The sequence below is a fragment of the Apus apus genome, chromosome 8 (genome assembly GCF_020740795.1).
Source record: "Apus apus isolate bApuApu2 chromosome 8, bApuApu2.pri.cur, whole genome shotgun sequence".
Lineage (NCBI taxonomy): Eukaryota > Metazoa > Chordata > Aves > Apodiformes > Apodidae > Apus > Apus apus.
In genome coordinates, this window is record NC_067289.1 from 10,197,322 (window position 1) to 10,485,679 (window position 288,358).

At 38.7% G+C, this 288,358-nt stretch overlaps 6 protein-coding genes and 1 long non-coding RNA gene across 24 annotated transcripts; 3 read left to right on the forward strand and 4 right to left on the reverse strand.

Annotated features, from left to right (window-relative positions):
- The first annotated feature begins 14,304 nt into the window (after positions 1-14,304).
- AGFG1 (ArfGAP with FG repeats 1) lies at positions 14,305-50,338 on the forward strand. 10 transcript variants are annotated; one of them, XM_051626131.1, is made up of 15 exons: positions 14,305-14,622; positions 23,871-23,964; positions 34,184-34,299; positions 34,820-34,982; positions 36,008-36,164; positions 41,731-41,847; positions 42,443-42,514; positions 43,402-43,611; positions 44,182-44,365; positions 45,047-45,126; positions 45,409-45,501; positions 47,002-47,049; positions 48,386-48,544; positions 49,160-49,251; positions 49,623-50,338. In XM_051626131.1, exons 1-15 carry the CDS (start codon positions 14,456-14,458, stop codon positions 49,680-49,682), a joined length of 1,812 nt encoding a protein of 603 aa, XP_051482091.1. In that variant the 5' UTR covers positions 14,305-14,455; the 3' UTR covers positions 49,683-50,338. The 10 variants fall into 10 exon arrangements, with proteins under 10 accessions (XP_051482091.1, XP_051482092.1, XP_051482093.1 ...); XM_051626132.1 differs by having other exon boundaries at positions 48,389-48,544; XM_051626133.1 differs by lacking the exon at positions 47,002-47,049.
- A 2,622-nt stretch (positions 50,339-52,960) lies between these two features.
- On the reverse strand, positions 52,961-61,952 carry SLC19A3 (solute carrier family 19 member 3). Its single transcript, XM_051626143.1, has 7 exons — positions 61,604-61,952; positions 60,846-61,099; positions 59,927-60,083; positions 57,112-57,928; positions 54,904-55,096; positions 54,294-54,435; positions 52,961-53,487 (listed from the first exon to the last, which is right to left on the reverse strand). Exons 2-7 carry the CDS (start codon positions 60,878-60,880, stop codon positions 53,365-53,367), a joined length of 1,467 nt encoding a protein of 488 aa, XP_051482103.1. The 5' UTR covers positions 60,881-61,099; positions 61,604-61,952; the 3' UTR covers positions 52,961-53,364.
- Positions 61,953-64,790: 2,838 nt separating this feature from the next.
- Positions 64,791-73,881, reverse strand: LOC127387593 (thiamine transporter 2-like). Its single transcript, XM_051626142.1, has 6 exons — positions 73,769-73,881; positions 70,942-71,107; positions 69,803-70,619; positions 68,119-68,311; positions 66,518-66,659; positions 64,791-65,334 (listed from the first exon to the last, which is right to left on the reverse strand). The coding sequence occupies exons 2-6, from the start codon at positions 71,089-71,091 to the stop codon at positions 65,155-65,157; spliced, it is 1,482 nt and encodes a 493-aa protein (XP_051482102.1). The 5' UTR covers positions 71,092-71,107; positions 73,769-73,881; the 3' UTR covers positions 64,791-65,154.
- Positions 73,882-82,866: 8,985 nt separating this feature from the next.
- CCL20 (C-C motif chemokine ligand 20) lies at positions 82,867-89,273 on the forward strand. The gene is made up of 4 exons (XM_051626915.1): positions 82,867-87,339; positions 87,560-87,674; positions 88,418-88,495; positions 88,791-89,273. Exons 1-4 carry the CDS (start codon positions 87,105-87,107, stop codon positions 88,816-88,818), a joined length of 456 nt encoding a protein of 151 aa, XP_051482875.1. The 5' UTR covers positions 82,867-87,104; the 3' UTR covers positions 88,819-89,273.
- Positions 89,274-94,528: 5,255 nt separating this feature from the next.
- On the reverse strand, positions 94,529-99,115 carry LOC127387998 (uncharacterized). Its single transcript, XR_007890262.1, has 2 exons — positions 98,595-99,115; positions 94,529-95,318 (listed from the first exon to the last, which is right to left on the reverse strand). It is a non-coding gene; the product is annotated as an uncharacterized LOC127387998 (long non-coding RNA).
- Positions 99,116-99,272: 157 nt separating this feature from the next.
- Positions 99,273-118,235, forward strand: DAW1 (dynein assembly factor with WD repeats 1). 5 transcript variants are annotated; one of them, XM_051626597.1, is made up of 14 exons: positions 99,273-99,336; positions 100,349-100,421; positions 101,735-101,879; positions 104,686-104,744; positions 105,399-105,521; positions 107,135-107,234; positions 110,153-110,260; positions 111,293-111,399; positions 113,290-113,392; positions 113,783-113,897; positions 114,963-115,039; positions 116,992-117,154; positions 117,824-117,899; positions 118,030-118,235. In XM_051626597.1, the coding sequence occupies exons 1-13, from the start codon at positions 99,297-99,299 to the stop codon at positions 117,856-117,858; spliced, it is 1,248 nt and encodes a 415-aa protein (XP_051482557.1). In that variant the 5' UTR covers positions 99,273-99,296; the 3' UTR covers positions 117,859-117,899; positions 118,030-118,235. The 5 variants fall into 5 exon arrangements, with proteins under 5 accessions (XP_051482557.1, XP_051482556.1, XP_051482558.1 ...); XM_051626601.1 differs by adding an exon at positions 99,991-100,259 and having other exon boundaries at positions 99,281-99,336; positions 100,529-101,879; positions 117,824-118,235; XM_051626596.1 differs by having other exon boundaries at positions 117,824-118,235.
- A 3,720-nt stretch (positions 118,236-121,955) lies between these two features.
- Positions 121,956-188,954, reverse strand: SPHKAP (SPHK1 interactor, AKAP domain containing). Of its 5 annotated transcripts, none has more exons than XM_051626693.1 (12): positions 188,735-188,954; positions 170,604-170,706; positions 164,421-164,531; positions 143,679-143,738; positions 140,571-140,705; positions 137,398-137,653; positions 133,382-137,126; positions 130,130-130,309; positions 128,179-128,265; positions 126,224-126,276; positions 125,952-126,136; positions 121,956-123,481 (listed from the first exon to the last, which is right to left on the reverse strand). In XM_051626693.1, the coding sequence occupies exons 1-12, from the start codon at positions 188,773-188,775 to the stop codon at positions 123,338-123,340; spliced, it is 5,100 nt and encodes a 1,699-aa protein (XP_051482653.1). In that variant the 5' UTR covers positions 188,776-188,954; the 3' UTR covers positions 121,956-123,337. The 5 variants fall into 5 exon arrangements, with proteins under 5 accessions (XP_051482653.1, XP_051482656.1, XP_051482655.1 ...); XM_051626696.1 differs by lacking the exon at positions 188,735-188,954 and adding an exon at positions 188,434-188,451; XM_051626695.1 differs by lacking the exon at positions 188,735-188,954 and adding an exon at positions 188,266-188,310.
- Positions 188,955-288,358: the final 99,404 nt, after the last annotated feature.

A 288,358-nucleotide genomic window follows, 5' to 3' on the forward strand; every position in this document is an offset into this window, starting at 1 on the left:
AAACTTACCCGTAGAAAAGGATCTGGTGTTTAGCATTTATGGAATTTTGGAATAGGTTGACATCATCTCAGGATTCAGCTTTGATTGTGTTTTTCTGTTAACCTTATCTGATGCAGTTATTTGTGTTACTGTATTTGCATTTATCCTCCCTTTAACTCGTTCAAACCTTATCTCATAATCAAGATATTTCTGTTAATTGAGAATTGGTGAACCACAAAGCAAATACCAGTATTTCTGCACTAACTTAAAATATTATGTTATACTAACAGCTGAGTTGACAAAAGCACAGTGCCATATGCTAACCCTTTTATTTTAGATTTCTTTTCCTTCTTGATCTTTGTATTAATTCCTGTAGAAATGCCAATATACTTAGATCTAGATAGAAGTTGAATTATGGAGTAAATGAACCACTAGTCATTAATCTTTTAAAAGCAATAGCAGTTTTGCTCTTGATTTTGGTCTAGGCTTAAGTTTACTGCAAATGTTAAATAAACTTAAGGAGTGAACAATCTTGGGTTATTCTGTTTCTGTCACCTAGTTCCTTTGTCTTTTTCTTGAAAGTGCTTTAAAAGTGATTTTATTTTGAGAAAGGTAAGATAGGTTCTACTGGTCCCAGTTAAGTAATTGGAGAATAACTTCGGAATGTGCTTTCATGCACTTTTATGAAGTTACTTCTGTTTTCAGTATATGCTTTTGCTCCTGTCTCAAGCTGTTCAATAATGTGACTGAGCCCTCTCTATTATCTCCTTGCTTTCAGCTGCAGCTTCTGCTGGTTACACTAATCAGATATTTTGCTGTAATTTTCTCTTTTAAAACCCCTAACAACTCCAGGAATAGTTATTGTGTTAATTGTTGCTGTGATTTAAAGGTGGGAGATTAAAATAAAATCACTTTAAAGTTAACTCCAGGTTAATTCAAAGTTTGAAATTGTTGGTGAAAAGTTGAAGCCTTTCTTGAAATCTTTTATACCAAGGTCTTTTGTTTTTATGATACATCAAACATTTAAATAAGCTGCTCTGGCATTATGTTGCTATAAAAAGCCATGAAGAATTCAAGCATCAAAAGATGTGTTGTCATTCTGTTTTGCAGGGCAAGAGGAGAGGGATGATGCAGTACAGAAACTTTAGAAGAGCCCTACCTTTTTTTTTGTCCTTTACTGGGTGCTGTGGTAAACGTTAAACAGGCTCTAAACTGTTTAGTTTTTCTTGCATCTGAGCTTTGAAGTTTAATTTAAGAGGTGCATCTAGTATAGAGAAGCAAACATCTAAGGACAGATTGCTTGTATTTTTTCAAATTGATCACACTGATGTAAGGGCACTAGTTTTATGTGATTGCCATTTCAACTTGTCTGAGAAATTGTTCATAAATTTAGGAAAATGTTCAGCAGTTGGGCAGTGAATAGCCACTGTCCTCGTGCAAAGTTAGTGGAAACACAGCTGATCTGTGTGGCAGAATCAGAGCACTGAGGGGTGTCAGTGACTTTTTAAATCACAAGGCATGGTGCAATGCAGCTTTTTGTGATGCACCTAAAAACTGGGGCTGGTTGGTAGCTCTAGGGAGACAGTAAACATTGCCATCCCTTCCTGGTTTTGTGGGGTAAGCAGTGTCCTCCTGCCAGTCTGGCAGTTGCTTGTGACTGTTGCACTGATTTTGGCTGGGATAGAGTTTCTTTCACAGAAGCTGTTATGGGGCTATGTTTTTGGTTTGTGCTGGAAGCAGTGTTGATAATGCGGAGATGTTTTCATTACTGCTGAGCAGTGTTTGCCCACACAGGCAAGGACTTTCCTGCTTCTCACCCCAGCAGTGAGTAGGCTGGGGGTGCACATGAAGTTGGGAGGAGACAGAGCCGGTACAGGTGACCCTGACTGACCAAAGGGAACTCCCATACCATACTCAGCATGTAAACCTGGGGGAAGAAGGAGGAAGAGTGGGACATTCCGAGGCATTTTGTGTTCCCAATTAACTGTTACATGTGAGGGAGCCCTGCATTCCCGGAGATGGCTGAGCACCTGCCTGCCGGTGGGAAGCAGCGAATGAATTACTTGTTTTGCTTTGCTGGTGCACGTGGCTTTTGCTTTACCTATGAAACTGTTTTTGTCTCAACCCACGTGTTTTCTCACTTTCACTCCTCTGATCTGTGCCTCCATCCTGCCGGGGGGAATGAGTGGCTGTGTGGGGCTTAGTTGCTGACTGGGGCTAAACCGTGGCTGTGTGTGTGAATGTCCTGTTTGGTGTTCAGATATGTGATCAGAATTCCCACAGTGCAGATATTGTACAGCTATCAGGGACCTTCTGGACCATCAAGACAATCCCTCTCTGTCACAGCTATGTCGTGCAAGTCTTTTCCTAAACAGGTTGAGCTCCATTTTTGAAGCATTACATCTTTTGCTCCTATTGCTCCAGCTGAGGACAATTAGAGAACCTTTCTGTTCTGATATGGAAATGAAAAATTATGCCTTACCTCTGCAAATATTAATTGCCAGCTGTGCCTACTTGTTGCTATGCTAGTGTTCTTTATCAGAAGAAGTCTTGATTTTATTGACATTGGAAGAGTTTTGCATTTAATTCCAAGGAAATTAAAATTTCATCAAGTTTTCAACATGCTTGAGAGTTCCCCCCTTACATTGCATGTCAATAGCTCTGCAGTCTTGTGCTTTCCCCTAATTAGACTGAGATGCTTATATAAATCAGAGCAACATTTATTTTTATGAATTGAGTAAAATAATTTAGATTAATCATTACTTGACATTTGTAGTTGAGTCCTGAGGATGATTTTGACTTAAAGTACTTAATTTTGGTACCTTATATAGGCAATCAAAATGAATCACATTAATAGGCAGGTGTCTCTATTAGAAAACTGCATTCTTTTTAGTCATTCAATTGGCCAGTTTTTACATAGCATTTCTAACTCTTAAAAACATGCCTACTTGCAAAAAAAAAAAAAAAAAAAAAAAAAAGTTCCAAAATAATGTTTTGATATCCAGCTTCAAATAAACTTTTAAACACTATTTAATAATACAAGTTGTTTCAGTAGGGAGACAATGGTTAGTTCTAGTCCTTCACTTCTAGCAACAGATTCTGTGATTTTGTGATCCACACACAATCAGATAAATATTGAATCAAATCTTTGGTTTGTCAGTGCCACTGTAGCCTGTGACTAGTACTTAGGTGGGGGGAAAAAAGTGCCAGTGACAATTTTTCCACCTTGTAGAAGTGAGAAAAGAAACAATTTTTACTGATGTGGAAGGTCAGTTTCTGAAGTTTCTGGGTTTGGAAGTCTTAAAATGTTCTGCTCTTTCTTATTTGACCATTTCTAGAGAATGATGCCACCATTTAAGTAGTACATAGTAAGTGATAACAGACCCTGTGTCACATTGAGCTGGCAGTTTTGTAGGGACATACCTAAATTTGTGATTAATATCTCTGGGGTAATGCAGGGGATATTGCTGGATGGCAAAAATTAAGCTGAGCTAAATGAAAAATCATGACTCGTGCCTCAAGGCTAATGGAAGCACAGTGGTGGGGCACCACTGTCCTGCATAAGATCTAAACCTATGAGAGAAAATTCAGAAACATTGGAGTTCAAATATACCATACTACAATCTGTTCTTATGGAGTATCTTCTTCATGGGGGCAGCCCTATGTAATTAAGAAACTACTAATGAAACTAAGGCAGCATTATAGAATTAGTCCCATAAGAGCAGAGGATTAGGCAGGTGGAAGCATTCCCACCACCAGAAGAGGGCAGTCAGTTGTCTAAAGGTTCCTGCCTTGTCTAATAAAGAAATTTTGTTACTTTTATGACAGCTTCAATAAAAAGAACTAGGAGGCAAAGCTTTAATCCTCTAAGTTACTGGCAAAAATATTAGTGCTTAGGTTGATAACCAGACAAAAATATTCATAGAAATAATTCCAACAACAGAGAATGTTTAAGGAGGAAAAGAGTCTGGAGAGAAAATGGCTTAATTTGCTGAGTGCTAGTTGAATGCTAATGAAAATTACTCTCTTTAATTTCAAATTTTAGGAACCGAAAACATTTACAAAATAACTTTCTTTTGTAGTCCATCAGAAAATAATTGTTGCCTGAACCCAAAGAGTGTACCTAATGGTTGCTTATTCCATTACACAGACCTCCTGCATCAAGTAGCCACTGGCAATGAACTTAGTGGAGCTACGTTTATAATTGGATTGGGCTTTCATCATGAAGGGGCTGATGGTTTTAGAATGGTTTAGAGTGGTTGATGTATCATTTTCTCCTTATAATATCAAAGTACAGTTGAGTTCTGCTTTTAGGTTTCTTTTGCAGTAGAAATATATGTCAAATATTTCATTTCTGTCTCAAATATCCTGCAATGCCATCTCAGCATGTTGTCAATCAGACAGACATGTTCAACCACCTGTATCTGTGAGGCAATGAGACAGCACTGGTGGGGGGAATAATAACATTACGTTAATATTGGCATTTAGCAGATCCCCACATGCCAATTCGTTATTGCTTCCAGTGTTGCTTTTATTGCTCTCAGATGAACTTTCCCTAGATGAACATGCCCACATGGTTCCACTTTAGGGCCCATGGAACAGCATATTTTTTTCCCCACTGCTGGGAACCTGCACTGACCCTCAGTGTCCTGTGACTTCAGGCACGATGTGAAAGTGTGATGTGTGGTCACTTCCTGGATTCTGTCAGTGCACTGCAGGAACAGCAGGCAGGCTGTTGAATTTCTTGGAAATCTAGGCCAGTAGCAAAGCTGTTGATTGTTCCCAGATTTTGGAGGTAGGCAATTCATTTCATGGTTTATTTCTTTGAAAGATTCTTGTTGAATTTTTCAGTTCTGAATCGGTTGTTTCAACTGCCCACTGTGAGCTTGGCTGTAAGATCCAGTGTTCAAGAGATATCATGGACCAAATTGAATTTGGTTGATCTCATTACCTCATGAGAGATAAAACCAGGCACTTTTAAAATAACAACTTTGAACATTTTTTCTTGGCTGGAGTACTCTAGTCATCATTTCCTAGTAACCAAAGCCATCAGGGACTAAATAATAATAACAACACTTTTTATGATAAAATTTGGAATAAACTTCAATATTTTCCTCTAGAGGAAATCCCTCCCTGATTGCAGAAGGGATTTGCTGTTAGGGACAGAATTGCTGCTGGAATGTTTGATTCTTATGAGATTATTTTTGAAACCTGCAATGAATGCTTTTCATACCTCAACATAATTTCCATTTTTGAAGGATAACAATACATCCTCTCTACATGAGCATGTCGTTTGAAAGAGTTTGTGTTGACAAACAGTTACTTGGATTTTGTTATAGAAGGGGATGAAACTAGCTGTTGAGAGGACTGAGGGCAACTGAGGCCATTGCCTGGCAGTGCTAAGAGACTCTAGCAAATAAAGAAACCACAGGATACTTGAGAGCAAAGCTGAGATTGTGGGCAATACTCTGAAAATTCATTGACTGTGAGGTGGTCAGTTTATAATAAGAATGAAATAGAAAGAATGAAATGCTTTGACAGGTGGGTTTGTACAGTGATCTCTATCGGTGGAAAGAGTAGGAGTATAAAACAAGAGATTACTCTGGCAAATGTCTGGGTCAGTAGCAATGGAAAGTTTTCATTAATTACTCTGAAACCTTTCTCTGTTATTCATTACATTTCTTAAATTGTTTTAATTTGAATGATTACACTCATAATCCTAAATATGAATTACCAGAGTCATGGTCTGGGCTCTGCACTCGGAGCCAGCGGTGGCTGGCAGCTCATCGGCATCGCCGGGCAACCACCTGCTCTATCTCTTGCCTGCATGTGTCCACATTTCAGTTGGGCTGTTATCTGTGTGCACAAAGGGACACACAGGGAGGGGAAAAATAAACTGGAGGGTAGTTCTGGCACCAGAGCCCTATGTGTAAACTGGTGATGAATACAGTGAAGCTGAAAAATTGGAAAGCTGGCCCTAAGTAGTAAAGTACTGAGGTCTGAAATGGTCCCATACCAAGAGGAGCAGGATGCAAAACCCCTTTGTTTTCATAAAGTGGATCTTGATGATTTAGGAAAGTCAGGATAGTCTTAAAGAGCTCTCAGGAAATTATACTAACAGTGTCACAAATTGTCACAATTACAGGAGAGTTGATTATAAGCCCTAAGTTGTAAGAAGTACTGTGCTTACCCAATAGCTTCTGTAATACTTCTGTTTCCATATTTGTGATGATTTATTAAGTGTTAGGTTTCATATCCCTGGCAATTTGCCTCATCCATGGTACCCTGGAGAAACTCGTTTTAGTTTTTTTCATTTGTTTAAAAATCTTTTGCCTTGGGGACTGTATTTCTCAAATTCCTGTGAGCAGGCATTATCCCAAATTTTGCCTTCACTCTAGTGTTTCAGAGTATTTATTTTTTCCCTTCCGCTAACTCCAGTGTCCACAAACCAAACTGAAGAACCAAGCCCCCAAAAAAGGTTTTGTTCTAGTCGGGTGGCAATAATGTTCTGAACACTTACTCTTCTCTAGTTCCCAAAACAGAGTATGTAGAATATTACTAATACTGTGCTCACCATGCTTTAATTGTTAATTTGTTTCTGGGCTTTGGGTTTTGGGGGGGTTATTAGATTTATTTAAACATGTAAGCAGGAAATATTAAATCCTCCTGTCATGTAATGAAAAAAGCTTCTTTGTCATCTCAAGTAATTTTTGTTAAGTCATTGGCTGATGAGCCTTTCTCTCCTTCCTTTTGGTTAAGAAAGACTTTTTCTAATTGGTAAATACTTTCAAAATCTGCAGTTTCAATTAAAATTAACACGTCTCAAAAGAAACATGCTGGTCATTGCCACTTAACCAGAGAATGTATTCTTGTAAGAAATCCTAATTTTTAAAGTTGTTTTTATCTGTAACTATAACTTGCAATATGTAAAAGAGTCATAGAATCATAGAATGGTTTGAGTTGGAAGGGATCTTAAAGATCTTCTAGTTCCAACCCCCCTGCATGGACAGGCACGCCTCCCAGTAGATCAGGTTGCTCAAAGCCCAATCCAACCTGCCCTTCAACACTTCCAGTTCAAGGCAAGAAACTTAAGTGTTCTTCCTGTTCAGTAGAATGTACAAGAGGCCTCAATGTCAGGGCATTTACTTCTTATGTTAAATTAACTATTCTAAACAAAAAAATGAGGGTTTGTCCTTTTAATTCCAAACCAAATGTCATGCGAGAAAGTGCTAAAATGTGACTAGTTTTAGCAGTATTTTTCCCAGGTATGGACTGAGATTAGGCTTCTCCAGCAGAAACCTCCCTTAAGAGGATCTGTGCAGCTACCAGGGATTATCTGTATCCACTCACCACAGCTGCACCAGCCTGTGCTACATTCTCTGGGAGTTTTTTTGTTTGCTGTGCATCTTGTTACTGCTCTTGCTTTTAACTTGTTAATACTGCCAGTCTTAAAGCCCTCTTCGCTTTTCTTTCTTGAATACTGGAACTGCAGTTTGGACAAGACAAATTCTCAGGTATTAATGGAAAAAAATGTTGGTGACATTATATCAGATTTTTATATTACACAAATGAAAAACACTGCACCAAATTTAAAGGATCAGGTTTCCTGCTGTACTCCACTTCTAAAATATTTTCTTTCAGAAACAGGATGACTTAAGGATTTTGTTTCTCCATATTCACATTACATAGCTTATTTTTTTCATTCTTCTGTCTGAATGGCTGACATCTGAAAGCTTTATAACCCAAATTTCTATCTTTTGTCCATCCTCATTGCTTTACACTAAGATACCATTCTTTTTTATCCTACTTCAAATACAAATTGATGTTTCCCTGATATGTAGTTAATCTGATGCTTGTTATGTTCATTGGTTTGTTCACTGCAGTGTACAAAACTCTTTGCTTATCAGGTAAGATTCAAACACTACACTGGACTCGCAGAGTTCCCACCTCTGCCTTCCAGATAGTTGGGGGTGTGATGGGTACTTCATGGCTTGTCTTGGCATCTTAGACTCAGCTCACTTTTCCCTCCTTTTGAACCTTTTTCATTCTTTATATATTCAGGTTGACTTAGAGAATTACTATGTTTTGGGCCTCTTTTTTTGTGTGTGTAGAGTCCAGTTGTAAACACTGCTTCAGGATTACCACAAGCACTAAAGGATGCCTTCTCAGCATAGTTAATTCTGCTCTAGTGTTCCCCAAATCAGTCTTCAAGTGATGTTTATTAAAGAATTAAAATTTTAGAGAAGTCTCATGGAGAATACATGAGTTTTGTAAAGCTTGAGCAAACAAAAGAGCACTGGTTGAGAATATTAATTCTCCTGTCTATTTTAATATTGTTTCCCTCACTGAAAGTGCTCATCAAATTACCATCACCTCTTTTTGCCAAATCTAAGGCTGTTCTGAGACATCACCAACTGATAGTGTTTTCCACAAATTAGACTGGCTAATCAATAATTTAGATTCATTAGTGGAGAGGAACAAAGGTCTCTCTTTATTCCCATGGGAGTTTTACAGAAAACAGGCAGGGAATGCTTATCAGCAAGTGGAAAAGAAAGGACCGAACTTGAAAATACACTGGGCTTTAAATACAAATCTCATTCATAAGAAATGTTGTTATATGAACTTTTATGTGAAAATTAAGTTGTTCCTGTTCTGAGAGCTGGAAGAGAATTTCCTGGTTTAGTACTTTATGTAGCCAAACACTACAGAAATTGTTGGTGGTGTAGATATCTATATAGATTCTGTCTCTCCCTCTTAGAATTTATAACAAAAAAATAGAGTTAAACTGTCTTTCCACCACTGAGGTCTGTCTTTCAGGTCTATGGCTCCTAAGGTCGTTTATTTACTTTCTTCTCACATTATTCATACCGGTTCCACAACCTCTTTCTTCCACCAACAGGCTCTAGGCTGCCCTGACATTCCCAAGGGCATTTCCAGGAAATGTAAAATATGATGTGGTTTACCATTATTTTTCTATTGCTGTTTATAGGATTGAATTACAGACATACTCCCTTTTCAGTTGAAAGGGTTCCACTCTCCTCTGGCGTGTTGCTCTGAAAGGATGCATGGAACAATCATGTTACAAAAAAGTCCTGTGTTTTGTGGCACAGTTTATGTAACATCATTAAACTACAGGATCTTATAGAATAATTATAAACCAATACTAATCAAAATGAGTAACAGAAACATTGTCACATAGCCTAAAAATAAAGGTACTGTAAAGATGAATTTAAAACATATTCACTTTGTGTATACAATATTCCCACAACAGGTGTTTTGCCTTCACTGCAACTGTATGTAGGCATGTTCTTTCCACTCCCTAGTCTGTGCTTACAAACTGGAAAATGATCTTGTACACGATGGAAATTCAGTAACCGTGTCAAATAAAGGGACAAGGTTGAAATATCAATAACCTTTCAACATCACTGACCAAGCTAGAAAACAGGAAGAGAAGAATGCCTCCTCAGCTATCAAAATTTATCACTAACATTAAAAAATGAATATTTCCTGTAACTTTGGAAAAAATCAATCTGATGAAATGTCCTCCCTGGGTATGAAAACCTCTTGTGGAACTAGACTGGATTACACTATGAGCTGGGACAATCCTGCACTCAGAAATTGCCCACTGAAAAAAAAAATAAAATAATCTGTTCTTCTCTGAGCATGGTGCTTGAAGGAACTCGTAAATCCTAAGGCAGTAAAACAACTATTTTCAGCATGACAGGCTCACGAGGCCCCCAAGTAGTTCCAGTCCAGACAGGAGAGCACAGTTAACCAGCTGTAAATACAACTTAAGTAACACAGAAGCTGCTCACTCTGCTGAACAACTTTCTAAACAGCTGAAATTCAATAACATTTTTGTTTTAATCAGTGGATATACTTTTATTTAGTCTTAAGAGTAGAAAACAAAATTAGAAGATGAAGAAAGCCTAAAGAAAGTATTTCCATGAGAGAGATGTTAATCTTCTAGTTAAACTTGAAAAATTTAGAGGTAGGTGTACAGGATAACCAGTGCTATGTGGGAATCCATCCAGAAATCTCAGTCCTTCCCATTTAAAAAGCTCAAGTAGATTCAACTGTCATGCAAGGTAATAGATTTAATTCAGACAAAAGGAACAATATTTTTAACAACACCAACTTTAGGATGTCACTGATTTGATTAATTTAAATTCCAATTTTCCACTCAAATAATTTAGAAAAATTGACTGCAAGAGGCTCATCTAAATTATCATTTACAAGGGAACCTTCATTCTTAGCAATTGTCACCAAGAGCAGAACATCAAGCTAAGAGGAAAAATTCTAAAGGCTTTTAACCATCTCTGATGTTGATCTCTTGTGTTAACTTGGGAAAGGCATTCTGCACCTTTGTGGCCCTCTTCTTAAAACCTGTCTGGTTTGCTTAGATTAATAGGAAAATCTTAGCTTGCTATGCAGCAAGGAGAGTACATGTCTTGTTATTAATGCCTGATACCTGGCTCTACACAGCTTCGATTTGTCTCACTTGAGAACTGTGAAAGCTGTCCTATCAGATTTACTAGATAGGTCATAAACTGTTGAGGGAGGAGTCTAAAGAATTGCTTTTTCTGCCTGTTTTTTGGTCATTTTGATTATTTCTACTCTTCTGCTAGCTCTTGGTTTTGTGTGCCCCATCCCATACCTTCAGCCTCCTCTATGTCATGCTCAGAGCCAGCACTTCTCCTTTGAATCTCGAACTTTCAATGCTATGTTGGCTGAAAATCACTTCCTACCTTACATGGTTCGGGAGGAATCAGGTGGATGTCATGTTACATTTTAAAAAAAATAATAATTCAAAATTAAAGACTGCTAACTTGTGCATTCAAAAAACCAAAAAACAACATCCAAGCTGATGTGACTGTGCCTTTCACTTTATTCTGAAGTCTTTTTCCTACAGATAGCCACTGTGGGTAGAGGCTGGGCTATCAATCATTTACCTTTTCTACAGTGTTACTGTCATAGCAGTGGGCAAGAAATGTCAAAGGGAAATGATATTTCAGATAAACACAGTTTTGTAATTCAATCATATTTTTCTGACTGTTTCCTGCAGTTAAATTTTCTAGATTTAAATAGCTGTCAGCAATCCATAATGGTTTAGATAAACATTCCTATGACTTAATCTTGTTTTGAACTCTTTTTAAAATGTATCTATTCATCAACAAAAAACTACTGCTTAAATAAGGCCAGGCACAGACACACTCATTTATGCTCACTTGACTGAATTTTGGTGAAGCATCTCAGTGAACATTCCTGCCAAACACACCTGCCGTGTTCATTCTTAGCATTTTCAGAAGGCCCTCCATTTACCAGCAGTGCAGTAGGACTTTACCACAGATTCAATATACCTAATCCCAGGATTAATTTTGGATGCCCATCAGTAGTGAAGCGAGATGGATTTAATAGCCCATTAGTCCTTCAGCATGTTAATTTTCACGTCACTTAGCCTGCTGGGTTCATTGCTTTAAAATGGATATTATTGACCTCAATCCTAGTGACAAATGGAGAATGTCTCATTCCTCCCCGAAACATACATTCTTAGAGTCTTGTTTCTTTTGGTCCTGAAAATAGATTCCCTAGATTATGTGCCTGTATGTTAAAATTTATACCCTATTAGCCCATATTTAAGGTCTTACTGAAGCAAGATCTTTCAGATATTATTACAAATGACTGAGCTAACTTTTAAGTTCTATTATTTATGTAAAGAGAAATGTTGCAAGCAAAATAAATAATTGTTTTACCTCTTGTTAAGAAATTAATTTTAATTCTGAAAGCTGCATGTAGCAGGTGCAGCAGGGATTAAGCACCTTTGGAATAGACAGCTGGCCAGTATATTTCCAACCACAAAAGCCTGGTCATTAGGAGGAGAGAATGAAGAACATATTTGGACAAAGAAACTGTAGGAGAGGAAATTCAGGTCCTAGGATACAGAAGAACATATCAGGAGAAAGAAAACCAAAGAGTAAAGCTGGAGAGCAGAGATTTTATTCATATGCATTATTTGTGGATTTTTTTTTCCCTAAGCAAATTAGAGAAAACACAAGCCATCTGCTTTGAGGACATTAATGCTAGCTGTGAGCAGCAAAAAATAGAAAAGGAGGGAGTGGTAGAGCAGCACAAGCTACATTATTGCTGGAGGGGAGGCGAAATGGGACTAGAAGTTAAAGTAGCCAGTTTTCAGAGCTATAGATATCAAAGAGTAACACGTATCTTTACACATAGGTAGTTGTATTTCTCAAACACTGATTCAAATGGACAAGATGCTTGATTGTAGGAACCCAAGATTTGGAGCAGATGTGCTCACGGTCTCTAGAAGAATCCAAATCCCACAGAGTTTATGGATATTTGTGAAAGGAAGTATCCTCAATACCCTCTGAAGTCTCATGCAGTTTCCTGAGGTAAATCAGCTTTATAAGATACAGAATGGAAAGGTTTGGTATTTTTAAAAAGTAATTTCTAAACCAAATTAACGTTAGTAAAGGTCATTTATCTACCAGGCTAAGCCTATCTTGGTGCTGACCATGAATAACATCAGAACTGTTTCTTCATTAAACAAATGAGAACCTGCTCTAGTGTGATCTGAAATCCACAAGACTCCTGCTGAACTGCATGACTGACTTCAACAGCACTAGGATTTTCCCTGAGGGCTGAGTTCCACATTTTCATGACATTGATAGCTTCAATGACAACGGTATCATTTTTATTCAGGTAAGTACATTCATGACACCAGTGACTGAAGTTGGATATTCTCACTTCAGTTGCAAAGCACTTCTGAGTTTGAACAAAACCCAACTGTATGTAGCAACTCTCTGTTACAGCAGGTGTTGTGGCCAACTGTTGCTCTCTGAAGTATTTTCCAGGAAAAAAAAACAACAACAACTTGTTTTTTGACCTTTAAACCTTTTCCCCCCAAAATTTAGGTAATCTACATTAGGCTCATTAGGTCACTGGCAAATTTCCAATGTCAGCATGTTTTGTACAAAGCAAAAAAAAAATATATATACATTGAAATGTTATGGAAAACAAGGATGTCAGCATTTCAGAGAGAAGTGAAACATTTGAGGAAGCAGTGAGAATTTGGTCCTTACAAGACTGGAAATATTTCGTATTTACTTCTAAGAAAGCTGTTTAAGCACTTTTGATTATTTAATGATTTCCTGATGTTTATTTTTCAGTATAAACAGCTCCTACCACCCGTTATTAGAAAAACTGAGATCAGGGCACCATGCTTGGGGTTTAAAACTCCGTACTGGTTGATAAGCTCACATAAATCAGCACATCCCGAGGAGTCAGAGGAGGAATGCCAAATTACTGATGCTGAACACCTAGTTCTAGGGGTTTTTTAACTAAAACTATGAGGAAAACACAGTGGATCATATCGTGCTCCTACTAACGATATGTACCGACGTCAGAGATGCAAAACTTGACACAGCATTGGGAATCATTAAACCTTACAAGATTTTAATAATACGTTGTTGCCAGGCTGTTTTACAAGTGAAATCACCAGATTATTAAGTAATTTTATAATATTTTTTTTTTCTTTAGAAGTATTTTACGCTCTGCTGAAAAAAATATTCCTTTAGGCGCCTTTGTGAGGAACAAACGCATTTCGCAGACCAGCGGGAGATGTGAGCTCACGGCAGAAGCACCAGGGGTCGAGGCGACCGGCAGGTGTACGCGACCGCCGGCGCTGTGTTCCGTCCTGCGCCCGGCGGGCCCCGGCAGCCGCGCTCCCCGCAGGGGCCCGCGCTGCCCCCCGGGCGCGGGGCTCTGCCCAGGGCCGGAGGGGCCTGCGGAGACGCGCGCGCCCAACGGCCGCCGCCAACGGCCGCCCCGCGCGCTCCCGGGGGGGCAGCGGGGACAGCCCGGAGCGCACGGCAGGGAAGGGGGCGGCTCCTCCTCCCCGAGAGAAGGCGAACCGGACATTTCCCTGAGGCTTCTCCGTAGGATTCTCCACAGGACTGACCCCCCCCTCGCCCCGAGGCATTCCCCGCCAGTCCACGCCAGGTGACACGGCCCCCGCGGCGCCGCCTCCCCCGGCCGGGGGCGCTGCGGGAGCGGAGTGCGTCCTCCCGAGCGGGAGGGGGCGCTGCCGGGGGCGGGCGCCTTCGGCTCTGCCGCCGCCATCTCCTGGTCTGATCTCATAAAGGTGTCGCGCAGGTTCCGCCGGGGCTCGTCATTCAGCCGCCCCGGGCCTGGCGCCGCTGCCGCCGGCCTCCTCCGCAGCGCGGCCCTCGGCCCGCCCTCTCCCGCGGCGCCGCCGGCCGGCGTGAAAGGCGACCGCGTTCCCGCCCCGGCTCCTCGGCCGGCGCCGGCTGCCCTCCCCGCCCCTTCCTCCTCTTCCTTCCCCCCCCTTCCCCCGCCCCGGCACCCTCTCCCGCCGGCCGGGCCCCGGAGCGCCGCTGCCGTTGGGGTGTGAGCGGGGCCCGGCGCCGTGCCGGGCCGTCCCCTCGCCGGCGGGGCCATGGCCGCGAGCGCCAAGCGGAAGCAGGAGGAGAAGCACCTGAAGCTGCTGCGGGAGATGAGCAGCCTCCCGCCCAACCGCAAGTGCTTCGACTGCGACCAGCGCGGCCCCACCTACACCGACATGACGGTGGGCAGCTTCGTGTGCACCTCCTGCTCCGGCATCCTGTGAGTGCGGGCGGGGGGGCCTTCGGCTCCGGCCGGCCCGGGAGGGGGAGGGCGGCCCCGGTGTCGGCGGGGTGACCTCCGCCCCTGGCCAGCCTCTGGGTTCGCTTCGCCGCCGGGGGACGCGTCTGCTGGGGCGGCAGCGGAGAAGCGATCCGCTACGCGGGGCTCAGCGCCGCGCCTTCGGCATCGCTGCGCCGGCCGCTTCCCCCGGGGTCTGCCCTTCCTCCCTGTCGCAGGGCAGCGCCGCGCTGCTGGGTCAGCCACGTCGGAGGGGAGCTGGCTGGGGCTTCCCGGCAGGGGGAAGCGGTCGGGAGGCTTCCCGGGGGTATTGGCTGAAAACCGCCGTCGGAGGCTCGGTGCGGGAGATGGCGGTTGCTGGCCGGGGGTGTGCGCTGGGCTGAGGAGCAGGCAGCCTGCGTGGCCGGTGGGCAGCAACGGTCCAGAGTTCGTCCCGGAGCTGCTCCGGGGGCGGTTTGTTCTCCTGCACGTAGGGAGTGTACGCGTTTGGCTGCGGCACGCACGTGAAGGGGGGAGCACGGCCTCCCCCTGCCCCCCGGGAGGCATCGAAAGTGTGGGCAGTTAAACAAGTGTTTGAAGAATACTTTTGGGAAGGGAAGGGGGCACATGGCCGAGTGGTTCACTTTCGTGGCAGTCTTGAAGGCGTGGGGAATACTGAGTTAAATGTTTAAAAAAATCTTGATGTTGAGTTAAATCACTAGCCTAGCCTTTTGGGTATCAAATTATTCTTTTCAGTAGTTTTAAGAGAGCTCTCTAAACTCTAGCTTAGAGGATAAGTTCAAGCCTTAATAATTTAATATGCTTGATCAGAAAACTAGTAGAAGGGTTTTTTGTTACATCTGTTACTTCCTACAAACTATGTATATAAACTTTAGGAAGGGATTGGCTCTGATAAAGTGGATTGCATTTTTCCTGTTCCTCATTCCTGCTTGGCCTTCCCCCCCTACTCCTCCTCCGTTTTCCACTCTTCCTCCTCAGCGACAGAGTATATGAAACTACGAGTTGAGATAAGTCAGTTCTGAATTTCAGTTATGTGTACATAACTTGGGGAAAAAAACCCTGCTGTCTTCAGTGTTACTGCTTCTGTAGCTAAGTCTGTTTGCTTGTTTATGTCTCTGTGGCATTGTGCTTATGAAATGGAGCAGAATCAAAGAGTGACCAAAGTAAGTAATAAATAGTATGTCAAAGGATTTGTGTTTGTAAGGGTTTGAGTTCATAAAAGGCATTCAGGAGTCTGAAAAAGTTTCTGTCCCCTTACTAAGGAGGACTAAATACCCCACACAGGCCTTCTGAGTAAGGTCTGAGGTTTTAAGACAAAGTTGGTAATCATATTGAGATTCAAACCAAAGCAAACGTGTTGGTTCTGTGCTGAATTTACATGGAACAAGCTGCCTTTTATACTACTAGACAGCTAATTAGTCTTGGGTTGATTTTTTTTTTTCTTCTTCCACTTTGTGTAGACTTTTAAACAGGCTTAATGCAAATACAGAAAACACACTCAGGTTGTGGAACTGAAAAGAAACTCTAGTTTTTGACATACGCATGCCACTTAGTCAGCCAGCTCTGGCTACTGTTTGCTCTGTTAGCAAACTGTTATTTGTGCTGGCATGTGAAACTATTTTAAGCTACTGCACTGAATTTATTTAACAGTGACACATGTTCTTATGGGTTAAACTGAGAGCATGATAAAACTGCTCCATGAAGATATTTTCCTTTATTTTTTTAGGCTTCTTAACCTTAATAGACAAATATATCATGAGTGCTGCTGAGATGTTTAGTACGGGTTCAGCAGGATTTGTTCCTTTTACTTGTTGGCTGGGAGGTATGGACAGCTAAAGTCCATAGTTCAGTTTACAGTAACCAATAGGATGTAAATGCAGTGAAACAGCTAGTAAGCAAGGGACAGCTGTCACTTTCTGTTAAGTTGGCCATCATTTGGATGTCAAGAGCTTAAAGGAGGAAGACCTTCTGAAGAACAGTTGTTAATGTGTTTGTATTCTAATAAAATGGAAATAGTGTTCATTCTAAACATGCAGTGTTTTTGTGCTTCTATAATAAAGAAACTACAAACATTTTTAGTTGTTACAGCTAGTAACACCTATGCTTAGAGCTGGAGTAAAGGACTGTTAAGAGGACTTAAAGCTTTCTTCTGAAATAAATTTGGGCTCATTCTTTCATGTTGACTTGGAAATGCTTTCATAAATTGTGTGCGCAAGGTAGTATGTATTGGTTAACACCTTAGAACCTAGCCAGTGAGATATTTTTGTTAGTGTAGTGATAGGTCATGTCTGTTTCATAACTAGAAACTGTTATTTTTAACACTTGTCAGAATCTTCCATCGTACAACTTCTTTATTTCCAAGCGCTTTTCACTGTAGGATTCCACAGTGGAGGGAAATAACTTGGGAAGAAACCACATAATGGCAAATAAATGTAAAAGTACTGCTGCTTCTGTAGTGCTTCATGTTTGCTTGCATTGTAGCTCATAATACTTGCTTTACTGTAAGGTGTTAATAATCTTATTCCTTCATCTTGTTTGTCTGCTATGTGAATGACTTGTGTTGTTTCTTTTTTTAATTATTTTTTTACAATCTGGTACATGAACTATTCTTGGAGTTGAGTAGACCAGTTTTTTCAAGTATGAAGTGCCCTATGCAAGATTAAAACACTAGTACATTAACAAGTCTCCTTCAGAAGGGTTGCTTGGTTGATTGAAGGTGGTTGCTAACATCGGTATCATTCTAGATAGGCATGTTCTAGATACAGTTAACTCTAAACTTTTTAAACCCAAGGTCTAAGTTGTTTGGTTGGGGTTTTTTTTGCAAGTTTTCTGAAGTGTTTATTCATTGTCCTGGCAAGGACAGTACGCTCAAACCTAAAACCTTCATTCTGGATTGATCATTAATTTCTACTGACGATTCTGTGTGTAGAAAGAGTTTGATACTATTACTAGATTTAGCTTTTAAATCCAAGAATTTTCTTAACTCTTTCCAAAAGAGTATGTCTGTCTTGTTCAAGGACTGCTAAAAATTATGACAGAACTAGTGACTTTGCTAGAAACATCTGTTTTTCACTTTGTTGAGGGTGAGGAGGAGGTCCTTTTCTGTAATACCTTGGTTCGAAGTTTTCTTGTCAGATCGGGTTTACCAGAGCAAAAGTTTCGCTATGCAAAATGGTGCATGCAGGAGAGTGTGCCTGGATAGTGGTGTGAATGGTGGCTTCCTTGTAAATTGCCTCTGCTTGTCCCCTCTATTCAGATTATCCTCATGGAAAAAAAGCACACTAGCATCACACAAGCTGTGCCTAATTCAAGTTTTTAGTGTTGGACAAGAATATAGGGTATGTAGAAATATACTCTCAATCTTCACTTCCCTGAGAGTGGGAGGAGATGCTGTAGAGGAGTGATCTTCCCAGGTCAAGTAATATATAATAATACAAAACCAGAAAATTTCTCTTTATTATAGCAAAACTGCATCTTGGGCAATGTTGGCAGAGAGATTCTTTTGGTGTGACAGAAGTCCTTTGGTTCAAAGGATTATGTTGGCAGCTATGTCTGTAGTGTTTCTGGATGCTACCATGTACCCTGCTGGCAGTGACATCCTTCCTTTTGTCTTATCAAATGTCTCTTTGCCTTGCTTCTCAGCTGTCTGTGCATAGCTTGGCTTTCAAGCACTTCGGTACTCCTGTTCAGCCTACTCCTAACTTGCATAAAATTAATGTGTTTTTAAATTTCCAAATGGAAATTTATTCCCGTTTCACTAAGAGTCTGCTTCTGCAAGTTTGGTAACTACAGAAATTCTAGACTTTTTTATAATATCTGCTGATGTGATAATTTGGATGCTCCTTCTGCTCTTTCCTGCACTGCCACCCTTGTTACTTGTTCCTTTCCAGCTTACTGAGGAAGTCACTGGTTCAGATGTTTGCACTTCTGGCTTGTCAGGAAGGAGAAACAAAGAATGTTTAGAACATACCGTTACTGTGGGAAATACTAAAGACCTTTTATGTTATTTGTTACAATTGTTGGATCATGTGACTTTCTTTTTTGCTGCTTATGTTATTCCTAGTTGAAAATTTAAGTTAAAGATTTTCCTAGGAAAGGGACTTCTGTATCAGCCAGGTTGGAGATGGCAGATACTAATAACAAACTCAAAAATAAATCTTTGTGCAATGGTCATAAATTAATGTCGGTTTCCCCAAAAGGAAGTTTTGCAGAAATTAAAATGGTCTAAATAAAAAGTGTTAGAGTGAAGATGGTTCTGTCTGTGTTGGCATGAATTTCCAGTCCTTTTTTCCTTTGGAGGATCTTTGGAAAATGGTTCTCTGCCTTCTATGTATGTATCTTTTCAAAGTGTATTTCCTTTATTATTATTATTATTATTTGTATTCAGTCTCATGGCTGGAGAGCAAAGGAAATGTCTATACCACAGTCAATACTACACAGTACAGAAATGTTTGTTATCAAGAAAAGTTAAATCAACCGTGATTGTACTTCTAAATGTGTGTGTGAGCCTTCTGCTTTTAAAAATAAATGAGCTTGTAAGATGGTGGAGTGTCTCTAGGGAGGTCTGCAAGTATCAGGAGTGGCCAGTACTTCTTATATCATTCTCTCCTGCTAGTAACAATAGCATAGAAATAATAACGAATGCTATGGTGTTGGGTTTTCTAAAGCTTGTTTTCCAGACATCTGGGGATGTAGGGTGCTCTATGACAGTTTGGCATTTGACTTGTCTCATTAACTTCCTGCCTCTCAGAGGATCAGATTTTGCTGGCTTAGACTTGAGATTGTGTTAGAATCTGATACAGGGGGACACTAGTGGTGTTGACTAGATATCTGCCCACTGTTCCTCCCATACATATGACCTTCTGTCCCAGCAGAGACCACTCTTTAAGTTTTGGGTTTTTTTGTTTGGTGTCTTTCTGGTTTTGTTTTGTTGGGGGTTTTTTCCCCTCCCAGCCCTGGCCTTTGGAGACATCTTTGATGTTTGTTTTAGATGACTGGAGGAGTGGCTGCTCTGCCAACAATCACAAATTCAACTGTAATTTGCTACCAAATTATGTTAGTAACAAATGCTCAGTGCTCGTTTTCTGTGTTCAGAATATTTAGTGTTTCAATTCCAGACTTCAGAATCTTATGCTAGTTGTCTTAAAGCTTCCTTTGTGAGATCTCTGAGGAACAGAGATCTCATGTTCCCTGTAGCTGCTCCTGTGACAGGCTGTGTCACTAGAAGCTTGGACTGCTTTGATGGAAGTTCAGTGGAGGATAGTCTCATAGCTGGAAATTCTGGTTACTCTGCTGTTCCACAGAAATCACCATTGCATGAAGAAGTTGACAGTGCTGAGTGGGATCTATGTGTGGGATGTTCTAGCTGTAGTGTGCCAGATAAGTGCAGGTAGCAGAACAGTCTTACTTGGTCATCTTTCCCAAGGGCCTCTTAGGAGATGGCTGAGATCTGGATTAATTGCTGAGGTTGCCTATGGTTGCCATTTTCTTCATCAACTGTGCAGTAGAGAAAGGAGTAGATGATACAGCTCCATGGGTGCAAGTTGCAGATATTTATTCAGGGTCAATTTTAATTTAGGCATGATTCATTTGGGTTAAGGGACTATAATCTGTTTTTTCTCCTGTTAAATGGGGAATACTGTAAAGCATTAGAACTGTGCAAAACTGTTGTCAAATACATGGAGAGAAACAAAGCAAGTGGTAGATACATTTTTCCTATCAAAAAGAAGGTTTGTTAATTCCTCATAAGGGATAGTTGTGCTTGGCTGTCTACCAGTAAGCTTCCCCCATATGTAGATGACTTGTTTGTGAATCATTTGGGTCATCCAGTAGTCTCTGTAGGTATGCAGGGGTAAAATATTTTAGGATTTGAAGGAGTAGTTTTAATATTTAGGCTTGAATCTTGAGTTCTGCTTCAGAAATCCCACAACTACTGTTTTAGGGAGATTCTACTCAGATCATGGTATAATTTTACTGAAAGTGGCTCAGGCCAGTTAGAAAGCACAAAAAATGAGGTTTTTAGCTGTTCTGAATAGCTGATAGAATCAAAACAATTTATCTAAGGAACATAAGGCACATATTTTGGGTTGTGTTTGTATGCTTTATAATGCAGCCTCTTGTCTTAAGTTCCTTGTTCCAGTCTGCCTTCTTATACTTAGCAAAAGAGGAAGATTTCTATAGGATTCCCTCCGCCCCTTGCCATGTTAAACGAACATAATAATTACTTGCATGTATGGTCCTCAGCTTGAAAGTCAATTTTACGCTTACGGCTATTAAAGTTATGTTCAGGATTTTCAGTCTTCTTGGACCACCAATGTGTTGATACGTGCTTTCCACGTGCAAGACATCTGACACTTCTGTGTTGTGAGCTGACCTTTACAAGTGGGGCATGTCTTCCTCCTTAAGCATGACAGTTTAGAAGAAATGAGAATTCATCTTATCCCACATCATAGTTATAATGTCCAACTAGGGGAACTTTATAACAACTGTAGAGCAAACCTCACTGGAGAGAGAGGCATGTAGGAGTCTCTAGTTAGACTAAACAAAATCTAGTCTCTGCTTTAAGTACATTTAATATTGCTGCTTAACATAACTGAACATACATGTTTGCTGATGTAAACATTTTGAAGATCCCTAGGAGACCCATGTAGGGTAGGTACTGCTTAAATAGCTTGTGCAGTGTCTTTAAATGGCAAATACAGGTATCTTATAGCACTTAAACTGTATTTATTGTAAAAACTAATTGCCAGCAGAAGATAATGTGAAAGTTTAGATATACTACTTGTGCTAAATAATGTGACTTTGTAGCGAATAACCCTAGCTTTAAAAAAGTCATTAAATAGCTTATAAGTATCTAACTGCAACTTAATTAGGAGGAGAGTAAATTAAACAGTCTAGGGTAGACAGAGCCACTTATATTTTTACTCTACAAGCCAGAGACAACGACTGTCATGTTTAACGGAGCATATTTATGTGAAACGCCAGGTGGATGCTGACTTTGTTTCTGTGCTGTCACTTAATACTTGATTCTACAGTGTCACTTAGTTGCATGGCTAAGACTGTGTTTAAAGAAAACCCTGAAACAAACGAAACTCAAACAATGAAATCTAATACTAGCACCAGCTCTGACACAATGAATTTTCACTGCATAAAACTCTTACAGACTTTAAAGTTGCATTATCTTAAAATTAATATTTACTTTAAAAAAATCTTAGATAATACAGTATTTTAGTAACTGGTTATTTGTGATGTGGATGTTGTTTTTATTTACAGCTAGATGAAAGATGTGAAACTGTTAATTTCCATTTACCATGGAATGTAAAGATTTTGAGACAAGAAATTAATTTGCTGATGGTTGAGTTGAATAAACTGTCTCAAAACAACTTCTGCCTTCTTTTTGAGGTGCTGAACCAGGGAGTTTAATTTTAGATGCTAAGATTTGAAACATTTGCTTAAGCAAATAGCATTCTGTAAAACTAATTGTCATATGCCAATAGGTTTGTGCATTGCTTCTGTTTTTAGAATACTGTTAAGTTCATTACATTTCTTGGCAAAATACAATTGTTTATTTTTATCAAAGTCTTTCAAACATTAAGTGTCTTAAATATTTTTTTTAATAATACTTATACTAAAATGTTACCGCGTAGTGTTCTAATACGTATGCAACTTTTAACTAAAAATATGGCAATTTTTTGAACAGGATCAGTTTTTTTTCTCGCAGGTACAGTGTGAATTTAGGTGCCAAGGTGAAACTGTAGTCTCAATGCACAACATTTTTTTTTCCATTATACTTACTCAAACTTAAAGGGCTAAAAATTTTCTTTAAGAGTTGAGTAAAAAATGTTAGTATTTGGAACATCAGCTTTTTGTTGCACACTGTTTTGTAGTTAGTGTTCTTGGACTAAACATGGAGTTTAACGAAAACTAATCATCTGAAATTGGATGTCAATGACTTTTTCTTTATTCCTGAAAGCAAGTGGAAGCAAATTTTATAATTAAAGCAAAGTAACAAATATAAGCAATAAAACTAACTCTTATCAGTTGTTTTGTTAGCAATTTTTTAGCCCTATATTACATCCCTGGAAAATTTCCCCCAGCTTCCTTTGTGGAAACTTCCTTCTCATATACATAACCCAGAGTTTTCTGTTCTTTGCTATCTCATAGTTAATGTATATTCATTTTTGTTAAAGATGGCATAGCAGGAATCCAGGCCTGATGAACTTGAATGTTAAACTAACCCCATAGTATTGCCTGAGTCAGTGTATCCAGTGCTTGGTGTATGTGGGATGTAATGTTCTTGTTTCCATTGAGCAAAGCAGGGCTTGTTTCTAATTGTAAGTATTTGTGGGCAAAAGCAGTAGTTAGCATGTATTTAGAGAAAGAGCTTGAAAAGAAAGAAGGGTTTTTCTTGCACTGGCACTGTTGCTCAGCATGATTTTTCTCTATGCTTGCAGGTTTTGACTGAACTGGGTTTGACAATGTCAGGCTTTGGCAGCACAAGTGACTTGAGTTTCTGTTAACTCTGCTGCAGCAGTCTGTGGTGTGGATGTGAGAATGGTGCCGGTCTTTGTTTAATGCAGAACTGCTGAAGATTCAAGCTATTGCATTAGTAATGGCATCTCTCAGCTGAGAGCACAACAAAAACATTGTCTTTGTTGCTGTTACTTGTGTAGTGTGCAGGAGGAGGAAGAAGACTGCTCTGTGGATGGAGGGGCAAAAAGTAAACTGGGAAGAGATGCTGGGAGGAAGCAGGAAATACCGGTTAAAACAAGAGAAAATAATTCTGAGCTTGAAGAAATCTAGTTATTGGTCAGAAGTTGTAGTAAGAATAGATTGAAGTGAGGGAGGAGTTGGAGGGAAAGAAAATTACAGCAGAGGGGCCCAAGACTGACAGATGGAAAGGCACAGGCAAGGGTGGACGTGTTTGGGGAAACAGATCAGGATTTTTTAAAAGTCTGTTTTCATAAGTTTGCACAGAGTGGGTCAGAGTGAGTTGGCATATGCAGTTATAAACATTGGTCTCCCCTAAAGCTCAATTATTTGACTTTGCATGCATGTTACTTCGAGATGAGCTTACACAGCCTTAAGTTTTATGGCAGTACCAAAATGAGTGTGTTTTACAGAAATGGCTCTTGAGTTTAAAACTGACTTTTGGTTGTAATGTTAAAAGTGATTGTATGATGACATATTTCCTGAATACTGTCTAAAACACTTCTTGCTTCTTCTTTTAGACGGGGCTTGAATCCACCCCACAGAGTGAAGTCAATTTCGATGACTACTTTCACACAACAGGAAATAGAATTTCTGCAAAAGCATGGAAATGAAGTAAGTATTCTTTGGAGAATATAAAGTGGTTTCAGCACTTCAATATTAAACTTTAAAACACTACTTAAGAAAAAGGGCCTTTTTTATAGCTAAAAGTAGAAGTCTTTCAAAGCAACGTAATTTGAAATGATACTTATAAAGAGCTTGTTTCACTTAGGTAGATGATCATCATAGTGTTAGGTGTGATTCACATGATCGCTGTTTCTGAATTGCATTTTCTTTTGGTTTTGCACAAGGCAAAATGCATTTCTTTTTTCCTTCTGCAATCTCAGGCCTTGAGGCTGAGTGCAGCAGTGTTTCCTGAAAGAGTGTCCCTTGACAAAAATAGATTTGTTGCTTGTAGCTGTATTTCTTCAGAGTAGGTGTCAGAAAATCTTCTAGTAGTTTCTATGTATTTAATGGAAGCATTTAAATGTTGAAGGTTCTTGAAAGAGATTCCCCCTCCAAGGATTGTTAGCTAATAAGCATCTATACATTTAGAGTGGCTTGAGGCAGTTTTGAAGACAAAAAGTTCTAGTGTGCTGTCTTTCTATTCTTTTTAATAGATGAAAGCTAAATCTGAGGTAAATGTTGGATTGGCTCTGTGGAGATGTGGGGCATGTAGACCCTGAATGTGGCTATTGATGTTTTCAACTTGAGCATTAAATTTGTATTTTAATACCATACTATAGAATTGAGGATTTTAGTGGCAGCTTTTGGTTCTATTCTGAATTAGAAAAATTGTATTTCATTTTGAATGGGTCTGTATTCTGTTTTAGTAGAACTATTGATTATAGGCTACATAGTGTCTTATCAATGTGTTCTTGTGAAGCTTTGTGGGGATAAATCCCATCATTAGCTAAAATGCTGATACTTTCTTAGGCTTGGCCCATTCATAGCTGTCAGGTTAAAGAATGAAAATAGAAATAGCAGTTTCTTTTTCTGTCCTGATAAATGTGTTATTTGTTGAAATGACTGTTAGTGGATGATTCCTCTAGACAGAGCTGGAACAAGGTCTAAACTCTTCCATACATTATACATGCTTTTAATGGCTTTGACTAGTCGTTTTTTTTTAATTGTTTTTACATGTTAAAGCTGTGTAACATTGCATATATATGTATATACATGTATATATAATATGTATTGCTGACTTTTTGCATAAGGAGACCAATAAAGAATATTTTATGGGTTCAGATAGAGCATGTTGGAGCGTCTTTCCGTAAGATTAGATTGTAAACTGCAGTTTTGCTTTAAGCTTCACAAGTGTAAGGGAAAATGTATACCCCCCCCTCCCTGCACCTGTTTAAATTGTTTTTCATTGGATCTGCAATGGCTAGAGAATGCTACCAGTTTCATTTTTTACTGGTCTGAAGCCTTAAATGATCCCTACTCAGTTGGTGTAGTTGTCTTCCTCATTATAGACCTGACCAGTCTGCCAATCATAATGATTTAGTTGACACATAATCAATTATTGACATAAAAAATGCAAGGGTCTTTGTGTTTGTAGTACTTCTTTCTCTAGTTAAAGTATTGCAGTGATTTAAATTATCTACCTCATAATTGAAGATGTTCCCGAGTGTAGTTTTTGGTTGCTGGATAGCTGTGCGTTGCCTTAATTCTAAAGTAACATTGAATAGATACTTGTAATTGTAGGTGCTGACCTACTGAACGGGGAAGTGATCTTGTTTTAAATGCTTAGAAGTTTACAACTGAATTACACGTGTTTTTACTTTGTCATGCTGTATGCTGCAGTAGTTAAATAAACATTTTGCTTTCTCTTGTTTGTATTAAACTTTGGAATATGCACCTGCAGACAAGATAAAGTATTGAGCAGATGAAGTTCATCTGGCCTCACAAAAAACCTTCTTTGCTTAGCTTGCTCTTCATTATAGGTGGCTCTTATTTACCCTAGAAAATTTAACTTCTGAATATATACGTGTTGAGACACAAAACTGTCCGATATTTTAGAATGTGGACATGTGAAGCAAAGTTCAGTCACTGAATGGTTTACATGTTGTAACATTCAGTTGTTTTAGTTCTGCAACTATACATATATAAAAAACCAAACCTCAACTTTTTGCAGTTTAGTACCTTTAACTTAAATTTTTCTGTAGAGTGTAAAAAATGTTCATTCTCACTTTGTCCTGCTAGTTTTTCTCCAATGTGGCCGAGGCCTCTGTGGTAAGCTTTCTTTCTTCCAGATGAGTAGATCGTGGTGTACAATAGGAAGCTTGTTCTGAATAGAAAGGAAAATAGCAAGGAAAGCTTCCATGAAATAAGGCAGTTATTGAGGTGGTGAGTTGTTCTTGGAGGAAGTAGTTTTCCACTCTCCTTCAAGGAGTATTTATAAGGACAATATATTGTGAGGTTGAAGTTCTCTTTTAAAAAATAAAAATTTCCTAATCTCTGAAATAGTAACTTTTCCCCAGCTGTCACAAATTGCCATCTTTGTGGTACATGTGGCTCAACATTTAGTTAAAAAAAGGCTTCTACCAAGTGACTGCTTTGGGAAAAGATTATTCAGAACAGCTTCTCTTCAAGTGTGAGACACTATTTCCTTCTCTGTGTATACACCTCCAAAGAATGTTTTTCTGGCACATAATTTTTTCAGCTAAGTTTTTACTTCAAATACAGATGTAAATCTTTTTGCTGTATTGGAACACATCCATATTTTAGTGTTACTTAGTTGTGGGTATAAACAGATGTTGAGACTGGCTTTGCTAATGTTGGGATTAGCTCACTCTTGCAGCAGGAATGGAGACATCCAGAAGCTGATACTTCTCAGTTGCCTTCTGAAATCCTTTTGAAGGATAAAGGCAGTTCTGACTCACTGGGTAGGATTTTCCCTCTCCTTGTTCTCTATGAAGCGCAGTGACATTTTCACACTGTATTTTCATGTTAGGCATAATGAGAAGAGAGTGGTATGGAGATAGTTCTGTTTTGAGTAGTTATAATCAAATGATGCTAATGTTGGTGAGGCCTCTGATTCAGCAGTGCAACGATAGTAGAAAGTGAACTCACTGCAGAAAGCGGAGGTGGTACTCATGTTGCCATTATAGCTGTGAACATTTATTCAGAAGCTTTCCCCTGAAGCTGAAAAACAGTATTATGAGGCATAGTTAATTTTTATACTAAATTTTTGAAAAGCACCATACATTTCAGAACCTTTCCAAATAGCGTATTCTAATATGTGTACGGTAGAAGAAAATTATGTGGATTGTCTTATGTTAGGAAAAGCTGTGTCCGTCTGGGACAAAGATTATGTTTACCTGAGCTAATGAGTAGAAGAATACTGTGTGGGTATGCTCGAGTGCTTGGGATTAGTTTAGCAGTTCTTAAGTTTGGTTTTGTGCTAGTCTTTCTGACTCTTGATGGTACCTGTGCAAGTGTTTCTTGCCAGTTTCCCATACTAGATTCAATTTCTAGATTTCAGGAGAACCTGCAACTGCTGAACTAGTAGCAGTGTGAGGCTGGTTCAGAGCTGGTGTTTGCTTGACCAAAATGGTTTCCTAGAATCTCCTTTAGTGTGGAATGTGGCCTAGAAGCTCTGGAGTAGAAAGAGCAGTGCTAAACTGGAGCTGATGAGTCCTGACAGCAGGAGCTGTGTTGTCAGGTGTCCTTGTAGTACATCTGTGGTTCTGCTAATACGATATGGAGATACATGAGCTGATTGTGTGTAGAGCAATGCCTTGGTTAGCAGGATTTAGTGGCTTGGACTCTGTGCTTGTGAAAGCAGCTATAGCTTCTAGGCCCAAACTGGTTTTGAAGTCAGTATACTGGCAGTATAAAATTCTTCTAACCTACAGAGATGAATGAATAATATTGACATCAGAACTGCTGAATTACTAAACAAAGCTATAACTTGCTTACATAAGGGAACTGTTTCCAAATCTTTCTTCCTGTGGTGAGTGTTATGTTTTGGAACATAGTTTTGTTGTGTGGTAATCTGTAGTTCTTTGCACTGTCAGCATTATGTTTGGTGCATAACTAAGGTTATTTTGTTTGGGGGGCAGGGGGTCAAAGGCAGGGAAGAAATCTAATTTGGCATTTACCAGACTCCTGAAAGGTTATATCTCATTAGAGCTTTTTAAACTAGACTGAAGTGTAATCTTCCTATGAAATGGTATGTCTGGGTCTAAACAAGAAGTACCCCATTGCTGTAGCTGTAGTGTGGTGCTTTTTCTAGTTGAAGTACAGCTTCTTCCAGAAGAATTATTTTCCTATTGTAGCTATTCCTTGCCTTGCTGCCTTTACTGCATACAAGAGAAGGTGGCTTCAGGAGCAAAAAATTTTGCTGGCCTAACTGAATTTTTATTATTCTTAACTAGTACAGCTATGCTAACAGGAGTGTCTGAAGTGTGGTGGCTCAATGTGTTGTGTAAGCAGGAGGCCTCTGTCTCTCCCATTTCCGCCTTCCCACACACAGTGGAAAGCTGTATCAGTGAAATAGTTATGTCATGCTAAAGTCTTGTTTGGTAGTTGAAGTATGTAGCACTGGAATAGAAATCACTGAAATCTCAGATTGTCTTTCTGCAGAATTTCATGGATTCTGCTGAGGTTTTTTTCTTTATTAGCAGTTTCTTAGTGTGCATGTCCTTCCCCACCTTCCCAACTCTGTAAAAACACACAAGAAACCCCCAAACATGACAACAAACCTAGAAGAAAAATCAAAGGCTAAACATTTGTGGAAAACAGGTACATTTATGTTCTGCTTAGCCTTTGAGCCCTGCCTGGAATGCCTGAAAGCATGAAATGTTACTGTGAGGCTGGGTTTTTTAACCAGAAGCCTTTCTAGTCAACTTTGTTTTGTGGAGTACCACATACACAATGAATGGGATGAGTTCTTTGTTCCTTTGTGTTAAAGCTGAAAACAAGCGTAGTTACTCAAACTGTAGAACTACAAGCGTAGATAGTGTATGGAAAACAAGATAAGTAAATACAGTTATTCCAGCCAAAACCCATTTTCTTCCTCAAATAGAAAAGCTGTTGAGTGCAGATTCAGGGAAACCAGTGGTAGGAAGAGAAATACAGGTAAAGACTTTCTTATAACATACTATATTCACTTGGCCCAGTTTCTCCTTTCAAAGATATATTTAAGTTATGGCAGCTCACAGTTTCTGCCTTGCTACCCCCTGGGCTTTTATTTAGGTCAGGGTGAGAAGGATGAAGCTGGTTGTGATTCTCTTTCCTTCTTTTCTTCATGCTGTACTTACTAATCTAATTCTGAACTTCCCAGTATCTAGTTGCCAAAGGTCTAATGACATCCCTTACAGGATTGGAATCCCTTACAGGATTGGAGCATGTTGGCAGAGCACAGGTACTGTTTTTCCCAAACCAGTAGTAAAAGCATTCTCATGAACTTTTAAATTTCATGAAGTGCTGAATCTTGTCTTCTACTTATTGTTACCTGACAAGATAAAACTGTGCATTGTCTTGTTGCTTTGCAGCTCCCACAATGTAGGAGAGACAGGCAGAACTTCAAAGTCTTGCTTCTGTCAACCCTTCAACAAAACTAGACTTTCAAATGCATACGCTTAATCATTCTGACTTCAATGCTGTCTTTTTTCTTCTTGCTGCATTGGTGATCCAGTGGGACATGGACTAATTATACTTTTCAGGGACAGTGGACAATGATTATGGATTGTTGGATATGTTCCACTGTTTCTAGGGGCTTCCACGTAACTTGAATGTTTACTCTTGGCTCCAACTTGCCAGACTCTTCTCTAAGCAGAGCATTTTGTTTAATAGAGCTTTGGTTATCAAAAGGAGTGTAGCAAGGCTTTTGGTGAATGAACAGAGCTTTTGGGCAGAGGTTTATTTGTGCTGCTGTTGCAAAAATAATATTAATATGAAATGGCTGAACCAGAGTATCCCCAAAAATATACATATTAATATGAAGCAGCTAAACCAGAGTATCCCCAAGAAGATGTTGCAATGTAGAAGGATTTCAGAAAGCCATCAAATTTTTAGGCCTGATACTTTAATCATAATGTTGTGTAACTTCGTGGTGAGTTTGGATGCTTCTTCATGTGTTATCTGTAAAAGCAAAGGGATGAGTTAAAATTGAGCTTAAAATATATTATGAAACTTGGGCAGTAGCATTTTCTGAATAATCTCTACAAGTCTGATTTATGTATGGTGTAGTTAGAGAGGTGTTTTAAAATAGCTGCTCTTTGGGATATCAAATTCAAATTTCTTAAATCATATATTGGTCTGAATTTTTCCTTCTGTTTTTTCTTTGATTTTTATATTTTTTTCTCAGATAGTAAGAAGAAAACCTGTTGTTTAGTAGAGCAACTGGTTGCTTAAAACTTGGTTTTGTGCAGATTTATATGCCCTTTTTTGCCTTTTTGCACTTTTTTCTATGTCCTGCAAGTAGTGGCTGAGCAAGAGTCATCACATGCTGTGAAAAACTGTGTGCTGATTTGTTCAGGTGTCCTGCCTGGGCAGCTGTCATGCCAGACAGCTCATATTGAAGTATTGGCAGTCAAGTTGCCAATCTGTTTTTTCTACGTTTCCTCTAACCATGTTTTTGTTAAGATTAATGTTTTAGTATCTCAAGTGCTGTCAAATTCAGATAGTGGATTTAAAAGCTGTGATTAGTGGGACATAATCACAATACCAAAGATATAAATGCTGAGTGATCACCAGCATGTTGTATGGCATAGATTTCCTGAATCTTTATCTGAAGAGTAACTTTAAAGTAGCTTTGAAATTAAAAAATGTGATGGCTTGTTCAGTAAAAATATTCATAGTTATCACAGCAAACTTCTGTGTGTGTAAAATTCAATACTCTTGGTGACTTATTTTAGCACTATGGAAAGACAACTATTTCAAAAAACAATTGTCTCGCAATATAATTTCTGCCTCTGACAATATTTCCAAATTTTAATTTGCAATTTCGATTTCATCCTATGGTATTGCACAGCACATGACTGTTACCTTTTTTTTGTAAATAGCAGAAAATAATGTATTGTGGCTTGCTTGAAGCATAATCAATGCAGTATTGTGGGTCCCCATCAAGTCAGATGATAGTAACAGAAGTATAGCTAGAAAGAGCATACAGGTCACCAGCCAACAAGGAAAGACAATGGAGCCTTTATTGTGTTCTGAATGCTTGCTTGAAACAGCCACTGATGTTCAAAGCATTGTGTGGTACTTCATACAATCCTAGAGAAAACTGTGCCTTTTAATAGTTTCTTGTGTGATATTAAAGCTTTAACATTTGGCTTTCTAAAAGAATTGTCTGTATTTAAGACTTAGAACAGATTGTACTTTTTCTGAGAACTCTTTAGGTAAAAAAAATTATGTGAAATTTAATTTGCATCACTGATGTGGTGAAGTAAATGTTTTTCACCTATGTTTGTGTAGCTACTGCTGTCAAACTCTTGTTAAAATGAGAGCTTCTTGCTCAAGCACGTGGACTAAGCCTAGGTTCTTTTCCTTGGTGTTTTTGTGTTGCCCATGAGTAACACTGTCTGCTACCAGTATCAGAACCAATAAAGCATGCCTGGCAGGTTTAATTAAGTAATAGTGGCTTGGGGCATATTTCAGTTTTTACTGCTTTTGGAAGCCTGCTTTCTGACAGTTTGCAAAATTGCAGTGCAATGCAAGATTTGACACTGTTCAGAAGCGTGCATTATTTAAAACTGTGTTTGGACAGCACAGTCCTCCTTCAAGCCAGTTTGCATATTCACATAACTGTTATCTACTGTAGCTGCAGTGCTGATGAATGATCTAAAGTAACACAGGACCTTGTTTTGTCATCTTCCCTAGAAATCACCTGTCAGGAAGGTTTGAGTCCTATTTGAGAAGGAGTTGGTTTGTTTGGGGGGGGCTTGTGGTTTTGCTTTTTGGGTTTTTTGTTGTGTTGTGTTTTTTTTTCCCACTCCCTCTGAAAGCTTAGGCATTCCAGGGTGAAAATGAAGCAGAAAACTGGGAAGGAGAGGGGTGAAAAACTGGATTGTGGTTTGACTGTGCTATGAGGTTGATATCAGTACAGGTTTCAGTGGTCCTAGTGACAGGGTAAGTGTCATGGGCTGCTTTGATATGACTTGTTTGGGGTGGCAGGAGAAGGAGGAGTAATTTAATGGCCTGATATGTGTGGGTAAGAGGACCTCTCTTGCATTCACTAGCGTGTCTTAGGCTGGATGCAAACTGATCATCACAGTGCAGCCCTGAGTGTTATTCTGCTAGGTGCAGAATCGAGTAGTGGCTGTTTCTAACACTTGTCTTTCTGCTTGTCTTAAATTAGGCACCACTTTATTTTCTTCAGTGTTTGCTAATCTTCCTCCCAAAACTGAAGTTGAGCAGGTTGGGGGCAGGGTGGAATGGGACCATGTAGGTTTGGACACCACCAACTCCAGCTGCCAGGTACTCTGTGACTAGCTATAAAGGGGACTTCTCTTCCTCCTAGCGTTAATTGGTGTGGTTATACACACAAATCTAAGTTGAGAAATACTACTGCTGGCCAACACCAGACTATCCACTTCAGATGTTTAAAGCTTTCCCCTAACTATTCTGACTTTATAAATTTTGTCAGCAAAACATAGTGCTTGTGTGAAAGACTGCTACTGTTAAAACAGTGCTTCATGCTATTAGCTAATATTTTAGAATAGACTTCTGACTTTTTTATGAAGTTTATATCTTGTAAATTTTTATGAAGAAGTATTAAAGTATTTTCAGTTTCATTTCATCTACTATCCTACTGCAAATAATGAATTTAAATTTGCAGACTCAAATCGACTTATTGAACTTAACCTTTTTGCAGAGTACAGTTGCTAAATGAATGTTGAATAGCTGAGTTTATTTCAAATAGGAACTACTGATCTTATTTTTAGATGAGTATTTAGATCACTAATTTAGAGCTGTATTTTGATCATTAGGTCTGTTTTCTGTTGATGATGTTTGTCTGTATCCAGTAGGTGACAGTAAGGACTGTGGGAGTGTTGGGCATGCAAGCAGGCTATATAAAATCGAGACATCAAGGATGAAATACATACTTATGCTGTCTAATCTCTCTTGTCCTGAGCTGTCTTTGAAATTGCCTGTAAGATTCATCACATTTGATACTTAGCCCTCCCAAAGGTGCTAAGTAGCTACAGTTTTAAAGTTAGCTGTTCAGGCAAAGAATTAAGTAGAACCCCAATAAGTTAGTGCCTCTCTGGGGAAGATGAAGTAGTGGAAGTATCACAGCTTCTACCTTCATTTACCAACTTCCAGAGCAATAATTTTGTGCAGTTCTTGCTTGTTAGAGCATGTGCTTCCTCTGAAGGTCATGGGGGACAGTGTTGAAAACCTGACAGTATTGCAAGAATAGAGGGCAACATTTGTAGGAGGGTGTGCGTCATAAAAACAGCTTTTTTGACTTTGGTGGAAGAAACCTGTTTTAAAGCAGTAGAGGCTGTTTTAGAGGGTAGTTAATGTTTGGTATACTGTTAGTGTGCATACTCGGATTACTTGCAGTGTAGTCTTAAGTGCTTAAAGAAAACATAAACGGGACAACTCCTGTGTCTTGTTTAGTTTTGAGAACTCATTTTTTCTCTTGTTTTGGTCAGGAATTGAAGCTGAATGTACTGAGAATTTTGCAGTTGGTTCAACTTCCGCACACTCACAACTACAATTAGAAAATTAAAGCAGAGCAATAACGGTTTCCCCCTTCTCTCATACCCTCACTCTAATTAAATGTATATGATATCATAGAAACTGCATCATCATAAGAATGGCTTTTTAAAATAAAAAAACAAGTTCCTATACCCAAATAGTAATTGTAAGTATAAATACTAAGCCTTAAATCCTTTAAAAGCTACCATCTGGGGCTTGTGGCATATGGAATCTGTTGAAACAGTTTAAACCCTGAAGTACGGGTAAGGGAATGTGTAGAATTAGATGAAGGAGAAGACTGTTCAAGGTCAGGAGAAGACTCTTTTAAGATTAGAAGCAGAAATTGGGTCCTTTGCCCCTTCATGAGTACATACGACAAATATTTTGTAAAAGCAGTACTTTATAGTGATATCGGATGCAAGGATTTGCTTGCCCTGCTGTGACAGATGGTCTTTCAATTTGAAGTATTTAAACCAGTACATGGTGCACCAATCAGTTGTTAAAGCAGCTCAGTCTGAAAGAAAGTGTACAGCCACACACTTTTTAATGGTTGGATGTATTAACAATTGTAAACTTAAAAGCGGTTTTGAATTAACATTTTTCTCTGATTAATCTGTTGTCTTTTTTTTTTAATAAGGTGTGCAAACAGATTTGGCTAGGCCTGTTTGATGATAGATCATCAGCAATTCCAGACTTCAGGGATCCGCAGAAAGTAAAGGAATTTCTACAGGAAAAATATGAAAAGAAAAGATGGTAAGACAGCTTTACAATTGTAAAGATTGTCTCTTTGACAAGTGAAGATGGACTGTTATCCTCATGTTCTTTAGTGCGCTTTCCTTCTTGTGTGCTCTTTGGACTAGACTGCAAAGCTCTGAAGTGAAACAATTTCTGAACTTTTTTCAGACCAGGAAGCAGAGAAGATAGACAATTTAAAGAAGTTTCTCAATGTGTAGTTCATATTGATGGAACAGAAATGGCTTAAGGTGATGTCAACAATAGTGTAAATAAGGGTTTGACATGCTTTTATTAGGATGTGGAAGACGTGTGGTTTGTATTAATAAGTGCTATAAACTATTGATGACCTGGAATTGTAGTCTTAAAAAAAAGGTATATTTAAATAATGGGTATTTTGCAAACTACTGATAGAATTCGCTGCAGAGTCAGTGATTAGAATAGCAAATCTGAGACCTACCACCTCAGTTGAACCTGATGAAAGTTGAACAGAACTTTTCATGCTGAACTTGTAAAAAAACATTTCTCTTTTTGGATATAGGTATGTTCCCCCAGAGCAAGCAAAGGTGGTGGCATCAGTCCATGCATCCATATCGGGGTCTTCTGCTAGTAGTACAAGCAGCACACCTGAGGTGAAACCACTCAAATCTCTCTTGGGAGAAGCTGCACCCACACTGCACTTAAATAAGGGCACACCTAGCCAAGTGAGTAATGGCAGAACTGAAGGGCACAGAGCTGTTCAGCAGTACTTTTTGAGTGGCACAAGAATTCTTGCAATAGCAGCTGTTGCCTAATAATATGATTGCTGAAGACAACGTAATGTATTTTGCTGAAGTATTCAGATTTTTACAGATCAGGTTCTAAATTAAGCTTGTTTCTATTGACGATATTGATTTTTCTTTTAAATGGTTATTTTTAGTTAGCAGAAATTTCCAGTGTGATTAAGAAGTTTAAATATTATTGTCTTTTGCATAAATATCTCTAAAGTTTGAACCTAATGGGATGTATTTTTGAGTTTGTTTTTTTAATTTGAAAACAATAAACTGGCTGATACTATTAACCATGAGGTTAGTAATGTATATGTGGATGAAAAGCACACATGTTCATTATTGCTGCCTATTAGTAACTGTCTTTACCAAGTGGCTCTCAGGGAGGGTCTGTGTGCTGTTAGGTTAAGCCAAACAATGCCATGTTCTTACAGTCTGGAGGGAAGACAGTTATATTTAAAAACAAAACAAAACTGTTTTACCTTTAGGGTACAGACAACTCTTGAATGGACCTCTTAAGACAGAACCAGCAGAAATTTGCAGCTGGCAGCCTGGCTAGTAATTCTTTGAGTTTTCTTTCCCTATACTGAATTTCAAATACTTTCTCAAAATGGAGTGATTACAATTTTACAAGTTGGAAAATAGTTGAGTTTTATTACTTGTATTTATGCAGTATTTGAAACTTGAAATATATATTTTTCAACTTATATACTGCTGCTTTATTCTTCTAGGCCTTCTTATACTATGGGAATCTGCTGCAGAGTTCCTTTAAAAGCCACCATAGTAACACAGATAGGCTTCCTCATACTGTAGGAAGAGGGTCTGTGCTGTATACAACATATTAAACTTAAGGACTAAATGGCTTGTTAAAGAAGTATGCTTAGTGTATGTTTCTAGTATTTTGCAAAAGTCAGTTTGGTAAAATGGGGGATTTTTTTAGCTAATTGAAGCGTTGTGTGTAGTCTCCTGTTGTAGTTCGATCTCAAGGACAGCAGCAACAAGAAAAGAAACAATTTGACCTCCTCAGTGACCTTGGCTCAGATATCTTTGCTGCTGCTCCTCCTCAGTCAACTGCTACGGCAAATTTTGCTAATTTTGCACACTTCAACAGTCATACAGGTAAGTATTCTGAGCAGTGTATCTCTTTTGAATGTATGGAATATAGTTCTAATTTTTTATTACTCTAAACTTCTTCATGAAGTATATGTAATTTCTGTGCCTTGAATGTTATATTGCTCAAGATTTCCTTTAGATCTTCATAAAGAAAGGTTGAAGACAAAGGCTGATAATCCTGCTTCTTGAAGTGGGAGTTGCTAAAGCACTTTTCTATGATATGTATGATTAGACTGTTGCTGCCTACTACTAAACTTTGAGTTCTTTGAGGGAGAGTGAAGAGGATGAGTAACAGAATGTTGCTATTAGACCTTCAATTTTTGTTCTGAAAATTACTGGGAAGAGCATTCATGGAAAGAAAGCAGATATAGAGACTTTAGGGGAGTTCACATGCATTGAAAATAACTGCCAATTTGTTAAGAGAAAAACAAAGGCTTCTTCAGTTTAAAGAATGACCACCTCTTTTGTGTGTGTGTATTTGAAAACTGAATACTACCCATGTGGGTAGTGTTCTGCAGTTTCTGAAAGAATCAGTAAGCTTTGAGCATATGTCTTGACTGAAGATGGGGTTAGGCCTTGAATTCTTAAAGAATTACTTCAGTAAAATATATTGAGCCCTCAGGGTTTATTTTCAGCCAAAGATCTTGAGCCATAGAAGTCTGTCCTAAAGAAAAAGTTGATTCTGTGGTCACTGAAGTATGCTGTTGCTAACTTGCATTGTAATTGTGGGAAAGTACCTTTGCCTGCCTTGTCTGAATGGGCTTTTCATCTGGTTTTTCTGAGAGAAACAGTGATGCTGCTTAGCCAGCAAGAGTAAGAGATAATCTTCCAAATTGGTCCTGAAATTGCTAATAACAGAGAGGAAGCATGATGAAGGAGACTTAAAGCACACCCAAGGAACTAAGCAAAATATCAAGGATTTATCAAAGTTTCAAAAAATGGGGAAGTAATTGGCTGAATTCAGTAACACAGAATAAGAGTTGTTGTTGCAGTGTATTTTGTAAAATCCTTAACATAAGATTTCATGTGCATCATCTCACTGGAGGTATGTTTAACTGGGAGAACTTGTGCTGACTGGCTGATGTCGTACAGTGTTACTGAAGAGGCTGCAGATATTTCTTTCTCATAACTTATTCTTTCTAAACTTGTTGCTGAATTATTTTATATTTATATACATTTAATCACTCTTTGTGGGTTTTAGGAGATAAAACTGCATGAAAGCAGTATTTCCATACTGTGCTCCAAATCTTGGTAAAATTCCACTGCATCTCTGCAGGGTAATTTTTAAAAGGATGAAAAGCAGTATGAACACTCCAGAATAAATATGATCTTATGAAAGAACCTGTTAATTTGTTTGGAACATATAATTGCTGAAATTCAAAATTGAGAGGAATACTCACCTGCACTGGCTAGTTTTCTGATCCTGTAATTAACCACTGTGGTCATTCCCATAACTCCTTTCCGTAAGTTTTAGAACCCAAAACAGTTTCAGGTCTGGTAAATCAGTTTCTAAAAGACAAATCTAATCTTTTTTTCTTAGTTTTCTAATGTACAAGCCTGGCTCAGGACATAATTGTGTGGTGAAGGGGAAACATGCTGACCTTATGTTTACTGGCTGTATTTAATTTACAAAGTTTCATAACATGCAAAATGAGATTTTAAAGATGATGCTAGATAACTGTTCCCCGTCGGTAGTTTACAGCTTGGTAATAATGACAAAAAAAGAAATTTTTTTAGCGTGTAGTCTTCCTATAGGAATAGAAGACCTGCACAAAAAATCCTAGAAATATGTAGTGACACAGTGCAACTCAATCATGGGTAACAAGGAAGAAGAGGCTTTACTCAGAAGAAATACCATAGTGCAACATAGTTATTGTCTTATAGAGATTTATTTTCCATTTTGTAATTGAATATATGTGGACTGTATTTTAGCTGGTGGTTTTTGTTTTTCTGCAGTGTTTCATACCTTAATTCCACACTAGGCAGTGCAATCCTCACAGAAGAAACTATGCAAAGATTGTAGGGCCAGCTTGCATTGCTGTGATTGTTACTGTCAAACTTGGGGGAAGTTTTAGCAAGCTAGATTTTGTACTGCCTCACTGATCTGCAGTCACAACAGCAGCTGTAAATCTGTGCCAATCTGCAATCCACTGCAGTTCCTTTATTTAGGATTGTTCTTGGGTTTCTGCTTGGAGAACTGAATTTTGGAATTGCCAGTCTGTCCTTAAAAACATGATCCAAGTATCGTTCAGGTACAGGAAAGTACAAGTCTTACCTGGTCTTCACCTTTGTGCCACTTTTATATGGATTTAAACTTAACCACATAAAATGAAGCAAGATTAATATCTGAATACTCTAAGAAGAATCTTTACTGTTTCAGCATGGGCCCAGTTGCAAATTGTGTTTTCTGTGTCAGCTGATACAATAAAGTTTTTAAAGTGGCCTGTAAAATAATACATTCCAGTTTTTTAATCTAGACCTGAAAGAGATGTAATTTAAGATTCTTCACATAGCATTCTGTTTGAGAAGTTACAATGAAAAATTTTGTCACAGTAATACTGGTGACATTTATGTACCTAATCCTATTTGGTCAGCTAAGCATCAGTCTCTTTAAGTAGGGTCCTATCCAATTGATGCACTAGGATGAAAGAAAGCATCGCTTGCATTTTAAAGCAAGGTGCAATTGAGTTCTTAATCCATACCTCTTAAAAAGCTCCTAGTTTAAAACAAAAACAAAAACCCAAACTATCTGTGAAACTTGGAGCTGAAGTTTGTATAATGCTGTTTGAACTCTACAACTGCCTGAAAGGAGGTGGTAGTGAGGTGGGTGTTGGAATCTTCTTCCAAATAACCAATGATAGAACAAGAAGAAATGGCCTCAAGTTGTGCCAGGGGAGGTTTAGATTGGATATTATGAAAAAAAAGTATTTGCTGAAAGAGTGGTCAAGCATTGGAACAGGCTGCCCAGGGAAGTGGTGGAGTTGGAATCCCTGGAGGTGTTAAAAAAGCATGTAGATGTGGCACTTTGTGACACGGTTTAGTTGGTATGGTGGTGTTAGGTTGATGGTTGGACTTGATGATCTTAGAGGTCTTTTCCAACCTTGATGATTCTGGGATTCTGTTCTATGAACCAATATGGATGGTATAATAGTATAAACTATATTTCCTTTGCTTGCATCAGGTTTTCCTCCTTGCACACTTTAAAGGTGAAAATTTTAGGACAGAACTTTTGCAAGACCTTGCTTTCTAATTTATTTACTTATTAATTTTTTTCTTCTTGACTCTCATACTATGGTGGGTTGATCTTGGGTGCCACAGGGTGCCCACCAAGCTACCCTCTCACTCCCCCTCATCATCAGGATGGAGAAAAATGTGATTAAAAAGCTTGTGAGCCAAGATAAAGACAGGGATGTAACTTACTAGTTACAGTTGTGGGCAAACCAGACTTGACTTGGGGGAGGTTAATCTAATTTATTGTCCATTTATAATAGAGTAAGATAGTGAAAAATTAAAGTAAAACTACCTACACCCCTTCTTTCCAGGCTCAGTTTTGCTTCTTTCTCTTCTATCACCTCTCCCTGAGAGGAATGGGGAATGAGGTTTTCAGTTTGTAACACTTCAGCTCTGCCGTTTCTTCCTCCTCATGCTGTTCCCCTGCTCCATTTTGGGGTCCCTTCCCTGCAGATACAGGGGATATGGTTCTTTGAACTTCAACATGGGTCCTTCCCATGGACTGCAGTTCTTCAAGAACTGCTCCAGCATGGGGGACTGCTCCAGTGTGGGTCCCCGACAATGTCACAGCTCCTGCCAGAAAACCTTCTCCTGTGTGGGCTCCTCTCCATTAACCACAGCTCCTGCTAGGAGCCTGCTCCAGCATAGGCTTTCCACAGGCTCCAGCTTCCTCCAGGGCATCTCTGCCTGCTCTGGTGTGAGGTCCTCCACAGGCTGCGGTGTGGTTGTCTTTTCTATCATGGTTCTACATGGATTCCGGGGGGACAGTGTTCTTCATCACGGTCCTTTCTGTGGGCTGTGGGGGAGACTCTGCTGGAGTGCCTTGATCACTTCCTCTCCTTCCCTCCCTCTTCACTGCCCTCGGTGTCTGCAGGGTTGTTTCTCTCACATTTTTCTCACTCCTCTCTCTCTCAGCTGGTTTTCACAGGAGTGCCACCAGCATTGCTGATGGGCTCAGCTTTGGGCAGTGGCAGGTCTGTTTTGGAGCCAGCTGAAACTGGCTGTCAGTAATGGGGGCAGCTTCTGATCTCTTCTCATAGAGATCCCTGGAGCCTCTGCTACCAAAACTATGTAAACCCAATATGCATGCACTCTTCTAATAAAAATTGGTATTGAGTCAAGCCTCACCCTCTCTCCCAGTATCCCCTGTGGAGGGAAATACTTACACCTTTGTATTAGCATTGTGTAATAGTTGTTTGTATAAAAAATTCCTTTTTGTTTATAAATCCATAGTACAGATGCTCTTTTAATAGAAATTAAGTGAAAAAATGCAACTTCTTATTAGCATTATCTGGCTATTAAGTAACAGTACTTTTAAAAATCAGCATAATTTTTATACCTAATTGCAAAATTCCTCCCGAATAAAGAAATCCTAACCCAAAAAATATAATGTATTGCCATCTGTTATTCTAGAAGGTGTTTCATGGGCTTTCTTTAGATAGTAGCTCAAGTTACCTATATATAGGGGTTTGATTTGTATTTGATTAAAGCCAGTTTTTTCCCTTACTCCATAAGTGTTTAAGATTTTCTGTGGAGTTTATCAGTTAGGTGCACAATTCCTGTTGAATCTATAGATGCTTGAATGTCCACCTGTTTGAAATTAGATGGGTGTTAACTTTTATTTTCTCCTGTAGTATGGCACGAAAGGAAGGCGAAAACTGAAATTCTATTTGAAATTTCCTTGGATTTTATTTTGTGGATACTCTCTAGGAATGCTATCTTCTTGACATTGGTATTGATTTTCCATATTTCTCTACTCTGATTTAGTTTTTTAGAACTGAATTTTCCCATGAAATTCATATAAAAGCCTAGCCAAAACTACTCAAGTGGTGCCAAATTAAATTCACCCAAGGAAGAAGCACTTTGTATACAAGGGTGTTAGAATAATACCTTCTAATTTATATTCCCAAAGAAATGTACAGTTATTCTACAAATTCTGATTTTGGAAACTAGCAGCTAGAATGATACCTGGTTTGGGTTCTACAGGTATGCATCTGGTATTCTGTACTTCTTGGCTGATTTTCCCTGACCCGCCACCACTGCAGACACTCTAGGATTAAGCCGAACTGGGCTTCATCAGGTCATGCAGTAGTGAGTAGGAGCATGTGTGAAAAGGAGAGAAGTAGTCTTAACTGGTAGGGCTCTGTGAAGGTGATTTGTGAAAGCTTGTTCCAAGGTAATTTCAGTTGTAGCATATAATGTATAATTTTTTTCATATAAAAAGAATTAAGGTAGGACATAACCCTTGGAGGCTGTCATGACCATGAATTCAGTTAATACATCTGTTTTTGTGTTTATTTCCCATACCCATTAACATGTTTTGTTCCTTTGCAATTTACAGCGCAGAACTCTGCAAATGCAGGTTTTGCAAACTTTGATGCATTTGGACAGTCTAGTGGCTCGAGTAATTTTGGAGGTTTCCCCACAGCGAGACAGTCATTTCAGCCCCAAAATACAGGTAGAACTCCCAGCACTTTTGATTAATACTTAATTGAAATAATCCTTGCCTTTATGTTGGAAGGAACTTGAGTTTATTTCTTGCATCTGCCTGCTTTAATGCAACCAAGCCATCTGAAGCTCTGGGGAAACTCAAAATGAATTCCTTGTTTGGTGTTTATTTTCTTTTTTTTTTTTTTTTTTCCCTAATGCTACTCAGAAGTCTGATTTATGGCACTATTTGTTTGTTAGCTCTACACCTGAAATAACCATGAAAAAGAGTAAATCATTCTGCTTTTGATAAATCTTGATTATTGTAAAAGATGTTGCAGTAAGCACAAAAGCACATCACAGTACCAAAAAAGTGTCTGTGCATATGAATTGACTTCATGTGTAGAGTCTATTGCTAAGATTTATTTTGCTTTCTTTTAATTTGATCATGCTTTAGAACTTCTGCTTGAGCTTACACTTACTGTTTGTCTAGATCTTTGGCTGACTGACTTTCTTTTCCTTTTTTTTTTTTCTTTTGAGTGTGGTGTCGTTTTAAACTTTTTTTCAAATTTTCTTTCTCCCTTCTTATGTTAACTTTAACCCACACACAATTTCTGGCTGTCCAGCGTTCAGAACGCTTTCATCTAGCTGCAGTTTTGGTGAATTTACTTCAGCTTTTCCTCTCCAGGCTGTACACAGTAAGTTCCACACAGTGGAGAACTCAGCTTGCTTCATTTTATGCCATTGTAGTATAGCACTTTCATTCCTACTGTTCCATATGTTTTAACTAATTGATTGTGCCAGTAGAAAGTTGTGTGTTCTGTAGTGTAAGTGGAATCCTCAACCAACTGTAATAAAATGTGACATATTTAATGAAACAGCTCATTTTAGTTTAAGTACATGACCTGCCTAGATTAAATTGTCTGGACACTGAAGAGATGAAAGCTCATGGTTTCATATTTGAACTGAAATTCAGTTGTGTGGACCTAAGTCAGATTTTCAAAATTGATTTATGTATCTCTATCAGTGGAGACTTGGTATGAGAAGAACTGTGTTGTGTCTTCCCTCTCACCACTTTCCTGATTGGATGTAGTCTAGAAATACAAAACAGAGAACCAAACTGTGGCATGAAATCATACTTACTTTGCAACTTTGGACTGTGTTTTGCTTAGAACAGTGACTGACATCTGAAAGGGTTAAACATCATCCCATTAAGTCAATGCACATAGCTGTTCTTCATTAGAAAATGAAGCTTCTGTGTTTTGAATATTAAAGATTCAGACAAATACTTATTTTCCTAGCAAAATATTATTGTTGAAATTACTTTAACAGCTAGTCAATGGCATATAGTTTTTCAAGATTAAATTAGGACTGATTTAAGCTGTTGAAGTTTGGGGTTTCTTTGGTCCATGATCTGCAAACTGAAAAATACAAAAAAATTCCACATCTTAAACATGTGGGACGGGGCAGGGGAACATATTGCCTCACATAAGCAAAGAGGTGGGATTATTGTGCCGTCAGTTGCAGCTGGAGAGACTTTCTCTAGCTTTGGAGGGTTGATCATGTTTAACTTAATTTGTTGCAGGTGGAAGTGCTGGATCAGTGAATGCTAACTTTGCTCACTTTGATAACTTCCCTAAATCCTCCAGTGCTGATTTTGGAGCCTTCAATGCTTCTCAGAGCAACCCAACAGCACCCGCAGCCAGTAAAGCTGCAGTGAATAAACCGAATCTCCAGTCTGCTGACAAATATGCAGCTCTTGCTAATTTAGATAATATCTTCAGTGCAGGGCAAGGTATTAAACTTTATTCTTTGATGTGCTTATTCTACACATGTATACTTCCACAGGGATGTCTGTGCTTGTCAAAATAGTAACTATTTCAAAATGTCCTTTAAGTTACCAGTAGAATTTAGTGTCAGTGTACCCTTAATGTGCAAAATGTTAAGTTTTAAGTCTAACATCACTCCAAAAGGATGTTGTCAGAAAACTGCTTTTTGGAAGCTACTTTCTGTTGAGATGAATCAGCAATCTAATTTGCTTTGTAATGTGGAGATTTGTTCTGAAATGGATTATTTGAGGGTATGTGTTTCATTAAATTTCCTAGTTGAAGGTACCATATTACTGAGTCGCTGTTTTCTGGGAAACCAGTGGCTCTTTGGAGCTGCAGAATATCTGTAGAAGCAGGACACTTTACTAATACCTAATGATTACCAAACTTTTTTTTTTACTGTGTGCCCTGGTGCATGTGTAATTTTTAAGTCTGAAACTTGATCTGCCCATGAACTTTTCTTCTAGTTATCAATGTTGTCAGGGCAGAAAGTGAAACCATCTTCATCCCTTTTAATCTGGTTTCTTTCTTTCTAGGTGGTAGTGAGCAAGGAAGTGGCTTCAGTACGGTAGTGTCAGCATCAGCAGGTCCTGTGCTGTCAGCCCCAAATCAGTCAAGTGCATCTTCAGACAAATACGCCGCTCTTGCAGAACTAGACAGTGTGTTCAGCTCCACAGCAACCTCCAGCAACGCATACACTTCCACCAGTAACGTCAGCAGGTACTTTGCTAGAAGTAGCTGTCTTTCTACTTTCACTTCAGCAGTATGCAGAGAAGTTCAGGGTTGTTTCTCCAATGTGGTTTGATTTCTTAACTAAATGAGGAAATGTTAAATGAGTTTAGAGGGACTACTGAAGCCACATCCTTTAAGTAATAGCAGTATTGATAGGATATTACAAGATAAAATTATCTCTGCACCTTTGTAGTCATTACATGCTAAACCTTTTAGATGGTAATGCTTTCCTGTACAGAATATTTGCATGCATACTGAAAATCACAGCATCATCCCTGGCAAAAAAAAAATAATTCAGATATTTATAATGTAAATGTTGCCAGCCACTTATTTTTTTTAGACCATTAAGGTAAATATCAGATGCCTTTTATTGCTCTGCTTGGTACTGCAAGTGCCCCCAAAGCTTCTGCTTTGCAGCCTTTATGCTGAGGGCCTCGTTCAGGATTCTTTCTCGTGCTGTTGGTGAAGCTGACTTTTCATTGCTCAGCCCTAGTTATAGCCTCTGCCCCTGGCATCAGGGACTCGGTTCCTGGCATCAGTGAATTATACTGCAGTTTGCAAACTACATGTAAACATTCTTTTTCTGTTCTTTTACATGCCAACAATAATTGTAATTGTATTGAATTGTTAAGCAGTTCTGACTGCACTGAATATATGAATTATTTTCAGCAATGCTTTTGGAACAGTACCCGTGGCTGCTACTGCACAGACACAGCCTGCATCGTCGAGTGTGCCTGCTCCATTTGGAGGTATATATGTGTTACTAACACCTTTTGTGGACTGTAAGCAAGCATCATGCTAATTTCTAGTTGATAGTGCTATACTTTGATTCTAGTGATAGTGAAGTTACTAAAGGATGCCAAAAAAGTACTCTTGCGAAGCATTGCAAATTAAGCTTTTTATTATAAATTCCTAATTTTCATGTAATTTTAAAAATTCATACATCTCTATAAAAGCTGTCTAAACTTAATGGGAGTCAGTTTGGCTATTTTTAAAACACTTTATTAAGTAAAATGTTTTTAATCTTTCAGCAACACCTTCCACAAATCCATTTGTAGCTGCTCCTGTTGCCCCAGTGGCACCTTCAACAAATCCATTCCAGACCAATAGCCGAGGAGCAACAGGTTAGGAAAAAACCACTGTGTTTGTGAAACTTTCTTTCAAGACTTGCATTAATTGTTTTTTTCATAGCTGTGTAATTTGTTCCTTAAAGACTTTTCCGTATTATTTCTCTCTAGTCTATTTGATGTGTTATGTCTATGTTCAATGTAGGGTACAATACTGACGAACAGGCTGCAGATATCAACTTCAACTATTTGGTTATTATTGGGGTGAGAATGTTGTTTTTTTGTTGCTGTCCCAATCCTAGGATTTCAAATGGTGGTCATGCAAAATGTCAAAATTATCTGTTTAAGGTATTCTAATATTGTCTGAGCTATTTCTAATTTGTGTATTACCAATTGGGTACCTTCCAAGACCTTGGCTTTGAAGCATGCTTCATAGCAGGTTGCCCTGAAATTCAGGTATCTTGAAAGCCCTGCTGCTAAGCTGGTAGGGACTTACTTCTATTAGTTTCTTTATTTCAAATAAAGTCCTGAAAGCCCTCGCATCCAAAGATTTGGGGCTAGAAGCAGGAAAGACAAGGCTTTTGGTCTGCTAGCTCCTCACCAGTCCACTTAGTCATTACATTGGTGGTGTGCATTATTTTTCTCTTTTCTAACAAAGCATATGTTAAAATATAACTTATACTCCTTAATTACAGTAATTTTCTGGGGCAGGATTCTATAGAATCATTATTCCATGGACAAAAACCTAATCGCTTTTTTAAAAAGTAAGCTTGTACTTAAATGCTGATCTTGGATTTTAATTGCTGATAGATTATGCTAATTTTCTTCTCCAAAGTCAGTGCTAAACTTTGTCACTTTCATCTGTTAACTGGACTTCTACAGATCTAAATCTGCTGTTGTATGCACTTTATCATTGAGTTGTGCTTTGCTCAAAGTTTTAGGTAGGCTGAATTAAAATCATCAGGCTGAGTCAAAAATGAATTGATAAATTTATGTGCTCTGCTAAAATGATTTGTTTTCAGTCCCTTTTGAGGTATTATGCAGTTAAACTTGTTTTATTTAATGCCCCGAATACTTTTTTCCTTCTTATAATCTCATTCCTAAGTGTGCTGTTCTGGATCATCATTAAGAACTTGTAGCCTCTTTAGATAAATTTGACTATGGCAGCTTTGTCCTTCCACCTTCTAAACAGCTCTCTGTGGCTTGCAAAGGTTCAACCCTTTGGCAGCTATCCTTACATACTAGGTGACAGAGATCATGAGTATAAATGAAGATAATATTCTACCCCTTTCAGTGTAAGGTGTAAACTTGTAGCTTGTCCTTTTCTGCTGACCTCTCTTTCTGCATGAACTTTGTTGTTTGTTACATGGGAGAACTGTTTTATAGCATTTATTTCTAATGGTTTTCTTAGCTTAATCTATTGCTGGTCATGCTAAGGATTAATTCTTTGGTGCATATACATGTTTATATTTATATATATATCTAAAAATAAGAAATTACTGTTCAAGAATGTGTAAATGACTTGACATTGTCTGGTCTCTTTGTGGCTTCCATAAGGCCTCTCGGGAGCAATGCACTCTCACATATTTCCTCAGGCTCATTTTGGTAGGTGGCCACATTTGATATCAAGTTTCTTGTGGCTAATTGTTCTTGCTTGTAAGAGCTTATTGATAGCTATCTGGTTCTCTGCACGTAGAATTTCAAAAGACTTCCGTTTTTAAAAATGGAGTGGGTGTGGATATTTGGCAACTGGGCGAAGGGAAAGAAGAGCATACATAGCCAACCTATTGAGCAACTGAAACAAAACCATTATTGATATCCTAACCATGCTAACAAGTTGAGTCACTCTTGAAGTTTCTACCAACAGTAGCTTGATGCCTTTTGGGATATCCCAAGTCACTGATCATTTTGTTTGCTGTTTCAGTAAGTTGTCCTGTTGAATAGCTTCTCTAACTGTTAACATAAGAATAGCATTGTTGCATTAGTTTTCCCATACTTTGTCAACAGTTTGTGTGTATAATGTCTTACCCTTGAATACTTCAGGGTAAATTTTTCAACTGATAATTAAGCTATATTTATTAAGTATGTATTAAAAAAAATACATAGCTTGCATAAAATCTAACTTGTAACTTTGCAAAAGAAAGGTCCTGTCTTAGTGTTTAACTAGAATAAAATGCCTAGTGTCTGTACAAAAAATTCTATATGTTTCTTTCAGTAATAACTCCCAAAAGACTGAATAATGGTTTTGTTACTCTGTTTTTGCACTTAATGTGCTCCTGTTTATTTGCTGAAGGCATATGGAATTGCATATGAGCTGTGTGTTCTTTACTTGAAATGTTCAGCAGAGAATCAGATGAAAAGTTTTGGGGTTTTTTGTTGTAAGTCAAACCTCAAGGGCAAGAGCGTTTGCAATATGAACTTTGTGTGCAAATAATGTGCATGGTGAGAATTTCCTTTAAAGTGACATTAAGGATGGGATGAAGCAAAAGGGGATGCATGTATCCCTTATGATTTTTTGTTTTACTTGTAACTTCCTGTAATGCAGCTTGAACTAGGAAGATCCTTTCCTGCTTTTCTCAGAATGAGAAAAACAGAGGAGCTTTTGCTGCCTGAAGGTGCTTGCTTCTGATATGCACAGGAGAACTCTGAAGGAAATATATGATAACATAAGAAAATCATTTCCTTTTCAGAAAGTATATCCGAATGTGCTGGAACTAGTAAATTTTAAATTATCCCATTAAGTTTTAAAGGGCAAAAAGTTTTGCGCTTAGCTGGTGGTGATCCAAGCTAACAGATCAGTTCGTGGCTGTAAAAATTGAACCTAACTTCTGTATGGTCACTGAGGCAATAGGAGATTTTTCTTAACATGACTTTGTCGTAGTTTGTCTCATGAAAAAAATGATTTCTTAGAAATAATTGAACTGGTTTTTTTGCCTACCAGCAGCAACATTTGGTACTGCATCAATGAGCATGCCTGCAGGATTTGGAACGCCTGCCTCCTACAGTCTTCCTACTAGTTATAGCGGCAACTTCCAGCAGCCTACGTTCCCAACCCAGGCAGCTTTCCCTCAACAGACTGCTTTTGCTCAGCAGCCAAATGGTAGGTCTATACGTCTTAGGTGTTCTTGTTTAAATCAGACGTGTAGAGAAAATGATCTGCCTGTAAGTTAGCAATAATGGACTTGTATTCATTTCTATATGGAATTGATAATATTGATGAGGGGTTCCCACACTCTGTTTTGTCTCTGTAGTTGAACTTTTGTCATTTGGCTGTGTGCAGTGACACAGCTGAAATTTGACCATAATCTGATACTAAAAGGCTTTATAGGCTCAAAAGGTTTATATGCAAGAAGGATTGTTTTGTCGTCATTTTTGGAGTGTCTGCAACAGATTATAACACTTTTTCTAACTTCATAGAACCACAGGCAAAATAAAATTGGAAAGTACTTTCTCCCTAATTTAAATTATAAAATAGCATTGAAAAAAGTGCATATGTAGAAATTGGAAATTGATTTGTTCCAAACAGTTGGAAAAAAACCTCAAAAATGCCCAGCCATGTTGTTGGTTTTTTTACGTTTAAATATGATCAGGAATTTAAGATCAGCCCTCCTGATTGTGCAGTGCAGGCTTCCAATTATTTGTGTGTGGGAGCTGCTGCAAAGAGCTCTCTGAAGATTGGTTACTGCTATTAATATTTTTCACTTATCTTTCCAAGGAGCAGGGTTTGCTGCATTTGGACAGGCAAAGCCTGTAGTAACTCCTTTTGGACAAGTTGCAGCTGTTGGAGTATCTAGTAACCCTTTTATGGTAAGTGAGTTGTTGCATGATATTAATACCTTCCGTTCATCCGAAGAGGCATAATCTGTGACACTTTATTTAGAGACACACAAAGATACTTGTTTTGCTTCAGAAGGGGAGGCAGCATGTGAATCTTTTAAATGCAATTCAGTATTATGATGTCATGGCATTTGTAAGGCTGTTCAAATCAAAACAGAGGTATTTGTGTACCATGCTCTTACAGTAGTGTAACTTCAGAGAATCACCAAAAAAAGACTAACATAAACCAGAAACATTTCCTAATAGGTTATTTTCTTGTTTTGTGTATTCTGCATTTATGATTTGCAATATAGAGAAAAAAATCTTAAAGATTGTCTTATTTTTCTTTCATTTTCCCCCAGGCTGGTGCACCAACAGGACAATTTCCAACAGGAAGCTCATCAACCAATCCTTTCTTATAGCCTTATAGACACTTTACCCAAAAGAACTCTTATGTGGTCACATAACATCTCTGCGCCTCTTGCACTGTTGTCTTGTTTCACTGATATTAGCTTTAAACACAAAAGAAGTCTTTAAGGAGTAAAAATAAAAGCCTGCATTGTGTACCTTTCAAAATTAAAAAAAAACCAACAAACAACAACAAACCAAAACACAAACCCCAAGAAAATCAACCCCCCATGAGGTAATAACGTGCAAAACAGAGGGCTGTGGTAACATCCTTGAACCTGTGAACTGGCAGGTAAAAAGTAGCGGTATCATGTATATTAAAATTGGCTAATAAGTTATTGCAGATACCACATTCATTATGCTGCAGTACTGTACATATTTTTCTTAGAAAATAGCTATTTGTGCATATCAGTATTTGTAACTTTAACACATCGTTATGTGAAAAATGTTACTGGGAAATAGATCAGCCACTTTAAGGTGCTGTTGTATCTCTTGGAATGAATGAGCTACATCATTTTAACCATTGGTATTGGAAGTCATGAAGTTAAATTGAAGGTTTGTTCATTTCTCAAACTGTTTTCCTTTCCTAAGAGCTCTTCTATTTATACATGCCTAAATCTCTAATGTTAGAGGGATACCTGTCTGCATAATAAAGCTGATCATGTTTTGCTACAGTTTGCAGGTGAAAAAAAAAATAAATATTAGAAAAAAAAAATGTGTAGCATTATTTCTGTGCAGTAACATTTTATTGGGTTAAAATATTGTGAATCTTTATACATGAATGAGTTATCAAAAGCAATATGCTTAAAGGTGAGTTAAACTTAGAATTTTCACATGCCTCACTTGGAGATGTATGTTTCTCTGTGTCCTTGTGATTAAGCTTGCTGTTCTAGCTCAAGTGAAGTGACCTCTCAAACAGGAAAATGTTAAGTGAATGTGGATTGTTTTGACAGAATAGCTGTCTTGAAGGACACTGGAAGCACTGAGGAGAGTAGTTACTCCAGAAATGGTTAGCTGCAAAAGACATGCAATTATGGGTAGCTAATGACAGTCTCTGAACAAGACTTAGTTGTGATCAGAAGAGAGTATGTGTAACAGCAACCCAAAGTACCACAGATATAATAGTATTCTTATATATACATATATATATATATTAGTAAAACCTCTTGTGCAATATCAAGCAATTATTTGTTTTAATTTACTGGAATGTTTCCAGTCATACTAGAATGCAATTTGTAGAGGGGAAAGGGTGTCCAGCTTGTCTAATAAGAAGGTTCAAGAAAACTGCATCAAAGCAGTTGATGATGGTGTTTTAAACACAGGCATAACATGGCTTAAGTTCAAGTGTTAATACTGGAGCTAAGCAAATAATGCAAATATATTATAATGCATAAACTGTAAACTTAACCTGTTTCTGACCAACTGGAGAATAAAATTTTTTACAGCTTTCAAGATAACTGGAACAAATAAGTAGGATTCTGTTGAATGATTTTTGGAAAAAAAAGAAAAAAAATGTGCTGAGCCCATTTGAGACAAATGTGAAAATTCTTGAAGGTAAGACATTTCGATCTTAATTCATTTCTAGATGAGCTGAAAAACTTGACCACTGCTTGTAAAAACATTCTTACATCAGTGCTTTTGACTTCCTTTGCCTGCCTATGGGCAGATCCCAAAGCAGGGGACAGGCAGCTTATCCAACAAACTGCTTATAGTGTTGTACATTTCTCACTTAAATGTCTAGATTTGTCCTGTTGCTGTATTTAAATTTAAAACAGACTTTTGAAGCCCATTGTTTCCTTCTGATGAGGACTGCTGGCTAGAGTATGGTGTGTGGCTTAATGCCCAAGACCCTCTAGGAAATTACTGAACAAAAGCCCAGCAATTGAGGGGTTCCTGGATGTTAGTGATGCCCTTGCTTGCAACAGCTTTTTAGCATAGTATAAATAGCTGTAGTTCTTCCCTGATGGTGACCTTACCTGTCTTAGGACAGTAACACATAAATGCAGTAGAGTCTGGGGAACTGCAAGGGTTCATAAGGATTTGTGGAATGCTTAGAGATGCTTATTGCAGGGAACTGGACCACATAACCATCAAGAAGATGAGAAACAGCGTTGTGGAAGAGAAACAATCCTGTGCTCCCTTCACCTAAACTGATGTAAATTAAGCTTTGGCAAGGGCTAATGAGATTGGCATCTATTGGAATTGTGCAGTAATAAGATTCATTTGGATCAGCAAAGAGATGCTGAAATTGATTTAAGTATACAAGGCATGTAGTTTTAGACCATTAAACCACATGTTTAGCATATGTTCACTAATTTTAAGTTTGTCAAGCTTCTCACAAGTGGCTGAAGATGTATTGTTTTGAGTCTCCTTTATATCAAGCAGAATCTTCATCCATTATTATGAATGTATTACTTTGGAAGCCTCTGCAGTTGTTCACACAGTTGCTCATTCAGCTGGCATAGTTGCCAAAAAGCTCTAGTTCACTAGCTTTTCAATATCCTCTTCTGCTTTGGCATTAAAGCACTTCACTTGATAACTGTAGCCCTCGTATACAGAAATTTGGAGACCTGCTGGACTGATAATTTTTATTCCTAATATGTCAGCTCTTATGTGTGTAAGAAGATGCTGAAAGAGGTACATTCTGTGTTCTATAAGGCAGATGTGATGCCCAGTTTCTGCAGTTCAGTTATTTAATGGCTTCAAACCCTCAAGCACAGTGTTGAAACAAATGCTGAGGCAAGAAATTTTGAAAAACGACCAAATTTAGTTGGAATTCCGCAACTATAAATGTTATACAAGTATTCTGCTCTACTGAAGGGAAAGCTTACTGGCGCATAAAGACAAGCTGAAGGAGCTTTTAAAAGCATATTTTAAGAAGAATTTATGGCCTTTACTTTCTTGTGAGCTGAACTGGGGGAAACACTATTTACTTCTGACACTCAGCAGATCTGTTAATTCTGGTAAAGAAACATAATGGAATTTGCTGCTGTCTTTTATAGCGGACTCCAAAGTGGACAGTAGTGAACACAGTTGAAAGAATATGCCCTGACTAGCTTTACTTATATCTAAACTTTAAGTGGTGTGATTTAAGTAAGACTAATGTATAGAAATAGTGTCTCCCCATTGATTAAAAATAATCTAGTTTAGGAGGTTTTTTTACTTTCAGACATAAGTTTGTCTGAAACTGCTGTTTCAGACATAATGCATATGCTTATCAATTCAGACACAGAAGGAATGTTAGTGTGTTTTATTTGTATCTCTTCAACCAATTCAGGTTGGTATCAAGAGATACCAATAGGTCTTGTGCCTATAGCTAAATTGCCTTTAATTGAAATACTCAGTAGAAGTAACAGTTCAAAGGGTGTATCATATAAGCTCTTCTGTTGTAAGGTTCAGGCATCTGTTGGCACTTGCTTGTTGTGTTTATTGAGCAGTAATAGAAGTTTTGGGGTGAGATTAAATTTGAGTTGAAATAGAAGATTGTTTAAAGGTTGTTCAGTATTGGAATTTCTGGTGAAGAGAACTGGTAAAATGCATCATCCTATTGACAAAGCTCTTTATGCTGTTGGCTTATAAACAGCCTGTTTTACCACTGACCAGTCTTGCTTGACTGAGTGTTGTTTCTCCTGCACTGTTCAGGTGGTGCAGCAGCCTTTGCACTGTTGCTTGCAGCTGTTCTTTTTGTTTCCCTTGTTAGTGACTAGAGCTTTCAGCAGCCACACTGGTATTTCTGTGGTTGATGGAGATGATGGTGTATATGCTTCGGATCAAGAAGATTCCAGCTATGAATGTAAAGTAGCTGCCATAAATGAGAAACTGAGAAAGGGAGGTGGGGAAGAAGGAGGAGAGGAGAGTCACTTAACAGCAAAAGTAGTTTTTAAAAAGTGTCCCTCTACTGCTGCTTTCCCTTTCCTGTCACCCATACCCCAGGATGATCCCATATTGAAAGGATTCAAGAAGTCTGGCTGCTTGACTTCGTAGTGTTGGAAATCTCTGGTTGTGAAAGGAGGGGGAGAGAATGTTCTGCTACAAAGTGCTTCCTCTCTCCACCTCAGTCAGGGAGGAGGACAGGTGTTTTGCACTTTCTGACTTGTCTGAAAAGATGAAAGCTAGAGACTTGGAGTTCATTCAGTATGTAAATTGAAACTTAAATTTAGAACTTTTATGGGGAATAATTAATTAGTTTATTTTCAAAATTACAGTAACTTAAAGATGCATCAAATTATACAACTTAGAACTGCCAAAGTATATACTCATAGGTTGTCTTTCAGCTTGCTTCCTGGTTCTGTTTAGGGTATTTTGACAAACTTGAGAATAGTAAGCCTTTAAATAAGAAAAAAAAGCTTTTTTTATTGTATGGGTGAGTAATAGGTGGTGGTCTTTCCCTTCAGCTCTATGAAAATATTAAAATTATTACAGAAATGCAAAATTGAAAGGACTAGAGGACAAGTAGGTTGTAGTAGCTACTTGCCAATTCCACTTTAAATGAGCCTGTTTTTCAAGTGAGTAACTGTCCCGAGTTAGCCCATTACCTAGCATCTTCCCAAAGGCTAATCTTAGAGTAGAACCCTCTTTTGGGGGCTAGTAGTGGAACTAAGAGCAGTGTGAGTAATGCAGCTTACCTGGGTGCTGATATCCAGTCCTAGACCTCTTGAATCTACTACAACAACAGTTAAAATTGTCTGAATCACCAATGCAACGAAGTTGTTGAAGCCAAACATCAAAGCATAACGCTCCATGCTTAGATTGACAGCAATCTGAAACCTGGAAACAAATGTACAGGTTAACTAAACTATAGAGAACATGGACACTTGCATAGGATAAAGTCTCTCCAGTCTTGGCTATTAAACTACAACAGCTTCATTTTGGCAGAAATCCCATGTTTTCCTGACTTTGGCACGTTAATACATCCTACTTCTCTCTTACTTGAGTAGTTATTTTTGCTGAACAAAGGCTTGTGTGTGTTCATTTGACCATTTAGATAATACTTGTATATAGATCATTGAACAGCTAAATGCAGAATAAGGTAGCTTCTGGCTTGGAGTAATGTAGTGGTTAGGTCATGTAATTTTAAGCATAGTTTTATATAAGCTAGAAATAATTTGCTGCTGTTATGACCTATTAACACATTTTATTTCTAGGAAAACTTTACTGAAAGTTTTGATAATTTTTCAAATGTGACACTTAGTGATTTAAATCCATTTAGTTAGAAGAGTTGTGTGTTATACTTACGTTGCTATTGTTATAAGGAGCATATAGCATGCTTTAAATGCAAGGTAACCAGCATAGCATGCCCAGATGTTGTCTGTAAAGTGTATGAGAAACAGAGAACCAGCATCCATTGCAGAGAAAACTCCCAAAGCCAGTTCTCCAGAAAGATCCCAGTTCACTTTGACATATCCAACTACCATAGATGTTGCTGAACCTAAAATTTTTAAAATAATAATTAAAATTATGAAGCACTTAGCATTCTTATCTGGAGCCATTGCAGAACTGTGTAAATGGATCACACAAGGAGCTCATGAGACTGTCATGGCCACAATGGGCTTTGATAATGGTGTGGATTATATTTTGTTAGTGGTGTGGGAGTCTTCTGTTGGGGATTTTTTTTTTTTCCTTAGAGTCTTTACAGACTGAAGTATTCTGAGAAAGTGCCTCATGCCTAAGGCTGGAGGAGGCAACAATGTACAGTTATCCAACTATGTGTGTTGGGTTTTTTAATGTTTCTTTAAGCACCAAGGCTCCTGTAGGTTTGTAAAAGCTCTTTGAAACTCAATATGCTGAGGTTAGTTGCTCAAAGGCAAAGAGAATCATAGAATCATAGAATCATAGAATCCTAGGGGTTGGAAGGGACCTCGAAAGATCATCTAGTCCAACCCCCCCGCCAGAGCAGGGTCACCTAGAGTACATCACACAGGAAGGCGTCCAGGCGGGTTTTGAATGTCTCCAGCGAAGGAGACTCCACAACCTCTCTGGGCAGCCTGTTCCAGTGCTCTGTCACTCTTACAGTAAAAAAATTTTTCCTGATATTCATCTTAAACCTCCTATGCTCCAATGTCTGGTCCAAGCAGGTTATACAGCAGAGAGCTGTTGGAGTCCAGAGAGTACCAGTGGCCCAGCTGTTTCCAGGCAGGCTCACACACTGCTGCAAAATTGGGACTTCATATGCTGGTTGCATGTGCTCTTCATCAAAATTCAAAAAGTCATAACAGGCCTATCGTTTTGGTCTATCACTGCTCTAACCAGAGGTTCCTAGTACTGCCAGTGCTTTCTGCACCCAGAATAGTGTCAAGTGCCAGAGGGTGTAAAAGCAAGAAAATACCGTTTTGGATTAACTTCAGCAAAATGTGTTTTCATGCTGATGGCAGGGAGGAAGAGTAAACAGAGTTCCCTGTAGAAATGTGAGATAAAGCTCCTGGTGTGAAGGAGGTGACGTAGCTGTGTAAATGTCAGCTTAAAAATGAGGCTCCATTGGTACTGCACAGCTATTCAAATGAAGAAGTTGCACTTTATCCAGATGTCTTCTGTTCTGTGGCCAAAGAGGAATGTCATTTGGATGGACCAAGTAACTAATGAGAATCAGAACAGCTGAGGTCGGAATAGCTCTCTGGAGGTCACCTAGCCCTTCTAAAAGCAGGGTCAGCTAGAGCGAGCTGCTCAGGATGGTGTCTAGATTTTGAAAATCCCCAGGAATGGAGAGTCCACACCTCTGGCCAGCTTGTTCCAGTGTTAAGTCATCCTTAGAGTACAAATATTCTTGTATGTTTAAGTGGAACTTTGTTCACGATTGTGCTCCTTGCCTCCTGTCCTGTCACTGGGCATCGCTGGGAAGGGTCTGGCTTTGCCATCTTTACTCCTCCCCTTCAAGTATTAAGAAGATCCCTTGTTCTCTCAAGGCTAAACAATTACAACTCTTTCAACCTCTCCTTGTATGTTACATCCAGAGGCAAACTTGTTGATCAGGATACAGATGCAGGCAGAGAGTCTTTGTTCAGGAATACTCATCCTGAATTTATCTTTAATCTGCTGTCTCAACACACTATCTAGAGCAATGTATCTGTTAATATGTGCTTTTAATTTTTAAGCCACCTAACTTCAGGTGTACTTCAGGAAGGAACAGGCAAGGTGTCATTGCACAGGGTTTTTGAACTGCTTTCTTACAGTTAAATTCATGTGAATTAAACTCTTAAAACGCTTTGGTGGAATGAGGCTCTCTGAACAAGAGCTTATCAATACATATTTTCTTAAGATTATTTTTGAAGACCCCACTGATGAAGTTGTATGATGAAAGCACTCTTTGTGCCCTATATGTTTTGGAGGCTGTTGCTGTTGACCTTGGTCCCCATAGGAAATAAGCAGAAAGGCACCAAAGAATTCGTGAAATTGCTGAAGAATTTTATCACTACAGGGTGGCCTAGAAGTAGTTGGTAGTGATCTTACCTAAAAAAGTTGCTATTGCTTCAACAGCTCCATTGTACACTGCAGAGCTGTGAGAGGGGGCTCTGAAGTCCCACAGCACTTGGATGTAGTTCAGAACCTGGTTAAAGCCTGCTGTAGCCAGAGCCCACCAGAGGGACCAGTAGAGAAGTTTCCTAGAGCTGTAGCAGTCCCTCAGGTCCTGGCTCAGCTGCACCAGCACTCTGAGCACACCATTCTGGGGCTGGGCACGACCTGCCTGCTGTTCAGGTGTGGGTTCCCTGCCAGCAGATCCAGAGCCCTTGTCCTCTGGGCAGCTTGAGGGCCGGTGGGAGCTGACTGTAGCCACGACTTGATCTGGTCCTGGCAGAGCTACTGGGACGTCTTTCCTGTGGAAGAACATGCTCTTCTGGGGCATTGGGAGGAAAAAGGAAGCCACAAATGCCAGGGACACGGAAGCCAAAGTGATGGCGTTGAGGTGAAAGTAGGATACATCTGCTAAGGAAACCAGCAGCTGCCCCAGCACGGCGGCAAGGGTGGCTGCAGCCAGGGTGATGCTTCTGCAGTAGCTCGTCACTCTCTGATAGCGATCGGTGCTGACGACGCTGTAGATGTAGGCGTAATAGGCGACCTCGGCGGCTGTCGCCATCCCGTAGAAGAATTCCACCATCTGCATGGCCAGCACCCCTTGTGCAAAGAGCAGCAGGAGCCAGGTGGCGATGAAGCTGATGCCCTGGAGGAGGAGGATGGGCTTGTAGCGCAGGTAGTCCGTGATCAGGAAGACTGGGAAAAGGAGTGCGAGGTAGGAGTATGTCCACACTGGGAAAATCTGGTTGGTAACCTAGAAGAGAATAAAAGAGGAAATAATTTCCTAAAAATACATTTTAAATGTTGAGTTTGAAGCTTTTTTGATTATGGTATTGAAGGAACGTAGTTGCGGTGACAGGAAACATTGAGTTATGTGACTTGTGCAGACTTTTAACTGTCTTAAATTGTGCAACTGTAAATGTAGACCTTGAGAGGCAACAATAGTGATGCAGGGCTGCAGTACCTAAACAGGTGGTTTGGCTTAACCAATAATTCTAGTAAAGGCCTATGAATAAGGTGGATTTTGATGTGCAGCTTTTCAAAGCAGTTATAACAGCGTTTGTGTCAGAGGAAGTTGTCTAGCATCAAATCCTGTTCCCCACAGTAGCTGAAAATGAATGCCTATTTTAGTTTTACATCAGTCATTGTTTACTCTGGTCAACTCCTTTTTTAGAAAAAAATGCATAAGCCTTTTATGGGGGAACTGAAACTGCACATACTGTGTAGCTGTTTACGCTATTTCCACCTTCTCGGTGTTCTTCAAATTTGATGTGCAAGAACTAAGGAAGTCTTTGATGGAGCAGTATTTCTTTAAGTTTCAGTTGGCCTTCAAAGCAGAGATGCTGTGAAAATAAATCCTTCTCTTTTTCCAAAACTGATCTGCATTCAGATTGCGAGGTGCTGTTTGCTATGGCTCAGTGCTTGACCAGGAAGATTGACAATAGCTGCAGTGGGGTTATTGCCTCCTTGTAGATACACTGATAGGAAAAGTTCACTTTGTGATGTGCAGGTTGCCTGTTTTGGGGAGGTCTTATCCAGTAATTGCTGGAGCTGCTCGGGTATCCATTCATGAATATCCACTCATCCATCCATTCTCTGCTTAAGCAGTTGGGCTACAGAGGAATTTTTTCAAATACTGAAGGAACAATAGTAGCTGGTTATCTTTTTACTTCTGAACTGGTACTGGAGTGAGTTGTATGGTAAGAAGCAGGTTCACTACATCTTTTTTGGGTGACTACTTTTGTTTCTCTGAACTTTAATTTGAATTTTTAAGTGTTTGACTGAAAGTAATGGAATTAGCTTACCAGAGGGGAGTTTGGCTGAAAGAGCCAGTATCTGTACTACACTTATTTTTGAGTTCAGAATTCTTGCTGAGCTCAGAATTAAGGCATCCTGTCATGCCATTTGTGCATTTAATGTAAGAAAGAAAATTACCCCTTGTGGTTAAAAAATAAAGGGAGAAAAGAACCCCAACAACCCAAGCCATGAACACCAGTTTTCAGAAGAAATCTTGGATTCACACTCAACTAGCAGATTCTGCCTGAACATTTGCTACTGCACGTCAGGAATGACTTCTCCCTATTAGCTGTATACGGGTGTACCAAGCTTGTCTTCTAATTATACCATTGGCTCTGTGACTCAGCCACTTGTTAGCGATGGCCCCTTTTCTTGGGAAGTGTAGTCCTGAAGCGGCCAGTGCTGAACAGGGGAGCAGAGCAAGGACCTTACAGTGCAGGCTTTTGTAAAAAAAATAAACGAAACCAAAACATTTTTGCTTGTGAATGTCACCTCCAGAGGGTAGTGAATGCATAAAACAATCTTGTAGTGTAGGTAATATTCTAACAGCTAATATTCTAACAGCTCATAAGGGGAAGTCTGCTTGGTTTTCTTATGACTGGCAATCACTGTGTCACTGTCAGTGTAGTCAATTCCACAATAAGTATAAATAAATCTGAGTGTTTCTCCTCCTCTGGGCTTCCAGGTGGGGAGAGGAGCTGGCTGACCTGATTTTGCTGAAAGTATTAATTTCTGAAACAACCATCAAAGTAGTTTCCAAGTCCTAAGGATGTAGGGACTTTAAACGTTTGACCTTCTGCAAAAGAGGTGAGTCCTTACTCTTTTTGAGAAGCATCTTAAATGTGAGTTTCTAGATACAATACACCGGTGTATTGAACACTTTATCCCTCAGTTATTGCTGTAAGACTTAGCGCTTTAAGCATTCTAATTATTACTTAAGAGAATAGTTACATACCTCTTCAGTTGTTAGGTTTTTGTCTGGTCCAATCAGATAAGGAGTAAGAAAAGATTCTGATGGCCTCATTGTGGAGAAAAATCCATTTGCACAGATGATCAGTGTGGGATAAATCCAGCTGTGGCCTGTGGCTCCCTTCCAGCAATCCATAGCCTGCCTAAAAAAAAAAAAAGGTACTGAAGAAATGAGCACACCAGGAATTTATAAAGATGCTCTTCACAGTTGGCAAAAATTCATTTGTAAGTTTACTTTTTAACTAGCTTTACTCCAGCAAACGTTCCTTTCATTAAAGCTGCCAGTGATCACAGAAGCAGCTTGTAAATGAACAACTTGGATCAAGGAGTGTAATGGTGGTAAACTCCAGCCTCTGTCTGTCAAAGGTTGTTCTTAGTGACGTACTTAGACTGAGTGAGTGTTTCATAGTGGAAGGATAAAGTTCCATTACAGTCTTATTTCTGAATAAATGAGGGAGCAAACTGAGATTAAAGCTCATTCTCAGCATGCACAAGGAGGCTTTTTTTCTGTTGTTTTGCAGCTTGAGAGCCAGGTGGAAGATAGAGGCACTGTCTTTGTTGCAGACAATACAAGCTACCAGCCAGCTGTTGCATTAAGGGGCAAAGTAACTTGGCAGAAAATAACCCCCCTTGTGTTCTGGCTTGTCCTCAGATACCAGAGGAGTGGGGGGTGGCTGGGCTGAGATTCAGAGCGATGCCCAGTTTGGCATGAATGGTCCAGTCACAACCAATGCCTCTGCTGGGCTCTCACCATTCGAGGTGCGTTAATGTCGCACTGTCCATCCAGCAGTGTCCTGGGAACACTCTTGGGAATTTGGTCATGTTCAAGAGCTCTCATGGCCAAACTAATGAACAGTGTAATTTATTAAAGGTATCAGATGTGCCTCTGATTTTTTCCACAGTACCTTTGAATTGGGTTGTTGCCACGGAGCATGGCCATGGTGTCTCCACTCTGCTCCACCCTCACATGCAATTGCTCCTAGAGTTAGCACTGTTCCCCTGATGTTGCTATCATCTGGTGCTGCCTAGGAAATTGCCATGGTACAGACTTGTTGTACATTAGCTGCATTGCAACCTGCCTCCATGTTGTCTTTTCCTTAAAATGTGAATATAAGTTTAATTTCTAAGTCACCTCCAGCAATTATTCCACATACTGTTCCTGGAAAACAAGTGAAACAAGAGTGTTCTGAAACTATAAAAGAATGAAAACAAAGCACTGACTAATGTTTAATTGAGCTATTACAAGATACTTGCTTTAAATTGTTGAATTCAGTTTTCCTGTAGGCACTTTATCAAGTGTTTCTGCTTGTACTGTGACATTATACTTATTAGAATTTGGCATAAACAGTATGTTATTAAGTATTTCTATAACCTCAGAGGAAAATTATCAAAACCAACCCTAACCTTGAAACTTGACTTCAAATGATTGCCTCTATCATCTTACTCTTGTAAGTCGTTGTATCTATATATAAAAAACAGCCTGTACAATCCTTAACTCTTTATATCTGCTTTAAAATCATTTACTATCTGTTATCTTTTCAAAATACAAAGATTAAACTCTGGACTGATAATGACATCAGCATAAATACTGCATCCCTTCCTGATGCACCGAGCAAGTGAGTGGCCAGCACACTTCCAAATAACTCCGAAGGTAATAAATTACCTGTGTCCATGGTGCATTTCCTCTGGGTTATGAGCAGTTTCCTCCTGGGAAGACTTTTCTTATAGAAGTCAGAAACCAGTCTTCAGAGTTGGAGGTAGAAAGAAGTAACTTTGCCTTTCTGTTTCCTAAAAGTTATTTCTAAACTTGATAAAATGTTAACAGAATATAAATAAGTAACAGTGATAATTCATCAGAGCTCTTATTGCTTGCAGGACCTGTCCATGGGGATTGCCAGGGAAGCTTTCTCCTTTACAGGTTTTGTCAGCAAGCTGAGTTCTAATTTTAAGATAAAGCTTAAAGACTTGCAGGAGCTAATGATTAATAGAAACTGACATGGCAAGAAAGCAATCTCGTGATTGCATTTTTGTGTTAATAAATACCTTTACAAGCTCTGGTCTCCAATTCACAGATAAGGCACAGCACGGCTTCAGAGGAATGCTGCTGCTTTGCTTTACTTTGCCCTATTTTATTTTTTTTTTTTTAGACTGGATTTCCTATGTCTTCCAAGGCTCCTCAGAGGAGGGAGTTGACCCTGCAGTTGGTGGGATGCATGGGCACAGTGGGAGTAAACTCTGTGGCACTGGCAGGAGGTGCACACATGCTATCTGGAGCAGCTCTGAGAGCTGGGCAGAGCCTGGTCTTTTTCCACAGGTATGGAAACTTCTCGCACTGTTCTGTTGTGTGGTGCAGGCAAGTGTTCAGAGAAGCCAGGCTTGCTACTGCCTCCATGTTTTATTCTCTTTTCTTCACCAATGGCTTCTGAGAAGGGAAAAGAACCAGGGGGAAGATGCTGCTGGGTAGGTCTGCTGGCCTGCTGGAAGGTGCCTGCTGACTGGCATGTCTGGTAAACCAGACAGTGCTTGATTTAATACCTTCCTGCTGTATAAACAAACATACAATTTGTTTGCTGCCTTGTTGGCCAGAGCTGGCCTTATCAGCTCACTCTACTGTATCTTCATGGAAGACTTGTTCCACAAACCACAAATGTTTCAAAAGCAGCTAGTGGTGTAGTTAGATGCAGTTGTAGCTATGAGGAGCAACGTGCTTAGCTCTGGGTTTTCCTACTTAGGTGGAATCCTTTGGCATGCTGGGAGGAAGATAAATACTTAATACTAAAAGCTGCAAAGAGGTGGGTTTGTTCAGTTTCCTTTTTCTGCAGACCCAGAGAGCCTGTGGTTCCAGCCTTGCCCATAACCTGCCAAGCCTTAACTATCTCCTCTCCAAAGAGTGTGTGCCTGTGTCTATGAACAAACAGGTGGATGTGTGCATCTTACTGTTTTGGATGAAGTCTCTAACTGGTTGCTGGGCTAATACCAACTTGCAGCTGAAGGCCCAGGGTAATGGAAAGTCTTGTCCTTCTTCTGCCGTTGTTTCTGCCTCCAATGTCTTATGTCCTTACTAACACTGCTAAGAGCTGCCCTCCTCTCTTCCTATTCCTTGCTCTAGGCCCCCTAGCCCTTCCCCAAATGCTTCCCCAGCTGCCAAGCTAAGAATTGTTCTTTTGGAAACTTGAGAGAGTAAGATTTTATTTATGTTTTAATTTTCCAAGATCACATTCTCTACAGTTGCAAACCAAATACATTGTCTGGTTGGTCCCTTTGCTCCTTGGTGGCATTCTATATGCACAGAAGGCAGTGAGCTCTGACCAGAACAGAAGAATTTTATTATTTCTACCAGTTTTTCTAGCTCATTTCCTGCAGTGTACCACTGCCATTATTTTTTTAATAGCATAAAGTGTCATGTTGGTGATTCCTTTCCTTTTGCCAGATGCAAAAAAATACTTGTTAAATTTCTGTACCAAGCACAGAGACCATGGAGCTGGAAATAGCAAGTTCCTCGTTTTCAATTAGACATAAATTTTGAGCTAGCTTCCAGGCCATAACTTGCATCTAATTCTTCCAATAAATTCTTCAAAAGAATATTCCTTCTCATGAGGAAAAGTACCACAAAATAGTACTCGCTCTCTTGGACTTTGTTCCAGTTTCTTCAGGCAGGAATATTGTGCCTTCTGTTCTACAGCAATAAAATAGACCGCTTAGTGGAGATGAAGTACATCTGCTTTTACAACTGCATTGGTTATGCTGCTCTGCTTAGAGCCAGTTTACAACAGGGAATGTCCACACAATGTACAACAGTAAACAAAAAGCCTAGAAAATTATCTGGGTTCATTTGGTAAATTCCCACTGATTCATCTTGTGACTTGAAACTAATTTGCTTCTCTCCTGCCAGCTCTGCTCTGCCTCTGGGCAGTTTGTCCAGTTGCAGTATGTGACAATGGTATGAAAAGCACATATGTCTGCACAAATGAGAGCTTGTGTCTAAAGGAAAAATATTATTCTGTAAATGTTTTATATTTTTATTAGTTAGAAGTAGATATTGGAAGCAAGAAGCAAACAGCAGTACAGAAATAGCTTTAAAATATGGATATGATTTATATTAAATTAAGCATTCACTATGCAAACTCATTTATAGTATTTTTTCTTCTGTACTAACTGTCCTTTGCACTGAACTCAATGAGCCACAGAACTTGAAGCTTCTTGATAAATTCTGAGGTGCTGACCCTGCTAAATCTTTGGCCAAGATCAGTGGACCTCCTCATTTGGCACTCAAAAGCACACATGATGCTAAGTTTTTGTTTCAGTTCTTCTTCTGTGTATTTGTGCTAATCTGGAATTTGCCTGTGCAGAATTAGTCAGATTTCTCCAAAATTCTCTGCTCTTGGTCCATACTACTCACTCCCTTTGATATCTATTTCTTTTTGTCTTGAAACAGGAAGACACTCAGTCCTGAATTTAATTTTACTGGATGCACAGGGAAAGGAGTGGAGTTTTTCCTTTTTATTTTGACTTTGAAGTTTTTCCTTTCTGGGCTGAGCTTGTGTGGACTCTGGGTACAGTGTTTAGGTTTCACATTTCAAATGTGGGCTTAGCAACAGTTGTGGCTTGGTAGTGTTTCAATGAATCTTCTCAGATGAGTTGTGCAAACCCTGCTTTTCTGCATCGTGGTGTGCAGAAGGCCCACATCAGATGTGGGCTTTTAAATTAGAAGGGAGGGGTCTGCCACTGAATCACCTGTAGTTAGTATGAAAGAATATCATGATGCAAATGCAATCCTTCTTCCCTGGTACGTAAGGAGGTATGTGCAAAGGGGGTAGTAGACCCTTCACCCATGTGCATGAACAGATGTGCATGGAGCAGCTGGACAGCACCACATACAGGAGCTAGAACCAGCACGGCAGGCGAACTCGGATCTTTGCCTTTGAGCACAGTGGGATGCTGAGGTGCTTGCTCTGTTCTTGCACACAGACAACTGTTGTTAAGCTATTTATAGGTGAGTAAGTAAGAATCTGAAGCAACTTATCTTTTCTTCTTGGCACAGTGCCATTGTGGTGATCTCTTGTGGCATATGTTGTAACAAAGTGCTGGGATGATTCAGCATATTTTTTTCAGGGCTGTGTAGAACTTCTCATCTTGCTCTGCTGTTCCCTGTGTGCTGCAATAGGCGCTCTTCTCCCACAAGGGCCTGGGCACGTGAGCCTGTCTCCCTGACTCCTACAGCCGTGTCATATAGCCAGCTGCAATCTGCCCTTTGGATTTGTCTTCAGCATGGTTCAGATGCTCTTTGCAAGATCTTGCTTTTTTTCTTTTGCATTTGCTTGACACAAGCATGCAAATGCTTCTGGTCAAGAAGATCCCAGCTATGACTGCAAAGTAGCTGCTGTAAATTAAGAACTGGGAGAAGGAGAGAAAAAGGCAGAGGAATCAGTGAAAAACACTTTAGGGAAATGTTGCTTCTTCTGGAGATGACAGGCATTCTATGGTTTTGTTTATCAGTGTTCTGGCACAGCTTCTCTATATTCAAGTTCTTGCTTTTTAATTAAGCAAAATCTTAGCTTTTCCAGCAAACAGCAGATCTTTGAAGAATGAAGAACCACCCCTCACTTCCAATCCTTAGGCCTCTTAATAAATATGAGAGGGGCAGGGATAGAACAGGATTTATTTAATTTTTTTCCTACCAGTGCAAAATGTAGAAGTAGCTTCCTTACCCACGTAGTCATGAATAATGTAAGTGAGGAGTCTGAGTGGGGCATTTTTTGCTCTTACTTGCACATTTCATTACTGTCATCAAACTGGCTCACAAATAAACCATGACTTTGTTTCAATGTTCCAGCAACAGTGGCAAGCCTATTTATGAAGTCCTACATGTCCTGTCCTTAATTTTAAAGTTTTAATTTTTAGTGTTTAATTCCATCACTAATATTTTAAAGTAACTTTCATCTTCTCTGTGCAGAATACCTAAAAGCTTTGGTCATCTTCAAATCCATGGGAGTAGGAAGCTGACCCAGCTGAGATCCCATCTGAGAAAATGCAGAAGTCAGCACATTTCAGTTGACTCCAACATTAGTAGAACTGGGTTGACCAAAGTCAGGAGCACTGTGACATAGGATACCATGCCCTAAATTAAGTGCCCAAAATATGGGCAGAAAACTGTTAAGAGACCATGTTTGCTGTAATTAGAAGGTGAGTCACTTGAGCTGATAAAACTCCAATAATCCAAGCTGTCTCTCATGGTCTTTAACTCCGCTAATGTTGATCCTGCGCCTGAATTTTTAGTCAGAGAGGGTCTTATTTACTGTCCTATTAATTAACAAAAGCTGTCCAGATAGCAGGGCCCAACTATTTATTTTCTGGTGTATCTGCCTTTAAAAGGTCAAAGATCAGCATCTGTAATCCTAAATGCTGCACTAAAAGACAAAAGGGAGGAATGATGGCTGACACAAGGGAAGAGCAAGGTGTCCAGATTTCTGTAGAGGAAAGAGGGAATTAGATTGTCCTTTGGCATTGCAATTTCTTTATTGGCAAACTCTGAAGATGAGTTGGCTAAACAGTAAATGGGAAGTAAGTTAGCACTTACCTGAGTCACTATGTCTAGTCCTAGGCCTTTTGAATCCACAACCACTGCTGTAAGAATGGTCTGAATCCCCAGTGCAACAAAGTTGTTGAATCCGAACATCAAGGCGTAGCGCTCCATGCTCAGACTGACCGCAATCTGGAACCTAGGGTGAGATGGCAGGGCACTTACTTCATGCTGGGTGGAAAGTTGTTCTTCTCACTTTAGGCAATGAAGAGAAACAGTTCATGCAGATTATATATTTCTGAACAAGATCTTGACTACCATAGTGTATTTTGATGGTTTTATACTTGCCTGAGTTGCTTTTCCAAACCACGTTCTCAGGTGATCTGCTTTGTCCAGTTGGGAATCAGATCTCTTTAATCCTTTTGCTTCTTCTCTGCCTTCAGACTGTGCCAGACAGGTTGTGAAGTCTCCACAGAGGCTTTGAAAGACATGGCCAGACAGAACCATGACCTGATCTGGCACTGAAGGGAGTTCTGTCTTGGCTGGGACATCAGAATAGAAGATCACCCTGAGTATCTTCTAACCAGCTTTTCTATGATGATGTGAATCACCTGCTTTGCAGCCTGACAATGGAAGCAGCATACCACTCACTTCTGTCAAGAGCCTGTAGATTTGCCTTGCCAATATAATTTTTGGCAATAATCAGAACTTCTTCTCCTTGCAACATTTGCCTCCAAAGTTTCTATCTGAACAAATGTACATTAGTCCTGCAACACCTTTTTAGTTGATTTTTATCAGGGCTTTTTGTGCAAGGTTCTACTTTTTTTTTTTTTAATATGTTGAAGTAGTCCCACTGTGATCCACCATAAAGCAGTAACAATTCACCAAAATTATAACAGGATTTTCTTGGCTTCATTCAAGGTAGGTATCATTTTGTACTGCATTATCGTTTTAGCAGTTTTTTGAAATAGTATCTAAATAATTTTGGGGTTTGACAGAAATTTGTTAGTGTAGTGTGGTATGTCTAAAGACAACCCAATCAGTAAATTAAATGAAGTATAATAACATGTTTTACATATATAACACAGATTATATATTTACTATTTATATTTTTATTTTTCTATTTCTGACAACAGAATAGCTTGGTCTCCTAAGAGATCTTGTCTGAGTTTATATGTTTTCTTTTATTCCTTGTTTATTTCATAGTATCATTAAGGATTATATGTATAAAGTTATGCAAGGGAATAGTCTATGCCAGATCTTGTCTTGCACTCATGCAATTCATACCTTGCTAACAAGTGTATCAGCAAGGTGGTCTACATAAAAGGGGATCTTAAAGGATGGTTGTCTGTGCATGCTTGTTCCTCTTGTTCATTTGGCATCTTCTGTGCCAAGAAGAAGGGAAATAGCTTACATGTTTTGCTGTTACTGTTGTCTTTAGTTTAACTTCTGCCTAGGTATATGTTAGTGTCTTTTTGATAATTTTCCTTTTGTGGTTGTAAGAATTAAAACATTTGTTGTTTACATTTAAGTCTTTACCTAAACAGTTATGTCTTGCATTAGATCAGCTACCCCTGAGTAAAAGGAGGAATGCCCAAACTTAAAAGTATTGTTGGTATTTTGTGCATAAAAGTAGCACTATAAGGGTTTATACTTACGTTGCTATTGTTATGAGGAGCATATAACATGCTTTGAAAGTGAGATAACTGGCGTAACATGCCCAGACATTGGCAGTAAAGTACATGAGAAATAGAAAACCAGCATCTATTGCAGAGAAGATCCCTAAAGCCAGTTCTCCAAAAAGGTCCCAGTTAATTTTCATGTATTGCACTACAAAAGCTGTTACCGAGCCTACAAAAGAGAAAAAAACATGTCAATACCACACCTGTTTTATAGCCTGTATCACCAAATCTTGCCACTCTTACATGCTGAAAGGTGATGCTGTAAAATCAAGCAGAGTAGTACTGAAGTGTTTTGAAAGCATTTCTAATCATTTCTGAAGCTGTGCAGATGACTGGTCATTTTTAGACAACTGCATAAATCGAGTCTGGCATTCCTTTCTGAACGTTTTATTCCAGTTCACAGGATATACTGCAGAAGGATTCATTATTTAGCTGTCTATACCCAGCATGTGTCTCTAGGGAGAGAATTAGGGGCATGGTTTGGACCTCAAGAACAGTTCTTCCTGCTACTACTAGCTGACTTTATAGCTAAGCTAGTAAGCAGTTACCTTCTAGCTTAACAGTTTTGTTCTATGCTGTTCATAAAGGGGCTAACCTGTCAAAAATGAGTTTTCTAAGGTAACAAGTGAATATATGCAGATAAACGAGAAAGAATAGGCACTGCTTTCTCTTCATGGGTCTCCTACAAAGATACATCTCTTGTGAAGGCAAGCTGTCCATCTTAGGGATCTCATACCATTTTAAAACTTCTATAGAGACTTCTATATTGAGAAAGAGGCAATTCCATGGAAAAGAGGAATTTGTCAAGGAGTAGACACTGCCAGACTCGAGTGCTTCTAATTTGTGATTCAGTTGGTCTATTTAGTTGCCTACCTCAAGATTAATTTTTAATCTTAGAAGTATCTGTTTCTCCTTAATGACTGTGAGCGTAACCTGAATGGCAAAGTATGATGTAGTAATGTTTATTTTCCCTGGTGGATCACACCCCAGTGTCTTGTGCAAGTTCTCTACTGCAGTAGAGTATGAATATGTGAAACACTGCCAGGTCAGGGTGGTAACCTTTGATGTCACCTTTTGATAGGAATGTTTTGCTTATGCAGTGTGGGCATCTGTTTCCGGTGAAAAGGAGTAATGCTTAAGGTCAATAGAGTATTTAATTCAATAAGGTCTTTTTCTGCATATTTCCATATCTTGGAATGACTAAAATTCTCTTTCTCTCCTGCTGCACAACAGTATTTCACTAGAGCAAGATCTTAATGAGAGGATTATATTCTTTTCCTGTAAAGCATGGAAAACTGTGTAAGCTGATACCATTGTTATGAGAACGATGCAATTACTTTTTTTGGAAAAAACCCCAACAACTTCATCAGAAGGTTACCCCAACATCAAAAGCACAGGTGCCTCTGAATGGCTTTAACACTTGGATGGAAAGTCTGTGTGACTTGTACGCTCTTGGCATACTGGTAGGAGACAGTTGGGTGTCCTAGTCATAAAGACACATAGTAGAGCTCCCATTTCAATGGTTCTGTACACCCAGGGCTAGATTTGGAATGCACAGTGTATACTCTGCCTTCCTGGAGTGTCTGTGAAGGAATGGCACTTTAAAATGTTCAAAACTTTAGAAGCTGCCTTTGTGATCAATGCTTAGACTCTGACTTACTCAGAAAAGTTGCTATTGCTTCAACAGCTCCATTGTACACTGCAGAGCTGTGAGAGGGGGCTCTGAAGTCCCACAGCACTTGGATGTAGTTCAGAACCTGGTTAAAGCCTGCTGTAGCCAGAGCCCACCAGAGGGACCAGTAGAGAAGTTTCCTAGAGCTGTAGCAGTCCCTCAGGTCCTGGCTCAGCTGCACCAGCACTCTGAGCACACCATTCTGGGGCTGGGCACGACCTGCCTGCTGTTCAGGTGTGGGTTCCCTGCCAGCAGATCCAGAGCCCTTGTCCTCTGGGCAGCTTGAGGGCCGGTGGGAGCTGACTGTAGCCACGACTTGATCTGGTCCTGGCAGAGCTACTGGGACGTCTTTCCTGTGGAAGAACATGCTCTTCTGGGGCATTGGGAGGAAAAAGGAAGCCACAAATGCCAGGGACACGGAAGCCAAAGTGATGGCGTTGAGGTGAAAGTAGGATACATCTGCTAAGGAAACCAGCAGCTGCCCCAGCACGGCGGCAAGGGTGGCTGCAGCCAGGGTGATGCTTCTGCAGTAGCTCGTCACTCTCTGATAGCGATCGGTGCTGACGACGCTGTAGATGTAGGCGTAATAGGCGACCTCGGCGGCTGTCGCCATCCCGTAGAAGAATTCCACCATCTGCATGGCCAGCACCCCTTGTGCAAAGAGCAGCAGGAGCCAGGTGGCGATGAAGCTGATGCCCTGGAGGAGGAGGATGGGCTTGTAGCGCAGGTAGTCCGTGATCAGGAAGACTGGGAAAAGGAGTGCGAGGTAGGAGTATGTCCACACTGGGAAAATCTGGTTGGTAACCTAGAAGAGAAGAGGAAACCTCTGTAGTCTTAATCTTGGGGAAAAGAATTTAATTTAAATGGCTTTGTAGAGGAAAGCTTTTGCTCTGGAGGAATTAATAAAATATATACCCACACTGAAGCAGAATATGACTGTTGAGCAGTCAAATGAATCTTAAACCCATTAAAAGGATCTTTTATTTATGCCACCTGCTGCAAATTCTAACCTGGTTACAGCATGGCTTTGGTTTTTATCTTTGCCTAAAAACTTTAAAGAAAGTTTTACTTATTTTTTTTCATTGCTGCATATTAAAAAAAAAAAAAAAAGGCAGAGCAGAACATACCTCATCTATGGTCAGGTTTTTATCTGGCCCTGTTAGATAAGGCGTTAGGAAAGGTTCTGATGGTTTCATCATGTAGAAGAATCCATAGAGGCAGAGGATCAGGGTGGGAAACGTCCAGGTGTTGCTTTTCTCTTGCTTCCAGCAGCCCATGGCATCTGCAGCAAAGCTGAGGAGGAAGTTAGCAGGATGATGCTGCCTCTGCCAGCACAAAGATCTCTTGTAATTGATTTTTATTTTGTGGTTTCTGATGCTAAGGAGTGCTCCTTAGAGGCTGGCAAATGGAAAACATTTTTCTTAATAACTTTAAACTGAACAGCTTTTCTTTACATTTGTCTGCATTTTCTCTGTCTTTGTGGATAGAGTATGAAGAATCACTTGGAAGACCTTTAACTGGGAGATAAATTGCACTGTCATTCAGCCTGCACTGACCAAGCTAACCACAGGAAAAGCCTTTCTAGATAAGTCACTGAAGACAGCTGAGCACTGAGATTTCACTTGACACCATGACTGATGACAGCCAAACACCTTGTTGAGTGACAAGTAATTAGTTCACAATCACTGTTTTTGCTCCTTGACCTCTGAGACCTGTGTGGCTTTCCTATTTCAGAGAGCTGGGAACTCTAGGGCAGACTGGAGTCACTAATGAACAAATACAGAAAGGCTGTAAAGCCTCAGCAGGAATTAACTGCCTCAGAAGTCCTGTTTGGATATAGACGTTCTATTTGCAATTTATAAAAAACAGTTGTGGTCATTGAAGGTGGTATTTAATAATGAAACAAAGTAGATAGTTTTGCTTATATTTTGCATATGTTTTGTCTCAGCTGAGACCTATATAATAAATTAAACTTTGCAACTGCTGGGTGGAGCCCAAAGAGAAGCCACAATGGGTTTAAAGGGAGGGCATGCAAACAAAACACACAGTAAAGTATACTCCATGCTGGTATAGGCAGTGTCAAGAATCTACACCTGTACAATTTCTATCTTTTTGGAGACCTCAGGAGGGGGGTTGCTACCAGTTTGGGGTTTTTTTTGTCACTCTGCTTTTGACTTTAGCCTGTTTACCGCCTGAGAACTTTTCATGCAAAAGTATTAATCCTAAAAATGAAGTATTTTGTAGGTAGTGTTTTTCCTTACAGTATTTTGTAAAAGCTGAAGAAAGATCTTTTCCAAAACAGCCAAAAATGTGAATATACTTGTTGGCTACATCACTCCAGACTGGATGGGCAGGGAATCTTTTATAGGGTATGATATAAAATGTATGAGGCAGCAGGCATTATGCATCAACTTTTCTAACTCCACACTTTGATTCCACATTATACTAATGGCCTGATGCACTAAGAAATGGGTATAGATTAAAGGGAATTCAAATTATCTTATGCATGATGGATAAACCACTGACATAACATTTCACAGCAGAAATTAATTTAGCTGTGTGTCAGCTCGGTAGTGAGAGCCACTAGAGGGCAAGATGACCCCAGCAAAGGAAAAGTGTGTACGGGAACAATGTAAAACCTTCAGACTGCTCAAGGAAAAAAGCGTTTCTGTCCCTCCTTCCTCCCCAGTTGTTGTAATAGCTGCTGCTGCAAACATGACTTTGGCAGGACCAGTTTTGGTCCTGCCCAGGATCACACACGCTTAGTCACCAAAACATCCTCTCCTTTCATTTGATAATCATTAAGTGTTACAGCACCCCTAATGCCATGTGGAGGCCTCACGTGGTACTGAGGGGTTTTGAGAAAAGGCACCGAGCAGAGGAGGGGTGAAGACCATCTCTAGCACTGTAATGAGTAACATCCGTACAAGTTAGCTCTGTGGCTTAGCCAGGTTACATTTTTCCCTTGCCAGCCAAAATTCTCTGCCCCAGTCTGTTTCAGGGCTTGCCACGTTTGTTGTCCCCCAGCAGGTTGTGTGACGCAAAGGCAGCAGGTCTCATGGATCCTTTCAAAATGCCCTGCATCCTGGGAGGAGACTGGGGCAAACCGCTGCATTCTCAGGACTCGCAGGGCGCTGTGTGCTGCACCTCTGACGCTGCCCGGCTCAGGCAGGGCTCTGCCATCGTGTGCAGTAACTCCTGTTTTGAGCTATATACTGAAAACTTTAGATGTGCCCTGGTGACTGCATCCCTCCATCCCCAGCACATGTGCTCTTGGGGGTTTTCTGCTAGACGTGCCTGTTTTCTGTAGGTTTACTCTTTGAGGCACCTGTATTAGGCTGGTAGATAGGTCAGACCCGAAGTTTCCTACCTGATATAAGCAGCTGTGCAGTAAAAGGCTGCCACCAGTGCTGAGGAGGGAAATGCAGTGGGCTGCGGGCTTGCAGGGGCGGATGGCTCTGCCCCTGGAGAGTGGGAGGTGGGCGCTGCTCTGCCCGCAGGGGGCTGTGCTCCCGCCCCAGCTCTTTGCCCTCGGTGAGAGGCCCTGCTGCAGCCCCAGCTCAGCCTAGCCGGCTGCTGGTGTACCTGCTGCGCTCTGCATTTGTAAACCAAAAACCTCTGACGGTGAGATCTGTGCCCTGCTGCTGAAGGGGGAGGGATCCAACTTGTTCCCATTCAGCCACCCCTTCTGATCAAGTTGTCTTTTATAACTCTAGGGTTCTTCTTATTTATGGAGAGATGGTAGGATGCCTCATTCTCAAGGTGGGTGTCATTCTCAAAGCAAAGCCTCCTCCATTCCCTGTTTCCCCCATCAGTTCTTGGTTAGTGCCAGAGCTGTCAGCTCTTCTCTCACACAGCCTGACCCAGCCCCGCAGTTCCCCACTGGCCTGCTCTCTTCTTTCCTCCCTTGTCGCTGCAGGTTTTATGCTTTGCAAAGTTCATATATGATCTTACCTTGTCTGCTGGAGTGTTTCCTTTTTTAATTCCAAGGAAAAGGTTCCCCTTTAGTATCTTCAGTCTGTCTTCTGGCTGTCCTGTGTGTACTGCAGCTACTGGACTCTGCTGGATTGTTGTTTTGTTTTTTTTTCTTTTCTTGTTCTTCTGGTATTTCAGCTTGTTCTGATGACACCTCCTTTGAAAACATTGCCAGCTGGCTTTCTTTCAGTATCCACTTTCAGCACCCTTAAAGGAACAGCTTGGGCCTATCCTTGCCCAAAGGCATTAGTAGATTGAGACAGAAACTACAGGTTTGGTGCTTGACTGGCACAGAAGGAAGTGAGCTAATTCTGATCTCAAGGAATCTGGGGTACATGGCTTGGGACCTGCCTGTGCCCAGAACTGGTCTATATTACAGATGGAGCAGTAGCTGTGCATGGGTAATGAGAGAGACAGAATCATAGGATAAGGGAGAACAAATATCAGTGTTACGAGGGTTGAATACATGGGGTTTCATACTATTCTAGCACATACAAAAAGTAAAGCACTCTGCTCTGCTTCCCCTTGACTCTTAGCAAATTTGTCAGGTCTTTTGCTTTGGAAGATTCTCATAGTCCTGCTAAAGATGGAGATGGCCCTATGGTGATCTTCAGAAATCCTACCGTGCTCACAACAGTGGAGGATGCTATCTAAAATGTACAGATTTGCATAACAAGTATGTATTTAAGAATCCAGATCCATCCCAGTCCCACAACATTATAGTTTTGGAATGAAGGACATAGCAATTACTTAGGAATGTGACCAATATGGTAGGAAAACGATAAGTTTGTAAATAACAGTGAATTATCCAATAACTTCAGAGGCAGGCTGCTTCTTAGTTCATATACAGTAAAATGGTACAGTAACTTCAGAATAGGGAGATAGGCGTGAGTAAGAAAAATGTATGAAATTCCCTGCTGGGTCAGATGCGTTGCCCAGCTAGGCCTGAAATTTGCCCTTGTCTTTGGCCACACTTTGGAGCCTTTTTGCCTCCTTCTCCTCAGTGCTCAAAGTTACGGGACTGGTGATAATGGAGTGGCCATCCCTGCCTATTGCCTTTAGCATTTGTTTGTCAACCAGTAGGTATTCTTGAATCCACCTAATCCTGCCTGGGGCACTGCTGTATGAGCTTTTGTGATGTGTATGAAAGGGATGTAATAGTTCCTTTTGGTGCTTTCCCAGATGTCAGTCACTCTGACAACGATTCCAGGGCTATTTTGGTTCTACTTCACTGCATATTTAATTGAACCTCTAGCTATAGGAGGTGACAGCCCCCCGGAGAGAAGACTGTGCATACCTGCATTTGATTCTGTTCTCAAGGGCTCTTGCTAAAAAACAGAGAACTTCTGTTGAAGTGAATCACATTACTCTGGGTTTATATTGACTTAATTGAGGTAAGAATCCACCTCAAATTTCTCAACAAAAAAAAACCCAGCCCAAAACGATGTTGTTTCCCTTATGTAATAATGGAAAGAATTATTTAAGTAACTTCCAGTTATTGTTGTGTTTTCTGCTTTCAGGTCCTCTTTTATCCTCTATTAGCTGTTCCTTCCACATTCTTTTGTACCAAAAATCCCATCCTTTTCACCAATTCACATCAGAATGCCAAATAGAAGACAGTAAAGCTATGATGTGCTTATACAATTTTTTGGTCAACTTGAGCTCTGTGCAGCAGAGCTACCCAGGGTTTGAAGGAGACTGTGTGTTTTATGCTGAGTTAGAGTGCAGTCTTGTTGGAAAAAGAAGTGTTTCTCTTGTTGGAAGGTGTGCTAGGAGAACTGTTCAGGTGAGAAAATGGAGACTCCATAAGAAGACGTGTAGAAAAGTGAGTTTTATAGTAGCAGCGTATGCTAAAGAGTGAATGCGATATGGTCTCTAAAGTATCAAGGAGAAAATTCTGAAGGAGGAGAAGGAAATACAGTAAGAGAACAAGACTGCAAATCTCTGTCACTCCAGTACCTTCTTCTGCCTCTGCTGCCCCTTGGCCCCTGTGCTGGTATTATTTCTGGTGCTTCACAGGATGGCCCCAAGGCTGAGAGCCTTACTTGGCTGCGTGGGTTCTTCTCTCTCAAACTGTCTGGTTGGGTGCTGACTTTCAGCTCCCAAATCATGTCTGTTTCTTGACACCTACCTAACTCAGGAGAAGAGACTTTGCAGATCATACTGAAGGCTTATACTTTTTGAAGAATGTGTACTGTACACCCTTAAAGAAAGAGTGATAGCAAAGGAAATCTACTGTGGCTAATACCAGAGATTTTTCTCAATTGGTGCTCAAATACAGCCCACTGCAACTGAAAGGTTGCAGTGGCAGTTATGAAGATTGAACTGCCTCATTGTTGGATTCCTCAGATGCAGGAGTATTCACAGGGCAAGTTCACATTTTCATTTATGGATGAGCAGATATTAGTCTTTTCTGGTGCACTGCATGCATTCACATTTTGGGAACGAGCTGCCATTTTTAGTCTGAGCCTTAACCCCATAGTGTGTGGGGGTGAGGGTTCCTACAGCCCACCTCTCAGCTGAGTCTCACACGGGTCCCAAGGCAGGAAGATGTTCACATGCTGGGCTTGAATGCTTTTCATCTGAGACACTTAAATGCTTGTGCAAAGCATAGTTTAGAATATTTACTTATACATTCAACCAAACTAGAGTTTCGGGTACTCCATTTAAATGTAGACTTACAAGTACTTCCTTACTAAAAAGTAGTGGCATAACCTTATTTTTCACTATGCTGCTACTCACATAAGGCTGATGCCCTTTCTTTTATCCTGTCACTGTCCCTATTCATGTCACTGGTGTATGTGGTGCCACTTGCACTGTGCAGGGTAGTGGCTTCTGGTAGCAGAGCAGGATCTGGGACTAACAGCTGTGACATTAGTCACCACTCTGGGACTTTTGGGGAGAGTTAACTCTTTTTTCTTACAGGCAATATTTTAGCGGTGGCACACTTGAATATTTGCGTAAGTAAGGCATGGAGCTCTTTCTATAATGAGCTACCAATGGAGCATGTAGAGTTTTTGTGATGAGTTTGTAAAGGCTGGTTGAACCTACTTTGCTTGCAGAACCCTTTTGTGTCCTGCTAACTTTGGCTGGTGCTGGGTTGAAAGGAGTGCTTTCCCCTCTTAATCTCCTGGTATTGGCCAGGGAAAGTTAATTTCATTATTGTCAGCCTTCTGCAATCTAAGTCACACATTGGATTTTCTCCTTTTTTGGTTACAGTTTCATGGTTGAAATATATGTAGGTTAAGGGTCACCACCTCTATAGCTGGGAGAGGCTGGGGAAGTAGCATCCCATTTACATGGAGTGTCCTCTTGGGAGCATTTCCAAGACTTCACAGGGACATATTGTATGGCATCTTTATTTGCATGGCAGTGATTTACATTCCAGCTTTCTGATTTGCTCCATGTGATAACCTGACAGACTTTGATAATGTTTCCTGATAAAGGTGTTTCATGTTGTTTGAGGACTGGGTTTTTGAGTTGAGCAAGATCTCCCTTTCACTTTTGTGCTCTAATTGGCACAAAGTACATTCTGTTCTGCCAAGTGAGAGGTGCAAAGCACCAGAGGAGCCACAGTCCAGTATGTGAAGTTATCTGCTGATACAGTTCTGCTACAAAATTCATTGTTCAAACTGAAGCTGTTTGTGAGCATTGTGGTGTTTTTATCTTTGATTTGTAGGTCTAAGAATGCTGTAAAATTAAATTTTAACATTTTTAACCTCAGTTTTCATAGTTCAAACCCACTTTTGAACAACAACAAAATCCACCAAGTAAGTTGAATAGATGATAAAGCTTCCAGCATTGAACAGACAAATGATATCTTATGTATGGTCTTTCTCCTGGTATTGGGGTACAATTTAGACCTAACAGCCAAATTTATTTCTGTTCCAGTGGTACCAATAGCAAAATACCGTCTTGAACAATAGAATATACCTTAAGTGGTTCCTTTTGTTTTTCTTACATTTACCTTCCAGATCATCACTGGAGGACAGGAGCTACTACTTTGTTCATAGGATTCTTTGGGGATTTTCCTTTAATTTAAAATTTTGTTGTGGTTGCTGTAGGTTCACTGCTGACTTCTGTGCAAGTGCTGCCTATGGATGAGTGTGCTGGGCTCTGGTTTCCCTCTGCCCCACACACAGTATGTCTGTCAGCTCTGCTAATGACATAGATGCCATCAGTGTTTAAAGGAAGAGCAGCAGTTTGATGGTATTTCTGGATGAAGTGGAGGATAAATGACCCTGGTGAGAAAGACGTGGTTGAGTTTTTGTTGTGACTGCAAAGCTATCTTTCACAATCACTTAGTTTATCAGTGTGGTTCACAAGTTGGCTTTGAGCTTTTCACTTCTGCAAACAGTGTGATTGAGAGAAGGAGGTCTATTTTCTGTGGTTAAAAAAGAACATTTTGGTTAATGCTTCCTTGATACATGTTGCATGTAAGAATGAAACCATCACTTTCATAAAATACCAAATGATGTAAAAGTTGTGGCCTGTTTTCTCATCAGTGCCAACCACAGATCACTCCCATGACAGCTATGAGCTCTACATGACCAATGAGCCAGCCAAGGTCCATGAGGCAGGTAGTGTCTAGACATGCATCTTGTGCCAACTATCACTGGATTTATTAGTAGAAATTAAAGTAATATTTTTATTTTAATGCAATCATTGTTCGACTTTATAAGAAAATTAAAGTAAAAATTATGCATTTAGGACATGAGGAAGAGAGTAAAAGAATTTATTAAGCATCACCTTTAGAATTTGGAGGGCACTCCACTCATGGATGGATGTGTGTAGTATGCATATCCCTGCACCCAAACCCCCTCATATCTGCAAGTCTGTTACTTGATGATTGGACCTGATGACTTTGCCATCCTATTTGTAGTTTTTGTAATGATGCTATACAATCTAATTCAATGTGCTCTCTTAGCTTGTGTCTTTGATTGCATACTTTCTTCATTAAAAGCTAAGGAACCAAAAGGAAATGATATCTAGGTCAAAGAAATCTCTAAATTGGCTAATACTTTTAGTGTCTATCGGTGACTAACTGTGGATAGCCAAAGAGAGATGAGAGGAAAACCCTGAAAGGTTTTTTTAAGTAACTTTCCGCATTGAAAGATCACTTTCTGAGGTGTGTTCCCTTGTGCACTTACCCTCCAAACCTCCCACTAGTGGCAGATTTGCCCTGTCGTCATGGATGGACATCTTGTTTCAAAGATGCAAATTTGCATTTGCACAGGGGGTGTGTGTGTGTAGGAAGTTTCAGCTTAGCACCTCCACTCTGCCTTTGATTTTTTTTCTCCCCTTCAGGTGCATCTCACATTACAAAACCTGTGGGAGACTGAATCATTGCAGCAGCCCAGGTAAAGTCTGGCTGGAAGAACATTTGTCACGTTTTGACAAGTGCATGTAACTAGGCTGGATGCTTCATTTAATGCTAAATTTTAACGACATTGGAGAGAGACTTCAAATAAATGCATCATGCTGCTAGTGTTTGTTTGAAAGTCAGAATGCTTGGACTTGGAATGTCCTGGATTCTTCCAATATTTTGGTTTCTTGCCAGCTCAGAAGAGTGTGGATAACAGAGTGAACAAACAATTGCAGTGTACTAGGGAGATTCTGGAGTTGGTTGTTGTTGGGCTTTGGTTGGAGTTTTTTGTTTGTTTGTTTCCCCAACAGTGTGTTGGATTTTGTGCCTTTCATGAAGCACCTTTTTTTGTTTGTTTTTTTTAGGTGGTCCAAGAGTATGTGTGTCATATCCGGAAGCTCTGCTCCTGGTTCCCAGGTCCCTTGGTGTGTTAGGTGGTGTACAAACATGAAATAAAAAAGGATCATTCTCTGATCTGAGGAAGCCTAAGACTAATAATTTGAGGTGAAAATGTTCTTGTGAAACAGTTCATACTGGAATAGCAGTTGTCTGTCAAGCCTGGATTTCTTGGCTTAAAATGTTTTGTGTTTGAGCAGCTTTTCTGGCTCTGGTTCTTGCAGAACAAGCAATTTCCAACAAGTTATTTCCAGGAGCTCTTGAGGCTTGTGAGCTGTCCTGCATGGTTGGGAAAAGACCTGGCTAAGGACCTAACCAACAGAGCACTGCTGTGGCTGACTGGATTTGTACAGTGGGCTGACTACAGTTGTTCAAGCCAGCAATAAGGTGAGAAAGACTTTGAAAACGAGAACAAGCAAGATATGCTGAAAGGAGTCAAAGGGAACCTTGTAGAAAGAAAGGAAAATTACCCTGGCAGATGTCGGCTTAATGGGATCTAAGGCAAGACTTCCTTTGTTGGGGCCTACAAATGCCTCTTGCACAAATCAAGAGGTGAGGACTAAGGTCAGAAAAGGAGTATTAAGGGTATAGGAGAATAAGCTAGACAATATCTTATTTGTGTTATGCAAAAGAACCTGTAAGAGTTTGGATGGAAGGACCCACGGCTGTGGTTTCTCTGGAGAAAGGGCAGGACTCTTGGACAGAGGAAGTCTGAGCCAGCTGGTTTGGGCAACTATGGCTTAAATCTCCCCACAGGAAAGTCCCTATAATGTAAATGTGTAGTGCTGGAAAGCTACAGTGATTGCAGCACTTGCCTTCTGTGTCCATGGCTACTCTGCCACTGGCTGTGACACAGCCACTCAGTACTGTTAAATAATATATGTTAAAAACAAACCTGTTTGTTTTTTTGTTTGGCAATCCAAAATAAGCAGGTGTCACTGGGTATTTTTAAACTACTCTTCCAGTAATACATGACAAAATGCCTGCTGTGTTAAGTATGTACTAAGTAGTCCAGAGTGATCAAGGGCTCTATATGTCAAGTGGGACACAGTAAAACTTTCAGTCAATGAGTTCTTTTGGTCAATTTAAAACTTTATCACTTTATGTCACTTAGGTCTTATTTCTTTTGTTTGTAGGGCTTGTTTCATTTGTTTTTGGTCAACCTGAGAAGAAAAAAATAGAACATGAGAAAAAAAGCTTCACATTTTCTAAACTATTCTCTTCTAATTTTTACACAAAACTATTCACTGTGTCTCAATTGAATTACGTAATAGCTTCAGCCCACCTAAAACTGCATTTCTAATGAAATTAAGTGCCACGGTTTTTTGTTCCCTTCTATTCTTGTCTAGTAATGGTCTAAATCTGGAAAATGGCACATATCCCTCTTTCATAATTGCCAAGGAACGGTATCTTTTTCTCCTCTGTCTGGATTAAAGATATTAAAAGTGAAAACACTCATTTGTTAGCACTGGAAAGGCGCCTTGATGTTCAGGCTGTGGATTTTGGCCCCAGCCACTGTTCCCTTTCAGATCTTTGTTATCTGAACATCTTTGGGAAACAGCCACACCACAGTAGTGGAGAAGCACTGACGTATAGCAGGACGCTCCATCTCTCAATATCCCTTCCTCAGTTTTCCTTTATGATTCAGCAGCTTTTTGTCTCTCAGTTCTGCAGGCCCAGGCCTGGAGTGGAAAGATTCCCAGGAGAAGGGAAAGGCTCAGCAAACTCTGGGCTGGTAACAACCTGGAGAGGTACAAACAAAGGCCAAGTTGATCTTAATAACACCAGCTGCTCTCCAGTGTTGAAGAACATGGAGCCCAGCCCAGCCACAACTAGGCCTGAAACAGAGATCAAGAACAAACACACAGATAAACAAAAGAGTTTGCTTGGTGAGAACAAGGCCTTCATGGTTTCTTCTACTGTTCTCCTTTTATTCTCCAATGAGAGATGTTGGAGGTATGGCTAATGGTTAAATGACAGCAGTTAATTCACTTTATTCAATAAATGCCTGGTCCCATCTTGGGACCCATTGGATGGATGCGGGGATGTTCACAGCAGATGCACATGTCTCATCATAACCCTCACTTCCAACAAATCAGAGGTTCATTTCTCCCAACAGGCACATAATTTGTCCATAATTGCATCAAACCAATGTCGTGCAATGCTATTTCTAGATCTGATCCTTACAAAGTGCAATATATAATTAGTGAAAATTGGTTTCTTCCTTCAGATAACGATTTTTTCTGTCATGGAAACACTGAACTCCCTGAAATCACTGTATTGCATCATAGCCTATAAAGCTCCAGTTATTGAGCAAGTACCTGCGGAACTTTGGTGCTTGGAATTTATTATTTATTTCATCATCAGGGATTATGCAATGATTAAATCCCTGCATTTGGCCCTCTGAACACATGCTTTCCTGCCTTTTGCTCTGTCAAAGGTGTCCTAAACCATTGGAAATTACAGAAGGGGATTTCCCCTGTTTGGTTCTGTCCTTCCTGGCTTATCAGCTGTATTTACTTTCAGCTGCTGATTTACTTTCAGCAGTTCAAACAAGGGAAGTAATATGTAATAAAACAACATCTCTTGGTGAGGAGGAATAAAATGGGAATTTTGGTACACTGCTGCCAGTCAATTAAAAACTGTCAATATGTTTCTCAACTTATTGTAGGAGACAAGTGAAGTTATTACAGACATGTCCACCTACCCTAACATCAGGGTGTGTAAGAGATGTTTGGTTATTTAAATATTTCATGTTTAATATTAGACTGAAGCCCATGAAGAAGTGACTATAAGATGTAGTCTATCAATAAAATAGTTAATGTCTCTGTCTGTCTCTTCAGAAGTTGATGGAGTGTCTTAAGCCTTGCATCTGTTTTGGGTTCTTATAGCAGAGCTGTCTAGTCAAATAGATTACCATTGGGGGGTTATAGTTTCAAAGCATTTCAAAATGCTTTCCCAACCATGTACAGTTCTCAATTTCCCATGTGCATACAGCATCTCATATGCAAGGTTTCGAATGAAAACAGACATAGCTTTATTAACACAACTCTTTGTGTACCTGGAAACCAGGCAGTCTGGTTTTGTGCTGCTCTGCAGTGGGAGAGGGATGGGGCAAGCTCATTCCCCAGAAATAATGCCCGTAATTCCACTGGTGCAGGTTGAATATATGACTCTATCTATCTGTCTGTCTGTCTAGCTAGCTAGCTACCTAATACAGGTTGAATGTATAAAGGTTCAACTAGTAAGACCCTTCAGCAATTTTTCAGCAGGTATTTTGATGAGTAAAGGCCCTTTGGGATAAAAGAGAGGAAGTGTATTACCAGGAAACAGCAGCTTGGTGGCCATGGAAAGTGGGTACAAGGGAGGCTGTAGCTTTGCAGCTGGTGTCTGAGAGCAGTCTGACTCCTCAGCTCTCTTCTTTAACATCCCCAAACTGCTCAGAACCCAATATTACCTTGGAAAAGGCTGTTTTCCCTGATGCATTTCCTCTCACAGCTCTAACCGAATGCCTCTACAGCACTGGCACCTCTTTGCCTCATCTTTTCTAATGCGCACAGGAGGGGTTTGGCCTGTTCCCTCTGGCCCCTCTGAAACAATAAGAGGGGAGGTTTAGGAGAGGCTGAAGCCTTTGTTGATCTGTACTTGGGTGCTTGTCTTTCTGAGAGTGAAGCAACAAAGAGGGAGAGCAGGGTTTGTGAGGGGATCTGAAGAAGAACTGGAGGCAGGGAAGCTGAGAAACTTATAGCAAAGAAAAGCTGGGCAGAGACAAATAAGTTAGGAAACTAAAATAAGGAAAGTTAGACATGAAAAAAAGAGAAAAAATAATGAAATAATGTGGACTTGAGTGTGACTTGGAAAGGAACCTAAGTGTAAGATTGAGCTCAGGGTAGAGTCATGTCCAACTGAGGTTTGAGTATCTCCAAGGATATTCAGACTGAGCTTTCACATCCCTTCCTGGGCTGCCTGTCCCAGTGCTTCACCCCTCCTGCTATGAAGAGGCTTTATCACTATGTCTGATGAGAATTTCCCTTCTCACAACTTGCAGCTGCTGCCTCTTGTGCTTTGGCTGTGCCACTGAGGAGACCCTGGGCACCCGCCTCCCCTCATGCCTTGCACGCCTAGCACAGGGAAGCAATGGCCTCCCTCCCCCTGGCAGCCCTCACCCGCTGTGTGCAGCCTCCTAACTGCACCCCTGCTGGGGCTCTAAGGGCAATGTACTGGCCCAGCCACGGCCACCCAGCACTCTGAGGTGCTGGTCCCCATGCTGAAGCCTGATGGCCCAGCTGGTCACCAGTGTTGCAGTCCTTGGCCAGTCCATAAGGCCCCAGTCAGTCACACGGGTGCTCAGGGAAACCAGGACAAGAAAACAGGGAAACAACTGCTCTTCCCTCATCTGCAGGGAATAATCACTTCCCTTGAACCCATAGGTGTCTCACTGGGTTTTTGTTTGTTTGTGGGGTTTTTGCCTTCTGTTTGCATTATGCACTTGTAAATGTAAAGACTACTAAGGTATGGTTATGAGTCATGTCAGGATGTAGCAGGCAACTTTCTCCAGCCATTTGCATGAAACTTTTTTTTTTTTTACTACTTTGTGCAAATAAACCAAGGGTACTTTGTGCAAGTAAAAGGACAATGCTTCTGAAGTTGAGGCCCTCCTGATGGCTTTTGTTCTAAATGTTGGCCTAATTTCCTAAATCAAACAAACCAGAAGATAAAATGAGTTCCATGAGCTGTGACATGAGGCACAACACCAGTCATGGCCTCTGGTGGGAACCAGAGGTGTGATGAAAATAGCCTGAGGGCAGAAGTATGGGGCTAGCAGTAGTTGGGTGTTGTCAGTGCTCTGGCATCTAAACTGGTTGTGCTTAATTAGGAGCAGGTAGGGATGTCAAAGGCCAGGTGAGAAGATTCTGTTCATCTAGGTAACAGTATTATTAATCACATGTGGAGCTGTAATTGTACAGGAAATGGCATAAGAAACACCAGAGTGTGGTGCCAGAGTAATAGATTTGGTATCAATGAAGAAAAGGAATTAGGAACGAGTTGTTTATTTTGGGGAATCTAGGGCAGAAGAAAGGAGATGCAACAACAGTGAAAGGGTGGGTTCAAGGGAAGTTAGAAATGGAAAAAAGGGTATAAAATGAAGAAGGACAGCAAGAAATGGGAGGGTCTTGTGACAGGAGGAGTGCAGCTGAGTCCAGGCAGTGGTGAAGCTGCTCTATGGGCCCAACTACACTCTCCACAAGTTTTATGTCTGAAAGTCAGTGTAGGAGGGGGGAGTCAGAGGGGATAAAGTTCTAAGTAAGGATAGACTCTCACCTTAATACATGCAGGAGGCAAGGCAGCAGAATTGCATTTTAATAGCACCTACTAGTGAGTTTTAAGTTTTCTTTTTAACAATTTAGCCACTTTATAATAATGTAACCACTGTATCAATATAGTAAGCAGTAGAATTGTAACTCAATATTACTTGTAGTGATGAGATTGTGAAGTAATATTGCTACTAATAGTGGTATTTTTATTATCCAGTTAAGGTATTAGCTCTTTTTAAAAAGATATGTTGCCTAATCAATAAACATTAAAATCACCCTAATCATTTACATCTCTAGTCTCAAAACTAATGGGGGAGAGGTTATCTTAGGGAGCAAGAAGTACAGTAGCAACACAGAAGACAAACTGATCTTGTTTAGAAGACTTTGTTAATTTTTTTAATTGTTCATCTACTGCTTTTGGTGCTCTTGATGCTAATCCATGTATAGGAAGATACAGTTACTATCTTGGCAATCTTACAAAGGTCTCTTTCTAAAGTAGGAGTCTGTGGAGACTTTCCTAGTATTGACAGTAGAGTGAAATGGGAGGGTGGAAGGAGAGAAATGAGGACTGGTCACCCATTGCCTAATTTTTGTATCTTCTTAAAGGCAGTTGCTTGACAGAGACTAGATAGTGTGAACTCCTGCATAAAAAAAAAAACCCATACAAAGAAAAAAATCTCAGGTTGTTATTGGGCAGCCGGATTAAAAAATAATAATAATTAAAAAAAGGTGCTGATGGGGAAGATAGAGAATTGCTTATTGCTAACCTGATGATTCTCGATACCTGATAGAAGTGATTCATGTTTAACTACCCTTATCAAGCCAAACTTGGGTCGCTTCAGGTGTTATCACTCTAGTTAGCTACTTTTTAGCTTTGCCTAATGTGGCACATAGTCCTTAAGGCAGTTCAGAAATAGCTGCATGCTGAGAGCATTGATCTTCATGCCTTTTTATGGCATTTCACTATGATCCATAAAGCAGTTACAAAAGGAGCATACATCGGGGCATGGGATCTTTATTGCCTCTTCCCCTGTCCCTTGGCCAATGGCAGTGGCTCTGAGGTGACACGTCTTAACATATCTGTATCACAGCCATGTGAGCTTCCCTCAATACTGGCTATTATAAAGAGAAATTAATTTGTCTGAGTAACAATCTGCTCTAGAGTTTATTTCTAGGAAGAAATATTAGGAACGCACTGTTTGTGAGTGTTACTGGCAGTCTGTGAAGAACAGAAGGTATGTCATTGTCAACTGACTAGGACCTTGTCCCTGAGCTCTACCTTAAGAGGAGCTACTTAAAGCTCAGGTTATTCTATAACCACCTGGAGCTGGAAGCAGCTCCTGTGTACACTAGCAGAGCAGGACATGTCCCACAGCCATTGCATTCATTTCACACAGGTCACTAAACAGCACTGGAAAGTAACAGCCTTCAGCAGCAGCTCAAACAGAACTTGCAGCGATGACAGCGTCTCTGCAGGGGCTTCTGCCAGGTCATGTGAGGCCATTTTAAGACTGTGTGTTTTAGCTGAATGTTCAGGAGTCACAATACATGGGTACAGTTTGGCATGGGAAATAACACGATACAGCTATTGCTTAATAGGCAGCATTAATGCATTCTGGACAGTACTGATTCAGTAGAAAATATAGTCCTTTTAAGTTGCTTTTAAGCTAACTCTGTCTCAGATGAAATAGTTCAGATGTGTGACAGACTGGGAGAAAGTGGCAGCAGTGAATATATGGTAAAATAAACCCATTTCCATGAATACTCAATGCTGCCCACATGGCCCCACCAATACTACAGCCTGGGGCTCAGAAAGCAGTAACCTGGAAAGCCTGATGTCACTGTGCTGCCCAGCCAGAAACCATTAATGTGGTGCTTTGGTATCTCTGCAGATAGTTACCCAGCTCCTGAGATCCTGCCACACTGAAATGAATGTCGAGGTGAGGCCCACCTGCCTCTCCTTCTATTTGGGCTTATTGAAGGAGAGCAGAGGATACGCAGTTTCTGTAGGTAACTGGGAGTTACCTCCATTTGACGTGCTTCATTTCACAACCCACACTCCTACTCTTAAAAATACGTTTCACCCACAGAACCATTACCTCACAGCCTTTTATTTCCTTTTCTTTTTGGCTGAATCTTCTAACCTACTTAACCGAACAAAAAAAAAAAAAATTTCCCCCACAGGCTCTTATCTCTGGTTATAGCACCAGGAAGGAGTGCTGGGGCTGCATTGGGCACGATGGAATTTGCCATGGGGAAACCCGCTGATGACAGTGGAATCCGCCCGCCTGTGAAATCCCACGGCTCCCACCACCCCTTTATAAGCAGGTGGAGGTGTGGCAGGGCGAGCAGGCAGCAGCTGAGCACTCGCTGGGGCACAGCTGCAGAGGAGATGGCTGGCTTGAGGAAGAAGAGCTTGGTCCTGGCTTCCCTGCTGGGGCTCCTGGCGCTGCTCCTGTGCGGCAGCTCAGAGGGTGAGTGTGCCCGGCCCCAGGGAGCAGATCTCGGTGCCGCTCCGCGTGGTGCCAGCCACGCCGGGTGTGAGAGGGAGGGGTGGAAGGGAATCATTTCAACAAAGTACTCTGCCTTAGTCCTTCTCTGCTGTCGATGGGGAGCTGGGCAGTCAGGGGCTGAACAGCGTGGCAGAGTGCTCCAAATGGGTTTTATTTACTTTGTGGTTTTGCTTCATTCCAGCTCAAAGCAACCAGGATTGCTGCCTGTCTTACACCAAAGTACGTCTGCCTCGCTGGGCCCTGAAGGGCTACACTGAACAGCTCTCCAGTGAAGTCTGCGACATCCATGCCATCATGTAAGTTACTTTTTGGAAGTGCCTCTGTTTTTTCTGACATGTATTAACAGTAGGATGTCTGTGTGAGCAGAACCAATGATCTGAACATTATAAGCATGGTTGTTTTTTTTTTCTTTTTCAAAACATTAAATTAACTGAGTAAATTATAATAACATCTGTAAACAAAAAGACAACCTAAGATTGATAGGGACTGCTAACTCACAGGACAGCCACACAATGTAAATAATAAATCCGACTGTTTAGGAATCAGCTGTGCAAACAAAAACATGCTTCAGTTCTAGCCAACACAGGGTGTTCCACTGCTGAAACCCATTAACAGACACGTAAGCAACAAGATTTTCTTAATTCACAGAGATCGGAATTTTTTTTCCACAAGGCTTTAGCCCTCCTAAATGTTGATCTGTCACCTTAGGTTGACAGCAGCTATTGTCCTTAGTCCCACACATTATATCCAGCATGTAGTGAAGTTCTTTGTCTTAGTTCCAGTAATTGAACACAACTTTATGGTGCAAAACAGGATCCCTGAGACTGAAGCAGCTATTATAGGTCTGTCTTTTTGTTCATATAGTCTTGGAGGAGTTGTGGAGCATCCTATATCTACCTGGCATTTACAAAAGCAGTTGCTATTGTTTATTATATAGAGTATCTATGTTGCATGTTTTTGACCAAATGCATCTTCATAGTAATTACTAGCAGGAATTTCTAATGATTTACCAATCTCTTTATCATTATCTCTTTTCCAGTTTCCACACCCACAGTGGACTGAAAGCCTGTGTAAATCCTAAGGAAGGCTGGGTGAAGAAGCATCTTCTTTTCCTGAGGTAGGAACATATAAATGTAAATCTTTATGGGCTGATGCAAAGACAGCATGTATGGAAGCCTGTTTCTTACATCTCCTGAATGCCACTTCTGATGGCAATGCTCAACACATTTGTCTTTCTGTCTTCTTTTAGACATGGCTGTTCCTTTTTGGAGTCTTATCAGGGACAGTCATGTCACACATCCCTTTTTCTACCTGACCTGTTTTCTCAGGAGATGCTATATCTTGGAAAGAAACCTATCATTGACCTATGACTGAAGTAATTATTTAAGTGTGTTCTCTCATTCTTTTAACAGCCATAAGCTCAGGAAGATGTCGGCGTGATATGGTTTCCAGCAGGGAACTAAACACAGACGTGGCTGAAGAACCACTAGGTTCAACCTCTTGGTTGAGGTTGTTGCCTTGTACACTGTTGTGTGCTTACTCACTGCTGTCTCTGGCTTCTTTGGAACCGTTGAACTTCTTGAGTTGATTCATATTGCATCGCTGTTTTGCTTGTATTAAGCATTTTGTTAAAGTTTCTATTTTTACTAATATGCTTATGTTACTAACATGAGTACTATACAGAGTATGAATTTTATTAAGTTTATTGCATGTTATTTTTGTTCAGCCTGTATAAAGTGAGTTATTTATTCTGTTTATTACTTCTTTGGTACTGTCTTGTGCCTAAAGGTTTCCTTTTAACTGTAGTTAGCATTATGACACTTCTTAAACTATTGTTAAAGTCTGTGGAAAAAATGAAAGTTGGACTTTTAAAAAAATAAATGTTAAAATCTGCACTCTGTAATATGTTTATTTTTAACTGAAAAAGGTGACTTCCCATTGAAATTAGTTCCTTTGCTTATGAGCCTCCAGCTGAAATAATTACACAAGTGTATTGGCACCTGTTAAAGCCACTGTTCACTGTGCTCACTTTGTTTGCCCTACGTGGGTAACTACAACCTCCATAGGATAGAATTCCTTCCTCTCCCTCAGACACCAGCTATATATGAAGATTTTTCTTAACATGAAGACCTGTTCATAGCTCAATTTCATCTTAACCAGACTTGAGGGAATTTCTCTGGCCAGTCTCCCCTTTTGTTCAAGAGCAACCTTAACACACACTGTTAGAGGACAAGCTTCTAGCTCACCCCCTAAGAAGGACCATGATTATAGTAACACAGTCTGCTCCCAACTTGAAGGGCTACCTCTAGAGGGGACATGTGCCAGTGCTTTCTTCCCCTTTATGCATTTCCTATAGAGTCCTGTGACTTCTGGCATAATGAGATTTTCCTGATGCAGGATCTCTCAAGGGAGGCCTGATAAAAGAAATGGGACTTCATGGAGCAGGTAGGACATGGGTGCAGGATGAATAGGGAAGGCTGCTTAGCTTTTTAAGTACCCGTACATGGCCCACAGGGACTTCAGGGATGTGACCAAGCAGGCTTTGTAGGTGTAGTCCTCTTACTGTCAGCACCAGAGTCTTGCAGATAAATCTACACTTTGGCTTTTGGTACTTTTTTGACCATAGAGATAGAAGTATTAATTTTAATATAACTTAAAATTTAACTGTAAAGCATTTTTCTGTCCTTGAGAGAGGAGCTAAGAGGCACTGGGTTTTCTAAATGGTGTACGTGAGTGTAAGCTGTTATTTTCTGGTTTTGGAACTTCAGCAATCTACTTGTGGCTCCGCAAATCTGGGAATTGCCAGTTCTCTGTGGGTAAGTCTCTGAAGGATCAAGATTAATTTGCTTTAATTTCCAACAGGTGGATTCCAAATTCCTGATATTAAGGATGTAAGCTAAGGAGCTATCAGCCTCCCCAGGGAGGAGAAATTACCCAGCATGTTCCCTGGGGATTCCCAAAACTTCTGGGCCAAACTGCAGAGCTCTGCCTCATACCTGCCAGCACTGGTGTGGGCTCCTCCAAGGGCTCAAAAGAGCTTGCAGGCTAAATTGGGCACCAGCAAAATGGTGTGGACACAATTAATGGATTCATGTTAAAAGTGTCAGGAGATGAGTCTCTCCAGGCCTACCCTGGGAATAAGTAAGCATTGGTGGAGCTCTTTGGAACCAGAGCTATGTATGACCTTGATGCAGAAAAGCCTGAAATTCTAGCAAACTCAAAGCCGGGAAGCACAATAAGAAAGTGAAGGTCTATGTGTGAAATTCTGTGGGTGCTCTTTGTATTCCCAGGTTGTGCCTGTTGAAAGTTTTGTATTGCTTCTGCAACTTGTGCTTCCTCTTGTCAGCCATGACTCCATTGCCACAAACACCCAGATGCCTCATCCACAGAACTATGACTTGTGGGTTTTGTTTTTTTTTTTTAGTTCCTCTTGTTCTGGTTGAATATTTTTTCATAACCAGCCTCAGTGGAGGGAAAAAATAATACATTGAAAGTCGGTTTCTATGGTCAATAGCATAGATTGATAAGGTGGTTATATTACTGGTAGGAAATTCCATTTAAAAATAGCATGTGGCTCCACGCATTCCTAAGGATACAAGAAGGTATTGTGAGTGCTGTGTCTCCAAAATAACCAGATTTGAGGCTTATTTTTGTGAGTAAATAAGCTTAAGTAGCCAGTTAAAAGTTCTTTCAGCTCTGAAAATCATGACCATTTCTGAGAAACACTTAATTCTGATTACTTCTGGGCTATTCTGTGTTTATGTAGGTAAGTTGCTTTTTCCTCAATTTTGTTGAGTAATTTAATGTGCAGAAGTAGATGGTCATCTATGGGACTTTCTTCCCTTCGTACATACTAAAAAAATAATTATTTTTTGTTGTAAAATACCAACTACACTTTTTTATTGAAGCTTGGATATAATTTGGATAACAAGTGAGAGAGCTTTTCCTTCAAAGTCTCAACACCACTTCATACTTCAGCTCCCAAGTCTCCTGCTCTTGCTGTATTGAGACCAGTCCCCCATGATTTCTGTGGCTACTGAGGTTTTATTACTGAATCCTATTTTTGCATATTTTTTCTCTGTTTTTCTTCTTTTTTAACCTTTTTCTTCCCTTTTTTTTTTTTTTTTTTTCCCCTTCCCCCTGAAGCAATCTCACACCATTCCCAGTCAGGGCATTGCAGCATTTCCTTAGCTTGTTATCTCTGTCACAAACTTTCTATTACTACAAGGAATCATAATGAAATTTACTAATTTCTTAATATTTTTTGTCTCTCTCCAGCACAAAGCAATATGATTGCTGCCCTTCTGACGCAAAGAAAAGTGCCTCCCAGGGCTCTCACTGATGACATGGAGCAGCTGGCAGTAGAAGTCTGTAGAATGCTATTGTGTAAGTTACCAATTTAAAGCAATCCAGTAGTATGACCCATATTGGTTAGTATTGACCAGTGCATGGATTTGGATCTGTTCTTGTCTAATAGGAAATTGTGTACTTTTTTCTATATAGATCATTCCACAGGACTATACACAGATATCAAGAAGTATAGCATTTAAGGACAAAGAGGAATGGCTCTTGGTATGCATTTTTATCCATCACTGCACAATATGTGTTAAAAAACCAGTATAAGTTAACAAAAAGCAGGAGATAGTTGATGATAAAAATCACAGCATTGCACAGGCAGTGATTTTTGTAAGGAATAGCAAACCTTCTGCTGATTTAATTTTGCTGTTAAAATATAAAACCTGCCACACCTCATCTGCTGGTTAAGTTATTTGCTGAGTTACTGTTCAGCTGATGATAGCTCCTAACAAGCAGTTGAAGACTTTTTTGTTGCTCATCTCTTGGTTTTTCTACCTTCCAGATAAAGGGGAGTTGTAAAGCCTGTGCAAATCCAAGAGGGAAATGGGTGAATGCCCTTCTTGGCCTGTGCTATTCATGCTTTCAAGTTTGTTATCTCACTGAACCCCAGGCATTACTGGGTGTGCTTAGTGACAAGGACACTTTTTAGTTCTTCATAGTAGTGTTGCTAATTGGTCAGCTATTTTCAATTCCCAATACCAAGGAGCCAACGTGTAACTAAGCCACTCCTGATGAACTGGAACACACTCCAGCTGAGAAGTGAATCGGGGAGTTCGTGAACCAAGAATGGCTTTAGGCTTGTGACACAGTCACTTGGTTTTACAGGCATACACCCATCTGGATAAACATCTAAACAGTACAGATGATCAATTGTATGCTGAGCTCAGCTGTGTTACACCCTCTCTATCTTATTCCAAATACCAGGCTACAGACAATACACCTTGCCAAAATATTAATCCTAAAAGAAGTTTTGAGTATTCAGACTAAACCCAGTGCATTGTGTATGCTATGTTTACTAAGTGATTATGGTTGTATGACTGTACATAAATGGAAAACTGTGATCTCTGTTCCTATGATCCTGTGATTCCTCTATTCCAGGAGGTGTCAGCCTTAGCTGCTTGGCAGTGCAGTCCTAACTCTGCTACAGCTTTTTAAATTGCTGTGTTGGTTTCTTCTGCATTATCAATTGCAGAGAACTTCCAGTCAAAGCTCATTAAGGGTTGCTGGCATTAGAACATTTAAATACAATATACAGTAGATACAGTGCTGTGGTTGCTATTATATATTAAGCATAGTGTATTGCTCATGTAGCTACTACTGTAAATAAAACCAGGCAATTGTTTAATAGCCTTTTAGCTTCCTTGGATGAATACCATTATTCAAAGACTATGCAATCCAAAATACATATTTAATGTAAATGCATCAGATGAAACTTAGAATACTCTATGCTTAAAAAGCAAATATGCCACAGGAAAAGTAGAGACTAAAATACTATGGTTGCTATTCTTAAATTTAAAATGGCATTTCTATAGTTTTGCTTATATGAATTCAGTTTTACCCCAAAAATAAAGTAAAATTTTTATTTGTAACCATCTGCATTTACATTTCCATGTTCCTGAAATTTTTCTACTCTTTCCTAACTTTAAACGGTTTAAATTTTTTTTTTAATTATTTTGTTTACATTCTTCATATCAATGAGACAATCATTAGTCTGGGTTGAGATTCCTTGAAAAACCAGATATATGGACACTACAGACAGCATTGGGAATTGTGCAGGATACAATTACAACACCAGTCCTGTACTAAAGGGATTTCATTTGCCATCACAGCTGCATAACATAACATACAAAAGTGAGGCAGAGAGAGAGACTAACAGTGCCGGCTGAGGGATATGAAAATCCCAGGAGAAAGAGATGCACGTGTCTTGGAAGTGGCTGATATAAGTCGGAGTTGGCTTCGTAAGGGGTATCTGTTCTGTGGATAAAAAGTATCTTTCTCAGGTTCTGTTAAATTTGGTTCCTTACCAATTGTTAATATTCTTATTATTTGAGAGGTGTCAAAGGAACATGAGATGCAGTCACTAAGGTTCATTAAATATATCATTAATTCCTACAGGTATTAATTCACAAGCCTAACCTCTTGGTTAAATCTGTTTGATTGAACTTTGGATTTAATGCATTTCAGTGTAGTAGGTTTCTCAGTACTCCATCTCCTGCAGTATCTCAATTTACCTAAAAATCTCAAGCTTCACATTGATTCTTTTTTCTAGCCCTCAAAATTACAGAGGAAGCCTTGGAAAACAAATGGTGAAGAAGAACAACTCAACAGCTCTTCACCCATAAGCTAGTTGTATGATGTTTTGATATCTGACTCATGTTTCTGTAGGAGTGAAATTTAAAGGGAAGGTTATTGCCAAGTGCCTTGCAGTGAGCACTGCTTTCAGTTATCAGAAATTATGACATTGAGCCACTTTTTCAGTGAAAAAAATCACAGTCCTGGCTGAAGTTGAAGATGCATGTTCTTTGTCTTTTCAGTTTGTAGGGTTTTTTTCTCCTTCTTTACTGCTGAAGATAGATTTAACAGGCCACAGGCTTCAGAGAAGATGTAGCTTGCTCGAGGGCTGACATTAACTGTTTCTGTGCTGCAGTGAATGAGAAGACATGCACAACTAGCTGTAGCAGGGTATCAGATACACTTTTTTGTTAGCTGGAGGTCTCCCAGCCTGTGAAGAATAACTCAGTTGCTAAGACATGCCTGTGGTAAGAATGGGGGGAGAAAGACACAGCAGCCTGAATGACAGGATCCATTTAATAGACAGCTATAGGATAAAGCAACTTAGGAAACAAACATGGTGTGGTTGGGGTCCATGATTAGGGAAGGCATGTGCCAAAGTGTACCAAACAGCACAACATATTTCTAAGTCAAACTTTTAAGTACTTGGATAAATCAATAAAGGTTAACCATTAAAATGCTAGCACCTTCCTTAGTATCAAGTTTTATACTAGGCTTAGAATGTTAATTATCAATCTTAAACTTAATGATGAAGATTACTTAATATGAAGTTTACTAATAAAGACCATGAAAGAGTCAATATCTCTCACTCTTGCCCGGCCACAGCTTGGTGTTCTTGGGTGAATAGTAATTCTCAAGAATCAGTCTCTCTGGCAGGTGTCCATGTGGGAGAGGAGAACGTCCAGCAACCTCCTGGGAAAGTGTATGGAAATCCACCCCCAATCAAAAATGGGACCAGGCTTTTATAGAATAAAGTGAATTAACTGCTGTCATTTAACCATTAGCCACACCTCCAACATCTCTCATTGGAGAATAAAAGGAGAACAGTAGAAGAAACCATGAAGGCCTTGTTCTCACCAAGCAAACTCTTTTGTTTATCTGTGTGTTCGTTCTTGATCTCTGTTTCAGGCCTAGTTGTGGCTGGGCTGGGCTCCACGTTCTTCAACACTGAAGAGCAGCTGGTGTTATGAAGATCAACTTGGCCTTTGTTTGTACCTCTCCAGGTTGTTACCAGCCCGGAGTTTGCTGAGCCTTTCCCTTCTCCTGGGAATCTTTCCACTCCAGGCCTGGGCCTGCAGAACTGAGAGACAAAAAGCTGTTCAATCATAGAACCACCTGACACCTCAGCTTTGGTTGACATAGAGCTCTCATTAACCAAAAGGTCTTCAGTCCACAACAGTCTGGACTTTGGAAGGAAAAATTAAATAAATTTCTGAGTTTTTCTCAGAGAGGGTAAGATAAAGATACTTTACTGTTTTTTGTTTGTTTGTTTGTTTTGGTTTTTTGTTTGTTTGGTTGGTTGGTTTTTGTTTTGATTTTTTGTTTCTTTTTTGCTTTGAGATTTTTTTTGTTGCCAGGTCTACTCATCAGCTTGGCAAGGTTAACAGGAAAAGCTCTCCCTTCAAAAGTAGACAGCAAGGAAAAACTTTTTTCACCCAAGTGAAAATTTGACTGAAGCAAGTAAGAGTGTCTGGAATCTGCCTGACTGCATGGCATGTGTGAGGAACGTGTCAGAAAAGGATTAGCAAAGAGAACTACTGCTCCTTTCTGGTACTTGTTATTATCTCACTGTAGGTAAACAACGTGCATCTATTCATGTGAACAAAAACTGGTAAGGGACACACTTTATTGGCAAATAGCAACTATTAATTTATTATTATTATTAGTAGTAGTAGTATTGATAACTTTAAATTGATGAAAACAGCAATGCAAAGATGAAAAACAGTATCAGTGAAAGAGTTCATTTTTTCTGTTCTATAACGCACTGTTGGCTGTTTCTCCCAGAATAGCTCTGACCTAGCAAACAGCTCCCAGAAGATCATGTTCTTTATACAAGTAATACAGTTTTAACATTTTTCGTGGCTGTGGTGTCATGATTAGCATTGGAAATCACAGAGCAGAAGTCAGAAGGAGCTCTAACAATGTACAGAGAAGTGTCTGTAAATAGCTGTGTCTGCTTGGGCAAGAGGAAGCAGGTTATCTACACCAGAATAAAACAACCTTGGAAAAAATTACCTAAATTAATTTAATTAACCAACCAGAAACAAGGAAATATCAGAGCACAATCCTCCTGCATCTGACTGACCTGACAATTGAGAGGGAGGACAGCATGCGAGAAAGGACAACATGCAAAAACTCCCCTTAGTAACAATTCATTGCACCCATTACTAACATAGCAGAAATAGGAAGTGGCTTTCTACATCTTTCCCTTAGCCCAGACTACTGTTGGGCTGGCCTTTCTGATTTAGTTCAGCATACCGCAGACTGACCTACTTCATAACAAGTGGGTCATGACACAATTTTAAATCAGGAAGCCTAAAACCCACTCTCCTCTGCAAGCAAGAATGTGATTGAATCAGAAACACTCTCTTCTCGTTATTTTTCTTAGGATGGTACTTTGCCTCAAGAAAAGAGAGATTTTCAGACCTGTGTTGGCAGGAAGAATCCAGAGCTCTCAAAAGGCAGCTCTTCTTTTTATTAATTTTGCTTCATACTGTCCAATACAGTTGGCTCCAGCACTCTAGATAAGTGTATATCTTAGCCCTTCAAAGACTTTTGAATATTGACTGACAGTGAGGTTTATACTATCCTAACTTTCTGCCACTTGCAGAAACTGCTGATGTAAGGAAAAATGCACAGGGAGCACCTGATCTATAAGTTATCTTTCCAGGCCAATAACATCAATACTTTTGATCTCGGTACATAAAAGCTGTTAATTTCATCCAGAGATAAAAAATGCTGGAGATCCTGGCTGTATGTCTCAGCATTGTTTTTTTCTTTCCAGTGTAGATATTTTTCAACTCTCTGCAGTGTGCAGGCAGACCCTCTGAAGCTGCCCTTTCCTGGCTTAGAGGCTGTGTGCACACTTTGGATGCTGAAAAAGATCAGGGCAACGATTTTTTTCCAGTGGTCTAGAAATTCTCCTTGTAAAAGTGCACACTAGTTGCCCATTTCCCTGAAGTTGAAAAAGAGACACATTTCTGCTTAACAATCCAGCTTTAGTGGTATGGACTTCAGCTCAGTCTGATTTATCATCAGAGTCCCTCCTTGAGTGCCTCAAATAATGAGCTGTGATAAAGTGCTTCTCTCCACTCCCTCACTATAGTTTTTACCTTTGCTGCCTCATGTCCTCAGGTAATCCTCCCCATGCTACAACTCTGCTTCTGTTTTGTCAGACAGACTGTATGATGGATTTATTTTGAGAGTGGTGGTGGTGAGAGTTGAGGCCCAATTTGATTTTTCATACTCCAGTGCCATTATCGCCTCTTAATCCCAGGTGATGATGAGCTGTGAGACATGCATGTCCAGGCAGAGCAAGAAAGTGAGGAGGGAATATGGCTACTGACGTCAGGGAGCTCTACAGCCTTTCCACTTCCCTCTCCTCTGGGTAGACTGGGCTGCATGTGCCCTTTCTCTGTCTCATGAAAAGCAAACATCAAATAAAAGCTTCTCAGCATACGATATGCAAAACGTTGAAAAAATGACTGTTCAAGAATAACACAGTAATTGATTCAACGATGCAAATTCAACCCTGAAGTACAGAATTGAAGAGATGCTTATTATGTAAGTTATAGTGGAAATTGCAGATACGAATTTATTCTGTAGAGAAGTACCCAGACTTTACATTTGACTAAAAAATTTAAATGTAACACTTCTAGTTGGTGTTAATTACTATTGAATGCAGCAGAAAGGCTGTATAAATGTGTTTTTATGAAGAATAAAGAGGTCTTAATGTAGGAGCAGTGCCTATACCATGTTAATTGATAACATCACTAAAAAGAGAAAAATACATTCAGAAATAATACTCTGATACCTGTATTATGTTAAACAAATACAAAAAGCTGTTGAGAAACTGGAGACCACTAAGACTAGAGGTTGCTCAAGGAACTGTTTTTGAATAGGTGTTCCAAGTAAGTCAATTCAGTTGGAAGCTTTCTGGATTATTTGTTTTAAATAAAAATATTTCTTATCTGCCTCAAGAATTTCCACATACAAATAGGACAAAAGATTAGAACAAACAAATAGGAATAAAAAGCCAAGAGACCACTTTGTCCCCCAGTCACGTCCCAGAGTAAATCTCGAATTGGCCATTGTATGTTACTTCCTGGCTTTCAGAAACCAAAGGGCTGTCTTCAAAGTGAAGCTGCAGGGAGCCGTATGGGCGTTTTTGGAAAAGTCACGTATCGTTAAGAGCTGACCAGGACTGTCTGCTGCCGAGCCCTTCAACAGCGCGGGGCAACGGGTGATTTCCTGCCTGAAAATGTGCTCCCTGCTTCCCCCCGTTGATGCTCTGCAGTCACTGCATAACGCTTGGCTCAGTTTTTTAGTTCGACTACTACATTAATTACCTTTTTAGGATTCCATGTTGGCTAGCTCTTTTCAAATATATTTCCTTCTTCTTTGATGAAACAGTATTTTCATGCTAATGTATCTCTCCCGCGCTGCTTTTTAAAACAATGATTTATTGATTTATTGATTTATGTTAATCTCTGCCCGCTTTCCTCAGCCACTGAGTGACCACGCGCTTTTCTCAGAGCTTCCACGTGTTCGCTCCCTTGCTCCGTCTGGCTCCCTGGCGCTCCGAGTCGTGCCGCTGGCTTTGCTGCCCTCCAGCCCGTGGAGATCCGGAGTTGTCCTTCCTGCGGCACAAATCACACGCCTGTTACAAATCGTGTGCAGCGTGTGAGCAGCTCGACCTGCCCGCACTCGGGGTAGCCAAAATGATGACTCGCCTGCCAAAGGGGCAGGAAAAGTGTCGCAGCCCTATGGGCAGGGACAACGAAAGCTCGGGAAAATCCAGCGGGAATCACGGTAAATCCATGCACCCGAGAGAAAGCAACGCTAAGGCTGTGCCGGTGCCCGCGGGCTCCCGCCGGGCGGGTGCGGCCCCGCGCCCCGCGCCGGCCCCGCCCCCTCCCGCACGCGCCCCGCGCCGGCCCCGCCACCTCCCGCACGCGCCCCGCGCAGCCTGCGCGCGCAGCCGGCGCCCGCCCCGCCCCTCCCGCGCGGGCTGCGCAGGCGCGCAGGGCTGTGGGGCCGTTGCCGGGAGGATGAGGCTGCGGCGGCTGCTGCTGCGCTACTTCCCGCCCGGTGCGGAGCGGGGCCGAGGGCTGGGGCTGCCGGCCCGGGGGGTGCGGGGCTTCCAGCTGTGCGGGCGGCTGAGGGGCCGGCAGCGGGGAGCGGCCCGCGGCCGGGCGGGGCGGGGCGGCAGGCAGGGGTGTGAAGAGTCAAAAGTGAGAGTAGTCGGCACAGAAATGAAGTGAGAGGCAGATGCGCTGTTCAAAGTCCCATGTAACAGGAAGAATGGCCACATGCTTATCGTATGTGTCGCTGTTCCGTGCATGTCCTGAGCAGGGCGCGCTGCGGGGCCTTCGTCCTTCGCGCGGGCGGGGTCGGGGCCCGGTGGCCTGGGCAGCGGACACGGTGCCGCCGGGCGGCTCGGGCGGGCGTGACACGGCTCTTTCAACCTGAACGCTTTCCTTACGGACCCGGTAAAACGCAAAATGACATAAAAGTTATCTAAATGGCCCTTTGCTCCAGAGAACTAAGGAGCAGCAGAACTTCCTAACCCTCTCGAAGCAGAGCAAAGCAGTTCAACACGGTCAGACTTCGGCTCGGGCAGGTGCGGAGGTGCCGCTGCGTGCCTGGAGTGGAAGCGCTGTTGGGGTTTCTGTAAGTTTCTGTACACAGGCCGTGGTGTGCGCTGAAATAACTGTAACAGCCTTTGTGAAACATGTTTTCCAGGGGCTTGGAATGCCAAACTACAGCAAGTATCTTCAGGACAGTTTCTTTGAAGATAGAGCTGTTTAAATAAAGCAAAAAGTTGTTGGGGAAAAAAGAGCTTGTTCATTTCCAGAATAGAAAATGGCTCATAAATAATGATGTTTAATATCTTCATCATATAAACGCATCAGAGCTTTTCATCATCCTGCAAAGTCTCAGCAAGAACAGCCAACTTCCTTCTAGTTCCAAGACCTGGAAGTAGGTCTGCTGAAGTCAGTGGAGCAATAAAGGTGGAAACATTGCTGTCTACAGTGCATGCAAAATTATTGACATCTAATTAAGACCTTTTAAATATTTTTATTTATTTTTTTATTTAAAGGAATTTGTCTGGAATATGTACAAGATGGTGAGCCAAAGTCCAGATCTATAGATCTGCTTGATCTTACACCTGAGTAAGTGTGATAATATTTCTGATAACAGCACTCTCTGGTGTTCTGTAGCATGCTCATACACAACTGTAATTGATTTCTGGTTTCTTTTGTTGTGAACCCAATGGCAGTTGGCTCCTTGGGAAGAACAAGAGGCTGACATCAAACACCGTGCAGAGATTCTCAGGTTTTATTCAGCATTCAAACTGTTTCTTCTGCTTTCCTTTAGCTAACATCTTCCTCTAGCCATCCAAAATTAAAAAAAAAATTAAAAAATTAAAAAACCAGAAACAAATCTGAGAACCTTAACATGGTTTTGGTTATAGTAGTCAGCCTAAATGCTCTACTGAGACACCTCTGGTACAAGGAGCTTCAGAAAGGTAAAAAAATGTCACCATTAAATAAAATTGCCAAAATCCATGAAGTTTATTAAGTAGAGGACATGAAGTAATACGATTTTCTTAGTACCAACATTGATATGGAAGAGTTCTTGCCTGGGGGCCAAAATTAGTAGACAATGTAGGCTGCACAAGATGAAAAACCCAAATTTAAAAATTATTTATTTTTCTTTAACCAGAATTGTTCAGCTGGACAGAACCTAGTGAGTTGCTTCATTAAAGAAATAAATTGTCTCATATTACTTGATAGGAGCATAAACGTTGAAAGATACCAATTTGTGGGGGTGTTAGTGTCTCTCATTCAGAGGTCTGATACAGGAAATCCCCTTTAGACTGCGAAAATGTACATGGTAACAGAAATATCAGGCTTTCTTGCTAGGACTATTTTTAATTGTATGTTGGTGCTGTGACTGCCTGGTACTGACAACCGTCAGTTTCTCGTGGATGGCCCGGAATCAGCAGTTTATCTGATGATGTTAAAAGATAATCCAATTCCACAGACTAGCTGTGAACCAGTCCCTGGGGGTTCCATGGACACCTGTAGACTGCAGACCACGTTTTGGAAGTTCTTGTCATAACTAAGAGTTGCAGGAACAGGCACAGACCTGTGAAGCTACAGAGATAATTTTAACATTTTATATATATAATTTATCTTGTTGCTATTCCATGGGTAAATTTCTTTCCAAACTAGAGTTTTTAAAAGCTAAATCTTACTGAACAACTTCAGCAAGAGAAGGAAGGAAGTACAGAAACCAAGAAAGATTTATCCATAATTCTTTCAGCCATTACGCAATGAGATAAACACATAATTTAATTGCTTCAGGTTTTTTTGCAAGTAAATTCTTGGTTTTAAATTAATACTTATTGCCAAAGTATGAAATCTGGTAGGTTTGGGTTTTGGGAGTTGTTTGTTTCTTTGTTTGTTTTCCTCATAATTAGCACAGATGCCACAGCCTTAGTAGAAGAAATTCAGAAAGGAGAACCTCTCATCACAGCTTCGTGCAAGGAATATGTCATTCATATAGTACGAAGATTGCAAGAGAAGATAGGGGAAAAAGAAGATCATACGTTCAAACTTTTTAAGGTCAGAGGCATGTTTAAAATAATTTGGGGCATTTTGGAGGGTTCTGGTTAGAATATTGTGTTTTCACTGCTGCATATTGTGCCTGAGAACAAAATTTGGAGTTTATGACCAAAATCTTGCTTTTTTCTATGATCTGAACACTGTTTAGAGCAACTGGGCCTGGCCTGGTTATGTCTGCCAGGAATTCCCCAAAAGGCTGGGAGGGATAACTGATCTTAAGCCTGTGCAAACAGTGTCTATGTACAAGGGTGTGTTTTGGATGGAGAAAAATAATTCTCTCACTTGTCAAATAAGACCCTGTGGACAACACCCATACTTATGTTTAAATAAAAACTGTAAATAGACAAAAGTAAATTAGCTGCTGGGAAAGGCCCAAAATATTTTTATACCCTTGTTTAATTATTCTTATTTTTGCAAAAATTAGGGTTTTTTTTATGTATTCTGCTATATACAGTAATACTGGTTATCATTACTTTCTGTCATTAGTATTATGTTTGAATACTGATAGTTTGGTCTTCAGCTTAAACAAGTAAGTGTTTTAAGAACAAGGATTAGAGAGACCATTCAGGGCTCCAGGATTCAGTTGGTCAGAGAATAATAGGTTTGACTGTATTTAATTGTGGAAATAGAAATAAAATTGCATCCAGAAATTGCGTGTTGCACTGAAATAATTGAGTGTTGTCTCTTTATTGTGTCAGCAGATGGCAATGTGTAGCTGTTAAAAAATGCTGGTCAGTGCTCTGCTATTAAATTTAGAGAGAGAAGGGAATAATTTTGTGTTGGCAGGAAAATCCAATCAGTGCTGGCTTATTAGAAGTGTGTGGAAAGAACTTCATTTATGTTTCAGTTCCATTTGAGGGTTGTAAATGAAACATGAGTATCAGATGCTTCTGAGCTACTAACAAAATACAAGAGGTGGGAGTGAGAATTTTTGTGGTTTTTTTTGTGGGTTCTTTTTTCCACAAAATGTTCCATGTAATTGTATTGTTTGGAAAGGAATATTTTTTTCCTGTTGCACTGGAGCATAACTTTAATTGAGTGCATAAGCCCATCGTTTTGTCATTTCCAGTAATTTTGATGACTGTTGTCTTAGGCACCCTGCAGAGAAACAAGTTTCTGTAGCAGTTTCCGAGGTTTTAAACAATTACATAACAATGCTACACCGTCGTGATTTGCAGGTGTTTTTTTTTTAAGGACTGCTGTAGCAGATTCTGCAAAACTGAGATATATTTTAAAAAATATTGCCTTAGGGTTTGATTATGGTGTCATTTGCACAAGCAGTTCTTGCTGGTTTAGAGTTCTGTGGATGAAGCAACTGCAGCACTGGGCGCTGGAAAACCAGAATTAGTCCCATGATCTAAAATTGAGCATAAACTCCTCCTTTCTCATAATTGTTGAATATGTTTGTTGTTCAGAGCTTCCTGCATGGACTCTGAAGAATATAATGGATCAAAGTTCCATAAATTTCCATAATTATCAATTCTCATATGCAGATATTTGTATATTGTATATACTGTGGCTGTTTTTTTAAAGAAGAAAAATATTTTTGTAATTTCTGCATCTTGATTGCCCATTCCCACTGCTGTAGCTGGAAGTACAACCTCTCTTCCTCTAGAGAACAGAAATTACTCTTTCTCTAACATAGAATATGTTTTCTGTTTGTCTCAGTCCTTCACTTGACCATCATTATTTCCATCTTGACTAGCTCCTACTCTTCTGAGCAGATCTCTGAGCTCCTCTCATTTTCCTTTTGGGGACAGGCAGCTGACAAAGCTAGGAATAAGAACAAAAAGGTGAAGCTTTGGCAATATGTCAGTGATTAAATGGCATTGCTTATAAATAATGTCTTCTTCATTCTTAAACTACAGAGAAGACATAGTGGACCACTGCTTTATTTTTAACATCCCTTTACTTCACTGTCAGCATTTTCTGTGATTTCCCAGGTTATGGTTTTATTGTGCTTTAGACTTCAGCAGAAGCCTGTTTGTAATAGGTAAAAGTTGTTGGGTTTTCTTGTAATTTTCAAAGTATTGTGGCACGCTGACTTTTATGGGCAGTATCTGAAACCATTTTCACCCATGTTTAGTGAACCTTAATATGCAATATTAAGGCTGTGAGGTAATTTGCATGAAATATATGCTGTCTGATTAAAGGACCTTAGAAGAAATGTCAGAAGAACAGTGACCACTATAACCTACACAAGGCAGGCAGACATAAAATTTCTTTGAATTTTGTCTTGATAAGTATATTTTTTACCGTTCTGTATGCCTTTTTTTTGTCATGACCTCATAGGACATAGACGTAGCTTATTTCTGTTCTTCCTGTTTGTGAAAAAAAAAAATAAATTCCCCTACAAGCTGAGAGCATCCCATAACTTAAAAAACTCAAAATACTCAATTTAGCTGGATCTCTTGGTTTGCTAAGTAAGGCTTCACATGAGTTGGGATTTCTTTCAGCAGTGGTCTCACCAGGTGAGGTCTTCTTGCTCATTTATTTTTGCTCTTTCAGCGCTGGTCTAGGGTTAGTCTGCTTGTCCCAGAGAAGGTGGAGGAAAAGCAAACATGAGAGAAAAGAAAGTTAATTCAAGCAAAATATAAATTTGAAATCAATACTATATAATATTTTCACTGATAACCTGCTGTGGCACAGGAGATTTTTTAGTTAGGGATTAATGCATTACAGCTGTAGCTGCTGATCTGCCAGGAGGAGGAGAAAATATTAATCTATTTTTAGCAGTTGTTTTGGGTTTTTTAATTTATTTATATCAAATGTTGTTTTCTTCTCCTTTGTCACACTTCTGTTTCAGATACTGAGAGCACATATTTTACCACTGACTAATGTGGCATTTAACAAATCTGGTTCTCGGTAAGTTGCCTTTGAAATCAAAATACATAACCACTGATTGAAGTTTGGTATTTGTAAATTAAATTGTAAGGGAATTTCAGTGCTCTTCTTGCAAAAAGAATTCAGCTGTGCTGGTTATAAGCCACTTCAAGTGTGACTTCAAAATTTCAGAACTCTGTGGGAGAGCCAATGGGAGATGAATAAAAGTAGTGTAGGAGATTCAATTTATGTAATTTTTTTCTTCCAAGGTGATAGTTTGTTGACAATTAATATATTTCAGAAAGAAGCACCTTTATGATTATAAAGTGAATGTTACTAAAAGCTAAATGTGTCTTTGATATAAATTCATTTGGGGCTTTTGCTGTGATGGAATATCATGTTAATTGATTTCACTGTGGTTGTATGTCTCATCATTTTTTCCTTCATGTCTTGGAAGCAGCAGCTTACTTTTTAGTTGAAATATGTTAAATATTAGGAGAAGTTTTTTAATGAGTTATTTTATTTTATTTTTTAAAAAGGAACCTCAATGGTCATTCATCTATATTTTTGAAAGAATAAGGAGATTTAGGGTCTGAGACAGTACTAACTGAAATCTGAGGAAATAACTCATTTGACTATGCACCAGAAGCAGTAAGGTATTTACTGTATTCAGAAATTAATTTCTCTTTGGTTTAGCTTTATCACTGGAAGCTATGACAGAACCTGCAAAGTATGGGATACTGCATCAGGAAAAAATCTACATACACTGGAGGGACATGGAAATGTTGTCTTCGCAATAGCATTCAATAATCCCTATGGGTAAATACATTTTCCATTATAGTTGCTAATCATGTTATTTTGCAAATAAAGAACAGCTACTTGAAATTTGACATAAAATTGAGTACCTCAAATTGTAAGGGTTCAAATTCTGAATTTATGAAGTTGAACTATAGCTAATCACTGCACAATGACACTTTGTATTACTTGTATAAGATATGCATTCAAGTGTGTTTTCTGCTATAATTAAAAAAAATAAATTTAGAAATTAGAAAAGCATAAATTTAATTAAGTATTCAGCATCTGGAAAAGTATATAAATGAGCCAGCTTAATATATCAAAACACAGGTTTATTTTGATAATATCTATATGATAAGACTGTGTTCTGATTGTTAATAATTCTTTACTGCCTTCATATAATTGTGTATATGAGATATAAGTAATTATGAAAGCTTGTGTTGCTTTATTTAAGAAGAAAAAACATTTCTGTCACAATAAAAGTGGATTTCTCCATTTGGTATTACACATTTATTATTATTTAGCACATGATTTAGAAGTGTCAGAGCTGTTGAGTAATTTTTATAAAATCCACAGGGTGCCACTGTATGAATGTCAAATATAAATCTATGCATCTTGTTTTCTGCAATAACTGTTTGCCCTGGTTAGAACTGGCACCTGTTAAGGTGAAGGGAATTAATGTTAACTGCTGAAGTTCCATTGTCATTAGCTTCTTGAGGAAGCTGTTGTATGTAAGTAAACTGTTTTACTTCTCTGTAAAACAAGGCAAATCGGTGCTTATTTTTATATTGAATCACATCAGTTCTTTCAATGTCAGCTGTCCTATTTATCAGTTAAGCAATACACAGTTAACATCAGGAAAAAAAATGTTTAAGACTTGTTCTTACTCTCTCTGGAGCAACATAATTTCCTTCTAAATGGAAAGACTTTATCCAACCTAAAACCTACTATGTCAGTGTCTTATAATCTGATATTAATCTTTATTTAAAAAAAAAAAATATTATTTTTTTTAATATACCATACCAGGCTGTAATATAAAAGTGGAGAAGCAATACATAGTGAGAGAAAACCTGATGAGAACCTTGAGTTACTTTTAAATTAAAATTTCAGTAAAAGTTGAACTTCTTTTCATACTTTAATCTTGAGGTTTCAATACAGGCAGTCTCCCTTGCTACATTTTCTGGGCACTTTAATTCAATCTTGCTCTAACTGCAGTTGGTCACAGCACTTCCACTGACCTCAATGGGAGTGGAGTTTAACCCCTGAAATTTGGGTAAACTGCTTATAAAAAGAGTTTGCAATAAACAGATGCCATCTGATGAAATGACATAACTTAAAAATTGATCTTGAAGTCCAGCAGATAATGTCATTCCTCATATATGTTGGTCAACAGCTATGAACACTTCTGTCCTAATAGGCACAGTGGCTTTTCTAGAAAGTAATCATGTCTCATAATTTTTTCCTTTAATGTAACTTCCATTTGTGAAATCCTGCCCCAGGATCTTGTGGTGTGGCAGAATGCACCAAAATGCATGCAAGCTTCCATGACTGGGTGTTGTTTCTGTTGGGTTCTCCTATCTTTGAAGTAAGAGGAGTTTTGATGAATAAAAATGACAGGAGTTTTTTTTTCCATTTAGTACCATGATTGCCACTGGATCTTTTGATAAAACCTGCAAACTGTGGAGTACGGAAACAGGAGTATGTTCCCATACTTTCAGAGGGCATAGGGCAGAAATAGTGAGTACTGATGGATGTTTCTAATTTCTTTATGTTTCCTCACACCATCACTGGTGGCTGTGGGTTCCAAGTCCCTGTGAGCTGACACTGGAAGGGGCAGCTAATCTGCTGCATTTATTGACATGTTCAGACGTTGTGAACATTTCTGCACGGTGAGAAAAGAGAGACATACAATCATTTTGGTTGAAAAAGACCTTAAAGATCATTGAGTCAAACTGTTACCGCAGCACTGGCAAGTCAACCACTAAACCGTGTCCCTAAACACTACATCTATGTGTCTTTTAAGTACCTCCATGGATGGTGACTCCACCGCTTCCCTGGGCAACCTATTCCACTACCTGACAACTCTTTCAATAAAGATACTTTTCCTAATACCCAATCTAAACCTCCCCTGGCACAACTTGAGGCCATTTCCTCTTGTTTTATCACTTTTTACTTGGGAAAAGAGACTGACCCCCACCTCACTACAACCTCCTTGCAGGTAGGTGTAGAGAGCAAGGAGGTTTCCCCTCAGCCTCCTTTTCTCCAGGCTAAACAACCCCAGTTCCCTCAGCTGCTCCTTCTAAGTCTGACAGTTCTTCAGACATGGAGTATACAATTTGAAAAGGTATTGTTATTTTTGGTTTGTTCTGATTTCCCTTGTTTGCTAAACATTAAAACTTTTTTGAAAAGTACCATAACAACTAGGATTTTCAATTTATTGCACATATTTATTCCTCAGTTTATATATCCCTTTTTTTCTAGATAGCTTGCATTACCTCTCACATGCAGCACTCAGTGCACAAGAACACCACTGTCTGTATTGCTGTCTTTCACACTAAGATCTGTAGTTCACATACAGGACCAATTGGAGCTGTAGAAGAATGAATTTCTGAAATCTGAAGTGTCTTAACTGAGAATAAGTGAAGTGTCAAAGACATATGAAAATAAAACAGTTTAAGCTTAAAGTGCTTAGTTTCCTTTCCAATGCATTAAGAGCTCTGTTAGCAGTAGCAAATATCTTGATGCACAGCATTCTGATTGAAAAGATCAGGCCAAATTCACTAAAACTCTTAATTTCAATGTAGAATAAATTTTTCTTAAAAATAAATATATAGTAATTATTCAATAAAGCATTTCTGGAAAAGGTTTCTGGAAACAATTAGTATTTAATTTCTAGATTGCAAGGCCTGTAACTAGTATGAGAAAATGGTGTCTTACCTTGGTGTAAGGTGAGGCTGATTCAGAGAGTTTTGAATCCCTGGATACTTTGAAACACCCTTACTATGGAGAACATGTTTACTTACAGAGACAGGCTGCAGTGATTTTGCTCTCACAAATCAGTTAGCTAAATATTTAAAGGCCTCTTAATTTCTTCTCAATTTTGTAGGAGTTAGACCCAAAGTGTTATGAGTTGTGCTGGAAAGTAGTTAGTAGGAGATAACAGCCAGCAGAAAAATATCTGTTTCTCTGGAGCCCTGTTACTGAAAGGCTCTTATTGTATATGATACCTTGCTGGCAAGGGCATGTCCCTAGTTTTTCAGCATTAAAAGAAAAAAAAAAAGAAAAGAGAAAAAGAAATGGACATAGTGAAAATGCCCCAGTGACCTCAGCTACTGTTTTCCTTTTTACATAGCATCCCCTGTTCTTTATTAGCAGAGCAATGATACTGAATAATTACAGAGAATGGGAAGACTGCATGATTTTTCAATGTGAAAAATGAACTAAGGAAGTTGTTGAGCTTTTCTTCTTGTTTTTACAGAAATAAATATGATGTTGTGGAAATGCCCTTGGAAAGTGGCTTTGATAATGGCACCTGTTAGAATAAGAGTGTGTTTGTATGGACACAAAACTGTCTGCAGGGTCTTTGCCCCAGACTGATCAAGAGGAAGCCTACCAAATGACAGTGTTAGGGAGGACTGTCAGTCAGGTTGAACCATAACTGGACAATCTCAAAGACAATTTTGAAATAAAGAAAAAGAAAGAAGTAGAGAAAATAATAAAAAAAATAGAAATCAATCAATATAATTTGTAACAGGGTGGGAGAGACATTAGTTTGGAAGAAGCAGTTGCCAATGTCTGCTCTGCTGCTTCCACAAGTCACCTGGGCAGCAGTCTGTGCCTAGCCTTGCTTTTGGAGACTCCATGAGGAGGCTGCATCTGCCTAGTGGATTGTCCTTCTAGGCTTCAAAAAAAAAGCCCCATTGTCCCCCCTGTAAGATTTGCATGTGTGAATTTAGATGCCTTCTCTCTGCCCTGTGGATCTGCAGATTGTAGGCAGAGGTATAGGTTCAACTAGAGCCAGAGCACTTATGCCTCCTAGGGAAGGTGTGTGTAAGTAGGGGAACACATACTCCTGAGAAAGGGGGTGCTCCAGTAACCCACTCATCCTGTGAGAAAGGATGAGCATGCATGCAAGAGTGTGAGACTGTGTGTCATTAAAACTCCTTGGAATTAGACAAGGAGGTTTAGAAATTTGCAGCTGTTTAATAAGATTGCCTAAGTTTATCTACTGTATTACAGATAATATTACTGTTACATTGTGTTCTGTCAGTTTACTATGCACTGTTAAGAAATTAAAAAACTCTTCAGTCCTGATTTCCATTAAAACTTTGTGAAATAAGCTTTTCCCTGTGACACAAGATGAAGCACCTGAATACTGGAAACAATACAGGAAATCTTCCAGTAAGTCTTTTTAATGCATTGCCATTGCAAAGCAGCCAATTAGTCCATTTGCTTTGAATAATCACCCAGAGCTATGTCATAAGGATTGTTGCTCTTCCAGTGAGCTGTTGGAAGACCTCTGCAATTCTGCTGTATGCCATAAAATTTTAAGTCAGACTTTTTTTTTGTTTAAAAATACTAATCTTGAGCCCTTGTTTTGAGAAAATGTATATAAATACTCTCCCACTTTTTCCATCCAATGTTTCTTGTTACAGGTATGTTTGTCATTTAATCTTCAGAGCACATTGGTGGCAACTGGAAGCATGGATACCACTGCCAAATTATGGGATATAGAGAAAGGAGAAGAAAGAGCCACTTTAAGTGTATGTTTGCCTTCTGTATGTTTTTTGAAGGTGCTCCTTGCTTTCTTAGTTTTCTAACTGAGATAAATAACAATATAGCCATTACAACAGTTTCAAGCCTTGCAGAGTTTCTTTTAGGAGGCAGTCCCACAGTGACTGCAGTTACAAAAATATTAAGAAAACTTGAAGTGAATTATAAAGCCATGGTATTTTATAAGAAGTCCTATTTAAAAAAAGACAGGTTTTCTCATTTCAATGCTGTTACTACTATAAATCAGCATGCCTTCCATTTCTCATTAAAACATGATGTTGTGCTGTAAATTGACACCCTCTGCTTCAACATAAAGTAACTGAGAACATCTGTGTAGGACACTGCATCTGCATGAATCTTCTTCCTGTAAACATCAGCAGAGGACAACCATCCAATTACCTCTAGATTGTAGTGTCTTTTTGCTCTGTGTGACCTGCTGGGATTCCACAGGCTCGGATTGGCCTGTGCTATTTCAATGCACTTTTTTCACATGCTTCCTAAATAACAGGTAGTGCATAGTCTTCCTTTGGTGTATGTGGCCTGTGGAGTGAGGAAGGCATTTCCTCCTCATTGACTTTCTCTTCCTCAGAGCCCTGAGCAGAGCAAAGACCAGTGGAATGTGAGAACCTTTAGCGTAGAAGTATGCTCACATTCATTAATTTTTCAAGTGTCTCCACCAACATCTTTGACATGCTCTACTGTAAATGAATAATCTGAGTTCAATATGCATTGGTGAAAAAATGTGATTCTGTTCAAATCAAATATGGAAAACATGCACTAATGGCATCACTGTACAATTGCTCACTGCTTAAGAGATGGTCTGATTTTTTGCTGTTGATGGGATATTGGTTATTCCACAGCACAGTAGGTCTTTCTCTCAAAATTGTGAAATACTGGGCAAGACAGTAAATAATATATTGAAGGGTTATAGAAGGACTTGCTGAAAAAAAGCTACATATGAAACTACACTGATGGAAAAGCCATAATCTGCATTCTCATACTGTTTTAAAAAATTCTCTCAGGGACACTCTGGAGAAATTATTGCAGTGTCTTTCAACACCACTGGAGAGAGGATTATCACTGGCTCCTTTGACCATACAGTAAAAGTGTGGGATGTTGGCACTGGCAGGTACTAAAGTACTCAGAAGTATCATTTTACATTGAATGTTTTAATGTTGACCTACAAATTACAAAACTTGTATTTTTGCTTCATTTAGAGTCTGTGTTCCTTCATTTTGTAATTTGTTACTCCTTCTCCCCTGGTTCTTCTGAAAGTAATGAAGTTCATTAAATGCATTTCTATATGCTTTTTGTTCCAAATTTCCATCTTATGAGCACTGAGGAAGCAGACAGAATGGACAGATCCTGTGTTTGTGGCTGATGAATTCTCCATACAGGAAAATATTTTATGACCGTGGAGACTCATGACTGACAAAGTAGTTTATGAAGATAACAATCCTATTGTGTTTTCAGAGGTCATGTCTTTTTTTCTTTTTGTGAGAGCAAGGAGAGTATCTCTGAAATTTATATATAAAAGGAAAGTGTGTATACAGGAATATCTTGGGGAATAAATGATGTGTATCCCTTCAAAATTTAAAAAGCAATGTACACGTTGTACATCATTTAAGGTTTGATCCTGTAAGTTTTTACTTAATCAACACCAGTAGTTTAATGTTTGCCATGTAAATACTTAGAAGACCCTCAGTCAGCAAATCAGATCTTTGGATGCAACTTCATTCAGCTTGGTGTTCTTGCAAATATTTTTGTTTGACAACAGGTTCTTTTTCCAGCTTCTTTTCTGACCCTGCAGTGAAGTCCAAATTTTGGGATTTTCATGTTGCATTCTTATTTTTTTTCTAAGAAATAAATGTGAACTTCACGTCAGGGTCAATATTTCCATATATTTTAAATATTTTCAATTATTCATTTTTAGGTATTTTGGGTATTAGGTACAACAATAATATTAGTCTTGACGGCCAAAGAATATGTTCACAACGTTTTCACTTTTTTTTCTCTTGATGACTTTTTTTTAACTGTGAAAACATCTACACATTTACAGCAGTTCTGGCCTCATATTGTTAGAAGGTAAAATGAGTTATACAAAATGACATGAGTATAATCAAGTTTTTGTTATCATAAAGAAATAGAAAATTCAATTGCTGAGGAGTTTTGCTTTGCTGTTCATTTAACATCTATATTATTTTCGCTACCCTTATATATCTTATACAATGAATAAAAAAACATTTCAGTCACTTGAACTCATTTAGTTGTTTTTCCAGTCATTAGTTTATTTGTTAGTTAAAGCAGTTTTCTATTAGTGATACAGTGATATTAGCATTATGATAATAACCTAATTGACTAATCCTTTAATATATATCTCTCAATCTGTTTTAGACTTCATTGCCTTATAGGCCATTAATTCATAGGAAGCAATCACGGCTAATTGTATCCTCTGTATTCAGCTAAAGCTGAAGAAGTTAATGGAACTAATATTGCCTGCCTTGTGCAGCAAGAGGTTTAGGATTAATGAGGATTAGAAATCATATTTCAGTTTGGATGTCGTTTGCCTGTTACTTGGGAACATGCTCACATGAAGTACATGATTTTATCTTCAGAGGATTTTATAAAAGGTTCAGATTATATGGAGTTTGAGAGATGGACTGTTTACAGTTTGTTCAAGTAGGATAATGTGGAAAGCTTGCTGTATGTGCTTTATATGTACATGGATACAAGAAATCTGTCTCTGGAACTGGAAAGTCATTGCATTTCACTGGAAATACATCCACTGAAATATTTTTGAAAGAGAAGGGAGGACTTTTCAATTTCACTCCTTACTGTCTCTCTGTCTCAAAGATAAAAACCAGAACTGATGTAGTACTAGAACCCTGCATGGGCTGTTTAGTTGCTTTCATGGATAAGGTGGTGAAGACTTGACACCTTAACTATACCATTTTATAAGCTTACTTGTAATTTATGTATCAAAATGCACACTAAAAATGTAAATTGTATATTTTTATAGGTTGTTACATACTTTAATAGGTCACAGAGGAGAGATTTCCAGTATACAGTTCAGCTGGGACTGTTCTCTCATTGTCACTGGATCATTGGACAAAACATGCATGGTAGGAAAGTTGAGTATGTACTAAATACAGCTACATCAGATGTAAAAATATATCTCTTGTAAATGGAAGAGCATTATTTTAAACTAGTACATGTAATTCATTATTTACAACTAAATGCAAAACCAATAAGTTATTAATTTCAGTGAAGGCCAGTTAAATAACAATATGTATTTTAAGGATGATTTAATTAATACACTGAAATTAAAAAAATACACGACTTCATTAAACTGACTAATCAGTGACTCTTTATTGACTTAGAACCAGTTTTCATTTTAATACAGTAGCATATATCAGAAAGAGCCTATATTTAGTTATTTATGGACCAGCTAGATATCTATCAAGTAAATTGGTGAAAATAAGCAAAAAAATTACCCTTCTTTATCTATGCAGCTGTGGGATGCCATGGCTGGGACACACATAGCAACTTTAACAGGTCACAGTGATGAAATAGTGGATGTCTGCTTTGATTATGTCGGCCAGCGTGTTGCAACTGCCTCCTCTGATGGTAGGTGAAGTGACTGGGACTGCTGTAAGAGTCACAGCAGTAGCATGAAGCACCTTTGTCCTTTTCCTTGGGCTTTGCTTTGGAAGAAGCTTGGTGAAGGAGGAGTAGCCTGGCTTGAAACTATAGATCATGCAATGCTTGTTGTGCTATAGAAGTTTTGGTATGAAATTGAAGAAGCTTTTGCCACTGAAAATGTTCTTGTTCACACTTTCATAAATGAATGTGGCTTTCCCCTTTAACTTCAAACATTCAGGGAAATATGTTACTTGTGGTTGGAAATGCATTTCAAATGTTTATGTAGGTAGCTCTTGTGTGGAGTTTGATTTGAAGAGCTCAAATTTAGGCTTAAATTAGAAAGAAAGTCTGAGTTTTACTGGTGGATTTGCTGCTAGGCTTTTGAAGAAAATACTCAGTAAAGAGGTAGTGGAAAAAGTGATTTTGTTTTGTTATTGGTATGCAGCAGTTTTGCATGCTTATGATTTTTAATAAATAGCAATAAATAACTTTTTATATTCATCTGCACAGTGTTATATTGCATAATGACAAAACCAATTTTTTTTTTTACATTTTTACATGCTTAAATGTTTTAGTTTGCACTTTCAGGAACAGGATAGTAGACTAGATGGGGGTTACTATTGGGATCTGATTTGCTGTAGTTATTAAATTAAAACAGAAAACAACGTAAGAAGTTTCCTGAAATGTAGTCAGTAATTTATTAAATATAACTAAGCTCATTAAATAAAATTAATATCTGAAATGCAATGAAAGCTATATTATACATGCATTTTGAAAGTATGTACTTCAGTGTTCCATGTTCTACATGGACATTTGTATTCAGATTTTAGAAGTTTTCCAGCAGAAGCCAAGAAGCAGTCAGCCTTTTCCAACTAGATTACAGATCCTTTTTGACAGACTTTATCCTTGGGGCAACTGTCTTAAGATTGTCTTCTATTCCTTTGAAATCCAACCTGAGGATGAGGTTCTTCTGGCCTCATTAAGATGCTTTTTGTTGAAATGCATCCTCAAGCATAGCAATCACAAATGACTTCTAATCTACTACAACAGGATCAGCAAGAATCTATAATGTGGAAACAAAAAAGTGCATTGCAAAGCTAGAAGGTCATGGAAGTGAAATTTCAAAGGTAAGTTTTTTGTGCTTTGCAGCTTTTCGTACTTGATTACAGATGACATCCAATCCTATTCCATGACACAGGAATATTGTCACAGAATGTGGTGGCAAAATAATTGATGTGAGTGCTACTCCTCCCCCAGGAGCCATCTCTCCATATTGTCATGTTGTTTGCTTATTGATTGCTTAGAACTGTGGCAGTTAGCAGACTACTCAAGAAGTCCACCCCTCCCAGGGATGGATATCTGGCTTTGTTAACATCAAAATTATTGTTGCTCCTTACATCTTCCCTTTTTTTGAAATGGTGTATAGGTTGGGTCTCCACAGTCACTTGGCAGGTTCTCTGGGGGGCAGAGAGGGAGATGCTGTCTGAATGTTCTCTCATTGTGTTCATAGTTAACAGAGCTGCTGTCTGACCTGACCTAAATTGTACTTTTGTTATTACATCCTGGGAGCCCCCAGATTCTCTGGCAGAATAAGCACAACTCTTAGACTCTTGATGACATCTTAAGGCTATTGCCTTTGAGACTTTTACCATCACCTTTATTTCTTGCTTCTACCAGATGTGCTCCTCTTTACACTTTTTCAATTCTCTGCATACTCAGCGTATGGAACAGAATAGAAAAAATGTAATTCTGAGGAAAATTATGTAGAGTCTTATTTTGAAAAGTGCATAAAGGAAGTTGGAAGTGTAAAGACTGTTTCAAAAATCACTTGGTTATGAGGAATGTACTCATGTCCTTTGCTGGAAGTCTTTTCTGGCTCAAGTTTGACTGCTAGTCCAGTTCCAACTAGATTTACTTTCTTCCAAAATTGTACATATTTTTCAAGCTTTTTTAATTTAATGCTTACAGTTTTCATTATTCTTTTAAATTGATTGTTCTCATTAGCTTTCAGGCTATCATGCCAACACTGTGCTGCTTCTGTTTGATGTGTTTTGTAATTGAAATATTCATATTTTGAACCTAGGATGGTTCTTAGTGAACTCATGTGCTTCCATTGTATGGATTATCACAGAATTGTCACAGTTGGAAAAGACCTCTAATATCATGAGTCCAACCATCAACTCAGAAAAAAACACCATGCCCTCTAGAGAGTGCCCTGATGCATGTTATTTGAATATCTGCAGGGATGGTGACTCAACCACCTCCCTGGGCAGCCCATTCTGATCATTCTGTTGGGAGAATACCAAGTTCAGAAGGGCTCTTCTTTCCTCCATGTACTCCCTGCAGTATTTCACACTCAGTGTAGCTGCACTGAGGAATGCAGGCATGTGGGTGGGTTAGGGACAACTTCCACCAGGGTCCTGGGTGGTGCCATGAGTTCTTAGCTGGACATGACAATCTGCTCACCCAGGAGCATGTTGAAAAGTCAGTCTGCTTCTGCAGCTGTTCTGTGTAGCTGTGATCTTGGGAAGGTTAATACTTGGAAATCAAATTTATTTGGAACAGTAATTAAGCAATTTTGCATTATATAGTAAACCTGGTATCATGAGGTTAGTGCTATAAAAATAAATCTTATTATCTGGAAATGCATGCAATTTGGGCAATGCATGTCTGACAAATATGAAAACATACTGCAAAATGGGTTGCCTTCAGTGAAAGTTTTGTTACTACAGAGACATGTTATTTAATGTAGAACTCTATATAGTATGTATACATTGGAATAATGATAACATTTAAATACAATTGTTATAGTTGTAGAGGAATTTTGATTCTGAGTCATAACATTCTGAAGTCTTCATCCTATAGTAAGGTCTTTGTATATAGACCTTTATTCATAAGAGAGTTTTCAGCCACAGGAGTTTGCCAGGGTGACTCTAGTCAAATACTATCCTAAATTTTACCTGAAAAGCTGAATGCAAGAGTTGCTGGTTTCTGTTTGCATCTTTAATCATTAGGTATGCTTTCTTTTTTAGGCCTATTGGCTTGCTAAGTAATGTAACTCTTTTCTGTATTTTTAAAGGTATGTTTCAACCCTAAAGGTGATCGCCTACTGACAGCCAGCTCTGATAAAACAGCTCGACTCTGGGATGCTGCTACTGGACACTGCCTGCAGATATTAGAGGGCCACAAGGATGACATATTCTCCTGTGCATTCAATTACGAAGGCGATAAAATCATTACAGGTAACCAAGGTTTTTTTTGTTTTTGTTTGTTTGTTTGTTTGTTGTTTTTTTTTGTTTGTTTGTTTTTGGTTTTGTTTTTTTTTTTGAGAGTGAGATGTTTATAATCTTGTTATGGGAAAATCTGAAAAGTTTCCTGGGCCAAGTACAGGGATCAGCAGTGACGTAAAATATAGCCAAGAAAAGTTAGAAACTCACTTCTGAACTGGATTTGTATAAAGGCAATTTCCCACAGTATGCCCTGCCATCTCTCCTCTGGGTGTATGCTAGCACCAGAGCAGTGGCTAAGCCATTTTCTCACCATCATTGCAGTGAGGGAGGTCTGGATGAGCAAAAGACAAAGCTTTTTAAATGGGAGCACATCCTTTGTGTATTTGGCACCGAGAGCTGTTCAGGTTTCCTTCATTTCAGACAAAATGTCATGGGAGTGGGCAGAGATATGGACAGAGTATTTGTGATTCTTCCATCTTTGGACTGAACTGTCAAAACATGGGATGCAGGGTGGTCTCAGCTACAAGTATTGCTGTAGGTCCTGCTGTCTCTCACTACTCGTGGACAGAAAAAAATTTCTCCTCAGCTTTCTGGGAAGATTGTCAATGTAGGTGTTAGCAAAAATGGATAAATTGTGTGATACAGCTACATGACTCCTTCACAATGTCTGTTTATTACTAGGGAGCAAGGATAACACCTGTAGAATATGGCACTGACTGAAGAGAAGGAAAGATCCAGTTTGCTATATGCCTGCTTTGTGAGTTTCGTAGTCAATAAACTCAGTCTTTCAGATCTATTTGCTTTTCCCCTCTTTGTTCACCTTCAGCTTTGCTAAGTAGGAAAGTTGCCTAGATTTTTATCAGTTTGCCTTTGCTGTTGCTGGGTAGATATGGAATCACAGAACAGCAGAAATTGGAAGGGACCTCTGGAGATCATCTAGTACAACACTCCTGCTCAAAGCACTGTCACCCAAGCAGGCTTCCCAGGAATGACATGGTTTGAAATATCTGCAAGGATGGAGAATCCACAGTTTCTCTGGGCAACCTGCTTAGTGCTTGATCACTCTCACAGTAAAAAAAAGGTTGTTGATATTTTTATTTGTCCTTATGTCTAAATGGTATGTTTTGTTATATTTCCATTTGTGCATGGTGCCTTTTCACTGGACACCACAAAAAAGAATCTGGCTCTGTTAGCTCAGTCACCTGAGAGAAATCATGATTCCTGTGAATGAATCTAGTAGGATGGGTCCATTTATTTGTGTGTAATTTTTAACTTGTAACCCTTTTAATAATTTTTTAAAAATACAGCTTTATAATAATCTCAGGTGTGAAAAGAGTGTTGTTATGCGCTTTCTCTGACTATTCTTGTATTAATCTTTTTGTTGTGTAATTAAGTATTGAGTTAAAATGCCAGTTTTGCTACTTGTAATTGTGTCCCACTTGGTGTTTCTGGAGAAAACCAGCAACCATTTGTGAACTGAACTGCTGTCTGGTATTGTGTGTGTGCTGCAGTTAAACTCCCACTCACCCCCCCCCCCTTTCATACTTGCCCACATCTTTCCATTCGTTCAATTAGTTTCTGCTCAGCCCTTATTCTCCCATTTTCATCTGAGGTAAAAAAAATAACATGGCTCGTGACTTCAAATCTGAATCCTGGCCCAAAGGTTATGGCAGCATAAAGAAGCCCGACACACTAAAGATTTGGAGCCAAGGATCATGACATAAACTGGGAAATGGATGAGGCACTCCTGTCAATTATTTACCACCATACAAGGAGCTCTGGGCCAGGCTTACCTCACTAGCAATTGCCAACAGGTTTCACCTGTGCAGAGCTCTCCCCGCTTCCCAGCAGAGCACCCAAAACCACAGTTGCTCTTCACAGGGGAGCACTGAAGGAGTGGGGTCAACTGGTTTCTTCCAGCAGCTTTGGAAGAAGAAAGAAGAGACAAAGCAGGTAGGATTGAACAGAGTGTGTGTGGCCTGAGAGAAAACAGAAGCAAAGGAAATGTGCAGCGGAGAATGAACTTGAAGGCATTTTGTTTATATTGTGTGTTTCTGGGTGGTTGTAGAATTGACTACCGAGTGTTATGTGTAATAGGAAGTTACTAATGCTGATATGTTCTGACTTTTTCTGGGTTGACTATTGCCAGCCACCTTGCCTGTAAGTGAAGAAGCAAAAGTGCCTGTCATCACTTGGCGAATATCCTGGTTGTTTAAAGTAGTGTCATGTTGTGAGAGAACTAAGTGGTGTGCTGCAGGTCATTTAAAATGGCACCTTTACCAGTAGGCAGAGTGACTGATATTAATGTTACAGTGATGCTTGTGGTGTTTCCTGTTGTCTTGTGCAAAGACATATGATGTCAAAGGAGTACCTCACAAATCCAGAATTGGAAGGACAAGAAGGGCAGTGCAACTCTGGGTTACTTTAGAATTGCCCTGTGTCCTTAGGTCAGTTTGCACCTAGATTTACAGGCATGACATGGGGGATTTCTGCCTCTGCCTAAGAAAAATCGGAAGAAAATGTATGTAATGAAATGTATAGAAATACTGCTACGTAGTTAAAAACTGAAATATGACTTGTGAAACCATAAAAAATAAAAAATTCTTTGGTCTGTGAGTAAGAAGTAGATTTTTTTGCTTAATCTTTCAGGTTGGGTTATTTTCTGTTGCCTTTTCCTTTATGATTTTTCTCTTGCACTGTGCTAATGGTTCAGTGAATCAAACAGCTGTAGTGGCTTTTGGCTTCATGTTGTTGTCCCAGTTTTTTACACACAATTGCGAGTTGAGGTTTCACAGGCAGAGCATTGGACTGGGAGGCCATCTGGGATCTATTTCTGACTCTTACCTGGATTCCCTGAGTGAATAAACTTGATTTTCAGGCTAAGTTATCCAGATTTTCTGCTCAAATGTGAAATACTTTCACATCTGGTGTGATTTGCAGCACCTCCAAAAGTGTGCTGGCTCGGTGCTTCATACAAACTTCATTAGTACTCTAGGTACCATCGTACAAATGCTTTGATGTTAGGCTCTCTGCGCCTTGGTTTATCCATATGTAGGTTTAATAAAGTATAGAGATATACATTAGGACTGTGTTGTACAGATGTATTATTACAAGACCATTCTGTGTCACAGGTAGCAGCTTGATCGCTTTCTCTAATTCCACTTCACTCTCTGCAACCAAAATAGCTTATGTGTGTGCTTTAACTCTATTGTCTGGTGCCTTTTTATTCTTATAAAAACATTTGGCTTCTACATACCTTGCACTGTCCAAGCTGCCACTCTAATTACTTGGTGGTTGGAGTTGGAGTTGGCTTTCAATATAATCCTGAAACACTGGCAAACTTGATTCACTGTGATCTTATTGAACAGGATTACCTCAGGGGACTCCTGAAGTGTACTTTAGTGAGGACTGTCACAGAATGGAAATAATTTTTGCTGGGTTGTTTCTGCCCTTTAGACCTCTGAATCCTTTCAGTATATACCTCTGTGAATACACAAGTTTGTTTTTCTGGGAAAGAATTCCTTAGCTTGTATCATGTAACTTCCTCAGGAGAGAGCACAAGTTTTAGGAGACCGGGATTTCCATGTAAGCGTCTGATCTGTACTTGGACTCTTGACATGTGCTTTTTGTATTTCTTGAGCTTCAGATTCTTTTCTGAATATGTTCCTGCTGTGTGATCACTTGCATTTCCTGGGTAGTTAATGACGGTTATAGAATATATCCTGCTTGGTTGTATTTCCTAGTTTGCCATGCTTTACTGCCTAATTTTCAGCTGAATGTGGGAGGAGAGTATGTTATCTATCAGCCAGGCCTGTCTTCACTGCATATTGTTTTAATTAGTTTGATAGTCCAGCTGTCTAATGTAACTGTCTGCTAAATTTTGTACAGCGGCAAGTTGCTTTCTGAGGGCCTGTTCCTTGTGGTGAATGGAATGGGTTTGAAAAACTGAAGTAGTGGTGTTAAGAAATAGCTCATACTTGGTGAAGCCTTGGGAATGGCTTTGCCTTGAATTCAGGTTCTTAAGTTAGGTAGTATGGATGTGCTTTCCTCCTCAGCAGGAATTTGTTTTATTTATTACATAGCTCAGATGGGCTCTTTATTTCAATGCAGATTTTTCATTCAGAAGCAGAGATTTGAGAAACTACAGGGATGGCAGGCAAATATTAATTAATAGGTCAAACAAGGCAAAGAGCACACACATTGTAACATAAATTTATTTCTGAGTAAGTTGCAACATGAAGAACTACTGTACAGAGAAACTGCATTACACTGTTACAACTCTCATGACATTTGTGCTTTGTAGGATAAGTAAACATTTATTCTATCACAGCAAACATTGTATACTGACAACTACCTGTATTTGGTTTAAAAATAAATACACTTTCCTACTTGTTAACTCAAACAAAGCACTTCATCATGGTGCTTTTTACTAACTTTCAGCCTCAGAAATGCTGAGCATTCAGTTGATTATCACATTAGTAGGAGTTGGGAATGCTCATCAATCCTTAGGAGCAGGCCCAGGGATTTTGCAGTTACGCTCAGTGTGTCATAAATTGACCTTTATCTCAACAGTAAAGTGACCTTCACTGTCCTGGGTGTGCTGAGGAGATGTAGAATTACTGATGTTCCACGTTAGATTTTAATTCACTAGCAATTTGTATTTCCTAACAAATGAATTATGCAATCATGCAGTTTTAGGGATGGTTTTAAAGAGAAAATTGAGATATGGCTCTTTTTCATAAACTATTTAAAACTACTTCAAAACTTTCAAAAATATTTAGTGCAAAAAGATAGGTTTGGTTTTGTGTTTTTTTTTGTTTATTTCAAGAAATATTACAGAAGCATATACTAATATTTGGAAAATAAAACATCTCTTAAATATTTTATTGGGAAAAGCAGGCAGGTTTTCCATTCCACTGTTTGGAGAGGGAGAGATGATAGATAAATATTTTCAAAGAAACAAATCACAGAAGAACTGTGATGTGCCAAGATATATTTACCTTTAATCCAAAACCAATCTCTTTGGCAGACTCAAGAGAAGGTATCATTAAGTGCATGATACTAACAGATCATCTCAACAGGATGATACAGTAGTGTATCTTATCAAAGAGTTATATATAAATGTTACAGTAACGTGAGCTATCACGTCTAGTCCAAACACATCCAAAATGAACAAGTATGTTTGCTGGAATTTTAACGATCATTTTGCTTTTTTTTAAGTTACAAAAAGTAACGATGAGCTGGTACTCTTCAGGTAGGCTTTTATTAACCTTATTAACAACTTGTTTGCTTGAATTAAAATAGTATTTTTTTCACTGCTTTTAACTGATATTTAACATGTTACATAGTGCTTTAAGCAGGAGCACTTTAGGTAACAGATGTACTATCCTGACTCCCTCTCACCAGGCAGGGACAGTGAGGCACAGAGGTGAAAGGACTCGCCCAAGGGCTTGTGGCAGATCTGTGGTGGGACAGGGCTTAGAAACTTGTAGAGCTGTGGTCAGGTGTGGCCACTATGAACTGCACTGCCTCCAATTGCACAGGAATGTGTTTTTAAGGGTGATAACTGAGAGTCTAGATTTTGTTTCCTTGAGAAGAAGACAGGAAGGGAAAACAGCTATGGAAGAGAAACAGTCGCATGGAAAGAAACTAAAATGTATTTTCAGCAGCTTTTTATTGCATTGTTTAACTGCAATGTTCTTAGGTGTTCAGAAGTTTTTAGCCATTAGCTGACTATGGGGATTTAAAAATAATAATTACCTATGGACATTGGTCTCTAGGTGTTCTGGAGCACGCTCTGTTTCTAATAGTTAAACTGTACAAATATTGGTGTTTTAAAACTGAGTATGAGTGTATTTAGCTGATGGATTTAATCAAATTGATGAAAATTGATCACATTAGGTACTTAAGCATTTGCTGTGTAGTCCATTAATTCAGAATGCTAAAAATCCATCCCCTCCTTGTACAATACATCCTATAGCACAATATGTTAAGCATCTGTCATGGCACAGAAAGATACAACGTCCCTTGGTTTCACTTTGCTCCTTCTTCAGTTGTGGAACGGATGTGTGCTGCTCTGTAGAGTTTGTATATCTTTGCTCATTTTATTCAGTGATGTTCGGAAATTTGAACGTTACACAAACCACTGCTTATTTAAACTGGAATAAAACAAAAGTGCTGAACAGGTAAACTTTTTTAACCCAATTCAAGAAGCCAGTCAAACAGGCTCGATGTCATCTCGGTGCCTTCCTCACTGAGCTTGCAGTACTGCACCACGGCATGAAAGATATCCCCCACTTTCCAGGACTTCCGTTGGACTAATTGCACAACATCTAAGAACTAAATGAAAAACCAAAAGAAGACATGCTTAGGATCTGGCTAACGTTGTGCTGAGTTTTTGTCAGATGAATGCACACAAACTGTTGAATGACCTTCGTTGGTAAACGCACCAGTGTGTGAGGGGGTAGACACAGTTCACTGGACAGCAACATAAAGTTTCTTTCTATTTATGAAACTTAATATCTGAAGTTCCTTAGCTCCCCAAAGATGGGTCAGATCTCATGACATTTTCTAATTTGGTTGTTCTCATTAATTATTTCTTATTTATTGCAATGAAAGTAAGAACAGCGAAAGTGAGTTTGGCAAAGGATCACAATTTTCCTTATTGGTTACTTGCTGTCAACATAATAGAACTGTGGCTGTCCTTTTAAAATTAAAAAAAAATCCCTCTTAATTTCCATTAGATAGTTTTTAGTTTTTATTTTCTGTATTTCCACATATACCTCCCACAGTGGTGCAAATATTCACATAGTACTGGTCAGAGGGAATTCTGGGTAAACTTCTGTCACAGGAAGACACTTGCCACAATTGTAGTGGAATCACAGAGAGGATCTATATTTGATTTTAAAATTTTATTTTCCAGAACAAACAGAAGTTAAATATATGTTCTTAAGCAGCTGTAAAATACCGTGAATTTTGTCCACTTTATACTTAATAATGGGCTTAACAGTGTCATACATCTGTTCTCATTTTTTTTTCCTGAAGCACATAAATGAAAATCAAAGCTTTTCATTTCTTTGAATTTCACAATCAATATGTAATTAGCTTGCTCCTTCTACATTTCCAGTTTAAACTACATAAGAAAATATTGTGTGTCTCTAGTTAGTGTAGCTGTTTGCTATTTACATACTGGAGCCTAAACTTTTAATATGTATTTTAATGATATTTAATAGGCATACGATTTCCAAGAGCACTGTTGTAGGCAGGATGTGCTTCATTATTCTCTAGTGTATTTTTGCAATTGAATTAACTGTTTGCCAAAGCACATGGGTAAAGCTGACAGCTGTTTCTTTAATTAGATGCAATTTGGACTGTTGCTGCTGAATGCATTTTAAATTATGTTTATGATTCCCAAATGCATGTACTCAAGAAAATCAAACAATATCTCTGCTACTCAAAATGATCTTCCCATAGACATTATTTTAAAAGACCAAAATACTGATTTGTAACACTTTTGTCATTAATTGAGCTGAATGTGGTGCCACTTTTTGTAGGCCCTAAGGTTTGAGCTGTCCTTGTTGACCTTGGAAAAGGGGCTGCTTTGGTTATTCCTGAAATATCGTAGGTGGTGTTTGGTGATGTTGACAATGGAGTGCTATCGTTCAGGAATAGAAACAGCCTGCACTTCTTGTGGCAATTTTGGACTTCAGTGCTGCTCTTGGTGCTCTGGCTTGGTCTAATACCTCAGGAGGTTTCTCAGCTCTGGTGAGATGGGTGTCTGTCTGCTTCTCTCTGGACGTAGACTTCTGCTTTCTAAATAGTGGTTGGCAGAGGCTAAGCTACATCTGAGCAGGTGTAAAAGGGCACTGGCATACAGAGCACTTTTTAATTTGTAAACTTCATAATTTCCATGCAATGAAACGTAGGTATGTCAGACTAATTTTCCAAGTCACAGATGTGTGATTTCAAATATGGCTCCACTGGAAACACTTGCTGGTCACTGCTTGGGCTGAAACTGTCTTTCAGGGTAGTAATTATATAGGGACATGTCTGCACAGGTAGCTCATCCTCTACCTGTTCTCCAAACTTTCAATCAACTCTGGTGCAGAAACCTCATTATGTGAGACACAACCTGAGTCGACACATGTTATATTTATTTTGCAGTTGGTCTCTCCTGTAGACTTGGGCAGTGCACCATGTTAGATCCTGCATAAACATAGGAGGAACTGGCAGGGCCCTGCAGCACTCTGCTCTCTGCCCGGCTCTATCCCCAGCTGTAGCAATTTCTGAGCAGCCTGAGGCTGCCCTAATCAGCATTGCAGGCAAGACAGAATGTGCACAAGGACTAAGGAATTTTAAAGCTGGAAATGCTAAGTCCAACTTATGTCTTGCTTCACAGTCCACTCTGACTGTCACCAGGTAGCAGAACTTGGTATGTCTGATGTCCCCACGCAAGTAGTTTTTATTGTTTTTTAAGCTACGTTCTTAACCTCCATGTAAGCCACCTGCAGCCCTTTAAAGCAGCCACGTAAAGGGTTCTTTCTGTTAATACCACTGAACAGATTCATCAAAGCAGAGGCTTTGGAGAAGGCCTCATGGTGATACTGTTTCTTGTGCCATGGACACACTGCTAAATATTTCACATATCTTGAGTTCAGACATGTTTCATCCTCTTCCCTCTCTGTAATAAGCAGTGGCACTGCCATCTTGCTGTAATGAAGATGTTTTTGCATCTGTTTTTAGGCTTAGTAACTTCAACAAGTCCTAACTCTTAACTTGAATCAATGGTATGCCCAACTAAAAATACTACCTTTTCAATTCTATTTTCCTGAGATTTCTTAAAATAGATGGTTGGAATTCCAAGTTCAGAAGCAGCTATCCACTGCAGGGTGGCTCTCAGCTCTGCATCGGGGCAATCTGGCTCCAGATCAAAGTTGATCACCAGGAGGTCCTTTTGACAATTGGCTGTTCCCACTGAAAGCACAGAAGTACTTTCTGGAAAGATAATAATCCCAACAGTTATTGTGCAATTACTTGTGTTAACTTCAAATTTTATGTTTTAATTGGTATGGTTCGACTTACCCTCTGTATTTTCTGTCTGTTCTTTAGGGAAAACCTTTTCTTCTACTAGTTCACTTAGAAACAAACCACAACAAAGCTTATTAGTGATATTTAGGAACAGTCTACAACATCACTTCATGATGAATAAACTTCTCCCTCAATGTAAGATCTAGAAAACTGCAAGAAAAATGTTACATAGGATCAAATAATACTTTGTGTAATATACTTCATTTATTTGATCTGTAATTTGGGTGAAACTATAGAAATTGCAGCATTGTTCCTGTAAAAGGATGAAATACTTGTGCTGGTTGCACTGTGTATTGCATTTCGTCAGGACCTGTGTATCTTTACACAATGACAAGCAAATGATGTTATGGTCAGACACAACAAGCTTCATAACCTGAGGGGAAATTCTGAACCTCCAATGTCTGCAGTTTGCAGTGCTGTGCTCCCTGCCTCCCTCTTTTCTAGTCTTGCTTTCTAGTTTTATCTTTCATAGTTAAATACAATAATAACTTTTAATGATTTCAACTACTGCCAGCTTTAAATAAATTAGCTGTTTGGATAAACAAATCCTGTTTACACCTTGCAAAAAATTCCAAATATCTTCATTTCTTTTGTTGACCTCTGCCTTATTAAACTACAGGAAACAAACTCCTGGCATGTGGTTGCTGCTTTGGCTTCCATTTTGGAACACAATATCCATACTCATGTATGTGTGAATTCACTGTTGATTTCACAGCTATTGCATTAATCTCATCACCCCTGGAGGGACAGCACAGTACACATGGATGCTACTCTTGGCATCCTCATTCACAGGATTTTAGGATCTCCCCCAAGGCTTCAAAAAATCAAGATTATAAACACTCATGTAGTGGTTACTGCAAGATGTGAAAGAATAAAATGGCAGCATGCAATATATGGTTTGCAGTGACTTAGAGTCATAGATGCTTAATAACTCCCTTCCCACCAGATGTTTTTCAGTCTTCTCTTTGAACAGCAGATGTATTTTGTGCCTTAACTGATTTGTGGAAGCACAAACTTCACTCCTATTAGCTAACATCTGAAAAGAAGCCCTGAAAGCTTACCTGGGGAATCAGAAAAATGTCCCTTTGCTCCTTGGAAATATAAAGAAGAGGGGTCATCTAGAGGAACATGTGTAGGAGGTATCACTGCCTCCTGTGGAGATGGGAATGTTTTAACAAGGTGGATCTCTGAATTGGCAGCTGAGAGAAAATGCCTATAACTCTACAGAAGTATGAATGCCCCGGTTTCTTACCAAAAAAACAACCTCTTGGAAGCAGGAAATCTGCGGTTTAGTCTGATAGTGAGCTGTGAAGATTTTCTGCTGTCATTGACTTCACGAAGTTCCCATGTTCCATGTGTGATGTACAGCCTGTGTGCTTGTGCAGTGGCTGTGCCATGACTGCATCGTGACATTCACCCGCTGGCTGGTTCTACCGGGTTTCAGGGCACTAGAATCTTTAGGCAGGTGCTTGTGAATCTCTTGATCATCTTATGGCATGCTCAGTAGAAACATGCCCAGAAACAACAGGTAAGACATACTTTGGGCCAAATTATTATTATTATTATTGGAAAGAAGTCTATAATATTTTTTTTCTTTTGACTTTAATTGATCCTTATTTGCTTGACCTTATTTGCTATTACAGTAAAGTTTTTGAAGTTATTTGGAGAAGTTCACAGAATGGGAAACCAATTCCGCAGAAGACTGCCTTTTGGGCAGAGCAGCTGGTGGATCCATAATCTCTTGAGAGATCCACCTGGGTGAGCTTTCGTGTCATCTTTCTCTGTCTAGGGCTGTCGCTCTGCACAGACACCTGAATGTACTTTTTATCTGAAACTAGCAGCAGGCTCAGCAGCAGGCGCAAAGCAGGGCTTGGCACATTTTAGATGGTGTAAATGATTTGCAGTTAAAATTAGACTAAACATCAAGTCTCACTTCAGTGACTACTTACTTAATCACAGGAGAAGATGGCATGTTCTCCTGATAAATTTCCAGGTCCATAATGCCAAGACTGCTAGTTGTACTGCTGTTGCCATTGCTGACAAAGCAAAAGTTTAAATATTAGTGCCAAGCTGCACTGAACATGTCTCCATACACCTCTTTTTCATTTATTTATGTACAAAACAAAGTAAGGAGGTTGCCCCCTGTTATGCAAAGTTCCACAAAACCAGTTGTGCTCAGCAAGTGGTTCCCAGAATGAAGCACGCTCATCTGCTCAAAATAATTAGGCTTTGATTAAAGTAGTTCTATATGGAGCATGTATCAAGCGGTGATGTAAACTGCAGGGGGGGAAAAAGTGGACTACTGTCTTGTGAATGCTTTATGCAGTGAAAATTTAGCCTCAAACAAAAACCAGTCTGCTTGAGTCCTTGAAAGGGATTATCAGGTACAGAGTTGTCCTGGGAAAACCTGCAGAGATTCAGATACTTTTGAACATTGTAAGCAAGGCATTTGGTTGTTACCTACTGGGTGACTCTGTGCCTGTAAATGGGAACAGTTTCCATGTATTACACCATACCCCAAATCCTGCTGGGGAGCTGATGGAACCAACAGGTACAGTGACAGCCCCTTATGTTTCTGACTATTCTGAAAAACTGAGATTCTAATTAAAGCCAGTGCTCTTTAGTACCAATGATATGTAGAAGTATTCTCTTTGGCTTCTTCACAAGAATGATTATATCTGAGAATATTTGGAAAAATGGTACCAGTTCACTTTATAAAGTTATTGTAAATTTGACAGTGAATGTGCAGATGCTGCAATAGTCTGATGAACAGGTGGTGGATTCACTGGCTGCAGCTCAATTAGTACAGACAAGTTTTGTGTGGTGAGTCGATTTGAACCACTTAATTTTTACTGGAAAAACAACTGTATTTTTCCTTATGTTAGAAAGATTGAGTAGAGAGTTCCTTTTCCTATCAGGTTTTTGAGTCATTGTCAGCACGCCATGTATTCAGACTTATTGTGGCAATTTCTGTTTCAGTGCTGAGCCAAAAGGCATGATAGCTTTCTCAACCTTTAACTAAGTCCCTGGTCTGATACTATAATAGTGGGATGAATGTTCACCCAAGCTGACAGACAAGGCTTTTTTCAGTATGTTTTCAGCTAGCCAACACTGCTCTCTGAGAGCCTCTTCTATTCCCTGTTTCATTACCATAGTGTCTTCTGTCCTTGTTGTCTTAATACCCAAGTAAAAGATGTAATTACTTGACAATATTTTAAAACCTAATCTAAAAGCATATGAAGAAAAAAAACCTTGCTCAGTTTGAATTTGTGAAGGGGTTGAAATCAAACTAACATCACTTTCTATAAACTCTAAGGACTAGACAACATCTTTAAAGACATGTACTGACTTGAACAAGACCAAAAAGCAGCATGTTGCAATGGGAGCTCTGAAATTTATGTCTGCTTAGGGGGAACTCAGCCATCCTCTGTTGATCTGCTCCCCTGCACCAGTCTAAGCTGATCAGGGCTCTCTCTCTCTGCTCTCAGTGTACAGGTACGTGGTGGGAATAGCAGTCTCATCAACCTCAGATAATGATATGCCAAAATAAACATTATGCAAATAGTACAAATAAATCAAAGAAAAGGCTGTAGCAATTAGCCTGTCTGATGGCCCATTCACTGTACGACTGAGGCACTGGAATGGTGCCAGGACACTTTTTAATTTTAATCTAGTTTCTCACCAATAATAAGACTTGGCTGAGAATTAGCATGTGTCTATATATATTTTTTTTTCTATTTTTAAAGTAAAGATACAAACTCTGTCATTAGGTTTTCTTTACAGTATCCTGATTAGATGTCAAGCTGTTGACCATAATTCCTGATGCATGATAGTCAACTCATTAACTTGGTTGATTAGACCAAATTGTCTACTAAGAACAGACAAGGAGGGTACCTCTACCTCAGGGATCGCTCGCTGAGTTGCAAGTAGCTGCTGGTGTCATCAGGATTGTCCTCATCGTTAGCTAGCTGGGACCAGCTGCCTGTGCTTTCTTCACTGCTGCTGAGATGGGTTGGAAATTCTTCAGCTGTTTTTGTCTCTCCTGTGGTTTCAGCATCTGCTCTGCTCTGAGGACTGTTGCTGTTAGGGTGATAAGGAAGGCATGTTTATACTGTAATATAGGCTAACAAACTGGTGCCACTAATCTTCAGGCCGTGTTGCTTGTTAAAGTCAATCAAGCTGCAAAATTATAGATGCAAGAAACAGAACAAGCTTGTAATTTATACATGAAGTCCAGTTGAAAATATGGTCTGAGATGCTCTTAGAAAAGGATGATCTTACAACTACTATAAACAAACACAAAGCAAAGTAAGCCTTATACTGAAATATCATAGCAAAGGTTTGACTTGTCCAAAAATATTTTTACATGGGCAAAAGGAACTGCACTGCACAAGCCTATTGCTTAATGTGCTCCAGTAAATCAGTGGTTGAAATGTGGTATCTGTTAGTGCAGAACAAAGGCATTTCTTGGAAGTACATATTGACACTAAATCCCTGAGGTACTAATGAGTAGGTTTCTTGCAATGGTTTTCTACTCTGTTAGCACTGTAGATCCAAAAGAGGTCTAGAAGTAAAAACAGGAAAGTATTGTGAGTTGGGAATCACTGATGCTTCTTGGCATCCTGTATTAGGATCTTTGCTGCTTAGGTTGGGTGAACAAAGTATTCTTTTTGTAGGTAGTTGTGAACAGGTGGTCAGAAACCAGACTGAATCTGGAGCCCAGACAGAGTTTAGAAAATCCAGGGTTAAAGGAAAGGTGCTTTATAATTCTGCACACTTGATATGTGAGACACAAACACAAATATTTGTATGACACACATACAAACTCCCACAAATACACACATAAACAAGAAATAAATATTATATTTACAGTAACTTTTCAGAGCCAAACTGGATTTTGTGACTTACTATGGGACTTCTATGCAGGCAGAAAAGTATGTAATAATCCCAAATCACCTCTTTAGTTTTGTTTTATTTACTGGATGTTCTGCATTTGCAACTTTGGGATTAAACCAATGTAATGTGTACTGGCAGCCCTCTGGGGTCCCTCTAGAGAAGTTCTTGCCTTCAGATTGTTGTCTATAGTTATGGCTGGAATGTCCTGCAGTTGGAGCAAGAGATGAGCAAAATCCTATTGTTCCCAAGTAATCAACTTGATTAAGGATATATTGAGACAATATCATTGTGGATAGTTCTTTTGCCATGTTCTCACTCTCAGAACAACTCAGAAGTTGCTGCACTAAATGCTGGATATTAGGGAGAGGCAGCCTCCTGCACAGGGAGAGAGGGGCTTATTTTCCTCAGGGTCTCTGCTCTCCCAGGCAGTCAACATTTGTCAAATAACTATGCCTGTCACCCCTGAGCCCTCAGGTACAACCCTGTAGTAACATGAAGGCACTGAGCAGCCAGGTCACCAGGTAGTGGTGCTATTCAGGTTTTTACAAGGTAGGCAGTAACTAATACAAAACATGAGAGATTTTTGTAGGCATTGTTAGTTGGCATTTTCAGGTTTGTTTGATTCATTATGCATTTACGTCTCAGACTAGTGATGTTTTGAACTGAGAGTTCCCAACTTCTGAAGTCATTTGGAACAGTATGTTTGTGTGTGACAGGACTGGGTCTGTTGCACTGCCTACATACAAGAAATAGCTCTCTCTCTGTGAGGAAGACCTCTTTCCCAGGCCTGCACAGCTTTTTTTTTTTTTTCCACCCTAATTTACTGTATGTCTGTTCAATATTTTGGCTGGAGTCCTATGTGCCTGTATCTACACTAGCAAGTAATTTCATGCAGTAGGAGTGGATCAAGGCAATTGTTGCTGATGGTTTCATATCTAGATATATATATATTTTAGGTTTTTTACTTCAACCTAGGCTTGGTCCAGACAGCCATACCACAAGTGGTTCAAATCCATGTGAAGAACCACTGGAAGCTTTGCACTAGTAGGGGTGTGAGCACATCTGGTACACACTTGTGCAGCTTCTGCTTGAGATTCCTTTAAAATAAATCTGCACTGCTTGCTGTAAACAGAGCTGATGCATGGAAATGGAGACAAGTCAGTTCAGAATCCCACTGCATCACTGAACCAGAATGTTTGTGGAGGTGTAGCCTCTGGTTACTAATTCTGCCCTACCAGTCCTATTACTTTAAATTTCCCATTGCCGCATCAGGAGCTCTGCGTCGGCAACAGATGAAAAGTTATTAAAGGGCTCATAAACTGTGTGAAAATAAATACATTTAGAAATTCACCTATTTGGAATCTTGACTGTTTGAAAATGAAGTTAATTAAAAGGAGATTGTGCTTGAAGGAAGAGCAAGGTTAGTGGCAGAGAGTCAGTCTGAAAGAACAGTGACACTGGTAATTATCCACCTAATTGCTACCATCCACAGCAAAGTACAGGCTTTCTCACTTCACACAGAGCTTTGTCAAAACCTAAAACCCAGCACTGCCTACAATAAAATGAGCTACAAAAGTATTTCTAACAGTAGCATCTGCACTCTTTCTGCCTCAGGGTGCTGCAGTGCTCCAAGTGATTGGCAGTTTAGGTACCATGGAAGTTACAGATATGATGAGGATGTATAGTTAAAGTTAGGCAATGCCTTGAGAGAGAGCCTTGCTTTTCTACTCATGGCATCCACAGAAATCCTCTGCATTTGCACGGCACTGTCATTCTAGGTTTACACTTTGCCTTAACCAAAGCAAGTTGCAGATCTCTTAACAAAAGAAGTACAGCTGTAAGGAGAACTACAGGTCAAACTCTGCTATATTATGTTTTACACTAGCTTGGATATTTTATTATTTTTTAATTGAGGTATATGCCAGTCCTAAATGAAGGTTTAAACTCTGTCCATCTTTCCTATCTTGACTATGGAAGACTTAAACACCTGTAGAGGGAAAATGTACTTGTCTGTACAGTATTGCATTTAAATCTCAGAACCACAGTATTGTGATAGTGTAAGTTTGCTCCAGAAATAGTCACTGTCATAAATGATTGGGTGTTCTTATCCCATCAGAAACCTGTAGTCAGAAGTTAACCTGTTTCTGTCTTTAAAAGCACTTACCTTCTAATCTTCTTCCTTTATCCAAATAATATTTACTGGGAAATCAAAACAAACAGCAAAGCCATGTGCTGATTTGCTGTTTTGTCACTTACCTATTTATTAGGGAACTGGAAACTGTGTGTTTCACATCAAAAGCTTCTGGAGGCTTTTCTTTGCTTTGATGCTCCTTTCCAGAAGGGCCATGTGAAGTTGAGGACTCTGAGTCTTTATCTGGCTCACCTCGTTGATCAGTTTCTATCTGAATTAAAGGCACTTCCCTGTGCTGACCTGCAGGGAGGCATCCAGGGCTCTTCATGTGCTCTTCTTTCTCATGCAAATTTATTCCATAATTTTTGGGTTTTGATTGACTTGGAGCTGCACTGTGGGGATGTTTGTTTTCCAGCACATCTTCTTGGACTGTATAATCAAAGGAATCCTGCTGAACAACAATTAAATTTTTACCACTTTCAACAATGTTTGCAGCCAGCCTGTTTGCATATTGTTCTACATGTGGTGGGGAATCACTGTGAAACTGGTTTGCCTCTGGAGCCTCTGCCTCATCTGTTATGATTTTGTTCTTGCGCATTAGAGATTCAATAGAACTTGCCCATGTCTCGTGAATCAGTGTATCTGTTATCTGGTCAGTCTTGCCTCTTTGGTACAGGCATGAGTCAGACTTACAAAGACCTGAAGAAGCCACGGTACTGACTGGCTGTACACTTAAGGAATCTTGGTGATGGTGGGCAAATCCATCTAATGAGTTTGCTTTAACTGGGACACTAACTGTTAGTCTAGAGCCTGATGATCTGCTGTCAGGCATTGATGACTGCCTAAAGCAAAAAGGTGATCGTAGAGAGGGTGGTAGCAAACTGCCACACCAGTCCTTTGAATTTTGAGGGCAAGACATGTTCTCTTTATTTTCCTTTTCTATTTCTCTTAACATATACCTATAGAATTCTTCTGTTATGCTTTCTGTGCTGGACTGTTTAGATGGGCAACTTGGTCTTACATTGAGATGACCATTTTTCTTAGCTACCTGTTGCAAAGCAGAAGTTAAGATGTTGTTTGCATTTTTTCCTGCATAGTAATCCAGTAATAGATCAAAACCTCTTCCTTCATTTTCCATTTGGTTCACCATAAATCTTGAAAATTCATCTGTAATGCTTTCACAACTAGACTGCTTTGAGACAGAGCTTGTCTGGCTCATAGACTGACCAAAGGTGTTCAGTAGGCCTAGGGTATTGAAAGCAGCTTTGGAATCAAAGTCCTCCTCTGGTATGCTCTCACAGCTTGAGGCCTTGCCTCGGCTCCATCTGTCGCAGTGCAGCCTGTTCCTGGGGTGGTTTGGACCTTGCCAGATGCTATCAGCCATGGAGACTTCAGTGAGGTTCATGATCTTGGCAGCCACTTCATTTGCAAAGATATTGACTGAATCTGGTGTGTCCTCAAGGTTTATAGATTCATCTACTACCCGGTTCATCAATTTTTCCTTTAGCTCAGGATGCTCATCTGTTTTTCTTTTGATCTCACTAAGCCTGGGAGCCCTGTGCTTCCGAACAACTGAACCATTAGCATGGGTTTCCTTTTTCCTTTTCATGCTTCTGCGTGATAAACTCTGGGTCACCAGATATTCATTGCCCCTCTTCCATGCACAGAACCAAGGTTGCTTTCCATTTGAATTTTCAAGACAAATGGCAGCTATTTCTGTTGCCATAGAGACAACTGTTTCTGCCAATTCTTCTGCAAAATCTGTTATACAATATTTGTCCCTCGAATGTTTCACCTGTAGCACAGGCTGAGAAGGAAGCAAGACATGATTTCCTAATAAAGACAAGCTAACCTGAACATCATTATTTAGCACAGCATCACACTTGTGCTTGGCCTCATTTTCTGCATTCATGGTGACACTGGAAGACAGTTGTTCTTGAACACCATGCCTGCATTCGTTGTTTGCAAGGGTATTTTCTCTGTCTGAAAAGGATCTATAGTCTTTCTTCTGATGATGATTGTTACTCAGATTTGGAGATTTGTAACTGTCTCGTGCAGTTCTTTTCAGGTATCTTTTCTTGGGAGACGTTTTTGCAACAAGTGCAGTATGCCCTGTAGCTGTGCTTGTTGGTTCTGAATCCAATGTGGCAGTTTTCTTGCCATTTATATCTTTCATATTACTGTTCCTCGTGTTTATGACAGGTCCAAGATCTTCACTAGCCCTAGTGCTGTAGGATGTACCAAATGGCTTAACAGCAGAGTGATCGATCGGGCTGTGTGAAGAATGGTGTGCTGCTGCCTGTGCTGACCATCCTTCTCCTCTTGGTACTTTCTCTGCCTTTGTGTCCTCGGAAAAGAGAGGAGAACACTCTTCAACTTGTCTTATGTCATTCATCTTCTTGCAAGTGAAGTATATTATGTTAAAAAGCAACTCATTTGCAGTTTCTGTGAAAATGTCTTGTGTAGTTGAGCTGTTTTCTGAATGGGGGTGTAGCAGTCTTCTCTTCCTAACCTCTTCAATAGAATGTCGTAGAATAATATTGGATAAGTTTTGTGCAAGTTCATCCCTGGTTACTTCATCAGTGTGTGGAATCTGTGGCCTTGCTGCTGTTTCAATAATTTTTCCATTTATGGATTCTATAAAGTGCCCCACATTTTTGTATGTGTTGGGCTTTGTCAAAATTATTGATGCCTCTCTGAGAAGTGCCTCTGCAATGCTATCATTTAGCTTCTCCATGCTGCTTCCTATAGCTATGCTACAATGAAGAGTAATGGCTGTAGAAGTCTGAGCAGCAGAGAGAAGTCCCCTCGAAGCTGCAGGGTACTTCTCTTCCTTCATTTCCCCCAGACCAGAGATGGCTACAGCACTTGCTACTTGAGTCATGCCACATAGTGCAGATGGAAATGAATATTCTGTGCCTACACAGTCATCAGGCAGCTGTGAAGATGCTGGGTGTAGCTCTTCACTATCTACTGCTCCACTTTTAGAGTCTGTGGCTTCTTGATCCCTTCTGAATTTTTCTGCAGCCTGGGGACTGGAAATGGTTCCAATAACAGTGGCTGCACAAGCTAAAGCCACTTCCAGTGCGCTCTGGCTGTGTGCATTTGAATGTTCTTCCTCAAAGTAATCTGAAACCTCAGCAGAACTTTCTGATTCGGACCAGTGGCACAGGCTGGGCAAGGCAGATCCTGGCCAGTCAGATACATTCTCAGAACTGTCTGGACTTTGCACTATGACGATCTTTGGAAGATCATTCCACGATCGGGAAGCAGGTACGTCGTCTGACTTACAGGAGGTTCCTACGGAGATGCTGAGTGCAGCCTCCTCACTAAAAGTGAGTTGAGACTGTGACAATCTAATGAATGCATCTTGCAGAACAGATTCTGCTAAATTTGTGGCGTACTGACCTGTAGTAGCCTGCTCATTTTGCAAGGGAGGATCAGTTTCTCTGATACCCATACGATCTTCTCCCTCTGTCTTACCGTTGTGTTTAGCTGTTGGGTCACAGAGAGGCACAAGCTCCTCTTCAGCCATTTTGGTTAAAGATACATCTTCTAACATGTGCACTGAACAGGAATTTTCAACCTCACTAGTTAAATCAGTAGTAATAAAAGATGAAGTATCTCTTTCAGCTAAATTCTTCTGTAACAGTATTTCCTGGTCTGACTTATCTGCAGGTTGTAAGATGCCATCTTCAGCCCCAACATTCACAGCTTCAGAGACTCTGGTATTTGCATTATCTTTATTAGTGCAGTTCCCTTCAAGAATGATTGGCAACCTGGCTTTTCTGTAGTGAAGATTTTCAAATCCCTTTCCTTTATTTCTTTTTACATCTGAAGATGCTTCTGAAACACTTAATTTTTCATGACCTATTAAAAGGAAATAAATAAATCAGTTCTCGCAGAGTACCCCAGAACTTTAAAAAGATAATGGCAGCACGTTACTGCTCTGTAAAAGTACTGCACAACCATGTATCCTCATCTTTGAACAACAATTAAAAAATATGAATGGATGTCCATTTTCTAAATTATAGCTAAATATATGCATGAATTATCACCATGTGAAATTTCTGTGAGCATTACCATGGCTGTTTTGCAGTATGAACAATAGCAGAATTATGCTCAGTCCCATTGCTTTTACCAGTTTTATATTCATCAGCCTCGTTGTCATCCTCGAGGTGCTCAGATGCTGTTAGGAAATCTTCTTCTATTGAGGACACTGAGCAGTTTGTGTCATCCTCAGGCTTTAAGACACGAGAGTCTGTCTGCAGCTGTCTTTCCTGAACGAGCTCAAGTCCAATCAGAAACTTGTTTATTTCAAAAATGATGCAGCTTGCTCTGTTTTTCCTGTCCCCCCTCGCACACTGAACCAAGCAGACATCTGCCAGCCAAGGACACTGGAGAGGAAAAGAATCTCAAATAGTTATTTAATTAAAAAAAACACAACTTATTTTAAGCTTCCCTCTCTGTTAATATCTCAGGAATGTTCTGTTGCAAAGATGCAATATAATTTGTCATTTTGATGTTTGTAACACAGTGTGCACTTACATATATGCCAAAATAAGACTGCCTGGACTGACAGCTTTTGTGATTCAAGTGTTTTAGTAGAGAACCCAGCTGTATCACAGGGGGATCCTTATTTTGTCGAAATTGCCAGGTTGTTTTCAATCGAATTTTTGTTTCAATGACAGAGATTTATTTGCTTTTATCCATATCAGAGTTAGCCATCTGACATGCTGTTATTAATGGCCTCACACCACCTGATATTACCTGTCTCTCAAGGGAATTGTTTGTGGGCATCAGTTTCTTTTCTGGATAATTTCTGTTGCAATGCTTGTTTGAAGGCAGCCCTGTAAACACTGGCTGGTGAGATTAAGAGCAGGTCACCTTTCGGTGTTCCTACAGACTGTCTTAAAATAGTGTTTTGTTTTGTTTCTTTGTTCTTTTTCCTCTCGCTCTTTATTTTCCCAAAGCACTGTTATTTCAGATCAGTATAACCTCCCACTGGAAATGGGGCTCCACTGTACACCATACTAAGCCTTTATATAAAACTGTCTTACCCAGAGAAGCTGCACAATTAACAGAAACTGAGAGAAAGGAAGTCTCGTTATCCTCATCTTATTGATATTAAAACTGTTGGATATTTATACAGCCACAGGGCTAAGCTGATCTCTCTGCATGGGACTGCATTTGTGGAATGGATGTAGTCTGAAGTAAAGCCAAGCTTTGGCAGCTCCAAGTCCTCAGGAAGGAATCAGCTTGAGTGAATCAACTCTGGATCAAGGCGGTAGATTTTAGGCTGTGTGAAAGATGCTCCTAGAGCTTTTGTCTTTGGGTGTGCATGCAAAGCAAATACTTGGTGATAAAGGGAGTGGGATGAGTATTTTGTTGGAAGAGTGTCTTGTATTAACCTCTTCTTCCTTTCTGTATGAAAATGGTTCTGAGCAGAAAACCAGATAGATTAGTGTGTTAAAAGTAAAACTGCAAACATTTTTTTTTTCTAGCTGCTAAGAAATTGTTGCTAAATCAGACTTGAGTGTACACTATATTGTGAAAAATGTTATTAATAACAGACAGAGTTTTAGATCAAGCATTCTCCTGCTGTTTCTCCCGTCTATAATTTGCAGGGTGGTACTTGTGGAAAGGGCTGAGGAGGAGCAGAATAAAAATCCTGGTATGAAAACCATGCCAGTTTCTTTACAAAGGAAATTCTCTGGAAAGCCAACAAATGTAAGGATGAACCTAGCATGTATATCTGGCCAGTAAATCTCACCCAGGCTCAGTGCAAAGCTTTACTCATTTTACAAGACAGAAATTGAGGTTAATTCTCATTTGTCTTGCCTGCAATCTTTGAGAGAAGGCTGACAGTCCCAATGGCTGCAGTCTTCAGAAATGGGAATGACTTGGGTACTTGAGTCATCTTGTTCAGGCTTTGAAGCATCCTTGTGTGTGTTGCAGCAGCTTCCCCCCACGGAAGTGGGGTTTGGAGATCCATTGCTCCCACCCCAGACTTATGGTCTTATTTTTTCAAATCTTTCTAAAAGAGTCAGCCATTAGTCACAAGTGTCAAGAAAGCTCAATGACCAGGCAATTTCACTCTTTAAAGATTAACTTATTGATATAATGTAAAAATCCATTATCTTTTCAATACAGCCATTGCAGGGCCTGTTTCATGAAGAATTTTAGTACATAAGTTAATGCCAGTGAAAATAGTTTCCTGCTTTCTTTTTTTTTTTTTTTCTGCACCAGAAAAAACAGCTATACCTGTCCATGTTTTAAGTTTGCTAAGACAGTTCTGTACTCCAGGATAACTCTGGAGTTTTAATGTCATTGTTCCCAATTCATGCTTGGCCAAGTGAAATCAGAATCGGGCCCAAAAAAACAGAAGTATTTTTAATTTTCTTTCTTTACACAGACAGGAACAGGCATAAAGTATGATAAAAATGGAAAGGAATAAAAAGCTTTTTACTACAATAAGCCGTTAAGCTTCTGGAACTTGTGTATTAAAATGCCTTTAAGCAAACGTTATCATTTGCTTCTTTTCACTGTGTGGTGCCAGTAAAAGGAATTGTTGGCCTCCAGATCACAGATAGGGAACATTTCATTGGCAGTAATAGGAATGAAGGAATTGGCATGAGAACTTTGCCTTTAGCTCCTTTAAATGTTAAGTTTTAATTAATGCATTAATTACTTTTAAAGTTGACAGAAACTAAATGAAGTATTGGCTCTGATATCATTAATGTAGCTTGGTATTTTCCACTGTCACATTAAGGCTTATGGTAGCCCCTAGGATCTTCAAGTCCTATCATTAGCTCTTTTGAGGTGCATGCGTAGGAGAAGATGAATTGGGAACAAAAGTGGGAAGCAGCAAGACTTCACTTGAAAGTGAGCCTGTGGGAGCTGTGCCCCAATCTAGCTATGCACAGAAAAAATGCTACATTGTTCCTTTCCAATCTCTGTGCTGCCCTTCTGACTCTTGCTACTCTTGAAATATGGATTTATGAGTCATCTCTGCCACCACGCCTGCCTTCCCTGAAGGATCAACTGCTAATACGGCTTAAAGCATTTTCAGCTGCAACCCAGAAATCCACAGCATCCAGAGGGAATAGCAGGATCTCCCTCCTATCTTTTTGTCACCCCTTTGCCACACTCACCTAAAAGACTTTTGTTAGGCAGATTTATTTTTATGTTTGCAAACTCCCACTCATCTCTTAAACTGGTGCAAGGTCTTTGTTTTCAGCTTTCCTTTTTCCATTTTTCAAATTCCATCCTTTATGGATGTTCTGTGATTTTAAAGATGAATTTGATTCCTACCTGGGGAACTTCATAATCAGCCTGAAGATTTCCTGATGCTAATCCGCTCAGCAGGACTATTTCATTTTCCTTTGGTGGCTGCACATTCATCGAACTGATGAGTTTGGGGAGATTCGGAGAGACACTGACCAACCTCTGTAGCATTAAAGACAGATTTTGCTTTCAGGTAATGAAGTCTGAGTTGCACAGTTATATTAATAAATATCAAAGTTAAATACTGCTTATAGGCATCTCTTTGGAAACCTCACTTGAATTTACTACTTTGAGGCAATTAAAAACAGAACTGGCATCATTAAAATGCACATTATTTCTTTTGAGCCACTAGGCAAGACAATGGTGACAGTATGAACTTCTGCACAACTGTGCAGCAGGACAACCTGTCATCCTGGACATTATGTGCTTAACAGCTTGATTGCATTTGTGCATCTAAATGCTTGGTCTTCCTGCTAGGAGTGAGTTCCAAGGAGACTGAGAGCACTGTGCCTGTTACTGCCCAAAACAGGAAAGATTCAGTAAGTATGGCAATGAGGACAGGGCAAATCTTCTGGTTTTCCTCCAGGCATATGACAGGCAAGAAAACAAAGGGAAAGTTAGCTGGAAATTGGTAATCAAACTAATGCAATACTAAACCTGGAACAGCAAACAATGTAATGCATGGAAGTAATGTGCATTTAATTCCTGTTCCACTGGACAATTTAATGACCTTTCATTTGTAATGGTACAATAATTTTCTACCTGTTATGTATTTGCCAGAGCCAGAAGTGGCAATGGTCACAACATAAATGATGCTATGTTGTACTGTGGTAGTGGCAGGAGTCCCCAGTGATGTGCAGGTGACATCTCTACAAAGGCCAATACCTGCTCTAAGGGTGCTTTTAACACTTTCCTGCCAAGGCTGTCAGGGTGCTTGCTTTATGAACTGGGATTTGAGGATGAACCCTTCCAGAGGGAGTAAAGGTCACCTCCATTTTAGGCACTAACACAGCCCATCAAAAGGCAAAGCCATTAAGGGAATGCAGATCCCTGGCACCCAGCTGTATGCTCTAGTTACTATGCAATTCAATGATACTTCACTTTTTCCTTTTCATCTTCAAAATGATAAGCTTCCAGTACTGTTATTTTTCTTCAGAGTGATTTAGATAAAATAAAACTTTCTTCCTTAGTAAATCTAAATCAATTTTGGGGAACAATTCACTTTTCAGTAGACTGATCTTCCCATCAGGCTAAGTATTCATATTTGACACAACTAAAATCAGCACTTCAATTCAATTTGACATTTCAGTCTAGTACAAAAAATTTCTCATCCCATTCTTTTCTCAAATTATAACCTTTCTGTTATCACACACATTTATCTACGTATCTATATTTTTTTACAGCCTAAATTGCCACATTTTATTAGATTTCTTAGGTAGGAAATCATTGCATTTTGTATATCTTTTACTAAAGTTCCTTACCTTTTTGTTCAGAATAAAAAAGGAAAACTGTGGAAAGCTGATTATTTTACACAAAAAACCCCAATTTAACCCATTCCAAGGTTCAAAGGGTGCTGTAAAATCTTAAGTGTTAGTAAATAATTATGTATTTTATATGAACAATATATGCTAACACCTTTAAATTCTTCTATTAAATGCTTTTACCACATCAGTGTGTTGTATAAAAGCCCATCCCAGTCAAAGCTAATTTACACAAACTGCATATTATACATGAAAATTGTGATGAGACAGGTGCTGTGTATTTTTCCCTAAGAGGAAACTGTGCTAGAAGTGAATTTTTATTATGCTAAAAATGCGAAGTATCATCTCCCAGCCATGACCTAATAACGTGCTGACTCAGCACCAGAAATGACCTCTCTGAAGTGTGGCCATGAGTCTGGGTCTCTCCATTCCCAGTCCCCTGTGCCAGGGGGGCAGTGCCAGCTGTAGACATCTTGGGGTGCAGCACCTGGGGGAGGCACCTGCGAAGGAAGACCCCAGGGCTTTGCAAAGCATATGGGTGGTGAACACACCACTGCTGTAGGGCTGGTAGGTAAACACCACGCAGCTGCTTTCAAAGGTGATTTGGGCTTCTGAGGGAGTAATCTAATCTCCAGGCATTGTAAAGAACAGGTGCATGAAGCTGGTTTAAGATGGCTTTTTTAGATGCCTAGTGATAAGATTGTGGGAGAAACTTTTTGGTATTTCCTTATTACTTGCTATAGATTTTGTTCCATTAATAAAAACTGAAAACACCAATAGAAGTGTTGCTTATTAGAAAACAACCAGTACTTCTGTGGATTCAGTAAAGTCAAACCTCTCAGGCTGTTCTGCACAGTTAACCTGCTGATTCAACAGAAAAAACATTTTGCTGCAAGAAGCCGTATTTGTCTTGAGGTCTGAATTTTCACAGATCCAGAATGCAGAAAACAGCAGAGAAAAGCAGTTCCTGCTAATGAATGACTTGCAGGAGGTAACAAGGTCCCAGCATTTGTTGCCATCCCATGAGACAGAAGTTTGTTTTTTAGCTCACTAGCTGTAACTACTCTTAATGCTTTACTGAGGAACTTCCCAGATATTGTCAGAAGAGCCTACTTTTGTTCACTTACCCCATGTTGCTGGGGTTTGATCCTGTTTTTCTACCTTCCAAACTTTTAAGTTCACCAGGTGAAACACACCTTTAGCTCTGTGTTATCTAAAGCCCTCCTTAAGACCACATAATCAAACTGTCTGGAGTTTGCCTGCATGAGGCTGGTAAGCTGTACAAGATCTAAATGGGTTGGAGATTCTCAAAGGCTTTTTAGCAGTAGGAATGTAGTATTATGTCAAATTAAAAAATCGGATGTATGACATATCCACATTCACTTCTATGATAAAACCATCCACTCACATGATAACTGCTGTGAATTCAGAGGCTGCAACAATCCATTAGATTTTTCTGGGATGGGAGGAAGACAAGCTATAAAATATGACCTGGTGTTGAGAAAATGTCAGAAGCCTGATGCATTGCTCTCTGTAAGGCTCAAAAATCTAGAGCTGGCTTTGATTCGACCACATATTTCAATCTGGGTTTGTATTGGAGAGTCCTGGTGTACCTGACTAGACCCACTGTGCATATTAGGACCTAAAATGTTACCTGTTTCACTTGCTCATCGCTGCAATCATCTCTGTTTGCATCTAAATTCACAAAACAAACCTGTAATAAGAGAGAAACAGTAGCTTATAAAGTCATATTAGAATGGCAGCAATGCTTTTAGAGTCAATATACGTTCCTTTTCCAGCCTCATAGCTGAATATATGAAGCCTTTTACTGGCTTAGCAGGGTGGCTATTAAGAAAGGAGAAAAAAGGAACAAAAGTAAGAGTCATGACTTAATCTGCTCTGACCATTAGCTTGTCTGATGAATGGGCAAATGTTTCCAATAAACTGTAACACAAAGGATATTAGAAAAGACAGAGAAAATATTAAAAATGCATTTGATTGTATTTCATTTAAACTCTGGGTCTTTCTTTTCCAATGATTTCTTCTTTTCTGGCACTTGTTGCTAAATGTTTCATAAGTATTGATATATGTACCAATTCTGAGTTGCTTTTAGAGTTTTCTCCACCTCATATAAGTAATACATTACGAGTTTCAGCAACCATAGTTGTGAGGCTGACTTAAACAGAAACTTCAGATCTAAAGGCCATTTGATTTCTGAGGACATTTATTTTTCTACATGACTGGAAGGTCATTTTCTAATTTTCAGAAAGAAGAAAATCCTTCATCCAACTGTATTTTTGTGTTAAAATTGAGGACTCCAAACCTAGGTTGACTTTCCTACTTCTGAGTGCCATGGGTATCTCTTTGGAAGTTTGTGAGAGTTTGGTGTTGCCTTGATTTTAAACCAAAATGTGGCACAGATTCAGCACTGGACTGAAGCCCACACCTGATTCCAAATAAATTGCAGATCCAGAATTTACCAATATAAGTCAATGCTTCTTTCTCTAGTTCTATGCAAATTTCCCCTAGAAAAATAAAATGCTCTAAATTATCCCCTTCACCAACATTTTTGTGTTAGGCATCTGGGCTCCTGTTGTGTGCCTGCATTTACCCCAGGACAACACTGATTTCAGTTGATATATGCATGTACCATATGTACAGATTATAACCATCTGCAGTAACAGCCAGCACAGCAGATGGAAAGATCCAGCCAGACCTCCCATTGTAAATCAAAAAAAGCCCACTGAAAAATAAAGCTTTTTGCCCTTTTAAATAGTTTAATGGCATCTTTATATGAACTTTAAAACGTATTTTCCAGCTTTTTTACAGTTTTAGGAAAGCATTTCTCTGCCTTTCAAAAGATGTGACACTGTCATCTGTGTTTTTATGGTTGGCTAATTTTTAAGAAATAATTTTTTAAATTTCTAAGCTGTAAAGTACTAAAAATATCCTCTGGCAATATAATGTGGTAGTTACATAACATCCTAAACATGTTACTGTTAATTATACAGACAAAATTGCTTTCCTCTGAGATTTTACATGTAGGCATTTTACATATCAGGAAGTTATTACAAAGTATTAGAAAATTAGGCTCCTGGTTCACACATTGCTTGGTGCCTGCAGTGATAAGTGGTTATGAGTCTGCAGGTGCACGGAGGTGTGTCTGCTTAGGTGACCATTGATTTGGCACCAGAGTAGGAGCTCTAGAAGGTATGGGTCCTCTTCCTAGTCCTCTCGAGAGTATTCACTACAACACTGAAGGGAGGGCTGAATCCAGTTTCCAAATACACTTGTCAAACATAGATTCATTACGCTGCCAGTGCAGTCTCCTGGCGCTTTCCTGTTCTATGGGTTTTGTAGTTTTAATTATAGGCAATTTTCACATAAAATAGATTTGCACTGGTGAAAGACATTGAAGTACTAGTTTTCCTTTTTCCATTTTGCTGTTTCCTTTGAGATTAGCCCTGTTTTGAGCAGGAGGTGAAACTAGATGGCTCCTGTAATCATGAATTGTATTGTCTACAGTTCCATCCTGGCAGGCTCGGCACTACCGCTGCCTTCTAGGAAGTTCACTGTGAGGTTATTTTTCTTGGATGTACTTCACCAGAAGTGCTCTAAGAGAAAAATATTAATCTTAAAAATCTATTACTGTTTTATACTTACGTAATACAGAGTTTAAACTTTCACTAACTTGCACTGCTTGATGAACTTCTAGTAATTATCAGAGCACCTCCATCAAAACAAGGCAAAACACTACAGAATAATTCATTATTTGTAGGAGGGAAACATTGCATAGATTATGAAGCAAGAACTAAGGTCAGGGCAAATTTTGTTATCCACTATTCAATTGGGATATTTTTTTTTCCTTTGGATCAGATACAGGTTAATGTATTTAGTTTACTTCAACTAGAACCTAACCTTGTCCTAATCATAATATCTTTAAACATCAGTCCTTTTCCATACATTTCTCCTTTACACCTCACATCATGTGTTACCACAAACATCTTTTCACTTCCTAAATGTGCCTGCTCCCCATTCACACTAAGCTACTGTCTGGAAATCATGCAGAAATGTCAAGATATTGCCTTTTTTCTGGCTTAGGAGATGTTTATTTTGGGAGAAGAAAAAAAAAAATGTCAGTGGTGTTACGTAACACAAAAAGGAAAAAAAAACACAACCAAAACCAAACCAACAGCACCCTAATTCTGACTTTACATAGTGAGAGAGTCATCCACAACTTCCCTGTTGGATGCTAATACCTAATCTTGGCTTGGTAGTGCTTCCAGTGCAGAAAATCTGTTTGCTTAAGTGAGAACAATAGTTTTGGTGAAAATGTACCACTGCACTCATATCTAGAGTCTCAATACTGGCAGAAAGCAGCATGCTACATATCTAGAAAACATTTAATATTCCATCACATTGTAAATAGCAACCCTTTTACTGTGCAGATTCTTGTACATTAATAACATGGATTGGGCTCTGACCTCCAAACCTCCTTTTCATAAAATCTCTGCTAGGACAGTACCAGGCAGATTATCATCACTAAATGGCTGAACTTTGATCTTGAAGAAGCCTTTACCTTCCAGGATCATATAAAAAGCAAATGAGATTATTTTTTTCCACCCTATTTTGCATGACAATTTCTGTGACAGTAAGAGCTGTATAGTTTGAATTCTCTAGATCAATAATTTCAAGTCCTGAAATCTACTCTAGAGTCAATGTAGAAACTATGCAGACACCTCAGCATCTACTGTCTGCAAATTAAGACTATTAGTTCTTAAAATAACTACATGTAAAGAAATAATTTGTTTACAAAGCACTTAAGGATATAATGTACTACCCACACAATGTATTTTACTCATTGACAGATGGCCTTGGGGAATTGCTAAAAGCATAACACTGCTCTCTCACTTCAGAAGAGTAAAGCAATTTCAATTTTCTTCAGAGTGCTAATGCTGGCAAACAGCTGAATGACAAGCAAAGATATATATTATTGTCTTTATTTTCCTTTTGCTTTTCATTTCAGCTTGAATTAACCAAGGTTGGTAATACTTGTATTTTAATATTCCCTAGATAAAAACACACATTGATGGTAGGAAAGAAATGTTGTCTCGGAGGTATAATACTAACAACAGTAATTTGAAAAACACTTGTACTTTCCTTCAGTGTCTGTTCTGTGGTGAAGACTATTTCAGTTCTGTATTATTTTCCGCAGGTAAGTGATTGTCAAACTACTTTTTGTTTGTTTTTTTTAGGAAGTGTTAATGCCTCTCTTTGTTGTCTGTATCAATGCCTGACAGCAAGGAGAGGCTTTCTCTTTGTCCTGTGTAATACAGCTTTTGATGAGATTAAAACAAGCCGTAGCCTGTGGGTTTTTTTAAAACGGGTAATTTATTTATTTTTTTTAATTAAGGAGAAAATCTGTTTGTTTTCCAGTCTTCTATGTCAGAATAGTAACTCAGCAGAGATGGTTGAAGGCTGGGCTCATCCTGCCACAACAGCAGTATCTACTTGCACAGTGCTAGGAGCTGCCAGCAGCTTTTGAGAAGAGAAACAGTTTTGAGATGCTTTGTCTCTTTTCTCCCATGAAACATGAGTTCTTCCAGCTTCTTCTTAGTGAAGAGGTTGAACTGAAAATCCATTATATTCCTCCCCATCACTGGGATGATAGCTCTCCCTTGCACCTGACTGATATAGTTACTCTTGTGAGTGAAGTGAGAGCTTTAGTTTGGTGTTCTGTGCTGCAAAGGACTGTGATCAATACCTAAAGTGTTGCAGGATCCTCATAAGATCCAAATACATATAAGTCATATACCATCTTTCCAAATAAATTTCAAAATCTGTTTTTAAAGAATGGAATTTAAAATGAAGAGACAAGACTTGAAAATTAGAAAAAAAAAAAAATATATGGAGAGCTTGTGTAACCTTAATTTTACCTCCTGTGCCCACATGTATGCAATGTGGGATCTCTCTCTGATTCAATGAACAGAAGACTGCAAAAAGGTGCAGAATTATGAAAAAGCAAAGAAACGTGCACCTGCCATTTTCTAACATTAGAATTTATGATTTTGGAACACAAAGGACACACACATGGTTTCTTTGCTTCTAATCAATGTCATTTGGTGGATTATGGCCACACAGTTAAAGACAGAATCAAAATGCCAAAATGGTGGCAAGACAACATTCAGGTGGCACAAACCACTCCATCACTGTCACTCCACCACTGTATCCATGCAGCTGATCCTCATTGTCACCTCTGGCCTGGGTGCACTAACAGACTGTGATTGCTGCCACATACCTCAGCATAAGCTAAACTTTTGTGTATGTATTTGGATTTGCAGGGGAATTATGAAAAACTTACTGTGTTCTGTGCCATCCTGGTTGGTATGTCAGTATGTAAATGCTGTCTGGAAACTGAGCTTATAAGGTCTTTACACCCCAGGTCTGTGTTTCTCTGCTTTCTCCATCCTCTCTCCTGTATTCTGTCACAACACCAAATCTACTTATATATACAAGATGCCAATTCAGACAGCCCAGGAAATAAGTGGTTTGGGAGTGCATTGCATTCTGCCCATAAAACTCATGTTTAATTTCTTAAAAACAGAAGTGAAAAAGATAATTAACTCCAGGAGAGTTTGCAGGAGAAAAAAAATCTGAGCAGACAGTTCCTGGGTGCAAAGGAAAAACATAGTTAAATGCCTAAGCCTGAGGATGGGTGGGATACAGCCGTGCAGCTTGGGAAGGCTGTGACTGCTGAGCCCAAGACTGATGGTAGTTTTTTATACAAAGCCAGCTGAAGCACTGATGAGAATGCAGTCCTCAAGGGCAAAGAACTAGAGCAGCAGCTGTATCTCCACTGCAGGAAAGGCAAATTCAAACTGTGCTCTTCTGTGCACTCTAAGCTTTCCCTGATGACACTTGGTATTATTTTGTTCATTTTAAATGTTAGCATCTGTACAGGAGTCCAGAGATGGGAGCAGGAAGGTTGCTGTATGTCAGGGACACCCCTGTCTCTTCTCTGTTATGGTTTGGGTGATGCAAGTGTGAAACTCTCATAATGTGCCATAAATTAGCAGATATCTGACTGTGTTTGTTTGTATCTTTCCTTGCTCCTTGTGCCCAGTGTGAGTAAAATGCATCTTGCATTAATGCAGTGATGTTCTGATTATTTAGCCTTATCCTTTGAGAAATGGTTGGTGTTTATTTCCACGTTGTTTCTCCTCTATATTTTGGGCAGGTATTGTTTGTTCTCGGGATGTGTATTGTTTCTTATACAGCTGAACATTTTATCCCTTTTCAAAATATAGAACCGTGAAGATACAGTTAATGAAGAGGGTTCTGAAATTTTACAGCAAAAAAAGATTGCTATGACAGTGGTTTTTTAAGGATTTAATGGAGTGTCTGACCTCATTCCTTTCTGCTCTCAGCATTAACTCTGTGATGGGATGGCAGTTCTGGAATTCTGAGCCCTATTCTCATCCTAACTTCACCTATGCAAAAGTAAAAAAATACACAGTTGCTCTAAACTTCTATGAGACCAAAGTCAGTGTCTCCTGGCTTTAGAAAGATACTTTAGATCACTGTAACTTCCCTACAGCACAATAACTAAATACAGCTACTCCAAGGCGTCACTCACTGGAATGCTAAGTGTCTATTCCATAGAACGTACAGCTGCATGTCATGTTCCCTTAGGAGCTGAAGTCGGTGAAAGCCCTAGAAAAAAGTAGTTTGCTCCATGCATCTGAGACAAAGAAAACTGTAACCCAGAGAAAATATCAAAGGAGTGGCAAGGTGCTCTATTTTGTCCAGAAATTTTTTCTGAGCTTTGTATCTTTGAAAACTACCAACAACATTCACATATTTTGACTTGTATTAGAATGGCATAAAATGCTTTTCCAGCAGATTCTAGCAATGCAGCCATCTGGTTTTTCTGCCTGTGTGACAAGACCATTTGTTTTGATGGTTATCAAAATGCTGATCTGCAAAGCTCCCAAAAAGAACCTTGCATTTATTTTCACTTTAATTATTTATACTAATGTGAAGGTTAAATAAAAACTCTTGGACTTCTTGTGGTATATACATACATATGTATATAAATGTTTATATATAGCCTGTCTGTAAGGACCCCTAATTATTAACCTCTCTTGCAACTTCTTGAGTCTTATAATCCAAATAGTTTCAAGTATCATTTATTTATCTTTTTTAGCAAGACGAAATAGCTGTAAAATTATGATTTCTAAATAACTGTTCTAAGATGTCACATGAGATTACCCCTTAGCTAATAATTAACACAAACTATCTCATAACTTTGGAGATCCCAGGAATTTTTTCAGCTTCTAGGCTTGGTAAGACTTGCATGAAAGGAGGCTGCTTGTGTGAACTCTCAGGGAAGCTTGTGGCTTTGATCTTTTCACCACAATTATTTATTATAAGTTTCAAAATGACACCTGAGGCCAATAGGTCTGCACCTGTCAGTATAATTTGTACTCTTGAATTCTGATTCTGGTGCTGAAAAGCTGTTATCAGGTTTTCATTATGAAAACTTGGAGAACAGAAATCTTCCTACATTGTAGCTTCAGAAATTAGAGGTCTTGGGCAGATTCATTGCATTTGATGAGAAACTTGTTAACAACTCAGTTCACTACCCCAGTGAATATGCACATGCCATGTGTAAAACTTTCTTCAGAGAAATGACTCTGCATCCATCAAGGCCAAAAACAACATCCAGCCTAATGTTTCTACCGTTTGCTTGTCTCTCTTTACCATTTAAAATTTTGTTTTTCCATCGTTATTTTAATTTACAGACTGAGGTCAAAAGTAGTTCTTGCTGCAAAATGAAGAGAAAGAATTACTACTTGTGCAAGACTACAAAGTTAAGATACATTTCTGTAAAACCTTATGTGCCTACATTAGTCTTCTTAAATTACTTTTTTTTGCTAGGCCTTGTGCTTATTTTCTTTCTGTGTCCATTTAAATGTCAAGTAGAATCTCAGAGGACTAGATAATATAACTGTGACAGTTAACAAAGCTGCAAAATCTGATTTTTCAGCCAGTCCAAATAAAACAATGATAAATATAAACCAATAAACCATAATTGATACCATCATTTAACTTTGTTTAAGTCAATCATGTCTTTTTCCATTTCCCGTATTTGAAAACTGTTGGGGAAATTACGGTTCTGTCAGACCATTGCAGGGGATGTTATTTTCAAGGAGGGTTTTCTCCTGAGCAAAAGAATAAGTATGAACCTGAGGCCAGTTTGTGGGTTTCATGGAAACCAGTCCTGCTCCTTCCCCTTTTCCTGCATCCTTTCATCTCCTGCTCAGCAGGGCAGGCTGATGCCTGCTTCCCAAATATCAGCACAGTCTGTAACAACATGTCAGTAACCAGGCTCCTCCAGAAAGACAAAGATACAACTTCGTACTTCCAAAATTTAGACTCTTCTAGGGAAAAGATTTCATTGAAATTGTTGAAACTTTCAGTTGTCAAAATGCCATGAAGTTTTAACTGTTGTGACTATAGGCCAGACTCTGCTAAATAACTGCACCGAAGAACATAAAATATTTAATGGTTTGGAAAAATGGGCTATTTAACTATGAAACTGAGGGGAAAGATTGATTCCCTGCAGCCCTGTATTCCTATTGTCCTAGCAGTCTCTGCTCCAGTCAGGTTCAGTAAGACAAGAAATGTAACTGCCTGTAGTCTACAAAGCCAAAGAAATTCTTTAACCTCACAAGCAACTGAAGCAGGGAATTATTATTTACAATGTTGGATGTATGGAGAACATTGATAGTGCATTACTAAATGTATGTTGAGATTTGTGGGACAGTTTAGTATTTGCCTACTAATTTTTAACACACCTATATAGTTCATTTGGGACAGTGCTGCTCTAAAATACTATACAAATCAATTATTTTTTCCCAGAGACATTTGTATGTCATGTAGAAGCAAAAAGAGTAGATTAACAAGTTGTAAGTACTTAAATCCATTCTGGTTATCTGTGCATGTTAAACAGTTCTATGCTGCTCTACTGGCATTTTTAGTGCTTGAGAAAGATGAGGAAATAAGTGCTGCTAAGCCTATTTTAAAAATGCAAATGATTTTGCTAAACAAAGATGTCAAGTGAAAATATTCCATAGCAGTTACTATGAGAGAATGATTGGACTCCGGTTTCACATGCTCCAGGTCTCTGGGGTGTATGAATGAGCAGGTACTACCAAAGCATATCTATCAGCTGGAGAGAAGTAAATTGTGCATCATAAAACTAGATACAAGCTGTTAGATCAGAAGCTAAAGCAGCTATAAATGGAAACGTGTATTAGTTTATTGTTGTTTGGTTTGTTTGGTTTTTTTTAACTGAGCAAGATAGTTCTTTCTTACTTGCCTCTACTACTCAATAGTGGTTATCTCTTCATTATGATAACAAATGTGGGTTTTTTCCCCTCTTCTGTAGTATAGTGTTAGTCTGCATAATAGTTTAGACTGTTTCTCATTTTCATACCAATTTGTTCTTTTGATATTTTTCCACATAAAACAAACCCTTAGCAACTAGCTGCTGGTTTCCACTGCAACTCAGAAGATAACATACTCTGTGCTAAACACTCAGTTCTCAACACATGGTATAACTTTTAAATTCAGCAATTCTTAATCTTTAAATACAACCTTTAATCTAGTAACGTACATTAGTTCGGTTACATAAAGCCCAATGAAGATAAGACAAACTGCTAGGAAAGGAGTAACACGAAAGCAGAAAACCAGAAATGTCAGTGCCAAGCTCATCAGAGCAGAGGATTAACCCAGAACAGCAGTGATGCCCTCTGCTTTGTGTACCCCCTCTTAGCAGTATGTTTCAAAGAAAAGGCTGATTGCCCAGCTCCACCAGCTCACTGGGGGCTTTGTTCCTGCTGTGGCTCACCAATCTTTCCTTTAATCATTTCTGAATAAAGTTCTATAATAACGATAACATATGGTTGCCAGCAGCTTCAGACATTTTAAGCTAAATCTGTAGAAACTGACCTCTGTTTCTGCTGAAGGAGACTTGCATAGCATCTGTCTGGTCATACATGCTTTACAAATTCCAGGGCAGCTCTGCCCCAGCTGTTGGGTTATAAATAGGTAGAACTCTGAAGCAGAAAGATTACCTGAGAAAGAAGAAATATTACATGTTCTTGTACTTATGAAGTGGTCTGGAAAACAGCTGATGTTCTGATTGGCTTGAGTGTGTGCCGGGATCAGAAAAGGCCACTTACATGCGTATTAACATTTCAAGGTTAACTTTTCAACATCTTGAGGTGTAAGCTCTGCCGGCCCCTTCCATTAGGTAGAGGTTTATGAAGATGTGGCTTTGTCTTGTTTCTCTGTTATATAAGCAATGTTTGAGTTCACACTCAGCTGGGGCACTTAGAATCTCCCAGTTTCATCTATGATAATCATAAAACCTGTAGGAACTTTTACCTCGAGACCTCTGGCCTATCGTCAAATTAGATAAATATCACCCAGCAAGTTTGACAGTGACTACAGATTGTCACAGGGAGACCTTGACCACTTGTACTCATAAACTATGTCTTGACTGGAAAGGAAGATCTAATCTCTAGCACTCAGGGTGGTAGTTTTTTGTGGTGTGGCATGTCAAGCACTTCAGGTCCCAGATCCTGCTGGTGAGGCAAAATACCAGTTCTTCTCCCACTGTCAGCACTGGTGGTAACACAGTCTGTCTCCTTATCAAAGATACCCACCCTTCAGCCTTCTTTTTTCTTCTCGCCTGCCTCCCACAGACCATCAGGGCTTAAAATTTTGGCTTGAAAAAAAACTGAAGCCCAGTGCTCAGCTTCGGCTGATGAGAGTCTGTTGCTGTGGGAGGTCATTTGACATGGCTCCTTCAAGACACCGGACTCCACTATCTTTTCATTTAAGCCCCTCAGTGCACTGGGGGAAGTTCTGTTGCCAAATGTGTCCCTGAAAGGAGTGAGCCTGTAGGTCCATCTGCTGGAGCATAAGTAGGGGTTTACTTTGGTGCTGCCCTCTTTTTCTCTCTGCCTATTTTTAGAGGACTGCTTTGTGTTAGCATCCATAAAAATAAGTGTCTTCTATGATACCACCATCTCAGATCCCACAATTTTTTTGAAAATGAAATAATGAATCACCATGCCTCCCATATTCGCAGGATGTGTCATTCACTCACATTAAAAAGATTCTTCAAGTCAGTTAATTTGACATCTTAAATACATGCTCTCAAAACCCTAAATGGCACTGTGTAACTAGAAAGAAAGCCTTAACTGAACTTTGAAACTTCCTTTTTCCCCCACTTCTCCTTCATTTATTCTTCCCTCAAGTTGAATTTGCTCTTTCATTGCTCTCAGTTGAAGTTATTTCTGTTGGTGAACAGGCAACCAGAAACCATAATTATGCTTATTTACTGAGGCTGTAATCCTAGATATTTTTTTGATTAAAAAAAAAATAAATCAATTAAAACTAATTCAACTACTGTATCAATCTATTTAAATGCACATACGTCCACAGCTGCTTTGGACCATTTTGCCTAATTTCATGTATTTTTTGATGGATTTAGGTCTTGCCCCAGTTGAAGTCTGATCTGTTGATTTCCAGAATCCAATATAAAATTGTAAAGATAAATAATTTTCTCTCACAGTGTTCTTTAAGCACTTTTCAGAGGGGGGAAAAAAAAAACAAACAAAAAAGCCAAGGATTTGGGTGGGAGGTATGGCTCTGGAAGGACTTCTGCCCGGCTATGCTGTTTAAGATGTAAGCTGGGGAATTCTTTGAACTGTTCATCTGAGTGAAACATCTTCTGCAGGACTCTGGAGGAGGTGGCCACATCATCAGAATTATCAAAACCATCCCTAATTCCTGTGTGTCAGGCAGAAGTACCTGTACTTCTGCACAGTCCCCCATTCTCACATGCTCTGTATTCCTGGAGCCAGGCTAGGCAGCTGCTGGAATAATGCATCTTTTTCTACTAAGTTAAATAGCAGCAGACAGAAATAAAGATATTTCAGTCTATGAGTCAGTTGGATTATTAGCTGCAGCATTACCATTTTTAAATTCTGCAGCTTAAAAAAAAAAAGTTATTCATTCCACATAATTATTTGTCCATGTGGCTGGAGAAAAAAAAAAAAAATCTGAATATTACTTTTGCGAGTTTAGAACAACCCCACTAAATAAAGCATGAATATCCTAGCTTTCAGTTTCTCATATTTGAAATTACAAAACTGGAAATGAAAACATGGTCTGAACTTTCTTTCCCTATACAAGCTTCTACCAGGACAACATCTACTTTCTTCATGGCCCTCTTAAACCTTTAGGTCCAAAGCGGTGGTGTAAATGGGATTGTGAGGCTCCCTGACATGCTTTCTGTGGCATCATTCCTAAATTGGGCACATATTACAGAAAGGGGTCTGGAAGTTCCTGCAGTGATTATTACAGTCAGAGTTTTCATAGGTCTCATTTTCTTTGCAGAATAGCAAAGACGTGAGATCCTAGCATCCAGTTGAGGACTGGGTTAATCGTTTTGGAAAAGGAGCTAGAAACCTCAGTATCAACCAGTTTCCTTCAATACTATCAGAAGTGGTATTTTAGGTAATTTCAGTAACACTGTGGTGTGATTCCTGATTGTTCTCTAACTTATGCTGATACTTTGAGAAGGTAAGTATATCTACAAAACAGAAATCCCTATCCCTGCTTTTCCTTATGCCTGGTTTTCTTAGCGTAGCTAGGTGAAACACTGGACCGGAATTCAGTGGAAGCTAGATTTCATGCTCTGAATGCTAAGAGCACATAGCTACACAAAAGAACTTCCAACACTAGAACGTTCTTCAGGCTCACACACTGTCATTGTGTGTGTGTTTATCTGTGTAATAAACAACTGCTCAGTTTACTCAACAGAAGCTCTGGTGCTGCAGCCAGCAGCAGACTGAACTGGAGCAGAGGCAATTAGACACGCTGCCTTGGGGAGACTGTCTTTGCACTCAGGCCCACTCACAAATTTCTCAGCTATTTAAAGATAAAACGGTGCAGTCACACACACCCTAATGAAGAGGAAATGAGGATTATCTGAAGTAGGAATGTGTGCGCATGGCTTTTTTGTGCATACAGTTTCATAATGTTTAATGTGTGATCTTCATTCAGCTTCTTTCTGGTCTTATACTATGCTGCTTAAAATGCTTAAATGCAGAGCAGTGAGGCTTGTGACACCTACATTATAAAGCGTGTAAAGGAAAAGACACTTTCCTATGGTTTCTGGGAGACAGAGAGATCCTGACTGTTCATAAAGAGCTTAAATTTGTTGAGTTTCAGGAAATATTCTATAGAATGTTCTCCCACTCTTTGAATATTTGCGTGTCTGTGTGTTGTCACAATAATTTAGCCTCCTGTTGCTCCACCTCTGAGTAGCTTTGGGAAGCAGGAAGGATTTTGTTTTCTGCTTTACTACTGAATTCATGTGCTGTCATGGGATGGAGAACACAACTGGATAGTTCCCAAGTGTTTCCCTTCCCTGAGCACAGAGATAAATGCCTGTTTAAGACGAATGTGTTATAAGCATTGACATCTCCTTTTTGTAGAGATCTGAGATATTTAATAAGAAATCAGGAAACTGAAAGTTACCAGCAGTTAATGTTATATTGCAGTTACTTGCTTTTAGATTACAATTTCCTTTCCCCCACTGAAAACACTCTGGTGACTTATTTTCCCTGTAATTGGCTCCCATCACTTCTTTTTGGAGTCATTAACAGTTATAACTAACAGGCATAGCTTAGCTCAACTTTTTGATAGAAGACTGGTGTAAGAGCTGTAGCACCTTCCCTCACACGTGGTAGAATTTGATCCTCTATATTGAAATGGTTAAAGAGGATCTTGAGTTGGAATTTGTCTTATGGGGAGTCTGGAATAGCCTGATAGTGAGTCAGATTAAAAAGCGCCTTTTGGAAGACAGCTAATTATCTATTAACATTTGGATGCAATGTTTGTCTCACATTAATTTCCATGCTTGCCAAAATGATTCTGGCAGAGGAACCAGCTGTGTAATGTAGAAATAAATATATTAGTTTGGAAGTTCTAGGAATGCCACATAGCTGCTTGCAGAAGGATGTACACAGATGGGAGTGCAGGCAGCAGCATTACACATGTAGGAGAATTGACAAGTGATAACTCCAGAGTATGGAGAAGCTCAGGCACATTGTGTGCACTGTTATCTAAATAAATCAAAAGGCTTCATGGCAGATATCCCAAAGTTACATACTGGTATCTTCCTAATCTCACCAATATGAGATCAGGTTACTGCAAAACATCAGAAAATCTGTCCTTGTCAAAGTGGGACCATGGCACTCTATTGATAATTTCTCTGCCTAGAACTTCAACAGGATGCAAGGCAGATTGGGAAAACAACTTGAAGCCAGGGCTGGGCCTTCTCTCTATTGTACAGTCCTTTGCAAGATCAGAGAGTGACAATTACCCTCTCTAGCTGTGAGTGGAGAAAGTTTATTTTCCCCTTCTTGCCCTATATTTTCATTAAAACAACCACAAAAATCACATTACTCCTCTCAGATTCTATTCAAAAATCACTCCCATGAGCTGCACAACTGCAATCTAATGTGCAGATGTGGTTTCCAGCTGCTCTCCTTGCAAGCCCTAACAGTGTTTCCAAAAGCAGACAACTCAGCATATCCTATATTCTGTGAGTCACTCCAGTTCACCTAAATAAGGTCCTGATGTGACTTTTCCTGTGTCTCCCCAGCCCAGCCACAATTCTTTTTTTAGGTACTCAATGTATGTTGTCAGAAGGATGTGTTATACTGCTCTCCCTTCCCAGCATTTTTATCAGTAATGTACCTGAAATTTAGTCCCCATTACTCTTCAGAAAGTGCATAAGAACTGGTGGATTTATGGGTCTTGATATTTTAGAGATGGTCCCTATTTTAATGTCTGGACTGCATTAATGAGTGATCCCAAGTTATCTCTTCATAAGACATTGCTTCAAAATCAGCTGCAAATATTTTCTTCCCATTAAGGCTTATTCCTTTGGGTTTGATGTAATTAATTGTCACTTATGACTTAAAGAAAATATGCCAATAAGCATTTGTGCCACAGGCACCATCTGCTTTCTCTGAAGCCTTGTGTACTTAAGGTTTAACAAATTTCTATAAGCCTCACACTGTGATTCATGGTAGAGGGAGCCCATGGTTATAACAGCCATAACCAGTTACAGATGTCCACTCTGGAGAGAAAGCAGACCAGGGAGGCACTGAGAATATGACAGTGTGAAATGCTGAAGTGGATACAGCTGCAATACCACGCTTCATCCTCCTGCTGTTTGTTTGTAGCTTTGTCAGAGTAAGGGTTTGTGAGTGTACCTTTGTGAATAAGGCTGAGTATCTAGTTCTCTTAAATACAGATAGGAAAACATGGCTGTATGAGAGTATCACAGAGGGACAGGAAAAAAGACGGCACATCTATGCGGAAGATTAAGGAGTGTCCAAATCTGAAGATACAAGGAAAGAGAAGAAAATCTGTTGCTCGTCTTCCCTGATCCAAAATTCATGAGGCAATTTTTTGCTGCTGTATGAAATACATGTGTGGTACAGAAAATATGGCAACATAACGCTTTAAGGGCATATTTAATTTCTGCCTCAACATTAGCTCATATGTGAAGATATATTTTTCAGCTTTTTTTCTTGTACATACTTGGGTATGTACAAGACCAAAAAGAGAAACATATTTTACAGATTATGCCAGTAATACTTCCAGTGGTCTTTCAAACTAGTGCTCAATCTGCCTGCACTGGGCTCTGTAAGACAGATTGGTTGGTGAAGAGGAGGGTTTCTTGTTTCTCTGCACAAGCGAGAGAAGGGCTCTCTGGAAGGTACAATTTTTTACCACAGCAGCAGGAACACCCACTCATTCCTGAGAAAGGACTAAGACTCAATGGCACAATTAAGCCTGCAGCTGTTGATTCCTGCTCTTTGTCAGGATATAATTAAGGTATCATCAAGCTGAATAGGAAGGATGGGACTGAAAACTAAAAATACCTCTAGTAATTATGGCTTAGATCTGGAAAGTAATGGATGGATTTTGATTTCTGAAAGAGACAATGCTGTTCTTGAAGATGGCTGAGTAATTACTGAGTGAAAGGTAAAATAAATGCTCTTGTAATCCCCTGTCTACATGGCATACTCCTGAGGGTGTGCATGCAACCTCATGAGGGAGGGCAAACATCTCAGTATGTAGGTCTATTTTATGCAGACAAATAGGGCTTTGCTATGTTTACTAGGAAATGTAAATCTGCATTCAAACACAATAAACCAGAACAGTTATTTCAGCTATGTATGGTCACTATTCAGGAATTCACATATGATTTTGATTTTTAAAAACTCAATGAACAAAAGTCCTCCTTTGAAATTCCAGATAGCACTTCCATACTTGGGTGTATAAAAAGCCTTGTTGACAACTGCCAATCTTGGGAAGAAACATCTGAACTCTTGTAAAAGTAGATCTCCACCCTTCAGTAAGTGCATACTTTGATTCTTTGGAGACTCTGAAGAACGTACTGGAGATAAGGGCCCCAGTAAAGAGATACATAATGTCCTGGTGCTTAGATTTTAATACCCTGATCCAGTGTCTGTACTGTGGTTAGCAAGTTAACGTGGAAGTAGTTCTAGCATTGAAGACTGATGTGAATTATGTTTGATATTTGTACCCAAACATCTAAAGATATGTAGTATTAAATTTTTAAAAAGACTTGGGTAAAAAAAAATGAATGAAAACCACTCATAATCTACTTTAATTCAACTGAAAGCTGCTCTTTTTCTTCCCCCTCAAAATATACCTTGCCAAGGATTTTCCCTTTCTGCATATGTTTGAATTAATTTGTAGAAGCCATTTCCTGGATTTTTTTTGTTCCATCACTTGAGTGAGCACTGGCATTTATCCTGCAATATGATGAGACAATTCAAGGAAGAGCTGGCCATAAAAACTAATGTCTTAATTTCATAGTTACTTTTCTCTCTGAACCAATTTAGTGCACGTTTGTACAAAAGCCAGGCAGTAAAAAAGATGAAACAGCTGCTGGAGAAGGAGGTGAGGCCACAGTAGCCCTGATTTTACCAGCTCAAATTAGCACATAATGGCATCCTTGATTTCCTCCTGAGTCTGTTTAAAAGCTTGATGTCTAAACTGCAATGAAACTGACAATGCCTAGGTACCTGTTTAGGACAGAGAAGCTATGCAGTAGCAAGGTAAGCAGCTAGTTCTGAAAATCCAGCTGCTATGATGGCAAAATGACATTTGTCATTGTATCAGTAAACAGAAAGATCACAGACAATGTGATCCATGATTACATCACCTGTTTTCTTTCTTAACAATCTGCTTTATTTCTCACCAAGGCAGCAGTCTTCCCACCCTTCAGTAATATAAGCATTGTTTCATTTCCTTGAGATGCTAATATTTGTCTCCTTGACCGGGTGTGTTCTCCTGTATTCAACTAACCAATGACCCCAAGCTGCAATTCTTCCTCATCCTGTGCTGCAGATGGATAAGGGTTCTTCCATGTGGCCTAAGCTGCCCCAGTTGCTGGTTACTGTCTTCACCATCTCCACGTCCCTAGTCAATTTGTCCTTCACTCTCCTGGGTGCTACCACCACCACTCATCGGACCACTTGGAGAAAAAGTGCAAATAGCAGAGGGACAGAAAAAAGCAGCCAGCTACTAAAGGAGGGGATACTTTAACAAGGCTGAATATGACCAAAGTTTGGGCTGCTGTCCTTCCCCTTTCCCTGTACTCTGGCCATATGTTCCTGCTGCTCCTCTGTGGTGGATCTAACCAGTATACAACTGCATATGTTTGTGCCTATAGCCTAGATTACAGGCATATTTGTATGGACTGCTCTGCTGTGACCATTTATGCTGTTACAAAGTAGGAGTACTAGCAAGCTGAAAAGCTGCTGGACTATTTAAAGAATATTTCAAATCTTTAAACCTTTATAGAGAACTCACCAAGACACTGCTAAGCTAGCAGAAAAATGGAGAACAAACACCTCATCTCATTATTATTTCTGCCTAAGGTTTCTATTGTTCATCCTTGCAAATAACCAGAAGCATTGGATTAAATAGGGACACAGCAGCATTTCTATTATGGTGAGGTGACAGAATTTGAAATAGTTTTCAGAGCTCAGGAAAAGATTTCCAACTTAAGGAAATAGGAAATATTGTTTCTTTAACATTTATTCTTTTCATATCACAATTGCTACATTTTCATTAGCCAGTTGGAAAATGAATGGACTATTAAATGTACCAAAACTCCTGTTCTGATTTTAAAAATTCTCTCTTTGAAAAAGAGGTTAGCAATTACTGAGTTCAGTGTTTAGTGTTTTATTAAATCAATGTTGATATACTTGGTGAGCATATGTAGGACAGCCACAAGTTTATTTTTTCTTGTACAAACTGTGCTAATCTGTAATGAGACATGATGAATGTGACATTTATGAAAGCAATGTTCATATGGGCTTTTGTTGCATTTACAGTTACAGTAAGATTAGGCCCCTTATAATTAAACATGAACTCTTCCAAATGAAAGCTGAATGCTATAACTAAATGTATTACCAGCTATCTTTGGGAAAAGCAACCATTAATGATATAGGACATCTGGGAATTCTTTTCCCTTCTGCAAACCTAACGACAACTTTAAAACATCTCTGGCACCGCTGGGCACACAAATTTATAAAATCTCCCACATGAAAGAGAAATCAGAACATATTTTCTAATGGCAGTTTGGTTTTCTAGCAAACTGAGAAGCTGGTGAAACTATTCCATGTTCATATCCTTCTTCCTCCCTCATTCCTGCAACTTCTGCTCATTTAGTGTCAGTCATTGAAAAGCACTCAGGGTGAAATGCTTTGCGTGTTCTGAGTATGATACTGAAATAATACTTAATCCTCGCACAGCGGTTAAATATTCCCTGGTTTGCTCATGTACTGTGACCAGCCAAATGAAATACTTACCTAAGGTGGCGAGACTAATTATGAAAAAAACATATATGTGCTTACATTCTGATGCTCATATCAAGTTTGATGATTAATGTAAAAGTTTTCTGGTCTACTACTTGTATTTACATTAGTTGCATAATTTATTAGGCACAAAACTGAAACTTTGTACTGCACTAACACTCAGAATAAATTAGCCAGGAACATGAGAAAACCTTGCAGAAAAAGATCAAGAACTAAGCTTCCAGGCCACCAACTACCCTTCTATTTGATGTGAAGAGCAATGTTCCAAAATTATATTTAAGTTCTTGGCTTCTAAATTAATGCTCTCCTTATATATTTTAATTTATCTTAATATATCATTGTACATCCCACTTCAATGTTGTTAATACAAAATTCTTTCAATACAATCTCTCTTCTTCCATAGTGATAACTGTAAACTGCAGAATCAACTAGGTGCTAAAATTCTTCTTTGAAAATTGCAAAACTTTTTGTATGTGTAGAGCTGGCAGAAAGCCATACAGGGGAAACTGACTTTTAAAGGCACACTCTGCATGGAGGCAGTGGGAGAAGAAGACTCAGCAGACCTTGTTCCAAAGCATGTCCTACTATTCTCTCCATGTAAGAAAGAGGTCAGTCAGGATCTTGTAGTTTAGGTGGCATGAGGAACAGTGGGGCAGGTCTGTGGAAGTGTCACAGAGCACCTTTGCCCACCCTCTGCCTACAAGCAGAACTACATCATCACAATGTAGTAGCACAACCTGTTTTCTTAGGAAAGAGCTTTGTCTTGCTTGTCTTTCCTTTGCCAAAGAGGGGATTAAATGGAAATTATAATCTTTCATAACTTTGCCAGGGAAAACTGGGGGCATTCAGCACATGTGGGATTTGTGTCTGTGACTTATTGAAACCACTTATCTCAGAATCTCCTTTCAGGATTGTAATGAAAAGTAATTTCAGTACTTCTGCCTCTTCTCTCATATCTGCAGCACAGTACAAGTAATGTTTATTTTACCTACAAGGTGACTGTCCAGGACTAGATAAAACTTGATCTGCGCTTTCAAATATGTATCAAGCAGCTATACTGGGTATTTTTAAGTCAAATCTGAGTATAGTCTTGCTTTCACAAGCTACCTTTTCTCAGTAGCTCCATACTATCAGAGACAGATATAATTTCCTATCAGATTCAAAGAAACATGAAGCATAAAGTCGAAGCTCAACATACCAAAAAGCAAGTAATTTTTCACTTCAATACTTCTAATAATTATTTTTATTTTTGAGTAATCATTTCCTCTGAGAAAAGGAGCCTTTTTTTAGGATATAAAATACTAAAAAGTAAAATCAAGTGAATGGGCTTTGTGGTTTTTTTTTCATTAAAATCAATCCTCTCCTATTTCAAAGAAGGATACCACTGATTACCTGTCCGATGAACCTGTTCTGGTTAGAATGTATTCAGAACACTGTTCAAGTGACAGCATTTCAGCTGCAATTGAAATTCCTAATACCATGACCCTTTTGCTTGGGAGAATACATGCAGGATGCTCGAATAACAAGGAACTGCTTTCTGTCTAGTTTTGGGAGTCTAGGAAATTAGTAACACTAAATATTAATCCTTAGTATCCCCTTCCTTTTTTTCACCCATCATTATCCAAAACAGACACATTAGTTCTTTAGTTTCTCACCTTACATCTGGCTCACTGGGGCCAGGAAGGAGTAATCAAATGGGACTCTGAGTAAGGATCTGCTCTCCTGAGTCTTTCATCAAATACAAAACTATTACAGTTGTATCAATGTACTTCCATCCAGTTTCATAAAGCAGCAAAACCCCTCTTATTTCTTCATGGGCACTCCTAACCATAGGCTGTTCTTAATTGCATTAAAACACAAAATAGAAATATTTAAACTTAATTTCAAGTGTAAAATAATTTGGTTTGAGATCTTCAGCAGATTCTCCTCATTTAATATGGAAAGAGTTTTCTCTTTAATTCTATCTCCATGTCTTCAAGAACATTGAGCAGCCTTTTAAACATCTGCTTTTTCCAACCTGCCACTTAGCAAATTACAGCTTGGAATAATTTTCTCTTTGGTTTATTTTCTCTTGTCAGTTGCAGATCCTGAACATTAAAAAATATGAAGGGCCAAAAAGTCTGAAGGCCAAATGTAGGGAAACCTCTGCAGTTACCTTTATTATTGTTCTTTGCATAGAAATCTGTATGCATTTTTGCTTTGTATGTTTGATTTTAACAGAAAGCTGGAAATTGCAGAAACTACAGATAGATTGCTATAATTTCAGTGCCAGTTAGTCATTGCCTTTTTTTTAATTTCACATGTACTGTGGTCAGACACACAGCCTACCCAAATAACTCTCAAAGGATGCTTCCCCAGAGGAGATTACAGCGAGTACTTACTGAGGCACAGTTGCTTTCTGACTTGTCTTCCAGAAAACCAATTCGGCATGGTGTCCTCTGATTCTGCAGCCAGTAGTCTGTTGATTCTAGCAGACTGTTACTGCAGAGAATCTGTTAAAATAGTTAAAAGAAGTTAAAATAATGTAAACAATTACTCACTCCTAATTTGCTCTGGGGGGCTGAACTCTGTTGTTTTAACTCAGGAGAAAACTTGCCTACAAAATTTGGGGTGGGCAAGACTGGGATCCCTGTTCCTTTTGGACCTGTCCAGTTAATGCATATTAAATCAAATTATTTATATATCCCTTAAAGTATTAGCCTGTTTCCTTTCAGAACTGAAAGTCCTTGGAAATACTTGAAGGAGATGCTTAAACCCAATATTTTTTATTGGAAAATATTGCTGTGAGTTTTGCTCTGCGTTAAAAGTGATAAACATGGATGTTGAGAAAACTAATTATTTAATCATACCAGAGTGCACAAGCTTACAGCCTTTACCATTTACTGTATCTCTCTCCACAGTAGGTCAGAATAGCATTCTGTGACTCACTTCTGTGACTGCCAAGGCTACAAACTCTTTCTTCTTAAACACATTTTCTTGCTTTCTGAGAAACTAAATTACTTAAGATTTTGCTTAAACAAAAACAAAAGACTATTTAGAGGCAAAGTCAGTTTTGCAAGTCCACTGCTTAGATTGCACTGCATGCTTTACTTGCTGTCTTTGTACTAATATTCCTCTATTAAAAAGGTGGACATTTAGTGTTTTTAAACAACTAGGTTAGCAGCAGAAAAATAATAGTTGCAATAATTATGCTACATATAGAACTTTCTAGATGGCTTATTGTATTCCCCAGGCAGCGACATTATCTATGTTTGTGAAATAGATTTGTATTTTATTTATATTACAGTTACTGCATTACATGGAATTAGGCTGTACTCTAGCTCTTCATCCTCTTTTTAAAATAATGATATTTTAAAATACAACTTGGATCTACCAAGAAAAAGAAACCTCTCCACAGTACTTTACTGCATGTTTTGCATTAACACACCTTGCCTAGATCCCTTCCTTAGGAACAGTCATTTCATGAAATGACTCTGGGAAGCTGATCTGACCAGTTGACACAATTTTCTAATACTCAGGGGCAATCCAGAAGTAAGCTTATTACCACCCGTAGACTAACACCCACTCTAATTTTTATCTTTCTGGCAGAAAGCCAGTTACATCGTTAACACTGCAATCCCTGTATTATTCTATATGGATTTCTGAATAAAAGTCAGCAGAAGATGGATGAGGAGGTAATCGGGAACACCACAGTCCATAAGTCTGGCCTTCTTCTGTGGCCTTTTTAAGTGCCCTCCACAAAGGTTTTGCACCTTTGTGGTGGTTGTTTCTTGGTACTGCAGCCCTGCTACAGGATTTTTTCCAAAGAGCTTCTGAGTACAAATTTAGAGTTCAAAATACTCAGAAAAAGACACTATGCCAAAAAAACTTTGTTCTGATAAAGACAAAGGCTCATGAACGCTTCACATCAACACCAGTCTCTTCTTACGGGCTGCTAGCTAATCTTGTTTACCAGCTGAATGACTCTGCACTCAATACATTTTATAACCTCCTGTCTCAGTACAGGAAGATTTCTGCCACCATAACTAACTCTGAGACTCGATGGGGAAGATAATATATTTAATCTCCCAAAGAAACAATTTCCTGTTAGTGTTATAAACTGTTTTTTTTTAAAAAATAAATGTTTTCAAATGTGGAAATACTGAACCATTATAAACTGGGTGGTAAAATACATAGTCAAGCATTTTTTTTTCTCCTCTTTTCCAAACATTACTTTCCTTTGAGGCTTTTATGAAGGCATAAAGAATTGATCATATACATACATGCACAGACACACACACACACACACATATATGATTTCAGAATTAATCTTATTCTAGATCTTCTCATCCGCAAGGTTAAAGTTCCAATTACCTGTTAAGAAGTAATTTTGCATACATAGGAAACCACTCCCTTTAGCTTAACTAGCTTTTGCCCTAACAAGCAGTCTCGTTTCACTTCCTTACAAATCACAATGAATTTGTCTTCAGCCTTAATAATTTTAGATCTTTCTTTCCCAAATCTCAGACAGTTTCTGATAAACCAGAATAGTCAGAAATTATCACACAGAAACAAGTTTCAGAAATCCTTGGTACTGCTCTTTTTTGTCTCATAAGGACTTGGTGTGCACACCCAGCATTTCAGAACAGCCAGGTCATATCAGATATATATTGCAGATGATAAACTCATGAAATGAGCTGGGCAGTCCAAACTTGACCTGGTTTTCTTCCTATGAGAAGAAATTAAATGACCCTTGGTAGCACTATCTTTCAGATTGTGGGTTTGTTGGTTTTTTTCATGAACCAAACACTGGTAAAGGAATAACAGGAGAAATAACTTTCCTGAGCAAATGTTCCAGGCAGGTCAGCTCATAGATGCTGAGCTTGGGTCACTCCAATGTGGTTTATAAGTTAGAAGAGTTTATGTAAAGCCTGTGGGCAGTTTTTCATAACAGACTTTGAAGTCAAGGGTAGAAACAATACAGTAAGTATGGCAGTTTTGGAAAGCATGTGGTTTTTAAGTAACCTCAAGGAGATGAATGATATTAGTAGGATAATGTTTTCTCTGGGCCAGATTCTCCTCTCATGTGTGCATAAGTAGTTCTGCACTTGAGAATGCAGCCAGAAATGTGAAGGAGGGTGCAACAGGCGTAATATTTTTACTTCTGGAAGCTGGAGGAAATAATTGCAGCAATTTGGATTAGAGGAAGATTGGTGAGACAAAGAAACCCAGATATACTTAAGTCCGTACAGCAGAAGCTGGTGGAGGTCAGCAATCTAAGTAACACAGGTTGGCCCAGAGTCATCAGAAAGGCCTCTGGAAATTACTCAGGAAATAGAGCGCTGTGGAAAAGGGTGGCATGCAGGAACCTGTGGCAGAGGCCTCCTTGCTATGGTCTGGTTTAATACGTGTCTCAGTGGTGTTCAGGAGATGGAAGGTGACATTTGAGTAAGCAGTGGCAGGAATGAGGGGTAACTTTTGTATGAGTTTAAACTCTACCTTATGAAATGCAAGTTTCTGCATTGGGACCGTTATAGACATGTTATTGCTTAGAACTTTCCCATTAGTACTTCTTTGAAGGAAAGATCATTTGAGTCACCCTGAAATGCTGATCACAGTAGAGTTACATACACCTGCTAGGCAACAAAGGTGTATATAGAAGCTGTGTGAACTTTTGGGCATATTTCGTTGTAACAGAGCAATATTATCATGGTGAAAGACAAGTACACAGTAAGAGTGGATGTAAGACTTCTTACAGCATCTCACTATGGTAAGGTGATTCTCCCTGGTAACTAAATACATGTGTTTATATGAAGTGGATGTTTGCATATGTATTAAAACTTGCTGGGATATTCATGCTTTTAAAGGTATATACTAAAGTGCTTATAGTAAAACAATGTACGACTGTGGCAATCAAAAGTGTATACGCTTGAAGGGGCTGGTCTAAATTAACAGGGCTAATTAATTAATCACATGCAGTGTGATGGCTGGTATCCCTTGGAGACATAACTCTACCAGTACATTCTGATTGCCATTTTTGCATTTGAGCATATTTTCAAAGAATACTGAGCTGGTCTGAAGCAAAGGATAAGAAACTTAAACTTGTACTAATTCAGCTGTCAGTCAGCATCCTTCTTTTATGTAGCCTGCACTTTCAGGGCAAATAGTATCATTTGCCAAAATTTCCTTCTCCTACCATGTATTTCTCTTCATTCTTACCTAATTGAGATGAGTTTGTGGCCAACCCCACTGGCACATGTTGTTAGAATTTTACTGGATTCAGTGAGGTTACTTCTGCTTTGCAGTTGTACAATTGAAAGCAGAACTTGATTCATTGACCATACTTATGATAACAGCTGCACACATACTGCTGTGTATCTGGTTCAGAGCAGGATGATTGGAGTCAGAAAATAATTCAGAATTAATTTGCATCATGCACTAAATATGAAATCAGCAGTAATTCATGCTTCTAAAAAAAAGTTTTCCATTCTCCTCTAGAGACTCAGCAGTCAGCATTACTCAGTGTGTTGTGAATCAATGAACTAATTCAGCCTCTAGCAGAGTGTGGTTTAGAAAAGTCACTCTTTCCCAGAGGAAAATATTGCATACGAGTTTAGTGTAACGGCTTCCTGTTCCCTGATTTAGATCATAAGACATTAAAATGCAGCAAATATCTACAACTGAGACAACACTAAAAAGGCTCTGCTCCACAAATGAAACATCTGCATCTTCATGGCTGATAATCTTCATTGCTTTGGTTAATTACTACTCATGAAAAAATATATGAAAGTGGGACATACAGAATAAGAGGAGGCATTTGGGGGCACATCTGCATTTGTTCAGATTGGTCTGTGTAGTAACAGGCTACAAATGGTTCCAGGCAGGAGCCGTTCATGCTGAATACAATTCAAATCTGCAAGTCAGATGCTTAAACTGTTCCTTTGCAGCAGAAACTCATAGTGTTCACTCCACCACCAATTACACATCTAACTTAAGAATCACTGTAACTATCAGAGGCTAAAATAAAAGGTGATGGCCTATTTTTGGTAAATCTTTATCCTTTTCCACACACAAAAATAGAACGGTAACACATTATGTGACAATGCTGTAAAGAGGCCCAAAATACCCTGCTGTTTGTTAGAAATGAATCACCTCTTTTAGTGTGCTGACTATCATAAAATTGACTTGTGCTACAATAAAAAGTTCAAATGTAAGAGATCAGGCAGATGAAGCAGTGATAAATCAAGTGGTAAAGACTAACCTTTTAAAGACAGTAGTGCTTCTGAAGATGACCAAGCTGGAAGCAGTGGTGGCACTTCTCAGCCCTGTGCCACTGTACTTACTGTCTTACATAAAATGTGTAACTCTGAGATTCAGTTAATTTTTAAGATGTTCTCCTACACAATGGACTTTCTGCCTACTTCTGTGAGTGTAAAGATTTCAATTACAGTCATCAGCATGTTAAAAATATCAGCTAGTCTTATGAAAATTAACTCTCTGATCAAATGAAATATAGACACTGCATTTTAGCCATGTTGGGGTGAGCTGGAGAAGCCCAGTCCCAGTGCATACTCATCAGTCTATGAGTTCTTTTTCATATAAATGTTTTTACATTTAACATAATTTCTGTAGATAGACAATACTTATACCTACAGTGTGGTGTTCAGGATGAGAAAAAATAATATCTCCTACTATTTTATCTTTCTCTCTCTGCTTACATATAGAAATGTATTGTTGTTGTTTTGTAAAAAGAAAAGCAAACAAAAGGAAAACATTTTTATTACTAGTGGAAGGAAAAGGAAAAACAACTAAGAATTATGGGAAAATTGAAGGAACTGTAAAGTTTTTTAACATTTCTGTGTTAGAACAAATGCTTTACCAGCTCTAGAATTATGCCTGTAGGAAACAGTAAAGCTCTGAGGGTTGTAAAATGAGAGATGAAAGATAGTCTGCCCTCCTCGACAGGTTTTTGGTAGTGCTCCTTCCTTCATATGAGACTGCCATAATCTGGCTGCAGGGAGGAGGAATAAAAGGAAGCATCTATGGTCTTCACCTGTTTATTCTTGGTTTCACTGAAATTACTTACATGCAAAAATAATGTCAGTCATATCTGACTCCTCCTAATCACATTCATACACACACAGGCACCACTTCCCCCCCTCCCCATCCTCTAAATTAAATAACCGCATATAAACTCACTTTGAATCAACCAAGCCAGCAATGATCAAAGCTATATTACCTCTTGCAGAAAAGCTGTTTTGTGAAGGACCCTCCATTGTGTTGACCTGAGTAAAGCAAAGCTCTGGACCCTCAGGCTGGGTCCCAGAAGCATGCTATATATTGAAGAGTAGTCCTGAAGGTACTCATACTATGTACTGCTTTTATTTAATATGTCAGAGAATAAGGAAAAATAGAAATGTTCAGGGGGTTTTATCTCACATATCTGTGTAATTTATTTTAGGACCAAACAAGTATAGACTAGGCAGATAAAATTGAGAGATACCATAACAACACCCAGGATTTATGTTTCTATACCAGTACTTTTCTTTTTTAGGTATAAATTTAAACATAAACTTAGAAGTTACCTTCTTACATGCTGTGACAGAGCTTCCCAAACTGCTGGCCGAACCGTCTGTGCTGCTGCCTTGGAGCTCTGGGACTTCATGCATCAGTGGAGATTCAAAGTTACTGAAGAAGAAAAAAGAAACAAACCCCCAAAAACCTTTCCAGTGACTCAGCTACACAGATAACTCAAGTGATACCAAAACGCAGTTCAGTAAAGAGATGTTACTTAATTTAGATTACAAAAAGCAGTCTGTACTCTAGTTTCTGATATTCCTAGTCTATTTATTACCTTAATTTTCCCTTTTTGGAAGACTCCCCAGAGTCTTCCATACTCTGGATATAAAATAGCTAACCAATGTCTTTGAAAGAGTATAGGATAGCATAGAGCTGCCTATAATAATATCTGCCTGGTTTGAATGACACTGTAAAAACTGGTACTGGCTTGTTTTCATAGGGATGCAGCTTGGAGCAGCAAATGAAATACTTGCTGTATTATTTAATCTTGGTAGACAAAAGAAATCTTTGCTGCATTTTTACCTGCCTAATAAAGGGATAGTTATTAAAATGACAAAAAAAACCAGCAGGAGTGGTTGAACTCTATAATCTAGATGGAGTATGTTGATACATTCTTGGTTTAGAGCAAAGGTAAGTCATGCACATATTATGTTTTCTGAATCAGTTGTACACATCAGAACTATATTTACTTCAGGACTGTGCAGATGTGAAATAGAAAACCACAAAAACAAGCTTCCTCCATCAAGTTATTTGCACGCACAACTCACACTACCCCTCACACTTTTCTTTTGGAATAGTTGAGGCAAGTCTTGTAAGATCGCCCTCCATATAATAATCAAATTGTCACAAGTTTAGTTAAGCTTTTCTCTCTGGACATGATGTGATTGTAATCAAATCCACACACACAGTGTTAAAGGGTTATTTCTCCAGAAATATGCTAGGGAAAGAGTATCCTACACAATCAAGTCCTGCTTCCCAAATTGGGTCTCTAAAGTGCTTTTAATTTATTGCAAGTAATCTATGAGAAGATGTGAAACATATTGTGATGGACCATAACAAGGGACCAGGTTACCATGGCTTAAATAACAACTTTTAATAAAATCCCATGGAATAACAGGCCATGGGCAACTTCCAGGTATACTCAATTAAAAACTGAATCGCATGTTCCTAAGTCACCTTTAATGGAGCTTAAGCCAATATGTTAAAAGGAGGCTGCTTCCAGTTTTTGCCCAAATCCACAGTCAAACATCAATAACGCACCTTTCCATCATGATTTATGTATGTATATTTCACTTGATACTGCTTAGGACCAGCTATGAATATATCCACTCTCATTGATAAGTAACCTAGTCAATAAGAATTTTGCTGGTACGTGTGATGTTTTTCCATTATTATTAAAAAGAAAATAAAGTAATCTATGTGGGCTGGAATTAGAACAGTGAGTGAAAAATATAAAAGTAATTAAAAGTATTTTGAAAAGTTAGCACCTAATTGCTAACTGGAGGGAAGCTTCATGAATTGCACGAAAGGATTGAACACAGATGAGCTAGTGAGACCAGTAGGTTAACTGACTTCACTTGAAAAGTGTGATGCCACTTACTACTCTCTCTAAGATAACAGGGTCATTTGTGCCTAGAAGGGAGTCTTTTGCTTATTTTACAAAATTCTGCTCCATTGCTTAGATTAAATAGATACAGTAACAATTCTTCGCAGTAATTTTTCTGGCATTGGACAAAGCAAAATTGCGAGTATTTTTAGGCCTTATACTGAGTTATTTGAAAGAACGAGGGACATTAAACATGAGAAGCCATTCTGGTTTTTAATCTTCATTAAAAATAAATAAGTACCCTCCTCGATTAGTTCACATTTAGATGCAGCCTCAGCACTAGGTACAACCTAGTACTTCTAGCGGAATTTGTGCACTGCCTCATTTTATAAGATGCATCACTTCTGCAATCTAACAGTAAATTGCAAATTAACTCTGACCTGCAGGTTGAAGTGCAAGGCCCATTGGTTTTACCTGCTCTTCACTGAGAGGAAGGCTGAGTGGTTTTGCCACTGCTTTGCCTTACAGACAGTTGATAACGCTGATAATGACTCTTTGCTCTCGGTCACAGTGTGCAGGGAACTGAATTCTAGTGAATAAGGTGTTGCTGAGTCTAAAAGCAACACAGTTGATAGTGTGGCCACTAACTGAAGGCTTTTTTGGCCCTTAATTAAACAATACAAATGGAACAGTATATTGAAGCATAGCTTTTCCAGTAAGAGGTAGCACAGGATGTGTTCAGTACAGAAATAAAGCTGTCTTCCTATTCATGTGGAAAGTAAAAAGATCTCTAAAAATTTTCTTAATCCTTTAAAAGCTGTGTTTTTTTCCAAAATATACGCATTTTCCATTTGTAAGTATAGGAAAACTTGTTAAAAGTACATGGTGAGTGAAAAAAATGTAGAATGTAATCAAATGTTTTAAATGAAAAAAGGCTCAATCTCAGACTGAAGTTCAGACAGGCAATAAAATCTGTCTTCGGTGTTACTGAAATCAGATTACATTCTCTTGTCAGCTATCTCAGTCCTCAGAGCTGTATTTTCTGTTCAGCTGATTATTCAGAGCACAGCTATAATCATCAACTGTGTTTCACAGGACAAGCACACACGTCTATGAGTACGTGTTAACACTTTCAGAGCTTCTTTTTTATCTTCAGATTCATGTTTTCTGTGCTGGAACTGCAGAGCAGAACCCTTACTCTCTTGCTGTATTGCAGTTCAACTCTAGCATTGTGCTGGTGAGATGAATTCCAGGCTCCTACTGTTTGCAAACAGGTTCATGCAGTCTGGATTCACAGTCAAGGAAATGAAGAATAACTCTAACAAATGCTAAATTATCAGACCTACATTCAGAAATGGCTTTAGACTTCACAGCCTTTTTCTCAGTGAGTTTATCGGTATGTTATTTCTAAAAGAAGTACACAGAAACACTTATGCCCACACCTTGGCCACCCTTCACTGATGGCCAGCTACCTGAACACCTCTAGGTATCTCACAAAGTAGATGCATAACAGTATAGTAACTGATGGAAAAATGAGCACCTTTCTGACGTGCTTCAGATTGGGCATCCAGAGCTACAAACCTGAGTCTTCTGTAACTTGAGGAGGTGCAGTGTATGAGGTTCTGTCTAGACACCTTCGGGTTCATGTGTCTTTCAACGTGGAACACAGGTTTGGTTTTGCATTGTATCTTTTTCAATGATCTCATCTCTCAGATCAAAGTTTTCTCTTCTCTTTCATTATCCTGTGGGCACTCTTTCTAAGCTTTAATTTTCAATAGCTATCTCATTTCATAAGAGACTCTCCTGAGGCCACACAACCACCTTTGCTCTTTAGAGAAACCACTAAGATAAACCTACTTTTCATTAACTCCCTAGGGAAAAACTATTCTGTCTCTGAGAAGCTGATCACCCTCATTAGTTCCTCAGCAGCAGGAAGCTGAAAGAAACTGCTGCAGAGATGTAACCATCTCATCATCTAATGATAGCTCTACATTCACATACTACTTCTTATTTCACATTTAGAGTTTACACAAAGCACTAGACGTTCAAGGCATCTGAAACAGATGAGAGCCTTTTTCCTACAAGATAAAGCAAGCTGTTGAAGGTTTCAGGCCTTAGTTCTCACCTTTGCTTCACTCTCCGTGTTTATTATGTGAAGGAGAATGCTCATCTGACTTAGACGTGCTCATCTGATCTAGAGCTATGATGGAAGGCCACAGGCACTACAAAGAATCTGTTAAAGGATGGGTCATTTGGGGTTTTTTCCTCTGGTGTGAGAGATCCTAATTTACAGTTCAGCTTTTGAAACTGAAGCTGGGAACCTGGACCTATTACCCAGTGTTAAGAAGCACTTTAGTATTTCCATTAACAGAAGAGCCTCCACAGTCATTTGCCGTCAGGTGCTGTCTTAACTGATTCATGAATTATGCTGTTTTTCTTCCTAAAAAGCTACGTGCTCTCATGAAGAATGTAAAAAGATTTCTTGGAAATCAAAGGACTGTAGTATATACCTATGAGCTTTATGCCACTAACTGTAATAATACATCCTTTATTATTGAGCAAAATGGAAAAAAGAATTGCTTCTATTTTCCCACACTGTATAACCAAAAAATAGTGACCTTGATGATGCAAGACTCCATTAAAAAAACACAGCTGCTCCTAGAAATAATTATCTTCTTTGCAGATGTGACAGATGGTGCTATATCAGCCAAGAGGCAATCTAAAGAATTCCCCAGGTTATCACTAAAGAAAATCCATCTTGTGAAGCAGTATCAGAAACTTCCATTTCCTACCATCTTGAACAAGCACAACCAGCTTCCAAAAATGTGCTCTTCAATAATTGTTCCTAAGGAATCACTTAAATAAGTAGTAAGTGACCATTATATATATATTTCTCGAAGCAATCCTATTATAGCCTAGTGCTTTTCATCTTTTTGTTATGAAGCCTAATCACGGCATTTTGAATATATGAAACACACTGATCCATGAAAAAAGATAATCTTGGTGAAGGAAGCCAAATGAATGAACACAAGTGATGTTTCTTTGCAATTATCTCCAAGCTATAGTCAGCTACATTTCAAATGTTTTGTTAATATTTGTACTGAACACCATGAACAACAAAAAAATTAATGAGTCTCTTTCTGAAATAGACAAGTGAAAACATGGCAAAATATTAAACCATATTCTTACCTTTACACTCACAAATAAAACTGAAAGATACTCAGGAAGACAGCTAGCTTCATCCGGACCCTAAGCAAGCAGCCTTTTTGAAAGGCATGCAGCATTCACACATCCCTTATCTTCAAAGCTTTTTTGAAGTAGGCAGACTCTTTCCTCATGCTGCCTTTCAGATTTTAACAGTTTAAAAATTTACCTTTACAGATAAGCAGGTCAACAAAGTCACTAGCAGTAAAATCTTTAGAGGTAACAGTGTCAAAGGTACTACTTCAATCCATAGAATTGTGTTTTATTCAATCTGGACCATGTGTGTACTTCAGTCAGGGCACAGATGGTTAGTCAAACAGACATTCTATAAATATCTCAAGCAAATGTCTTTCTGATTTTGTTATGGATTTGGAACTCATGTGCAGAATATAACCACTGACAGTATCAGGGTTTGATCTTGTAAGGTATTCAAAGACTTATTTCAGTCTCTCTTGGCTGCTAATGACTTCACTGGGAACTGAAAATGCTGAATATTTCCCAACATTCTGAGACCTGAGTGCCTATGCAGTCCAACAGGTGCAGGATTGCGTTGCTAGTTTTATAGTTCAGTGCACTAAAAAGAGTAGAAGTTAATGTGCTTTGTATTCAGATTGTTCATTTTATAATGTCTATGGGGTACTCCTGATTTACATTTCATTTTTACCAGTGATGCAGCTGCAAACAGGCCAGGTCTTTCATGCCAATAAAAAAGAGAAGCAGAGAAAAGACAAGCCATTCCATGGTATACCACCCAATACAAAAATCCTTTTCCTCCCATGCCCACAGGGCCCTGAGTGGACTTTATTTTGCTCCAAATTAAAATAAGCAAACACACATAGAAGCCTCTGCTGGCTTTAGCAATGATCAGCCTTATTTCACATCATGTTTAAAAAATATTCTAAAAGATCAGACAAATTTTACTGGAGAATAAATGTAAACAAAGCTAACTAAACTTCATATGATCTACTTAGAAATATTCCTGCCTTCCTCTATTTACTGATTGAATTCTTAAAGGAAATATAACAAGGTTTTATGTACTAGTCTGATAAACTTCTCCACATTCAATAGTTATGGCAGGGTATGCTCAGATGAAAGAGTTGTCAATCAAATCAGGGAGCTGGCAATCAGGAGCTGAATGACTAATTATTGGGTTGGAGGTTTTTTTTTGATGTTTAACTGTATTTCAGTAGTTTACTGACAGAGAACCAACCCAATATAAACTGTGCTTTTGCTCACAGCTGTTAGGAATCCTGCCTTTTCCCCACCTATCCCTGACTTTAGGACAATTCCAGGTGGACCTTTGTTATGCTGATAGAATGGCTACTTACTAAGGAAACCTTCTAGACAGGACAGGCTTAGACCTTGGTCAGAATAGGCTACAAAAAAAGCACATGAAGAATCATAGGATCTCTTCCTGGTAGAGTGCATAAGGTAATGAAAGAAATACCTACAATGACGTGTAGGATGCAGTATTGGTAACTACCATTTTTTAAAATTCCCAATTTGCAAGAGTTTTAAAAGGTATAAAAAGAAGTCCTGGATCAAAAACTAGGCACCAGGTAAGGTCTGATAAGGATGAATGATGGCGCCTTAGAAAGATTAAGGAATTGATGCTTAAATTCAGGAAGGACTTCAGGACTGTAGCTTATGGAGATGGACTGAAAGATAGCCAGGACTGCTTTTCTGTCCTAAAAGCAAGGAGGTTAAACTCAGCTCTGAAGTGCCAGCTAGGTGTGAAACTAAGGCACTATTGAGGTTTTGACTATGGGAAAGATCAGAAATTGCGTGAAAGGAAGGATTCTTCAGACTAATTAGCCTGTATGTTCCTAATTTAGATGGGCAATGTGGATCAGGAAGATGGTTCTAGAGAGATACAAACTGAATTCACTACATCCAGGCACAGATATTAACAGAAAAAACAGTGAAAGGCAGTTCCATTTCCTCTGCAGTGAAGCAATAGGCTTGCTACTATTTAAGCCTAAAAACTCACCAAGAAGCACTATAAAATCAGAAATATTCTTTAAAAGATGTCCCACTAAAAATTCCTTATTCATATTCCTTAGTGTATGTAGGTGTACTGTGTAGTAGCACTTGTCCTTGTGCTATAGAAAGGAGGGCAAAGACAAAATGAAGAAGTTAAAAGCTTGTTTTTCCTCTCAAACAAAGACGTTCATGGTTGTGTATTTTTTAAGAAACTGCACTTTTGATAGCAATGCCTATTCTTAATATAGATTGTGTTATTAGTGCAGCACAGTGTGATATTCCAAGTATGTGATGTTATCTGATCTTACTTCTTTTAAAGTTAATGGAACAAACATTGTGACACAGCTGGAATCTGGTGAAATTTGGTCCAAATTAAATACATTAAAAATGTGCAAACATCTCCCACAGACTTCAACTAGAACTGGAAATTCTCAGCATTTTCCAAGATGAAGTCAAAGAGGTTGCAAATTAGGCTTTCGTGTCATAAACCACTTGGTAATTTTAAAAAGTATGTTTAAAATGTGATTTAGATCTAACATATAACTTGTGTTCTCTGACTACTCCTCTCTTCCTTTTGCTATGTACACTCTCACGTGGGCATTTCAGGAGCACCAGTGGAATGACACAGGAAGTAACTGGTGATTTCATGTGGAGGATTTTAATCTTGCCTTAAATAGTTTTTTTAAGTATTTATATAGATAAATGTCACAGGCAAGCTTCTCAACCAGCTCGTGCCACCAACAGTGCAGTGTGTTTCTAAGCATTACAGCAACAAGAGTCAAATACTGGCAAAAAAAAAGGTCTCAAAACACAGCACCTGACACCAAGTGTTTAACTATCTGACAACTTTTCTTAAAATTTATTCTTTGAAGATCTCAAATCAACTCACTAAAAGCTTTTCATTAATTAAATTCAAGACAGATACTAAGTACTTCTGAAAGGAAGAGAAATGTGAAAAAGATGTTCATAACTTAAAAGTAAATTATTATGTGAAGGTCTTATTTGAACAGGAAATACATATAGCTAATAAAAACTTGTGGGCTGTTCCAGTGTTTTCCTTTTTAGATTGATTACAAATCAAACAGACTGTAAAAGTGCAATCACAACATGGTAGGTACTCAGCATTATGTGCGTGCTAGGAAGGTGAACATTGCTTTCCTGTTTTGAATGGTGTGTTCCTTATGTTTGGCAGACATTCTGAAATTCTTTGTAGCAACTCTTCTCAGAAATAATTAATCTGGATTTGGAAATTTGAAATTAACAAAGGGCTTACTTGTCCCCAGATATTTAAGGAAGAAATTTGGAAATTTCCTGTTGTCACAACATCATTTTCAGCTAGTTCAAAACCAAAAGTTATAGGGCAAATCTGTTAGTGAAAAGGGACTGGTGATACTGGATAACCAAATTTTTAAACACAGAATCTGAATTATGGAACAGTTTGATGTCTTGGGGAAAAAAAAAAAAAAAAAAAAAAAAGTATTGGTAAGACCAGCCAAAAGGCCATAATACCATACTGTACCATGTTCTCTATTACAAATCATGAGATTCTAGATTTCTTCCTCAATTCTTGGAGGTATTGTTACCCAATTGTAAAACAATTTCTGCTGCTGTAAAAACGAAGGAAATTCATAGTCTACTGTCATTCATTTCCTTGGACAGGCAGCTTCACCAATACATCTGTATGTTCAAAAAACAATTGGTCAAAACTATTCTATGTGGTTGTGATGTTGGTCCCTACTAAACACAATTTGTTTATGGTAAATACCTTAATAGTATCTAAAGTACTTTCAAAAGTACCTGTCTAGTAAATGTATTATTTTTTCAAGTCCATTCTCATTTCCAGTCATTTCAACTTGAAAGAAAGCCAAATTAGTTTAGATTCCTGTTAAACATTTAAAAACATTTCTTAGGATTATAATAGTACTCAAAAACCAGGGTTTTTTTACCTTATGACACCATAAAAGCAAAACAATAGCCTAAAATTAGTGTCTTCCTCTAAACTATTCACAGAAAGTTCCTGTTCTTTTTAATTTGGTATTGTTTCTATGACCACCTGCAGTTATATTCATAAACTATCTAGTTAAAATGTCAGGGTACATTCTAAAGTTATTTTAATGGCAAAGAATACATTCTGCCTATGCTTATTCATAACAAATCTTATTTTAACATAATTTACATGCCTGAAATATTCCTGAAAAATTCTGGTTTACTACTAACATCCCAAAGGAGCACATCAGTTTTGATGCCAAGTTAATATGTCAATAAATACCAATCTGTGATAATTTATAGAAAACAAAACCTTATAACTCACTTTTTTTAAAATATAGGGGTTTTTTGAAAAGCATAGAAACATTTACACAGATGTGAACAAAATCAAGCTGCCTCTAACTATCTTGGCATCTAATATGATAAAATATGTTTTTGTGTGTCTCCAAGATACTACAGACATTGTTTTTGGTTTAGCTTGCTTGAATTTGTGAAACCTTTTTTTCCACAGAGTGTAACGTGATTAACAGGATTGGGCGGTAGGTATAACAGCAACATACTCAATTTTTTTTTCTAGCTTATACTAACATAAGAAAAACATGAAAATTCAGTCCAATAAATTATAATTGAGGGCTTTTTTTGACAAGATGAATCCTTCTTCTTTCTACCACCTAAAATCTACTGTCTTTCTAACTATAGGTAAGAAACACAGGATGTTATCTCTGAGAGTCTAAAGGTGAATCATATCAAGGAGTTATTCATCAACTGTTTTCCATGGCAGTATGATGTAGATAAAATGCAGGGCTTCTCCAGCCACTACTTTGCAAGGAACTTCAGAATAACTATGAAACTCTTGTGACAATTGGGCTTGAAATGCTTGACTTCTTCTGGCTGGGATGCACAAGGTCCAGCAGGACTATCTGCACCACCAACTGAGCTCAGGTTAAGCTATCAGATAACCTTATCATTACCTGCAGCATGATTCCATGAGTACCTGCTAAATTAGTATTCTTGCATTTACAACTAATGCAAAAATATAGAACAGACTAAGTAGACACAGATTTTCAGTTATCCACTTAGAAATCAAGAGGAGATTTGGTTGCAGAACTGATACAGTTCATATACGCTACTTACTTTTGAGAATGTGAATAATGTGACCGTTGGATTTCACTGAATTTATGGCATATATTTTTCTTCGAATTGAACTTATTGGCAGGTACAATGTCACCATTTACCTAAAGCTCCTTAATAGCTGTGCTACTACTTCTATATTTTATGTACTTGAGAAACAATTATTTTTGCTAGTTGAAGGGATGTTCTTAATCCAGAATTTGTGTGAGGATGATGGGAATTTCATTGCAATATCACAACATTAAAATATTTTCCTTTTAAAAATAAATGAGCTGTTCACTTTTATTGGATGTCTACAACAGTAATACACATTTTTCACTGAGAATGAAGAGATTGCCTTGACAGCATAGAGAAGGAATAATCTATAAGCACGTTGTTGAAAGTTGTTACCCTGCTGATTTGTTCTCTTCTCTTTTCAAATTGAAATAGCATAGACAGTTATAAATGAATCTTGGGAGAAAACGATTCAGACCTAATTTAAACACAGTTCTGAAAACTAAGAGATACTTTGTACTTATTCCTTTAATATTCTGAAGGCCAGCTCCACCGCTGGTTTAGATGTGCTGTGCCTGTTCCATGGAATTCTGATAACTATGCATTCTCACAGGGACAACATAAGGACTACCTAAATTGTTCATTGCTGAAAGAAAATTCAAATCCAGTCCTATGGGACACTCTAAGTAAACTGAGGATTTGCTGAAGGGAAACTTAAGTACCCTGTGCTGCCACTCTAAAAGCAAAACTAACATCAATGCAAGCTAAAGTGCTACTAAACTAACTAGTTACATCGTTGCAACTAACAATTCTAAGCAATACTCCACCACCTGGGTGTCTGGTGTATCTTTGGGAAAGCAAGTAATTTAAGTTAAACTGTATCTAAATCTAGGCATCCTAAATGGTATGCATCTTTGTGTTTAAGAAGTTTTAACTGTAACACAGAGACCTCTTAGTTGAATTCACTCCAGTTTCTCCGCACTTCATACAGTAAGTCAACACTTTTCCAGAAAACAAAAGAACTCCTGTAATACTTGGGAGCTGGTTATTGCAAGTGCATGGAGCAGTCTCAAAATAGAGTGCAGAGAGTAGGCTTCAGTGTTAGAAGTGATAGCTTAGAGTTAGGTTATACAGGGCGTGTTGACAAGTTTTGCATTTTACTGTCTTGGAAATGTGTACTGCAGCATCAGGTTCTGTGTTATAATGTTTTTTAAAGTTTGTTGTGTTTTTTTTTTTTTTATTTAAGTTAAATTTAATCAAGATTTAGAAAGGAAACTTTCTTGCAGAGCAGTCAAGGATAATTATACATAAGATGAATTGTGGTGCCACAGCCAAAAGAAAACCTAGCTTTGATAAAAAACCCAACACTGACTACCTATTATGTGTCATGGGTATTGGTAGCAGCCAGATGTTTAATAATAAGGCAAGTCTTGAAGCAAACAAAATTAATGAGGGAAAGTAAAGAGATTAAAGAAAATACTCCAAGGTTGACACAACTAAAAAAGAAAGTTTAAAATTCATACTGTGCACCAGATAAATCCTACCCATTGTACTACTAATCTGAAGATACTAAATTTATACTTGTTATTAAAAGAAAAACAGAAATATCCTGTATATTTTTTTCCCTCTGTTTTTAGTGAAGCAGGGGGAAGGGAAGATGTATTGTACATGCAATATCAGGCATTGTTTAATCCACTGATAAACAAAAAGGTGAATTAAAAATTGGGAAAGAACCCTCTCAAGTTTCTGGTATATCTACTGAACTCCTGGTATATGTTAAGTGTTTCAAAGTGCACAGTCCCCATGGGTGCTAGCAGGCTTTTCCTTCCTGCTTCTCCAGAGAGCACAGCCAGCACCTGTCAGTAGCCTGCACAACATGCAGGGAAATAGGGAGCTGCTGCATTTTGTCCTCTGAGTTGGTAATCAAAGCTATTGTTTTGATGTAGAGGTTTAATTCATTTTTCTTCTGAAAGAAAACTAAAACTGCCTTTTCCACTTCTGGGTGAATGCTCCAAACTATTGGGCTATTAGTGCTTGCATTACAGGTCCTTCACATTGAAGCTGTTTCCCCATTGTTAAACAACTAAATACTGTTGGAGAGGCAGCTGGAGCGTTCCAGCCAAACCTGAAGCAATGTAATATCAAGCAGTGACCCTGGAAGGACCACTGCTGGGATCCCTGTGATCCCGAGTTGGTATCCTCATCAGAGGGAGCTCTCAGCCTCTTCTATCAGCCTGTTACTGTTTCTCAGCACCTCTCGTACACAGGACACTCTGTTGTCTCATTACAGAACTTACTGTTCTGCCTTCTGGCTGTTCAGTTGCCAATCATAGCTCAAAATATTAGTTTTTAGAGTATGTTCTAATTTACAGTGTTCATAGTCCTAAATCTCCAGGGAATGACAGCTGCATGAGAGAAGGACCTGAAGCAGGCTTTAGTGCTAGGATTGGTTATCTACCCTGCAGATGAAGGCTCCCACCAGCCAAACTGTACCTCCCTCCCTCCTACTTTGGGTGTAGCCTTACAAACTATCTGTAACAAGAAAGAGTAAAGTAATTAGCACAGGGCTGAGGAAGGAAATGGCAAAACCCTGCTTAAACTAATTAGTGTACTTACAGTGATAACTGGAAGGAGGTCATAGTTTAAATCATATACGAAATTAACAGCATAGCAACAAATTATGGGCATATCAAACTGTCACTGATGCTTGTTAGGATTTCCCAAGTCAATCCTGGGAGAAGGACGTCTGAAGGAGAGGAGAACTGAATGATGAAGTAGTGTTGGTACATACAGGCTGTGACTGACACTATTACAGGCACTGCAGTCAGAAAGGGGAGCGGTGATGTACAGGAGTAGAGCAGGAATCAAAAAAAGAAATTAGTGGATGTTTTCAGGAAAAGAAGAGTGAAGTTGGTGTGGGAGGCTGTGGTAGCCTGGATTAAAGTGTTCAAAACATAATATTGGTAAAATAAAGGAAGATGGGGTGGTAAATGTCTGGAAATAAGCAATAGGTTTTTGTCACTATAGTGCATATTACGTTAGTAAAACAAAGCACAGAAATTATGTAGTTAATTTCTTTTCTACTTCTGCAAGTCTCCCTCCTCCTGTCACCTACAGCCACACTCTTCAAGGGATCAGATTCCTCATCCACATACTTATGACCTTTGACAATTTAAGTTATTTCTGGGTTTAGCTGAACTTTTTGACCCCTGCCCTCTCTGAAGGAAAATATCTCTGAGAATTGTTGCTTGAGTTTGACAACATAGGTTAGCTAGGATAAAGAACTGTTTAAAATAAATTCCCATGAAAACACAGTACAGTATGTCATCTCAACAATTCCCACCACTGACAATCAAACTGACATTGTAAGAACCTGGTGAATATCCAAAATGATCACATCACATTAGGTAAATTTTCTGTCCACCCCATTCAAAACATCTGGTAAATTCACCTGGAAATTTGTAAATGAAAAGCATAACCAAGAAGTATTAAATGGATTCCTCAGTTGGTCTGCAGTACTGCTTCTGCAGAAGTGCAGAAAAACACATTTCTTCCTCATATGTGACACCAGCTACTGTTCTAATGCTCGCAGTTGTATTGATAATGAATGTTCTGACATTACTTTCTTGTTCAGGCGATTTGTTTATTTGCCCTCTTTTATTTAAATAAGATTTGTAATACATTTGTTTCTCTTTTACTCACAGAGGTGAAAAAAATATGGAGAACAGATCTGTAAGCCGTGTTTAGTCTTGCCAAATACCACTGATCACCCCCCTGAGTAGCTGTCTTTGATTATTTCATTCCACTTGTTCAAAATATATTCTTAATACTGATTCCTGTTGGTTTACATGTTGTTGTTCTGTTCTGGGGGCTTGGGGGGTTTGTTTGTTTGCTTGTCTGTTTTTTGTTGGAGCTATTTAAAAAAAAAAAAAAAAAAAAAAGGAAAATAATTATTCCTTCAAAGAAACTCTTATCTCTGTCTTAGTCCCTTGACTGTTGAACTTCATAATTTGGGTCTTTGCCAGCAATTTTATCTCCTGAAAGGATCAACGTTTAATTTCACTCATTCCTAAAAGCATCTTAGTACAAAACCACCAAATCTGTTTTCTCTGTTTTACAAGATCTAGGCTGTTTTGCTGGACCACAAGAGCAGCTGTCAGCTGAAGTCTGTGACCTTAGTGTTACTGTGTAAGTTCCTGAGGGCAGGGAGTGGGTGCCACATGCCTACTGTCTGTAAGAAAGGTCTGATACAGCTGCAGCTTTTTGGATCTGTTCTTGGCTTTGAATATCTTAGTTTACATCTTTGTATCTATGGTCAGCCCTAGTATATTCATCCAATACAAAATATGCTTGGTTTCCAACAGGACCTTGTAAAACCAGGAAGTCTTTTCTTAGCCATTCTTTGTGCTCCATGTGCCTATGCTTTCTGCCATGCCACATATTACTGACAAGTAGCAAAGATATTTCATTTTGTGTTGGTAATGCAAAACTGTTTGTACTACATAGAGAGTAAGTTTCTCAGAAACAGGCAGATGTTCTTCAGGCTTGTCTTTTCAGTGTTCAAAATATAAAACCTGCTACTTCTCATCTCTGTTGGGTGGATATGCATTTTAATTTTCTTGAATTACAGTTCAATATAATGTTGCTTCTGAGCTCCAGGGCTGCTTCCAATACTGAACTAAAGAACACTTATTATCCCTCTTCTTCTTTCCAGTATTCCAACAAAAGGTGTGTTGAAAGCATGTACCAGTCCAAAAGACATGTCTAAAGACTCTTACTTGTCAGCTAAGACTACTTTCAGATATACAGGATTGGCCAAAAGTTGTGTATAGGTATAGATTTAGTTCAGCAAGCTTGAGCAGTAAAACTGCAGTTTTAGTGAGATGGGTAGTTGTGTCTCCTTAGGCAGCCATTCAACAACATTCTGAATAGTCACTGGATTACACATGGGACAGAAACACAAAGTTCCTGGCTCATGTAAGAAATTCAATATTTTTCTTCCTGCTTCTAACCTGAAGATGCAAAGTGGAAGCTAGTATGTTTAAGGTCTTTATGTGGTTTTGTTTCTCCACCATAAAAAAACCCAACAAACCAAAACAAACCAACCCAAAAAACCCCCCAAAGCAACCAACCAAAAAAAAAAACAACCCCACAGTTCCAGCTTCCCAAATGAGACACAGAAATAAATGTCTATTAGCTGCTTGGAGAAAAAAATGACAGCTACCAGTTCTGTGCAGCTCTCTGCAGCTGCTTATCTGATCCCCAGAGTAAGCATTCAATGCAAGAAGCTACTGCCAGAAATGTTAATTTATCAGTGGGTGCCCAAAGGTCACTAGCCTGCTCTGCTGTGCTCCACAATGGCTGAGGCACCCAGGCCCAGGACTTTTGTTTTGCCTTCAGATATGGAAGCCAGAGCAGTGAAAGGTTTTGAGCAGGAATTAACATGCACCCTGAGCTTATGCTGAATGTAGACAGTGATCATAGTACGTGATAGGAAAGCCAGCAAGGTGGGCAAAGCTGTGGCCCTGGTTTAGGAAGCTGGGTGTAGGTGAGTAAGACCATGTGTGAACAGCCACAGAAACAGGCCAACACCCAAAGCAATTCTGTAGGGAAGATGTAAACTTTGTTTAGTAAGATATGTAAAGCTGACTCCTAAATGCTAACATTCGTTGTTTGTATTTCTCAACAGCTGCTGTAACTAGTGCCCAACTAAAGTTGCCCAAATATTGTGTGGTGGGCATAATAAGCTGAAGGTGTATGAGGACAAGTTATTTATCTCATGACTTCCCAGGTGTGCTTTTCTGGTCAAGTTTCCTGGTGAAGACAGGAATGATCCAAATAAACTACTTGCTGTTCTGGTGACCTTATTTCCCACAGACAGACACTGACAGAAAGTAAAGCTCACATAGTTGTTCTGCAAAGAAAGGGTTACCTTGATTAACAAATAACAAGCAGCTGTCAACAAATTAGCTTCAGGTGATAAAAGATATCAAAAAGAGAGCTGCAGCTCTTGCTGCAAGGAAGTCTGGCTTGCTTGAGCTACAGAAAGAAAATCTCTCTTCAGAAAGAAGATACAGGTACATTACTCACAAGAGCAGGATAAGCCTTGCTACAGAATTAGATGGGATTTTTTCTGGGTCATAGGCCTAGTTGGGCTGAAGAGATGACCAGATGGCAGAGCTCTGGAGTGGAGTAGGACTGGTTTCCTCAGCTGTATATATTGAAAAGCCTAGCAAGAATTGTGTGGTGTCTGAAGGTGGTTGTATGTGTATGAGGAGGTAAATGTGTAACAACAAAAGCAAGACTATGAGCAAGGAAAACAGTAGCTTATCTAATACTTAAGATCCTCAAGACTTTCTCTTTAGAATAGCTGTTTTATTCTGACCCAGGTTAATGGTGTAAAGATTTCATTCTACCCATTTTTTTCCTGCAGAGTGTAAAGTCTGGGATGTCAGATAAGACAACCTAAAAGTGTCTTTGACCTTAAGTTCTGAGTCTCTCTCACTTTCAGATTGTTTCTTCCCATAAAATACTAAAGTTTGTACAATCACCTTGGTATTCTGTGTGTAAAAGTTGCATATAAAATTACTAGCCATGTTTAACACACAGAAGCTAAATCCTGCTCATTTCCCCCTGAAATGCTAAAGGAAAAATTGGGAAAGTGTATTTCTAGATCATAAAACATGATTAAGCTTTGGTCCGTAAAGGTTTGCTGATATGAAACACTATTAAGTCAGCTCTCTTTGAGGGTTTGCTTTAAAGCATTTTCTTTCCTTCAAGTACACAAATGCTAGTGCAAGTAAGAATCACCCACTTAAGTGTCGTTGTCACTCCCTCTACTAACTAGTTCCTTTTGAGTATTCAGGTAGTTACATATCGTTTCACTACCTTCCTTTTAAGGCTGCGTTTCTCCAAACTTTATTTCTCTCATTTTTACCACTCTCATTGGGATGCTACACTGGAAGTGACCAAACTGAATTATGATCATTTGCAACATATACTTTTATCTCTGATAGTCTCTATCATACGTAAATGGTATAATTTCTATAATACTTTGTATGCCTGCTATAATCAAAATGCAATTTACTTGTGATTGTTGAAAATTATGCTTAACCACATCTTGCATCTCTGGTAGGCTACTCCCATTTGTGCATCAATTTCCGTCTTGAAGGAAGTTTTGCTCTTATTTGTTATATGTAAGTGCTATAAATACACGTTTGGTGGAGCTGAGCTAGAAACATTATGGTGATTTTTAGGTTTTTCTTACATTGTGAAAGAATAGGTAGCATAGAGGCATCGAAGTGATTTAAGCACAATATCCTAACGGTATTTTACTAAAGCACTAATTAACTTACCGACTCTCTTAAGACGCTACGGTATGAAAACTAGTTGTTACAGCAACATTCGATGACGAAATCTATATATATATTTTTTCTCTGTTTCAAGAAAACCCCCTTCGTTTCTGCTGTTGGTGCAGGAGTGAAGGCAGGGCTGTTGCAGGCAGCAGCACCTCCCCAGCGCCGCACACCAGTGTGCGGTGCCCGTGCCCTGCGCTCCCCAGCCCCGCACACCACCCCCGCCTTCCCCGGGGCCGCCCGAGGTCGCTCCCGCTCGGGTACCGCAGAAGCCAAGGGCAGCCCCGCCGAGGCGTCCCCGCTCCTCCGGAACGGCCCCTCCGCGGTGTCCCCGAGCCTCCGTGACCGCCGTGAGCCACGGGGGACCCCTTCCCTGCGGGCTGCCGTGCAGTGGGGACCTCGGACCCGGGCGGCCAGCGCGGCTCCTCACCGGGAGGGGACGGGCGGGCACCCGGCGCGGCTACTCACCGGGCCGGCAGCGGGAACCGGCGGCTCCCAGTGCGGTTCTCAGCGGGCGGGTCTGGCGGCCCCGCAGCTCCTGCCTCGCCTCAGGCGACGCGGCCCCTCGCGACGCGGCGCAGCCCCCCGCGCGCAGGCGGCGCGGGGCGGGGGCGCGGGTGCGGGCGCGTGCCCTACCTGTCGGGCGGCGGGACGGGACGGGATGGGATGGGACGGGATGGGATGGGATGCTCGGCTCGGCTCGGCTCCGGCGGGGTCGGGGCGCCCCCGGGCTCTGCCCTCACTCCTCCCCTGCCCGCCCCGGCCGCCTCCCCCGTCCCTCCCTCTCTCCCCCACGGCCCCGGTCCCCGGGGCAGCGGCCGCCGTGGTCCCCCCGCCCCATCTCCCGGGGTGGTGCGGGCCCCAAGGAGGGAGCTCGGGCAGGGGCTGCGCGGGAGGCCGTCAGTCCCGGGAGCCCCGTCCCTGGGACCCTGCGCACCTGCTAGCCGGCGGCTGGCCGCGGGAGCCCGGGCGGAACATGTCGGGGCGGCGGAGCGGGAGGGTCCTGCTCCCGTCTGGCGGTGCGGGGGGATGCACCGGTCTCGGGTCGCCTGGAGAAGTTGCTGGCGTTGTGCTCAGTTTGAGGTGCGGGAACTGGGACGTGACAGCGAGGTGTCGGGTGACTCCAGCAGGAAACAGGAGAGCGTGGCTGACTCCTCCTTGCAAACGTCTTGATGCTCTTCGAACCTCAGCCGCAAAATCATCCGATTTAAACTACGGGGGTTCTTTTTTGTCTTAGATGCGAAACGTGACAATTTAGAAAAGGAGCCTACTTAGTTAACTAGAACTTGTGTCTTGCTCCTTTGGGCTGTTTTATATGGTTACTTGCAGCAGGGTTTTGGGTTTTTTTGGTGTGGTGTTTTTTTTTTGTTGTTGTTTTTCAATTAAAAAAAATGCTGAGGGTCTTGTGGCTTGGTTTGGTCGTGTTTGCACACCCACGCCTGAGAATATATGCAGTACAAATTATTAGAATTGGTCTCTAGTCGTGGAGAGGTGAGATTAAAAGCATCTGAGTCACAAGTGATGCACAGTGGAAACATAACTAATTTGTGAACCCTGAGCTGCAGTGTACTGGGTTCAGGAGTCCTTTGGCTCAGGTGTGACATTTGGGCTGAAGACCACTGTCATCACCTTGCAGTAACTGGCAATATCCCCCTTTGACTAAGATTTGTTTCCAATATGTGATGATCTAGATCAGAATTCAAAGTCTGCTCTGTCCAGTTTGGTTATTAACGTTTGACTTCTGTTAGTTACGTAGCAAACACTCTGTTCAGCAGAGGAATTCAGCAGTGAAGCTGTGGCAATAACTAATAAATATCCATAAGCACTGCTGAAAGCTTGTCTGGTGTATGGTGAGACCTGCCTTTTAGTCATTGCTGTGCTCAGAGATTTGCTGAGTGAATTCGAAGACAAAGAGGAAGGGTAGGTGGCAAGGATAACTAAATCTACATTTTGACAACCATCTTTTTCTTCTGCAATGAAGATTCAGTGTTTCTGTGCTTTAATGCACTATTCCTGCTTTTTTTTTGCACCTTGCTATTCCCTTTGGCTTGCACAACATTATGAAATAATGAAGTTTAGTGAATTTTAGAAGGGCCTGGGGCATGTGGAGGGAATAATTTTATATTATAAATCAGGTTTTGTCCTCTGTTCCAATTTAGAGTGCAGAAATTTCTTAAACCAGCTTCACAGCAAGAGGTATGGTATCATTTAACTACTGCACCAACATTTTTCATTGTTAAAGAAGGGTTTGTTTCTTGGTGACTTTTGCATAACTAAGAGGAGAAAGTTTCATCTCAATTTCAAAATACCATTTAAGACTTTGCGCTAAGGATATGGATTATCCTTGCTGTCACACCAGTCATCCGTCAACTTGTGAAGTGACAAATGAGAGGTGCCAAGGGTGATAGCTACATCGTGGTGGTGAAGGGTAAATGGGAATCGAGTGTTTGGTTTTAAATAAGAAGTGGAGAAGCTGAGAAAACTAAGAGACACAGCAGCCTGTTAGGGGAGCACTTGACATACGCTGGCCTAGAGCCAACCCATCTAACATCACAGAGAACAGAGGAATCTTTCCAGGCTCTGAATGAGTGGGAAGTCCTGAAATCCAGAGCCAGACAAATCAGAGACTTAACCTGCTAAAATGCAAACCCCAGCTAGTGATGAATCTGATTATCTGAATGAATTGTTACTACCTTTTTTTAATACTTGAATATCAGTCCTTCTGACATGACTCCCTCAGCACCGTGCCGTATCTTTCTCATGCTTTTCCAGTTACTTTAATTTCATCTACCTCCTCTAAGTTGTTTGTATGTGACTTTACATCAGATCTCCAGTTTTGTACTTTAAGTATTCTATTTTCTCTCCCTTGTCATGGCACACTGATAAATTCAATACTGTTGCCACCGAGCTTCTAATTTTTCACACATCTTTCCTCATTCGGTAGCTTGCCTACTTCTCCTTCACTGTCATAATTTCATATTTTTTCTCTGAATGTTTAAGCATTTATTCTGCCCCAGATATTTACTGTTGCCTCAAATTAAGTCTACGTGTAACTTTACCTGGGAGTCTCTTAGGTTGCACTTATGTTAGTAATTAAAGATGGTCAAAGCCTGTGACCCCATCAAGACTATTTTTGTTTGTTTGTTTTGGGTTTTTGTTGTTGTTTGATTTGTTCATGGTTGGTTGGTTTGTTTTTTTCTGAACAGAAAATGCTAACAAATACAGAGTGCAACTGATCAAAGAGCTGTGCCTGGCTCTATAGACATATGCAGACACTACCAGTCATGGAACACGGCCTTCAAATTCAGTCATTAATAAGCTCAAATTTCTCATCCAACCTCTCTGATGCCTTCCCTTGAACACATCCTGAGCATCACCGCATCTCTTCATTCTGTGTATCTCTGGTTTTGTTTCATGGTTTTATGTGCAGTATTTACTTAAACCTCGACACCACCAAGGGTAAGGCAGTTAACATTAACTTATCCCTGTGATCTTATGTTTTACTTATCATCTTCATAGATTTTAGAGAAGAGGCTTAGCCACTGTTTGACTACAGATGTTCTGTTTGATGGTGTCACACCATCTCCCAGCCTTAACTCTTCTGTTACCCTTGTTTTCCCTAGCAGCATGCAATTCTCTTCTCTCTGTATCATTGCTGTTCTCACCCTTACTTCTTTTACCACCCCCTCATTTTATTTTTTAACTCCATTCACTTTTGCCCTCTTGACTGCTCTGCTTTAAGTCCTTTAGAGATACATTTTTCTCATTCTTGTTTCTGCATTTCAGAATAACTTCTTCTGTACTGTTGAGAGTCTTTGCTTTTGTTGTGAAGGAAAAGGACAGAGAGACCTTCAGCTAGGGACGGTTCAGAGAAAGGAAATGACCATTTTCTGTAAGTGATTGTGACACCCCAGAGGTTCGTAAAGGGTTTTTCACTCTCTAATTTCAGATTGTCTGTTCCTGTGAGTTGTTAAGGGAAAGGGCTCTGTGACCAAAAAAAAAAAAAAAGAGAGAGAGAGAAGGAAAGGGTTTCCCTCATTAGAGATGGGTATATTTGTTGCTTAGCCTCAACTTTACATTTGGCCTTTGTTCCCTGATGTGATAATGGCTCTGGACCATTGTTTTTCCATCATAGACACTGCCACTTATCTGTCCTTTGTAATTTTATTCCTTCTCCTTTTCATTAGTCATTCTTAATGGTCTGGCTCCATCATCCTGCAAAAACTCCACAAACCTGTCTTAATATGGACATGGGCTCTTCTATTGGTGCTTCTCTTCATTTCAAATGCCCTGTTTGAGCCAACTATTACATCTTGATTTCATCACAATCTACCAGAACTTCTTCATCTCAGGTAGCCCTTAGTCTTAATTTCTGAGGGAAGGAGCCAAGTACTTTTTGCCATTGTTCTTATTAATTGGCAATGTTGGCACATAGCCTAAAAAACTTATTCCTGGAACCAGACTTGACAGAAGAGGACAGATTACTGTCACACATTGACTTATTTCAGAGCTGTCACCAAAGTGAATTTTCCCCTGAGCTTTTAGATATGAATTGGCAACAGGAAGAGACTACTGTGGCATTTTAGTTAGTTCAGTCTGTCTTTTATGTGTCAGCCTAGGACTCTGTTCCTGTACTGGATAGCAGAAAATCATGGCTAGAGAATATGATTCAAGGATACAGATTATTCTAGTTGCTTGCCTTAAGATGTCAAGGGTTTAGACTTTTGTAATAATTCCAAGGGACCTCTTAAAGTTAGTTAATCAGGTAGGCAGAGTGAACTGCTGCAGAGTTGTTAGTTTGAGCTGACAGAAATTGAAACAATAGCACCAAACAGAGCTGATTGTCTCATGAGAAAATATGTCAATCACTCCTGAAGAGCCAGAAGGAGCCAAAATTACACTAAGACTTTGATTTGGAGCCAGCTGTTCTTGGAGATACTGAAAACCCCACCGGGCATAGTCCTGGACAACTTGCTCTAACTGACCCTGCTGGGCAGGTGGCTTGGACTAAATAATCTCAAGAGATCCTTTTCAGCCCAAGGGATTCTGTGCTTTGTGGCTTTGAAATTTTGTTCACTTGCAGTAAAAAAACTGTCCTCAAAAATTGTGCCTGAGTTGTCCCAGGAAACCTATTCAGTTTATACTGATTCTGTAACTTGGTGGTATTTTCAGGAATAGATCAATGTTGCAGGGGACTGGGGAAAACAGTGTTTTGCTTTTCACTTCCACCTTGTTCTATGAACTGTTTTTTACAAAACTCTGGTTTACATGGAGGAAACCTTAGCATGTAGTGCATGTTTACAAAAGCAGGATTGAAAAAAAGCTCTAAACATCTTAGCATTTTCTGGACAGAGGCATAATATTTCCAGAATTAATATGATATTGTCAAATCCCCCAATACCAGGACCATATATCTTACAAAATTAAAAAATCACATCCAGTTAGGATGACCAGGTTCTAATCCTAATAGAGGCCTTTGGGCATGATGTTAATAAAACAATATTTTTGGTGCACCCCTATTTATCCTCCTTGTCCATGCTTGCTGTGCAGTTGGTGTGTACACACAGGTTACTGTCTTCATGGATGTGTAGACATTACTTACAACTAAAGAATCTCCCTCTCCAAATGAATATAAAAGAGGGGTTGCAAGGGTTTTGTGTAGTTATTTTTAAAAAGAGAGATCATCTAACACAGTTTATATTTGTCTACTAGATGTTTGTTTACTGAAATTGATATTAGTTCTCTGTGTTACTGTGCAGTTGATTATAATTTACTGCCTCATGTTATCAGATTATTGATGAGGTTGCATAGTTTTCTGTGTGCAGTTGTTCAATACATTGGTTGAGTTTTGACACTGTAGATGGACAGGTGTCTTTCACCCAAAATGTCTGGTGCATTTTGCTTGTGGAGTTTCATTGGTTAAACTCTTTGCATTGAAGACTGGGTAGTATCTTGAATACGTTAATGTGTTTTGGACAGAGAGTTTCTTGTCCAATACTCTTCTTTCCCCCCTCCCCACGTACCCCCACTTTTGGTGATCTAATTATAAAATCTTGTTCTGTCAATCGAAGTCCTTTTCCCTTTTGTGATGGGTATTTGGACTGTGACTAAAGTACCCTTGGCTAACAAAGCAGTGTGGAAGAGGTGTCAAAATCTGTTGCAACAAATAAGTGACATAGATTATATTAGGTAATTTATATTAGAAAAGATCTAGCTCACATGGTTCTCATGGCAATGGTCAGAAGCTTGAAACTAAGGTGATCTGACAAAGATAGCGGCTTTATGTAAAAAGAGAATGATCAATGTTGTTTGTCACTTAGCTCCAGACTGCATGATATGGCTCCACATTTCATAAATGCAGATCATTACCATAGAACATGGATGGTAGATGTATTTACTTTTAATCTATATATAATATTTGTAACTAAAAAAGATTTTTTTTTCTAAAAAAACCTCAACTTTTTTTTTAGTTAATATACCAATTTAAGTAATAAACCTACTCATTCAGTCTGTCTCTAACTCCCAAACCTACACTCTATTTTCAGGCCACCCATGTTGGCAGAAATAAGAGGGGAAGAAAAAGGGATAAGAGATGGCATTTCAATTCTGAAAAATAAGTGAAGAACATTAAGTTGTTCCCAGATTTTTGAAATTCTGAATGGTTTGTTGTCAGTTTCATTCCAGTAAACTAGAGCTCCTATAATTGTTTCACCTGATCTCAACTGTATTGTTCCACAGGGAAGAAGCTGGTGTTCATAATAAACTCAAACTGAGCCAGTTAGTTCATCTTAGGTCAAGACTAATGCTCAGAATTGGGCTAGAAACTGGTAGTAATAACCAGCTGGTAGGTAATGAGCCATCATCTGTAGCATTAACTGAAATATTTTAGGCATCTGAAGGTGATGATGCATATAGAGTAGACAGAAGGAGGCACATTCACAAATGCAGTCTGTGTTGTCCTGGGTTTTCACATAAAGATGAAAAAGTGTTTTTGGCTTCCTCCCGTTTTCTGAGGATGCAAACTTAATGTGGCTTCAGCTGTGCTGCCTGTTCCCTCTTGTCCCTTCCTACAACTCCAGATGTCATTCAGAGTGCTGGTTCATATTTAAATTACTGTGATTACAGGATGACTATATATATATTTAATTCTTCTGAATAATTATTGAAAATGGGATCTGGAATTCTGAGTCTTTCTGAAAATCACAGGCATTTTTCATTACTAAATAATTTTTGGAAGTTTTATCTTAACTCTAGATGTGATCCCCCAACACAGTGTTTCCCTCAGGCTTCATATTTCTGGCTGTTCTCTTGGGTGAAATTTTCAAGTATTGAGAGCAGTTAGTTTCAAAATAGGAATTATATTTTTATGTCTCTAGCAGAAGAGGTCAAGGCAAAAGGCATACTAAAAAGGGCTGATAGCAGCTATGAATAAGAACTGTGCATTTTTCATCAGGTGGACAGGCAAGCAGAAAACAAGAAAAATTGGAAGAGGGCAGAAAAAGAGGCTGAAAAAGGGAATTCAGAGGCCAATGCAAATGATAATGCAGAAAGACTGATTTGATAAGGTTCTCTGTAGTTATATTGCTTTGTGCTTTTTAAGATGGCTACTGAAGCATTCAAATTGCATATGTGCTGAGAACACACAATTAAAAAGTGAAGAAAAATGGTTTTCTTTTTTGGCAGATTTTTCATGTAAGCATAAACCAACTCCTGCATGTTAATTTTCTGTGTGGATTATATATTCATGAGATGCAATGTGAAAAATTGCTCATGCAATATATTTGAATAAATGACAGGACATGCTGACAATGAACTGCAGGTATACGAAATGAGCAGACCAGCTACTACCAGTAAAAAAATTCTTGGCTGTACAATGTCCTTCAATTAATTTTGGATGTTTCTGGCTGAAGTCTCAAGAGAATAAACAAAAAGCAAACAACCTTCATGCAAGCCAGAAGGAGTTAAATAAACATGAAAACACTGATTTTTCTTGGTTTTGATACTTTCTGCTGCTAAATTATCATGTAAAGTTGTTTAAATAGCTGCAGGAGAGGAGATTGTAAATAGATGCCTACAGTCATGTACAAAATCCTAGGGAGTTTAAAGTTTTTTTTAAAAATTACTATGAAATCAGTTTGCATCACCATAGTAGCTAATGGTATTTCCAGAATCATAAATACCAGTTGTTAAAATGAAATGTGTTTCCACTGCAACAGGTACATTTGAGCCACAGTCAGAAAAGCCTCTCTGCACAGCCTCTTTAACATACTTTAGTTTGTTTTTTTCTGATGAAATTTAAATAACATGGATTCAGGTTGGTAAAGGCAATTCACATACGGGTCTTAAGGAATAAAGGAAGAGTTTATCTAAATTTGGGGAGAAGGGAGGAGTGTTTAGATCTTGATGAGGTCCTGAAATAATTTTCTGTTTTGAGGGGGAAAAAAAACCCCAAAGGGTCTCATATCTGCATATGAAGGCAAACACTTAATTTCACAAATATCTGGTTTTGAATAGATGATTTTTGACTTCTGTCAGTGAATTTCCACTTCAGTGTTTAAGTTACATTTTGAGATAGGAAACGGTAATAAAAATGAAGTAAGGCACCTGTACTTCTGCTGTCTATCTGACTTCTAATTGCTTAACACAGAATTATCTGGAGCTGGAGAGGTGTTTCAATAAAAAATGTAATTGAAGACTCATCTAGGGAATGGTATATTTGAGAAATAAATAAGTGATTCATTTGGACACTCACCACAACTTCATTTCAATTAGATGAACTGCTCATGACTGGAAGAGGAATGGGTAAAATAAAAATGTTTGTCTTCTAACAAAAAGTTTTGAAACCCTTTTTTTATCTCCCCCACTTTCTGGTAAAGAGAAAGAGAGATACAAAAGGAAATGATAAGTAATTATTTTTTCAGCAAGAAAGTTTTGAACTGCAATAAATTCAGTGTTCTTTTAGAATGCTAGTTCTAATTGTTTGACAGAAGTCTTGACCATGTTGTATGGTGTGAATTTTTAGGAAGCAAAGGAATAAGATGTACAAGAGGACAAAATCAGAATATTTCTGGCATGGCTTTGCATTTCCAGAAATGACCAAATCTGCAGTAAGTAACCAGTCCTAATCTGGTGGTGATTTGGTTCTTTTCAGGTTGATTTTTTTATTTGTGTTTTGTTTGTTTGTTTGTTTGATTGTTTGTTTTCTCTCGAATTTTCTTTGTTTGTGGTTACATAAAGGAATTACCAAGTTCTGCTGTTGTGACAGATGACAGTGCTTAGGGATTCTCAGAATTTTAAGAAATTTGTTTCAGGTGATGGACTGGAAATCTATGGACAGTCAGTCACTGCCGTAAACTATACTTGACCTTTTTGTGGTGTAATAAAAAGTCATCTGCAAGGTATAAGATTTGATACAGAAAACTACTCTGCAAAGCTCTAAAGCACTTACAGGTTGTTTTGGCTTTGGGGTGTGTATATTTTTTTTGTAGCACTCAACTATTTATATCTTGAAATTTGAAATGAAATGAAATTGAATTGAATATTCATTACTTCACCTCACAGACTCATGACTGTAGGCTCAAAGAGACAACATATAAAGAAAGATGTTCTCTGAATAAAATGCATAATCAGCTTGTGAATATGGAATGGAGCCAAGACTATACCTTCCAAGATTAGTTTTGCTCCTTTTCTGGTATTTTTGTACCCCATTGAATCTCAAAATCTTTTCCATGACATAGCTTCAGAAGGGAAGATGATTCTTGCCATCTCAGGCTGTCCAGGGTCATTAGGGCACCCCCTTGACAGACTGCTTATATGGCTATGAATCTTCTGAAAAATATTAGACCCAAATCCTTCATTTTTGGATTACTGTTCTAATTAACAGTCTATAACATATTTAAGGATCACTTGTTTGATGAGCTTAATCCACTGGGTATGTAGCTTAGTAAACAGCTTCTGAGTCCTTTGTCAGAGAAGCATGAAGAGTGTATAAATAGATGAGAGCAGGAGAGGAACCTGAAATTAGTCTAATGGGCAATTCCCTCAGAGAATTTGATCTTGCTCTAGATGTATGCACATTGATTTTGCTTGGACTCTGCCCAGAAAATTCACCATTAGTCCAATATCTCTGGACCCTGAGCAGCCCAACAAGGGTTTCTGTTCTGAGCTTCCCCTGGGCTGCTGCCTGCTGGAAACCCTGGGTATTCCTGCAGTGCTGAGAAAATGCTGAGAAAAGACACACTGTGCAGAAATGTTCAGTTTATCAGAAATGTGCTAGAGTCTGACAAAAAATTGAAGTCCTTTATTATACCAATAAAAATCTCCTGTAAGGATTAGGTTTCATGGTGCCTGTCACCTTTCAATATTCAATGGTGGGAGGTATTTATTTTCAAGTAGATAAGCAGTAGCTAGTTATTTGTTTTGTTTTGGAAGAAGAAGAATTAGAATTCGACTGCTTAAAAAAACCAGCCCAAAACTAATTAGTATGTATTTGTTTTTGAAATGAAAATACTTTATCTAGAAAAAACCATTTTTTCAGAATTAACAGAAATCAAACACAAAAATGATAATGTAATAAATTTATAAAAATCTGTCATGCACATCACATTTTAAGTCTATTAATTCAGAAAGAGGGTTTTGCTATCCTTTAAGAATTGGTTTATACTTAAAATGTTGTTGCTACTTACTGAAGTTTGTCATAAATTTCTGTAGAATAAATTTGAAAATTATGACAATTTAAAATTTAAAAAAACACTGCAAAAGCTTGGGTTATTTAAATTTTCTGGCTCAGAGGAGTTTTGTGAAGATCCTATAAAAACCACAGAATTCTACCACACTCACATTTTGCACTATTTATCACATGCAACTCTGGCTTTTACAGGATGCCTGATGCCTATTCCTGCATTTCCTGTATTACTCTTCCACTGGGCAAGATTTTTCAAAGGCAGTCAGTATTATCCAGGCTCTCTAGTGACTGTCGTAGTGCTCCAGTGGGATTTTTAGTTCAGTTGTCAGTCAGTAATTGATAATTCAGTAATCTTAAAACCTCATTTTTCTATTTCTCCATAGATTTCTTTGCTGTTCCATCATATCTGCTCTCCTGAAGATCTAAAAGCATGAAAAATACGATGTCAGCTCCACTACTTTTTGCAAAGTGGAGCTGGACTTTAATTATAATCTTGGGAATTGGAATTGCCAACTCATTTGGAATCAGAAAAATGCTTCATTCTAGGCAAGACATTTCATGGGCACAGCAGACTAATTTAGATCCTCTGTAGTATCAACATTTTTCTTCTTCTTCATAAATTGCACCTCTTTTGTTTTCTGATTGCATCTCCTGCACCATAAAGCTGCTCTGTGTATGTGTACAGGCTCTGTGTCTGTGCAGGAGAACAGTGCACACATGAGAAATGTGGCTGTTTCCAAATTTTTAATTTATTCCGTATATGTTCTGCCAGACTTGCAAGCTAGCAAATCCTTTTGCACTCTGCATTTGTCCTAGGAAAAGGCTGGGGTTTTTTGGAGGATACAGGTGTTACCAGTGTAATTAATCCAGTCTATGTCTTTCTCCCTGAGTGCTCTTCAGATGTTCTTGGGAAAGAGATCAGATAGTAAGCTGACTTCTGCATTGACTTCTGGTTGAACTTAAAACCCATCCATTTGGCAGCTATGTTCTGGGTTGGATGTGTGCACACAGATGGACTAACACTGATTTGGGACTTTCTGTGCTTAGTGACTATGCCACCTGCTGGGGATATTTTGATCAAAGTTCCTTGGATAGCTCCTAACTTTAATTATAATTTATAATTTTTGAGTTTTAAATTGTGATGGCCTTGTCTGAAAATTTTGCACTACCTTGGCAACTTCCAGCTCTCAGAGGCATCTGTAACAGTCTTTCAAAATACATCTGTTGCTGGGGGTGGCTGAGTAGGAACAGGGCATTAATACAATACCTGTTCTTTTCTTCTAATATTTAGTGTTCTCCATAACTCCTGCCTAGAGAACTGAAATATACAATAAGACAGAGCCTCTCTTTGACTTCTGCAGTTTTTTGTCTTTCCAAAACATTCATACTTCAGAAATGAATGGACTGTCTCACCACAACTTTCCAAGGACCCAAATATCAATTTAATATTGATTATTGGTTAGAGAATGAAACACAAAAATCCTGGACAGGATTGCAAAAATCCAGCATGACTAGTGATCTGACTGCACACAGGAAGGCTGTGAGCCTGTTCTCATCCCTGATTTCTCAAACTGAAGGTCTTCTCCTCTTCTCACTGAAGTCAATGGCAGTTTCTTCAGTTTTTGTTTGAATCTAAATGTACCACCTGGTTTCAGATTCCTAAAATTAATAGCTAATTTTAAACTTAACATTTCCTGCCAAATACACCAGAGATTCCACTCATGCAACTCTCTGACATCTGCCATGTTAATAGCTCAGCATATTTCTGGATGCGATTCAGACAACCTGAACATCCACCAAGCAGCTCAAACCTCTATCCCAGAAGCAGTGGAGTTCTTTGTGTGATTGTCCATGTGGGAGTAGGCTCAGACTGGTATTTGGGTTTCAATTTCAGATTTAGTGCTTCTTTTTTATTATTTTTTTATTAGTAGTAGTATTTTCACGTTTTAAAAATATTTTTAAGCATCCGTTCAACCAGCCTTCAGCAAGACACTGTAAAGCATGTGTAGATGTCTTTAAGGGCAGTCCGTTTTTACCACTGAGATAAGTTTAAATAATTTCCTGAATATAGGCCTTGCATTTCAGTTTTATGACCAAAAGAAAAAAATAAAAATGGAATAACAGTAGAGCCATATAAAACCAGCTTTGTTAAACTGAGTTAGTAGTTCAGTAATTTAACGAAAGCTTAGACCTACTTTGACTTTTGTTTTTTTTTTCCCATGGACCTCAATTATATGTTCTTAAACCTCAGGGAAAGGCTAAGTTGATGGTAATTATATTGTGTCTTGTTTCTCTGAATGATATACTTTCATATTTTATGCCACACTGAATAGATGTCTTTTTGGTCGAGCTTTACATATATTTTGTAAAATATTTGGAGTAGACCTCAGGAGTATGCATTTATACATTGCTATATGCTCAGATTTCTTTATCATCAGTCTTCCAAGCCAAAATCCATGCAACCATTCCCCTACTCTTTACATAAAGCCGAACACTCGGTAAAGTTTTGAGACCTTGCACTTACTAGGATTACTTTTCTATTGGTGAATCCACTTTAACGCCTGGTCTTGCTCTCTCCAACATCAGTGGCAGAACTCTCTTGAATTTCCATAGCACTATCTGAGTCTTCTTAAGTAAATAGTGCCTGTTTGGATGTGTGAGACTGCTTTATGAAATCCTTGGAACAGCCAAACTATTTATACTTCAGAGGCTGCATATAAACACGTTGAAGGGGGGGCAGGGGGAGGGAAAGAAAGGAAATAGGTGTCATTCCAGTTATTTGAAACACCATTTTAAATGCACTTTAAAATGTGGTGCTTTATCTAAAGGTCACACATTAGTATATATGTGAGTTCCTGGGTAAATTATAAATATTTGAAAGTGTATCTGCATATGTGTTATCTGATATCTTGTATAATCATCTTAAAATCCAACATTTGTGTAGTGACTTTCTCATGCTTGTTGGTGGAAACATTTTCAGTTTGGTTGTTTGGTTCTTGTTTCTCAGTGGAACATCATAATGTTTTGTGTGTTGCCTGAACTCCTCTGTCTCAGATGATAGGTATCAAAAGTTTGGAAATCCTTGTGAGGGGCTCTCACTGCATATTTATACACACTTATTTATGCCTTGATCTTTGCCTTTTGTCATTATGTTAACGGATGAGATATTGGCCAGAACATGTTTGGTTTTTTTCATCAAAAATACAACTACAGAGGAAAAAAAATAAACCCCCCTTATATTCTAGGTGCATGGCTATATTCTATAATCAGTGGCTCATCAGGAATGGTACAATCATAATATAGTTTTTTAATCCATATTCATCACAGCAGAATATGTACATTTATACTTAATTATGGTTTCTCTAGGAAAAATCCTTTTATTTTATTTTTTTTTCTTTCAACTTGCTGTACAAATGCTTTTAGACTCAAGGGATATTGTCCTAGTTCTCAGCCCTGTCATGTTAGCCACTTTCCCAGTGGCTAGCATTTGGAAAAGATGTCTGCAACCCTGGTCAATACAGTTATCTTGGTGTCAGGAAAGGTTTTCTGAAGGATTAGTGTGTCTCTATATGTAGAATTACCCAGGAATGGATGCAAACCTCTAAGTCACTTATTAAAGCAGTAGACCCAGCTGTTTCAGGGTTTGTGTTTCTAACTCAGTTGGTTCTTAAAATTCAGTTATTTTTCCTTTTAAAAAGTGACCATGCATTGAAACTGACAATCAATTTCCTTTTATGAAATAACTAAAAAAGTGCACTGTTGTGCCTTAATGAAGTCACAGAAAGCTTGTGAAGACACGTTAAAAGTCTTTACAGTCTTTATCAATTGGCTTTTATTCATTCCTGTAGGTGGACTCACAAAATAATTGTTTTGGCATATTTCTGTAAAATCATAATATATAGGGAAATGGCAATAGTAGAGCTTTTGCATTAAAATTCTTTTATTTAGTAACCTTAGTTTCAGTTTTGAACAATTTAGATGCATGTAACAACCCACAACTACACAGATGCCTAGACCCTGCTTTCACTGGATAAAAAGTAGTGTTGACATACATGTCATACATGCCAGTGGGATCAGGAGAGAGCTCAGTTATGTGTACAATACTGGAGTTTTGGCTTGTAAGTTTGGTTTGTGTATTTGTGGTGTGTTTTGGGGCGATTTTTAAAGGTTTTTTTGTTGTTGTTTTTTAATTACTTTTATTAACAAATCTAAAGGCAAGATCTGCTTTCATTTTTAAATTCTGATTGATTTAAAGGAGAATTGCAGGAATATACATAAGACTGAACTAAGGTTTGTACCATTCAGACTGTTCAGATTTCAATCATGTTTGTGATTGGAATACAAAGGCTGCTGATGCCATGTGAGTTAGAGGGAATTTCTCTCCTCCCTGGCTTGTATGAAGAAGAGCAGGTTGCATGAACCTCCTAAACTTGACTGAATTCTGTTTTGTGTGAAATATGGTGTTTTGCATGGTTTTCATATCTCAGTTGACAGCATCTCCAAATCCTTCTTAGCCTAAGGAATAAAAAAAACAGAAGTAATGAAGAAAGAACAAGGTTACGTTTAGTTTGGTTTTGGGATATCGGCTATGAAGTCCTTCAGTTTTAGGAAAAAAATAGCCACAGTTTTAATGGTGCTTTGGGCATAACTAAATTTTGTCTGTCACCAGAAGCAGTCTCCAAATATTCTTGTTCTTATGGAATCATGAAGCTGTTTTTCTTCTCAGAAAATACTCGCTAAAAAGCAGATTCTAGAAAAAGAAATAAAATTATGGTGTGGGTTTATAATATGCTATAAGTGCATGTAAATTACACCATTTATCAAAAGCTTATTTACACTAGTGTGATTTTGAAGCTAGTTACACTGAAGATTGAACTAAAAATGTTTTTTTTTTTTCCTAAGGTGATAATTTCCTTGGGTTTTTTTCCTTTATTTCTGTTTTGAGATTTTAGAGGAAACTCAATGTATTACATACTCATAATCCATTATATACAGGGAAAAGTATTTACTGCCTCACAGAGTTAGTTGCATAAAAGCTTATGGCTGTAGCAACCAAGTTGTTACTTCTATTGCAAATTAAAATTCAAACAAATATTTTTTCATTGTTTAAATGTTCATCTGCAAATATAACTCAGTTAGATGTGAAGATCTTTCAGAAAGTTAAAATGTTTTAGACAAATTCTAAACACAGAAAGGAATCTATTGAAATTCTTAGAATGTGCTGCTTTCTGGAGGAAAAGAGAACAGATGAAAGAAATAGAGGGGGAGTATAAGCAGGCCACAATGTAGAGAGAGACAGATGGGAGATGTATATAGACACCAAGATTAAAGGTATGAAATGTGTGGTAGAAGAACCATGTTTATATGTAGGTATGTGCCTTACCAGCTTTCTCTAGAGTTCTCCGTATTTGTTCCTTTGACCTTTAAAATCACAGTGATGTACAGAGGGGAACAGTTTGATATAAAGCAATCTTTATAGCTATACAGAGAATCAGAGGACAATTCAGGCTGAAAGGAACTTCAGAAGGCTGTGTAGTCTCACCAGATCCCAAAATCTCTGAATTGTTGCTGCTTTTCCAATTTACACTGTTGTTTAAATTCTACAAAATCGGTCTGGGAAAAGCCATGAAAGATAATCCCCTTGTCTGGAGGTCATGTCAACTATACCTAAGCAACTGTCAGAAATAGTTTGTCCAATGTATTCTTAAAAATTCTAATTGCTAGATGTTTCCTCAGCTGCTACAGGTAATCTATTCTTGTGCTTTAGAGCATCAAACAGGCAATGCACATCAGCGTTATAGCAGTTAAAGATGCCTTTGTTCCACCTTTCAGAAGCACAGAATATGCACTGAATTAAAACAACAGGAGACAAATACTCATAACTTCATTTATATAACTATCAAGTTCAAAATACCATTTGGGTATTTTGGGTTCCTAAGCAGGTAAATTCTGCTCCATTTATGCTGTGCTTTGAGCTGTCTACTGCCATAGTAGTCAGAAGAGTATTTATCTCAGGATGTTTCAGCTTGAAACATTTAAATTGACCCTAATTGAGAGAGACTGAAAAAAAAAATCATTAAAAAAGGACTGATGCAAAACCAATTAAATGCATACTTGGGTAATTATGAACTTAAATTAATTCAAGGACTTCTGGAAGAGGAATTGAGTGAAATTGTATGAAGTATTTGCCTGGATTGTGATATAAGTGCTGTTATGCTTGTGAAAGTTAGATAACCAGTAGCTGAAGTAGTTTGTACATCTGTGAAAACATCTAATCCATCCAATTTATATTTGGTCAGAAGGACAGAAGGCAAAGATTGCTAAGTTTTACTATAACTGGGAGAATATCTGCATGGAGGCTTGAATTTTGAGAATAAAAGTGCAGAATTCAGCCCATTAACCCCTGTCTAAATGAGCCCCTCCGGGCTCTTCAGAGCAGTTCAGCTAACACGAGCATTTTGCTGAAGGAAGGTTGCTCTATTATGCTGGAAAAAAACCACATTTTGATTCATAGCGTGGCAGGGTAATGACGTCAGCGATGCTGCAAAAGTCCCAGTGAAAGTCTAATTTTCAGTCCTAGTTACTGCTAAGAGGTTACCACAACTTGCTACTTTTGTGATATTGTAGGCCAAAATATGCACTACTGGATTATCTATTATCACTGTCACAGCCCAGCTGTCTCTGCTGCCAACATAAGATGGAATTCTAAGCATCAAAGAGAAATGAAAATCAAATCAAATTGGCCACTGAGTGACTCAATTGCATTTTCTGTTTATTAGATGTGATGACATGATAAAATACCATCATTCCTGGGCAGTCTTAAAGTAATCACTGGTAATCTATTTGATAGTTCTCTCTCTTTAGACTATGACTTTATTTCCAGTAGACACAGGCAGGGCTATTTATCTGCCTAAATTCAGGCATTTTTCTTGGATTTCTCTGTTTGCCAGCTTGTCTCCTAGTCTGCCTGAGAGAGATGAAAACACCTTCAGAGGATTTTTGAGTAGGTGTTGAACTCTGAATCACAGTCTGGGAGAACCTACTGAAACCTCCTTCTTTTTCCTTGTTTTGTTGGACTAGTTGCCTTCTTTGCATAACAGCTGAAAGTTAGACAGAATGACTTTCCCCCTTGATTTAATGATACTCCTCTGGATGGAAGCTGACAATCTCCATGCCACATTTCTCCTTTCCTACTTGTTGTCCTTGGGACTAGATTGTGTATGAAAGAGGGAAAGTCAGGACAGGCCAGCCATTGGAGGGAATAAAAAATATAAGATCATACAAACCTGATCGCCATTTGATGTCTCCCGGGATCTGTCTAATTTGGGCCTTCTTTAAATCTCTGGAGCCTTGAAGACAGACATAATCTTGTTGTTCATGACTTACAGTCATGTGACAGCATGGAAATAACTGTATAAAGAGTTGCTGAGTTTTTTTCCAAGTTTTTAAATTTTTAAGTAATTAAAACCATAGCCCAAGGTCCTGCCTCCAACAGAATTCAAAAGCAAACATCTAGAATAGACCATGACAACAGGACAAACATATACAGCCAGCATCCTCTAGTCCTTTCCCTAGCTCCAAGTGTTTTTATTGGAGAACATCATGAGGGGATATTTAGTCAGTAAACTCTGATGAAGATCTCTTCCATGAATTTGTCCAGTTTCTCTTTAATCCATGTAAACATTCAGAGTTATCTAGCAAGGAGATCCATAGCTCTATGACCTTTTATTTAATTATTATTTTATATTTTTTATTTTGAGTTTGACACTTGCTAGCTTCACTTGAGGCTACTTGGTTCTTGCACTGGAAGAGATGGTGAAAGGGTCATCTCATCAAGATCTATGTCATATGTGTGTTATTTGCTTTTCCAGATTTCAAAGTTTTGGACATTTAGAACAAGCATTCCCTATCTTTTAAACAAACTTATTTTCTCTCTTCAAATTTTGTCTAGTCATGTCTTTTGAGAGAAGGCCAGAACAATTCCTGCTGCCTCCCTTGCCTCCTTGACCTGGTCTAAGAGCTTTTAGGTCTGATTTACATGCTATTTTTCCAAATGTCAGTGCAAATTTGGAACAGCATAAAGCATATGCACAGCATGCTATTCTTCCACATTTCGGGTTCCTGTTCTAAAGCCTGGGAGCACTGAAGATTGGCAAAGAAACGGTCACCGGGATTATCCTGGGGAAGAGAGGGGTGTTGGCAGTGTGTGTGTACTTCTTTGTTGTTGTTTTTCTGTTGTGTGGTTTTGTTTGTTTTTAATAGCTGTTACACATTTCATCTTAGGAAAACCTCAAGAATTGTTAAAATACAAAATGGAAAATTTCGGCTGTGCAGAGTTTAGCAAATTTCTGTGTAGCTGAATGAAGGTTATGGATTGAAATGTGTTACCAGAGGCACTTTGCTGCTTTGAAATGGAGCTGCATGCAGAGATGAGCTGCCCAATATAGGCCTCCTGCTTACTTTGTCTAGGGCCTTGGCTGCTGCCTTTTTTGTTCAGTCAGTGAGGAAGCTGGTGAGACAGTTCCTATGCTCTCTGTCTTTCATTGAGTTCCTGCAATGCAGTTTGACTTTGCTACAACAAATGTACTTTTTATAGGGATAATAATAATGTTCATATGACCTCATGCAAATCAAGCCTGAACCTTGATGCTTTTTGTGCATTTGCTGTATTTGAAATGTGCTGCAGCAAAATGATATACCAGCTTATTTTCCTGTAGTAAAAGCCCTTTGGACTGAATTCACAGGGCTCTTATGCAAATTGCTACGGAAGAGTAAATCCTATTACAGGATTTCTGAAGTCAGACTGAAGAGCTGACAAAAAGATGGGTCAGCTTTTAAAATGTCTTAACATTTCATTCAGGAGAGATGACCTAGAATGGTCAGCTGCCTGCAGGGTCCATAGGACAGAAAGGACCAAAGATGTGGAGAGTGTTCTTGCCAGAGCTTGGTGTGGCTTCAAGCAGGCAAACCACCCATGGGCATCGCTTGGACGTGGGCATGAGAGACCAGCATAGTGACTGCACAGTTCAGTTACATTCCCAGATCTTGCTTTATCCTGTGATTAGACTGAGCAGGCATCTCCCAAAGGATTTTATCCACTGGGCTTTCTGCAGAGGGTCTACATGAAAAGTCCCTAATTCTTGACAGATGTGCAGCTGATGTTCTAATTGTAACATAATTGCAGCACAAAGCATGCAGCAAACATTGTATTCACATGACTAATTTCAGCATAGGATGGCTACAAACATTTAAATTGCTCTGTCGATCAGACCTTCACTGGTGATATAGCAGAGGCCCTGTTTTGGCATGTTTTGGTGCTAATTGGTTGTGTCAAAGCCAACTTGATTGAATTCAGAACAACCACTGTTTGGGATGCTTATGTTTGTGCAGAGCTGGGACCCAAGTGATTAAATAACTACAGTCTTCTCCCTTAATTTTACCCTTCTAACTTCCCTGGCTATGAATTTGAACTGTCATGTATTAGATCAGTGTGGCTATACAAGCTGTGGAAGTGCAAGTGTAAACCTGTAAAAGAACCATGACCTGTGATTTTGAAAACAGAGTGCTAAGGGTTTATGAAAAAGGGCTGCTTCCTAGAAGCAGTAAGTGATGTGCAACAGTACCAGGCAAGTCCTTACCGGCAGTTCCTGCATGCTTAAAGATGGTCTGGTACCTGCCGTCATGATGTAGCTCAGAGAAAGCCAAAGCTGCTGCTGCTAGTGTAAACAGAGATGTCAGGGGGAAAAAAAATGAGTATACAGAGGATTTGTTGGATCATTTTGTATCAGCAAGAAGGTACTGGATTTTCATATCTGGGGTTATTGTCCTTTTATTTAGGCCAATATCCAACCCAAAGAGAAAAACAGCAAACCCTGCTCAAGAGAAAATTAAGTGTGTGGGCTTTTTGGTTTCTCATTTTGTGGGGGGGGCGAGGGGACATCTCTTCTACGGAGACAGGCATAGAGAGTTGGGGCTGTTCAGCCTGGAGAAGAGAAGGCTCCAAGGAGACCTTAGCCGTCCAGTACCTGAAGGTGGTCTACAGGAAAGCTGAGGAGGGACTTTTCACCAGAGCATGTAGTGATAGGACCAGGGTTAATTGTTTTAAGCTAGAAGAGAGTAGATTTAGGTTAGACTTTGAGAATAAATTCTTTAGTGTGAGGGTGGTGAGACATTGGCACAAGTTGCCCAGGGAGGTTGTGGATGCCCCATCCCTGGAGGGGTTCAAGACCAAGTTGGATGAGGCTCTGAGCAACCTGGTTTAGTGGGAGTTGTCCCTGCCCACACAGGGGTGTTGGAAGTAGACGATCTTTAAGGTCCCTTCCAACTCAAACCATTCTATGATATGTATCAGATGTTTATATATAGTGCTGTTAGTCATTTATATAATTGCATTGACTCACTGTTTTTGATGCAGAGTTTTCCTTCCAAATGCATAAAGATGAAGAGGATCAAGCTACATGATGTGGCACCCAAAAAAAAGGTTGCAGTGAGTGAGGTTGTAGGGAAGAGTGGTTTTGCAGAGTTGACTGGTCTTGGGGGAAATGAATGGAGAAGCTATGTCAAAAGAAATTTACATGCTATTTACATCATAGTTACTTGTGTTGGCACAGCCCATTTAAAAACTATTCCTGTGAGCAAAATGATAAATGGGTTTATATTGCAAGTTAAATCTACTTACAGCTGGGGTTAACAATCTACTGCTTCAGCATTATGAGTATCTGTCATGTGAGTCAAATACATATCTGGGGTGCATGTGCACCTCCAATCAGTTAGTGAGGCCAAGTTCTATGAAGGATTTTGGTACAAAAGTACCACTTCATTCGTCGTATGCCTGTATGATCTGTTGTCCCAAATAATAAGCCATTGTGCCTTTGTTAACATCACAGCTATACCATAAAAGACGTTTATATCTAACAAGGAGTACTATTAGGAATACCTAGGTCCCTTGAACTAGATTTGTTTATATGTTGTTATTCTATATCAAAAAGTTGTATTCAGTATGGACACAAACCAGATTTTTTTTTTTTTTTTTACTGAGAATGCTGCGCATTCCTACGTATGTGGAGCTTTGTGCACATTCACAGTGGCAGATGAAGACATGAATATTTAAATAGCCATCTTGTCTTTTAAGTCAAACAATGCACAGATAAATATAGACCAAGAAAAAAATTAGTAAAACATTTGACTTTCAAACCACAAACGCTATGTAGAAGGACAATGAGGTTACAAAGTAAACAAAGACAGTAGGAAAGAAAAAAAATAAATAAAAAGAAGTTACTGTGTGCTTTTATTCTTCCCCCTGCAGCTTCTTTGTTTCGGTCTGTGCATGTTCCTACCCTCTCATTCTGGCTCCTGTCTCACCTGTCAATCTGCTTTCCTGGCCATACTGCCTGGGTGAGAGGAGCAAAACCATTAAAACCAAGAAGCGAGGCAGAATTTCTGCTTGTACTTCTGTGTCTGTTGCCTCAACTGCCTAGGTTGGAGCTGCTTGTGCCAGGAGATTAAGCATTCATGAACTTCATGGAAACAGCTAAATAGTATTTTTCATAGAATTGGTGAAAAATATTTTTTTTATGACAAGCAGCACTCATACATGGGGGTATGAGTGCTTAAGAAAATAGTTGTGTAGTGAATTTTGTTAATAGGGACAAAAGAGAAGTTTCTACTAATACTGCTGATTTTTACAAATTACTGAATTACTTCTGATACAATGTCCCAAAAAAAACCCCAGTAAAAATTGCCTCTGTATGACAGATAATGTGGGAAATCTTCAGCTCCATTTCTTGAAATATGTCAAAGTTCTAAAATTGCCTGATACTGCCATTAAAATGCTAGACACTATAATGATACCTGTAGGCAGCACTGCTTGCTCCCATTATTTTCATTTACATCTCTTTTATGATTTAGCTCATGGGCTTTCCCAAAGTTTTTCAGCTGCATGAACAGCCTGTTTCACCTATTCCTGGGCTGCTCTGGTTTTTTTCCCATTGAAATTGTCTCTACTGATGGGAACCTCTATGACTTCACTGTTTTCTGCATGGGTCTGAGCATTGCTTGAGAGTGTTGTATGATAGACTACTGCAAATAAGACCTTAGAAGAAATAAAATAGATATTAAGAATTGTTTGCTTACTGCTATTAACTGACTTGCTTACAATCAATAAGTTTGGCATTAGAAAGTGAACATAGCTTCCATCTTTTGGGAGGGCTTCAAGGACACAGATTTCTCTGTACATATGACTGCATATCAAACTATTTGTTGGAAGAAAGCAGGGTTTGTTTGCTAACATTCTCATGATGAGAAAGATAAAAATAACCAATATGTGACTGTGCATAGAGTCTTGTTTGTTTGTAGTGGCAAGCTGTTGTTTTTGGCGAGTTAAACTACTCTATGAACCTTTCTTTGGGTAGCTGTTGGAGTGTGCTGCCTTTGTAACATAAAGAACAGGGCAAAGTAACACAACTCTTGAAGTGGAAATTACCTCACCATTTTTTGGAGATACGGTCTTCCTCACTAACAAGTGAATTGAAGTGTATTCATAGTTCTTTTGGAAAGGATCTGCAACGAAACTCCCAGTTTACAAATTTCAGGATCAGCTACTTCAAGAATTAAAAAACCCACCTAAGTATGCAAGATTGTGTAAACAGCTAGGAGAATTAAAAAGAAGTGGTGTTTTTCTTCTTACATTAAACTCTAGATTTGTTTGGTATCTTGAACTTTACTTTTTTCTCTGTCATGAATATTAATGTGCTTTTTTTGTTTTAATGAAAGCTAAGGTTCTAAATTAATGCCTCAAGTAAGAAGCTGAGCCTTTCAGGAAAAAAAACAAGTAGCACAAAACTTGAAGCAGCATAGAGAATAAGCAATGATGTCTTGACATTGCACAGAACTGTTTATTAAACAACTCCATCAATATCATGCTTCCAGCCTTCCTCTACACTACTGAATTACTTGTAGTATTTAAGACCTTAAGTTTTTATCTATATGTGTTTACCTTTCATAGAAATAAAACAATCTTACTTGCGTTAAATGACTGAAGTATGAATTCTGGATTGCAATATCAGTTGTGAAGGAAACAAAGGTAGTTTAGTAAACAAAGATCTCTTTTTCTTGTGTTCTCTCCAATTGAGGCTTGCCTCTGTAAGTATAGAACTCTATTGTAACAAATGGCAATTAAAATGAAAGTCTTTAGCTCTAGGTAACTGGCCTCCTCCACAGAATACCTTCATACCCAGTATTTATTTTGTTATTTAGTTTAGTTTACAGAGATCCAGATCCTGTCAGGCTGAGCTTCAGTCTTCTCTATTTTTATGGAACATTTCCAGAGGAAACATTGGAATTGATAGACTTCATGTCTCAGTTGCTGGCATCCCAGTAAGCATTATCTGGTCTCAGTGCTTGGTAATGAATTAACTGGGTACTTTTAGATATTGAGCTATTTTTTTCTGTGATCCTGTTCTGAATTCTTAACCTGACTCAAGTTTTTATAGTATTTTTGGGTTTGTAAACTTAGAGAATCAGAAGGACCATCTGCTATAGCTGAGAGTAAGTTCCTTATAGATAGCCAGAATTAAAATGGCTGCATATCTCTTCAAAACAAAATAGTACAGCGAATATGATGTTAATGAAAATGAATCTATTAAAAATGCAGAAAAGACACAGGAAGTGCATGTATTGCAGGATTAAATCTTTACTGAATGTTGTGAGGTCATCACTTGTCTGATATTTGAAATGTGTTGGACAAAACTGCACAGCTTGTAAAAGAGTTTCCATTCTGTGTCCTTTGGCCTGTGGTAGCAGAAAACCAATTGTTCAGAGACTGTAATGTGCAAATTATGAATAAAGATGTAGCAGCAGCAACCTCTGTGGCCCAGGACTCCACCACGCTGCCACCTGCACAGCACTGGCCCCTGCCTTTATTTATTAAAGACGTTGCAGTTCTTATGAAGAGTATAAAAAGCCTATTTGGGCATCTGTTGATAGTAAAGGTTGTTTTACTGCTCCTCAGCCTCCTTGGTGACTGCCCAGGGCACACCTCCCCACGCTGCTGCCTCTCCCGCCTCCGAAGGGATCACCTTGATCCGGCTGCACATTTCTCAGCCGCCGACAGCCGCCTCCGTGCTGAACTGAGCCCCCGCCGGTTCAGGGGCCCTCGGTGGCGACCTGGCCCTGGCTCTGTGGCGACTTGGCCTTGGCTAAGTGGCAACCTGGCCCCAGTCTGGCCCTGTTTCTGTGGTGACCTGGCCCGGGTGCTTCAGGTGAGGTTCCCGCTCTGTCCATGCCCCTCATTTCCTCACAGGTGCGGCCTTGGGCCTGTGGTCCGAGGATGCCCCTTGCGCCTCATAAGTGTAAAGTTGTTTCTTGACTAGCAAATCCTTGCTCTCACCTTCAAGTGAGTCCTTACTTGCTTTGTTTTAAAAATGTCTTTGTTTTAAAAACGTATTTATTTTAAAAATCCAACCGGGAGTTGCCTACTCAATTTTACTGGAACCTTGGGAGGAAACATGCTTTCCATAAGTCACAAACAAGTTTGGTGTGTGGGTGAAAGGCATTATTTGAATAAATAATTTTTTCCCTCCCTTGATTACAAGGGGAAAAGTCATACAACTTTCCTTTGTAAACAATCAAGTGCAAAAATTTGTAACATAGCATTACCAGAAAAGGCTTAAAATAAGTGAGATATGAGTGCAACTAAAGGAACATGGCTGAACATAATGACAGAAAGGGCATTAAAATGCCTTTAATTAAGAAATATTAATGCTTTGCTTTTCTCCATTGTCGTAGAAAACTTGCAAATAGTGGGCAGTTATGTTCTGACAAGAAGACAGCTGTGACAAGCTTCTCAGCAGCCAGAATGATTGCAGAGTCACAAATGGGATAACCTCATGACACACAGCTGAATGACCTATGGCTGTAAACTACAGCCTGAGGTAATGAACACCCACAGACAACTGCAGCTCTATAAAACTTCGCTCAGGTAATTTTAAGGGCAGGGAAGTCAGATTACCAATATGAGGTAAAAGTTGTGCTTTTATACTCTGGAAGATCTCAGAGATCCAGAAATACCTCCTGGCAGGTGGCAACAATGAGATGATGACTTAAAGCTAACTCTGAAAAGCCTGAGCATGAGCCAAAAATGTTTTGGACTCCATTCCCTTCAAGCTTAAAGGAGTTTTTTACCTTTCATATTGGCCCCCTCATTTATGAATATATTTACTGAAAGTCTCACACATAAAGGCAGAAGTTATGTGGCACAGGTCATACTCTAAGGCGTCCCTCAGGCCCATCAGCCACCAGCCTTGGTGCTCATGGCCAGTGCTGCTATAGAATATTGGGGGTTTTTTATTACTTTTTTTCTTTTTATTTAATTAAAACTATAAAATAGTTTCTTTCCTTAGGTTACTGTTCTTAAATTTGTTGTAGTCTTATCAGAAGAAATGAACTTAGACAAAATAGCTCTGGGGTTCTTTTTTATTATTATTTTAGTTTGTTTGGGTTTGTGTGGAAGGTTTTGGCACAAAGTTACATGATTTTACAATCTCAGAAGAGCTCAATAGGCAGCCTTTAATTTTTTTAATTCAGTTTTGTAGCTGTTGCTGTGGTAGTTGAATCTATTGTGTTCCATACAGAGAGTGATACTACACTTATCCAAAGCATGGCCTCAAGCTGGCATTTACATCAGTGTCAGTTAGGGATTTCAGGCCTGACTTCTTGTTCAGCAGTTGGTCTGGAATATTTTATGAAAAATATCTTACCTACCCCTTTTGTATTCACCTGTGAGACCCCTCAGTCCCCTATGCCTCTTTGTGCAGGAAATAACTCTTTGACAGAGACGTTTATGAGTTTTCATTATTGTAAATGATAGACCTGTCTCTGTGTTCAGTGTACATCTCTGCTGAAATCTTCCCAGTTGGCTGCTCTAAATATACTTACCCTTTAAACTATGTCAAAATAAAATCCCAATTTCTTTATTTTGTATGCAGCCCACACTTTTCATGAAACATGCTAATTATATCACACAATTACCTAAATGTATTTCTTCCATTTTGTTTGGTATTTTGGGACAGCATCTCAGACAATGTTTGTCACAATTGTGCATTCAGTTCTGATCATGCACTTTACTAGGTATGCAAAATGATCTTCAACAAGCAAATGAAGTGGAGGTCAGACTGAGGACGATTCACGTTCTTCAGCAAAGAAGGGCTTTAGTAGAGCCGCTAACGATGGATGAAAATGTGGGAATATGTCACTAATACAAGGTTCATCATGCAAGAAAAAAAACCCTACAACCTTTTTTATCAGAGGTTGGACAGCTATGGATTAAGAAAAGAGGAACAGTGATAGGGATTCTAACATAATGGAAGCAATAACCTCAATACAAAGTTCTCTAGCTTTATGTCATGCATGATGGATAAGACTAAGACACATCTCATTGCTTTATCATATGAGACTCAGACTGTGGCATGCAGTAGACAAATGGGATTGGCTGCACCAAAAGGAAACTTGGGTAAAAAAAATTAGCCCAACATTTCATGCTTTATTGTTCTAAAAATGTTTAAATGTATTCAAGGGGAAGTACAAATAGAAGGACTGGGGAAAAAAATATCACTTACCAACAGGCTGAAGCCATGGTCTTGGGCCATCCTGGCAAGATGTGAAGGAATCGGAGTGCAGAATTCTTCACAGCAGTCAGGCATCCCATATTTTGCTTTTTTGGCCACAAAGTGGTCAACTTGGTCCTTTGTCAGAAAGGCTGCTGCTCAGTGCATAAAGAGTACTCTGGCGCTAATGGAGAAAGTGTTTTGAAAGGATCTGAGTAGCAGAATTGGAGAGATTAATTCAAACATGTGCCTCTCTTCTTCAGAGTGATAGTATGATGAGGGGAGAGTAAGAGAATGTGTTTAGTGCTGCTTCTTTAGAAGCAGATGTAAGTTCCTGATATGGAAGCTGACTTGTGTGACTTGAGGAGGAGGACCTGTGTTTGATGATACTTCTTTCAATCTTTTCATCCCAGCCTTTCATTCTAAGAGTGCAGTGCAGAGGGAGGTGACCTGCTAAGCTTCTCCAATCTTGCTGTGCTATCTTCTTTGGGTTTTTTTAAGAAATCCGTCAAAAAGGAAGTGATATGTTTAGTCCATAGCAGCTGTTGAGTCATGATTAGGAATCACTCACTTCTCCATATTGAAAGTTCTATTTTTTTCCTAATTTAGTTGAATTATTTTATACATTCATTTCTGGCTTAACTGCACTTACAGGTGTATCTTAGAATCTCTTCTGTGACTAATGGCTTCAGGAGAATGTATATGGTTCTTGTCACAGCTTCAAAGAAACAAGATGCTCCAAGTTGATTTAAATGAAAATATTAATGTACTAGAGGGTTGTTAGTGCAGAACTTGCTGTGACTTTTGTAATCCCTGTACTTATTTTTTCATATAGGGATTTTCTCCTATTCACAATTAATTTATCAGCATTTTCAATATGATCCTCAAAGGCTATTGTACATGGACTTTTAGTTTTGAGCATGACTTATCCTTCTGCAATTACTTGGAAATTAGTCTGTACATAATTTCTTTAAATTTCTTTCTATCAGAATAATTTTAAAGGAACAAGCCCACAGGGCTTCCAGATTTTGTCAATGTGTAACAAGTAATTTTGTGAGCAATGGCTTTAATATCAAATCTCTTCTCTGGTATTTTAATATTTTCAAATTTTACTATATGATACAATAAAATTTCTGACAAGAGTGATTACCTGTTTGGCATTAGGGCAGAAAGCAACAGGTTAGATTTTCTCCAGTATTTTGTCTGTTATTTCTAGCACAAGAAGAACTGTAACATTCTCTGTAAGATCACCTAGGAAGTTACTCTTTTGCTTTACATGCTACTTTTAATTAATAAAAATGCTAAAAAAGCACACTTTTTCCATGGAGGCATTGGACTTGTGATGAATTTCTGCAACAGATGGATACTCTGCTCTTTCTTATAGTAATACTCTAAGTAAGAAAGTAAGATACTTTCTCTGTAGTGGAGAAAGAGAGAATTAAAAAGGGATGCTATTTGTCATAGCTTGCATGACAGAGATTTAAGCTTTTTCACTTTGACTAGTACAAGAAAGCCTTGCAGAAAAAAGGAATTACAACTAAGTTGTTTAAATATATGTACTTAAACCTGAACTCTGTCTGAAATTTAGACTGTGGGTCTTTAGTTTTATGTTTAGAAAGTATCCAGTCTCCTGTGGATGTTCTTGGAAGGTAGGATTAAACAGCTTTAGGTACTGAAGTCCTTTATTTCTCTTAAAGTTGTTAAGCACATGTAACTAAAACATCCAGTTTGCAAAGTGTACTCCAGTTCCTGCAGAAAGCTAATTGTAGAGCCAGTGTTGGAAACCTACAGCTTTCCTATGTCATGTCTTACCACCATTGGGACAAATGAAGCAAAATTTTGTATTGTGGACTAATAGCTTATTTGAGCAGAGGTAATTAGGAAAGTTGCAAAAGACTTTGGCATGCAGGAATCAAACTGTGGGAGAGACTTGCAAACAAAAAACTGTTTTGATTTAATTAGTATTACAGGAAAAGTCAGGTAGAAATATTGCATGTGACTTCATACAATGATCTTCCACACAGAACATGATCTTCACTAATGTGTTTAGTAATTCTGAGATCAAGTCCACCTTTTGGAACTTGCAGCGTCAGTAGAGAAGCCTACCTTTTATACCTTGACAATGCTATTGCTCAAGATTCTTTCTGTTTTTCCCTTTTCCTGCAATATCTGAGGAACTTGAACTGCTCAGCTAGTCTCTGCAATGATCAGTATGAATGTGTACTTGTATATGTTTCCTGCTGTAAGTTTCTCCAGAAGCCTTGCTTCTCAATGGGGGCAGGTGGCATGATGGAAGTTGGAGGGTTATTTTTACACAAAAAAAAGGAAGAAATAACTTCAGTCATATGTAGCACAACAGGTTGCTTCTGTACTAGATCATGTGCACCCAGCCACATCAGTCTGGTGTTTCCTATACTGGTGATCCATGCGTGCCCTTTCTAGCCCTGAGGTACAAAGCACATCATATATAATTGTAGTGTTTCCCTGAATCACAAAACAGTGAGCACAAACCTTTTTCTGAATTTCCATTTATGTTTGTCAGTCTATTGATTCCCTCATGTACTTTGGTGTTTTTTTCTCTCTTCCATGTTGCAGGTAGGAGTGTTTTAAAAGTTGCACAAAAATGCATGCCCTAGCTTAACTTTATGATGGCTAGCTCTTTCATACCCTTCGTTCTTCTCAACAAAAGGAAAACAGTTGCCCTGAGTAACACAGGAAAATTGGCAGGAGTTACAGATGACACTGTCAAATAACCAAAGAAAAAATAATGTCCCATCTACTCCAATTTGTCTGGCAGAACTGAAGATGTTTCCATCATTTCCCTGACACTGCACTATACTTATCCATGGCACATGGACAAGACTTGTCAGTTAAAAGCCAAAGTGAAGAGAGAAAGCAGAGCCATAGTAAATATATTAGTTTGGATTGAATTCAGAAAAAAACCAAACTGCTTTTGAGAGTTCTGATATTCACTTTCTGTGATTCTGCACTTGCTGTAAACTATAGCAACTTGACCCAATGAAGGGTTCCTAGTTTTTTAAACATACTCCTTGCTGAAGCTGAAGAGCAGTATCCCTCTGCATACCTTATAAATGGCTCATCTAAGCTGGTTATAAAACTATGTTTAACTGTGGCATCAACTTTGGCTCATTCTTGTTTTTAAAAACCACACAAACAGAGTACCCACAGAACTTTATAGTGTTAGATGCACAGAGTCAATACCCCAGCTTCTAGCCATTTAAAATCCTTCACTGTGTTATTTACAGTAGCCATATGTAATTTAAAACAGTGTGTTGCCATTTCAGGTGTAATTAGGTTTACATAATGTTTATTCTTATCAGATTTTTCTATGGTCTATGTGTGACTCTGAAATTGACTTGCACAGTGTCCTAAATTTTCAATAATTAAAAAAATCAAACCAAAAGAAAAAAACAACAACCAAACAAAGAGTAAAGGGACAATTCTGTTCTGATTTACACTGGAATATATCCAGTATGTCACTGGAGATAACTATTGAAAAGACTTGTGAAGAAGCAGGCTAACAGTTTTGGGGAACCAACCAGAAATAGGTAAGCCCAGGAGATAAGCTGTTAACCCAGGGTCAAGGATCCACCCCTTGTTACTTGGATCCTGAGCACTCCAAGCAACCTTACAACTTGCTTATTCTTTGTGCCTTTTTCTGCTTCCTCTCTGTGCTCTCTCTATATCAAGACTGGTCAGATAGAGATGCCACTACAGTGAGAGGTCCATGTGGCAGTGCTGCTGCTCAGCTGGAAGCAGAGCAGGAGAAGCTGTGTGTCCTGCATAGCTCTGCTGCTGCAAAGCTCTTTCTCAATACCTGTCTGACAGGAAGAGAAAGGATATGGTGGTAGCACCAGAAAAGTGGTTTCTTTGGTATGACCCTAGCAGTTTGTCCTTGACATGGAGGGTTTGGTCCCATGTTTTTTACCTTGGCAAGGTATGTTACAAAATACATTCATGATCTGGACTCAGGACATTGCCAAGTGTTTGAGATGCTTTCACTTAGAGAGTAAGTTCAAAAGAATTGCCTGTATCTTCAGAGGCATACTTCAGAAAATGAAGTAGGTCACAAATCCTTCTCTGAATATCAACGTCTGGGAAAAAGTGGTTTGGAGAGGAAATTGTTTGGTTAGTAGTGGAACATGCTAAATTGTTCTGTTGCATATTGTTTCTTCCTTTATTGTTTTAAAAGTTTTCTTAGCATTGACCCAATGACAGCCACTGTCACAAGAGGTGCTGCCCTTGTAATATATATATATATATATATATATAAAAGGAATAAATCCCTTTGAAAGAGTAACCAGAGGTTCTCCTGGATGCTTGCTTTTTTATGCTGCCCTGGCATAGCAATGGTGATGAACTCCATGGGCGATTAAGGGTCCTGGGATAGTGCAGAGTCAGTGTGGCTGGGTTGTACACCTCTTCCATGTCTGTATCCCATCAAAGGAGGAAGCAGTCATTGCTGACTTGCAGCAGCTTTTTAGGATCTTTAGAAACAATGTAGATTAGAGGTTCTGATGTGGGGAAAGGAGAAAGGAACCGGGACTCATCACCTGTATAAAGAAGCAATTGAAAACTTCCACACGTTCCCTTTCAAGAGTACGAACCACAGTGGTAACAAGAGTTTTCTTTCCTCTAAAGAACATTTTTTCTTTTCTCCAAAGAACTTGTATAGTGTCTTACTATCTTCCTTACACTTTAATTTGTTCTTAAATTCATAAAATACTAACTTCTTGAAGTTAAAGACTACTATATATTGGTAGGTTTGGTCATAACTGAGATGGGGCCTTGGAGAAATTGCGTAGTGCGGGTGGAAATAAGTCACTATAGTTCAATATTGAAAACAATAAAGGGAGTAGTAAGTATCTAATGGGAAATAGCTTGAGAGCACATAATTAGTAGGAACAAATGTAAAATCCATAAATCCAAAAACTCTGAGAGAATGGAAAGAACGAGTAACTCAAGCAACTAATTTTCTATATATGACATTACTATTTTTTTTCTACTGCACTCCAAAGGGTGATGAACATTGTAAAAGGCTGATGTGGGGCTATGTCATCCTTTAGAGTGCCCTCACTGGAGTCAGAGTTAGAAGTGATATGTATATTTAAAGGAAGAATTTGAGCCAGAATTTTCAGACCTTTACTTAGATTCATTAAAACATACCGATGCAACTAAAATAAGAGACTCAACTCAAATCAGTAACCAGATGCCTGGAATAACCTTTAGTCATCTACATTTCTCCCACATAAAATCCAGTATATCCATCGAAAAAAATGGATTCTAATTAAACTTGGTGGGAGTAGGGGGAAACAAAACAGAAATTTGCTAATGCTCTTCAGGAAAACTGCCACTCTGGATCTCTAGAGAGAAGGGATAGGGAAGAATTCCTGCTAAGACATAGAGAAGGACTTTTCAGGAAGAGCTAAATGCAAATAGCTCCATTTTCTTCAGATTCCCTATGTGGACATGATGAGTTCATATGTGGGTAGATGACAAGGGAGATGGCAGAGGTGTCTGGGAGAGGGAAGGCTGCCTGGCAACCTGCATGTCTGCTTCTGCTCTGGTGCATGTCTAGACAAAATGAATTAGTCCTTCTGCATGTTTTCTAGAGTGTTCTGCTAGAAAGACTTTGCACTGACTTTTATAATCTGAATAGGGAAATTATATTAAAGTCCTTGTGCATTCAAGTAGAGAGGAAATGCTGATTAAGAATTAACATTTATTTTCTGTTTTATAAATAGTGGACAAAAGTCATCAGTAGGTGTTCTCCCCCCACACGAAAACATGAATACTGTTATCCCTTCCCTATTTTCCTAGCAAGGGGTTATTTTTTTCTAGAATGTAACAATACTTCGAGAAAATTGCAGAAAACTGCAGGAGCAATTATACTGTGTCAGATCAAAAGTCTGCTTCATCTTCTTTTGTCTTCAACTATGGAAGTAGTGAATAGATGTAAAAGCAGGACAAGTGTAGAGTGATCCACACCCTTAGCCTATGGAAATCTGCAGTCAAAACCCTAACAAGGCTGAAGACTTGCATCAATTATTTTAATGTCCATCAATAGACCTATTGCCCACAAAATCATTAAGTTTCTTTTGGAACTTGCTTATGTTTCTCATCACCCCTGTATCTTGTGGCAAAATAATCCATGATGTAAAAATATTTGTTCTTCTAAGCTCTTACTAGAGGTGTTAATGTGACTTGGGTGACTGTGGTGTTCTGGGAAAGGTCAATAATTGCTTCCTATTCATCTTCTGCACATGAATAGAGATGCATGAAATGAACATACTCCGTCTTTATTGTCAATTTTCAACTCTGAGAAGTCCTCTTCTATTTAATCTCTATATTTGGAAAATAAGTTTGTACTTGTAATCATCCTTTGTTGCTCTTTTCTGCTATGTGTGTTATGAGATGAAGTTACTAAAATTTCACTCAAGGTTCAAAATGCACCCCTCAAAGGATTTATATAATGATGTTTCATGTTTTCTTCTCTGTTCTTTTCCTAACAATTTCTATCATCTTATTTATGCTTAGACGACTGGGCATTGAAATGCAATTTTTTTTTTCAAAGTAATTGTTGGTTTTGAGCAGCACCAGAGATGCTAGATTACTTATTTTATTACAGATAATTTGGAGCACATAATTTTGTACTTAGGTTTCCCCGGGGCAATTGTTTTCATGTATTGATGATGAATTTTATCTGCCCTTTCACTTCTCACTCATTCGGCTTAGTTAGGTCTTTCTAGAATGCTTCTGAGATTTTTTTGGTCTTTATTACCTGGAATAATTTAGCATCAGCAAAAGAATCTTTTATTCTAACCATTTGTCTCCTGTCTTTTAACAAATTATCAATCTGCCAGGGGATGTTCTTTCTTATCCAATGATAGCTTATTTTCCTTAAAGGTTGTTGAGAGACTTTTCTAAATTAATTTCAAAAAATCTAGGACAATCTATGGCTTGACTACAGTAGCTTCAAAAACTTAATCAATTTGAGATTTTACTTTTATTGACAAAATATAAAAGTTGACTCCCATTTCATTTTATTCTATTTGTCAAAACCTGAGCAAATTTATTTTTTATTTTATTTGCAACCTGTCTACCCAAATCAAAAGACCTTTTCTGAGTTTGCAGTTGCTTGGATTGACTTTGCTACCATTCTTTCATCTCAAATAGAGAACGATGTAAAGAATAGGACTTTACAGTTTGTCTAGTAAGTAGGCAATTTAATGAAGAAGTTATTTTAAACTCTTGGCTGAATACTGTCTGGTATGTTGTTCTGGTGATGATTTGTCTCCTATTAATTTAATTTATTTCAATAAGTAAAAGCTTTCTGCAGACACTGAAGATTTTAAAAGATCCTTAGACATGTCCTTGAGAAGAAATCCTCTGGTGTGAGAAGGTCCCCTGAGTTCTTCCTGCATTGTGAGCATCAACACAGACATTGTTGAGCTTTCATGCTGTGGTCCTTCCTTCATTAAATATTCTTCCTGTGCTTCAGGAATCTTCTAGCATGGATCCTGATTTTTATGCCTTTAGCATAAAATCTCTGGCAAGCCTGGATAATTTCACATTCAACTTTCAGAGTTTTTGCTTTTTATTGTATTTTCATGAATTTGTTATGTTTCCTGTTTTTTTTAAAGGATATTGACTACCCACTCACTGGAGAATAGTTTTTGCTGTTGTTGTTGGAACTGGTTCCTACTAGCTTGTTCCTGGTAACTGGTTTGATGTAACCTAATTATTGGAAAGAGAACAACTAATGTCATAATCTCCAGGTTATGGAAAGTCAGGTATTGTCAATTTGTCTTGAGTGTTTTCGGCTTATATTCCATTAAAAATATATATCTATATTGTGCTATGTTTAAGAAAACACTTCTAGTAAGTGAATTGGGCATATTTCTTCCTTGCATATGCCCACCGAACTGATGCAATTTCATCTTTATCCTTAATTCAAAAGTTGTCTTTTACTTCCATTATGTAATAATTCATACTCCTTCTAGTAAGCAGAATGAGTTTTGGTGGGATTTTTTTATTTGTTTGGTGGGTGGGGTTTTGTTTGTTTTGGTAGGTTTTTTTGTTTTGTTTTCCTTGTTAGAAATTTAATGTATTATATAGAGAGGAAATACAAATTTTGAAGTACTAGTATATAGTAAGAAATTTCCCCTTGCTTCTGAAAATTACCAAAGTTTTTTCCTGGTAATTTTAAACTTACTGTAGTTTCAATTTTCAAAACAATTTTCACTCTAACATTAGCATGCTTTTAAATTTCCAGTTAGAATTTGAGATCGTAAAGGTATTGTTTTCAAAATAACTGTTGAGAGGAAAAGAAAAAATGTTGTTTCAACAGGAAAGTTAAGTGGTGTTCTTCCAGAGATGTGCCAGCAAATGTTTTGTTTGCTAGACTAGTTCTCACACTGTTTTGTACCTGAAGTTAGTACTCATGTTTTTCCTTCTTCTCCCAGCCTGCTGTTTCCCAGTACCCCGGGTTACTTTTTCCTCTTTAAAGTTGGTACCACTTCCAGTATCTATTCCTGTCTCTTCCTTCAAATTGTCTTTTAGTTGATCAGTTATAGATTGAGGGGGTGATGCTCAGATTGAGGCAAGAAGCACCTGCATGAGTGAATGCCATTGATTTTTTTTTAGCCTCTGGCTGCACTGAGACAAACAACTCCATCCTTCCAACTCTGCTGCTTTAGCTTTGCTTCCTTTCAAGGTTAACTTCAGTGTGCAAAACTCAAGCAGCACATTTTACAAAGAATTGCATTTCTTCCTTCTATATCCTATGGTATAGCGTTAGTAGCAAAGGGTGGATGCTCACTTATCACTTATTAGTTACTTCTTCGTTGGCTCTTTTCCTCTTTTTTTGTCTTTAGAAATCTTGTCTTCATGGCTGACATTTAAATAAGAATAATTTACTTTCAAATATTTGAGAGGAGAAAGAAAAGAGAACTAAAGTTAACTAGTTACATTCCTGATATGTTTTTCTTTTTCCTTCCTTAAAAAAATTACCTTTTTTTAAAAAAAGCAAATACGGGAAAAACTGGGCAGGTGAGTTAAATTTTTCATTTTTCTCTCCCTTTGCAATGCAGTACAGAATATTCTTAGCTATTGCCAGCTGACAAGCTGCCACTTAAGTAATGTGGAGGCAGAGTACTGCTGGAGATGCACAAGGCAGATTAAATCCACTAAGTATTAATATATAGTAATAAGCAGGGAACAGTCCAAGACACAATAGGAGCTAAAAAATGGGTATTGAAGACTTGGCCATTTAGATGATATAAATGAGAGAAAGCCACTGTAAAAGTTCTTAAAACACTAGAATAGTCCCTCTGCACTTTGTGTTTTAAGTAAGGTATGTGTTAATATTCCCCCAAAGGATTCAGATTGTAACTTCAAGATGAAGCACAGGTTTTTCTTAGAAATATCAGGCGGAATATTTAAGAGGACAACAGTAAAGTCTGAACAGAAACATACAATGGCTTCTTGCTTAAAGAAATATATAAATTAGTTAAACAGTTTTTAGGGACACAATAGATTTCTGGAAAAAGAAAAATAGTGTTTTAGCTATTACTTTATTAATATATAGTTACTTGTCTTAAAATTACTGGTATGGATTCACTGGAAAAAATGGACAAGAGGTAAAACATGGCTCTACTCTGTTAATGAAAGTTTCTAATATAGTAATAGAATATTGAGTATATGAATAGGTGACCCTTGGTTCAACACTGTGCTCACTACAAAACACCTGACATGGGTACAATCACAAAATTGGAATCCCCTTTATTTATAGCAGTTAACAATGAATCCACTGACATTTCTTTAATCTAAATAGATCTTAGGATGCTGCTTTATCATACCCTTGAATAATTTTTTTCAAAAAAATAATTAACAATAATATCCAGATGATGTGGATAGCATAATGGTGCTGAATTTGTCTAAAATGGCGTATTAAATTTGTAAATGCAATGTGTTTTCAGCACTCCAGATTCAGTTTCTTCACTACTGGACAAAAGTCCAACCATCTTCCCAGGTTTTGGGTTGCATTAAAAAAAACCCAACCAACCCACCCACAGTTTATTCACAAAATTTAACTAATCAAAATCCTTTTCTTGACAACATATCCTGTTGTTCAATGTGGACTGAGGGTTTACATCAGCTAATAGTGTGGAAGACGTTCAGCTCAAAAGGGAGACTTTGGCACATGTCTTTTATTTCCACACTTCATTAACTCAGGGAAGAAACGCTGTCATTTGTAACAAGAAACTAATTTCTTCCAGCCTGTGATGAAGATTCACAATTTAGTCACCAAAATGCAAAAGGAGTAGGGAGGATCACATATCTCTTCAATAAACTGTTCATCTATAACAGGCAGGGTTAGTTTACTCATAAAAGAAATCTCTGAAGACAGAAATGAGGCAAGTTACCTGGGCTGGTACTGAGTGACTGAGAACTGGGAACTTTTTATTAAGTTGATATGAAACATTTATGTGTGAAGAGTATTTTACTTAATATCAGCTGCATAAATAATTTAGCTGAGAAAGAAGATCGAGAAGCTTAGAATAGTAGATTTGACAAGCCTGATTGTGCTCATGAAACTGTATGCACACACAGCTTAATAGTAATGTTCTCAGAGCAGGGATCCTAATGCCACTGCTATTATCACAAGTTACTGAAATGGAAGAAAAGCAACCTTAGCTTTTCTTTGCTAATGAGATTTGGATAGTAGTAGCAGCAACAGCAAAACCATCAAGTTCTCTGTCATTAGTCAGATTTATTGTATGACAACAGTATTTGATTACCAGACTGATTATTTGTGAAGTGCCTCTGTGTGTGTGTGCACAATCCAGAGATTGACTGCAAATGCCTGATTGCCAGACAAGTCACGACAGGTTGTTTGGGTTTTGTTCCTAATTGGATGAAGCACTTGTGGGCACTTCTGCAAATAACCATTTGCATGGAAGTCCATTTCAGAGTCTCTCTGGTGAAAGCAGAAAATATACTTTGTACTTTTTCTTGTTTTATCACAGGGACCAGACATAGGAAGTCTGAAATAACAACAAACTCATTTAAGTTTATTAACATTAAAAAAATAAAATAAATAAAATCCTTCCTTTTCTCTATCTCTCATGTTTTGTTCAGATTTTCTGATGTTGCTAATTGTGCTGCTGAAGAGAAGTTAATGAGAAATGTTAATCCACATCAGAAGTCTGAGGGGAAAAGATGCTGTGTTCTGCAGAATAGTCCCAAATAGGATGTTAAAAACCTATCTCTGTAGCTTGTTCCCTAAAAAAATATTTATAAGGAATTCTGCCTTTTTCTATCTGGCATATACTGGTTTTGACTTCATATACATATGGTTCATATATATTTGGTTTTACTTCAGTGAGTCTGCAGATGGGCTCCACTTGCTTCATGGCTTGAAGAGGGAGCAGCCAGATGCTGCTGCTCCTGCACAGGTAGATGTGGACCAGAGAGAAGTGTGAAGTGTGTCCTGCTGGGCAGAGCTTCCATGTCCCTCTGCTGCCTGTGGGGTGGGAGGGTTGTGGTGGCAAAATTAGAGCTAATCAGCCCACATTAATTTCAGGCAGTTCTAAAAGAGCAGAACTTGTTTTGGTTGTTTGAGTTTAATACAGACTTCAATGGAAGAGTTCAGATTTTCCCAGTACAGGGAGAATTCCCATTTTCCCTTTGAAGTTCAATTACCGTTTGACTCCCTGTATTGTACCAGAACAGCTGTGATTATTAGTATTTTATTCCTTGCATCTTTCGGTCAGAGATCCACAGCCCATGTGGAATAGGCAGGAACACAGTGTAGGGAGACAGACCTCTAGCCCCAGGTCTGTCAAAGGACTCAGAAAGACAGTTAAGCAGAAGCTGTTCAAGTAACAATAACGTGCTGAGCCTGCAGTTGAATTGCAATATTATTATTTTTTAATTTTAATTTGGTTGATTTTATTTTTGAGGGCAGCATCACTCTTGAAGTCTTGCCGTTTATTTCTTTTGTAGCTAGCTGTGAGAAGAGTGCTTGATTTGTAAACAGAGCAAATGCGATATGAAGTTCATTAAGAGGCAATAACCATAAACTTGATAATGTAATTTAATGTGTTTCTGCATTAGGCATGATTTTCTGACAATAATTGCAGTTCAGCTCTGAACCTTTAGTCACTGAGGTCATTAGCAGTGCTGTTAGTGACTGCAGTAGCACTAGTAACAAGTCCTCAAAGGGGGAAAATTGAAACAAATGCCATTGATTCAGCAAGTAATTGAAGCTTTTGCAAGCTTAAAATTATAACTTTTTGCCCCACTAGTGATTTTATGGTTTTCCATTTGGAAAACTTTGACTCTTTCTTAGCTATTTAATGAAGCTGAAGTTCCAGGAATTTTTTTTATAGTATTGAACAACAAGCATATGGGCATAAGCTGGACTTATGCTTTATCCGTAGCTGATCATGAAGCACTAGGAAATTAAGTATCATAGAACTTATCGGTGCATAAGTTATGATTTAACTGCTGTTTTCTTCACCCTTTTATTAAGACAGTAGATATGAAATTGTTAGTGTGCAAATTATGTTGTTGAAAGTGTTTGTGATAACGAATTAACACTTCAAGCATTGATTTATGAATAGATGTTGATAAGTGACATGCCAAATTTACATAAAATAATTGCACTAAAATAAAAGGTCCCCAAAACAAAATAGTTCTTATAACAGTGCAAACTGAAAGGTTAGATGGTAGGAACTGGATAAAACTTGATCATCTTTCTAAATGCATGTATTAAAAGACCTGACTAAACTCTTCTTATTTTTATAGGGCAGTAATTAATTCCACACAGGTCTCCATGAGGCAGGATGCTATCTTTAACATATAGGACTGAAGACAGAGCTAAAACAGAGATTTAATATTGGCAGGTGTATGAGGGACAGAATGAATGAGGGAAAAAATTGTTTGGAAAATATAGGTTGTCTTTTCTGTCATTTGACTTTTCACCTTTGTAATTGTAAAAAGAGTCCTCCAACATTAAAGACAAATCTACTTTGAAGTGAGACAGAATGGAGCCTCTGCCAACTTTTGGTGCTCCTCTCCCCAGCACCTCTCTCAATTGATTTAAGTTGTGCACAAAGAGTGAAATTGGGTCATTGATCAAAATTTGTAGAATTTGTCAAAAAATGAGATATATGGCTAGGTAGCTGTTAATTTATAATGTTAATTTATAATTTATAATGATTCAATAATTTAATGTTAGTTTGTACCTTGAATAACCTCTGAAATGCATATTGTGTATGAAAATCATAAATAAACAAATCCTTGAAAAGTAGAGGGCCCTGTCCCCGCTGCATGTACCACCCCCAGCCCCTTCAGGGCCAGATGTCTGGCCAACTCAAAGAGGCCAGTGAAGAAGTTCTGGCTTTGTCCTCTGTTGGCATTGTTTTAATTGCTTTAAAGTATTTGCATCCTGTTGTTTGCATACAGTGGCAGACAGTCTCTGTGATGTGCTGAAGGAAAAAAATACTGGTATCACAAATGGCTGCAAAATAATTCAGCTAAAGAGAAAACGAAGCAATTCCAGTTCTGGGATGAGTACACTGGCACTTAAGAGCTTCTGTCCTTGCATTAAAAATGATAAAACACCAAAATGCACAACATTTTCAGCAGCTTGAAACTCCAGAGGATTTGGACTATGCTAATCCGTCTGTTTCTTAATGCTAGTTGTAAAGTACTGGGGACCTGTGTTCTAACTGAAAAAAACATTTAAATAGCCCTCTCACTCCCAACAGCTGACTAGTTTTGCTGAGGTCCATGGGGTGGCTTTAATCTAAAGTGGTAGATATACTGTGTTGATGTTGTTACTCTTCCAAGTGTTCCTTTCAGTCTCATTCAGGTTTATGCCAGGGGATTGGTTTAATTCAACTACAGAGACTCCAGTCAAGCCCTTCCTTCGTCACAAGCCATGTTAGAGACCTAGTGGCTTTTCTGCAGGATGTTTAGCAAGTCATAGCAGTGTTGCAAGGAGGCCCAGGCAACAACAGTGTTTGGGGAGGAAAATATAGAGGAATGGGAGCCTGAAGGGCTCCTGGGTGTGAGATCATGACTTTATCCTGACTGAGTTTAGTTATATCTGAGGGCACATGGGCACTTCCAAGAATCAATGGTTGTGGTTTACAGGTGGGACAAAATGAAACAGGAGATGGAGGAAAGAAAATGGGTACTGGCTGATCGCTTTTCATTCTTACCTGCAGCAAGTAAGGCAGGTTCTTCTTGCCAATCTATTTTTCATCTTGTCTGGGCAAAGCTGATGTGCACCTTACAAAGTGAAAAGGGAAACATGCATAGCAAATGAACTTTGGGAATAAGCCTGTGATTCCAGCATAATTAATTTTCTTGTCATACTTAATTACCTGAATTGTAACACCAGCAAAACCAGCTGGTAAATGATGTGTTTTTTCTTGCATGTAAGGAAGGTGTAGATACAGTTTTTCTGATTTTACTTAGTTGTTGCTTCTTCTTCACTGTACTGAGGTGTTGTTAAAGGTTTTCTGCAGGTCTGGAATATTAAAGCATAACAATTCTAACACTGGGTGGCACATTCCTTGCTATTTGTAAGTGTTTAGACGTAAGTATATAACAGTTCCTACTTTCTACCTTCCTGAAAATAGTTTAGATCCTTCATTTGCCTCCTGGAAGCTACAGGCATAAGACTGCAAACTTAAATCTTATTGCTAATAAGACTGCTAAATTTGCCTCTGAAAGCCATATAGGTGGTAGCTACTTATGCTTGTGTAAAATCTGGTGAAGAAAGTGTTTTGTTTTTTCTCTTCCATGTTAGGCTGATAATTTCACCAGCTTATATTTTGAAATTTCTGGGTTTAGTATATAAGGATTATTAGGCTTCCAGTTGGAATTATTTCTATAACAAAAAGAAAACCCCAACCAAATACCTCCCTGCCACCAAATAAAAGCAAACTCCAAGCTCAACAAAAAACAGACCCTCAACCTCAAGAAAGGTCTCACAGGGAGAGCATAAAATATATCTTTTTTTTAGGAGTGGCCAGAACAGGAACTATCTCTGCACAAAGAGGCAGAGGTTCTTACATTTAATAGCCAAGTTCTAATATACAAAAATAAAAATAAATGATAAATTAATAATAAATAAAAAATATTGGCATCCCAGTTTATGTTTTGAATTTTAACTCTGTTTTCCCATAGTATACAATGCTAAAGAGAATCAATAAGCTCTGGGCTTCCTGGGTTACCATTATAAGGCAAGCAATGGATCTGTGAACTTTTCAGCACATTTCCCCCCAGGTAAATGCAAGTTCATTAAAACAAATATTGGTATGGCAAGAGCCTATTTTGGCAAATCTTTTATCAAAAGGATTTTTTAAATTCTAATATGGGATTCCTACCTGTTAATCTCTCTTCCTTATCCCTGAATAATTACTATACTGTACTAATTATTGCAGTTTTCATTTAGTACTTGGAACTCCAGAGCAAAAATGGGTGCTGAAGTCTCAGATCTGTGGAGATGTGGAGCTTTTGTTTTGGTGCAGATGGAAAAAAATAGCAAAACTTTGCTACGCAGAGGTCTGGTTTTGTAGGAAATTTTACTAAGAACAATTGTAAGAGAAACCTTCCTAATAATTTTAGTCTCTCACCCATCCTTTCATTTTATTGCATTGTCGGAACATGTAGGTGGAAGGGCTGATGTTCTGCAAGATGTGGCAAACCTGAACTGTTAGGAGAAATCTACTATAATCAGGTATATTAATGGCACAGTATGTGTTGGGCATGACAGTATATTTCAGGAACTGTGTTTGTTTCTGCTTTTCCCTCACCCTAAAATGAAGCCTAAGTACATCTGACTACTTGCTATATGCAGCTTATTTGAGGAAAAACATGCCCACAGTTATAAACATCAGCTTTATCCACTTCTCTTCCTTTAAAATACTGTGAAGCAAAACTACCCTTCTGCAATGTTCTGTCACATTGGATTCCCTGCAGACCACAAACTGGAATGGCAAATTCACATGTACAATTGTAAAAGAGTGTCCTGTGTCATTTCTGATTCCAGTGCTGCCTGAGTCCACCATAGTGCCCTGAAGTGGGAGGGAATGTTGGGACCCCTGTGCTGACATAATAGGCTGAGCAAGAAGGCTTACAAGAACACAGTGAAAAAACCTAGGAAACCTGAGATTTCATGGCCTAAATCCTGGATTCAAAGTCTAATAATAAGTTGTCACAGGTAACAGTAACCCCCATCTTTTAGCTGTATTTATACAGCTTCACATATTCCTTTTGTTTTTTTTTCTCTGAGATGTACTTTCACATATGCATAACTGTTTACACTCCAGGAGTGAAAACCTTGTATGTTCTTTAGAAATCTTTTCTTTTATATGAAGTTCACACATACGTATGTTTGCTTAGGTCATGTTTCTTTTACTGCTTCTGTTGTGTAAGCTTAGAAAATGTTTTGTGATATTATCAGTTTTGTAGTAGCATGCAGGATGCTCATGGAAGTGTGTTTGACTTCCCATGGCAATGTTGTATATTGCTTAGAAAACTTACAAACACCAGATACTGGGAGGAAGGCACATGGCAATTTTGCTGTGATGTTAGATTGCTTCTTAACATGCACACAAGTAAATTATGTCCAAGGCCGCATACCACGACCTGCAAAAGATCTGGAAAATTCACTCTGATCTTGTGGATTTTCTGCAGACCACCTCAGCTAACCACCTCTAAAGATACATTCCTTGTTGTTACAAGTTGCAGTGGAAGGACAGGCATCTACTTTGCATTTCTGTATTCTCACTTTTCTATTAGCAGATCTGCCTTAAATTCTCCCTTTTCGCAGGTTCAGTTTCACAAGTTTCTTTTTTCTTTTTAGTTCCTTTCCTGATCTGTGTCACAGACTATAATCCTTGCCAATGAAAATAGCATTAAAAAAAAAATCCTAACATGCCTTAGAAGTGCTCATTCAAACAATGTTAGTTTATTAGTACATTCAGATATTCTACAGGGAAGTTCATAAAGGAATTAAATGTACAGGTTGTGTTTATAAAGCTGTGAAGTTTAATGACATAAACTTGAAGTGGAGATGTCACGGCAGATGGAACCTTGCAGGGAGAAGCTACTGAACAAATCCTTGTATCAGTACCACCAGCTGTCAATATGTTTTTGGATCAATTTACGGATTAACTTGTCTCCCCACTTAAGAATAAACAAATCAAGAAGCAGACTGAGAATTTTGCTTTTTAAAAAAACCCCAAAACAAAACTCAACAAAATTTAACTTAATGAAATTTAAGCAACCTCTATAGAAATCTTAAATAGCTCCAATATTTTAGATAACTTCATCAGATTCATGCCAGTCTGCCTTCCAAGGATTCGATACAATTGACATTTCCACATGAAGTATACTGTTTCTGTGGGAACAATATATTTAATTTGTAAGACATATAAAGCCCCACAGGCTCATACACATAGAAATCCCAGTAGTCTTCTGGCATCCTTAAGATTAATGTTATATAACTAAGAATATTTAATTTTAAATTGTTTCTTCTATTCACCAGTACAGTTCCCCTTATTCTGATGGTCTCTCTAATATTGTTTTTTTCTCCATGCTGTGCTTAATACCAGCACTTAGTAGTAAAGCATTATAGATTTGAATTATTTTTCTCTAAGAAAGTCCATTGGATCATTCAGGCCACTTTTAGTGTGAAATTTGTGCCCTGAAAAATACAAAACCTAGTTAATGTAAAGTGGCAGCTGTTACAAAACTTGTTCCTTACTTACTCTTTGTAAATCCATTGTGGTTCCAAATGTACCCTGTGAAAGATGGTCCTTGAAACATGGAAATGCATTGTGGGAAGGAGTTTATAGTAGGGGTGGAAAAGGCACAAATGATGAAATGCAGCGGGAAGACAGGGATATAGCAAAGCTTGTGCATCCCTCTTAGGTCAATGGAAGACTTTGAGTGTTGCATGAGAGAAAATATGGAGGGAGTAGCACTTGTGTGTGTCTGCATGCATGTCTGTACATCCAAAAAATAGAAAAACATTTGATGTCTTGTTAGTAACTCATCCAGAATAATTTTTTAAATAGTGCATTCTATTCCCAAATATTTCTGTCTTCTATTGGTTGCTCCACTCTAGTTTGTCACTTTGTGTGATCTGTGACTTCATCTATTCTTCCATACATGTTGTCCCTTATGCACAAGTTCTGTTTTTTTGTGTCCCTAGTTCCAGGCTATATGTATGCAGCAGACCGATAGATGTTACTAAAACCTGTTCGTGAAAGAGAGAAAAGCCCAGATCATGAGAATGACCAAGCACAGAAGGGAACATAACAGTGGCAGGTTAGAGTTTGCATAATAAGTAATATCAAAACTGCTGAAAACAGAGAAAAATATGTGGGCCATGGGGAAGATGTAGTTTGCTGGCAGTAAAATGAGAATAGATCCTGACAAGAAAAAGAAGCCACAAGGTAGTTTTGGGGTAAATAATTTCTGATGATCCTATCTACTTTAGTTTTCAACATGCTTGTCTCCAGCACCCTCACTGGTCCCTGTTGTTAGCTAGCAAATACTGGCTAACAGCAGGCTTTCACCCTTCCCCTTCCAAGTAAAACTGAAAGCCTCTGCTATTAAATTGGTTTGGCAAATCTGCAAGAATGTGCTTGTCCTAACACTGGCTCTGCTGCTGTTATTTTTTTTGTATGATCTTCAAAAATCCTTGATCCCTCTGCTTCCTAATTCCACAAATGTCTTTAATGAATGCATTACTATCACACAGGAGTACCATGAAAATTTATGTTGGTAATGTACTCGAAAGATGCGAAGTGCAATAAACTGTGGAGTATTACAACTACAGGATAAGTTACCCTGATTATTTGTTTGGCCCCTTTTCTCTTTTTTTAACCTAAATTCTTTCTCTTAATTAATTAAGTACTTTGTAATTGTAGGCAATTTTCAAAGCACAATCAAGAGTATTCTGAAGTAATTTCAGCTGAAGTACTTTTGAGTTTCAATAAAAATAGATTTGTTACTCTGCTTTTAATACTTCTTCAACACGTACACTCTGGTGTAATAGGTTAGACTTGCAAAACTAACAATAGATAGATGGCCTCCAGTCTTGTGCAGTGTTCTTATGTGTATCCACTATGGAGAACTAACTATGTAAGCTGAATTGTGATAAAATAAAAATATTGTGCAGGGAAATGCTTTTCCATCATGTAGTTTATATGTTGTTTAAAAAGCTAGGAACAACTTGCACAGTCATACTTTGTGGGAAAGGAGGAATGAAGAGAATTTTGGGGGATTATGCTTTATTCTTTTTGTAGTTTGTCTTTTGCCCGTATCCTTCCAGTACTATAACCAAGTTCATGCCACATTGCTTTGCTAGAATAAAGCTATTGTCTTTCATTTTCATCTTCTTTAGAATTTTAAAGTAGATAATAGCTGCCCCATCAGGAATATTTTCCACTACTTCTGTAGCAAATCAAAATAGATTGGGAGTGAAAGAAAATCCATCAGGAGTTCTCAATGTTGTTGTTTCCCAACAGTCTTTTTCCATGCTAGTTTAAGGTCCTAGAGATGAGAGATGTATCCTAACAGCTCCTGTATTCACAGCTCCTTTTACTAGGTACAACACATAACTTGAAGAAAATCCCTGTTGTCCCATACTGCATCTCCTTTTTTTTAACAAGTCAAATAGTGATTACTCTTTCTGGGGTGCAAGTTCCAGACTGCATTCTGTCATTAGCTCAAATTTTTATATTAGGTCAGTCCTGTACCTGCAAAACAGGTGTGTTGGTTTTGTGGTTGGTTTGTTGTTGTTGTTTTCCAAATTGAAGCTTAGAAATATCACTAAGAGAAAGTTTTATTTTGACTATATGTTCATGCTGACAATTATTAATATTCATTATTTAAAAGCACAAGTTCTGCTTTTTACTATTACTGATATCTAGTGGAGATGGTATGACTGCAATATTAAGTGGTTATAAAGTTAGAAGAAATTGTGGGGAGGGTGGAAGTGGAAGGAGTGGCACTTGCATAAATCAACTTTATCTCAGGCATTTAATCTCAAATACCGATTTTATATCCAAATTGATGAAGTATACTTTGATATTGTTACAGGGTGATAAAACCACATGTGAAGTTAGAATAAGGTTATCAAGTGCCTTTCTAGTGTCTAGCATCTACTGAAGAATAAAAAGTTGCCATCTAGGAAAAGTAATTTGAAAGATGGGAGATAGTATTCTTATGCTGCTGAAATCATAATATTCTTAAAATATGTCCTATGGTGTGCCTCAAACATAGCAAAAACAAGGATATTTTACTCATTTTTTAGCAGAGAATGAAGAACTTTAAAAGAGAAAGAAGCTTTTAGACAGTTAATTAGAAGTTTGTTCTTGCACAGAAATCCAAATCAGCAAATCATGTGAGTTATAGTGCATATATGCAAATCACAGCACGACGCACCAAGGTAATATTTTAATAAGGACAGAAGTAAATTTGTGGGAAATTAAATTAAACAGATGTGAAAGACAGTTGTGAAATCAAAATATAATACTTGATGCTACATAACCCACTAGCACACAACTCAGAAATTTCACTCACAGAAGAAAGGCAGCTATAAAAACAGAAGTAATATATGGTAAATGGAAAGAAGAAAACAGGCAATGAAGACCTTGATTTAAGTCTCAGAAAGATAGGCAATTGATTAGATACACCAAATGTCATGAGAAGAAATATATGGCCAAAGAGCAAAGGTTGTTATCAAATCTAAGTATATGGGGAACATGAATTCCAGCTGTGCTTTCAGCCTGTTCTAAAGGAAGGTCTTTTGAATATGTTTTTTTCCTTATCTGGGGCTAAAAAAAAAGTAAACTATACTTTAAAAATATTGCTACTAAAAGTACCTGAATTTGCTTCATAGAATGAACTAGAATTCACTAACAAACTTGTATCGTAAAGTTTTAAGAGGCCTCCTTGAGGAGCTGTGCAGCCTATTGATTATTGATCTGTTTAGCTCATTTTATAACCCTGGAAGAGTTGTCTAAAAGTGAGGAAAGCTAAAGCTGTGTATTTGTGTGGTGGCTGAAGGTAGAGTGGAATAATCAGTCGTTGATCCCTTGTGTATGTTACACGTGTTACAGCATTCAATAATAAAGTATTAAAAGAAAGTGATAGTAAAAGCAGAAATAATTTTATTGCTAAACAACCAGAATTGGTTTTATAGAAAATATAACCTGATGAGAGTCAACATTTTTACTCTGAAATTAAAATGATTAAAAATTTGCCAGGTACATAGACACGAGATTAAATCCTGGATAATTGTCAAGTAACAAGTACTGTCAGAGAGCTGCCTTCTTGGTTCTTGCAGGTTGTGATGTTTGTCACTGCTGTTATTTTCAAAGTACTTAATAGAAAATAGTTGTTAAAGCTTGAATGTGACACAAAAGTGAGTAATCAGACATTGTGACAGGACAACGTGAAGTCATAGGTCCAGGTCTGATGCCCTTAGTGAACTGTAGTGATGAGAAGAACTAATATAATCATTAGCTGCAGAAACAGAGCACCTTTCCAGTAGGAACAGAGGTTTTCCTTCATGGTTAACAGTAGTCTTCTTGTTCCTGGAGCAAACTATGCATTAAAAGTTATATTTTAAATTTTATATCAATGTGAGCCTCCCCGACCCCAAAACCAGCAACTCATTTCATCTAAACAAAATAAGGTTCAGAATTATGCCTAAAGGTAAAATCTCATAAATAGTAAACTACTAGCTTCTGTCCTTTTGTCAACAAAACACAAAAATGCCTTTTTTTGACTTTACAAAGTGAAGTTAATACAATTCTGTTTGTGGTCTCTTGTTTCTATGGAAACAGTCAGTCTAATTTTAGGGAATACTCCTCACTCCTATCATTCAGTTAAGCTTTACATAAATCTATGTAGTACCACTGGTGTCTGTTGCCCTTTTATCAAGGGAACTGAAAATGCAGTTGGAGAAAATGTACACATCAGATATGGGGAATGCAAGTGAATTTTTCCAAAAGGAAAACAAACAAACAAAGAGAAATTCAAGCTGTATGAGGAAACTCTGCATTTGATTAAACGTACTGTCACTGGATTTGTCTGAGATAGTATTAAAGGAAGAAAGAGTCTAGCGAGAAGTGGACCTCATTTAACTCAAATGTGTAGCAAACCTCTTCCTGCTGGATATTTAAATTATAAAATAATTAAACATAGTGTCACGTGCACATACAGAAATAAAGCAGAAAAGCAAATTGGAAGAGGGAATGAGAGAATGCCATTAAGCCTCTCAAGACTAGAGAACTGCATCAGTTTTTATTATAAAGATGAAGTTATCTAAATAATATAGCTTATCAAACCTGATGTTGATAGCAAAAAATCTGTATTGCTGAATCTAAAAGGAACTGATACAATCTGCACAAAATTATATCCAAGGAGATTCTCTCAGTGCATTAGAAGTAACTGAGCCAATTACTGATTCTGGTAATTGTAGGAGGCCTAAAGAAATTAGTTCATGCATATGTGCTTGTTGTTTCTGATGCATGGCTGAGCCCCAAACTGCTCTCAGCAACATGGAGGGTACTCACTTAGGTCAACTTATCTCAGGCTTTGAACAAATGCTCATCTATAGCACTGCATGTCTATGTGCAATTACATTAACAAAGCTTTTTCAATTACTTCACTAACAATAAATGAATGTAGAACAAAAAAGCACAGACAAGGCATTGTTAGTTATCATGTGCTTAACCTAATAATATTATTGCAGAACTAGCTATGTTTATCTTTCTCTTGTTCTCTTATTTTTACTGTATTATGAACTAAGAGGAATTTTATTGAATTGAATGTTTTCAGTTTTGTTTTCTTTTGGCTTTGGCCTTGGAATATTATTCTAAATGTCTGAATATTTATGAATGGCAAACATTCTGTCATATGGAAAATAACATTATAGAACACGTAAATGGAAAAGGATCTTGCAGGAAGAGTAATGATGTTTCATTTAAGTTTGCTGATAGGGAATCTGGGATAACTTTTACAATCCTCATTGGAGAGTTAACACAGATCCCAAAATATGTGTATTGAATTATTTTTTTCCTTGAGTTGAGGTGAACAGTGTCTCATTGAGATTTACATTCAATAAACTAAGTAGTTTAAAATATTCCAGCTAGAGATTAATTTATTGTTAACATTTTAGGTGGGAAAATCTCAGATTTCCCATTTTGAGAAGTAACTTAAACAGTTGGAGGAGTAGTTCCCATTTAACAGGAATCTGGGGTGTTTTAAATGTTTTACCGTGTATTTTGGGAAGATAAAAAAATGGAAATGTGACCAGCTCTCCTAATACGAGTAGACGTTCGATTTTCTAAAAGATAATTTAATATCTGAAAATTTAAACCATTTAGAACTTCATCTACTCCCTACACTGAACAGAGGTTTCGCATGTTCCAAATTGTTATTATAAGGTCTGCCATACTCAGTTTATTTATCTAGTTTGCACATATCAACTATGATTCTATGACACTATGTCTTTGATGTAGCGTTTATGCCTTGACCACAGTAGTGTCTTCACTTGTACATCAAGTCAATATGTGTTAAGTTTCTTCTAGAAATCCCAAATAACTGTGTTTAAAAATTAATTATTAACAGTTGTCTTATTTCTAGCTGCATGTCTGGTGGTCACATGTCTCTTCCTCCTTTCTGCTTGTGCTCTAGCAAACACATTTTTTTTCTGTATGTGTCAGCAGACCTGTTGTGGTGCTTTAATTCATGACTTTTGGAATACATCTTGTTAGAAGCAGGAAAAGCTACCCCCAGAGAGGTACAGTTGGTGGCAGTGGAAGAAAGACAAAGGAACTGGCAGCAGAACAACACACTGCTGGGAAAGCGTCTGTGCTTTAAAAAGTAGTGTGGGGGAAAAAAGAGAGAGCAGTGAGTGAAGTAAAAGCTGTAGCTCCTGATACATGTCATACAAGGTCAAGATAATAAATTAAAACACTATTGTTTTTCCTGTTTTGTCAGGGTTAGTAGGAACTAATTGTTTCTAGAGGCTGCCAGAGATGCACTCAGGCTCAGATGCTCAGAGAAGTCTTTAGAACACATGCTCAAAAGGCTAATGTGTGTCCTGACCTCCTCTGTGTTGCCTTCTGTTGCTCCTCTGACCAGTCCCATTAAGTCATACCCCACTCTGAAGTATATATAACTCTCAGCAGGACATAGCTGGGTGTTTGATCTTCTCTGGTGCCTTTCTTCCTTTTTATGCTTCCTGACAACGTGTGGAAGCTATTTCCTCTGAAGTGATGCACATATTTGTTAAAAGAGGCACGGTTGTTTACTTTCTGTCTTAAGTTTGTATTGTGTGGGGTGCATTACACTGGGAGAGGGCTTGCATGGGTTGGCAAGCTCTTGGTTTTCCAAAGAGCACCTGGCCAAATGAAGTTCTGGAGAGAGCCTTGGTCTTTTTCTGACACCTGTGATTACTGTCTGAAGCACCATTGAAAGAAAAGCTTCTTTAGTACCCCATGTAATTATGAAAAGACCAACATGGAATGTGGCCTCCTTTGTGCTGTCAGTTGTGCAGGTAAAAAGTAGGAATGGAAACTGTTATGGAAAGCAGAAGAGCCCTGTGGTTTTTCTATCATTCCAAGGTGTTTGATGGGAAAATTATTCCACAGCTTCTACCCACCTTCCTCAGCCTGGGACTTTGGCTATTGCAAAAATCACCCAAAAAAATCAATCCAACCCCTGTCCCAAGCCCCACAGAGTGGAAATCTGCTGATTTCCAAGTCTGTTAGGGACTGAGTGCTTTGCACAAGATGTTTCCTTTTTTTTTTTCTTCTTCTTTTTTTTTTGTTGTTGTTGTTTGCCTTTTTTTTTTTCCTGAAAATAATTTGTGGTGAACAGCAACCTTTGAAATGCATAATGTCATTATTTAGGAGATAAATATTTTGCATGGCTCTGATAAGTCTTTAATTTTTTTTTTTTGGTTGATTTCTTTGGGTTGGTTTGTTTGTTTGGTGGTGGTGGTGTTTGATGAAAGTAAGGCCACGCAAACCCTGCAGTTAATTGCTGTTCTCTGCATCATTTTCTTCCCTAATACAGAGCCCACAATGAAAAGTGAGTGGGCTACACAAGAAATGTGAATGCTGTGTAGAATGCTTAAAATATTTACTCCTGAAGTACTTGTATGAAATGGCAGCAATAACATAGAGAAAATCTTTTCAGCACACTCATGAGTACATTTAATTCTACTAATAATTGGCTTTTGGGAAACATTTTCTTTCCCACTCTGCTTCTTAGCATTTGTTACGCCTCTTACAAGGACATTAGATTCACTTTCAGAAAATTTGATTTGCTTCAAAATCACTAACTTTACAGCTAAATTTAGCTTACTGACATTTTGTGTTTTTTCGTGTTTGGTTTTTTTTGTGTGTGGGAGTTTTTTGTGAGTTTTTGTTTGTTTATTTTGGTTGGTTTTTTTGTTTTGGTTTTTTGTTGTTTGTTGTGGGGTTTTTTTGTGTTGTTGGTTTTTTTTAGGAACTCCCCATTGTTTTTATTTGGCACTATTTTGAGAACAGACTAGAAAGCAACTTGTCAAGAGTAACTGGTTGAATTTCTCAGTAATTGAAAAAGAACCATTGCAAAAGGAAGGAATAATTTTTAAGGTGTAAGCATGTGACAACATTGTAGCAACAGAACAAGTCACTAGTTTTTAGCAACGATGGGAAATGTAGTATTTTAAATTTAAATCTGTAAGGTTACAGGTAACAAACATAAGGTAAACCAAAGTATAAGCAAGGGAATAATTGGGGTGAAACCTAGCTCTTAATATAATTATTCAGAGATGTATGTTTCTGAGAAAATTTCTGAGAAGTTTCCTTATACCTGAATGTGGAATAGAATTTGGAAGCCTGAAATGTTGCTCTCTATGCTGTCTTTGCCCTGTACATGCTAGCAGAAAAAAATACATACAAGATATTATGCCATTATGGTGTGAAAGACTTTCCTCTAAATAAAAAATGCTGTTGTGTGACATATTCCAAGCTATCAAATGTCCATTAAAACATAAGATTTTAATACATGTATTTCCCACCTTTGCAGGCAAATAAGTGCCTGCTTTTAAATTTTGCTTCAGTAATATACCTATTCTGTAACAAACTAAGAGGGTGGCATGTGATAAACAAAGACAGCCATAGTAACTGTGATGTCCCTTGTATCTCATTTTCCACCAAGATTTGGTTCTAGCTAGGAGGTTGGCATGCAGCTTTCATCACAGTCATCCTGTTGCTACAGGGGTGTTTTGCATATGTTCTGTGGAAAGGTGACATGTAGCTGACATGCAGAGAGGCCAGCTTCCACAATGCCTTTCAGCTATCTTCTTAGTCTCGGGAGAATAAAGATGCATTTTTAATCTTTTTTAACTGTTCATTGCAAAGAGACAGTGTGAAGGGAGGAAAAAGCCTCTACATATTTACTTAGCTTTATTGGGATTTTATTATTATTTTTTGTAACTCCAATAAGGCTGCTGATTTTTGGCATTGTTTATCTCTCTAATTCCCCAAATCAAATAAAATAGAACTGAATGATAATGTAAGTGTTATGGAAATTATTCAAGAATCCTATCGTGAACTGCAGGGAGTATGGAAGTAATCCATATTTCTTACAAAGGGCAGGAAATATGCACACATGTAGCTAATGTATGTCTCTGTCATGAACATCTAATGAACTTTTTACTCCAACAGTAAAGCTCAATTTCATATTTCTCCCTTACATGGTACCAGGTGACTTCTGCCCGGTAATGATTTCCTCTGCTAAGTGGCTTTTGCACACAGGGTTGTTTTCCAAGTTGTAGGACAATTTCATGCAAGAGTGTTAAGTTCTAATCCTCCTAATTTGCTTTTGAGAATGAAGGAGCTATTTCATATTCATCTTTTGGTGTGGAGAGTGTAGTTTATGTTAGAAAATCCCTCTCACTAGATGGATCTTAATGGATAGAGTTAGACAGATAATACAAGTGTTGTCCTGGGATGAACAGCCAGACATAAATCTTAAGAAGAGGTTCTGCTACTGTCCTCAGAAATGCACTTCACTTCAAAAACACTATCTCAAAGTGGGTCAGAAAGAGGCAAAAACATTTTCAGGATTTATAATACCTGAAATACTGGAAAACTCTAAGTGTATGGATTTGACTACTGAAGAAAATATTTATTAAAAATGTTGAGATAAGATTTCACAAAGTAATTACTGATGGAAATGGAAATATGCATCTGAGGAAAAAGTCTCAAAAAGAAAAAAACAATTCTGAATTTTTTTTTATCTGTTACAGCATCCATGTCCAGAACTTTCACTGCACCTCTATATGACCACAGCTAAGCTATTCTATGTTGAGGTTTCTGCCTTAGCTCTCTTCTGCTCAGCACACTTTGCATGTAGAGGCTCCTCAGGTTCTGCTTAGGACATCCTTAGGAAAACTTTTGATTACTGAGTGCCTATTCCATTAGTAGGCGATAAAAAGAGGAAACTTCCTCAACTCAGTGCTTCAACATGCTTCTGCTGACTATAAATTAAGAGGCTGTGATTTCTGAATTCTTTTGTGGAAAGCAAATTTTGACAGATTTTTTTAAGAAAAATTATTAATTCTGTTAGATTTTATTTTTTGTATCTGCAGTCTGTGATATTTACAATAACATCTTGACATCTGCAAACTAGGTGTAACTTGTTCTGAAGCAAGGTTGTAGACATTATGCTGTGTTACACTGTAAGTCATCTCAGGACTAGTCTCTCTTCTTCCATGCTCTTATAGTGTTAAGAACAGAGTTGGCCCCTTTTTGAAATAGAGACCTATGTAAAGGTGGAAGGCAAAACCTGTAGTCTCCTGGAAGCCTATACGTTTATTTTTTTGTGTGTGTCATTTCGATCTTGTTGGTTTAGGTTTTACCCTCCCCCCCATCATTTATGAGTTAACTCTTCTTTGTACAAGGAAAAACTCAACTTCAGTGGTATTACCATCAAGAAAAATAGATTAGAGTTTCAGAATGTGATATGAAGCAAAAGGGGAAAACATTCTTTTTATTTCGTTTATCAGTTTTCCTGGATGAAAGATAAGCTTATTTGAAACAAATTATTTTCAAGGAAGTAGCTGTGATATTTTCCCACAGAAATTACAAGTGATGTCTATAGAAAAGAGTGCTATGTAGATGAAGTGATAGTTTAAAAAAATAACAACAGAGAATTTCTTAGGTGCTGGTTTCAGGATGTGTTTTTGCAAATCCTGGCCTTTATTAATTTCTATTTTCACAGCTGCAAACAACTGAAATAAAAAAAAATATTCCTCTTCATGCATTCCTTTTGATTTAGCACAAGAATATATTTGCATATTTCCACAGTGAAAGAAAGATGTTTGCTTGCTACAAGAGTAGTGGAATCTTGTCTGGTGCAAGATGCTCAGATTTCACCATTTCCTATTGCCAGCATGTTGAGCCATGGAACTACTCAAATTGTAGCTTTTGTGTATGTATCATCTAAGAATACCTTGTATGTTTGCTGAAACAGGCAAGAGATAGAAAAACTTCAATAATTTTTTAATATTATATTTGAAATAAATCTAGTATCCAAAGGCTTAAAACCAGAAAATGTTTCAAGGAAAGGGCTTCCAGAAGAAAGACAGCTGCATTCCTATTTGCTTGATGAAATCAAGGGAAAATGATGTAGCAATGATTCTTGGAGTCTGTAGAGGAAAAGCAGGAAGTCTCTTTGATATATTTTCAGAAAGCTTGAGAAAAGTCAAATGGGATTCTCAGCTACATTTGGTTGAGTCAAAGGCCCTAAACTTTCCCAATTAGGCTAGAGAGAGAAATGTGGGCTTGTCACTGTTAGGTAATAAATAAGGAAAACATGGGAGAAGGATCTATTTTTAGCAAATGTACGTGTGGGTGAAGTGAATCCTGCTGCTCATCTCCACAGCAGACCATTGTGTGTCATTATCATACTTCTCAGTAGCCAGTAGGGTTTGTACATGAAGAACAGATTGTTTCTTTGTCTGTGAAAAAGGTGGTTGAGCAAAGACTTAAACACACTCAAAAAGTCTTATTTTTGTTTGCTATTGTAAACAAAGAAGTAGAGAGGAGGGGTAAGGCAGGACTGTAGTTAGACTCAGCATTTAAGAATAAATACTCTCCCTCTGCTTCACTCCCACCAGCATTCTGGCACCAGAGTTGACAATAGGCATTTTCTAAAGTCAGTCCTTAAAAACAATATCTCTAACAGCACTGTCAGTGCTGGAATATGTCTGTGCAGCGAGATATAAGCAAAACATCACCTTAGCCCTGTAGATCCACAAGTTGCAGCCAACTCCCATGTGGATCCATTCGGGTTGTGCTCCAGCAGCCCCCCAGGCTGGGGGAAGGGGCTGTTCTGTAACTGGAGGTGCAAAGGGAATATGGGCAGAAGGCCCCTGAGAGACAGCCCAGAGCTGGCTCTTCCAGATGCCCCTTCCAAGGAGTGGCAATGGGCAGCGTGATGTGGTGCTACATGAAGCTGAGAGGACTCTTCTGTATGTGCTATATGGGCAGAAGAATTACACAAGAATTGCCCTAATTAGTCATAAGTTAATACCTTGCTGCAAACATCAGCATTTGGGAAAAAACCACAAGCTTTCACCTTCGTCCTATTTTTTCCTCTTTTTTTTCTTTTTTTTTTCTTTTCTTTCTTTCTTTACCTATTTCAAACATTCATCCTTCATCTCATCACTTAAAGCTCTTTGAAAAGTGTCCTGAATTTTCTCCTTGGTGGAGAAAGCATCAGTGTGTTCATGTTTAATAAAGATTAGAATTTTACAGCTGACTGAACATGAGATCAAATTCATTTTTCATATTAATTAGCTATAATTTTCCAAAAAAAATCTCACTGAAACTGATCCTAAACCTACACAATAACATGCAGCTCTGCATAAAGCTGTACTGATAGATATTTTAAATGGAAAATCTTAAAAACTTTTTGCCATCAACACTAATACCTTTCAATACATTTCAATGTATGTCTACGAGTTAGTTTGAGCAGATTTGTTGCACAGATCTTAGAAAAAAGAAAAAGGATTCTAAGCTTTGAATTATCCAATATTCTCTTAATTCTGCTCCAACTGAAGTCAATGAATCTAACTCAGCTTCCAATGCAATTAGGAGTTTAATTAAGCCTGTGTGCTAGCAGATGTGTCCGGGAGAGGGAAATGGTGTGTTTAAGTCAAGTAAGGATTCAGGAGAGGTCCTTTCTTAGCCATTATTTTCAGATTCTGTGACATACTATTTCAATAATGAAAGAGAGAGATCATTTCCAAAGAGGGGTAGAGTATATCTTAGTAAATGGGCAAAAAATGTAACTGTACACATTACTAAGATCAGCAGATAATATAGCTGAAGTACTCTGTACCAGCAGATGTGGAAGGTGAGAGTTTCAGAGCAAGAGGAAAGCTAACAGGGATGTGTAAAGACTGTTGTTGCTGTGCTGGTTGGAGTATTTGCCATGAGGAAAGCTGCTGACTGTCCTGGACTTCTGTGTTAGAACATGGTTTGCTTACCAGCTGTGGGGAGGGACCTGCACATTTATCCTGAGCTTGGATGATAGAGGTAATGTGTGAACACACCCATTTTTTTCTAAGGCCTGCTCTTGCTTTAAGCTCTTTCAAATACTTGAGTTCTTGCTATTTTTTCCCTTGCTAATTAATACTCTCAATGCTGGCTTCCAGTCTAAGAAGCGGTTACCAGCTTGTAGCTGTTTCTGTGCCTTTGCTTTAAACACCTTTTTGTTGCTTGGCTGTCTTGCTGTTTCTTTATCGCAAATTATTGATAGTGATCAGGAGGATGTTTATGTTCTCAAGTGTCACTGATGGATTCCTAGTTTTAGAGAGAAACGTGTTTGGAAAAAGCCCCATCCATAAGTTTATGGCTAGTTTTCTCTTGATTGTAACATTAAAGAACATTCAAAGAAATAGCAATAAATGACTGGAAATTATAATTGTTTCACAGTTATCTACATTTCTAGTTCATAACCAGTACTCTCTGTCTCTGTAAACCAGTTAATTGCTGAAAGCCCCAGAAGAAAGGGATTGATACAGCTCCAGAACAAAGGTGTGTTAGGGCACCAATGTTCTGCCATTTTTGGGGTTTATGAGGAGTCTACTGCTAATAGTTTGTTTAGGAGGGGGCTTGTTTGATTGTTTTTTGTTTATATTATATATTAAGCTGACAACTAATTTGGAAGAATAACCCATTTTTCTGCCTTGACACAAGTGCTGTGAGTGCTAACACTGTTGCAATTGACACAGCTCATAACTTTAAGGATTGTACAAGTGCAGTTAAGCAGGACACTCATTTCTTATACAACAAATGAACGAAATTATTTTCAGACTCTTTCCCTTTGTGCTTCTGTAAAGCACAGATGAAACTGTATAATCTAAGCCAGAAGATCTCCTGTGTCTGTTACTGTCAAAAGATAAACAGAGAATTTTATGGAAGGCTGAAGGGCAGCCAAAACTCTTATTTCCAATGCCCTTCAGAACAGTGTTTTGTGATCTTTGTTATGTTTAAGTGGTATAGAAAGTCTATGGTTTAGTAGCCCACTTTATCAGTATTATTTAGCATATAGTCTCTATAAAATGGTATAGCCTGCTATTTCCATGTTACATTGATAATAAAATTGGTGAGAGGTGGGCCAAAACATTTCTATTTTGTTAGTATCCTCAGTGACACCTCCTTCACACTCAGTGCTGAGAAAAGCATTCTGCAACTTGTGGCTGTGTTTAACATTTAAAAGAAATTGCTTAAATTGTGAGCAGCGTGGTAATATTTCAGAATTGTATCAATACACTTAGAAGTCATTGTCATTTGAATTTCTTCTTTTCTATGAAATTTGGCTTTTGTAATTATTATTTTCTGAGAGAGGCGCAGTTGTTTGATTATGGGTAAACACTGTCTTCAGATTGGCTGCACCATCTAATATCTTCTCCTTCATCAGATAATGCAGGAGGTAAGCATAGGGAATAAGAGGGACTGGAGATATGGGACTCACAGTTTGCTGGGCTTTGCTACTGCTGGAGGAACTGCTAATAATTGAGCATAGAACAAATCTGGCTTCAGTTACAAATGCCTTCCAGCAGAGCATAGGAACCTCCACTTCCCTGCACCTTGCTTAGCATATGCAGAACATGTCTGTGAGGGTAGCACTGCAGGTCTTGGACTGACCCCCCTCTATAGAAGCAGAACTGTTGTCCCTGTCTGTGGTCATTTCTGCTCTGACATGCTCTTGGACAACGCTGATGGCCTAAAATGATTTTTTTTCCTTCTTTTTTTGGCCAGTGGGCTGATGAATTATTCCCACTGTTCTAATTACAGTTCATAGAACATATATTTTTCAGAAAGTAAAGTTCTTCCCTCAGCAGCCAATTCCCTTTGGGCTTAACCTTTCAAAACAAAATTGCCAGTTCTTTGTTCTTTCAAGGCTTTCAAGTTGTTCACCAAAGTATGAATTGACTGGAAAGCAGTAATGAATAAGTGGGCCTTTTGGCTTTTACTCAATCTACTGACGTAAAGAAATTTTGGTTCCTGTGTAATTGCTGTGCATAATTACCAAAATGAGGTTTAACTGCTTTGTTCAGTTTCTCTGCTTTAGAACTAGTTTCCTTGATGTGGCTGTACTGGGTATTTTGATTGGTGGGGGTGGGGATGTTGCTGGAATAACTTGTTTTCCAAAGTAGGGAGTAAACCTAATTCTCTGATGCCCACGTTGCAAGATCAGCCAGTCCTTGGTGCAAGTTGGAACAACATTTAGACTTTCCTTGCAGTCAGCAGAGTAATGGGAACTTCTCGACTTTTTTCCTAGGTTGAGCACTGAGAAGGCAACAGGAATAGAAACCATTGCAGTGACTTTGTCCTGCACAGGGGATTCCTGGATGAGCAAGTCTGTGTGGGGTAGGAGAGGCAGCTGTGGCAGACGCAGCATTCCAGCACACTATGACTGTTTTCTTTAACAGTTCCGTTCTTCCTGTTTTAATTATTCTAGAACATTGTCAGAAATAATTAGTATTCAAAGGTCAGTAGTGGTTTCCACATAATTAGTTCTGTAAACATTTTTTAAAGAGAAGCCCAAAGGGATATTTTCCAAACACAAACAGAAGCAGGAAGTGCCTCTAGCTTAGGGTGGAGCTCCCCTGCAGCCCCCCAGGGGAACCAACAGCAAACCCTGGGACAGTCTGGGCTGGAGCTGAAGTCAAAGCTCTGTGCTGAACTTCAGCCTCGTCCTTCTCTACACAAAGCTTTCCTGGGGCTGAGCAGCCACTGCACTGCTGCTGCAGGCTTCAGCAGGGAGCTGGAACCAATGTTAAAGACTTGAGAGAGTCCCCTCTTGTTCCTGGAGGTGTGCTAGCATCAGTAAACTACACCCGTGTATCAGGCAGCGTACTCAAAACTCAGCTGTGTGTGCAAGGGCAGCCTGAGGCTTAATGACTGTTGCTGTTTGAATAACACCAGTACATTTACAATATACCAAGAGCAGGGTGGGAATTCTTTCTCTTCACAACACAGCTGACTTTGTATGTCACAAACTCTCAATGCATTAATGTTAATAGGATTTATCATGCATACTCCTCAAAATAATAAAACCATGGTTATTTCACTGTTATTTCTGTACCTGCAGCCCTCTTTACTGCTTTGGGTTTTGTTTGGTTTTGTGTGTGTGTGTGTTTAATGAAAAAGCCTCTGTTTAAAGAATAATCCTAATATAATACGACTCTGCTTATGTCTTGTATTTGTGATATAACTGGATTTGTTTAAATAAGAGTGAGAAGTTTAACTTTTTCCATCCTTTTCATATAGACAAATATTACAATACCTCTGAACACCTTGCCAATACCCTCCAAATCAGTTGACTCTTCTGAGTTAGTAAAAGTCCTTAATTGTTTTGTATGTTGCAATAAACTTTGTGCTAAGCACTGAAAATTATAGTTGGTCTTCTAGGTTATTTCAGATTGGTTTATCTAGGAAGGAGTGATTTTAAAAATTAACAAAGCCATTCAGCAAAATGACTGCAAAATTACTAAGAAAATAACTACCCCATGATTTTTTTTTCTAAAATGACATGTAAAAAATAAAACTTCCATAAATGTTTTGCAGCTGTTGTACCTGTTTCCTGCTAAATAGTTTTTTTATGAGCTTTATTGAGTTATGCATTTGGATTGTAGTTTAGTTAAAGTATTCATGCTGATCTAATATATTTGCAGTTATCCATGCTTTCTATTTGGCTATCTCAGACAATCTCATGGGCATTAATAAATTAACCTCCATAAACCTGAAACTGGTAAGGAGGGATTACTACTCTTGTTTTATAACTGTAAGCTGAAATCAGAGCAAGAAGAGAAATGTGTGTTGGGGTTGGTAATCAAATGCTTATTGTGTTTCTGGAGGGTATTTGCAGATTTTGAGTAGATTGTTGTACAAATAAGTGCACAGTAGAATGGTAAAGTTTAGTGGTTTAATGATGGCGCATTAAGATAATGACAGTGTTGAGGATCGAATTTCAGTCCTGGCTTTTAGATTAGAACTTTAAATACCTAGAATGCTACTTCTTATTGGTTTGGGGCATTATTTTGACTGGCAATTCAGTTGTTAATCTCTCATTAATTATTTGCAACTGAGGAATCCTTTTGATTAAAATCCGTTAAGAAAGATAGTTGGGTGGAGCTTATGGCCAGCTTTTTAGTGCTGGATTTTTTCAATGCATATGGGAAAAAAAAATATAGAAAAAATTAAAGCTTCCCATGAGTATAGAAGTGGTTTGGATCCCAAAGTGACAGGGATACATTTTTACCTTAATTGCTGTGGTACTATATGTATCAATACTCTTCTGTGTATACACTGGTAATTTTCGTGCAATGTTGTCCTGCCTGTAGTTTGAAACCAGAAACTTATGAGTAGAAAAAGTAAACTTTTTTTTTTTTTCGATAACACATGCTCAGTTGTGCCAAGTTATTAGCATTGACATACCTAATGCTATGGAAATCCTCAACTCTATTTATGCATGTGGTTAGTGAAGTATAACGCCCTTATCTGAGTAGTGCAGATTTAGCCAGAAGAACAGTGATATGCTTCTGTGTTAAATAGACTTAGGAAGCTTATTTTATTAATGTTGGTACCCAGATTAGGTCTGTTCCATGCACTACGTGCAGAGACAGGATCAGTTGCTGTATGTTCATGGAGCAGCTCCACTGGAACCCACAGAGCTGCATCCGTTGCAAAACCTAGGACTCTGATCCAGAAATATGTGTTCTGTTGTGCATATAAACCATGCAGATTATAAGAGAATAATTCAGTTCCAGAACTACTTATTTCCCTAAATACTGTTTTCAGTAGCAAGTCTCTATATTGAAAGGTTTGAAGTGGATCTTTATCTTTTAATCACAAACATTGCAAGAGCTGCTGCTCATATTTTTGTGCAGTTTGGGATGCCATGAAACAGCCAAGATGGTGCTACACACTGCAGGCAAAAGGCCAGTTGTGGACAACAGGTATCCTGATATCTTAAACACCATGGTTTAGCTGAGTCCAAGTCCTGAACGCTGTGGTTCAGCTACACCAGCCTGAGGTGCTACCTTCACAGCCCTTCTGGACCTCCTTTAGGAACAACTTGTTTTCTCATTGTGTCCCATGAATGGCCAGACCCTAATGCTTGGACAGTAATCTTCAGCAAGGTGGCACCTGTATTCCTCCACAGACCAGGCAGAAAATTCATGTCAGTCTTTAGTGTTTGCTCTGTTCTCTAGGACATACCATGGAGTCAGTTTATTGTTAGGGAGATGCAGTACTATGGCAAGGTAGGCCCATCTGATTAGCAATCTGCATTCTAGTGCTAAATATAAAGGTGCCACCAATCTCCAGTATGTCATGGTAGTTAGATTAGAGAGGACTTTGGCTCAAAGCCTTTACAAATAACTAAGGGAGTACAGAGGGCTAAATGCTGTTTCTGCTGCCAGCTCCAAATATCTTGATATGGAGAAGGATTTCAGAGTGGAGGGTCAGAGAATCCTTCTTAAACGCAATGGAGCTGATCTGTAACAATCACTGCAGTAGTAACAACTCCTTCTGTAGGCTTTCCTGCATCCAGAAATCTCTAGGAAAGAAAGCAGATTTGCATGTCTTACTTCTCACCTCCTCTTTCTCCTATCTTCTAAACTGCAGGTGAAACCATGTGTGCTGAGCTTCTATGTTCATGCAGAGTGTCAGGCAGGCAGACCTTCTGGAAATCCCATCAATTTTAATAGCAAAACCACACTGCCTGCAACCTGGCAAGCATCAAGAAGGGTTCAGGACTAACTCATAATGTAATTTCCTTGCTAATAAAAGGATACAGTGGATCATCCAGGCAGACAAAGCTCAGCAATAGAGTCTTACAAATCTTCCCTTTCAATCAGATAAAAGAAATACAGTTTTGGACAAGGCACTTACCTCTCATACATATGCAGTTGCCCAACAATACAGATGGAAACCCATTTACACTACAAAGAAAAAAATAAGCCAAAATTCTTAAATTCAAAAATACTAAAAATTGACTTACTCCTATAATTTACGGGGTAAAAATATGCCTGAAGGGCTTAGATGGTTTAGCAGCCTTTAGACACCTCTACATCCTTGCAAGTCAGACCCTTAGTCACCTGCTTAGTTGCCCATTTTTTTCTGTTTTCTTAGAAATAGATAATCTTTTCCTTACTCATCAAGTAACTATAAATAAAAATACATCTAAATGTGCCGTCATTCTTCAGTAACTTTAGAAGCATTTTTGCTATAGGAGGAGTTTTTGGAGGTAACAGTAGTTGCGCTGATGTGTTCTTTGTTGGACTTACTGAAAGCAAAGAGTTCCTAATAATATTCCTTGAACACAGACTGCTACAACTTGTTCAACACCAGAAGGATGTGATTCCACCCTGTTTGTGTTTACTGACATGCTGACAAAGGATATTCTGTATTTTGAAGGCGTTCTTGGATTTGGATTTTCATGGTAGGGTGCACTTTTCTTCTTTGTAAAATCTACAGAATGTATACTGTTATCCTCTCTTCTTCTATATGATGGGATGATACAGCTCTGGAAACACAGTGTTGTTTGGTTTGACTTTGACATGAAACTGGTATTTGCCTGCAAAACTTGCTACTATTTTGGTGTTCTTAATTCTGTCTATGATGACAAAAGAGAATGTAGTCAAACATGTCTCAATGTGCTTTGAAGACAAGAGCCTATGGTAAACTGTTCATGTAGTTGCAGGGGGGGAAAAGGAAGTAAAATATACTTGAAAGGAGATAAATTCTAAACAAATATTCCTGAGATTTTACCACTTAAGTCTTCCCAATAACAAGCTGTTGTAATTCCTTCTTTGTCAAAAATATTTTTTTGTCAAAAAAAAATTTCCAAAACTGCAGCTGTTGAAAGAAACAGCACATAAACCTCATTGATGGTCTTTGGTATTTAAAAAAACAATAACAGATAACCAAGCAAACAAAATCCACACCACCCCCAAGACCCCAAGGTTACTTTCCTTTTTCTCACTATTCAAAGGAGGTGACCGGTAGTTGTTTTTTGACCTGATCTGTCAGCTGACCTGGCAGGTGCTGATAGTCATAAAGGAAAAATAACTTTTTGTATCAGTGAAAAAGTCAGTCTTCCATAAGACATCATCAACTGAATTGGAAACAATTAACTACACAGTTCATAATGTCCTAAATTATGCAGTAATGCTACAAGGCAGAGTGACACGCAAATATCGCCACACAAATTAAATAATTACCTAGGTATGCAAAAACCTCATTATTTTTAGGAATAACATGCCTGAGTTCACCTCAGATCCTAATAATTACGATGTTCTCCACTTGCTCTGGAAAGTAGTGTCTGAGACTTTAATGACTTTCTTCCTGAATAAAATAGAACTAATTATCTATAGTCTGTGTAAAGCACTACATAAATTGAAAATTATAGGGAACTAGAACAATTTTAAGACAAGGTTGTTCTGGAAAAAATACCTCAATGAATCCATGCTTCAAAATTTCCCATTTGTCTGGATTTCTTGGCTTAGAACAAACATGCAGCAGAGTCATCGAAAATGGAATAAAATACACTTCTACACAGGTTTATAGAAATTCCCTGCATTTGTTGATTATTGTTGCTGCCAATGTGTGTTAGTCTGATTTCACCAGATTTATAAATGTCATAACTGTTGTTTTCATCCATAGTCCCACTCACTATTACATTTTAAAGCTTCTAAAGAAATAAATTGATGTATAATGTCAGGTGAGTGGTAGAGTAATGCAGAAGAGTTTCAGAAAAAAGTTCAGTTTGTTAAACAGAATATTTGGTTTTCTTCTGTTTCTTGTTTAGTCTTTGAATTTAGGAGCAGTTTTAGGTCCTCTAGACTTGAGAACAAATGTATCCCAGGACTTTTCTACCAACAAGCTAGATCCTGTGGGGCTAAGTGAGCAGTCTCAAATCACACTGTAAATTAATGGAAGAGGCATAAAGGTCTGGTCTACACACTTGAAAATTATCTGTAATCTGTCTGTCTAGATTGGGCAAAGAAACTCAGATGGTCAGCAGTTCTGTTGAAGAAAGCTTTGAGGAAGCATCTGTAGGCTTTATGTGGATTGCTGTGTAACATTGGTGAAAATACTGTTCCCATTTTGTTTCCAATGCTGCAGCCATTGCCAGCTGTATTTAGTTAACAAGCATATGACAAAATTTGTTGGCTTCAGTGCAAGTAATTGTGTTTTTAAGATGAAGCAGAGGTCAGAGTAATTGTAAGATTGAGTCAGCTTTATAGAAAGATATATATATATACACACACACATATAATATGAAAAAGTTTGAGATTCTCCTAGTAGTCTGAACTGCTTCAAAACTGAGATGAGAATAAACACTCAAGGATGCTGTTTACTGCTTATGTAAATCAGGTTGTAAATCTGGGGAGGGGGGAGGCAGGGCGGGGGCAGAAATAATCAACATGCCACTTGAGATTTCATTTTATTGTTAAAAATGTCCTGAGTGGGTTAAAGACAAATGAAAATTTCTGTGCAGAAAGGGCTCCATAGTCTTCAGTGTTAGCCTCTTGATAAAAGCTTTCAGTGCTGCTCACTCTTGCTTACATAATATTGTTTTGCATCTCTCTTGAAACCTCTCTGCAATACTATAGAAATCTGATTTTGGAGAAGATGTAGGTCCATGATCTTAGTTCATATGGTTGTTAGTAGCAATGCCCTGCTGAGCTAGGGCTATTTTGTTTACCACTGGGAGTTCCCAAGTATGAAGAAACTTGTGCACTGCTCTCACCATCTGTAGCCAGTGAAGTCAATGAGACAGAATTCAAAAACTTTTTCATCAGATGCAGGATTGTTGCATGACTAAATTGCCTACTTCTCTCTCCTCTGCAAAGATGAAGTAAACAAATGAGCCCATAGTCTGTGATTCATAGGGCAGAAATCCAGAATCTGCTGAAGGGTGTGGCTGTAGGTGTGTGTTGGGAAGGGATGGGGGAAAATGGATTCAAATCTACCCACTCAGTTTTCTGGAAAACTAAAAAAGATGTGGATTTAGAATGGCAGGTGTGATGTCATGTTTTTTGTGTTTTTGTTTTTTGTAATGGGCAATATCTCTTCCTAAACAGCACTACCAGGAGTTCAGGGCATGTGCACATACCAGTGTGGCCAGTCTCTTTCCTGTCTCTCCACTGGACTTTATTCATCTATTGTTGGGAAAAGTCAGTGCCACAAAAAATGCTGTGTTTAGTATCTGATTGTGTCATTTTTGGTACCTTTTTTGTACTTATTGCACTACCTTGAAATACCTCTTCGATAATGGTACATAAATCATACAAACATTTAATTTTGCTTACTGCAAGGATAGGTAGCAAGTTCCTTTTATTTTTTTTAATATATGATGATGAGGATTACTGTTACTGATATTCTTCTGATAGGGTGAATACAGAAAGGTTTATTTGTGGCTGCTGATAGAATTCTAAAAGTCAGTAAGGTATTTTCTCTACATAAAGCTGAAATGGAACTGACAGAAAAATGCATTTATTCAAGAGATAGATTTGCAGATTTTGCTGAGATTCATCTTTGGAACATGTTTGTTGCTATTTGTTTTTAATAGATTTTAAAATCTGTTTTTACTCTTTTGAATAAAATAGATGTCTTAATTATATGTAAATTGCCTATGATTAAATATTATATGGCAGATCTTCTGTAGAATTTCTGAACCAAAACAGTTTAGTGAATATATGTTAAAAAAATGGTAAATATCTGTTTTCTCTGTTGCCAACTCATGCTTATGTCAAGGTCAGAAAATCCTCATGGATATATTTCCTCCCCCAGATCTGATATGGATTACAATTTTGCTTCTTTTTGTGTGTATATATCCTCTAGACACTTTATTTTACTTAATTTTAAATAAGCCATGAAGAAATACATGAAAGTGAACACAAAAATTGTGTATATAGTCTTCAGAACAGTTGCCCTCACACCAGCACTAAACTGGAGACAACTTCTTAATAATTAAAAAAGTGTTCACTGTACAGAGAGTTGTAAAATTAGTGTTCCCCAAATCAATCTTTTAACTGATGTAAAAAATGTATTACTCAGAGCCAGCCTCTGCAAGAAGTCTAAAGGGTTTAATCACATTTATTTTTAAACCAGTGGTGGTGTGACAGGGTTGACCTCAAAATGGGATATGTTGTGATGAGTTTCAAGCAAGATGAAACATAAAAAGCACACAGAGATGACACTTGATTCAATGTCAAAATCCTAGAGCTGAAGTTCAGCTTCCATGAAAAATTTTAGTGCTTTGACTTGCTTTGTAGAAAGCAGGTTTTCTGCAGGAGACTATTTCTGTGGCATCTCAGGAGTCTGATATGTTGAGGCAATCTGATCATAATCCATTGTTTTACTACATTTCCCATTTATTGATATGTTTTGGGATTACTATCTGGAGATAGTAATCAGTTTTTTGCTTGTATTACATTTAATGAAAAGGTCTTGGTTTTTAAGGTTATTATTACTTGATTTTTTGAATATCTACAGCAAATACACATGTTGAAGGACAGTAAATGCTTTGACCTAGCTAGAAAATCAGTTGCGTGGCAGCCTTCCATCTCTTTCAATCCTTAACTAATGTGAAAAAAGTGAAAAAACTGACTTGGAATGTGAACTTCAGGATATGTCTTTATGTTGGTTACTTGAAGGTAGGGGTTGTTTGTTTGTTTGGGGTTTTTTTGTTTTTTTTTAACTGAAGGTGATAAATGAGACCATGTGGCAGCTATTGCCATCAACCGGGTGAGCTTAAAATTCTTTTTTGTTATTTGTGATGCCAGGATGAGCAGCTTTGCTTGTTTTAGGTAAGTAGCTAATTAGATAGTAAGCAAGGAATTGGCAAGGGCAGCCACATTTTGTATATAACTGTAATGCCAAATTAATTATGGTAGGAAAAACTTCCATGTGACTATAGAGCATACTGCGTATTGATACAGCTTAGAGAAATTTCCCCTACAGAAATAAATGAGCATTGCAGCTGGTATATCACACTAAATTTATTTAAGGTATAATTTGTGAAACACATTCAGATAATTGGAAGTTGTAAATAACAAGTTTGCAAAGCATTCATTTTACTATTCATGAGTTAAAACTATGCAAAAAAAATATTGTTTTTTTTAGTATATATTGAGTCTTCATTTGTTTTACCTTTTACATTTTTTTGAATACTTCATGACACACCTAAACTATGTATATTATACTAAAACAAAACAGATTCTTTAAAACATCTTAAAATAAATTACTGTTTTAACTCTGATAACATTTATTATGATGCTGCTTCATTTGTTGTAGGTTCTGGCCATTTGTCAGGATCAGCTTGCTGATGCAGTTGTATGGGGTGGATTTAGATGGTTTACTGGCCAATAACATGTAACAAGCAATATTTGATTATTTTAAAATTATTGTTATTTTCTTGACTACTTTTTTATGTGCTGAAAAGAGGATGCATGTTTTTGAATAAGCCTATTGATGTGTTGAGTCTTTGAAGTGTTTGTATGTAACTTCTACAAATTGTTCCCACTGGACTCATTTGATTAAATCATACTAACTTGACCTTTTGCCAGACACTATGATTCACATGTTCTACTTAGAACTTGTTTTGAAACTAAACCTATAAAATACTTCTCTCATCCTAATTGCACTTGTTAAAATGATAGATTGTCAAAGAAGACACTTCCAAAAAAGAAAATGCACTGCTTTCTGAACCTGTACCAGTTGAAGTAATTATGACCCTAAACAGAATTGTTACCTCCCAAAGGACATATAATTTAAAAAATGGTTTATGTTTAAGAATGGTGAGATGTTGATTTCTTCCTGCTGTTAACATCCAATCTGATATTCATTGAAATCTTTCTACTGCTTGAATAGTCTCAGACCCTTGCTCTCCTAGCAAATGTCATTGCATTGTCTGAGACACAGAGTAGCCAAGAGGCACCTCTCCTCCTTCACAAGTAACACTTTCTGCTCCCTGTTTTGTCTTTATTCCTCACACATGTTGGAATTCAGGTTGTCTTCTGAGCCCCTTACATTTACTTGAATTCAACAATATTTTATCTCTAGCTACCATTTACTGGTCTGTTCATAGTAGGTCTAGTCAAGACTTGCAATGTATATGGGATATCTCAAAAAGGTAAAACTACTAGTGACTGGGGTCAATATTTACGAAGAATCCATTCCCATAAATGCTGAATAGGATCTCAGCACCCAGAAGTCAGGACTCAGCCTTTTTCATCATCGTAGCTTTTTCATCCTCACAGAGAGTTAAGGATGGCCCTACTCTTCTCCAGGTGCAATTTACTGGATCACCTTCCCCTCCAAATGGCACTGGATTCTTGAGTATTCTCTCTACAATGCTTACGAAGTTCCCAGGCAGCTGGGTTGATGTCAACATGATCCTCATCAGCCTTGCTATTCCCCACAGGGTCTTAACACAGCACAGTCTATAATTCCACCTAGGAAAATCAGAAGAGTCACAAAGAATTGGATGTCTGTGCTCTTGGAGAGGCAGAGCTGTAGGTTCACATTAGGAAGACTGTGAACCAAAGAGTAATTCTGGTGTGGATTTTGTTTATTTTTAATCTTGCTGTGAATGTGCTTCCCCCCCTTCTTAATTGTGCTGATGAGGAAAAGTTCCTACACTACATAGGCAAATATGAGAATGGGTTTGTTTGGGCTCCACCTGAATCCCTTATTATTTGTTCACAGTCTGGGCTGTTCAATGGCAAGTCACTTTGTTTACAGGCACCTGTCTCTATGCCCAAATATGAGAGTAGATTGACGCATGCATGTATCATTTATGCAAGTCTTTCACTGCACCCTTTGGAGACTGTGTGACATTATGCATGACATTTTAATCTGAAATTTCTGAAAATGCAATTTAGTGCTTGAGTCAGACCTTCAGCTAGTATGAAATAATTTGAATTTGGCATCAGTCTGCCTAGGATACAGGCCTAGACTGTTCTTTTTCCTGAATAGCGATATGAGATGATAAAAGTTCCCTTTTTAAATTACTGTTAGAATAATATGACATCATTCAGCTATTAGACATTACAGTGAAATTGCAGTGGTTGTCAAAAAACTGATGTATATTGAATTGCTTGTGTTCTCTAGCCCAGTTGACAGCATTGCTGTCCTTTGTATCTGTTAGGAACAACCACTGGACTAAATCCCTAGCAACAAATGGTCATACAGTTGGCTGGGCTGAATTCCCTAGGGGAAAGCCTTTCCTTCATGTGGGAAACAATCGAAGTCTTATGCAGTAGGTAAGATGTAAACATTATTGCTATGTCATAACGTTTTTTGGACACTATAAATGTAGTAGACATGGTAGTTTAAGAAAAAAAAAACCAAACAAAACCAAAACAAAACAGAAAAAACTGAAAAGGAAGGGCTCAAGAAGTGCACTAGTTGCATCAGCAAGGACCCTTTGACATAGGCATCATTATACTGTGGACACTTTTATTTAAAGCCACCAGAGTCAGGTACTTCTCCCAGCAAGGAACTGAGTCACAGTACAGATCCTTGAAGGGCACCACTCATCAATGGTTTCCATTTGGACATTGAGACCTTGACCACAGTTCTTTGCATATGGCCATTGCAACAATTCTTATCCATCTGGTGTTTTGGTTTATGCTGGCATTTTTGAACTATTTTTTTGATGCAAATGTGTTCTTCAGTTCTCTTTGGAACAGACTCTTCATTCACAGCTTCTTGGTTGAAAGTTGGACAGTCCAGCTGCTCCTGCCTAATAGGTTCTTTGAATTTCTCATTCCAAGTTGTATTTCCCTGTGCTCTTTGTTTTCAAGTTTTTATGGATCAACAGATGCTCATGGAAACATGATACTTCTTTCTAAGTAAGCAGTTCTTCCCTACTTGAACTCAACATCCTCTCTGTAGCATAACAGCTATTTGCAGATAGCGAGTGCAGTTTCAAATGAGGCATAAGCAGGAAGAGCAGATGAGCAATAAAGAAATATAGATCTAATTTTCATGCAAATAAACTCCTACTAATCGGAGGGAACAGCCCTTCTCCTAAAAATGAACATGCTAGCTGGTGGAATTAGCTTCTAAATTAAACCTTTTTCTATTTTTTCTGGAAGGTTCTAATTTGACTTTAAATTGTATGTAAAAAAAAGAATAATTTGTTATAGGTGCCACAGCCTAAGTACCTGGTGGGTTTTTTTTATTTTTTAGAAACTACTATCGATTTTGACATATGAACCTGCATCATAGGAGCATAGAGTCACTTATCTTGAAGACCTCAGAAGGTCTCTTGTCCAAGCTCCTGTTCAGTCACCTATGAGATCAGATTGCTCAGGGATTTATTCAGTCTGATCATGAAAACCAACAAATATGGAGACCATACAGCCTGGGCAACCTGCTCCACTGCTTGATTGTCCTTGAAGTAAAACCTTTTCTCCTCTCTTTGTGTTAATTCTCAAATGTTCTTGTCTCAATTTATGTCTCATCCTCCCACCATACACCATTGTGAAAAGCCTGCCTCTGTGTTTTTGATAAGGTTATCTACAAGGATGCTTTAGATAATCTTGTTTGAAGTTTTCTCTTCTCCACGCTTAACAAACCAGGTTCCTTCAGTCTCTCCTTGTATGGCAAATGCTTCATCCCTGATCATTTGGCCCTCCACTGAACTCGTATTTACTGATGTCTTGTGCTGCTGGACCTCAAACTTAATTACTATCTACAGCTCTTAGTTTACAGAAATACTTTTGTACTCCTCTTTCTGCAATTTTGAGGTATGCAAACCGTGTATCTCAAAATCCAGTTACACTAAGAGCTAATACTATAGGTATTATTGCATAGACGAAGAGTTTTCTATATTGGATTGTCATTTAAGCATTATGAAAATAATGAGCTTGCTTGGTGCTGGTCCAACAGTAAATATAATTCTGACAGACAGGAAAACCCCTTTGAGTTTTATATCCAACAAGATAATATAATTGGAGTATGACAGTTGCTGTGTCCAGACATGTCCTGAGAGGAAATACAACATATCTGCTCTCATGAGTTCACCAACAAAGCTGGCCATATTCCACTTGAGAATTGGTATTTTTCAGTGTCATTAGAAAACTTCTCATTTTGGCCATTAGCAAGTCTAACTGAAATTAATGGAAGGACTTGATTCAGATTTCTGCTTTCCAGAAACTTCTTTGTTTAGTTGCCTAAAAGGATAGAAGGAAAAAAAAAAAAAAAAGTAGTTGAACAGGGAGATAGGAAAGTTCTTTGATTCTGTTTTCCTCCCTCATCTTTCTGGTTCTTATCTCCTCCAGTTATGTCTGATCATCCTGAGAGCAGCCGGAGCTATGAGGAGCTCAGCAGAGTTCAGTAGAGCAGTTCAAAGAACTCCAGCCTTTAGGCATATCTTGCATGCTGCATTCTATTTTGCCCCCTCCCACTCCCTGCAATGTTTGAAGTTGTATATGCAAAAGGAACTAGTTATTCTCTTCCTGTCTGTGTCAAGGACATTTCTGGAAAGTGAATATCCCAGACTGATAAGAGTGTGTTACAATAATGCTTAATTTCTTCTCAGTTTGTGATCTGGAACTTTTTCAGTCTCTGTCCAAAATATTAGACATGAAACTGCAACTTGAATTTCTGCTTCAGTTTAAAAAAGGCTCTAAAGAAACAGCAAGCTCGAAATCCCTATTAGTGCCTCTGGTGCTGTATTCCACTTTTGCTAATCAGACATACATGAAAGTCTTTCCAAGTAGCCTTTGAAGACAGAACTAAAGCAATTGATATATTCATTTTTCCCCCATGAAAATGACCTTTTGCAGGGGCTGAGACATTTCCATTACTGAGTTTCCAGTAAGGTGTATCTTCCTTTTAATTATTTTTTTCTTTTCTACTTTTAAAGGCTAACTTCTCCTGTGCTTTGAAGTTCAGTTGAAAAAGAAAACAATTTTTCAGTATCTCCCTAAAATAATTCAAAATCTTGGAGATAAGTGGTACCTAGTGACCTTCCCTACTTAATGCTCCCTGGACTCTTCTGTAAGCTAGTGTATCAGCTATTTTGATATTTCCTTACAATAAGCAGATTGTTTTCTTTTTTTTTTCACTCCTCTCCCCTGGTAAAAGCAGGATGGAACCTTGCTGCTGGAAGTTTTATTTTGCTCATTACAGTCTGAATAATGAACATGCATCATTACTTTAATTTGAAAACAGTTTATAGAATGGTCGTGGTTGGGAAGAATAATGTCACTGATGAACTTTGTGGTTTGAATTTGTGTGGTATGGAACTCATGTTCATCTGCTCCAAAACCATAGGCTTCTGGCAGAGTTACTTAGTAAAGGCTTGCTGAGTACCAGTAACCAGCATGGAACCAGTTCTAGTGTTATCTTGCCCTCAGAGATGTTTTAGTTCTGTCTGATACCCTTTGTAACTGGATCATGCAATCAGTAGAAGTGTCATGGTGGAAAATCAGTTTTACAAAGAGTTCAAGGATCTGTGTGGTGTGCTCAAGCCATTACTGGTCTACAGAAGGGGTATTTGGAGAAATGTGTGAACGCAAGTACTTCAAAAATACTCATCGCCTTATTCAGTAAAAGCAAACCTCTTTTCTTCATCCGACAGGAGGATAAAAGCAGGTGTAGAAAGATTCAGAAGACAATGACCAATTAAAAAATTGAGTTCCTTACAGGTTGGTCAGATTTTCTTTTTCTTGAAAATTAGATAGATATTTTAGAAAATCACTTTTTGATGAACATCTCTTTTGCATTCACAGAACTGGAAGTGCAAACTATGACGTTTCATGTTTATACTTCATCAGCTGCACTGTCTCAGTGTCCAGCTGTTAACTGACTGAATACCAAGTAACTGGTGCTAAATCCCACCATCCTGAGCTGTCATCCATGAGTTCAAGCATATGAACAGTCTCTGCTTTAACATTAAAAGATTTACTTTAGGATGCAGTATGCAGTAATGTATATTACTTATTTTATTAAAATGTATCTATAATACTAGACCAGGCCATAATGCTGTTCAACTGCCACAGGTCATTCATACTTTTCCACAGTTCAAGGATAGGCTGTGATGTTGGAAGCTGTGCCCTTGGGATACTGCCAGAATATTGTCTTTTAGACATTTTTTCCTTCTGTGTTCTGAGGCCAGGTTTGATCAATATATTGTAAGAAAGATAGCTTAAAATATTAATTTGGTTTAGATCAAGAAAGATGATTGCTTAGAAAATAATGCTGCTTTATACAGCTTTCTGAATGTTATTTTCCACCCATAAACCTGTCATTCCTTTTAAGTGATAATGCTTATTTCTCTGTTCAAGAGCCAAGATGATAATTTGATTAGGAAGCTATATTTGGGTGTTTTGTTTTTGCTATAGAAAGTTAATGGTATTTATGCAAAAATGTCTTGATTGCTCGAATAAATGTTCTCCCAGGGAAATAAACTTTGATCTTAATCTTCACATTTAGATTTGTAATGCCCCTGGCAATTTACGTCGACATGTATTTTCATACATTGCTTTATAATTGGAAGTTTCTTTGAGAATTCTAAACTGAATTCTATACTGAAGCACAGCTACTGTGCTCCTAAGTTGTGCGTGTCACCTCTTGAGATTCAGTGGTGGCAGAGGTAGCTAAATGCTGATCATGTGCATAAATTCTAGAGTAAGATGTAGGAAACAAATACTTAAGGAAAAATTCTCTATTGCTGCTGATTTTGGAACAGTGCATCTGCATCTCTCTCCTGTTTAGCTTTTCCACAAAATGGCCTGCATTGTTATTCAAGAGCTCTCAATGTGTCAGTGCTAGATTATATTTTATGCAAATAAATTCTTGCACAGGAACAAGTCTTTCATAGTTAATTTCCACCGTTATTAACTGGCAAAGTTTATGCCTTAGTCTTCTGAGGTTAGATGAGAGCAGAATAAGCCAGGATTGAATTATTTTTTCCCCCTTCTTTTAAAATGTTTGAAAGGAAGTTATGCATTTTTAGGTCTTTATCTTGCAAAATGTTCCTTTCGTGCAAAATATATTTTCAAATTTAACTTCTGAAACAATTTTATAGCAGCTGCTGACTAAATCTAGTGTATTGAGGGGGATTTAGGTCTTTTGCTTCTTGAATAGCTTGCCTTGTAGCAATCAGAAATGAAAATGTAAGTTTTGAACTTAAACCCACATTTGCTCACATGCCTGTTAAGAGCTCTTGGAGCCATTAACTGTGCTTTAACAATTCATCTTAGAAAGGAAAAGTTGTGCTGAACTCAACCTTTTATTACCCTTTCCACTTTCATTATGAAAACTCTAGCTTGTGAACTGCCACCAGAATAGCATAGTTGGTGCCCTCTCAGGCCTCCAGGATTTTCCTCTCAGGAAAATCAACAAATGTTATTTTGGCAAGATTATTATTCACTTCACATCCTTATTTATTGTGATCTCTAGCTTTTAAACTTTACTTTTTGCACAGTATCATTTTCTGCCTCTGGTGCATTTTGGGTCCACAATAAAAATAGGTAAATTCTAACTTTAGTGTGAATTCTTAGATGTCCTGCATTTATGTGCAAATTATCTGCATCTTTTTTAGACTGCCCTGTAAGAAGTTGAAGCCATTAATGTCTGATTTGGTAGCCAAGCTAATTAAAAAAATAAAAGTGATCCATGAAAAGACTTTTAGAGAGAGATCTCAGCACAGCTATTTGAAGATATATTTAAGATGTATTTGCACTTGTTCTGCTGGCATACTCCCTAGGGGGAACTTCAGTGTCTGTTTGCCTTTGTCTCACTAAAGGACTAAGGAGTTTACTAGCCCCATTTATTTTGTTGATACCCTGATATACCATTCCTTTATTTTCTTGCAGAGCTTGTGACAGAAGCCATCAGAGTGGAGAACAAAGACTGCAGTGTTAGTGACTGAAACACACTCTCTTGTAGTGTTAGTTGGTGCACACAGGACTGTGTGCTTACTCTTCTCACTTTCCTCTGTCTTTCTGCCTTACATCAGGTGGGCTTTACGTATTATAGGATCTTGCATTTGCTGTTAATGCCACCCAGAATGTGCTCATGCAGGGGGCTGGTTGTCACAATGTCAAGCATTACAGGAGCCTGCTTGGTCACACATAGTAGACAGATGAGACTTTTTATCTTCGTGTTCTTCATGGCCTCATGAAGAACCTCATGCCTTCTGGTGCAGAAGAGGTAGGGAGTCGATTGGGCTAGAGCATGGCCTGAGGGGGGTCTAAGGAGGGTCTGAGGGTGTAAGATTTGCTGGGATGGTGATGAACTATCGTGTGGAACAAAGGGTGTTCCGTCTGACAGAGCATCTTCTGCATACTTTCTGTACAGAACAGTCCTTGGAACAAACTGTCCCCAGATTAACGAGAGTACTGAAAGGGAACTGGTTCATCCAACCCAAAGATAAACTCAAAGCACAAACCTAATATACATAAAATATACATGATCAGAGAGGATCAGAGCATGGAATGAAGTGGTTATGACAAGGTAGCTGTGCCTTTTATCTTCAAGGGCATAGGGTGCCTGTGTCTCCATCAACAGATGAGATGAATCTTCTTTTTTCTTTGTCTCAGAGGCTTAAATTTTGTGCATAATTTCTGGTTTGGCTATGTTTGGCTTCCAGACACTGCTTTTTGCTGTGATGCTGCCTGCTGGAGTAGAGATCCCTTTTGTGCCTCATACTTTCTTTCTGAGTGAGCTCTGTTCATTGGTGTGGTCACTTAATTAATTACATACTTTTACTGAACAACATTTTTAGATTACCACTTGTGAAGCATTTACTATAATCTGTCAGTTATCTCTGTGACTGATTTTTTTGCTTCTTGTCCACTTCATTAACATTCTTCAAAAGAGATGGATTGTGTCATTTTCGCATACCTGTTTACATGCCTGTGTTATGTACGGTAGACACCAGTGGCTGACTGGCTGGAAAGGCTTAAGAGAAAAGTTCCTGGAGGTCTTGATGATCACCAAATTGACCATGAGCCAGCAACATGCTCTTAGTATAGGCCAAGAATTTCAGCTCCCACCTGTAGCTTTCCTCATATCACAGACACTTTTCCAAGATATTGTAATATAAACTTGCCTGGAAAATTGTCTCTGCAGCTACTTCTAACTTTTGCATAAGTTTCTGTAAGAGTTACAATTTACATGAAGGTCCTGCCTAATTGCTTGCTTTCCTGCATCCCTTTCCTGACAAGCAGAACTGGAGTAATGAGACTCATAGAGCAGGGTTGGGTCAGTGATATTTACTTTTTCACAAGTAAGTGAGATGAGCTGCAAAGAGAGCTGGACCTATTCAATGGCCTGAACTTGCAGTGGAGCAATGTAGATGACTGAGAGAAGGTTAAGCTTTCTAAGCAGGATCCTGAGGATCAGTTTGCCAGACACCTGCTGTTTGCTTTCTATTTCATGGAATTAGGTCAGGAAGGAACTAACGGACATCCCACATGCTTGACATTTATTATTTTAGTAATTTTTTGTTCTTTTATTTATGGCTTTTACACACTGATCACGCTGAAAGCTGTCTTGAAGGTATTTGCATTTGAATCAAAGTCTGGCTATTCAGGGAGAAAGCCAGGTCAGATAAAAGTCAAGATGTGCCCTCACAATGGGACAGTTTGCTCTCTGAAATAAGCCAATAACCCATTCACTTGACAGATTAAAATGACAGATAAAATGCCTAAGGCATAGTCTTATGTGAGTTCAACAGACTGCAGACATAATGGCTTTCCTTTATACCTACCTTTGCCCTCAGGATGCTTTGCTTTTCTTGAGCTATGAAGGTTGAAGTGACAATATTTATGTATCATTAGTTCTAAGATAAAGGTGAGAACTGGAGGAAGGGTCCATAGACAGGCTCTCTTAGAGTGTCAGTGATACTGGCTAATTGGTGTTTTTAGGAACCATTCAGATTACTTGAACACACATGGTACATGAGCAAACACGGGGGTGGGGAGGAGGGGAAATGACTGCAAAACAGATCTACATGAATACTCATTAGCTGCCATCCAGGACAAAACAGAATTGATGTGAACTGGAAAATCAGCTATTTACTGAGAATCACGCAATCTCCTTGTTTATGGCAGGAATCTGTGTTGTAGCAGTCCTCTGTCGTAGACAAGAGGTAGGTAGAAAATCTGGCTGGTGGTGTGTCAAGGACTGCAGCAAACCTCTCTTGATGAGAATCCTTGAATTGCATTCAAGCATTGGCTAAAGCTGAACTTATGTAAGTAGACAACCAGAACTTTTATATTTAGCTCATTCTCAAAGAGTACCTCTGGGATATAGCAATGCCATTTATTCTTATCTGCATCAGCATGTGATAACAACCTCATTTGGTATAGATGAAGCTAATTGTACAATTTACCCATCATTTGGCAGACTAAGATTGAGAAAAGGCATTTGAAAATTCTTGCTGAAAAACACAGAGAGAAATTCAGCACACCTAAACCCAACCAATCTAACATATCTGTAGTTCACTGATGATAGAAGTGCTGTGAAGTACTTAAAGAATGGCTTAAAGCCTAAATAAGCAGAGTAACCTAAAGTGTTAAAGTAGATACCAACATTTGTTGGTTATAATTATATCCACGTCATGGATGAATGGAATTGCTCTGGAATTCATATTGGAATCTGGAATTAAAGGGCACCATGTCCAGGCTGGTTCCTAAACAGAAGTTTTACAATGCCACTCTGAAGTAATCTCATTTGTGGCTCGATGAATGCAGGCTGCCCTACTGATCCATCTCCTGTAGGCTTCGTTTTAGTTTTAGCAGGACAATGTATTTCATAGAGAGACTACACTGGGACTCTTTCTGCTTTTATCTTCATGTCAGGTGAAAAAGAAAATGTCAACATATCAGGAGCTCTTTGAAATAATTTTGGTAGTTTGAAAGAGTTATATTCGCTTTCTTTGTCAAGCATATTAACATTTCCAATCATGCTCCTTGTCAGTGGGGACAAACAACCACTTTTACATCAGCTTCTACTTACTTCTCCAGAAAAAGCTCATACATTGTTTCCTGCCAATGGGATTCTTTTTTCCATGTCGTTTCTGCCAGTCTAAGCTAGAAACTTGATTTCAGTGTGCATCACCTCCAGTTTGAGTGCAACCCTATCTCATTATTAATCCTTTTATTTCTCTAATAGCCATTAATCAGATTATATTTTTAAATAAAACAACCCTAGATTTATTAATGGGAAAAATGTGGGTTTCTGATGATTAATTGTTGTAATAATTAACTGAAATAAGATTTGTCCCAGAAGCTAAGAATCCTAGTTAGCAATACTCATTCTATACAGCTCTGAGTAATGAAAGCTTGATAAATCATTAAAGATAAGTCTTGACTACATAAGCACATGATGATATAGCTTTATTTTTAATTCCTCCAGGCTTCATCATGGCAAATGCATAATCCTAGCAAAGAGATTAGTCAGAATTAGAGATGCCCTTAGGCAATAACAAATGCATTGCCATAACCTTTGTAAAAGTTGCCCTTTAAGGGGAAATGTAATCTTAGTAATTTTGTTGAAAGCATTCAATTATTTTCCTTTTTAGTCAGTATAATACCACTAAGAACTGGAGCTGAGCATCTTTGCAGAAAATAAAGTGCAAAAAAATGATAGTTTCATTGAGAGAGACACATCCGAAAGCTAAAAGGAGAGATGGTTGAGGAATAAGGGTGATTTAAAACTATATTAATTCTCCTGGAGTGCCTTGGTTTACACATTTACTCCCAGCTTGAATGTGGCATCTTCTTCAAGCCGTAACAGAAGCCACATTTCTTGCTGTTCTGTGGCCAGATGGCTGTGTCCTGGGTTGGCTTTGAAGGTGTCCAAATCTATAAGGGTAATTTAATTTGAAAAAAAAAATAATCAGGCAAGATGCTTGCCATGCTGTTTTATTCTGGCCTATCTTGTTGCAGCAAGGCAATGTTGTGGCTTCAATGTAGCAATTACTGACCGTATTTGAGATTTTATGTAGCACATGCTCATGCACTGCTTTAGCATTGGCACTACTTGGTAGATGTACAGAGGGCACCAGAATAAAGAGATGATAACAAGATACAGGTTATATGTTGTGCATGGACAGTGTGTCAAAGCCTGGTACATATACCTTCAGTAAATATGGACACTGGAGTTCCTTTGCCAGTGGTGCAGAAGGGCAAGCAATCTGTAGTAGTGACATGGGCTGCTGTTCGTGATTTCTTGCTTCACACTGGGGCAGGCCCAGAGCAGGTCCTGGGAAATACTTAAGCAGCCTGAAGTTCCCTGGCTCTTTCTGAAAAGAGAGATCTGGTGAACATTGTGGGGAGGAGAATGAAGTGAAAACTATTCTGATCCTTTTATGGGCTACACATGAAAGGTCCTACTCATTTCTCCAGGTAACAAGCCTTATGTGTAGAATATCATCCAGTTTTCCAGTGCTTGGCCTGATGTCATTCTCAGAGGCCCTACAACAACGTACACTCCAGTCAGACTGACAGGTTTGCTGTATATCTGTAGAGTTTGCAGCTGTAGACGTTGTTCAAAAGTAGCTTCAATGGACTTACCATGCTATAGCTACATACCACAGCACTTGCTGATGTTATTTCTTACATCACACAGGTGCTGTGTTGGTCAGTGCTCTTCAATTTATAGCTTCATTCCCAGCATGGCTTCCTAGGCATTTTCAGGCACATCACTCTCAGACTCAGCAAAATCTAGACAATATTGCAACAAGGATGTGCTCAGTTTCTTCAGATGATAGAGAAACATTTTCTGGGAAAGGATTGCCTAAAGAGTTTTATAGTATTGCTTTCAGGGCCAAAATCAGGACTTTGTCTTCAAGTTAAAATTGGTAGTTCAGTCCTTCAGAAGGTACCTAATAAATACCTCTTGTCTAGTCAAGAGGCAGTAAGGCATTGTCAACTCCAATCTTTCTCTAAGTTGTTACAAGTGCTTATTTTCTGCTAACAAAAACAAACAACAACAACAACAACAACAAAAAAAAAACAAAAAAAACCACAAAAAAACCCAAAAAACAAAACAAAACAAAAAACAAAAAAAACCCCACCCTGAATAAGAAGTTGTAAAAAGTCACTGAAAACTGGCAAAATATATTATGCACTTTATAAGTCTTGAGGAGAGAAATTTCTCCAGCAGTTTTTAATAAAATGTGTACACAGTCCCACAGTGTGTGATAATACCTCCTTTTGTCATGGAAGGAAGGCTGCTACAGGAATGTATTCAGAATAATGGTCTTAATAGTAGGATAGAAACAGTCACTAGTTTCTTACTCTCATTTTGAATATGTGCTTAAACAATGTTGAAGCTCCTTTTCCTCAGATAAATCATATTTTATTCTTATTGAGAAACAGAATCTGTGGAGTCATGTTTCTGCAGATTCTTCAGCACTGGCAGCAGTGATGCCCTCAGTACAGTAGAAACATCTCTCAGTACCTAGCAGGAACACGTTCACAACTTTTGAAGGCTTTTGTTTTGTTTATGTGGCTTCAAGAGAAGCTTAGAAGTTTAGAAAGGTTTTGGCTGATTCTGTGTAGGACTTGGGGATAAGTGTCTATACGAAATCAGAAGGAATACAGAAGAGAAATTAAGCCCTGGAAACTGGAGTTGCCTTCTCTTGAAGTCCAATTATCTGCTGGGATGCAAGAAACAAGAGAATAATTGAACAGGACAGTACAGAAATCTATCTTTGTAGTGCATTGGGTAGGGTCTATTTCAGTTGCCTGACTGTTACTTGAGCATTGTTCTCTATGTGTTGATAGCTTGCTTCTGACATTAGCACTAGATTGGTACTGCAGTCTGCTGTCCACTATCCATGGTAATTTGACAATGTCACATCTCCTACTTGGCCTCTTTTACTTGAAGAGTACAACAAACCACTTGTAAGTTGTCTTATAAAATAACTCAGCCCCCAGAAATTAAACATGTATTTGCAATATATGTTAAATCATTTAGCTTTTGTCACAGAATCACGGAATATCAGGGGTTGGAAAGAACCTCAAAAGATCATCTATTCCAACCCCCATGACAAAGCAGGATCCTCTAGAGCAGGTTACACAGGAACACATCCAGGCAGGTTTTGAATGTCTCCAGAGAAGATAACCTCTCTGGGCAGCCTGTTCCAGTGCTCTGTCACTCTTACAGTGAAAAAAGTTTTTCCTCATGCTTATGTGGAACCTCCTAGACTCCAGCTCAAGCCTGTTGCCCCTTGTCCTATCATTGAACATCACTGAGAAGAGCCTGGCTCTGTTGTCCTCACACCCACCCTTCACATATTTGTAAACATTAATGAGGTTGCCCGTCAGTTTCCTCCTCTCTAAGAGAAAGAGACCGAGCTCCCTCAGCCTTTCCTCATAAGGTGTTTTGAAGTGGTTTGAGGCAGGAAGAGTTTGGAGACTGTGAGAGATCGTGGTACAAGGGTCACCATAAGAAAGCAATAGGGGAAATGGTGATGTCTCCTAGTGGCTCAGTAGAATGCAATGCTCAGAAGGGCCATACTGTCATAGTCAAACTTTAGTCTAGTTGTTACCTCTTCAAAAGCTGAGGTGGGGTTTGTGCTGAAGGCAGCAACACACTGTTGCTGCATCACTGGGTCTGTTCTCAACATTTTATTGTGCAGGCTCTCAGAGGCATGGAAAGACCTAATGTAAATGTGATATTGACCCTTGCATTGAAGCATGTATTTAAATGTCACTGTGAAAACCATTAATAGCACCTTTCTTTTGGTCTCATAAACCATCAGCAGTGTTTTAGTGTGTGTTAAATAGCAGCAAAATTGGAGAGACATGGAATGATGTAGTGAAACAGTCTCTTTGAAAGCTAAAATACTAAGGAACAGCAGAATTTACAAGACCAGTCTTTAATAAGATGGCTTACAGGTTTTTTGTGCCTGAGATACAGCACACTGAATATATCAGTGCAGCTATTGGGGCTCTAGAAGCAGCACAGCCATTTTGTTGTGATGCGGAGTATGGCTTATCAGTCCTACTGATGGGTTAATATATGCTAAGATATGTCCACCATGCTGATGGGGCTGAGTACAAACATATTCTCAGTGCTCCATGTGAGCCTATTATCTTGGATTTGGGTCTTGCATTTGGGTCACAACAACCCCATGCAATGCTACACACTCAGGAAGGAGTGGCTGGAAAGCTGCCCAGAGGAAAAGAACCTGGAGGTTCTGGACAACAGCCCCTGAATGTGAGTCAGCAGTGTGCCCATGTGGCCAAGAAGGCCAAAAGCATCCTGGCTTGGATCAGCAGTAGTATCACCAGCAGGACTAGGGGAGTGATTGTCCCCCTGTACTCAGCACTGGTGAGGTTTCACCTCAAATTCTGTGTTCAGTTTTGGGGTCCTCATTTCAAGAAGGACATTGAGGGGCTGGAGCATGTCCAGAGAAGGGCAACAGGGCTGGTGAATGGTCTGGATCAGCTGAGGGAACTGGGGTTGTTTAGCCTGGGGAAAAGCAGGCCGAGGGGAGACCTTACTGCTTTCTACAACTCCCTGGAAAAGGCTTAGGAATATTGTATAGCTTTGGACTTAGTAGAGTTGGGTTAATGGTTGGACTTGATTATCTTAAAGGTCTTTTCCAACTAGAATGATTCTGTGATTTAGCCCAATAAAAGTTGTCAGAGCCCCTGAGACTAGTAAGGCACAACAGCAGGAGGTTCAGGAAGCTTTATTAACTGATCTGCAAAGTGGCACCAACCCCTAAAGAGCACTAATAAAGCTGCTGACCTTGAGATAATTAGTCTCCTCATCATCTGAAGCACTGGGAGGCAGCATGTGGTTAGACTATGGTGTGGTGTGCTGACACCAGCTGTCCCAGAAGTCTGACTGTGAATGCCCCCCTGCACGTGCAGGGGGACGCGGCTCCTCCGAGCTGCGCTGCTGTCCGCGGTGCTGGCAGCGCAGGAGGCTGCTTGGGAAGGGCTTCCAGCTCGGACTCTCCCATCTGTTAAAAGACGTGAGAAGGTATTACAAGGCCAGATCAGATGCCACTCCAGCCTGCTATTAACAGCAGTTACTCCCAGATGGTCCAAGAGGCTTGGAAGGAGTACAACAGGGTCTGTATTTGGTGATTCATCCCTGTGAAACTCTCTAAACAGAACCTGCATATTTGGAGCAATCCACACCTACTGTAGTACTAATGTGGATAGCTCATTCCCAGAGAAAAGCAGAATTTGAGGCCAGACCAGCTTTCACCTGTCCCCAAGTCTCCTTAGGAAGCGAAACATCTATAATCTTCTCTTGTCCTCCCATTGCCCCAGCTCCTGGGATATTACAGGTGCATGGGTGTCTCTGAAATTAGTTTTCTTATGTTTTGCAAAGTTTACGTCAAAATATACTGCACAGAGCTTTATTATAGTAGACTCAAAATAATTGCCTGTTTATATAGATACTGAATTGTGACATTTAAATGTGAAGCAAAATACCTCTGCATAGTATGGTTGGCAATGCTGACTTTTTAATAAGATAATACTTAAATCTATTTCTGTCATCTCGTTGCTGATGAATGGAAAATGAAGGGATCTGAATTGTCAACAAATTCATTCAGCAAGTTTCAGCAAAGTTGCTAATTTAAATGTTATGCGTGTTCTGACCTGTGCTGCAGGTGCGTGTAGCTGTATAATCCAAATGTAGAGGAAGATTATGGAAGCTATGATACTGGCAGTGCTGTGGAGAGGGGCTGTAGTCAGATGGCTATATTTGTTACCTGTTACTTGGTATTTCAGTAAAAAAGAAAATGTACAGATGGAAAAAAAACTGGCAGTTGGTTAACTGAACAAAATACTGGTAACAAATCTTCAGTCTGAGAATAGATTTAGCATAAATAGTATATAAATCCTTTCATTACTAGTAACACCACATTTTTAAAAATAAATAATTTCAAAGGAAGCACAGTGAGCCTTGAGTATATAAGATGACACATAAGGTTCCTATTGCCTTAGCTATTTATTTAAATGGATTTGACTGTGAATAATAGGTTTACTTTGAAGAATGCTTTAAAACGAAACCTAGTGAGCAGAATTTAGTTCATATGAGGTATGCAGTTCTGAAGACAAATCATCTATTTCTTTAACAGGCATTGCCTTTTTAGTATTTATCTTTGATGTACTTATTAATACAGATTCTGGTGTGCTCAATTTTTAAACCATGGTATTCAGTATGTGTCATAAAAGGTATAAAGAAATGGACTAAGAGTAGAGTTAGAAACCCCCAAACTGCATATGTTTATTTAAATTTTGATATAGGAAGTTTGTCTCTTTTCAATTTGACTTGATGGCATGCAAAACAGAGGATAATTTTAGTGGCTGACCACACTGTGCACAGCCCAGCCCAGCACTCAGGAAAGCTGTTTGGGATGTGTAGAATGAGGACCACCAGTTCCTCCAAAACTCCAGAAAAGAAACATTTTCTCTTCTGTTGCACAACCAGTCAGTATCACAGCAACCTCTAGGATTTCAGTTGTTTCTATCTCTCTCTTTTTTTTTTTTCTTTCCCTCCCCCCCTTTCTTTTTTTGAGTAAGTGAAGCTGAAGAGTAATGGAGGTAGAGCTACTGGATGCTTTGTGGATTTTTTTGTTCTAAAAATTAGCATTTGTTTACATAAACACACACAATGCATATGCATTATCTTTCAGTGTTTAATGCATCTAAAATACTCGAGTGAGCAAGAGTCTGCAAAATATGGCCCTCAATCTTTAACGTGATCTTACCACCAAAGATAAAATTATTTCATGAAGGACAAAAGGTCTTTTGGTGTTTGCTGCTGTACTTATATTTCCATCTGGAATATAAATTGTGCTGAAGAGTGTGTTTGCTCAGTTCTTTATGAAGCTGCCAATGCTTAGCTCCTATCAGGCCAAGCAGCAGTTGACTCATCTGACCCTGGAGGAAAAATTGCTCAAAGCTTAGTGTTCTAATGCTCAGTCAAGGTTTACGTGTCTGCCAGCAACAGCCTCAAATTTTGGCTAGCTTATCAAAAGTGGAGATACTAGGTTTCTTTTCCTAGATTTTACTGTTAAAGGTGTTATAAAGATCCTTGGATCACACTGACAGAATGAACAGGACTGCTGCAGAAAGGAAAAATGTTGAAGGGAGGTATTTTTGCTTTTGGACTGCATAAAAGGCTCATAAGAAGCATGCATGCATAATCTGGTATTTATACAGAAGGAACTGTATATGTGATTCAGGTGAAGAGCAAGGAAACCAACTGGAACGAGATCAGAAATAATAAGGTTTAATAAATTGTAAAATATTATTTTACAAAACTTTACTGCAAACTAAAGTACCACTGTTTATATAGATATCTCCCACTGAAAACACAGAAACAATCAGGGTGACTTTAATGGAGAACACAGTTTTAATTTCTCTGCTTGAAATCAAGATGTCAGTCTAGTATGTACAATGGAAGAAAAAGGGGATGATCAGAAGAGTGGAGCACACAGTAAAAATTATCTTTGTGATGTGGCAACATGAATACACATCTGCATTCCCACATAGAGCAAATGGACGTTATAAAGAGTAAATAAAAGAAATGATGGATTTTTCAAAAGCATTCCTTAGTCAAGTCTGGTAGGTCCTGATCACAGACATAGGTACAGCCAGGAAAATATTCTAGCTACAGCATCTACAAACATTAAAATTCTAGGCAGAAAGGGAGATTGGTTGGAATGGCACACATTTTAATGGTCACAGTGGTTTCACATATTTAAATTAGTAGCTTTAACTTGCAGATTTTAAAGTATTCTTGGAAATATAAGTAAGGATAGTGTTGGCCCTAGAGCATTTTCATGCATGTGATTTTTCATATGTTTAAAGGAAGGTAGCAGATTAATTAAAACATAAAAAATGCTCTGATAACCACCTTGATGTCCCATGCTGGAACTATGGCACAAGGGTTTATCCGGTTTAATTAAATTTTCGAATTGGTCTCAATTTCCAGATCTCTCATAAGGAAAATACTGTTTTTCTATCGATATATTTTCAGCTATTCACATGTATTTACAAAATCACTTATGAACATGTTTGTCAATTCATATTAGGGTAATAGCATTTGTCACTTATTGCTTGATAGTTTCTTGCTGGGAGAATTCATGGAACTTCTAAGCAGCAGATTAAAAAAAGGTCAAAAGGTGATAGCAAGCAGTTAATTTCTACTCTGAATGACTGGTGGCATTCTTGCTAAACTGCATTTTCATTTTTTTCCACTTAAAACTCCTCTTGAAGAAGTCTTATCTTAATGCAATAGCTGCTGAAGATGAGGACTTCAGCCAGGAGAAAAAAACTGTGATTCTCTTTTCATCCCATGAAGATAACTCTTCATGTCTTCAGTTTCAGGATACTTCTGAACCACTTGACAACAAATCTGTTTTTCAGAGAATCTTCTATTGCTGGTGTTTCTGAGCAGCTGTGTGTTGGCTGCAAAATATGTGTGTGTATACTCCTTTTTACAAGCAACACACAGTTTTGCTTAAGCAATGAGGCACTTGTCTGCTTTGTATTTCAACACTGCTGGCAGCCTACAAAATGTTTATTTTGTGTGTTCCCATGCATCTGTTTGGAGGGATATGTAAGACCTCATAAGTGCTGATGTTGCCTCATAGTGACAAATATTTTTTTAGTCTTAACAGTTCTTGCAGTGGTAGCAAACACAAAGTTTTTATTTTCCCTTTTTTCATAATTTTGTTTCTCTTAGTCTTACAGCAGAATACATCTGAAATGCATTTTGTTGCATTTTTCATTACAACTGATTACACTAATATTTTTGCCACTTTTGTGTGTTCTTAACTGGCATCATCAACATTTCAGCCTCTTCTCTCCAGTTACTTTCCATTGCAAATACTTAAAAGCTCTTAAGGACTAAAGGTTTGTTTAGTTTGGCTCTCAGAACTCAATGATGGCTCTGTTTTGCTTTATTTTTGTGTTTTAATTTGGAGATATGGACAAGAGATGGCTTTACTATACCTTGCTAAATTGCAAAGTCTTTTATCAACGGTGGCAGCTTATAGTTTTTATGCTACACATATAGCTTGAGCATGCACAATGACTCTGCCCAATGGGAGAACTAAAATTCAGCTGCTTCGGAGTATTTGAAAGCTGTTTTAGAATTTATGGTTTGGTTTTGTTTCTCCTAACTATGTGTGAACCAATAAAAATGAACAGTTTAGTTTGTCAGTGTCAATTCCAGAACAAAGGTGTTCCATGTCTGATGAATCTGTGCAGTTACTGTCACCTAATGAATTCAAATGTACAGCATTCACACAAAATTTCAAGCAGCACCAGCTCTAATTGCCTTGTTAATCTTATGAAATGATGTCCTTTTCTAACTCTTGTTTAGAGTCAGTCAGCATAAAAATATTCTTCCTGCTGAAATAACTTCATAGGCAAAGTTCAAGTGAGCAATTAGTGATTGCATGTGGTTTTGAGTTATTTTCCTAGCTTGTGGTAGTTCGTTTAATAACCTTTTAAATTCTGAAGTATATCCCCAGGCAGCTGTAGGTCTGTTTCCTAAATCTATTGCAGTGTTCAAAGTGCTTGCCTTTCTGGCACCATCTGCTTCTCCTCTCCAAAGACTCTGTAAAATCCTTGGCAATCCTTTAAATGAACCTCACATGTCCAAACATGGAAGAGTGTAGAGTGAAGTGCACAAACACAAGAAAAATGGGAAGAGTCTAACTCTGATATTAAAGCTGGTTTGCATTTAACGACTATTGCAAAAGTAAATTTTATGCCTGAAAGGACCTTAGTGAAGCATTATGTAAGTTTCTCAACAGAGGGCATAAAAATCCACTCCAGGAATTTCAGTAAACTTTTTAAAGTTGGCATGCCATTATCAAGTGTTTATCGCTATCCTGATTCTTTCACTCAACAGAGACATATTATAAATACATGCTGACAATTATGCCCCCTTACCTGTGCTAAGTCTGTGAAACATGATGATGGGGTGGGCACTTGCATCCTCAAATCAAATATTTTACTGAGATTCTAAGTGCTAGGCACAGAAGTTGCTGACAAGGCTGATATCCCTGAGCTCTCTAGCTATTATTTGTGGTTGCTCCAGTGGGACTAATGAGGTAAACACAGGCTTTTGATCCAAACTGTTGCCTGAATGTACTTATCTCTGCTTATCCAGCGAAATTAAGGAGAAAAGAAACTTTGACCCAGATAAGGCAATTATTTCCCTTATATAACTATGGCACAATATGATGGAAACACACCTGTCTGTGTTTTTTAGTTCACAGATGTGTTTATAATCTCTGTAGACCAACCCAACCTGGCCTGAAACAGGCTGTTCCAGTAGTCTGAATTCTGACCATGACACTATATCCTGAACTGACATGTCCTTTGTCACTGTCTGACTTGCTGATATGTCATTATGGGAAGCTGTAAAAGCAAGTTGTTTAGATCTGTGTTTGTAACTCAAAGCCTGTTGGTCATGTAGTTGTATCCTTTTGTTATCACTAGTTCTCTGCAGGCATAGACCTATGGAAATGTTTGTGTGTATATATGTATAAAAACATGTAAGTACATAAGCACAGTTTTGCAGGTTTTAACACAGTGTTCTTACAGCTGATTTGCTCGTGCAGCAGCATCTAAGAACCCATTTACAGGACTATAACAATCACCTGTATAACCAGAGGTTGATAGAGGGCTGTCCTGACTCAAGTCCCTACCTCCATATCTTTAGGCAGTGCTTCCTAGAAAATCACAGAATCATAGAACACCAGGTTGGAAGGGACATCAAGGATCACCTGATCCGACCTTTCTAGGTAATACTATAGTTTATATAGCACCATGAGCCAACTCTATTTTCCAGCCAGGACTGCAGCCAGATCCTTTGTATTGGAGAATGTATCTCAGAATGCAAACACCCTGTGGTGTGAGCCCCACTCAAGTGTGCTTTTGATTGAGTATGCACTTCCTTTGATGATACAATTTGGCTTTGGATTTGCGCAAACAGATGTTTGTACTTCCTGCTCCTCCACATTTCATTTCTGTGCTCACTCAGGTGTGAGATTGTTACATACCTCTCAGGGACTTTACCTTTTTTTAGTAGCAGCCTGTCTTCCCTTATCATCAGCACTCTGGATCTGGGGCAACTCACTCGTAGTTCTTTCATTGGAAAACAGACTTTTGTAGACTTCCCTACGTCTTACCAATAAAATGGTGATGTCAATGAAGGAAGAAGTTGCTTCATGCACAGACTCTGCCAAGCCTTCCTGCTTGTAACTTGTAGGAGTTCTTCCATTGTCAACTAGTGTGGCCATCACCTTTCATTCAGTGAAATCTTTCTTTTTCAGCTTTGGAAAAAACATTGCCTCATTAAAATATTGAAAAGTAATGTGTTGTAGGAGATGTATTGGATGAAGGACTCCTTGGCACATACCACATGTCTTAAAGATCTGATATTCCCCCTCATGGCATGCTTGCTCCTATTTTGGAAAACTTCCCTTAGCCTGTGGTTTGTGTCCCTAATGTTAAAAGTGAGATGCACCTCCTACCTCTCTCTTCTTTTCTTACTATCCATTCTTCTTGGTCACTTATCTAATAGGTGTGCAACTTTAAGAACTGAGATAACTTTTACCAGTCACAGCTGTGATGGTCTCTATCCCCTCGCCACCTAACTCATTTTCTCTGTGGAGTTGCTAGAAAATGCAAATGCACCCAAGAGGAAGCTTCCTCCTCTTTGGGGACTTTTCTAAGTTGTCACAAGATTTTTTATATCCTATATATTAAGAAGTGTTCACTGTATCTTCATCCTAACAGCCATGCAAATTTCACAAACTAGAGAAGACAGCACTAGCACTTGCCATGCTTTTTGCCATCATCTTTCTACTTGTTATTACTTTGGCCACCACATGACAATGTCCATCTTCTTTTTGGAGAGAAGAAACTGGTTAAAATTGCAGCTCTAGCAGATTAAGCTTCCTGTGTTGTCAATCACATTCTTTGTTTAATAATGAAGTACCTGGAATTATTGTAAAGGAGACTGTGGCCTTTTTAGTTTGCTCACCAAATAAGATAAAAATGAACTGCATATACCTTCATCCCTTCAACATTCTCTCTGAATTGATATCTGATTTTGAGTGATAGGGGAGTTTTCCCACTTGAAGTTCCAGTCAATTCCAATGCAAGTTCCAAACATGCAATTGCAGTCATGAAAATGATTGCCCATAATTACGAGTAGGTTCTCTGCAATGAGCCCCTGCACATGAAGGACAAATTTCCCTAACAGAATAGGCAGGGTGAGAGCCTTGGGAAGGAAATGCGACTTGAAACACAGGAATTTTCCACCTCCTCAAGTCTCTTTTCAGGTCTAACATAACTCTGCCACTTTCAAAACCAGACTTACTAATTTCTTTGATTTATCTGTATTATTCAGTCTCTAGACCTTATTTGTGGTTCCTTATGAAAAATTCAACACAGTAGCTAAATTTGTGGCCCTTATGTTTGCATTTCATTTTTGATCAAATACTTTTTTTTTGCATCGGTCTTATAAAATATTCTGAAAGGGCAGAATTAATATTTCGTTAGTATATTCAACTACAGCTAACATTACTAGTCAGGAAAGTCTTTTTTTATATGAACTGTGTAAGTGTGGTCAGTGTGGTCTTTATCCAAAACCTGTTGAGCAGAAAATGCCTTTGAAAATGTTTGTGATTTGTGAGACTGGTTGGTTGGGCAGTTCTAAGGAAAAAAATAATACTTTTTGTCTCCAAAATCTAGTAGAGCTAGTGGGAAGCATAAGAATGAGGGCTGAGTTGGACACAAGGTTTAAGAAGGCAGATAAGGTAAAAAGGTAGCTGTTGATAAGCAAAACCAGACCCTTAATTGGGTCAAAGGGGTCTAAACTTTCATGGGCATAGAGAAACAAGACAGTTCATATGAACAAAGCAGCTGGACTTTAGAAAAAGTATGTATTGAGTAGCATAAGAAGAGATGAAAGAAGTCAAGCCAAAAGTGACTTGACCTCAAAAGGTGCAATTGCCTCTATTTATTAATATTTTTCAGGCATTTTTCCTAATGATTAAAATGCATGGACATCTAAAGGAAAAGCAAAACAAAATACTCTACATAAAAATACAGTAATGATGGTTGATCCATGTTTTCAAGTCTTCTGCATTTTGATGTTGTTAAAAATCCCAACTGAAGGCAACATTTAGGACTTTCTGAAGAACTTTCCTGACCAATAGTTCCTGAGTTCGCCTTTCCTCAGCTAACAAGTCTCAGTGGCACTCAATGATTCCTTGTGTGTAAAGAAAGGCAAAGACAATTTTAGGGGGAAAAAAAAAGAAAAAAATTCTTTATTACAAAAGCCAAACTCCCACTCAGAAACAGATGGATAATTTTCAGGAAAATACTAGAACAGGAATCAGAATCTCTGAGCCAGAATCTCAACACAGAACAAAAAAAGATTTCCTCTCCTGGGGATTTTTCTCTTAAAGACACTGGCAGTTTGTGTCCCAGTGAATACATTATTCCTTGCATTTCTGTGACTACCATTTAAAAGCTTTCTTATTTGGTGTGCAAGGAAACTTGTGTCAGTACAGCCTATAATGCATCCCAACATGACTGTGCCTGAATGGGAGCAGAATCAAATACACAGTTTCTCCATATCAGCAGACAATCCAGGCCAACCTTGATGAGTCATTCGAGAAGAGATATTACCAGCTAGTCTCAGTGATAGAAAGTTTTAATTACACTAAAACTGATTAAATCAGGCTCTGGAGAAGCTTCTCTGATCTTAGAATAGCTGCTGAACCAGATGAAGGGCTTTGGTTGAATATATCTCTTCTCTGTCTTTAAATCCAGTGACCTGGTTGTGGACACCTCTTGCCTGATGGCAGGCACTGTCACTGTATGGCTTCATGTTTTCTTGAATTCACCTTGGACTGTCTTAGCTCCAATGGCCTCAGGGTGTTTGAAGCCTCTGGCTCATGTACTGATGAAGCAGCTCCCAAGGTTGTCACATAAGGATCTTGTTTACAGTTTTATGTACCTGGTTTGGCCCAGTTCATATGTGCTGCTACTGAAGGAATTACACTAGATGTATCTGAACTATGGGTCGGGCCAGGATGGAAGGAGGGGCTGCTGTGTGTCATATAATAGTTTTCCCTAAGGGAGAAAGATGTTTACCTTCTGTTTGTGTTCAAAATATATTTTATAATGTGCTGTAGAAACTCAGGTGTATTTGAGGGGTTTCTCCCTATTGGTTATGGTCTGTATTTTTTGTATTAAAAAAGATCTCCACAGAACTGAGACTCTGGAGCAATCTAAGCATGAATTAATGAGCAGTTACTAATTTTCTCTAGAGGTTCTTCAACTGGTGCTATCTTTTAATTTGGTGGGCTGTCCATGTAACGGATTATGGCCCCATTGCTTTTAATCATGTGCAATCTTTCTAGAAAATCAGTTAGATAGGAAGCATTATCATTGGGAAATTCTTTAAGATTTCTTTTAGTACAGTCAAAAGTGTCAAAACAGCTAATTTAATGCTTTCATCTCCATGACTAATGAAAGACTAAGTTACTGCAAAAATATGTCACAGCATTCTACAAATTGTAACTAAAAATAACAATCTTATTACATTGGAAGATAGTTAAATGTTAGTGCAGGAAGTGTCTCCCTGTAGAGAGCTTTGCAAATGCTTAAGAAGAACACCAACATCGTACAACTTGCTTTCTTAAAACATATAGATTTCTTCTAGGTAAATTCCTCAGAGCTGAGACCAGAGTCTGTCTGTTTGCAGGTATCCCAGTAGGTTTCCTGTAGGAACAAAGAATTAGTTTGGCATTAGGAGGTTTTATCCAAGATGTCAGCTGGTAGTGAGTGTTTTTTAACAGGCAATGTGCTCTTCTGATGTTTTGTGTTTACTTGTCCCTCATATTTCTTTCCTCCTTCCTGGGACTGCAGGTTTCAACACAACCCAAATCAGAAAACAGATGTTGTAATTCCCAGAGGAACTGGGCACTTGTTACACATCTATGGCTGCAGTGGCACCTGTGTAAGCAAAAAAAAAAATAGTCTGTCTTATGAATCAACTCAATTCATTCATCCTATCTGCAAATCTGTCCCCTTACTACTAGTGGCAAATTTCACCACCCAATCCACTCTTCAGCTCTCTTCCTTTCTCATGTTCCTCTTTGTCATCTTCATTTGGCTAACTCTCATTTTCCTTTTGTTCCCTTCTCTTTCTCCTGCCTGTGATGCCCAACATTTTTAAAGCATATATGCTTCTTTCCTAAAATATTTCTCAACTTTTTTTTTTTTTACACCCCTACAGAGGTGACTTCTGATAAAATACTAAAGAGCCTTAATTCTTGTATCAGACTGAGTTCGTGGCTTTGCCACTGAGTGAAAGAATGATGAAGGGCCTATCATTTTTCTTTGTATTGGGAAAACTAAAGTGGATGGTAATGTTTGGTTAAATCCAAGTTTCATAAGAATGAGTTGTTGCCTTTGGTGGTGGAAGATGATTTAGAGTTCTAGAGGGAGAATGGAGCTGGGATAGACAGGGATATGTATACCCTCTCTGTACTTACAGAACACATGTTATTCATGCAAATACTGCATAAATAGAGTGGGAAATGTTAGTCTTTTTGAACAAATCTGCCCATAATTGTAAAACAAATAGAAAATCTACAGCATAAGCTTATTTTCTATGCTTAGCTGCTGTCTTAGTCTGTGGTCTTAAACCCACTCTGAATAGAACTAATTCCCATGACAAGACAAAATTTGATAAGCTGTTTATTCACTTTTGGCATAATTTTACCTATCTCTTGGAAAGTCACATTCTGGTAATCAAGACAGAGGTATAGATTTTAATTGGAATTCCATTGTTTTCAGTGGGCTTTTCATGAAGTCCAATGTGAGATGAAAGCTTTGGTGACATAGAAGGTATTAAAAAAGGTCAGAGGTAGAGATTAGAAGGAAAGCCTTCTTGTTGGGAAAAAGTGAAAAGTTTGTAAAGAATATTCTGAAAACAACTCCTTTAGCTGCTGCTTGCTTGTAATGAGTGTACAAGAATAGTTTCTATTTCTCAGTTATCATGTACTTAATTCTTCTTACATTTCACCCAGGTGGTTTGTTTAGCTGTTATGGGGTGTATTACAAATGTCTTTGTTTTCTCTTTTTTTTTTTTTTTTTTTCCAGAATTAACCACTAATTTTAGATCTGTCATGGTTATATTTGTCATTCTGTATCTAATTCAGTTGTCCCCCAGCTCAGATGTGACATTTCTACAATTATGTTAATATATACTGATTTTCTCAAATCCACTCATGGATAGTTTTGTTTTCTCTGCTTGATGACAAAAATGCCTTCAGACTGGCCCATCTGGCAGACTTGAGCTCAGATCATCAAGCACTTGGGGACCCTGTTATTGGGGCTCCATCTTATGGCAGATCAGAGCAGAGTGACAGGGGCATAACCAGCAGGTTACAAATTAGAAGAAATGAGAATGAGAGTTCATATGAGGAAACAATAGCCTATTTGATAATCATATGGCCTACTTTTGTAAGGATATGAGTGAAATGCATTTACTCCTGTGAATACAATGCTTGAAGAAGCATATGGAACCTTAAATCTTTTAGACCTCTTATGGATTGGGGTATTCACCATACCTTACTCTTAAATTCCTTCCTCTCCTGGAAGAGGTCTTATTAACCAGAGTGAATTACAAAACAGCCCAAAGTATTTGTTGCTGAGTAGGAACTAACTTCCATTTTAATTTCTGTTTAAAACTACAATGAATTGAGATAATCTCTGAGAACAGATTTGTAGGAATCTCTTAAGTCTACTTAAATTTCTGAGTAGGAATGAGAGAAATATGTGTGTATTCCCCAAAAAACAAGCTGGTTACTTCCTGAATTTCTCTGAGCTTTGGGTTTTTGTTTGGTGGGTTTTAATGATTTATTAGATCACAGATTTCAATGTTTGTTTTATGTAAATATTAATCTTTAGGTCACAGATAGTAGAGGAGGGCTGTTAGGCTGTCCTAAAAGCCAGAAGGTTTCCTGTCACAGTGACAGGAGGCCCACTGGCAGTAGCTTTGATGCATTCCTTGCATGGCAGCTGATGACAGGAGGGCCTGAGAATGAGAAGAAGGGTCCTGCATTCCCAGACTGTTTGCATTGCTTGCCTGTGGTTTCCTATACCTCAGCTAACACAGAATTTATAAGGTGCTCCTGAAGTTAGATTGATTTTTAATTCAAGAGGAAAATTACTATGAAATTCATGAGCTGACTTTGGGCCAAATTTTGCTCCAACTTAGTTGTGTTGCAGGTGAGGTTGCAAAAATCTGTATTTTCAGCAGTCAGTAATAAATTTTACCCTTCATAAGCTCACTTGGATCAGTAGCCATCAGTGTGGCAATTTCTCCACACAGCTTTATCCCAAGGCAGAAACGATATTTGTTCATTTACTTGAAAGAAGCAGTAGTGAGCATTTTTGTTTTTGCAGAATGTAATTTTCCTTGCTGCCCTAAGATCCAGGCAAAATAAGAGCATTTGTAATAGTGCCTTTTAACAGCATGTTACATAATAATGATCTATTTGGCCTGTACATCACTGTGCAGATTATTAACAAAAAACATCCCTCTTAAAAATAATTTGTAATCTGTGGCAGATAGGAATTAGGTCTTGATTATTGCATTAGGCGTTTAAGTGAAGAATAATGAACAAAAAAGATTCCAAAACACAATAGTGACAGTAACTGAATAATTTTTGTATCATTACTTCCACTGAAGTTAAACCTCTGAGATTTTTAAGGTTTTTCATGCAATTATGATTATTGTTAATATCTGTAAATTCTTACGGGCTTAAGAGGTCTGTTTCTCCATTCTTCACCTACACCAGCTCTAGCTAAACATACAGTAACCCAAACCACAGTGTGAGTGGGAGCTTTGCAGTATTCCTGAAAGCTGTGTATCAGTGGTACAAATCTAGGAAAAAAGACATTAAACAAATGGATAATGGAACAGAAAAATGTAATGTCTTTTTGAAAATTTGACATTTTTTTCCTTGCACTTCATGCAGTTTTGTTCTACTCCTTTAATTGAGAATCATTTATAGAAGTTACATTTCCCTAGGGTTTTTGTAAAGAATATGAACAAGATTAAACTTCTCTAAAGTTCTGAGGTTAAATATAAATAAGTTAATGAAAATTGGTTTAAAAACTAGATGGTTGAATTCTTTCTTTGGATTTCTAAATAAGAATGTACTGAAGAGCTCCCTTGCTTTCAGATTCACTATCACCCCCCACACAATTTTTTTCCTTGCTTCTGTTATATGCATTACATGAAGGTCCTCAAAAATGCTGTAAATGGCTGTAACCTGCTTTATGTTGGCACCACGTCGAGCAGTCCAGTTCAGTCCAGGAGACTTCCAACCTGTATTGTGCTGCAGTTCTGTGTTTTCAAGTTAACCAGTGTTCCTAATATTCCATTTTACAATGCAACTGATAAAACTATGCTTGATTTAGTTTGCTATGATTTCTTAGTTTGCTATACTCTGGTAGAAACTTGCCACATGTTAATATGATGGACAGTAGTCCATCCTTGAGAAGTCTACAAGAACAGATGCTATAGAATCTTAATTTATATGTGTATATATATATTATGATTTAAAAAAGAGAGATCAGCAGTTGAACTACTTCTGGAATCCAATATAGGGCAGAAAAATAATTACACAATGAAAGATTTCCACTAACAATCTTTCAAACTAGAAACAGCTGTGCCTAGTCTCTTGCTTGCTCTTCAGTCTGCTCTTTGCATGGTCGGACACGCCATTTATTTGGTGCTTAGAGTAAATGGAAAAGGTTTCAGTGAATCTAGTCCTGAATAATGCTTGTGGTTTGTCTATTAGAGGAGTTCTCTTGTGCTTTCTAAATTGGAATAACTTTTTATTAAAATTATTCTTCATGAGAATCTCTAAGAGTAAGGAAAGACCAGTTTAGTTGTTTTAATGTTGATCCTGATAATATAGTTCAGTACATGTGGTGCGAATGACATTGTATCATATGTAACCAGTGAAACAGTAGAGGCCCAAGGGAATATAAATTTTCTTGTCATCATCAATGGCTTGCACTTAGGCTGAACTATATATTTTAATAGTTGGAAATTATTAAGGAAATAGAGATGCAAATGTTTATATTTTTTCTAGTATTTTATTATTGAATATATTACTCAATATTATCCTTTTTTTATTTAATATAAACTTTAGGTGTGAATGCCTGAAAATGTTCAGCTTGTTAACATATATTTCAGAAATCTAGTGACTGAATTCACTTCTGGCTCAAAAGGCTGTTGGAAGATGTAACTCAAATATTAATTTTTTCAGCATTTGTAATATCATTGTGTGGAGTTTTCCTGGGTGCTGGGGTTTTGCATTGCATGATCTGCCTGAAGAAAATCCTTACCTTTCAAAATACCATGCAGAGTTTAATCCTTTGGGGACCCTGGCTGACTTCTGTGAAGCTCCTGCTAAGCATCTACTCAGATTGTGAGTCAGTGTTTTTAGATAGGAATACCTCCCATGTGACACCCAGCTCTCTATCTGTGCAGTTAAACAGTTGGCCTAGTTTTCACTATCACTGTGCAACTTCATTGTTTTTGGAGGATAAGAGTCCTCAATTCAACGGAAAATATTAAATATCTCAAAATTACATCCACGTTTGAAAAATTTCCCATGGAAAGGTGTGCCTTGAGAAGCTTACTTCTTCACTTACTTTAGGCAGAAACAAGCAAATAAAATTATGTTTAATGTGTAATCTTTTGGACTACATATGATCAAGCCCACTGTGGGAATGTTAAATCAAGGAGGGCCTGGAAATGACTGGGCCTTCATTAGGAATTGTTACTACTCATCCATCCTGTTGCTGAAGTGCTGAAGCATGTACTCCACTGAAACTGAGAGAGGTCTGCCCAAAGCCCAGAAACAGCTGACCAAATTGTATTGCAGGCAGTTCAGAAAGAATACAAAACCAGAAACATAGAAAACCAACATCAACCAAGGAAGTGTAATCTCCACAGCAGTCCTGTTTGCATCTTTTCAAGAATGATGGCTCTTCTTAAAATACAGAAGCAGATGTCTCTTTTCTGGAAGGCAGTGTATATCGTAGAAACCAGAGCTGATTAATATCCACATGTATAGATATAGCATAGTTAATAACTTCCTCATCTTCTTATTCCAGCATATTGATATAGATTGAGAAAAAGCAGAACTCTAATCTTCACTAGTGTTATTACATGAAGTTTTTCTGGAGTGAACTATATGTTTACCATCAGTTTCTTTCTATTTGGGCTGCAATACTTTTTTTTTTTGTTTTGTTTTGAGGCTAATTCAATATTTTCCTGGGATCTGAATACAAAATATTAATCTGGAATGAAAAAAATGAGGATGTAGCACATAGGTAAAGAGCAAAGATTTAATGCATTTTCTTGACGCTTTCATTTGACTGGAAGAAAATAGTGCAGCTCAGGTTAGTAAACTTTTTCTCTATTTTTTCCTTCCTAAGATTAGAGTCATCCCTCATACAGGGGTTGAGGTTCACTTAACTATCTGAAATTTGAAAGTACCCTGAAAGTCTTGCAGTAAAATGTAAGCATTACTTCATGTTACCTAAAAT

Excerpts from the sequence above, each read along its gene's own strand:
- DAW1 (XM_051626596.1), top strand. The coding sequence starts at position 99,297 with ATGAGGCTGCGGCGGCTGCTGCTGCGCTACTTCCCGCCCG. Across the intron at positions 99,337-100,348 it reads GCTGCGCTACTTCCCGCCCG|GAATTTGTCTGGAATATGTA; the intron begins GTGCGGAGCGGG and ends TTTTATTTAAAG. Across the intron at positions 107,235-110,152 it reads GAGGGCATAGGGCAGAAATA|GTATGTTTGTCATTTAATCT; the intron begins GTGAGTACTGAT and ends TTCTTGTTACAG.
- SPHKAP (XM_051626693.1), bottom strand. The coding sequence starts at position 188,775 with ATGTTCCGCCCGGGCTCCCGCGGCCAGCCGCCGGCTAGCAG. Across the intron at positions 137,127-137,397 it reads GGCTGATGAATATAAAACTG|GTCATGAAAAATTAAGTGTT; the intron begins GTAAAAGCAATG and ends TCCTTTTAATAG. Across the intron at positions 123,482-125,951 it reads AGGAAAATAGAATTGAAAAG|TTCTTAGATGTTGTGCAATT; the intron begins GTAGTATTTTTA and ends TTTTTCATTTAG.
- CCL20 (XM_051626915.1), top strand. The coding sequence starts at position 87,105 with ATGGAATTTGCCATGGGGAAACCCGCTGATGACAGTGGAATCCGCCCG. Across the intron at positions 87,340-87,559 it reads CCTGTGCGGCAGCTCAGAGG|CTCAAAGCAACCAGGATTGC; the intron begins GTGAGTGTGCCC and ends GCTTCATTCCAG. Across the intron at positions 88,496-88,790 it reads AAGCATCTTCTTTTCCTGAG|CCATAAGCTCAGGAAGATGT; the intron begins GTAGGAACATAT and ends TTCTTTTAACAG.
- LOC127387593 (XM_051626142.1), bottom strand. The coding sequence starts at position 71,091 with ATGGGCTGCTGGAAGCAAGAGAAAAGCAACACCTGGACGTTTCCCACC. Across the intron at positions 70,620-70,941 it reads AAAACCTGACCATAGATGAG|GTTACCAACCAGATTTTCCC; the intron begins GTATGTTCTGCT and ends CTTCTCTTCTAG. Across the intron at positions 66,660-68,118 it reads CTCCTCATAACAATAGCAAC|GTTCCAGATTGCGGTCAGTC; the intron begins GTAAGTATAAAC and ends ATCTCACCCTAG.
- SLC19A3 (XM_051626143.1), bottom strand. The coding sequence starts at position 60,880 with ATGGCCATGCTCCGTGGCAACAACCCAATTCAAAG. Across the intron at positions 57,929-59,926 it reads AAAACCTAACAACTGAAGAG|GTTACCAACCAGATTTTCCC; the intron begins GTATGTAACTAT and ends ATTCTCTTCTAG. Across the intron at positions 53,488-54,293 it reads GACTGGATATCAGCACCCAG|TTTCTCATTTATGGCAGCTA; the intron begins GTAAGCTGCATT and ends TCCCTTTCTCAG.
- AGFG1 (XM_051626131.1), top strand. The coding sequence starts at position 14,456 with ATGGCCGCGAGCGCCAAGCGGAAGCAGGAGGAGAAGCACCTGAAGCTG. Across the intron at positions 14,623-23,870 it reads ACCTCCTGCTCCGGCATCCT|ACGGGGCTTGAATCCACCCC; the intron begins GTGAGTGCGGGC and ends TTCTTCTTTTAG. Across the intron at positions 45,127-45,408 it reads TGTGCCTGCTCCATTTGGAG|CAACACCTTCCACAAATCCA; the intron begins GTATATATGTGT and ends TTAATCTTTCAG.